Below are 277,387 nucleotides of genomic sequence, written 5' to 3'. Positions count from 1 at the left end.
TATTATTAGTGATATCATTACCACTGTTACATTGACTGTTACTGTAATACCTTATTGCAATACTTACACAAGAAGAAATATGCATTGGCAGATGGAGGTAGGGAAGGAAAGTGTTGGCTTTGCTCAAGAAAAAGGTGGCTAAATTTGACATTTGATAGAAATACAGTCATTTTTCTGATGTTAGTTGGTTAAAGTATGGTACAGTAACACCAAGGTTGTGGGTTCTACCCTACTCAAAAGTTGGACTCTTAAGTCCACTCCACCTCAGAGTATTCTATGACTCTCAAAACAAAAGCAGAATCTTTGCATCCTTGTAAATCTGAGGGTTTTTTGAGTTAATGCAAGCACAGTCTGCACATATAAAACAGACAACCTGGATGGTAGGTAGATACAAGGTCTATCAATAAGAAACTTACAGAGAAATTAATTTATGCACAGTTCTGATGAGCAAAGGGTCAACATGTTGGTGCACAGTGCTAGTGAAAGTGCCAAATGTTTATATGGTTTTTGTGAATGTGAGGAAACCAGGCTTCGTGGTTGGCCTTAGCTGGCCTCACTGTTTTTTCCTGTGTACATCATGTTAGAGTAATTTAATATCCTTCCCAACTTTACGTAACTCTGACCTTACAGGTGAAGAGTTGGTGCTGCCCTAGGAATTGCAAGAAGAATGATGTTTGTTGACAGAGGTAGATAATATCTTCCTCTTCACTGAGTCAGGATATCAGCAGCAACGATTTGGACAGGAATTGACAGGAAATTTATGCTTAGTCCTTGAACTCTGTGGTTTTGGCAGAGATATGACTGAATGAAACACAGAGTGACAGAGGGAGAAACCTGGATTCCCTCCCAGAGAGGGAGTTTACTTGAATTGCTTGGTCATGGACTAGCTTGTTTCATTCACAGAAAAAATCTGAATCTTAAGAGAGACTACTACAGTATCTATCCCATTGACATCAGGGGCCCTGAGAAGCAGCTATCATGTAACCAATCTCTGCAATGTACTTAGGAGGGTGTAATTAATTGCTGTAAGTCTTCAGTGTGGCTTCACTGAATTCAATCAGCCCCACAAATATCACTGAAACTTCTGTGGTGTATTTTGTAAACAGGATTTACCTATAAATTAGACCCAAGCATCGATGGTGTTCATTCAAAATGTCAGTTAATTTTATCCTGAAACAATTTATTTTATGCTAGAGCTTAAATTTTCACTAGTTCAAGGAATGGACATTCTTTTAGGATCATGTCTTCCAGATGTGCAGGATTGCAAATCAATAGCCAGACCCTGCAATAAATTTTTGTTTAGACACTTTATGACCTAGGCAAAGAGTACATTTATAAATAGGGAGAAAACTGATAGACTGCTAGAAAACAAGAGCACCTGCCTTTCCCTTCAAAGGTTAATGGAACTATCAGCCTGCAGGTATCATGCTTGTGGAGTTTTCTTCCCTTGTCCTCCTCAACCCCGTTGTTTTCAGCTGGCATTTGGAGAAGTACCAAATTAAATCCAAGTTAATGTATATATAATGAAATTCTGCTGAACTGAGTGGAGGGGCAAGAGGTTTTTGAGATCAGTGCTGGGAGACTCTGGCTGCCACTTGTGCCTGCAATAGGAAGCAGTGGAGGGAGTTCAGGGTCTTATGAGGGCAGAGTCTAAATTAAGGCAGGCTCTGGCATGCGCAGTGGCAAGGAAATGCAATTTGGTATAAACATTGGGGCTCCAAAGTGAGTGAATGCCACCTACACTGCTCCCAGGAGGCTCCTGTTTCTCAGGAACATTCTGGCAAGATGTTGCAACCTAGGTATTAGTTGTACTTTTCAGTTTGCTTTGTCATTTTCAGCAGCAGCTTTTACTCTGTAAAACCATACTAATATGTGGTAGTGTATTAAGGAGAATGCACATTTTCATTGACTCTAAAGAGGTGGGCAGCATTCTGGCATGCACCCTTGCAATTTCCAGACTTGATTCCAGTGAACAGTTCCTACACTAAACACTGAATTTCCGTCATTACAAAGAAAGGATTCTCAGTAAATACAAAATTGCTAAGTGCCAAAATAATACAGCATTTTTCTGTTGGACTAAACACACAGATTGACAGAACTCACTACTTGCTGACCAGATTCAAAGGTATATAAGCTGAGAAAGCAAATTTAGATAGAAAAAAAAAATCCTACTTGTGCAATATTGCCCAATGAACATTTCTTGTCCTGTGAAATGTTCAGTGACAAGGTAGGTATTTTCCTTCAATGGACCCTACTCAACAGACACGTCAGAAGGCTTATTGATAGCTCCCATGTACAGAAGATCTGCTCTCCTGTTAGCCAGAGCTCTGCTGCTCTCATTTGACCTCATCCCTAGAAGGCTGAAACTTTATTACTGTAATGAATCTTTGTTTTTCCTTCCTTGCACCTGGGGGATTTAAACGTGCTTGTGCCAAGACACCGTCTCCTTGCTTGGCTGTATATAATCTGGGATACATGCAAGCTGATTTCACATGGAAATTAGAGAGGATGGAAGAGATTTGTCACCAGACATTTGTGACCCATGTTACATCAGCCTTTGGGAATACAGTTTGTCAGCCAAAATAAAGGCTTGCCTTGCGAAATAGGTTGTTAGCACTGATAAACAAAGCTTCAATAGGAGCTGAGAATCAGGCTAGTAGCCTGAAATACTGAAGTCATTTGGGACCTTGAATTAATGTATTTGTCCACAAACAGGTTCATGGTGGAGAAGGGCAGGGCAGGCTTCCCCACCTAGCAAACACCATGCCCCATCTGATGCCAACCATTGTGGGAGAACTTTGATCTTGTTTGATTGCTTGTCAGCTCTCAAACTGCCACTATTTTTTATTAAATTGATCAGTACAGAATTCATCCATTTTTGTGCTCCCTTCTGATTCCCAATAGCACCAGCCTTCAGTTTTGTAATTTCCTGATTTAATGACTCCTGACATACTTGAGCCAAATCACAAAATGTGTTTCCCATGGAAGCTCTGCTCTGAAGGTCAGCAGATCCCTTCGCTTTTACACAGTTTTATTGATGTGTGTCACCCAAAGTGAGACAGAAGTGAGTATCCCTGCCTCCCTTTTAAAGCTCTGCCTAAATGCTTTTTCATCAACAGCTCCCATTGGAATCAGATTTCTCCTTTGTTGTTCTGTTTCCTCCTTTTTCCTCTGGGGCCAAACAGTTCAGCACTGTTTAATCCTGGAAAACCAGGAAATGAGAGTTACTGGGAAGAGGGGTAGGATTCCTCTCGCCTATCTTGAGATGAGTGCCTGTGTGCTGCTCCAGCTCATCATCCCGGCTCCAGCTGAGCAAATGGAGAGAGAGAGGCGTCTCCTGGGGGCCATTCACCCCCTTCTGAGAGAGCTGGCTGGGAAAGGTGCGAGGAACCACATGAACTGTGCCTGAGGAGCACAAATGCAGGGCTTAGAAAGAGAGAAAAAGACTTAATACCAGGAAGCACAGGTTGATGGTCAAGGATACATAGGGCAAACACAGAGGAGAGAGGAGATTGTCCAGTGTGGGTTGTCTAGTATGTTATTGATGAAGAAGTTCACACAGCTTCTATGAACTTCTTCTCAGTAGTTTATTTTTAAGAGATTTATGTTATTTTATTGCAATATATTTTACTTAATATAGAATGTAAATAAATATAAATTTGTAAAATTGTAATATAATTTTTCTTTAAGCTGGTATTTATTTCACTTGAAACCTTTCTCTCACTTTGCTTTCTATAAAACTTTTGAATTTCTTTTATTTTCAAACAACAAACCCCAGGAAAAGCTCTTAGGAAACAGTTAAATTTGCATGACCCCCTTTGTATCTCAGAAGTTTTCAGCAACCAGAGGCCAAGCTACCACCTCTACCCTGAGCACCCTTCATGCATTATTAACTCTCAGAACACATTACTGTGCACATTCAGTGTATGTAAATGCAGAGTTTGATTTTTATTTACTCCACATAGTACAGCAGAGTTAAAGAGCTTTTAAAGTGCTTGTATATAAAACACTATTTCTCAGAAAACTAGTTTATGTTTAAAAATCTGGAGCAAACCTAGAACTTCTTACAGTGTAGATTATCTGTCACAATCATTATTTGTTATGTGACCTCAAAATTAATTTACTTCTATTAATTATTTTTTGTGTAACACAGTAAAAGTAATTCACAAATTATTCTTTGCAGTGGTTCTGCTTCTCTTGACTTCTAAAACATTATATTAATTTTATGTTTCGCTTTTAACTCTCATTCCAGAAGTCACATCTGGTGAATAATCTCAGTTATATTTCTGATTTGTCTTTTGTTTAAAAAAAAATAAAATTATGCAAGCAAATTTCCAACCTTCATGATTAGATAGAAACTTGGAAAGACTAGAAACCATGAAAGCAAATGAATCCCCATTATTTTACACTCATGACTTCTAAACCAGTCCCTGGGTGTGAGGACGTGAGCAAACAATGAAACAGCAATCACAGTCAGGGTTTGGGGTAGAGGTGACAGATTGCTTTCTATGAAGGTTGTGAGACGGTTATAGATTGGAAAAGGGAAGGTATACAGCAGTCAAGGAGCTGAAGTGATGAAGAGAACAGGGGTTGGAACAAGGTTCCTTTGTGCAGAAGGATGCTCAGGGCTTGTCAGTGGATGAAGTACTGAGCAGTACAAGTGCAGGGTTGTCCTGTGTGTGTTCCAGCCTCACTCCAGGAAAGGCACTGGAATAACAACAAGCATCCCATTGCACACCAAAGGAATGTTTAAATCCTCTGATCACATCTGAAGCATCAGTAGTTGCTTTGTTACTGGAAAGAAGAAAATTAGAACAATACCATTCAAGCTGTAAATTAAAAGCCCACTGCAGATGTAGATTTCATGAGCCAAGTTAGTAAGAGCATTAGTATGCATATTCGAAGTAATTAAAAGCAAGCAAACAGGAAGAATGCCAGGTGAGAACATACAGGTTGGAGGAGAATTCTCTACTCAGTTACACAAGTGCAAATGAATATCTTGTAAATAAATCTACAATAATTTTCTTGAATGAAGTTACAGTCATGCTGCTTGTAAGTAATTTAACCATAAGCACTGAAAACCAAAACAACAACATACAATTTATAACAACAAGAAAATAAAAATTAAATGTAAACCCGAAATGACTTGTTTGTCTGTTCTCAATGGTGCCCTGGAAATGAGGTTATCCTCTCTCAGGATGCGGATAATTTACTGGGCTGGGACTGGTCCGACTTTTTCTGACTAATGTCATAATTAATCAATTGCTTGAAAATATTTGTCTGAGAAACCTCTGATACAGTTACTTGTTTTTAAAATGTTGTTTACAGTTGTTTATAATTTGTAGTTGTTCATACTATTTTATTGACAAACCTTTTCCCTTTTGTGTATGCATAGTTGTCCCTATTTTCTCTACACAAATTCCTTATTTGTGAGTATGCTGTAAATAATTCAAAGAATAACTTCTCATTTCATGTGACATTCAGAAACTATTTATTCCTTATATTTTATAGTGAAGCTGTAAAATGCATCATTGTACTTGCTCCTGACCAAAACATGGAAAGCTTTTAAAACCAGGTATAGTCAACAACAGTTCTCTTTGGATTAAAATAAGTCAAGGGTTTAGAAGTATTTTCAAGATGTATTTTAATATCTGAAAGTTGTCTGACTTATCAAATAAAAGATGACTCATAGATCCCCCTAGGAAAAAAACGATCCTTCTTGTTTGCTCAAATGCCGAGCAATCTTTTAATCCTCTTCAGATTAGTTTACGTGTGTGAAATTGATATTTCAAGGTACTTACAGTACCTCCCAGAGCACACATAAGTTACTAACCAAGCTGGGCTCCATGGAGTTTCTGCATTCCATCAGGTGTTACAAGGAGTCTCAGCTGGTCTGTGCCTGGTCTGGGGGAATTAAGGCCAGGTGAAATGCCAAGCTCCTTAGCTCATCTGCTGCAGAGAACAGGTCTGCAGTGTGCCTGCTCAAGCCTCGTTATGGGAATAAATCCGACGTGCCTCACTTACTAGGTCAGAGACAGCCTGCAGTGTCTCACTATGTAGTGTGCCATGATATCAGACATATCACAGAAGCCAAAAGCATGATTAGGTTGCAAAAGCAAACACTGAAAATTTAAGAAATGCCAGAATTATGATGCTTACTCAACTGACATTTGTTTCCTGGCGGCAAATGATTTATGGTACATTTATCTCTAGCCACATGATCACCCACTGGTGTTTTCTCCTGCCCTGGTGCTCAGGATGAGCAGTTTGTTTACTCTGTGCTGAGTGTGCCCAGCCCTTGGTTACTGTACACTCTTCAAACCCTGCTTGGGAGACAGCTACTTATTCTTACTCAGGATTTTTCATATGATTGTACTGCTGGAGTAGCTCAGCAAAATAGAAGATGTGCAGAGTCCTCAACATTTCCCATCTGCAGATGTTTGACCTGACAATTGCAATAACACTCCCAAGGGGTAGGAGAGGGTGTGTTTTACCCACACAAGGGAGTGGGGAGGACAAACCAAGGGCAGTTCCCTCAGGTGCTACTGCAGAGAAGCCCACCCCACTCACCAGCAAATTCAAAGCCTCCTGCACAGACACTCCATCTCCATCCACAATTTCTTGCCCTGATGTAAACCTCCTCTTCCTCTTCCCACAACTTACCCCCCACTATATTCTGTGAATCAGGCCCTACATCTCTCACAGCTCTGCATTCATACCGGGCAACTTCTTTATGGCTACATTCACAGCTCCTATTAGGGACCTAAAATTAAAATTCCCCCCTAGATCTGATTAGCACTTGCTGGACTGACATTCTCTCCTGTAATTGCAGGTAAGGTTATGGCCACCTTGGGCTGGAGCACAGCCAGGAAATCAGTTGTCATGTCCTGCATCTTGACTGGTTATGTTGATTTTTTTAACTGCCAAAGAACATAGTTTACCAGATTTCCCTAATTTACTTGTGAAATTGCAAAAAAACCAGATCACTGAAAAGAAATCACGCTGTCATGACAGACTTCTGAGTACAGAGAAATTAGCCTTCCTCAAAGAAAAAGTCACCAGTGTCTTACTTTAACACAGACAAAATGATGTCTTTTCCTCTAGCCTCACAGCTATACTGTTCTGCCTGAAATGTTCCACAGTAATTCATCAGGAGACAGAGATAGAATGAAAAATTTCAGTTCAAGTTTGACAAAATCATAAACAACAGAAAACAAGGCTCCTAAGGGACATACTGAAGACCATAATAACAGAAGCTTTCAGCAGCTCTGCTAATAATAAGCTGTGGGAATTGATGGTGTTCATTTTAAAATGATTTTCACATTTAAATTTTGATGGGACTTACTGGTTAGATGCTGTGTGCAGGGCAGATAAAGCAAATGGCTGGCAGTCCTGCTGGGGTATTTTAAAAAAACTTCCCTTTGCATTTGAGAGGAGGATGAGGCTTGTCTGCATCAGAGGTACAGATTTGGGGCATGTAGGTCCCGCATGACTGTTTTAGTGCCTTTCTCAGAACAGCCCCTGGTGCTGTACCACAGCATCATATGACACACCCTTGAGCCCCATACTTGCCCTTTAAGAGACCAGTCCCCACTGGTATAGAGACTTACTCTGCAGGCTTGGGCTTTTTCAGGATGCGTGTCAGTCGGGTGCTGCTTAGGAAGCTCCAGGAGCTTGGGGTCAACTTGGTTGACCAGGAGCTCCAGTCAGCTTGGGGTGACTGATGGGAATTTTCAGTTGCCTGGCTGGACAAACCCAGATTTCTCTTCAGTATTTAGAAGAGGGTTATAAACTATTAGGAAGTGACCTCAACTGACGGGTATATCATGTTCTTTCGTTCTATTCACTTACAGCATTTACAACATCTACCCATTATCATTTAGACTTTTACAACTCTTAATGACCCTTTTATCAGAGCAGCACTAACCAATAAATCCCCTTTGGCATTTATTGCACTGTCTCTAATACATAAAAGAACCAATTTATAACATCTCATGAATGCTGGAGATTATTTTTCAAACTACTTCTTCAAATCTCACTACAAAACTAAGTGCTCTGATGAAGACCCGGGTTCTGTGGTTTGCTCAGCATCAGCCCTAAATTAAATTCACCAACAATATGCAATAAACTTTGTGGACTGGATTCTGTATGGCAGAGAGAAATGAGAAAACAGAAATCCAACATGTCTTCTCTATAGGGAGGTGTTGCTTCCCCTGCCCATCTCCTGCCAGCATCAGTTTTGTCCTTAGCTGCCAGGAGGAGTTTCAGGCCTGAGCACAACCAGCAGGAGCTTTGGGGACAGGGGGCACTACTTTGTCAACAGCCATCACAGGAAGTACAGGTGGACTTTGTACATCTGACATGGTGCATTCAGCAGCCAGATAACTAAAATCAGTTTGCTGATGATCAGTTTTGCTTTGTCTGAAAATGGTGGACAGAAACAGGCACCACTAGGAGAGGCTTTATCCCATCCTACAAGCGGTGCCCTGGAGAGACCGCTCCAAGGTGTGCAGCCACATCTGCCCTCCTCTCTATGCCTCTGGCTGGCACAGTCATCTAACTTCATCTAACTTCGAAACACCTAAAATTGGATGCCACTAATCTCTATGCCTTCATTTCCAGTGATGACAACATAACTTATCTCTCTTACTACAGACAGAAACAATACTCCAAAGATACCTTGTTTACCCATTTTTGTAATTTTTGCCCAACATGCTGTAATGTCCTGCTCTCCCTGTAGGACATTCAATAGATTGCCATTAGTACTTTGGAAGGTATGTTTTGTCTTGGTTTATCTACAGGTAGAACACATGCAGCTACAGGACTCTGCAGAGAAACTCTCCCCTGCCCTTCCAAACCCCATCAATCAGAATACAACGGAGTAGTCCTTAGGAATCACTGCCAAGTGAGCTGGTAATGAAGGCAACCTAAGGATTCTGTGTGTTCCTGGCAACGATTTCAGTTTTGCTAACTCTATATCTAGACACTAGACTTGGACTTGATTCAAAGAAAGACTTGACATCAGCAGATTTTGGACAGGATGTAGATATTTCTATGGGGTGAATGAAATGCTGTACAAAGATGCCCAGTGCTATGCGAGCCACTGCCAGGGCTGGAGGCTGATATTGCTGTCCTGGTTAGAGACCTTATCCCAGCTAACCCTTGATGAGAAACTGTCTGTTTTGATCTGGGCAGGGAAGCTCAGTTAGGGCAGCAGTTTTTCCCCCAGCACAAGCTAGCCCAAACACCTCTGTGCCATGTGGAGACAGTTCAGTGCCATTATAGCAGGGTCTGTGCCACAAAGACCAGATGTGCTCAACTCATCCCATTTCCCATCTTCTCGGCTGCCTGTTCATTGCTCTACCGAGGTCTGCTGCCAGGTCTTCCCATTTTTCTCTTAGGTCCTGCTGACCCTCTTCTCCTCTGCAGAACTACAAACCCAACAGCTCCCGAAAGAACTTTTCATTAATATAATTTACTAGCTAAATTGTTCCTCTGACCTATTTCTTGTTCAACTGGCATATCTCCCCATCCACTCAATATAATTGGCACAGCCCCTGAACTCTGCTGCCGGGGTTTAAATGGCCTGACATATATCAGAGTCACAGGATATTAAGAGAAAGGTGAGAGGATTATTGGCACCCTGCCATTGGGATCAGGTTGGATTTCTTGTCCAACCACTGAAACATGTGGTTGTATAAAGAGGGTTTACACAGGCTCGGTTTAGTCCTTACTCAAAGTTTGACCACTTGAAACCAGCATGGGACTTACACTAAGGACTGGGGACTTGGCCACGTAAGGAAGCTTTTCTTGAGTATATTGTCCTGTTGATTTTTGGAAGGGGATGATTTGCATGAGGCTCTGCAGGATGGGGCTGGCCAGAAGCTGGAGCTTGCTGGAACTGGAGTTGCATCAACACTTTTCTCCTTCCTGGCTGCAATGGTCCATTGCAAGAGCCACTACCAGCAGCCTGGCCTTGCCTGCCAGTCTGCACATAGTCCCAGTTACTCCCATTGCTGTGATTTCTCATTTTGCGTCATGGCTCTCTCATCAATGATCCTCTTGCTTCTAAGTTTAACACTGGGCTGTAGGTTTTCACTGGTGATTAATTCTGTTGTATAATCTCCTCTTTCTGAATTATAAAACATCAAAGAGTACAAAACACGGCCACTGTCCTTGTCGAGAAACATCCATTCTGTCTTTTTGTTCTTTTTCCTGGGAAAAAAGGCCTGCTGACATCATCTGTCTTGCTCAGGATATTTGTAATTGGCCCCTGTCTTTTTTGGCTCCTCCTTCCCTCTCCTCATCTCTCATCCCCTACTCCATAGTGAGAGGTAACCAGGGAAACCAGGAACCATGGCAACCCAAAGCAGCATAATTTTTCTCTGAGGAAAAAAATACAAGCATGCAAAATCCCTTTAATGTTTATACCAGGCGCCTGGGTCCAGATCTTCTCTTACCATCCTCTTTGGAGTGAGGAAGCCATGGGCCTGCCTCCTCTTGCTGGGGCTGCCCTTGCCATGAGCCCTGGGTGAAGCTCACCTCCAGCCCTCTTGCTTCACCCAGCCAAAGCCCCTGGCTCCCCATGCCCCCACAAAGCCAGTGTGGCAGCAGGGGCTCAGTTTCCACCTGTGTGGCTGGTCCTGACCCACAAAGAGCAATCAGATGTGCAAGACATTAATCCCCAGGTTACAAGGAGCATCCCCATCACTCAATGCTTCTCAGTTTTGAATACATTTCTCAGCAGGACACTGGGAAGTGCTTCTTTCACTAACTGGAGATGGAGAGCTTGGGCACAGAAGGTTTAGGGTCTCGTTTTCAAAGGGTGAGCCAACTGTGCACTTCTCTGTAGCTCTGGACATCTTTTCCTTGTCACAAAATGAGTCTGTGATGGAGGATAGAAAAGTGAGATTTCCCACACCCACTGAGTTGTTCACCCTTAGATTCCAAACTGCCTGGATGAGAGACAAGGATTCTACCCTGCCAGGCAAGGCCAAGAACGTAGGATTCCAGAGCACATTTTTATTACTATGTAGCATGATGACAGTATCAGAGTGGTACTATCATCACCGCTTCTCCGAAATGTGGGAAAGAAGGGCAGCCAGCTGTGGAGGGGGAAACACGACGGCTCTTCCTTCAAAATGGGGCACAGGGTGACACTGCCTCACTGCTGCTCAGTGTCCATCAGCAGGGTTGTTTGTGCACAGGAATAGGAAGCATCACCCTCGGGCAAAGCTCTCAGGGCTCAGCCCCTGTTCCCTGTCCCTCACCCTTCAGCCAGGGCAGTCTCCTCAGGGGATGGTAGTAAGATCCCAGCCCCTTGGAAACCCCAAGGTCCCTCCTTCTGCAAAGGGCTACTGCAAGTACTGTTCTTGGTGGGGTACAGGAGGCTTTGCAATCAGCTGTGGAAGCTTCAGGCAGCATGCCCAGCACTGCTCAGAGGCTAAGTCAGCAAAGAAATAACTAGCAAGTTTTGCTACGCTAAAAGTGTACAAGAGACAAACTGCTTGACTTCTAGCTTATTTCCAAAATAGAACGCTGACTGTAAGTTGCCTTCTTTAGGAGAAGAATGATGACAGAAGTAATAAATTGTACACATTTATTTCTGAGTTTGCAGATGACGGAATGTCAAGCAGTGGTTCGGAAGAAAACAAACAAACCCTGGCAAGCAGCTATTTTTATAGAATAGTTTTGTGTTGAAATTTCTATAAGTTGGCAAGAGAGTCATCATGAGACCTTTTATCCAGATAAGACTATGCCAAAATCTTCAGGAAACATCTTGCATGTTAATTTTTTTACTTACAAAAGAGGGGAGAGGGAGGGAAACGAAGGCTTAGGGAAACATTTGCAGACATACAGTGTCTGCTCTATAAGGCACCAAATACTTTTTATTCTGTGGATGCAAATGGGACTTTTCCCAAACCTGCCACTTGCTAAATTCAAATTGGCATAGCTCCAAATCAGTCCTTGCAGCAGATTTGCTTGCAGCCTGAGGAGGGAGATGTCACCAGGCCAAATAAGCAAAGTTCACAAACCCTAAGAACCAGCCTGGGATATCTCACCTTTAAGGTCAATGAGCCTCTTGAGAGAAGACTGGCTCTCCAGCGTCCCCAAGTACAATTGTTTTAAAGAGACATTGTCAAAACTCTGCTGATTATGTTATTCCTGACTTCTGCTTCCCAGCTAGCACCCAAACGAGATCTGTGCAGGAGAAGCATTGAGCCAAGAGGACATCTGCTGCATCCACAACTGCAGCTCCAGGCCCAGTCCTCTGGGAAGTGGCTTCTTTATCAATGTTTGCTGTTTGTGTTTGTTGTCCAGGAAATGTCTGGACTTTCTTAGACTTCGCTCTATGCCATGAAAGCATTGCTGTGTGCATGCATGCATGTGCCCATCCCTAAAATCTGTACTCTGAAGAAAATATTTTAGATTTAAATGTTGGCTCATAAGGAAAAATTATTTTGTGCTAAAAGAGCCCTTGCCATTTCCCCAGAGAGTTTCTGGCTAATAAGACATGTCAAAATTCGGTTTATTAGAGTTGTTCTGTTGAAATGTGAGTCATCTGTTGGAATCTGCCGGCAGAGGGGAGGAAAGGGTTACCTACTATGTGAGAACGGAAATCTAAGATGGGAGCTTTATAACTGGCTCTGTGATGTGAACATTAGATAGTAATGTCTCAAAAGTAAACTATTTAAGCGGCTCCAGTTTCTATGCTAAATTGACTCTGTGTGTTTGTAACCAAAGGGACAGCTGCTTCCTGAAGAGCCTCTCTTAACGCTTATAAGGATTAACTGGTTTGTCTTGAGATTATTGAGATCATCTTGATGCGCTTATTTTATTGATTTGTTTTCTCATTTTATTTATTGTTCATAACATCACTTTAGAAGCATATTTTTCTTGATTTTACTCCCTTTGTTTGGACTCGATTTCTTTTAGTAAATAGGGCCAGAGGGAGGTCAGAAATGGATGCCATCTAAAAGCTTGACCTCCAAATTTTCCTATAGATCCCTTTCTAAAGATTCATAGTGAATTTTTCACTTTTCGCATTTTCATGCACTTCTGCTGCTGCAAGTAGTTGAGCACCAAGGGAAGCTTTCAAAGCAGTGTGAAAGTAGAACACAGTAATTTTTCTAAGTATTCCAGGAGTTTTTTGCAGAGGTCACACCTGTCTTGAGCAGCAGGTTGGTTTACTCTCAAGTGCTCTCAAAGGACCCCATACGTTCACCCAAAAGAACATGTCGTATTTGCATTCAAGGAATGGCTGCACCATGAGGTTAAATTTAAAACCCTGTTGCATCAGTCACTAATTACCTTCTGTGCCCATTGCATGCCCATGGAGCCCACGCCAGGTAGATGAAAGACATATGCCAACACTTTGGAGACTGAGGGAGAGGGAGACAAAATAGAACAAGAGCTGGGGCAAAACATGAAGAAGGAACATCATTTATAGCCATGTCCAGGATGGGGCAGGGTCAGAAACACTGAGGGAGCTAAGAAGTCTGTCTGAAATGATCACCAGCAATCAGCAACCATCATAACCCTGCCCAGAGTGAAGGGCCATAGAGAGCAAGTGAGGAAAAAGACAAGGACAAGACAAAGAGCCTTAGGAGGTGCCCATGTGTGCCACCAGGGAGCCAAAGAGGGCCCTACTTGAGCCTGGTGCTGGAGAGTCTTGTATGCAGTATGGCTCCCTTCCAGATGGCAAGGTTCATGTGCCAGCACTGGGCTAGCATTCATCCTTTGTCTTTCTTCCCAGGACAAGTCCTTTGACAACATGACTTCCAGCCTTCACAATGGATCTTCAGGTGAATCTTCATAGCTCTCATAGAACGACACCAAGAGATGATCTTATTCTGTGACATGGGACTCAGCTGCCTCTGATGGACTTGTGTTTAAGCATAATATGCACCCTCCTAAGTACCTCTGCTTGTTGTCTTCAGGACGTCTGAACTTCTTCCTTTGAGTTTCCATTTCCCTTACAATCTCTTTATTCCGTTATAAAATATATCTAATAATTCCTTGGGCTCCTGATAGTGCTTGCAACTGGGGATAATATAGCTGCATTCTGTGCCTAGATACAACTGGCTGGGATATGTGCCCATCCATTGGCTGATGGGTGTAAACATTGGCTGTGTGTTTCTGCCACATGGAGAAGATGTGTCTATTTCCCACGCAGAGGGCTCAAGTGCATGCTCCTGATGAAGATGAGAAGGAGGAATTAATCCCCTGATGAGAACCCTTGGAGGTTTGATGCTGGAGCTGGAAGGCGTGAGAAATGATAAGACATTGATTAGGTCTCTGAGTCAGCAGTGGACGCACCCCTTGCCACGCTACCAACTGGTCTATTAGCTCTCCCACTTGTTTGTTACCTAACTTATCTTTCTGACTCATCCCAAACCCAGCTGACACCAAAGACAGGCAAACTACACACCACTGCCCCTTTGGCAGCCTCTGGTACACCTTCTGCTGCCCTGTACCTCCCATGAGGATTCACATCTTTTCTTTGCCAAATGGGAAAAAAAAGGTAAAAACACTGTGAGTGTAAGAATGAGAGGGAGTCCTGGAGAGAAAAAATAAGCTAGGATTGCTCCTGGGAGAGGGAGAGGGATTGTTTTAAAGAGATAATTCCCTTTTGTGCACTTCTGGTAAAAATATGTCACGCTTGCACCAGTCCCATATTTCAATGATGGTGATGTGCTCACCATGAGTGAAGCACCATTCTCTGTAGCAATAAGGCACAGGTAATATGCATTACAGTCTTTCATCTCTCTCTGGATATGACAGAGGCAATACTTCATTTTTCTGTTTTGTTTTGTTCTAAGGACAGGTTGATATTTCACAGTGCCAGATTAGAGCCATAGGACCAGCAAGGGGATCATAGTCAGTGGAGGTATGTGAGTATCACCATTGCAGCCAGTCTTTGCTCTTCACTCATTTGGACCAAAAATAGCCTCTTAAGCTCCTCTGCAAATTCCTCTGCAATTCTTTTTCAGCTAATACACTCTAATTTTGGTGCAGCAGTAATGGGCATAGAGATACAGAGGAAAATGGAAAAGGGTAGAGAACATTTCCATCTTCTTCACTGGGATCAGGTAGCCTCAAACAGTCCTGGGCACCTTTGAAGAAATCAAAAAATTTCCTTCTTTCTCTGAATTTGCAAGGGCAAAACAAGAGGCACTGTGTGCTGCTGGTTGAGAATAGCACAGGGAGCAGATCTCATCTTCCAGCACATACTGCAGGAGCCCTATGGCAATCCAGTTAGGCTCAAGGACACTGCAAAAGGTGATTATATGGGTTTTTGTGAGACTTGACAGCAGGTGGAGTTGGGGATGCGGTTGATCCAGATTTGATGGGCATGGTCTCCTCTGCCTTCAGACAAGTGAGTCCATTCTCCAGAAGGGGAACAGGTTCTGTTGGAGTGGGCTGCATCATCCCATGAATGCAGCAGGATGGTATCTCTGGCGTGGAGATCTGGATTATATTTACTTTTATATTATGCTTTCTATATTTACTTTGCCTCTTCAATGTCCATGTTAGTCTTGCTGGTTGTTGGAAATTCAGCAGCTCCAGGTTTTAATTCTTGGTGCAGTATTCCCATCTGCTTTGTGAGGTCCCAGTAGTCTGTCTGAGAAAGGCATCTGATCATCTTCAAAACGGTGTCCCAATGCTTACAAGGAGCTCTGTTGGTGACCAAGGTGTTCTCAGATGCAAGGAGGACTGCCAGAGCAGACCTCCCTGCTCCAATAAGCAACCATCAGCATTTTGTACCAGGCTTAGCAAGTTCCTTCTGATCATAGTTTTTCTATGTATGTATGTATGTATGATCATAGTTTTTCTTGCCTGGGACAGAAGTCCACGAGTGTCCTTTTGTGTCTGAGTTTTGACAATGACATCCTCAGCAGCCCCTGTCTGAGGTAGCTCCCCTTTCCTGTGGCTTATGTTGATGCCTTGAGAGGCTACCTAGAACAGAGGCCAGACAGTGTCAAAGGGATAAAGAAGGCATTTATTAAAAAGGCCTTCAGAGGATACACCTTGGGCAGTACAAGAGCTCAGCTGTGGCTACATTCAAGATGGACAATGGGTCACGAGTTTTCACACTTTTGAAAGTTTTGGTCTATTTACATATTGGGGTTAATTGTCCAATTATGGCTTCAGGTAATGAAGTCCCATCCTCCCAGATTGCTCTCCTCAATTCACTGTTGTTTATACTTTTTGGGCCTGGAGCTGCAATGGTGTCCTTGGTTCTTGGGCTGGAAAAGGATTGTTTTGTCTAACTAAACTGTGAAGAGAACTTGCTAACACTTTATATGAATTTCAGAGTTATATACTAATGCAGTTTGGAATCTAGAAAATATGAAAGCTAAAACTTAAGGCATCAGCATGGCCACAGTGCCGATTCAAAGTGTGCATGAAAAGCTTAGCCTGAGAATATGTGCTGCTGCTATTGCACATGTGAAAACTGAATTAATTGCAAAGGAGAGAGACTTATGGGGAAAGAGACCCACCTTCAGGTTTGCCCCACACTTCTGCCCTTGGAGGCAGAGACATTCACCTGAGTTGAATCATTTGCAGGAGGTGTAGCTGGAAGTTTGCAAACTATTCTGCTTATCAGCTCACAACTCTGGGGATACGATTTCATGTCACATGCTCTGCCTGTGCTGGCAGAAGTTGGTGCTGGCTGGGCACAGGTGAAATTTCAACTTCACCTGCTGTTAAGGCACATGAAGTCTGCTCTATATTTTGTAGCTTCTAAATTCTGAGGGATATCTCTTATTGTTCTGTGGATGCTAGCTCTGGAGCAGGCAGCAGAGTGCCTGTGGAATTGCAGGCCACATAGCTTTCTCAAGTCCTGCCTGAGAAAGTGGCCTGGGAAGTTTTAAAGAGGATTTAAAACAATCCTTAGAGACAGAACACAGCCTTGCAAGTGTTGTTTGTCTGTCCCTTGTTTTCTTTGCAGGAGAAGGTCGAGGGGTGTGTGCCCCACTGACCAATGATGGTAATGTAGTAGTTTGCTAACCAATAAGAGTTTCCTTTCTGTACTTTCCACATATCGGTCTATAAAACAGACCTGAAGTAATAAACTATGAGAAATTCTCCTGTTCAACTCCTAGAGAGTCTGTGTCGTCTCTTCCCAGCCGTTCCTAATAGAACGACATTGTTCAATGTCTTTTCTGCTGTCAGGGGAGGCTGAACATCCCTGACTAAACTGCCGGGAGTGTATTGTAGGCATGTAATCCTAGACCCTTGAGTTTTCCATCCTGGATTTTCAAACTTTGCCTTTATCTTCGGTTTTTTTTGCCTACATTTTTCCACTCTCTCTACAGCTGAAGCATCATGGAAATTCTTATGGATAAATATTCAGGACACTATTTAAATAGGCAGCTATATCTTGCAGATCATCTGCTTTGCTATGTTGCAAATGTTGCATTTAGTATTGTGTAGTGTGAATTATGGGTATGTGTTGCATATAGTCTGGGATAGACCCATACTGGTCAATAGATGGCAAGATATAATCAAACTGGACCAGGTTCACAGTTCTCCCAATTCCTCAGCAAGGCTTATTTCTTTGTGAAAGAAATATACTTGCACATTATTCCCAGCTATGGGGATAGCTGACCTTGCAAGAGAAGCACTTAGATGGTTGTAGCACACCCTATTCCTTATCACTTGCTCAGCTCTATTAGTAAATTAACCAGATGGATCCAAACTATTCTACAGCCAAGTGTGAAGGAATATGCAAAACTCCAAATCCAGATTCCAATCTGTCAGCAAACAACAAATTTATGTAGTAAAATGCCAAAGTAAACCCTTGTCTTCAAAACAGTCTTCCACTCAGATGTTCCAAGTCCTGGGCCAAGCTGGGGCTGAGTGCTGGGACACTGAGCAGTACTGTGGTGTTTCCAGAAGCTGCTCATGGAAGCTCCCTCCAGAGACTGAACCCACTAGGTGCCAGATGATGCTGGGATCTGCATCTGTTAGGGCAACTTTTGGTGCAGATCTCTGTGTGGTGGGTTGAATTAGGCCCTTAATGGCTACAGAAATAAGGAAATAAGAGTTTATATTTACATAGTACATTTCATCCCAAAGGACCCTAAATCACACTGCACAAACTTTACATAAACAGCAGAACTGAAATGCAGCTGCATCAGGAACCAGGGTGGCAGCCAGCTGGCATGTGTTAGCGGGACAAAAATAAGCCACTATTTTTGGCCAAGGACATCAGGGCAAACCCCTCTATTGCGAAAGTGCCTTCCAAACTTCAAAGTGCAGTTTTACTCTAAATAGTGATTGTGGAAAAATAGATCTTTTGTAGTCAGTTGACTTATTCCCAGGCACATCTGGGGAATTCACTCACTAAAATAAGGCTTGCTATGTTTTATGCCAGCTAAGGCTGCAGAACTTCCTTACCCAAGATAGCACATTTCTACTCCAACTCCAGTCACATTTGCAGAATTGAAAACCTTTTTTACACAGCTCTTACTACTGATGGTGGGACACAGAAAAAGCTGCTCTGGCTTTCTCTGCTGAACTTATCCTGAACTGGCATATCTGGAAATTAACATTTTCAGTTGTTAGCTGGGCAGATTTGTTAATTAGAAAGACAAATTTTCACTCTGCCTATCAAGGTAACTTTTCAGAATACAACTGACCTTTAAATATCAGCATGGAGAGGCCAGGACATTTGAAGATCTTGCCACAAAGGCCCTCACAGAGCAGGCTGTGCAGCATCTCTCACGTCTCTCGGCTATCCAAACACTGCACAACACTGAAAGGCATGGTTCCTTACAGCACTGTCACCTATGAAATGCACGTTATTTTTACAGATCCATATTTACTTTGGGGCCAGGAGGGTATCTATACTTATGGAGTGCACTGCCTCTCAGAGAACCCTGAATAACCCTCCAGGATAAGTTGCCCTGTGGCAACTAGTGGTTCCCTGTGGTCCTCCTCCCATATCTCCATGGCGTGTTGCAGCTGAATCCTGCGCTCTGGCATCCACCCTCCTGAGCCATCATTGACCTGTCATGCCATTTAATTCCTACCAGTGCACTCTCCAGCATGATTTTGTTTCCATACTACAGTCCAGTCCAGTTTGGGGGATATGAAAAATCCAGTGACCATTCCCCAAGAGGAAGGATGGATGAGGAGAGTTTAGCTGTGCCATCTGCCCTTGGGGCCAAGGAAGAAGCCCTCAGCCATTTGATTTATTAACATGCCCGCAGCCTTTGAGAACTGAGCGCCCCTTCGGCACTGCACTGCACATTGGATTGACAAGGAAGGAAGAAGTCAGCCAGGAGCCAGATGTCTTTCAAGGAGCTGGGACACAATCCTGCTGGTAGAATTTGGGGCTCCAGCCACCCTCGCTGTCTCCCACCCCGGCACTAACACTGGCACCAGTGCAATGATACAGTGACTGGGTAGTGGAGCTTGTTTTTCTGAAGACACATAGTGTTAGCTTTCAGCCAGTTCAGTTCCCTGCCAGCCCTGCGCGTGCAAGGCCAGTACAGCTCTGGCTGGAGAGGAGGATGCACCCCATGGCAGCTCCATCTGAGACTGGTTTATGGCACTGAGGAACAGCCACACACTACAGTCTCCCTCCCTACAAACATGGAATGCAAGAGGGAGCCTGCATGCCTCAGAGCCAGCCCTTCATCCTCTTCCCTGCCTCTCTCCCAGCACCTCATCACCATGCACAATCCTCATACAGTCCATTTTCCTGTCATCCAGCACACCTTGGCCAGTGCAAAACCCTATAATACTCACACAAGCATTTCGTATTACTAACAATTTTTAAGTGGCATGTCTCTCTCAGAAGAACTTAGAGATTCCAAGTAGGACATACATTGCAGAGTCCTGTTAGTAAGGCTTTGGTAAGGTTACTTCCATGAGCCTTCAGATTCATCGAAAAGCAGAATTAAAGGCTGTTTGGGACTCAGAGCAGGGCTGCAAGGGAGGGAGTCAGCATTTCAGGTGACCAAAGCATACTGCCTCCTCTGGGACCCCAAATCTATGACTATCTCCTACCAGCTGAGGCAGAACATCAGCCTGTCTCTGTAGTAGAGGTACTCCATTCCTCTGACCATATTCATGGCCATTCTCTAGACCCACTCTAACACATCCATATCTTTCTTGTACTGAAGTTCACAGAGCTGGACACAGGACTTCAGGTGGTGACCTCATGGGGCAGGGTAGAGGGGGAGAACCACCCCCCTTGATGTGCTGGCCACACCTCTTTTGATGTAGCCCAGGATGCTTTCTGGGCTGTGAGCACACACTCTTGGCTCATGCCAGCTTTTCATCCCTGAGAATACCCAAGTCCTTTGCAGGACTGATCTCAGTGACTTCTCCCAGTCTGTGTTTATATCTGGGATTGCTCTCAACCAGGTGCAGCACTTTGCACTCGGATTTGTTGAATTTCAGGAAGTTCTTATGGGCCACTTCTTGAATCTGTCCAGGTCCCAGCTGAAGTGATGCTGTCCTTCTTTTGAGTCAGCTGTACTGCTCAGCTGCAGGTCATCTGCAAACATGATGAAGGTGCACTTGATCGCACTGTCTATGTCACTAATGAAGATGTTCAAGAGTACTGGTCCCAAGACAGGGTCCTGAGGGACACAATGCATTGCTGGCCTCCACTTAGACATAAAGACATAAAGCCATTGATCACAACTCTCTGGCTGCTTTCATTCAGCCAATTCCTTATCCACTGAGTCGTCCACCCATCAAATCCATGTCTTCAATTTGGAGATAAGGAAATAATGTTGGACCAGACAGAACACCTAACAGAAGACTAGATAACTGATGTCTTTTGGTCTTTTCTTACCAACTGTTGCCATCACTCCAACACAGGCCACCAGATTGGTCAGGCATGATTTGCTCTCAGTAGAGATGTGCTGGCTGACACCTCCTTGTCTTTTATGTGCTTTAGCAGATCTTCTAGGAGGTTCTGCACCATGGTATTCCCATGTTCCCATGTTCATTCCAGGTCTGTAGTTACCTGGAACTTCCTTTTACCAATTTTTAAAAATGGGAGTGACATCTCCAGTTTTCCAGTCACCAAGGACTTCACCTGACCACCATGACTTTTCAAATATGATGGAGAATGGCCTAGCAACAACATTGACAAGTTCCCTCAGGACCCTGGGATGCATCTCCTCAGATCCCATAGACATGTGGCTATTCAGCTTCATCAAGTGATCCTGATCCTGCTCTTCACTTATAGAGGGAGCGGCTCCACTCTCCCCACACCTACCCAGAGGATCAGGGTTGATCCTCAGATTGAGAGAAGTGGGAAGCCTGACTGTCAGTAAAGATTGAGACAAAGAACTCATTGACTACCTCAGCCTTCTCCGTATCAGTGTCACCCTTCTTGCTTATCACGGGGGCTACACTCTCCCTGGCCTTTTATTTTTTAACCTATGTCCTTATGGAATCCCTTCTTGTAATTCCTTTCTTCTCTTGCCAAGTCCTGTTCCAGCTTTGCCTTGGCTTTCCTGACCCCATTCCTAGACATATGAAATGTGTCCCTATGCTCTCCCCAGGTCACCTGTCTCTGCTTCCACTGGCAGTGCATTTCTTTCTTACTTCTCGGTCTGAGGAGAAAATCCATATCAGTTTCTGGCCAGCCTTGTTTGATTTCCTACATACTGGAAGAGCACTCTTGCACTCTAAGAAAAGGGGCCTTAAAGAGCTGCCAGTGCTGGTCATCACCTCTGTCCTTAAGGACAGTTTCCCAGTGAATCTTACTTACCAACTCATTAAAGAGCTGGAAGTTCGCTCTTGCAAAATTCAGAGGTTTGACTTTGCTCCTTTCCAGACTCACACTCCTTGAGATCACAGATCTCAAGATCTGGGCCTGAGAGGGCCTGAGAGCGAAGAAAGGGAAAAACAAAGAAAGAAATGTTTGGTGACCTTATCTGAGCCCTGAGAAATGCGGAAATGTGCAGGACAGGGGCGTGATGCTCTGGGAGGAGCAGAGTCCAGGGAATGCAAGACAGATCTCTCCCTTATCAAAGAACCAGTGCAAAAATTGTTCATGGAGGTGGATCCACCTTTGATGTTGTGAGCAGATTACAGAGCCATGTCACACCAGTTCCCAAGATTCTTGGAAAGGAAAGCTGGTCATACACATTGGAAGACTCTCCACAGCATGCCAAGAGCCCTCAGCTCTGTATACCAGGATCTCGCTTGTTCTTTATTAAGCCACTTGCCTTTGCTCTGTTTGCACAGCATTAATGCACTGCACTTTCCAGGGAGAAAGACTTCTGTCTAATATTTGTAATTTTAAAGCTGAATTTTACTTTTTTTTTTTTAATGTACCCGCATTATCCAACATTTAATAATATATAAAATTGATCATGACCTAGAAAAGAACTTAAGCTTTTGGAATGATGCTGCAGGAAGGGAGAGAAGCCCCACAGGCCAGCACTCAGGCACTTGAACTGATTATGCACAAGTTGCACAGTTTTATACACTCGTGAGTGTACTCAGGCACTTTGAAAATCTTACCAAGCAATAACAGAGAGCCTCCCCTTCTCTCCACTCCCTGTCCCCCAACACAGGACCCTGCAGGGAAGTGCACTGTGTACGACTGGTATTTCCCCCAAGCAGACTCACATCCATGGCAGTATGAAAAATTAATAAAGGAGTACAAAGTGCCTTAACAAAGGCTGACATATTTCCCCCAGTTAATTGACATCCCCCATTTTATTTCAAATTAATAAAAGCTTGCCAAGCATGCAGAACTTGCACATCATAGCTGTCTCACACAGCTCATCAGATCATGTCACTGTATCAGTGATACTGCATACCTTAAATCATGACAAATATTCCCAGTATTATGTCAGGCCTGTATCCAAGGTGTTGCTCTCAGCATCAGTGTAGGAGGGCTGTCTGACACATGCTCTGGAAATTGCCACTCTGATGGACAAACAACACAGGCTGCTAAGCCAGCCTTATAACATCTAAAGCCTGGTCTCCAGCTGAGGCTAGTCCCTCTCTCTCTGGTGCAGGAGGGGACAGATTGCCCTTAGCTCATGAAGCCTGGCTGGTGTCTCCACACAGCTTGTGGTGATGGGGAGCAGCACTGAGCTGCTGGCCTGTCACGGCTCCTGCAGTCATTATATGGATTTTATCTCACTGAGCCACACATAGAGAGTGCTCACAGAACCTTCTAGAAACTAAAGAAGAAACCCTGGAAGTGCTAGCAACACTCTTAAGTGGGATGGCAGTCCTCTTTTTTTCAGTAATGGAGTCAGGTGACAATCTGGTGAACTACACACACTGTAAAGCTAAGACCTCTGTGAGGTTTTCAGAAGGCCTGAAGTAGAGCAGACAACTCCTAGATGAAGTTTTATTGGAAAACTGTGGGGATCAAGGTACCTTCAGTGGCATGGCCCAAGATGGGAGTGGTCCAGGTAAGCAGGAGTGATCCTGTTCTTGGGTGGTCTGCCCCCTCAAGGCCAGGGCTGCACGCAGTTGCCCATACCTGGTTGTAATCGTTAAGTGCAAAGCCTTGGCTCAGGGACAACAACAGCAAGGGCTGTGCCAAGCCAATTAAATTAGGGACCCTCATAGCTGACATTAACAACACTCTAAGACCTGGGGATTTCCACATGCTGCCCTGACAACATTTTTCTGGATTGTAATGACTGCGTCCTTTTGAACAGGTAGTCTGATGCAATATCTCTCAGGTGGAAAAGTGCCTTTTCACACTTTGAAGCATGTCCTGTGGGCCAGTGGTGGCCCTCAGCATACTGCACTCTCCCAAGCTCATGACAAAGAGGGAAGACATATGAAATTAAGTTATACCAGAAGAACACCATATGGAACTCCTTCTCCTCTGCATCCTTGTACTTGTGGCACTGTCACTGGGGGAGGAAGACAAAGCTGGGAAAATGGCAGCCAAAATTACCTGGAAGAGTTGTGCCTGTCTGGAAAACTTCCTGCTGTCTGACACTGGCATGCCAAGTATCCCCACACTGATGGCCACCTACGCCCAGTTACTCTGGGGAGAGCTGGTTTCTTCATAGTGATCTGTTGGTAACTTGAACAATGATAACACCCAAAAGGTGAATCACAGAGATTTGATGGTGTGAATGTCAGTGTGGAAATTTGTGACTTCTGGCTATGCTCTGTCACCTGCCCCCCTGGGTGCCACTGGAGCTATCCCACAGCCTAGCAATTCCACCAGGTACCCTGGTGTCCAGCTGAAGCATCCTTGCTCTTTTTCTCCAAGCAGAAACAATGACTCGGGAAGAAGCCCTGTGTTCACTTGGAGACTGCTCCTGAATTCTAGTTTATATGAAGCAATTACATTGCAGCACCACATATTTCAAAGTCAACTTCTTTGTGTAACCAGCTCTGAAAAGAGAAAAGAGTTTCTCACATCTCAGCTGAGAATTGTACCTGCACTTCTGTGGGAGCTACTAACTCTTTTCATTTAGGCTGCGGTGAATTGGCTTCCTTAAAAAGGTACCAAGCGCCACTTTGATTTTCAGTTTCTAGTCTCTACAGAGGGGCTGAATCAAAGTAACTTAAACTGTGGCTTTGATTCCTGTTCCCAGAGCTGGCTTAAGATGTATTTTCATGGGCTTTCTGCTATTTGTTATCATCTGCTTGCTGGAGCTTTATACCTGCCTGGTAGAGCTGGTGGACCTGGATATGTGTGTGTGTATGCCTGGGCTTTGATGTACACAGCTTTCCAAGACAGTATTGAAACACAAGCACTTCTGATCAAGAATAATGGTGAGAGCTGATGAATTAACATATGCCTTGAAATACTTCCATTCTGTTCTCCAGGATAACAGGCTCAGTATCCTGGTTTAGCAGTATTTACCTGTACCCTGATACAGTTGTTTGCCTCATACTTGGTAATTACCTTGATGGGACTATTTGCTTGTTTCTGGCAATGATGTAATCTTTGCTTGTACTGCTTGCCTACATAGTTTGTGGTATTGAAGGGTTTTGGAGTACTTCCTCCGGTGATTTTATTTCACTGGCTCTTTAGAAAAAGCTGTAGCTATTTTCTCATCTAGCTGTGCCCAGAACTTTTGTCTCAGGGAAGAATATGAGCTCAGCTGACTTCCTCCCATTATAACAGCTTCTCATTGTACAACTGGAGTTGAGACAGATTTATTAAATCTACATTTGCTACAAAGTAGGCTGGATCTTCACCTGTGCTCATGCACTACTTAGTCTGACAAAATTACAAAGGTTTAAACAAACCTTTAGGCCCCTCTTCAGCCATTTTATTTCCTAGAGGCCATGGGATTTTTTGTTGTAGCCCATGTGTAATGTCTCATCAGTTTAACCAAAGATGCAAGGGTGGACTGAGATGAATAAACTGGTGTGTCCTGAAGCATGAATTTGTCCCTTCCCACTCCTCCAGGGTGTATGAGGGTGAGTGCAGTCATGTAAGGTCCTTTGTGCATGATCTGGGTGGTGGAAGAGGGCCTAGGCAGGGATAGGACAGGTTTGGTTAAAATCTGATGCCCGGATAGGGGATAGGAGGAAGATGCAAGCATTTAACTATGGTCTGTCTCTGCCAGAGGAGTTCGTAGTTGGAGGAACTGTGAAAGGGTCTAAGGTAACATTTTTTCCCAGTTCTGCCATTTGCTTGCTAGATGACCTTCCTCAAATCAACCACCTACTCAATGATGTTGGTGCAACGTCTATGCAATGGGTTTAAAACTGTCTAGCTGCAAAACCTCTTTAAGATCCACCAGAGGGGAGTGATACCTAAAGCCCCACTTTGCTCCTCCTGCTGAATCTTGCTTTCTTTCTTTTCAGTAGTTAAAAAAATCATGGGATGAGACAGCGTTTCCTTCTCTCCAGCTATCCCATAGTCATGTGGCTTGGGCATAATGCTGGGGTGTGGGAGAGGAAGGGTTTGAACTCCCTGGGGCAGTAAAGCAGCTGTGCTGACTGACAAAGTCTGACAATCCTTCCTGCTATGTTGGAGGAGTCCCCTCCTCAGGTGTTTACTCAGCGCTTTTGCTGTCATCATCATCCTGCTGTGAGCTGGCAGAAACAAGCCTCCCTGTGCCCCAGCTCCTCCAGGGCAAAAGTCCAGTGTCCTCCCACAAGTGGCTGATGAAGGAAGGTGTGTGGGAAGGTGTGCAGGTTTTTTTGCACAAAACCAGCTGAGATGAGCACCCAGGGCAAGGGCCACCAGCTCTGCTGAGAGAGACAGACCTCTGGCAAGGGGATGGGAACAGAGACCTAGGAACCTGTGAAACCACACCTTGAACTGGCTCTGGGAATGCAAATCAAAGCCATGATATAAGTTAAATTGCTGCAGCTTCTGTGTTTGGCTGAGCCCTCTAATCTTTGAATTGCCAAAGGCCTTGAGGGATCATTATGTTCGGTAAAGCCTACCAAAGGGCAGGTTTCTCCAGTCTCTTCTTGTCGTCAGCAGGTGTGGAGACACTGTGTGTGGGGTAGGTAGCAGGGATGTCTCTGGTTCCCTTTTCAGAGGGGTGCTTTCAGATGAACCATAGAGGCAGCTTTCTGATCCTTTTCTTTCATCAAAATGGCACAGAGGAGCTCCATGGGAAGCAAAAGCTCACCTGGTTTGTTTTTTTTTTTTCATTTGGTTGGGTTTTTTTTTTAGCTTTTAGAAGGATTAACACAGATTTATGTTTGAGAAAGCAGGCTAGTTCCAATCTAAAGTGCAGGACAATTCCCTTCAGTTCCCAGGAGGGTAACATCATAATCCATTATTAGCTGTGCCAGTTACAGTTATTTCCTTCCCACATTTCCTTTCAGGTGTCAGACTAGAATGCAATTGCTTTTCTTCCTAAGAGCACTATTTTTAAATCTGAAGAATTGAATGTTATTAATATAGTAGGTGTTGTACTGTGCAGCCCATTCTATAATGGGGTGTTTATAGCACCAATGCTCTCACCCAGTCCATTTGTAATCAGAAGTAATAGCACCACTTCACCACTTGCTCCGCTTGAAGACGCTGCAATAAATTCCAATGAGCCATAGCTTGGCTGCAGCTGGTGACTGATGTAGAAGCTTTGTGCATTTTTACTTCTTTAATGTTTATAGCTTTTTTACATTATATGAATATTGCCAGTCCTGAGGATTCAGCTGTCATGAGTCAAGCCTCAAAAACTAATGAGATTTTACAAAATGTGTTCATTTGAAGTGTGTTTTATGGGCCTTTAAATGTTTCAGGCTTTGTGCCATGCTGTCAGGCTTCCCCCACTTTCCTGCCACAAGCTTGCTTTAAGAAAGGAAAAGGAGAGCTGGGATTAACATATGATCATCTGATTCCAACAGCTGGCCCCTACCAACATCACCTGATCTCACAAAACTCAAGTTAATGCTGTTAGAGCAGTCAGCACAGTCAAACACACCCTCATCTGTGTGATGGGCCAAAACAACTCAGCTATAACAATGTCACCTTGAGCTTATACACTGCCAGTTTTCTGTGGGAATAAAAACTTTCCACTCCAGCTGCCATGAACTCCCCAAGTGGAAGGAGGAAGGAAGGGTTAATTTTGGAGAAGTGCAACAGAAGCCACTGGCCAGCACGACATGGGCTGAGCAGGCCAGAGCACATGCACATGCCACCCTTGTTTTTTGGCAAGGAATGTTCAGCAGCACAGATCCCCCACCCACCAGTTCATTGCCATTGTCTGCTCCACTTGTGTGTCTGTGAGGCTGCAGCATGAAGTGGGCAAGGGAATCAATCCAGATTAAAAATGACCATGCTTCTCCCTCCCTCTCTCCCAGTCTCCCAGTTTCAGAGGATTACTTTACACCCGCATCAGTTTCCTATTCCTGCTTGATGGCTGGCACTGCAGAAGTGGTGATGGCACATCTGAAGGGGTAGCGGGGATGCAGAGTGATTGAAGCAGGAGGCATCACTGAGTACCAAAGAGCTTTCTTAGGACTGATTACAGACCAAAGGGTGCACGTGCAAAGGAAGTGGAAAGAAAGGAGAAAAATCAGAGAAGGGATGGTGTGTCATTTCTTGTGGAAGTAAAGAAGAAAATAAGATTTATGGAAGGACAGGCCTGGCTTTTTTGCACTGCTCAGGGAGAAATTACTTTGGAGAGCTATTTAGTAAGTGAAGAAAACTGCACCTAAGGAATGCCTGTCCCTGGCATCAGTTCCTCTTAAGACTCAAACATAGACCCAGATTTGGTTTGAGTCTTCACTGAAATGAAGGACAACTGCAAATGGATTTACTCTGTATTTGCACGTTTCTCAGCACTGGGGTGCAGAACTGCTTGGATCAAGACAGGTGGTCTTAGGAGCAACTACTCTAAGAATAGACTTAACAAAAGGGTGCTACTGATGGGAAGCAGTGTGGGAGGGTGCAGCAGCATCTTCTGTCCTTGCTCAGGTAGTGCCCCTGTCTTAGTCCCAGTAGTCACCAGTTTCTTTCTGATGCCTCTAGAGCTCATGAAGCCAACATTTACACATGTTTAAAGTTCTGGCTATTTTTCATTATTTTCCTAAACTACCAATGACAATTGTCCCTGCTTTACACTGCACTTGTCCTAATTCTGTACTCTGTAATCTCCCCATGCTAATGATCTCAAATGATAAGCTCTTCTGTTCCTCTTGTACTCATTTTCTTTCTTTCTGTTCCTTCCTTATTTCCCATCTCCTTATTTTCTTATGCCCTTACTGACTAGCCCTTCCCCTCCTTCTCATTTCTATTCTGATGAGATTTTTCTGATTCAAGAACTGGATTTCTAAACAAAACACAACCAAGCAGGAAAGCCCAAGATTATTTCCTAGTTTAGGACAACAATTCAGCTACAAGTGTATTTTTCTGGGTAAGAGCTATGAGCATGTACAAGAACTCTCATCATCACCTTGGTACATATTTCTCAGACAGAGAATTACCTTCCCCCCAGACACATCTCTTTTATCTTTTAAAAATGTTCCCTAGTGACAGAAGCTATATTACCCTATCAGTTTGTACAATTTCTAGCACATCTGATCACTCCTGCAATATAAATGCTGTATAATCATCAAAATAATACATAAAGGACTCATTGCCTGCAGTCTTAGGATGTCTGTGTACTTCCTAATCATCTCTCTGTGATCGTCCACCTACCTAGCTCTAAGGAGCTTGGAGGATCCTCCAGAGTGACAAGGTGCTCATACCCTCACATCTCACATGAGCAACAATGATGTGACACAGGACACATAACATGTCCCTACAGACATGAGAACCAACATCTGCTGAACCCTTGTGCTATGCTTTGGTGTTTGCTCCCCTTCCTCCTGCACGGTGGTGGGAAGCAGGACGTAACTCCAGTGGAAGCAAAGCCTCCATCGGCCAGATGGTTCCATGAGACCCCATGAATGCAGCCATGGAACCTGGTGGACTGTAAAGGGGAAAATGAGATGGGAATAATGCAAAATCCACCTCTGTGTGCTGACATTCTTTATTTCTTTTTTAAATAATGCTCTGGTCCAGTGTTTCCCAGGGGAGATCTGGAGGGAATCGCCATCTCCACATGGACTCATGTAAGAAAGGAAGCAGCTGGTCCCTGATATTTATTGCTGTATATCAGCTTGGAAACCCTGGCTGAAACACTGCACAAAACCCCATTTCTCTGGGTTATTTTCATCCTCCATCTTTTTGTTCAATTAAGTAATTAATACCTCAAGGAAAAAAGCTCCTCTGGGAGTTTGTTTCACTCAGGACAGGGAGCACTGGAGCATAACTGGAGGTAAGATGGAAGTGCTGTTGGACACAGGTTTATTCCTGTTCTTATTTTAGCTAAACCAGTTCATCCTTCCCAACAAACAGGTGATAAGGCACTGTGTTTATAGTGAGTAGTCCATGTGGCACAGCTGTACTATAGATTAGGTAACACAACTGACTCACTGCAGAGTTATTGGGTCACCTCATTCCTTCCTTTCTCACAGCTATAGACTTCACCATGTACACACTGATGGGCTTTGCACACACTAATCAAGCCTCAGAGCTTTTCTGTTAGGCTAGGTGTAATTGTAGGCATTTTTCAGATAAAGGGACTGCAAAACAAATCTTTCTGCCAGAGACGTCAAGCTGTTTTCTCTGATTTTTTTTCCTAGGGGTGCTTGAAACCTCCTTCCAAAGAACCAGGCCCTCACAGGTTCATGCAGGAATTATCATTTACTATCTCCACGCCTAGGGCGTTCCTGGCCAAAACTTTGATACTTGCACTGGATAGTGGGCACCTAGATTCAAAACAAGTCAAAAATAAATGAGGTTTTAGTAATCCTGCTGTAGACAAGCGCTACACACCTAAAGGGCCCATTGTCTTAACACCCACATGTTGGACTTCCTTTGATGGATTTGGAGAGTTATTCTTCATTTTGGTTTAACACCAGAGGCTTTTTATGGATGTACTGATCTATCCAGATGGTCAAGTCCATGATGGCTTTTAGGGACCCAGCATGGGACTTTCCCTGCACAACTGCTAAAACACAATCACAGAGTATGTGTCCTAGCATGAGGAAGAATACTGGATGATCTCTTTCATTGGACATGTCCCAGGCATCAGGTGCTTTTTTTCCCAGCCTATGTTCTCAGCTGAGCTGGATGCATAGGAGCCTCTGTCAGCCATGGTTTTTTATTTCCCCTGTGGTTCAGGTTGAAGGAACTTGCTTTCATATTATTTTACATCATCCCTAGTCACAACAGAGACCATGGTGAATGAGCCAGGAAGTGGGATAAAAATCTATGGGTTGCTACCCAAATGGTCTTTTAGTGCCCACGCCAAATGCCCTCAGATGGGACCTTTTTAGATAACATCAAAACTTGGGTAAGTTTTTTAGTCTAAATACAAATAATTTGAAATAATGAGGAAAATACTTGTTCACTGATTTCAATCTTACCAGGATTTGGCGTTGCAATAGGGGGACTACCTGTTGTTCACTGAAGCCAATGGAAAGGACTGTAAATAACTTGAGCCTGTGGTTTGGCTTCTGGTCTCACTACTGCTTTGGAACTGGCTATAGCAGTTGCTGTTTAGCCTGTCCCCATCAGCTGAGCAGTCGTGCCTCTCTGCAGCCTCCTGAGTTGCACCAGCCCGACTGTTTGCGTAACCATGCAGCAAACTGCCTTAGGAAATCGCCCATCACAGGGATGTTCCCCGGCACAGCTCACTGCCTGGCTGCACAAACAGCTGTGCCAGCCCCACAGACAGGTGGCACGGGGTCCAGGGCAAGGAAGGAGAAACAGCTGCTCAACACCACTACAAAATGTCCCCTTGGGAGATGCTCCCGGGTTGGTGATGTAAAGGGACTGAGCTACATCAGCAGGTGCTATCAAGAGGGTCTCTGCTTGAGCCATTTCACTTGTGCTGGCTCTAGCATTTGGAGGCTTCACCAGCGTAATTGAGCTCACTAACCTGGCAGAAGCTAGGTAGGCTGGGTAAAAAAGAGGCTAGTTTTCCACCAGGCTGTTAGATGGTTTAATTGTCTTGTATGATGTCACCCTCAGTGATCAGATAGGTCCTTGATGCTTGTCACACAAGGACACACTGTTGTATCCATGGTTATCCTTATGCTTGATGAAAACAATCCATGTTTACAATGGAAATACCAGAGAGCACAAGTCAAGAATGTGGTAACTAATTATATTCCTTCAGCATTACTATACTGGTATTTTGTTTATTGAGCTCTTCCATTCTAGCTCAAGATTCAGCACACAGTCTCATTCCCTGGCCTCATGCAGGACATCTGCAGAGATGGCTTTGTACATCCTCCACTTGTTAATCCAAAGCTTTTATTGAGATGGACCTATCCATCACATGCAATATGCCCGGCAGTTTCACTTTTATATCATTAAAAAGCAGAGTAATCAGAAATGTGTTTTTTAACTAGTCTTTCCCTTTAAATTCCAAGTTGGAGCCTGAAAAAAAATTTACAGCTGTATTATATAAACTAATGAAAAACAATGTTTAAAATGAAAGTGCTGGCACAACTTTATGGAGAACAGCAGTGGAAATGGCCATGTGGTAACAAACAGGCTACCTGATATGGTTTATTGTTTAACTCCTTGCTTACATTTAGAAACTTAAGCTTATGTTCTCAAATGCCTGAGTCCTCTGAGACACGTACATGTGTTGGGCTAATCACCAAACCCAAGCCCAGGTTTCCCTGTGAGTACATAGCCTAGGAGCAGACCAGTGAGTAAGAAGCCTTCTCAAGCAGGGACTGCCTGTATTTCCATGTGCAGCACAGCACAGACGTCACCATAAACAAAGCCTCAATTTCTAAGGTAAACAAGAAAAAATTCTGATTTTTAAAAAAGGGCAAGAAAATGTCTGAACATTAGCAAGTTTTCCTTCTTGCAACAATCCACAAAGAAAACAAAAGAGAGTGAGAGATTTTATGTTACTGCAGTGTTGCCTTTCTTGTGCATAGCCGTGATGGTTTCCTAGCCTGTGATCATAACGGCATGATGAGATATTTATAACATGCTAGGAAAAATGTTTCCTTTTTAAAGCCCATCACAGTAGCATAATAACAAGCCTTGAAATCTGTCTTTCCTATATCCCCAAATCATTCAATGGAAATTATTTTTATGTGCTGACTGTCGGTGTGCATATTAAAGCCACTTCTAAGGAAAAGCTGTAAAACATACACCCGTATGCTTCTCTCTGCACACATGACTGCACAACCAGATTAGGCCACATGGCAGTAAAAGTGCCCCTGCCTGGTCCAACAAGAGCTCCTGCAATTGTTACTACAAGGGAAGCCATGCTGGTACCAGAGCAAGGGTGGGAACAGCTCGAGTGCAGATAAGCCTTTACAGTAAATCAGCCATAACATGGTTTGGCTCCACGCCCAAGTAATAACTAACCAGTTTTATGTTAATTATTTTCTATCCTTCTACGTATAGCAATAGTTACAAGCTTTACTAAGCATAAATGACTGCAGTGCATAGTTGGCTTTCATAAAGTCTCTACTTTTTTGACATACTGTATCACTTTCTAACTGCCAGTTGTGAATTATTCCAGTTTTTCCTTTTGCTCTGGCTTCTTTCTTCCAGCCTTTCATGAAGTAATAGAGGCACTCATACATTTGGATATTTCATTTTGTAGTTCCTGTGCATGTTATATGGTAACACACTGACTGCAAAACAGTCATTCTCTCTTGAGCCTCCCAGTAAATCTGCTTCAGTCAGAATATGTTCCCATATCTGGAACATAACCAACAAGAAGCTGGGTTGCAAAACCACAGAGCCCCTCTCTATCCTTCTCTGTCCATCTTGATCACAAGTCTCCAGTCCCCAAATCACAACGCTACACTCCATTGGGGAAGCCAACCCAGGTCTTTGTGGGAGTGATTGAAAAACTGGTCCAGCTTTGGAAAGTCAGCAAATTATTTACCCACAGGGTTACTTTTTTTAAGCTGATAGACCAAAAGGCCAGGGCACTGACAGGGGCAGAGACAAATGTCAGAGAAGCAAATACCTGCAGTTATCAGTGCCTTGATGATTTCTTTCGTGGAGTTGTGGTCTGAGACCTGTTTCCAGTACAGAAAGATCACAGTAGGAACCCACTGGCTATGACGTATGCTCACTTCCACACAATTCCATCAAGGGACTCTCTGTCCCCTACAAAATCTCAAACACAAAAGTCCTTTATGGGGACCTAAGTCTGATGTGCTTGTGGAAGTGCTGCTCTAGGTTTTACCAGTGTGGTCTCTACCAGTAAGATTTTGGATTCTTCATCATGACTTGTCTGTTCCTGCAGGGCTGGTGTACATCTGGAAGGGTTGTGTAGTTCTACACTGCAAGTAAGCAGGACACACCAATAGACAGCTTTGGCCAGAAGTACAGTATTGCTGACATGACCTTCGGGTCACTGTATGTTTTTTGTGGATGAAGGAAAAATGCAACTGAATCCCCAAAATGTACTCCTCCTAATAGTGGATATATACCTTGCACAAGGGTGGATGGCTAACAAAAAACCAACATAGAAGAGAATTAGGCCAAGGGACATAAGTATTATTAAATCTGCAGCCTCCCCTCAGAGGTAATTTGTGCAGCCATTAAATAAAGCAAACACTATTGGACTGTCACAAAGAAATGACAGGAGGAACAATTCTCCCTTACCTGAGTAGAACACATGTTCCTTCAATGATATCCTTGCTAAAGTACAGGGAGATTGAAAAAAAAAATCAAGTGTTAATTAAAATGAAATGTTATAAATGAAAGGCAAAGGCATCACAAAGTTTCTTCCAGATTACTCCAGAAAGCGCTGCTCTTGATAATGAGGGCAGAGCTCATTGTGAAAAAATTAAGTTGGGAAACTCAGAGGACATAAAAATTGAATGGAAAAGGCTTCCAATCAGGCTGACAGCTTGTTTAATAAAGTTATCTGCTAACAAATATTATCACATATGCGGGCCCACCTGGGTGTTGAAGAGTTTGGATTGTGGAGTGATGGTTGACAACTTTGCTGCTGCCACAATGTACCTGTTTCCCTGTGAGCCTGGGTTCCCTACTAACAGCAGACACTGCTTTAGTATTAGAACACCAGAAAAATGGAACAGAACAGGATTTTGGAGAAATTATTCTACAATAAACTTTGGTTGTTTCTCTTTGGAGAAACATGGAGCAGTTGTGAATGCCCCAAGTTCTTACAAGTTTCAATGACAGAGCAGCTCTCAGATAATGAAAATGAATCCCCTGGTGCACAAATAGTAGATGACCACTGAGGCACACCGAATACACTTGAAAAATTGCTGTGTCCTGACCCCATCAGTCACTTTGTCATGAACTTTAACAAATACATACCAGAGCCTTTCAGCAAACTACATCACAAGAAGAAATAGGACAGAGAGTTTAACACATATTGTGCTGCGGAAAGGGCAGTGCCAAGATCTAGAACTTGTATTACCCTACAAATGAAGACCTTGTTAAAAAAAAAATAGGAAGAGTGTTTGGAAAGTGCCCAGTTCTTGCAGCCCTCATTTTTCTGAATGTTTCTATTTGCTTTATTCTATTTACAGCCTCCAGTTCTCAAGTGTGTCCAATAATGTTTCACCTTAGAGCTTCCCAGCTCTCAAATGCTGGAGCCAGGCACTGGCTGCTGCCCAGCTGGCCTCTGCCCTAGTTACACTCAGTAACTCAGCAAGGGCTGTAGTATCAGTCCTTTCCAGGGCTAAACCGTGCCATCGACTTTTGATCATTAAAGGAAATGAACTTGGGATGACATAAAAAAAAGTAAATACGACTTGTGTACAAGGACATTAAGATTACAAAGCAGCAGCCTCAAAGGTTGGAAGACGCAGAGTGCAGAGCCGCTGCTTCAGTGATGTTCTTTGGCAGGAGTTTAAATGACAGCAAGAGGTGTGAGGCAATGAAGAATAAAATCCTGAGTATTCAGCTTTCAAGGAAATTTGCAAAAAACACTGTCTCAACAGCCAAGATTTACACGTCTTCCGAGAAAAAAATTTACTTTTTTATGAGAAAGCAATCATCCCCTGCACTGCTGAGCTAATAATGTATAAAATAAGCCTGACAAGCCCAAGTCCTACAGTGACACTAGACAACAGACAAGAAAAAAGGGACTCCAAACAAACTACTGGTGACCAGAAAACAACTCGAAGCAGATCACTAGCAATAAATTGTAACATGACATTGAAGCTGGGCTCATCTTACAAAGAGCAAAGAGTAAAGAGAGAATTGCTAAGGGCAGATGGCAGTGCCTTTCTTGGTGATATAAACACAGATGAATGCATATCACTTCTGAGTACTGTACATGGCTCTGCCTATCTCAACAGCATAAATAACTGGAAAGAACTTTAACACATTTCTAGGGATTGAATTCTAATTGTTCTGTGGTATACAACCATTGGTTGCACCTAATTGTATTTAAGCTATGGCTTCAAATATTCCACATTACAGAAATTATGAAGTTCAACTGCAAGTGTTTTACCTGCCAATATCTGAATTTTATGTTATCCTGCAGTAGCTGGTGGCAAAACAAACCTACTGCAGTGTAACAGGAGGTTACGTCCTTTACACGGTTATATTTAATCTCTCCTGATGCTTATCTGAGTTGTACCCAAGTACAAGGAAAAACAGATTCTGCATTCAAATTCTTGTAAGTACAAAGAGTAATGGCAGCAGCCATAAGCATAATGCATAACTCTTGCATCTGCCTGTCCAAGGAACTAAGGATTTTTTTGTTTTACATGTAGTTTATCCTTTGTTCAAATATATTCCACAAAAGCTGTGTGGGAAAATACGTGAAAATCAGGAAATCTGCCTCTTTATAAGAAGTACTTGGAGAAATGTGAGTTTGAGCATACTGAACATATGATCAGAAGCAAAAAAATTAACAAACTAAAAACTACAATGTATATTCTTTCTCTTATATAACTTCCTTAAAATTCCTTTTGGGATATCTGTAGCTGTAAGATCTAAAAAAAAAAATTCAGACTGTAGAGTGACTTGCCAAAAAAATATGTCCACACCATTACGTATTCATTTTTCTATACTATTTATGGGTACATTTGTTTGTAAACCTTTTAAAATGTTCTTTCCACTTCTTGAGATTTACTTACACCATTTCATACTTCTGTTGCACAAAGCTGACATATCCAGATGGCAAATATAAACATCAAGAGATGGACTGCCACTCAAAGACATGTGGGAAGCATTTGCCAAAGCTAAATATGGTCTTAAAAGAATTTCAATATTAGTGTAAAAGTTCTTCTGAACATGCCATTAATAGTTGTGCAATAGATCTAGCTGACACACTGGAGGTGGTGAGCTGCACTCAAATACTTTGCTACCCACAAAACGGCACTTACTTCAGAATTCTTCCATACTCAGGAAATAGTACAGTAAATCAAAGTAACAAATTACACAAACTATGCTATAAAAAGCAGTACACACCAAATTGTATACAAGAAACATGCACATGTGCACGGTGAAGGAAGAGCCTACAGGATTCAGCTTTTTTGCTGAATAAATATTTGAGAGTTTTACAGTTCTTTAGCATTTCTTTTTATGTAATCAGATAACTACAACTACAAATTCAACCTGAGGACTGACATTTTTACGTTACAGTGGCATCTTTGTTGCTGCAAACAGTAATATATATACAACAAATCAGTTCAGAGGGAAAATGCTTTCCATCATACTTGGCTTTGCCTTGTGATCAGAATGAGAAACTATGTGCATCAAGGTTTTTTTACAGCAGTATTAGCCTTCTTTACATATTGGCAGGGGTGGGAGGGGATCTGCTACAATCCATCACACATTTTGTCTTGGCTGTAATAAGAGAAGACGTTCATTGGGTGCTGGGCAATTCAAAGAGCCAAGGACGAAAGAACGTATTCACTCCTAGTGGACAATCAGTTCAAACTTTGACACACTTTCCAAGCAGAAAATGTATTATAAGTAAAATATTTTTACAATGTTTTCTCAGAGAAGTCCAGAAAATTTACTCATCCCTTACACCAGCCAGAACAGAGATAGATCTTTATGGTGACTGCTCCTTGCCTCTGACACCACCTCTGCAAGTTATATGGTTGCATATAGAATCACACTTTTTTTGGAGACTTGACTGCATGCAAACTCTCAGTGGAACGCTGAGACTACCCATGAAGACAATGCCTTCAGGCACTTTGGTCCAAGTCTAAATACAGGCACTCTTAAGGTGTTTTTTATCCCAAACATAATCTATGGTTGGTTGCCAGCATGGAAGAAATTTGATTTCTTTTTATTCCTAAATCATGGTAAAAGCAAATGGATTTTGAAGGTCTGTAATGTCAGCTGATGGGTCTATATTGGGCAGATCTGTATGACTCCATTCTGCAGAGGAAATCTGTGGCACCAGTAAGCTCTAGTAACTGCACTGCTGTTGTAGTCGTGTCCTCTCTGCCATGCCCATCTATGCTGCAAGACTGAATTATGGACAACCATCATGAGTTATACAAGCCCACAATGCCATGCTACAATTGCTATGTGTTAATTTGTTCCCTCAGCTGATTGTTTTCTGGAAAAAAACACTGAATCCACTAGAGTAGCTGCCACACAGAGCATCCTCTTTAATTACAAAGCACAGAGGAATTGCAGGTGTTGATAAGTTCAAGGAATGTGAGCCTTTGAGAACTCTCCAAATGTAGTTTCATGAGAGATTGGCTCCAGCAACCACGTGGGTAGAAGTTCCTGCCCTGTGACCTCCAGCTACTCACTCCTGGTGTTACACCACAGCTCATCACCTCTGCTGTTGCGTCAGAAGTTATGTACCTCGAGCCACAGCCCAGTTTATAGTCTAGCTCTACAGAGATTGATTTCACAGACCCACCTCAAGAGGTGATGAATTTCATCACAAAGGCAGAAGCAGTCAGCCAGGCCTGGAGCATGGCAGGCACTGTTTCAAAGAGCTTCACTACCAAAGTCAGTGTATTGGGGAGACTTCTGCAGGTTCACTATTCAGTTAAACCAGACTTAACAGCTGAAAGAAGTCCCACTCCACTCCCTCTCCTACCTATCAGTCATGCTTTCTGCAAGCTCTTAGCTAGGGGTGTACATCAAACCACAAATAATCCACAGCAGAAAGCTAAACTGATCTATAACTCAATGTTTTCTGCTGTCTGAACCCTCTGATCTGACTGCCTGTGGCTCCAAAGAGCACCGAGACAGCACAAGGGATGTGTTAGAAACACAGAAAGAGAAGCAGGTGAGGAAGGGCTTTCAAAGGCAGCTTGGCATTATGTTGGCTTAGTCAGGTTTGGCCATTATTGAATCCTATCTCCTTGATGAGGTGCCATCCAGACTACCCACAAATTACACAAGTCACCTTACAACACCCCTGCGAAAGCTGGGATACCTCAGCACAGGAAATATTCATGTGGTCACTCACTTCTGCTTGTCATGTTCAAGGGGTTTCTTATTGAGCAATGCAACCAGCTTCCTCTTTTGGTACCTCTGAATAAGTTTTCTTTTGGGATTTTGGGACTGCACTGTTATTTCAGAATTATTTTGTGAAGGAAGATGAATTTAGATTCACATTATTTTCAAGAAATTATTTCAGTTTCAGTATATCCTACCTACTTCAGATGCAGAGGCTTCAATGAGCACAGCACAGAGAGTGAATGATGGCAGCAGTGATAATGAGTGCATATGGGAATCCCAGGAAAACTTTAATCATCATCATTAACATTTTATTTTCTGCAGTGCAATTCCTACTCCGATGTACCACAATTTGCTGTAGCAGACTGCAATGCCCAGTGCTGATAAATATGAAGAGCAGGAAAGCCATGAGGAAGAAAGTAATCACTAAGCTGGAACTGCCATGGTTGTTTACTGTTTTTATTTTTAATTTTTTTTTTTGCTGTATGAGTGTCTTTCAAGTCAGGTATGATTCTGAAGGAGAAGAAAGATAGACTGAAGCATGTAGACAGATGATATCTAGCTTCCCTGGTTCCTGGCTTTGACGCTCATTTATAGGTTTGTGTCCTCACAAACCATGTTGCAACTTCTGGTTTTAGTACTGTTTTTCCCAATTTACTATCTTATTCAAATGAACGTTAAAGGAAAGTAATAAAAACCACCAGGCTGCAATACCAACGAATTTTGGTAAATGTGGTGGAGTGTTTTCTTATTGCAGCTTGACATTCAGTAAGAAACACAAACTTGAAGAAGGGACCATTTGGAGAAGAATCATGAAGCTAAATTTGTGAAAACACTATAGGAGGGAACTTCTAAAATATATTAAGTCATTAGGCCAATGGTACACAATCTAAGCGATGACTTCCTAGCTGAAGATGTATTTTATATAGGAAAGTTAAAATTATAGTGAAAGCTAACAATATTAACTTCTTTATAAAGTAGTTCATTAAAAGGGGTTTCTTTCTTGGACAAATTGCCTTAGAAATGTTGGCCTTAGGGGTCCTGTTGTCCTTGCTAAAATAGCATAGTGCTAATAGAACTACTTTATACCGTTTAAAATCAATTTTGCAATCAAGAATTCTGTTTATAAGCTCTTTGAACTCAATTTCACTGAAAAGTTAACCTGAGTTGTAAGTTGTTCCAGGTATAACTGGAATCTTTTCTACACAAAAAATATAATACCCGAGCCTGCAGTTGCTTTTGATTTGAGGCAGACAGTTTAACAGGAGGATAATGGCTGATACTATAGTGTGTGTCTTGTCAGACACTCTGTACTATGAGGACATTTTTCCATCACTTGAATGATATTATTCTTCCAATGTCTTTCCATTCCTCCTTCCTTATTGCCAGAGGCCTCCTGCTCATGCCTGCAACAGAATGAAGAGCACCGCCAGCTCGTGGTACTGCTAAGAGCCTTTAAGGCTGGCAGAAATCCTGGGGCATGGTTTTATGGTGTGAAGTGTTCTTAAGGATAGAACTGACTATCAGTGTTCCCATTTCAGCATCGTTCCTCAGTCCTGCCCTCCTCTGCCCCTGCATTGCTCATTTCTGCTGATGCAGTATTTTTGAGAGTCCTGAAAAGATACATTTCCAAAGAACAGCGCAGTGGCTCCTAGTGTGGCACAACACACCTCTCCAGCACAACGATGAGGGCTGCAACATGGGCATGGCAGTTGGTATGCACAGTCATAAAACTTAAAACAACATTTTTACAAAGCAGGTGGCATTGTGAAGCTGTGACAACTGCAGGAGACACAAGTGAAGGTATAATGACATGCTGCAGGGGCAGAGGCTCCAAATGTCCCTTCATAAACTAGCAAGAGACTTGAGGCAGCTACTGCAAGAGCACATAGAACGCTTCTAAATCCCCCCAAAATACAGCCAGCAATCAGGGAGTTATTGGGGAGGGCTAATTGTAATTTTCCTGACAAAAATCCTCACTTGAATCCCCATGACTCATTCCTTTGAAATACAGTCACATCTTTCAGCAAAAGGGATGTAATGCAGGAATCAAAACATCCAGTGCCAATCATAGTTGTCTTGTAGCAGGCAGTGTAGGGAAGAGGAAACACAGAGTGAGGTAGGAAAGTTATTGCTATTTGGCTCTAAAGTGTAGAAAAACTTTCCTCATAATTGGCAGAAATTTTGGTTTGCTGCTCTTAGTTTAAGAGATGCTATACAGAAGAAAGAGGGGGAATTATTCCAAAATGTTGAATGTTTTCAAAGGTAGAAGAGCCCATTTATCTAAAACAACAGTGTGAGTCCAAGAAGAACAATTCATATCATGCAAAAAGGCAGTGGGTCCCCTAAGGATTTACCTGTAAATCTTTATTCCAGAGGTCTCCACTCAATCCGAGCACAGTTCTCCAACCCCAAGGACGAAGGCAAAGCTCTCACTGAGATGGCTTCTCCTTCTTACTTCCACACTGCTCAGTTTTCCTGCTTCAGGGGCAACTCAGTCTGCTCCTCTGCAGCTACAAAACTGCTGCAAATCCAAGTCTTGCTATAAAGGGAAATTAAAATTCAGGTTAACTGTGTGCTTCTGAGTCCACTCAAAACTAAAAGAAATGCTTCTTCAGATACATCAACAACAAGCAGAAAGAAAATACTGTCCCACTGATAAGAGAGGTGAATTTGTCACTGACAATCTGAAAAGGAAAAGGTTCTCAACACTTCCTTCACCTCTTTCTGCACCAGCAGTGCTGGGCCCCCTGCCATGGGGATAAAAACTCCATGCTGATGCATCCACAAGGGCATCACCAGTAGAGATCAAGAAGTCATTATCCCACTCTGCTCAGTGCTTATCAGCCCACACTAGAATTTTGTGCTCAGTTTTGGTCCCTGCTGTGCAAACAACATGTGAAGAGGCTGGAGAAGGTCCAGAGAAGAGCCACAAAGATGTTCAAATGACTGGGAAGCCTGAGAGGGGCAAAGGCTGAGAGAACTGGGTTTGTTCAGCCTTGAGAAAAGAAGGCTTAGGGGAGGCCTCCTCACCATGTTCCACTATTTGATGGGTGGCTACAGACAAGATGGATACCCTCTTTTTACAAGGAGTCACACAAAAAAGACGGGGTATTGGGTAAAAGTAACTCCTGAGGAAGTTACAACTACTTACACAAGGAAAGCTTTTCACAATGAGAACAATCAGCCATTGGAATAATCTCCCCAGGGAAGCGGTGGATTCTCCAATACTGTACACTCCTGAGATTTGGCTGCCAGTATGCTGGGCCATCTTGCCTAGATTGTGCTTTTACCAAGAAAGGTTGGATGAAATGTTCCTTGAGGTCCGTTTGTTCCAACCTGTATCCTATGATTCTACAGTTTAAAAGTATGGCCAGTTTATGTGCGTGCTCCTGGCTGTGAACTGTGGTGGTTCAGCAGGACTTTGAAGAGAGTTAAATTGACTGATGCAGGAACATTCTCCACGTCTCTTATTGTGAGCCAGATACTTTTTTTATACAAAAGTCTTGAGAACCCTACACCAGAAGGAGGTGAAGTGACATGACCTGTGATACTTACTCTAAATTATGCATGTATAATAGCACCCAAGGATATCATGAAATCTATTATGACAAACATTATATGCTGAAAGGCTTGCAACATAAAGGGCTAGTTTTCATTATCCATTGAAGGTGAATTTAGCCCTAAACAAAATATACAGGAAAACACAGTTGTTAATGTGATGGGAATTATTACAGTGTAATAATAAATGGGTGTTGTTTGTTGACTTTACTATTGGGAAATTCACTATCTACATATATAGGCTTGATTTTAAAAAGGGAAAATCAGGCTAACCTAACACATGGTTGGAAGATACGATATGCAGACAGAGGAACAAAAACCCCCAAACCCCTCAAAAAAAGCCACTTCTTCACACTCTGACCAGTAGGTTGAGGAAGGTGATTCTGCCCCTTTACTCAACTCTTGTGAAATCCCACCTAGAGTACAACTCTAGGTCCCCCCAAAACAAGAAAGATGTAGACCTGTTGAAGCAAGTCCAGAGGCGGGTCATAAACATGACTGGAGGGCTGAAGTACCTCTCCTGTGAGGACAGGCTGAGAGAGTTGCCTCCCAGTACCTCAAGGGGACCTAAAAGAAGGCTGGAGAAGGACTTTTGACCAGCGTGTGCAGTGACAGGACAAGGGGGAATGGCTTTAAATTGAAAGAACGTAGGTTTAGATTGGATACTTGGAAGAAATTCTTTACTGTGAGTGTAGTGAGGCACTGGCACAGGTTGCCCAGAGAAGTTCTGGATGTCCCATCCCTGAAAGCATTCAAGGCCAGATTGCACGGAACTCTGAGCAACCAGGTCTAGTGGAAGGTGCTCCTGCCCACAGTAGGGGGGTTGGCACTACGTGATCTTTAACGTCCATTCCAACCCAAACCATTACATGATTCTATGAAATGTGTTTGGATATTTAGAAGTTACTAGAGAGAAAAAAAAAAAAAAAAAAAGAAAGAAAGGGCCATAAGCTGATCAAAAGGACTACTTTAGGTAAAACAGAAAGGAGCATGTGCAGTGGAATCAGTCACGAACACATTATTTTTAAAGAGAAGAAGAAAAGGTGTTTCAAGAAGCTAGATCTATCTGTCTTGCTCTGAAGGGCTAATAAGTCTTAAGAAAAATGGATATGAAGATTGTTGGTTTTTAAATCTTTTACTAATCTCTCTCACAGGGAAAAAGGGCCAAGATTAAATATCATACTGAATACCACAAGTGAACATCATAGTACTCTGCAGTATTAGATTAAGAAAGAAAACCGAGGAATTCACAATGAGATAATACAACAACAACAAAAAAAAGTGAGCTGTGGTCAGGGAGCAAAAGAAGGAAATGTGACCACATCTGTAACCACTGTAGCTGCCCCGAGAGGTTTTTTACCTGTAGGCTGATCATGCTTCTGTGAGGAGCAAATTCAGGGCCTATGTTGCACTAACAGCACAGTTCAGACTCAAAACAAGAAGGAGCTATCAGATCTCAGGTGGTTTCTGGTCTTCATTTTTCTTTTTAAGTAACAGTCATCTTTTTCTAATGGCTTAATATCAAAAGTATTCTTGAAGGAGGTATTTCAATGCGGAAAGTTGGCAGTCCTGCCCAGGTTCCATTGATTCAGTGGAATTGGCTGTAGTCCTTGTGGGACAAGTGCTCCCTTAATTTTAGACAAGTCTACTTCAAATATAATTAGACAGGAGGCTTTTTTTTCTCTTTTTTGCCCTACGTGCTGAGTGAGACACATTACTTGTAATCATTATATACTAGTTTATTGATCATGGCTTTTCAGTATTCACTGTAGATAGGCTTGTTTTAACAGAACTCTCAAGAGACATGTCTGGTTAACAAACAATTACCAATTGAAGGTATAGAAACAAGCAAAGGGATTTTGTCAGGACATCCAGAAATGTGCAGGGTATTTTGACAAAAGGTGAAAGGGCTTTTCTCTTGAATCTGGTATTTTTTAAGGGATGTTCCTAAAGTCCATTTAATGACATTTTAGGAGTCGTTCAATATATTCTTTTCATCTCAGCTTCCTATATTTCAATATTTGAAAAGACTGAATAAATGGAAATTATTGTCAGGAACTGCCTATATGGAAAACCTATGAGAGCCCACACAATGGCTCATTACTTATAATATAGGTTACCATTAAAATGTATTCCAGTTATTAGGAAAGCTGGAAGTGAGTCAATGATTTGAATAAACAAACACTTGGTTGCCCCACAGTTTAGTGCATCCCTGAGACGTCTGTAGGCTCCTTTCCCACGCCTCCTGTCTCACTCCTAAACTAGCAGAGGCTGTTGTGCAAGGCAACCTGGCAGCTCCTAATGAACAGGTAGCTCAATGCACTCCTCAGAAGCAATTCCTGCACACTGTCCACTTCTGTACATTCGCTGCAGGGACAGGGCATCAACTGCATCCTGTGTGTATCAGAGGAGGAAGAAGAGTTTTTGCAGCTTAGGGAAAGAGAAGGATCAGCTTACTAGGCCAAAGGAATGTTACTGTGGTCCCTCCAAAGGGGCCCTGTGTTCTGGTTGCTTGGACAAGCTGAAATACAGCAGATCGGTGTGTCAGATACTAGAAGGAGGTGAGAAGACAGAAGAAGGTGCCAGCTTTTTGCCTTCCCCAAAAAATTGGAGAGGGGTTTTTGTGTCTAAAAGATAAAAGAAACAGTGAAAACTTCAGCAAAAAGAAGTAACTCAGCCTCACAACTGACAGAGTAGTTTCCAGCCTTGTTAGGAAGCAGTAGCCCTACATGCAAATTCTTAGGTAATTGAATGAGGATAAACAGAAACAATACATGAAAGAAACAAATCCCAAACATCCATTGGGATAAAGTATACATATTTCAATTCCTTAAGGGTCAAAGTCTGTATTTTCTAGAACAACTAATGTTTCCTGTTTCCATTAAGGTCTCAGACTGGGCATCTCAAACCATGTAAAGCTGTTGGCCAACTGGTTTATATTTACCCTGGGAGTCAAGGTGAGATTCATGACACTGTTGCTTATTAAAGCTCTTGTTTTAATGTGCTTGGCTTTTGAAAGTTATGACACAGTAAACACATTTGTGTCACTTAGCAACCTCAGTTGTTTTTAAAGGAATGTCTTTTGTTCTTGGAAATATATTATAAATGCAGATTACAAAACAATTATTGGGGAATCTAAGCTTGTCTTATTTGGATGGTGTTCTGGCCTCTCCCCATTCTGCATTTGAAGTGTGCACAGGAAATTAATTTACTTTGCACAAACATCCTTCATTGACACTAGTGTTAGGAAGAGAAGCTCTGCATATTTAACAAATATGACAGAAGTTTCTGTTGAAAATAAAGGATGTGAGAAACGCCTGGAGAAAGGACTGGAAAGGACCTCCTAGTCACTGGGTTCACCCAGTTCAAAGCTGTCTTACTGTTTTGTAAACAACACTATAAATACTTTAACACTGTGATGCAACACTACACAGTCTCTATCATGAATTTATCAACCTGATTCATTTATACACATGCCAAAGTCTGAGATCACAGATCGTGCAGCTCCAACAAAAGGGTTTGAAATGTAAACACCTGCATAAATGAAGTAATATTTATAATTTTCACATTGACATGGTTACAGGGTCTCCATAACAGATTAGAACACGTGCATGATCCTGAACACAGACATGTAGTCAAAAGACTGAGATTACACTGGATTGCAGACTTCAAAGGATTTAAGGGTTTTCTTTCTTTGTCTTTAATAGGTTTAAAGCTCAGAATTCACATCCAGTTGTCCATGTTGTCAGGATCAGTACAAAAGGTAATATATATAAGTTAACCTTTATATTCTGAAATTAAAATGTAACCGCAGGAAACACAGTAAAATTATGTCCTTTTTTTTAGATGGACACACAATTAACATAATTAGTACTTGTTTATGCAATTCAGATTTTGTCTTCTGCTAGGAATATCTGAAAGACAAGTATTACTAAAAGTATCTTAAATACTTTTTTAAACATTTGAACAGATAAAGTGAGAGTGCAAGTGAACAATAATCATAAAAAGGGATCAGTCACTGTTCTCAACTGTAATGTCTCACTAATAGAATTAGTTAGACGACAGGTTGCCATGAGAATTTTGGCAATCCCAGTAGAGAAGCAGACCATACACAGAAATACATCTGGAAAAAAAGAAGAATAGCATCAATGGTCATTATTAAATTTCTGCTCAGAAAAATACTGTCAGAGGTCAGAAAAATTTTCTCAACAGTTTTGCAACTCCTTTTATGCTTTTACTTTAGGAAGAACCTCCCCCTATCCTCTGTGTTCTATGCTTTGGGGTTTTGAAGATTTTTTAAATAGCAATTACTGTGGTAAACTGCTAAAGTAAAAGCAGAGCTGCAGAGCTCATCTCCAGCGGTAGAAGACCAAATATGATAACCAGGCTGTGATCCTCCTAATTTAAAAGAGAATACAGTGAGTAAGCTATAGCTTACTCCGGACTTGGTCAAATGACCAGATACAACTGATGAGGCCTTGGGTTCTTTGGGACTGACCTGGCAGCCAACCCTGTCACTTACGCTCACAAACTCTGTATCAGGCCACCTATGACAGCCTCTTTATTTCAAAACACACTGCTGAAGTTGTTCTCATTTCTAAGGAGGGGCACTAGCAAACAGCTAGCTGTTCACAAACTGCTGTAGTATTCTACCAGGAACATCCGATAATGGCTGTGGACAGTTTAGATCTGCCCCTAGCATGGATTGGGGTTTAATCCCAGAAAGGTCTCTGGGTGCTGACAGACTGAGATCCATTCCACAGATATGATTATGACGTAAATTCATATTAAACCCTCTTTGGTACAGTTTTCCCACATAAACAAATCTTTGAGGGAGAAACACAGATACAGGATATACTGTCTTCTCCAGCATTTTAGCTTTTCTCTCATCATCCAGTGAAAAGAGCAGATAGTAGCAAAGTAATGGCTGAGATTCCCAGTTCCTCTAGGAGGAATTATAATAATCTGAAACACCCTTCTCCTGAAGGTCCACAAATCTCATTTTGTTCCGCTGGTAAATCTATTAATCCTGACCAGTAGTATTCAGAGTAAACATTTACAGTGTGTTTAGTCCTAAAACCCTCAGCAGATACTCAGTCCACTATCAACCTGTCATCATGAAAATTTTGCATTTAAAAAGATCTGAGGACATCGGGATTCTGCTAATGACTGCGCTCTGAGCTCCCTATCTGTGGCACTGATCTGCACGATCCTGCAAGCTCTTCCCAGCTCTGCCGTTGGTTAGGGATGCAATGAAGCACGATTTGCGATTATCATTCCCGGGCTCATGAAAGCCCCAGGTGTAGATGTAATCACAAGCAGCACTGAGCTTTTGCTGGTATAGCTTATTTTGCTTTTGTGGGAGAAGAAAAGGCTGGAATAAGCTGTACTGGTTTATTGCAGTCTTGCTTGTATAGAATACCAGATTACCTACTCAGAAGTGATCTGAATATAGATCCCCCTTGGAGTTGAAGTAGATCCATCCACTGCATTTATGTAGGCCTGCTTCTATTGATTTTGAATAGATACTGCATAAATAAGGAATAAAGGTGAAAGTGTTAAAAATATTGGGGGGCGGGCAGGGGTCAAGAAAATCTCTCTTTTTCATCATCTGTAGAAAAATGTGATCTGATTTTTAATTGACAGTTACCACAAAGGTGCTGAAAATAAGAAGGTATTGGTACTTTAACTATTCACATGAATAAATAATACGCAATTAGGTAGCATGATTTACACCCAGCTCATATAAATCCAGGCAGGGGATGCAGCAATGGGCTTGGACACCTAGGCTGGAGTGACCAAGTGCAGATAGCAGACATGTTCACAAACATGGGCATTTATGCACAGGGTCTCTTGCTCTGTACAGCAAGTGGAAGTAGTTCAGGAGAACGTGAGGACAAACGGACCAAAGGACATGCCCTCTCCTTTGCCAGCCGCTTACTGATTAATCAAAGGTACACTGGTGAGAGCAGTTACGTGTATGTGCAACTTACACCTTACAAGCTGTTCCCAGCGGAGCCGACCACATGTCCCGTCACGTGAATATAAGCGTGTTCTGGCCTATGTCCCCAGAGTTCCAACACCCAGAAAACCTTATTTAAGGCTCATCATAGAGATTTCAGCACCTACTTGAATGATGCAGTGACAGAAAAAAGGGAAGGAATGGGACTGGGACACGAAGGGACGGGGCAGAGCCTTGATGCAGGTGGTGAAGTAAACCGCGGGCTGACAGAAATCCCGACAGAACACCTGCACAGAGTTACTTCACGTCTGCTAATTCTGGTGATGCAAAATAAGGTTCCTAATGCATTTCTATCTCAAGGAATTAAATCTCAAACCAGTGCGCTGCTGGTGTGGGCACAGAGCGGACACAGCAGTCAGGGCAAAGGCGGCCGGCGAGCGCGAACCGAGCGGTCAGAGCCGGGCGCTGCGGCACGAACGCGCGGCGATCCCAGCACGGAACCTTGCGGGAGACTGCGCTGGGTACCGGGGATGGCAGCGGTCGCTCCCGGAGAGGCCGGTGCGGGCCGGTCGCGCTCCGCTGGGAAGCGCCAGCTCCCGCTCCAGGCGCGCGGTGCTGCGGGAGAGCCGCACGCGCGCAACCGCCGGGCGCTCACGGGGGCACCGGCGCGCGCCCGCACCGGCGCCCCGCGGGCCGTTAACGGCGGGGCGGGAGCGGCACCGGCCCTGCGGTCACCGGGCGGCCGCGGGGCGGTCACCGGGCGCCGCTCGCCCTCCCCGTTGCCCCCCGTGCCCCCATCTAAGCGACCGTCCCGAGGCGACGGGGCGGTGCGGGACCCTCCGCCGCGCCGCCCGCCCCGCCCCCTCCTGCCAATCACCGATGCTCCACCCCCGAGACCCGAGGTGCGGGGTTTGAAAGCGGGCCGGTCCACGCGGAGCGTAGACGGGGGGGGGAAGGGAACGGAACAGGGAGCGTCGCGCTCGGTGGTCGCGGGGCGGCCTCGCCCGGCCGGCGGTGCCCGCTGGCGGAAGCGGCCCCCGCGCTGTCGGCCGAGCCCTTCCCGGTCGGGGCGCCGTCCCCGGGAGCGGTCGGCGAGCGGTTGGTCCGGAGGGCCGCCCCCCTCCCCCCCCCGGCCGGCGCAGTGGGAGGCGCCCGGGCGCGCGCGTCACCCATTGTTTACAAACCAACGCCAGCGGGCCGAGCTCCAGCCGCGACCGCAGCGCCGGAGCCGCGTGTGCTCGCGCGCGCGCGGGGCGGCGGGCGGGCGGCGGCCCCGGTCCCGCTGCGGCGGCTGCGGCACGGCGGGGACCCGGCAGAGATGCCGTGCCGCCCGGGCGAGCGCTTCCTGCTGCTGGAGCGCCCGGTCGCCGTGGGACAGGCGGGCTCCAAGGAGGTGGACGCGCTGGTGGCCAAGCTGGGCGAGGTGCTGCAGCTAAGCGCCCAGCGGGCGCCGCCGCCGCCCCGCGCCCCCAAGCACCTGGGGCCGGGCAGCGCCCGCGACCGCGCCGCCCCCTACTCGCCGCGGTGCTGCAGCGGCGGCGGGGCCGGGGCCGGGCTGCTGGCGCCGCGGGGACCGGCCCCGCCGCAAGCTCACTCGCAACACGTTGAGGCTCCGCGGCCGGATCGGAGCGGCCAGCAGCGGGTGACCAAGCAGCTGTGCGGACGGGGCTGGCTGCGGAGCGCCGCCCGCCGGAGGAAGCAGCCTCCGCCGGGGCCGGGCGACGGGCCGGCGGAGGAGGAGGACCCGCACCGGCTCCTGCAGCAGCTCATCCTTTCCGGCAACCTCATCAAAGAAGCCGTCCGGCGGCTGCAGCTGGCGGCGGCGGCGGCGGCGGCAGCGGCATCCGCGGCCTCCAGCGGCAGCGCCTCGGCGGGGAGCGGCGGCGCGGACGGCGAGGCGGCGGCGGCGGCGGCGGTGCAGCCCCTGCAGTAGCCGGCGGGGACGAGCGGCGGCGGCGGTGACCGGGGCGAAGGAGCGCGGCCGCTGGCGGCGGAGCCCCCGCCGGGCGGGCTGCGGGAGCGCGGTGCGGGCTCCGCCAGGATGTAAGTGTGTCCCGGCAGCTGGGCCGCCGGGGCCGGTTGGGACGGGGAGGGTGCCCGAACCCCCCCGCCCCAAGGTCACCCACGGCGCGGACCCCGCGGAGCCCCAGCCGGCGAGGCCGCGCACGCCGCCCGCCCCGAGCCGTTGTTGTGCCCCCCTTCTCCTCTGCCTTCCCCGGGAGCTCCTCCTTCTCCTCCCCCCGCCGGGGCAGCCCGGCCGAGGCCGCGGACCCCCCCGCCGCCGGTCCCCCGCTGCCGCGGAGCTCCTCCGTCTCCCAGGAGCCATTTGCAATAATCCTCGCTGACCCCGGCGGGAGGTGTTTCCTTTCCCCTCCCGGGCTGGTTTGGTTTTTTGTTGGGGGTTTATTTGTTGTTATTTTAACGTTTATTGTTATTATTTCTCGTTGTGACTGTATGAAGCAGTTTTTAAAAATGTGAATATCAAAGCTGGAAGGCAGCTGGACTTAAAACAAATGAGTGAATGGAGCCTGAGATGCATTGTTCACATAAGGTAGCCGACACAAGTTTTTTCTACCAAAAAGAAAAACCCTGAATCCACCCTTTCCCGACAAACTCAATGGCTCAAGTACAAGATGCAGCTGTTGATTTTAAATATATGCACTTCGTACCGGAGCGTTTGAAATGTGTTCCTGATTTGCAGGACTTACTGTCTTAATTAACCTGTCTGTATTGAATAAACGTGGTCTTGTTTTTATTTTTGGGTCTGTGTCTCATTGTTAAGGGGAAATGAATTCTGATTCATGAGAACAAAACTGTGTAGGCACGTTTCCCCTTGATCTTCTTTCAGTTGTAAGATCTCCATTTTGCAAGCAAAAAAAAAAAAAAAATTCCCCACAACAATCCGCATAGTCTGATGCAGTGGGACACCGGTTATTAATGCACGGAGATGCAACTGAGCCCCTTTGTTTGCCAGCAGCGTTCATTTGTAAGCCGTGAGACGCCCCTTCGAGCAGCCGAGAATGTGGCTGATGGAATTTTTAAGTCAAATCATACTGAAACAAAAACTAGGTATTTTGTGCTGGGGAAGGAACATGGCTTGTGTTGGTCACTTGTTTGGGTTGTTTTGATATTTTTTTTTTTTTTTTTTTTTTGGTTCTCTGAGGATTGAAAAAAGACTAGGAAAGAGAAGAGGTCTAGGCAGCAATCAAAAAAAAATTAAAGATCTATAAACCAGAATTTGATAATTCAATGCTGGTCATTAAGTTCCAATACCTATTTTGCATAGCTTCCTTTGTAAAATCCTATGTTGCGTTTTTAGGAGCCATTGAGCTTCAAGATCAGAACTGAACACATCAGACAGACTGGAGCTTAACAATCTCCCAACCCCCACTCAATTTGAGGTAAAAGCTTCTCCTTTGAAGAAGGTAGCAATCCCACATGAAAGAAAATGGAAGATGTTTGCCTTTGTCCAAGAGAGCAATTTGAGCAGCTACGTTTACTTGTGTGATTAGTTCTTTCGTGAATACATTAAATCCACAAAATATTTTAGATTTCTTTCTGTGCCACAGCTGCTACTAGAAACTCATGCTGAAGGTTTTTGTGATGTCTCACTAGATTCCTCCTGCATTAGAACCAGTATGTGATATTATTAGCTTTATCTTGACTAATTTATAAGTTGAATGTAGTTTTTCCATATCAAAGCATGTAAAATGCAAAAAAAAAAGAAGTTTGGTGCATTTTTGAATCTTCTTAATTACTAACATCTGAAGTCCTTTCTCATAACCTGGGCTGCTTTTGTGGCATTTTGCACTTGGAAAAGATTTGGATCTGCCATTAATTCTTACTGCCTAATACAATGATATACTGTGTCAGTTATCCTTCAAATGAATTTTCATTTGCAATTTTCTTGTTTATTTCTTTCTCCAGGAAAAAAAAAGTTTAATAGCAGGTACAAAGAATATAACCACTAGCCACAACTGAAGAACTACTTATTCCTGTATTTGTCCTTTAGATGCTCAGGGAGGTAGGTATTTGCTGTGCAGATGTTGAATTTGAACCCAGGGATGAGTAGTTTAATTACTAAAAAAGCTGGAGGAAACAAGCTAAAAGCTGGGCATAGTTGGTGGAGCCTGAATAGTTAACTATGGTTAAAAATATATGGGTGAGGGTCAGCTGGAATTCTGAAAGCTGGCAAGTTTGACTTGAACTTTTTGCCACTGATAATTATGCATCGATTTTGCATCTCCTTTCCCTCCCCCCCCTTCCTCCTCCCCAAACCCTAGCCCCTGTATACTAATGAGAACAGCTAACTTTACAAGTGTCCTTTGTAGTCATTGAAAGCCTCGAGACATTCCTTTTAAGGATTTTACTAGAATAACACTTTTCAATAAAGTGGCAGTTGAAGTGAGGCGTAGAAAAGATGCTAATAAATTTCACTGTGACTGGCTGGTTTTTAAGCTTCCTAAATTACTTCAAAAATAGCTTTTACTTTCTCCTTTGTGCAAGGCTGGGAGATGTATATATGAACAAGGTTATAGTAAGTTAAGTGTTACGCAGAGTGTGTGATGATTCAGTAAAAGGAATTTTGGCCCTTGTTTCAGATAACTTGCAGAATTCACCGACACATCTTTGTCACTTACATCTTGCCATATAAGTTTTTGTCTTCTTCAAAATATAGAATATGTCAATCCTTCATAAGGGAATGGATCAAACATGGCTCGTTTTGATTTTGGAAGACACATTTTAAAAGATGTTGGACCAGCTGAAGTATTGCCAGAAGGTTTCTGTTGACTCATTGCAAATTCTCCTTTCCTTTGCCTTGTGCTACACTATGCAAGCATACAAACTGTGATATAAAAGTCATCATCTGCTTTGTTTCCCAAACAAGATAGAAAGTGTTGACCTGGGAAATAATAATTTTTCTAAGTTTTATGTATCTATGTTTCAGAGGTGGAGTTTCTTTAGTATATTTAGTCTGTGCCAGTCCTCAAATACCAGTTATTGGTTTCTAGAGAAGCAAAGTGGAAATACATTTGGCCTTCACAGTATGCTTAAACTTTCTTCATTTGTAAATGAAAATATAAGTTTATTTACAGGTTTAAATTTGGAATAAAATTGTCTTTTCATGATAGACATTTAGCTAGGTTTTGGCTCTTTTTTTTTCTGTACTGTGAAGAAAAATTGTTCAAAACACACAGATTTTGCAGTGGGTGACATGAGCTGTAGAACTAAAGTAAATAATTTAGATTTTTGTAACAAGTAATATTCCAATGCATTGGGGAAGAAAATAAATTTCATTTTATCTACAGGAGGCTATATGTTTGGAGGGTAAACTTGATTTTAAATAATGTCGTAAACAAATGAACTGAAGGTTCACAGCCCCATCTTTCAATGTGCCTCTCAGTGGTGTTGCACTAGTACGGCACTGGGCTGCCACAGATTTTTCATTTGTAGTCTACATTGCTGCTTAACTCCTCCTGAGTTCTCTCTATTTGTCTGGACAACTGTTTTCCTGACTGCCCAAAGTTTTATCTTTGCATCCTAGTTACATCTTGTTCTTTGTATTCCCATGTTCCCTGAGCCCTTAAAAGTAACTCAATTTAGCCAGAAGTCTGGCAGGTAGAATGATTTTTGTCTGCTATTTCCCTCGTGTGACCCATCTCCCTTGTAGCTCACTATTGTATATTGTACCAGAACTTTGAATCTACTGTAAAAATTGTGTTGGCATGGTATTTGGCATGATAAACATGGTGGGAAAGTAGGGACTCCACCCTAGGTCCTTAAAATGAGGTTTAGAAGAAGCCTTTCAAGCAAATAGCAAGCGCATCACACAGAAGGCATAAGGGAGAAGGATGTGTGCTGATTAATGCACAATTTAAGTTCTGGTCAGCTGGGGCCAGTCCCAGTGTTGGTGACTTCTCTTCCATCTCCATATAAAAAACATTTCTCATTCCCTCCCAGTCCCTAGCCCCAAGGTTTTCATCTCTTCACCTAGCATTCCCTGACTTAGCCAGGCCATTGTTTCAGCTTGTGGTTGAAGTATTTCACTTTTACATCTCTTTTGTCCATGTCATATTACTCTTCCCAAATACTAAGTAGCTTTGTTCTTTTCAGTTGCTTTTTGGTGGGTACTTTTGATGTGCTCGTTTATTTGATTTTCAAGAAAATATTGTCACTCAGTCACTTGGTGGCCATGATCTGGTTAACTCCTTACAAATCTTGCCGTGTGAGTTGGAGGCAAGTTACAAGTGTCCTTCAGCTTGTGCAGCATAGGGCAGAAATCAGAGGAGAAATCCTTGCTGCAATGAAATGAACAGATGAAGTTAGCAGAATTCTTTTCTGCTTCCATGGGAATTTCCTCCTGATTTGGTTTGGTTTGTTTTTGTTGTTTGGTTTGGTTTCTTTTGGTTTTGGTTTTTTATTTATTTTTTTTTTTTTTTAGAACTGGGAAATACCACTTAAAGTGATAAAATGACTACATAAATGCCATTGGGGGGGACACAAAAATTACATCAGCAAACTCATTTCCTGAGTCAATGAGTTTGGTTCACTTTTTCTCTTCCAAAAATTATGTTTTAGCTGTGTGACTAACCTCAGTCACATTTGTCAAAGCTGCAGAACTGCCATTATACAATTTCCTTGGCAAAAGGCAGCTGCTGGAAAAGAATTGGTGCCCATAGAGAGAGGAAGGCTGCAGTGTGCCCGAGCTGCATTAGTGAACACTGTAAACTCCACAGCAGAGGAAGCTACAGGAAATCAGGCACCATAAATTCAGAGACGTGCAGCATTAGCTGTTCCTTATGCAATATCCTGTATTTAAATTGTATTATTTTTGCTTCCCATTATATAATATGGTGGTGTCTGGTGGAGTAATACAGCCAGCTAAGAGTGCTGTTCATCACTGCAGGCATTAGGTAGGACATGAGCAATCAAAAGAAATTGTAAAAACCACCTTGTCTCTGTGTCCTCCTTGTAATTACTGACTTGGCAGGACTTCATTCATGAAAAGGTGGTAAGGATAGGCTGTAAGGTCCTGAGCTATATGAAGAAGTTTAATATGTTCAATTCGAACCCCAAGTACATATTTTATAGCAGCAACAATTTTAAAGCTAGGGGGAAAAAATCCTGCTGGAACTTTGAGCTTGGAAGCCAAGTGGTAAATTTGGGAATAAATGGACATGCTTTCGTTTTTCTCCCATATAGGTACTTTGGTCTTTATCCAAGGAACTTCAGTCCTCCCTGGCACACTATGGGGCTTGTATCATCAGCTGCCCCTCAGGAGATGATCTCTGATTGACTTTACAGCTCAGTGGGATCACTTTCAGGAGCAGTGCTAACTTAAATACATTTTTCGTTTAGTGGTAAGGGATGAAACAGCACCAGGATAAAAATGTTTTAATTAGAGGAAATGGATCCTGGTTGGCTTAATAGTAAATATTTACTGCTCTAAGCATTTTACCATAAGAGATTGGGGCTTATTCTACCCGCATCACAACAATTGTCCTAGTTTCAAGGCTTAAATCTACAGAAGCATGGGCTCGCAGTTGAAGTGCAAATTTGGGTTATTAGTGTTCTTAAATCCACATTGCAAAGCCTTTTCTTGTTTACAAGACTAACTTAGTGTTCCAGAGGAAAGCACACAGGGCTGAAGCAGGTGTCTGAATGCATGTATGTACATCCCCAGCTTTTCTATGAAATGGAAGATGGGGGCGATACCTAATCCTCCCCTGTTGTCAGCAGGCAGCACTGGCAGTTGCTATTCTGGCAATGCCCCACTGGTGTGATATCTCATCCCGACATTGTTTTGAAAGGTAAAAAACCAGACACTTATGTTTTCCATCTTGCTGTTCTGCTCTGTTGTTAGTTTTCACCAGGCTGCTTTGGCAGCTACTTTCTTCCAATGACTCTGTTGCAAAACTCCTCAGCTGCTGTCAGCTCTGACCTGAACTGTGGCTGGATTCTGGATCACAGGACACTGAGAACTTATTTCCATAAAAAATAAGTAAGTCAGCCTGGAGCATGCCAGACTGGTAGCAGGATGAAAATAAGAAACATAAACTTCCATGTCTGCATTTGTATAGATATATTCTTCTGTTCTTCTTCCACATTTTTTTTCCCCCCTTTTAAGAGAGGCCACAGATGTCAAGAATCTCTGGAAATCAAACTGCCTACCTCAGTAGGGGTTTGGAAGTGATCCATGGCCCCTGTGTTCACTTTTCCCCTTCTTTTCCTGGAGAGCTTTTCAGAGCACCTTTGGTTTGTGCTGATCCTGTTCTCCAATCTGCAGTGAAACAAAGATGCTTTGGGGCTAAAGAGCAAACATGCTCAGCCTGGGTGCTGTGCACGTGCACACACAAGCATGGATCAGATGTGATTTGCGGAAACAGTACTTATGTTCAGTGTCAAATGTGCAGATGTTTTACTGACACTGAGAATAGATATGGACTTATAAAAAGGACATGTGCTATTAATTAGATTTAAAACTAAATTATCAGGAAAAAAATATAGTAAAATCTATGGAAGAATATTGTTGTGCTTTTTGTCTTGTTTTAAAAGTTAAGGAAGTGTGTTTTAGTGTAATACTGCCTATGTCCCGTGTGTCTTGCCTTGATAGCTGCTCCTGAACAGGCCTTATTTTGGAAAAAGCAGATCAAACCCTACCAGACCTACAAAATTATTGTAAGAAATAGAGTTTCAAATGGATTTTGGTTTACCTGCTTCTTCCTAAACAAAACAGAAATCCTTATTGTAAGGTATATATCAATGCTGAATTACTCTTTGAAGAATGTCTTCATGTAGGAATGAGTTAAATGTGCAGCCAGCATAATACAAACCTGTCTTATTATTGCAGTAATTTTAATTTATCTGTTATTAAAGGTATCAATTATTTTTGCTTCAGTAATTTTAAATATGGTTGCAGATGCATAGAAGTTGAAATTGTGTTATCCAGAAGGCACTACTTTTAAGTTCATGAATTTTAGAAAGTTTTAAATTGGAGAGGGGAAGTTAACTTGAATGGTAAAACTAGAGTACTGATTTTCCATGGGTGATTTCAACTCCACAAGTCATTCAGTTTATTTGCACCCTTGTGAATCAGCAGAGGAGATTAATAAATTGACACCAAATGTGATCTTTTGTAAGTGATAGTCATAGAATTACAGAATGGTTTGAATTGGAAGGGGCCTTTAAGATCAACCAGTTCCAACTCTCTGCCATGGGCAGGGACACTAGACCAGACTGCTCAAAGCCCCATGAAACCTGGAGCTGAACACTTTTGGGGCATCCATAGCTTCCTGGGGAACCTGTTTCAGTGCCTCACCACCCTCACAGCAAAGAGAAAGCCATTCCCTCTCCCTTGTCCTGTCATTACATACCCTGGTCAAAAGACCCTCTCCAGCCTTCTTGTAGGGCTCCTTTAGTACTCCAGGTCTCAGCAGAGCAGAGCAGAGGGGAAGAATCACCTCCTACATAAGTAAACCTTTACCTTACTGGGTAAGACCTGAGCTCTGGGTAGCTCAGTATCTTGGATGCCGGTCAGCTGTTTCATATCACCTGCTGTGTGGTGGAATAGCTCCCAGCAGCTCTTGTCCTGATGTCTGGCAGTTTGGCTCCGTCTTGGTTAGAGCCCCTTCCATGCCATTGGATTTTGGGGCTTTAGCCATGGCTACAGTTGATTTTCCTGATAGCTCTGTGTGACATTATGGGTGTTCCAGTGTTTTCTGAGCCAGGAGAGCTGCCCTGCTGTACAGCCTGTGTCTGCTCAGATTCAAAGCTGCCTTCTGGGGATGGCGGTGGGAGGGTGATCAACATGGTTGGGCAGCAAGGTTCTCCCTGTGAGAAGCAGAGGCCCAACAAACCTGACTGCCTTGACTTCTGCATTTAATGCTGAGGGCTGACAATCAAAGAGTAGGAATGGATGTTTCCTGTGGAAGCTGCCTCCCAAGAGGGATGTGGGACTGGTGAGTCAGGCTCTACCTGAAAGACTCCTCGGGACACATTGGAGCTGACCAGGAAGAGAAACAGAAGGTGGGGAAACACTGCACAGAGGTGAGATTTGAACCAACACCAAGATGGGAAAAACGGTTTTAGGCACTCTAGATCAAAGAAACCCAAAAGGGTACATAAGCTTCAATTCCCCTTACTAAGTCCTGGAGGAAGAGGTTACTGAGACTTTGACAGCAGATTGTGTATCCCCATCATGAGAGGAAAGATTGTGAGAGACCCATCTGGAGAACTACAGGTAGAAACAAACTTCCTGATGGGAAAACCAGTGGCATGGCAGAGAAAATTAAGAGAGGCTTGAACAGCTATCCCTGACTGCATACAAAAGAGTGTGGATATGTGGACACTGACTACGGGCAACACTGTCTGTTCCTTCTGTTCTGGTGTGCTGTTGGCCTGGGGTTTTACCCTTTTCCTGTCACTGATTAACTCTGGGATCGTGGGTTTGCAGGACAGATGTCAGGACAGCCATAATTTGGGGGCTTGCTCTGCATCAGTACTCCTCAACACCCCAGCACTTGAGATCTGAACCTTTTGTCTAATGCTCCACTTAGAAGTCTTGGCCTCTGTGGGGAAGTGGGAGAAGTACAGCACTGCCCAGTCTGATTTCTATAGCTGTGGCTCTAAAACAACCTGTGTGGTTATTGGCTCCTTGGTTGTTGCAAAATGATTTTGAAAGCACTGAAGACGTAGCAGCTACACCTTCCTCTTCAATTCGCCTTTTTCTTTTTTTCTTTAAGTTAGTTAGTTGCTACTGCACTTTGACCCATATCACAATGAATGAAATTAAATATAAGTAATGTCTATTGGCTTGCTGCTCTTTTGACTGTACATTCAGCAATGATGACAGAATTTTGTTGGTACCAAAGACTTCAGCACTTATGTTGTCATTTATATCTGACAGCTGAAATTCATGCCTCTGGGTGTTCCTGGCATCAACAGCTTCTCTTGAATAACTGCTGTTGCTCAGTTGTTTAACACTCATACTGTATTTGGTGATGTCTCTGGGGCATAGCAAAGCTGATTATATAATTTACCTCATCCTTATGTCCTGGATATAAGGATAAATCTCTTTCCCATGAAGACAGTCAGATATTGGAACTGGTTGCCCAGAGGTTGTAGACTCTCTCCTTGGTGGGTTTGATTAGACTGGAGAAAACACAGAGTAACATGGTCTGACTTCAGACCTGTCCCTACTTTGGACAGGTTTCTGGACTTGAGATCTCTTGAGAGATGCTTCTGACCTAAATTATCCTATGATCGCACCAAGTTGCCACATTTCCTTGCAGCAGAATATTCCTTTTTATTGCAGTACATGGAATTCACCCAGCATTTCTCTAAATCTCAACTAGGAATAAGGAATCCAGGCTATGTGAATGTAGTCCTGAGCAAACATGTCATTTCAAGGCTTTTGCCTGCTGTAGGTTCATTCACCCTGAGTACTACTCTCATTTAGGGTCCTATGATTGAAAAAAACATTCTCCTCAATTTCTTCTATGTCTAGATCCTGGTATTTCTCACTGAAATCTGTGAGGCTTCAAAAGCAATAGCATCCTTTCCCCAGGCACCAATTGCTCATCTACAACAAGGAGGACGTCCACTGTTCAGCTGATACTGCTCAGGCAGATACATGCACTTTCTTCTCCAGCAGTAGAAAAGACAGTCAAAAAGGACAAAGGATGGCAGATGTCATCATTGTGGTTTGGGCATTCTTTCCTCCATGGCTCACATCTGGAATATTGGGATCATACCTTTGGACTCAAGAGGAAACAGACCAGTGCAATGTTTGTGTGTGCCCAAAGGCAAGGGTTTTTCTTAAAAGACCAAGAAAAAAAGCCTTTTCCTGGATTTGAAGGACCCCAGTCCCCTGTGTTCTTAGAATTGTGTTCATAGTGGCAGCTCTTGTCTCAGAAAACCCAGTGTCTTGTGACTTGACGAGAGCTGACACCACCTTCTGTATCAGGAAGCAGTTTCCTGTGTACCAATGATTTCTCAGAAATTGTTCTAGGACCGTGCCTGTGTGGGTGTTTCTGATCACTGTGCCTGGACAACAAAATGACTCCACTTTTAGTTGTTCAAGATGAAAATGCAATGTAAGGTCAAGTTTCTGTTTGGTACATAATTAAATTCACATCTTTTGCTTCAGGTAAGCCATGAGCCTGAGATCACCTTTCAGTTGGAACCACCTTTGTGTGCCCTGTACATCTCTGCTACCCAGCATATACCTCCTATTCTTCTTTTGGCAAGGGCATTAGGAAATTCAGAAGAAAGCCCACATATATGCTCTTAACAGGGCATGGCCAGCCCAGGCAGTTCATCAGTCCAGATCTCCTGAAGCTCTCACTTCAATCTTCAACAGCATGGGCAAGTTGTTCAGCTTTTCTGAATGACAGCATCTCTAAATCTCACCTGGAATATTGATTGGCTGGCTTCCACAGGAATGGCTTCTTCAAAGTCAAGCCAAACTGCCCCAAGGTTTCAGTTATATAAGGTCAAATATTAAGGAAAAAAGCAGGGGTGTGTGTGTGTAGTTTTCTATAGTGGCAGAACACTGTGGTATTTCTTAGCAGAAAATGCATTTGTAACAGATGCACGTACACTCCCAGAGCAGAGTGTATATGGCCAACACATCTCCAAGAGCCAACTCTGAGGAACTAACCATTCTTTCCCAATTAAATATCAAAAATGGGGAATGATGAATGGTTTGATCAGACTCATTGCATAATTTACTCTGGGGTAGGCCGTTCACATTTTTTTCCAAGTGTGTCTCGGCACAAGGGCTTTTCTCGATCCTTAATTCTTTTCCTCTCTCTTATCTGAAATGCCATTATTCTCTGTGGCTCTCTGTGGGAGGCGTGACCAGAGCCTCACATGGCAGTGCAGGCAGAAGCACTGCTGCCTGCTCTGAACCGCCAGAGTCCTCTCCCTTGTCTCCATCCCTGCCTTTCAGAAACTAGAAGAGCTTGTTTGGTTTTTTTTAACAAAACTGCTGAACTGTCTCCTGTAGTACCCCATTATCCTATCCGGATAATGTACTGCTTTTGATTTTTGCTTGGCTGGTTTGCTAGCAAACCCCTTTTGCATGTATATGTACTGCACTGGCGTGCCAAGGGGCGAGCAGAGATATGTTTATCCTGCTACGTGTTTGGCAAAAACAAACCAATCCTTTTATCACCGAACGAGACGTCATTATAGCCACCCTCTGGCCTCTCCCTCAGCAAAATAAGGCCATAAAAAAAAAAAAAAAAAAAAAAAAAAAAAAAGGCAGGTCTCCAGCCCGTCCTATTAGAGTTAATGAGGAAAAGTCGGTGCAAGTCAGCGGTGCAGGGGAAGCTGAGCGGGCCGGGCTGTGGTGAGTCAGCACGGGGGAGCGCTCGGGCTGCGCTGTCACCGCTCGCCAGGGATTCACAGCCCGCCCGAGCTGCGCGCTCCTTGCGCGGGTATCCCTGCACCCCTCGAGCGCCAAGGAAAGGGAGAGCGCTCACAAACTCCGTCTTTGAGTGTGGCGATTCAGGATCTGTGCCAGCAGCTCGTGTCAGCTTTGAGCCTCCGTTTTCCTGTGTCGTGGGGCTCTGACAGGGCAGATGAGTGCTTCCCATTAGATACTCACAGACACCAAAAATAGACGCTCCGTTACTGCAGCATGCTAGCTGACGGTAATGATAGGGCTCTGCTTACTAGTTCAGTTGCATGCTGGCAATCTGGCCTCTTTGCATGCTTTATTTATCGGGTATTAATTGCCATTTCCACTTATCACCCCCAGCCTAAATCACTGCATTGTCTCTTGCAGCGGTCAGACATTTACTTATTTTCGCTTTTACTATTAGCATGAGAAAACTCAATTACAGGCGAGCAGGCATGCATACACAAACACACAGTAGTAGGTCTGTGCTGATGTTCTTAAAGATACACATCTGCTGATACTAAAAATAGCTCCTTGTCAGCAGCTTGGTAATTTTAGGCTCAATGAGAATTCATCCCCATGGTAACTGTACAGTTGTTGAATCATTTATTATTTGAGCTTCAAAATCACAACAATGCCCGCAATTTTCATCCTCTGAACATTTCTAAGGACCTTCTGCAGTGTTGCAATACTCCTTGCTCCACACCATCAATATTTATCAAGTAAACAGCTGTAGCCCTTGAACTGACTACCTGCTTCTCCTTGGACATAGCGGGGCTGGGATACTCGATAGCAGGATGACAGTTTAAATAGGGTTCACTTTTGTGATAACAGCAGCCCTGTGATGTGGCTGTTTGGCCAGGGATGGTACACACGAGGCCCTGCAAATTCCCAACTGGCAAAATGAAACTTTAAAGTGTCAACCTAAGCCTCGGTCTTTTTCTCGAGAGCCAGAAAACAAGATATCCAGATCTCTGTATTGCAAGAGGTTTTGTAGATAAGAGGCTGTTAGTTTTTACCCTCTCAGATAGACACTGTTGACCCCACAAGCCGTGAGGGAACACACTGCCTGGCTTTGTGGAGATAAAAGCTGTTTGCACTTTCCCTCGCTTACAGATAATGCTCATTAGCCATCTTGTGCTAAACCCAAGAGAAGTCAGACCACTAGGCTAGCAAAGAGAAAAGTGAGGTTCAGGTTCCCTGAGACTGGGGGTTGCTCAGACTCTGCTGTCATGGAGTCTCCAGAGAGTGGGACCACCAGCGTAAACTCACAGGATGGGGCAGGAGGTACAGAGTGAGCACTGTCAGGTTTGAAGCCACAGAAATCACTCAGCAGCAGAAACACTTCCATAGCACACAAATAGCAGTGAAATGGGGTGCTGATTTCAGGATGGTCTAAATCACAGACACCAGCACTCTCACCAGCTGCATGTGTGACTTTTGTTGCACTGTTGCTGACCATTTGATTTACTGGAGTGCACAGTACAGAGAGAGCTGTTACATTTTAGGTAGAAGAGGTTTGGTCCCTTTTAGTCTGACAAACTGGGATCTGAAAGACTGACCCAGAAACACAGACGCTATTCCCAGGTGCCAGTAGTTGTAACATGATACACTTAGCAGAGCTGATTCCCCTGGGTTAAAACATTGTAGCTATTACACACTGTCACGACTGATGCCATATTTTTAGATCAAATGCACTTCAATTGTGTGAGCTTTTAAGAAGCTCTTGGACAAGGTAATCTGCAAGGTGCTTTGAAATTGCTTTTCGTCTTTTTAGTTCAGTTGAGTTGAACACAACAAAATAAGAATGTGCAGGCACCTTTTACAGCTGTTCTGCAGCTGCCTTCTACCTTAAGCAGCTTTCTGTAAATCTGTCAGTACCCAAAATGTGTTGTGCATCACCCTGGTGGGATTTGTCAGGTGATCCTGGTGTGCACTGTGGGGAGAGCCAGCATCTGCCATCAAGGAAAGTTCAGTTTTCCCTCCAGTGCAAGTGTATGATCACCACTGATGTCAGTTCAAGTCACCTACCTGCCAAGAGACAATACAGTGGTATTCTCACAGATGAGAGCAGGAGAAAGTGGTGCATCCACAAATCAGCCCCCCCAGCTCTGAAGTTGTCTCCTGGAGAAGTGGCAGCTATCTTTATTCTTGCATCTGGTTCCTCAGTTTGCTCATTTAATTAAACCAGAAGTGTCCTTCCTTCCAGTTGGTTCAGCTGCTGGATATTTATCCCGGAGCACATACAGAGAGAGATTTGGAAGACACTGTCTTTTTGTATTTCCACCTACTAGGCTCCATCTTCTTGGCTGGGAAGTGCTCTCTGTGGCCACAGCCTCAGCTGGTGGAGGCAATGCCAGGTCTCACTGTACCACAGACAGACATGTCAACAGCAGAATTACCCGCTTCTAGCAACAAAAAAGCTGGTCACAACTCATAGGTTTTATAGTGAGTTGGGAGGGGAAGAAAATCACCTGCACAATAGGCCAGAAGTAGAGTTTATTCTCAAACCCTTTGTAGCAAGTGCTTGGTCTCAAGCAGTTTTCCCCACTTGCCACACAGTGCTGGGTGGGTGGTTTGATTCTGCCCAGCAGGGTACTGCCCATGAAGATGGGATGGCTGTGCCAGAGGCACCTAGCTTTTCCCAAAAGTTATTTTCCTCTTTTTTCCTCACAAAGGATGAAGATCTGAGTAATGATCTCAAATAGACTGTTACTGCCCTGAGGTGTACAGCTAAGCACAGCACCCAGTTTTACATTGTCACTATTTATTTATTTTTACCTCGTTATACCTTTTTGATCCTGCTTGGAGAGCAGCAGGGGGAAGAACGTGCACAGTGATGTTGTGTGATGCTCAAGGGCCCCCAGAGCCCATGAGCTCCCCAGCTGATTGTAACCCAGGGTACCTGCACAGTCAGAAGCCTTCACCAGGCACCAGTGAGGGTGTTATTGAACCTGCAGAGCAGCTGCAATTGGTGACCACGCATGGAAAGGAGACCCACCCTGCCTGAGGCTTCAAGTTCAGGTTGGGTTTGAAACTTTGGGTACAGTCTCCTTGAACATAGCTGCTATTTAACCTGAAGTCAGAAAGAAATAATGAACGTGTCATGCCATTCCATACTATTTTTGCAGTTGCTGTCAGAAAAAGAATCGAGTGTTAAAGCTCTACCTTGCTAGTTTTTCCCATCTGGTTGTAGCTGTATTCCAGGGATAGCTCACAAGCAGTGGGCTGCTCTAGTAATGTCACTCTGTCACTTTGTGCTTACTTTGTGATAGCTTATAAGTGACATTTTTCCACAGAATCCTTTCCCACTTCACCTGAAGGCAGACTTGCATGGGCTGAAACTTTTTAATACATGGGCTGCTTTGTTCTGTATTTGGTCTGAATCTTGCACTCCAAGTTACACATCAGTCTCCTAAAAAACGGAGGTGAAGTGCTGCTCTGGGCCTTTTCATGTGGTGAGCACATGCCAGACGCTGCTGCTGCCTGTGGAAAGCCAGGACTGCTGGGGAGCTTGCAGCACAGACACCTTCCTCTGTAACCTGATGCTAGCTTTGATGTAGGGGCTGAGACTGGAAGCTAAGCAAAGCCACGGGTGATCCTTTGTTTCCTGGAAGCCAGAGGTGCAGCTGGAGGGACACACAGCACAGACAGAGCCAACAGCCTCTAGACTGCAGAAGCCTATGCAGCTGCCCCTGTGCATGGAAAGACATCAGACATAGGATTTGGTGTTAGAGATCTCAGAGCAGGCACTCACAAAATCCCATTCTGCTGCTGATGCTTCTTTACACAATGATGGACAGGTTCTCTCTGCAGACACCAATGTGTAGTAGTTCTCTAAAAAGCAAACCAGGCTTGCTGATTAACATAGGCCATCTTTAATTTTCTCTACACTCATTTCTGTACATTCTCATTTAATTCCTGTGCTATTATGGTGGGCTCTCACTGCTAAGTGCACTTAAATGTGACTGCAGCCATGTGTGAGAGGATTCTCCTCTGTCCCTCCCCATCAAGGATCTCACTGCAGCTGAGTTCATACAGCCTCAGCTCCTGCCCAAACTTCCCAAACACCAGCAGCAATTCACACCAGGGCCTCAGCACTCCTCCTCCAGGCTCCCTGAGTGTGGTGAGCCCAGGTCCATTCTCCCATTACCAGTCAGGCTCACAAATCAGCATGAGACTAGTCATTAATTGCATGGGCAGACAAGGCTTGTAGCTTTTGACATCCACACTATTCCTGCATTTGATTTATCTTCTGTGGTGCAACAAGACTGGATGGAATAAGCTTCCCATTTGCCCATCATGGGAAGTCTTGACTAAGTGTGGGATGATTTGATGTGCTAGTGCTAGCATCAGGGTAAGAGCCTGCAGCTGGCCTACCCTAAATTCCCCCTGGGTCTTCACAGGCTGTTTCATTGCCTGTGATCCTGTGCTGCTCTAGTGACAGGCCTGTGTTGTTGATGGTGCTCCTCAATTCTGCACTGCTCATTCCTGGCTCGGCCCTGGGGCTCCCTTGTGTGTGCAGCCACCACTGTTGATCCAACTCCAAACTGCGTTCAGTAAAAGCCAACTACAGAGTAGTTAAAGATCTCTGTTACTTCTCTATGCTCAGGAATACCATGGACCCTCACAGCTATGCCCAGGACCCAAGGTGGTGTGTGGTGGCACAGGGCTGGGTGCAAGCACAGCTGGTGAGGAAGAAGGGATTTTCAAAGGGGGTTGCTCTCATACTATGAAATCACAGGTCCAGGATGTGAATAAGGGCATAGCTTGTAGACAGAAGTGATATCTTTAATTAACTAAAGAGATAAAGTCGAAAAAACTCCAAAGTTTGGATGTGAGATGGTATAATATTTCTGTGTGTCAGAGAGCTTGCCATAGGCAATGAGAGCCAGTCAGGGTAGAGCTTACTGGAATTCACGTGGGCTCCTTGCTCAGCTATGGCCACTCAATGAGTCATCTCCCTCCAGCCCAGCCAGGCTGATGTGTGCAGCCATATTTCTCACAAGAGTAAATGAAGAAGTGAGATTGGTATTTAATAACTTTTCCTAGTGCAGTCACAGACAGCTTTTTCAGCTGTTTTCCAGCTTGATTCTGTAGTCAGTGCTTTGGCTGTATGTCCTTTCAGCACTGTGTGCTGCAACTCTTACCTCCGTGTCTCATTGCAGGAGCTCCCAGAGCAGACCAGAACTACATTCCCTGGGGAGATGCAGGTAGTACACCAAGGAATGGCCACACTACATGCAAGAGCCACAGGAGAACACCTTTTATCAGCATGCTCCATTTACACCATGAAAACAATTTTTTTCCTTTGTTTCCTTTAGTACAGGATGACCTTCCATCAGGTTCACAAAACAAGCAGGGCAGAGGTGGCAATAGTAGGTGAAAGCAAACTCATCGTGCTTACACTTGCTCTGACTGCCCCAACTCGTTTGCCAAGTAGCCCATCTGTGACCTATGGTGTGTAAAAGGGCCACTTGGCTCCTTTCTGGGCGAGGATACAAGACAGCACAGTTGTTTACATCTCCATTCAAGTGAGTAATGATTAAACAACAACAAAACAAGGAATTTGTGTGGCTCCACAAGCTGACTGTGCCTGTCTGAGCACATGCTGAAATAACCAGTTGTTTTGAGGGGGTGGCAATCCCATCAAACACAGGCTCCTTCCCTAAGTACAGCATTAGAAAGGCACACGGTGTGGATGGGAGATGCTGGGGAGTGGACCATGCCTGTCATCCTCCCTCCTGGGGCAGCACTCTGACATTCACACAGGATGTCTGGTACTTTGGGTCTCCTTTCATCCCCTTCCCTCCCAGTGAGGGACAGAACCCAACTCTACCCTTATTGCCAGCTCCAGAGAGGAGTCACCAAGGAGGTGATTGGGAAAAGCGGAACAGGACAGAGGTGGGAGCATAGAAAAAGACAAGAAAGAAAAACCTTCTCCATGGAACACAAATTTAAATATAGTCTTTATGAAAGTATATAAGTATATATTTTTTCACTTTTTTTCAGATTAATTCCAGTTACCTTCATATTGTAAGTTCTTTACACATTCAAACATGTGAGAAATAGATTGACATCTCAAGTTCAATCAATACTCTTAACCTCAAGAAAGTTACATTGTGGAATTGGACTTTAATCTTTACTGATGGAGTCTCAGGCTTTTGTGCTTAAATAAATAAAATTGCCTCTCGCTGAGAACCTGCCTAACTGAGATAATGGAGACATCAAGGGATAGCAAAGCTGTGAGATTCACCAACTAATTTTACAGAAAGAAAACAGAAAACACACATTTCCCCCTTTTGTAGGAAACATTTCTAGTTTGTTTTCTAAACCATACACACATTATAATGGCAAAATAATATATTCAGCTTTAGGTTAAATGATATTTAACATGAATTTAAAGAGACATATTGAAAAAGAATATAAATGATTCAGTTCTGAAAACATGGAATCCAAAAATTCCCAAACATGAGAGAGCTTGTGAAAAATAAAATATATATAACCTGACTTGGGGGCTAAGATGTACAGCTAACTTTGTAGTATCTGAGGTTAGGGTCTTAAGAAAAAAAGCAGTATCATCGTGAAGATGAACATCTGAAGAGGACATCTTGTCCACATGAGTGCCTGACAGTGGGACCAGTTACACCAGTGCCATTTCTGATAAGTGCTTGGCCAACCAGTCCCAAAAGATTACTAGGGTGGAGATTGTGCAGCCTCCCCAGGCAGTTCAGACCAATATTTAACTACTGCTGGTAGGAGAAGGTTTGTTCTGAGCCCTTAATCCCTGCCTACAACTCCATCCCTTTCTCCTGGTCCTGTGCACAATGGGAAGAATTTATTCCTTTTTTCTTTGAGGCCACATTTTTTAATACACTGTTCTCATACCTCTCCCCAGTCTCCTTTCACCAAACTAAGCAATGTTAATGCCTTCAGCAAGCCTGGGGGAGCTGTTTTCACATTGCCTCTCTTCACTCTGCAGTGTTTGAGCAAATTGTTGGTTATAAGTTTTTGCTAAAGTTTTAAAGTTATGCTATAGAGAATACTTAGAAAAATACAAAGGCATCACAAACAAGAAGCCCATTTGTGCAACCCAATATGAAGTTTGTTTCTGCAAAAGCATTTCATTATTTTTGCATTTAGTTTGTGATTTTTATTTCCAGGCCTTTGCTGGCCTACTGCTTCCCATTCTCTCAGTGTCTGTCTATTTGCACACCTGAGACATCCCTGCACAGTTAATAGGCAAAAATTCTGCTCCCTCATCACTTCCCTAGTGGCTTATATAGGCTAATTTTCCTTATGCATAACTACTAATTTGTAATTGTGCTACATAATTAAAGGCAAAACCATTTTCTCAGAAAAGGAAAAGTTAAAAGTTAGAAGTATTTTGCATCAATTAATCACTTCAATGTACTCATGTTAACAGAACAATAATTTTAAAAAAAGGCCCTGTCAAATACTTTAGACTGTAACAGTATGGAGTTTTCCAGGATAAAATATAAATCTAGATTACTATGACTGTAGTGAGCAGGGGAGGGTCCCACCAAGGAAAGAGAAGGGCAAAAAAACAAGGAAGAATTAAAGGAGGGGAAAGATTGAGGTTTTTTAAATTAGATACTAGAAATGAGATTATCACTTGCCTGGTCTAGAAGACTTTTTTGACTTTGTCACCCCACCACCCTTTTTTGTTCTTTCTTTCCTTGTACTTACTTTCAGAGATAGCAAAGGCACTGCTATGGATTTGGGTTCATGGTAACTAAAAACTCCTACAGCACCACCTACCTAAAGTGCTTGTATTCCTCAGTTCTGCAATATTTATTTTGAATGTGCCAAAGAACCTACCCAATTTGCCACTTTTAGCCTCATACATATCCTTATTTCAGGGTTTCCTTCCCCCTTTCTTCAGCACAAACAAGGATTATAATTGCCATGGAAAAGTGTAGCCATCTAGTCCTGTGCCTGAAGCCCAGTCCCAGGGCAGGCAGGGAGACCCAGGGCTGGTTAAAGACAGAAGCTATTTAAGAGCACATACAGCATCTGATTTCTCTGGCTGGAGAGACAATTGTGGTACTGAGATACTTGTTATAGTGCAGAGAGACCAAGCTCAAAATACCAGCTCTGACTGACCCTCTCAAAGCAGACAACGCACTGGCTCTTAACTACAAGTCACATTGCTTTTCTTGCATAGAAGACAGTCAAACAGCAAGAAGGGTGGGGAAAGCATGGAGTGGAAATATAAAAGTAGGACCACAGGACAGATGTTAACTGCATTTCTCATTTTCTGAGTACACAGTGTGACCAAAGTTTGAAAATGCCTACTCCTGTAAGCCTTTTAAAATTTAAATACCTGAGTGCATAGGAAAAGCATACAAGATAAGAATCAGAGACAAAGCATTTAACATCCCACACATTTTTACAAAGTTACAGAATTTTCCCCTTAGATAATCCATTTTACATTCCTAATTATTTCTGCACTGTGTAAAATACGCCTGCATATAAAGTTTACAGTGGCTTCTTTTGCAGAGATTAGACAAATATATAAAAGACAAAAGATCTTTTTATTATAATGTCAAATGCAAAATTAGAGGTTGTAAAACACTTTAATTAAAAATAACAATTTTAAACCATGTGCAAAATTACGTAAAAAAGACTTTTTTGCTGTTTCAAAAGAATGAAAGATCAGACTGTATAGGTTCAGGCTGAAGTATTTTTGTACTAAGAGCAGCTTAATACCTTCTTTATCAAGCAGAAACCCTCAAAGACTTGCATGATTTCAGCACCTGTGCTCTCAGTGAAGGGCTTAGTGGTCTGTGTGCGCATGTGTGAAAACCATGCATGAACTTTAAAACAGTAACAGATCCATCTGGTCACTCCAAGAGTTCTGGTGGTTTTTCCTCTTGAGTACAATTGGCTTGAGAAGTGCTAAAGCTGCAAACATAATCAAAATCTCCATCTAGGTTCACTGTGTTTGTTCAAAACATCAGAAAGGGTAGAGGAATCTGCATTAAAGAGTTATGCAGGTCACTGAACACCATGATAAAAGCAAATAATAATTTCTTGATTTCCTATATTTAAAATCTTTACAGATGGACCAAAAGCTTTAGTTTTCACCTTACACACACACAGTTTAAATGACATTTTCTACTAAAGTGAAGAGTGCTTCACTAAGAGTATACCAGAATTTATTCACTATTACATGACCTTTTACCTTTGGAAGTGAAGCTTTACAATCAAATCCAACACGGCAATGCCATTGCTATCTCGCAGTGCCTGCTTTGGCCACTTCCACCTTCCTGTCTCTGGGCCAACACAGGTACTATCTAAGCTGTAAATTGGCTGAAAACAGACAAACCCCATGAGTTTTTCCAGCTGGATCAGCTTCCTTATCTAGTCGCTGGATGACAGCACAATAAATTAATGAGAAGTGATGTAGCACAGTTTTGGCCAGAAGTCTACTAAAGCAGCTAATTGTGGCTCCAACTGCCAGTGCAGGGATGGGATCTACCTTTATCAATCCAAAGGCCCCCTTGTTGGGCAATAAGCTGAGATGGGCACTTTCACACATGCAAAAGCAGCACACTTGGACAGTGAGGTGATGGTGCAGATAACGATTTTGATGAGAAGCAGTTTACATCCTGGCTAAGTTGTCTGTGTCAAAAGCAGAACAATTAGTAAAACTGGACAGTTTTGTTGCTGTTTTTCAGAGGGGAAGCTGAAAAAAGGAATAGAGGAAAGAAAGGGACATAAAAGAAATCTAGCACTTCTTTGACTATGTATTTTTTCAAAGACTAGAGCTTACAGAAGCATTTTTTGCAAATACATTTCTATAGCTTCCTCTGATACTACAACATGGTAAGTCACATGATCCATCAATACACTGCTCTGCAGTTCAACTTGCATTTTTCTACACAAATGCTTTTTGGGTGACTTCACCCTTTGACTGTTCCTATATAGAAGATCGTGTAAACAAAACTTGAAAGGCTGAAGTGGCCTCATCAGAAAGCTCACAAAAGCAAAAGCATAGCTACCATTATACAAACTACTTCATTGCTGCAATTTTATGTCAGTGTGAAGCTTAGACATTGGATTCTGTAGTTACCTAAGAAAGTGGCTCATTCTGTCTAACCAATACCTCATCCTAGTGCATTGCTAGGAGAGTAACATCATCTCCACACTTTGCTCCACAGAGAAAACTGACTCTAAGAAGCTTTCTGCAGGCTCTCAGTACTGGTATTAAAGCTTGCAGTAGCATGCATTTGAAGCCCCAGAAAACATGCAAGGCAGCAGCCCTTAAGATGACTTTAAATTCTAGCTTTCATAGAGTTTTACATATTGCAGTGTGACATTCTGGACACAGCAAAGTGTAACCACCTTCTCAGGGCAGCAAATGACAATTTATGTTAAGTATGGTGGTTATCTGAATAAAATACTATGATACCCTCAAGCCCTAGCTCCTGCGGTTTGTTATCCTTACCTTCACTAAGGAAGTCTAACTGCTTGGGCCTTTAAATGCAAATCCATGCTTTGGACATTGTCCTGGCCGCATCATTTGTGTGTACAAGTCCATCCTCTGCTGCATACTACAAATACAAGTTAAGACAGAAGCAATCAGAAGCCAAACTAGTGTATTAGAGAGCCAGAAGATGGCTTTGCAACCTTAACCTTTCTTAAAGTGCTGGGCAGATAGCAAAGTTCAGGCTCAGAATTAGACATTCATAATGCTCCCACCACCGGCATTAAGAGCAGTTCAGCAACAGCAACAACACTGGGGTAATCAGCTTTCCCCAACAGCACAACATGTGGGTATACACAGGATCTTGTTGAAGATCACCATCTCCAGACTCTGGCAGGCCAAACTGACTGATCTCAAGAGAGTGTCCCTGGAGACAAACACCTCCTGCACAGCCACACATGCCCAAAGTCTCTAAAGGAAAAGTTAACAAGATCACTGCTAAATAGATTCACATAGACCACTTACCCCTAAAGTTGTTCTAACACTGAAGGATGTCACTGGCTTCTCCTACTTACTCTCTAATTTTATGAAAGTAAAAGAATAAAAAAATTAAAAACTCAGTCCTCCAAGAACTCATACTTCTTGCTCAAAGCTACCTCAATAATTTTGCTTTATCTCCTGAACATGGCCTCAAGCACCTACCCATATCCATTACTATTTCAGTGCTCTTCCTTAGACCTGGGATAACCTCTCCAAACCACACTAGAGAAGTAGCTCCCAGACAACCACTTCTGTTCTCCCAGCTCAATGCTACAAAAATACCATGAGAAAATGTCTACTGGGCTCTCAGTCTTCCCTTTGTGTCCTTACATTGGTGTTTCAATCCTTAGCTAAGCTGGTATTCATGAAGACTAAATTTAGCCCACAGGCTACTGTCCCAAGATGCCTTGTGGAGGAGTCCTCCCTCCACACGAGTCCTACAGTTAGCCTATATTCCATCTCTCTAAATTAAAGCTCATCTTCTTGAGTGACTCTGTAGGTTCCAAGTCCAGTGGGAGCATTTGCCCCCAAGCATATGTTCTCACCAGTTTTCAGTCCTGCCCAGACTGAGTTCCCATTATTCACAAAGCCCTGAGTCATCTTTATGCAACGGAGTATGGAAGGGAGTAGTTTCATCACAGCAGGTAACAAGTAAATCCAGCAAACAGGCCATTCCTGGACACAATATATGGATGTTTATAGCCTCCCTTCACAGGAACCTTTTCAAGGTGTTTTAGGAAGTAAATTAAATTGACTGAGGTTTAACACTGCTGCGTCTACAGGGAATAGCTGTCCATGTCTAGAAAGAGCTGCTTTTCCTTTTTCTATAGGAACTGCTTATAAAGCTTGTTTATCCCCACAACTGTGCTCCTGAGTACCTTTGTGACAACATCTTCACTGGTGGTTTCATTAGACAGCAGAGATAGTCTGGTGCCAAGGAAAACACTCGTAATAATTTTTGTCAATTTTGAGCCTATTGTCAAAAAAAAAACCAAACAGCTGTAGGAAGGTAAGAATTTATGCTGCAGAGTAGCATCTTCATACAAACTAAACACTTACCACTAATCATTTTCTGCATGCCTTTTCTGTTACATTAGTCATACTAATCCCTAAAAAACTACTACCACAGTCAATACACCTTTGTATTACTCAAATTCTCAAACATAAGATCCAGGGGTCAGCTTATGACAATAATGAAGCTGAAAAGAAGTCTTCCCCCACCAGTGCACCGTTCAGCTTTGGAACTTACACCCATCACATGCTGTCTCCATCCATTTCTTTAATGTAGCCACAGAATAAGGATATGAATCAAAGGCAGATATGCCCATCCACAGTTTGGATGCAAACTCCAGGCCCGTGTCTGCCAAATGCATCTGGGGATGGAACTCCCCACATCTGTCAGCAAGGCAGTATATGCTTCCATTACTTCTGTTTCATGGACTGTTTAGACACAGCATCTTTTGTGGACAATGGCAACCGCCAGATATTAAAGGTTAGTGCCACAAACGGACAAGCTTGTCTTGTTTTAAAGCAGTATTAATGCCACAATAATATAATTTATTCAGGAGTAAAGAAGAAAAAAAATCTTTTATTACACCCAAAATATTTAACCTGTACATGCTAGAAACTTTGATCATCTTTTTCATGTCTTTCATAGCTTATCTCAAAGGCTAAGGGTGCTACCTACTTCAACTCCCTAAGAGAAGATAACATACAGACTCCTCCCAGCCAATTCTATGTTTGCCCAGTCTGAGGGGTGACAACCCCCCAGAGGAACAGCAGCAAGTGACTTAGAGTGGTCATGTCTCCAGATGGAAAAGTAGCCAATAGAAGACACACAAAAATGTAGTGGAAAGTGTCCAGGCAGGCATAGAAGACAAGTACTCCAGCCTATACTCTCTAATCAAACAAGCCTCAGGAACAAATACTTGCATGTTTTACATCAGGCCAGACAATTTCTACAGTTGTTCTTAGTAGGTGTATACCACTATATAATGATGCAGTGCAAGAGCTTAAACTATATCCATCTAGTTCTTGAAATCAAATATGATATGAAGCATTTCCCAATGCAAACCTTTTTTCCTTATGAACTGATCCTTCTTGGATCTCATCAACATGCGGACTGGATTCTATTCCAATCCATATATTCTGAGATTGTTGTATTCTCCCAAGAATCTCAAAATAAAACACAATTAAGTTTCAGAAATCAGTTTTGGATGCAAGAACAAGTTTTCACATGTTCTAAAGGTTGATGTTGGCATTCAAGCAGCACTCATACACCTCAAGGGATCACAAATATTCATCACTAAAATATTATGTGGCAACATTAAGGTTCACTGTCTCTCCTGATTTCCTAACAATTTTTTTCATTATACATTTGCTTAACAGATACCAATATCCAGAAGGAAGCTGTGGCTTATATTACAAGTGGGTGTGAGTTGGGAGCAGTCAGCATACATAACCAAGCAGGTTTTCATATCTATGCCAAGTATCCTGCTGGTCCATCAAGAGAACCACAAACATACCCAGCACTATTTGCACGTAGGAACAAATATGTGCATAGACACCATCTAGAGGTTTCAGTTATCTCCCTGTAGATTTTTCTATTCCTACTTTTCCTTTGACTTTTTTTTTATCAGTAGTCCTGAAAGTTTTTTGTTTGTAAAGTATATTAAGTATTTTCTGCTTTGTGACAAATACTAACATTAGATTTTCATCAAGCTACTATTATATAGTATATATATAGTATATATAGCAGCTTCTATTAATTTCAGGACTAAGACTGCATGTTAGTCTTACTTCATATGCCTTACTCTAATACTCAGAGGAGCACTCACAGTGAAAGAACATGTCAGACTCATCCATTAGTATTTCAAGATTAAGTTATTGCCTCTTTTCTAGGTCTAGGAAGCTCAGCAGACCCAGAGCATCTCTGCAGCACCCCAAAGTGAGATGCTCTGACTAAAGCCAGCAGGAAGAAAAGAAAAAGTAAAGGGTACACATTACCAAGTAGCCTTCGGAAAAACTCAAAAAATTTGACAGATTATGCCAGACTTCAGAGAACAGCAAATCTTTTCAGAAACTGGTAGAAATTTCAAATACTCCTGGGCTGGTAAGGGACTATAATATGACTATAATACACATGTATACACAAGCTTACGGCATAATGGCTATAATGTTCACTACTGGAAAGCAGCCCATGAGGAAATGCAGCTTCAACATAAAGCTTTTTTAGAAGTGGTTTGTGCAAAAGTTAATAGTAAATTTTGTGGTATAGTCACCAAAGTTTTAACATGATACTTTGCTCACAAAAACTAACAAGACATGTTCTTTACACAGCCAGAATAATTTTCCTGTTCCAAGATTGCAACATTTATCCACATTTAAAGAAAGAAAGGCTGTATAACTTGACAAATAGCAGACGTAGGAGCACTAAACCATCAGGTCATCTGTTAATCCAAGAGAAACATTTAGATCCCTATGACTATATCGTCATGGAGGACTATCACAGCTGGTATTCTCAACAAAGAAGAATTTTTTATTATTATTATTTAAAAAAAAAAAGCAAAAAAAAACCAGCTTTCAGCTCTAAGAAGTCTTATTCCAAGATCAACCTAGCTCTATTCCTGGAAACACCCATAGCTCCTTCAATACAGATGCCTTCCCCACATTTAACCAGATAATCTGCTGCCCACTCTGTCTACTGAAATCAGCTTCCCAGCTGGGTAAATTCATGGTAGCATGACAACAATAAGCAGAGGGAATGGATCCAGAAGCTCTGCCACAGAGGACTGCAATAGTCTGCCCTGGGACTTTCAACACACACCTGTAGAAGGCTGCTTCTGAGTAAAGTGAAGCATCCAGCAGTGTTCCTTGGTGCCATGAACAACCTGAGATCATTGCAAATGTTTTAAAAAGCCACCTGTGTGGATGACACACATGCCCTCAGGCACAATGGGCAGATCTTCTCTCCCACCACTGAACTGTGTTGTAAATAGGCAAAAGGAAAAACTATATTCAAACTGATCTCTGCAGCAAGCTTGCGCAATGTTGCTGTAACAATTAATCGCTCATACAATTCCAAATGTTTTATTAGTTAGCAGAGAAACAGTCAGAAGATGACAGTAAGAGCTGCTACCTGAAAATCAAGTCACTGAGTCTATTAAAGAAACAAAAGGAAGACATCCCCACCAGTCTCCATGGCAGCATTTTGTATGGTGGGCTGATTAAAAACTTGGACACTGCTACCAGCAACAAGATTTTAACAGGCTTACCAGCTTTGAAGGTGGGGTTTGTTTGGTTTGTTTTTTTAATTTAAATGATTTTACTATCCTGATATCCAGATAGCTGTTGATCAGAGCATTACTGTTCTGCTGTTTCCACACACCATGGCAGTTTTACTAATTAAAACCTATAAATGAAGGGATAATGACAGCCTAAGGAAGCATGCAACAATTAGTCTTCTCTGCTAATGCACTCCTCCTCCAATGAAATATGGCAGTAGTTAAAGGCATCCCTGCTGCTCTTATCCTTGTCAAGCTATATTTACTTTCAAAGTGAATCATGAAGTGTCCCCCCAAACAATCATTCTGGTGACAAATCTGTGACATTAGCTAAAGAGTAAGGTTATTTTGAAAAATTCATGACGGAGAGCAGCTCAACAGAACAAGGACAAGTAGAGAAGAGTTCCAGGTTCAGACACAATTTAAAACATTTGAACTCCATTTGCTGGACAGCAACTAAAAGCCACCAATAAACTTTTATATCCAGTGAGCCTATCACTGCAGATGTGATTTCATGCAATCCAAGCCAACATACTTAGCATAAAAATAATAATAAAAACAAAATCACATGAGTTTAAGAGCTGTGGTCCAGAGTGTTGATGTGATGCTGTGAGTACAACTAAAAGAGGTTTTGTTTCTGGCTGCTGCTGTTCTCCATCTGTGACAGAGCTCCCAGGCTAAATACACATATGGTTGTTTCCTAACCCAGTTCTGTCAAGTGATGCTGGTTAGCCAGACAGAGAAATGTAAACAAAGCTGTTGGCAGCAGCTCTGAATGGTATCGCCCACTTGTTCCTAGGTTTGCCAGTTTTAAACTCTCTGTAACTTAATTGTCCTTCAATAAGAATCTGAGCAATAATCAAGGTTAGAAAAGACTCACATTGTTTCTCATGATAATTATGGAGAATCTGATTCATCACAGAAAAGTGAGACTTTTTTCTAACATTGATTATTGCTCAGACTGGTCATTTTACTTTTATACATACATACTTCTGCATGTATGCATACATAAATATTAAGGGTATATGTATACTTCTACAAGGTTATTAGTGTATGATGAGAAAAACCATACCTTACCCAGAGCAGGAAGAGACATAAGCAGATGAGAACACCAAGACATTACCCTGTATTTCCTTGTGCAGCAAGTATCAGAATAATATCTTTATCACACAAAAAGGCCTTTTAACTCAAGCCACTCCAGTGGAAAGAAAAGCACACACTGGCACAACAGCGAGGTAACCCCAACTTAGCCACTATTAGACAGACACACTGGAAGACCCACGCTCTCAAGCAGTACCTGTATCTTTTGAGATGAGTCCCACAAAAACTTGTGTGCAAACACACAAGTTTACCTACCCACCTTGGTTCAACAGCACAAGAATTTATTGTACGACACAGAACACAAGAACACTCTTCCAGTTATTTTGAGTTCAAGGACTTCCTGAGCCAGGTGTGGTTTCTGTGTATTCTCTAACTCACAATGAATTTCCTGCCATGGAATTTATCCAGTTTGTTTGAACCCACACCAGGTTTCAGTTTCCATATCATGTTTTGGCTATGAGTCCTAAAATTAAGAATCTTCTCTTTCCACCATGCTATTTAAAAAACTTTTTAAAAAAAGTTAAAAATGTAAATGCATGGATTTTGACAGATACTTTTGAAGCTTTAAAGGCACTGCTTAAAAGTGATAAAAATGGTATTAGAACTCAATAAATACAGTAAGATTCAACCTTGTTTAAAAACTGTTTACCCTGTAGCAATAGCTTTTAAGTTTGTATATGGTAAAAATTTTTATAGGATGTGTTAGCAATTGCCAAGTAGTGCAGTTATTTCCAACATACATACAGCCCCTAGTACAGCTAGGATTAGATAAAGGAAAACTCCTCACTCCCACGAATCCTATTGTTCTTTCTTAAAAGCTTGGGACTAGACACAGAGCAAGACCACTGATTTGCTGTCAGAACACGTTGCCAGATATAATTACAAGCTGAACAGTGATATCAAAGACTGACAGATCCTGAATAACTTGCTCTCCCTCCTTTTCATTGGGAGTTCACTAAAGCCATTTTAATAGCTTAGAAGGCATCCATTTCTTTTCACCACTGATTTCATCACCAAAGTCTTAAGAGCATTAAGACAAGTCTGAGAGTTTCAGGATTTCTGATAGGTACGAAAGACCAAACCAGTATCTCCCTCCTACTCACCCTTTAAATTGATCTCTGTGTGGAAAAGGGAGTTGGACTATAATAAAGCAACTTGACCTTGCAAAACACAAGTTGTACAAGCTTTGGCAACAGCTCAAAGAAATTTGCCTTATTTCTATAAATATTCAGAAGTTAGATTTATGAACCACTGTCTGATCATTACCTACCAGCTCTATATTGCTTTTCCTGGACATGCTTTTAAATGGAACACTTAGTACAGAGGATACCCCATTCTTTCCTGCTGTACATACTTAATTTTTGAATTAAACTACAGAACCAGAAAGCTACATTTAAAAGAGTTCTGATTGCTACCTCAAATGGATCCAATTATTTTTTGGATTCCTGGAAAAAGCACAGAAACTTGCCTGAAAAGCAGTAAGAATTAAAAAAACAAAAGCAGAACCCAAAAAACAAACAAGCCCAAAACATCAGCTACAAAATCACTACATTGTCTGAAGTACATACAAATTGTCTGTAGATCAAAGATTTACTCTGGATGGAAAAGCAATACCTAAACACCAAATCTCACAACAAAGTAAAAAGCCAACTTGACTCCAGATTTTTTCCTTATTTTCTTTAAAAGGGCAGTATTTCTAATTGACAGAGAAGCTGTGCAATAATGTTTCCCTAAAAACAGTGAGCAACTGCCAGTTAGACAAGAATATAAAATAGGGTATTTTGGGACTTGAGATGGATCAGTCTGTGACCAACATACATGCCCACAGCCCAAGCAGCCAGTGATGAGACTCATGTCCCATCTCTCTCATTCAGTGAGAAATCACTAGGGCCTGACATTTAGCCTGCAGTGGCCAGTCTATACTTATCTTAAGAAGTAAAACATGTCAGTAACCACAGATTATTACTGCTACTATGTTTTCATGAAATATAGGACTGTTTTTGAGATCCTTGTTTTATATTGCCAGTGCAAGTTTGGAATTTTATTTTTCTTAATCTTACATTAACAAGGCTGAGTTTGGTAATATTATCATAATCATAAAACAGATATTGAAGCCATTATAGAAGTAACTCATGAGTGAAGGAAACATTTTAATAAAAAACCACAACAGTCATTTCACAGACATATAGGTAAAGTAATAAGAAAACCTTTGTTATCTTACAGGTATTGAAAAGCTCATATTGCTTAACAACTTCCTAAGTAGCTATTTGGTCCCTGCTGCAGAGATAAAAAACTTGAATTGTTTAGCAGATTTCCTAACAGATGAGAAATGGTTTATGGCTTAAAGGGAACATGGTTCCTTCCAGGGCCTCATGACTGCAGAGGGCAACAGGTATCCAGGGATTTTGTTCCCTAGCAGATAACTAATATATCCAGAAGAACCAAAAGCCCCTTGTGAGAGGTGTTTATGAGGACAGGAGGAATATATGCCTCTATATGATTTACATATGCATTCATTACAATACCTATACATAGAAGTAAACAGTTTCCATCATAAAGGTGAAAAGTTACTTTGTTACAAAAACAAAGTGGCAGTATTTCAGAAGTTAAGGCCATACATTCTAAGGAGGGGGCAAGGGCTTCTTTATGGACATGGGAAGGAGTACTGCACACATCAATTCCCACTGAGGGCATAATAGAGCAAACTAATAAGTTTAAGAGGAGTGTTACATGAAACAAAAATAATAAAAAATAACCCACTTAAATGTGTGTCCTAGGTTAAAAAAAAAAACCAAACAAACAAAACCCAAAACACACTAACCAACCCCCCTGCCCCCCAAACACTGCTACCTGCAATACTCTAAAACTTGGAAAATTCCTGGTTATCCTGAATTTTTCTTTCCCTGAACAAGATACCGAACAAGCTGTTCTTGGTATCACAAGTCCTTAGCAGAGCAGACAATGTTCTTTTTGTGAGCTTTGTGCATTTGCTGGAGACAATTAAAAAAGAAAAAGACTTCTTTGTTGCTGCTTGGGTTCTCCTCTGCTTTACCTGGGGTAATATGCTGTGTAGTTCATGAAGAGCTGAGCCCCAGCAGGGTAGTAGGCTGTGGAGGGCTGGAGTGTTCGTGGGTTCAGAAGCATGGATGGCTGATACAGAGCAGCTTCTGTTGGCACAACTGCAGCAGGAGCTGGGAACGAGTAGGTAGGGGGTGAAAGACCTACAGGGAGCAAATGGAAAATAGATTAGGACCTCTGAAATTCCAGAGCTAATGAAGACCATACATACACAACTCCACAGTATATATGAAGACCCTTCACAATCTTCTTATACTTGTTCACCACAGAAAATACACAGAAGCCACCAACGTGAGCGTGACTACGAAGTGTTGCACCCTGCCTCCAGTCAACAGTAAAGTCAAAAGTACACAAAAAGCCACCTCTTGCTCTGGGAATAGGGTCTCTTTCTGATATATAGGTCAGCTTTGCTTGTCTAGGCTCAGATTTTAATGAAGTTTGCATTCAAGAACTACAAGACTTCACAGTAAGAAGAAAACTTCCTTGATAAAGATCTGTTTAACATTCAACAAAAGAGAGAAGACTTTCATCCTGGTATTGCTTATCCCTTAATTAAACAACAGCGGAGTGAGGAAAGTCATGGCTTTGCAGCCTGAAGTGTTAACACTAAATTTAAAAAACAGAACAAACCTAAAGTGCCCTTTGTGCTATCTTGATAAGATATTAGGCCCTAAATGAATTTTCACTGATGAGAGTTCACCCTCCTCCTTTGCCATTCTCTTCCTTTACTTTCCTCTTCTCCTCCCCACTGCCAAAGAAGTGAGCATAAAGCTTTATCTAAAGTAAGCCTTTAATTTTGCTATTCAGAGCTACAGCCAGCATGTAAGGGCTAAAAGGCCTTATTTGAGGAGTACATCATAGGCCATTTGTAATTGGAAATGGGAACATTGACACCTGTGTGTTTCCAAAGTTTGTGACTCTGCCCAAGAACCTGTCCTAGGAACTCTCAGAAGGTTCCAACTCATCTGGAATAGCAATCACACAGGATTATCTACTGCTAACCCCTGCTCAAGACACTTTCATTGAAAAACTCTCCCAAGGATTAGCTGAAGGTCTACTTGCACTCAGAAGAAACCACTCCCAGGTGGTATGCTGTTGTACTGGCAGCTCCAAATATCATGTAGAGGATATTTCTTAAAAAGCCCACCACCAAAAAAAAAAATACACTTGCATAGAGACACACAGAAAAAGCTACTACTTAACTACCTTGCCATTTATGATTTTGGAAGCAAAGTATTATTTTTCCCATAGGCTCAGATTTATGTGGCACAGATTCTCAGTAAGTTAGCCCTCAAGCTCTCAAAGCATTTCCTCCAACAGTCTGTGCAGAAGTCAGTGTCCACCCTAGTAGCTCTGAGAATCAAAATTTAAAAGGATATACAGATTCTGCAATTCTCTGAGGCAGAAGCAATGTGTGTTTCACTCCCACAAAGCCAACCTCTATTCCATATGAGCAACAAAAAGTAAAGGAAGAATTCCGTCAGTCATGGTTCAAAAGGCAGAACACGTGATTAAGTCTCAAAGAGGAGCATTACTTATGGCTTCTCAAATTAAGTTTTGGAAGTGAAAAGGGAAGATCTTTTACTTGACATGTTCACCATGATGAAAAAATATAAGTACAGAACAGTTTAAATGCAAAACAGTTCTTTAAGGTCTAGGCAGGGCTTAGAAATTACTTTTCAGAATCATCACTTGCCCCAACTAATTAAAGTTTCAGGGAGGGAAGGGAAATTTGCCACTAGAAAAGCAAAAGTAGTTCTTCAAACTAAATAATTCACAACCAAAGGGAAAAATAATGATTGCAAGCTGGTGATGATTGAAGACTAAAGACCTTATTTTAACACCTCCATCTGACAATGCTTTCCAAGAACCAGGATCAGAGTCAGCAAAGCAGCTCCAATACCTACCCACACACAGTGTAGACCGTAGTGGCAAGACCCAAGCAAAACTTACATGGTAACTTACATGGTGGCGGGGACAAGCCATTTCGATTTAAAGTGCCCCCCATTAATACAAAGTTCATCTCTTCAGCAGAACATTGAAAGACTTCAACATATCTGTCCTTCATGGTCTTCTTATGACATTTCTGTGCAGCCAGGAAAGCTCGATCTGCAGATTTCATCTGAATGAAAGCATCTCCCGATGGACGTCCCTACAAACAAGGCAGACAAAAAAAATGTTTCTGTAGATTCCATGAAGAAGCAGCATAGCAATAATTTGTGCTGTGATAAGCAATCTCTTCAGTCATAAATACATTCATCTCCAAAGTCAAGTGCAGTCAGTCATCCTGAGCACTCATCAGCATGTTTAAGCTCTCCTCTCCAATGTTCTTCCCACTTGTGATAACTTGATCGTATTTATTCACCTGTTTTGATTAAGCTGCATTGTAACTTGTTACTTACATATCTAAAAAAAAGTGACACCTATGGGAGAGACTAATTCAGGAGTACTTTGGTGCTTTGAGACCTGCTCTTACAAATTTATTACAAATGCTAAATTAGAAGATCTAGGCCCCATTTATTACCTGTGATTTTTGAAATTCAAGGATAAATCCAGTCAAGTGCTTACTGCTAAACTATTTGTTTTAAATTTTATTTTCTGAAGACCAACATGGGCTGGGATGTTTTAGTAGAGTACTAACTAGTCTAACATTTGGTATGAGCTTGAAGAAAAAAAAAAAACCCTGACATCTTTATATCTGTGAACGAGTGGGATACATCACTGGGAGGAGTTATTTTAGCCACATGCAGCTGCTGATTTGAAGTAACCAAAACTAGAGAGAGATCTGACATCAGCTCTAACTCAAGTTCTGGGCCAGCTCTTCTCATTTTGGAGGAGACAACTTTATCAGCATCCTTTACACAGATGTTCATGATTAGAGGGTTGAAACCTGGGAATATGGAGAAAGATAAAAATCTAGTAGTCAGGAAAAAGCAGTATTTGGGGAGAAAAAAAAAAGCCGGATTTTTAAAGTTTTATGCAGGGCAAGAGTGGCAGACAGCCCTTAGGGTTATATGCACACACCAGTTTCTTCATCCAGGTTTTTTTAGTGCTGTCAAAGGCTGACACTACTGTAAATCATTACACGTGCTTTAATATCTGCACTTTTCTTAGTCTCTTCCAGCACTGCACATTAACTACAGTTTTTTAGCTTTGTCTAGGTCAAGTCTCCACAGACATAGGCATGTCTTTAGATAGACAAGTACTGAAATAACTACAGTCCCTTCTCCATCCTCACATTCCTGAAACACAGAAGTCCTATTTTGGGACCAGGAAGTATTTTTTAGTTTTGGTTGACATTAAGCCTAAATTAAACAGTTTTAGAATATTCATTTTTATACAGCAATAACCAGTTTGTTCCATTGAATCACTCAGAACACCTCCATAGAGTTTAAGGACTCCTCCGCCCTGAAGTCACAAGAATAGAAAGATAAAGATCACAAGAATGCACAATCCTTCATCTAAAAGATTTTGGTAGAAACTGCTTCCAGAAAACAATGGCAAAGATGTGACTGGTTATACATGTCAATGAGCTGTTAATCTTGGTGCTTAGCTGTGACTGTTTAAAGAAAGCAACAACACAAGAAACCCAAAGCTTCAGTTTCTGACTTTTGACATAGGAATTCCTGTCTCTAGAAGGCTGCAGTCACATTTATCCTCAAATATACTCACAGCACATTGTTCAGCAAGGCAGGGACCAACCACTCCTCTGAGAGCTAACACTGCCCACACTTGTGTTTTGATGGCACTCCTCACCAGGTACAAGAGGAATCACGCATGCTGTTGAGTAAGACTCCAGTTCAAGCCTCCTACAGGTCAGGATCATGGGCTGTTCTTCTGGGAGCACTATTCCCTCCAAGACTATGGCTTAGCTTTCAGCACGTGGATCTCAGTGAAAGAAACCACTCTACAGCAAATGTATCCACTGGCACAGCATGGTTCAGGTCATCTATTGGCAGTACACTTTTAGAAGAGAGCTAGAGGCCCATTAATACCATTACTGCTAATCCCAAAGGTGCTTCCCCCTATGAATATCATCATTAGGACTGTATTCATATGTACAAACATTTAGCAGAGTGGCTAGAAACGTGTTGCATACCAACCTGGTGATTTAGTACCATGTGAACTCCATGGGTCCGAATATCTGTAGAAAACTCTCCCAGGAACTCCAGAATGTCCTCTATAGTAGCAGCATAGGGAAGACCACGCAAACGTATGCAGTCTCTGATGTTAGTGGGAGGCACAAACTGTTGAGGTAATACTGGAAGAATTGGAGGTGTTGGGAGAGGAATGAGAGGTGTGGAAGAGTACCTGTTCAGCACCTGTGCAAAACAAAAACAGATAACAGAAGCTTTCTTATTCCTTCTTCAGTTTAGGAGTCAATGTAACCCCAATGCCAGCTGTTTTCACTCTGGGCAGTATTTTAAGAAAAAGTGAGCTAGATACAAATATTAACTGTAAAGCATTTGAATTCCAAGCACTGTGTTGTGGTTTAAGCTCAGAATCTAGCACACTTCTGTAGTCATTCTACAGTAAACAGTCATGCTACTGTTTTACAAAAATATGGGTAATTTTCTTCTTGAAAAATGGTTGTGTTTTGGGAAATTTACTTGAACAGCTAATGCAAGTCTCAATAGAGATCTCAGATTATGAAACCTGTATATCTACATTATTTTTACTGTGAAACTATCCTAAAACATTTTACCATCTACAAAGTCATGATGACACTTCTATCCAAAAATATCTCCTCTGCAAAACTTTAGGAGAGTTTGGGAACTAGAAGCACATTTCACTACCACACATCCCTAACTGTGCCTGCCATAGTCCATTCAAGAAATATTAGGAGCATTACTGAGTCACAGTACCTGCGACACTTACACTTGGAGATTCGTTAATAATTTTAACAGCAAAATCTGTCTGGTGAAAAGTTCCCTGAATATTCAATTGCTATTCCTGAACCCTCTGAGCAAGAATAAGATTTATTTACATTTATACAGCTATCAGAAGGTTTTACTAAACAAAGAAACATATGAGAGTAATTGAGAAAAATGCAATGACGAGTGAGCTCTGTGGCTCTGCCTTCTCATCATTAATGTCACCTTTTAAACAAGGGACTTCAATCTATATATTGGAGAGAACACAAATTTGCATTGTTTCTTGGATATAATGACATGGCTACAATTTGCATCATAGATGATACCTTTTTGAATAATGTCTAGAAGTTACTTATGCCAACTAAAGCTCTGAAAATCTTTTTTTTGAGACATAAAACAGTCCACTCAGCTCTCCTTCCTTTCTCTGACAGCTTAGCTGCAATTAATGGTCCACCAAGCCCAGTTAAGCCAGACTCCTCAGCTTCAAAGTCCTGCCACTCTCTGCTTGGTAGCCTGTGCTTGCAGAAGATGCCAGAGATCTGCCCTTAAAGACAGTTTGTAGAATTCTTCAGATACATTACACTGGAGAGGACAACTAAAAAAAAGGCTTTGCTTTTTTGTGTCAGTGACTCAAGATAAAGCTTTTAGCTCAAGATTTGTTGCTAAACACTCCTTAATAGATTGTCATTGGACTTATTCTGAATTTGACTATGTAGTATAAAGCACTAGACCCACATCCACATTTTACCAAGCTACTGAAAGCCAAAACCCCAAAGGTTTGTATATGATTGAGAATATCCCTATACCACAAGGTCTAACATTTCAAGAGAGCAGTCTTGCAGAAATTCAGACAATATTCATTCCAACAAGAGTCAAGAGTGAGAAAAGGTAAAAGAAGCTTTCAAGTTGACGCCAAGCATTATTTGCTTCCTCTACTGCCAGCATAGAAGTTTGGACTACAAAAAGCCAATGTTTGAAAGGTTTCCACCTACCTGCTGAACTTCTGCTGCAGTGCTACGGAAGAGTTCAATGTACCTTTTCCCCAGCAAATCCTTGTGCTTTTTCAGTGCATTTTGTGCGTATTCCTCACAAGCAAACAAGACAAAGGCATCCCCTGTTGGCCTGCTGTCAGGGTAAGTAACAAACAGGACTCCCTCCTTTCCTCCTGTTACAGGGCAGTGCTGGCCAAAGAAAGTCAGCACTTCTTCTGTTGTTACATTGAAAGGAAGACCTCGCATCCTGACAATCACTTGGTTTTCTTTCGACAAAAACTGTGCAACCTCATTGGAAGTACCTTTAACAAGAAAAAGTACAGAAGCACCTCAGTCTAGGCAACCATGTAGAATCATGAGCATAGCTACATCCTCTCAACAGGCAGTTTTTGAGCAGGTGGAAGAGTTTTTACCTCTAAAGTCAAGAAAGATGACTCTCTGATAAACTAGATATATTGTATAGGACACCTCCCATTAAAGTATAATAATGTTAGTCCATCATTTAGAGGAAATTAATCTTTATTCAAAGGAAAAATAGGAAATACTTGCAACGTTCAAAGCCCAAGGAAAGCACAATCTGTCAATCTCTTGTGTGAGTAGGACCTGTGCTACTGTGCCCCTAACCTAACTTTGGAATATGTCTGGCATGCTCTGGAGCCATAATATAGGGCAACCAAGTACCCAGGTCATTGTGCTGGAAAAAGAAAGTTGGAAAAGCATGTTTAAAACAGCTCAGGGATTTCATCCTATCCTAACAGAACTGTCAAAGTCTGCCAATTCTACTTTCAGTACCCTTAGAAGACCAGTGATGCTAATAACACTACCTTATTCAAAGGTACGTGCTAATCAAACTAGTGTCTTAACACAGTCCTTTCACTTGCAGCTCTCTTATGTTCTACCAGACATGCACCATTCCTCACAAATGTCACTGTGCAATGTCTTTACTTTGAATGGCGTAACTACTACACCAAACCTATCAGTTAGCTATGTAGTTAACAGCTTAACAGCCTCTCCCACTCTGAAGCCTCAACCTCAGATATCCAGCTAGTGACTTAAAAACCTCAGCCCAAATCTCTGTTAGGAAGATATGAGGACCTTAAAGTAGTATTGATAAAACAGCTTATTGGTTCTTAATTCAAATTTTGTATGCTTGCAGACAAAAAGGGGAGGAAAAGAGATCAAGAAAGAGTTTGAAAAGCAAATTGTGCAGCCCTTCAATTATCAGCAAATATTTCAAGATTCCCCTTAAATAAGCATTTCCCCTAAATCCTCCCCATTAAGTCTGAGGCAAAGGTTTGAAGAAAATCAGTTCCATATATCCCTTGTATTTACACTGTGATACCTGTTCGTTTTTACGCAAGCCTCCACAGCAACACCAGTTACATTGTTTCAAATAACTACTCCGGTTTCATTTATTTTAAATAACATTTAGATTCCCACTATCATGAAGATGACCTAACAAATTAAGTTCATATACAAGATCACTTTGCCCAATCAAATCCTGATTGACAGGCCACTTGAAAAAGACAAGAACGTGGAAGAGAGGCAGACAGATAAATCATGGATCATCTTGGACTGCTGCTAGCAGAATACATAGTAATCAATACACCAGCCAACTACTTGTTCAAAGACAGAAAAAAGGGCCACATTCAACAGGAGCAGTTTGCAGCCAAAAGTTGGAGATGTTGATGGAACAAACCATCCCTTTTCATCCCCTAAAAATTACCTCCTGCAATTTTAAGGAAGTCTTCACCTGTTGCCTTGTATACCTAAAGGAAAAAAAAAAAAGGAAAAAAATTACATGTGACAGGCATGTAATATGCATTCCTTTTGAGAAGAGGATTTCAAAGCCCATCATGTCACCCACCTCTATGTATCGGTTCCCCATGTGATGCTTGTGCCTTTGTAGTGCTAGATCTCTATGCTCTTCACTTACGAACCTCACAAGAGCCTCCCCATTCCTCCTACCTTGGGCATTGAGACAGAGTGCAGCACCTCCTCTGCAAGATTTAAATCAAGAGATGAAACACCATGACCTACACAGCTGAAAAGCTACAAATGTGCAAGTAAATTCTTAGCTACTAACTTGGCAATATTTAGACCTTTGAAGAATCTCGCTATGTCCTGGTCAGATGACTGCCATGGCAATCCTCTTGCTCGGATAACAGCATTGTCATCCACAAGTTCCATCTTGCTGCTGCAGGCACAGAAAGAAGTAGTAATGCAGAGACATCTGCCTCTGGTATCTGCCACACACCAACCTGTCCACTTGTTGTTTGTACTCTGGAAACAGGCTTCTGTCCCTGCTCTGTGTCTACTGGATGGCAGTGCCAAGGCAGTGAGGCCCAAGTGCCACAAAAGCCACTGTACAAATCTCTCCAAAGGAAAGATTGTTTTATTAAGTTGCCCCTTTCCAAGTTCTCCTTTCTGGCTTTACCACATTTGCTCTTACAGCTGTCATCTCTTTAATCATGTTTCCAATCTACTTCCCTCTCCTGACATCATTTGTGCTTCTCCGTTATCTGAAGAGGGTTACTGGTATAAAAATCAAGTACTTGCTGTTCTAATCTAGCTAGGTAGAAATTGAAGCAGAACAATTACGTGTAACAGATTAGTGCATATTATTTCTACTGTGACAGTATATAAGAACCTGTCACAAGCCAAGACAAATCTGTTCAGGGCTGTACTCAGCACACACAGGACTCTGGCCTGAAGAGTTGAGCCTTCACATTGCTGGTTCAGGCCATCACTGTACTACTAAAGATTAATATAGCTAAAGGCTACATTGGCTGCTTAGCATGGGAATAGCTTAGCCACAGAAAGCCAGGTTTAATTGGTCATTACTGCAGTCTCTTTTGTTCTCTTACTTCTTGAAAGTGTCAAGTACAACAAAACGATCACAGCTACCCAAGCCTGCCTTTCTGGCTATCACAGGAACAGCTTTTTTGCAGGGAAGAGCTTAAGTGATTAAGTAGATGAAGTGTTGTTCAGTAGCAGAGGACTCCCTCATACAAAGGGGTTGTGGTATGCCTGGAGGGTCATGTTTCTCACTCACATTTTAATTTCTCAGGTGGCCTTTCTGTAGCTGTCTGTCTCAAACTGTTCCCCCTTGCCTCCTAGTTCTGTACTTTCTCATTATCTCAAATAAAATGTGAATCTCCCACTTCATCCCAGAATTTTGTTAGCAAAAAGGAAAAAGCTTAGAACAAGGCTGAACATAGCCCCTGAGCTAATCTCTCTGGATACTTTCTGCCAATGTTGCATTTTTCTTACTTTTTTAAACTCAAAAGTATAAGCATCATCTACCATTATGACAGATCCTTAATCTGAAAGAGGGAAGTGTTTGTGCAAGATGGAAATATAAATAGGGTCAGTTTAACACCAGTATCTTGTGATATTGCAGAGAAATCAGAGAAAACCACTGAGAAAAGTCTGTATTTACACATAGAAAAAAATGCAGTTATGTTAAAAAAAACCAAAAAACAACCACCCAAGCAACAAAGCAGGCATCAAAAGCAGATAAGGCTTTATGTTTAAAACATATTTGGGAATAAGAATCACTATACTTTAAAGAACTGAGTGGTAGCATAGTATTTCTGGCACAATATCTTTATGAAAGTGTTGCTTCTCTATTAAAAAAAAAAATCATGTATATGCAGTACCTGTGTAGTAAATTGCAGAAAGAGTGTAAGAGTTAGTAACTATAAGGGGTTATTTCTGAAACACTGCTTACATTCTTTGTTAATAGCACAACACACTTAGCATCCATTATAAGCACTTATAAGCAGAACACAGAATTCTCAGCAGCTAACAGGCAACACTGAAGCCTAACAAGAAAACAGGCTTGCATCTGATCATAGATTGTCTGTTCCCTTTCCCACTTGAAGGATCTAATCAATTCCCATAGCAGTGGGAAGGTAAATAAATATAATGGTAACAGCTACTGGCAAATTAGAAAGAGAGGACTACAGCTGATCTAAACAATAACTTTAAACAAAAAGTGGTGGGGGTTGAAACGTGCAATAAGAAGAGGAAGTACTTACCAAGGCCCACTTTCAAATTTGTAGTTCACCCTTTCTGGATCTGAAAATCTGTGATCTATGAAATACAGCACAAGTTATTCCTATTTTGTCATCATACAGGACAAGGAACAAAACCAAAGAAGGAACAAAGAAAACTCATCACAATTACTTACTGTATGGTTCAGATATTAATGTTAAAATAATATGCCCCATATCTTCAACTTGAGAGGCTCCATAGGGAAATGCTGAACTGCTCTTGTCAAGATTTAAATCTTTATGCTGGAGTTAAGTCAATTATCACCAAACATATTTCTAATTGGTTTCCTGCTAGAGCGACACACTTTCATGTTGTCCTTGCATGTTGCTTCTCAGGTAAAGGTTTAATCCATCTTCCTGCTGGGATACATTAGCTGCTCTGCCTTGGCCTCTAGTTACTGCCACCTCCAGGAATGTAAGGTTGCTCCAGACAGTGTCTGGGGACATGAAACCCCATCATAGGGGCATGTATTTAATATGTCTATGAAATATGTATTTTTGACAGATACACCTCTGTATGTAGAGGTGGAGAGACTGGAGCCCTGTCCTCTTTAATTAACATCCTCTTTAATCTTTAGGAAAAGATTTGGGGCAGGAGAAGAAGCAAACAATCAACTAAAAGCTCCAGAAATGGAGGGATATACCACATGCTTTTTGACTAAGTAAATTCCAAAGCAGAATAAGTATCTTACCACTTCAATAAAATTAATAAGTGACATCTTGTCTAAACCTTGCCTATTATAAGTCATAGCCCAGGTTTTGGGCTGTTGCACAGAAGCGTTTTGAGAACCTGGTTAGAATCCACCAGTCATGTTTTGTCAAGAGGCAAAATAGAACCCCACAGTCCACAGCTTCAGTCTGAAGGATTTTGGAAGTGACTGCAATTGAGAACAGGAATAGGAAGGCCATAGAAAGACCAAAAAACACCCCCACATTCATAAAGTGAGTCTGATTTAAGTTGCATATACCATCTTTTTTCAGACAACTGTAAAGAGTTTATTTATTATGGTATCTCCTGCTTTCCATCATATTTGCCCCTCTCCAACACCAGGCTGACACGACTGTAAGATTACTTGCAATTCTACTCCATTACCTATGAAGCAAATTTTTAAACAGGTTTTTTCCACTCACTTTCTTTGAGGACTGAAGGGTAAAAAGTTACAATCAAGAACAGAACAACAAAATAAGGAAATCTGGAAATAAGTGTTGCACTTTTGACTTGCCGTATCAGTTTGCATGAAGACTTCAGAGCAAAAATGAGAGTCTCTTAAACAAGACCCATTCTGACATGGAGATACAGTAATGCAACACATTGAAAACAGCCAAGTGCACCGATTATTTGCCTACATGCCGCCCCCCACTACATCAAACACATTTCAAATGCTCCAGAGCCTGCATTATGATGTTCAAAGGTTGCTTCCATAGTCCAAGATAGCTTCCTTTTTCAAGAGGAAAACTGCTTTCTCCACCTAGAGCTAAGGAACAATTGAGTTGTCAGATGCCTACATGAAGTGCAGGGAACAGAACAGTTTCTGTTAGAAACCAACAGCTCATACCAGCTGTGTTGTATCATCTCATCAAGAGATGAGCCAGGACAGATTTCTTTGTGAGATAGTCTTCCCTATTATTCATAGGATGACTGCAAGTCAGTTCTATAAAACAGATTTTTAAAAAATTGTTTAACAGTTGTCTTGTTGTAAGATGAAAAATAACTTGAACTGAATTAATGCATTCCTCTTCTACAGCAAGGAAAGGAAAGCTGCTGTGCCAACAAAATACACTTCAGGCTAATTTTATTTTGAAGCTTTGTTGGTTTTAAGTGTGCACTGGAGTATGGAATGTGAGAGGATGATGCTTAGTGTTAGAAGAACATTTGAAGCTTAAGTGAATTATCTTAGTTTAAAAACCAGTATACTTAAACCAGTGACTCCTCCCCTCCAACTGCTTGACTAGGAATAGCTTACTAGTCATTGCCTTTACCCTCTGCCCTCCTAGTACCTTCTTTGGGGTAAGGTACTGCAAATATTAAATAATTTTCTTAAACAAGCCAAAAATCCTGAGCAACCCCAAAGCATGGTTTAAGAGATTACAACTATGACAACAAAAAATTTCTTCATTGCAGTCTCTCTTCCTAAGCTTTAAACAAACTCAAGCTCACCTCTTCCACTGCCCCCCAGAAGTGGGGGATCGAAAGAAAAATAACTCACAGACTCTGACAGAAAGCGTGTCTAAGCAGCACCACACAAATATTTCTGGGCACTTTGTATATCAGAGCAGAGTAGTGCTTCTCCTCCCTTTCTTGCCACTGATCCCCCTGTAGCACCTAACAGCTCCACATGGGGCTTGTGCAGAGCTTCTGCTGTTCATACAGGCAACCAGAAGCTGCTGATGGTGCATGCGTTAGAACCTTGGTCTTGCCGGACCAAGTTTTATGAAGATCTTAGAAATGTGTTTCCTCTGTCAAAAGTCAAGAGAAACTGGGCAGGAGTTGCAATAGCTATTCCAGCAGGGGACATGCATGCACATGTGCTTGGCTGTTAGACTGTGCTGTCAGAACAGAAAAGACATTTCAATATTTCCTTTGTGCTGAGCCAAAGATCCCTAGAAGTGATCAGCATTCAGAGAGGGGAATGCAGCAGTGTGGAATGGGCAGGAATTTGAAAAGAGGCCATCACACAAGGAAAACAAACAAGACCCCACCTCACAATAATTTTCTTTGGTGAAACTGTTTTCTGAAGACACTGATCTATGGGAGAATTAGTTCCTGAAAATGCTCTAGTGTCAACAGAAGCTGGTACCAGTTGTCAGACACGGGGAGTCAGTTGTGCCAAACTCTAGAGAAATATAAACAGTGGAGGGAAGGAAGAAAGTCATCAACATTATTGCAGGCATAACCTCACACCTTCACCTCTGATTAGTTAGAAGCACAGCTTTTAGGCAAGATTGGAGAAGAAAATTGATAGCTTTCTGCATATTTAAAGAGCATGTTAAGTGAAAATTTGTGTTCTAATGAACAAGATTGACTACACAGAGGTAGACACCTATGGACAGAAGCACTAAAAATTACAGTACTTGGGGAAAAAATACAAATTAAATAGTTACAAACCCCATCCTTTGCTCTGTGAAAGGATAGGAGACCACACATGTGTCTCTGTACGTTTATATTTAAAGTATGCCTCTCCTGCGCAATTGGAGAAAGACAATTACAGGGGATAATCCAAGTTCACATTTAAAAGTGTTAGAAACGAGACATGGCTGTCCAGAGCTAATATAGCATCCAGATCAAAATTCTTAATGAAGCAACAAGCAAAAGACAGTCCCAAATAAGGCAGGATGGGAAACAAGGAACTACTTTATCTTTGTGTGCAGCTGCAGTATCACCTCCTGCAACACTGAACAAGTTAAAGTGAGCAGGAAGGAAAGGCATATTGTGTATTAGGGTGGCCTCTAAGATGGAAGAAATTTCTAAACCATTTCCTCAGATGCATCACCACAGCTTCACTCACTGCCAGTGTCCTCCTTCAAGACTTCTTCCCACTGTCTCTTCCATTTCTCTCAACTCCTGTCTCATTGAACAACTAACTTAACGTGAGATGACATGAAACAGCATTGCAATTGTGCTTTGCACTGATCCTTTCCCCTTTGCTCTGTTTCTTATTTAGGTCTCTTTAGACACAAGATTACATCTTTCTAAATAATACTTTGCATAAAGGTAATATAATATGACCCACTTCCTGAGAACTATCACAGGAAATACAAATAACAATATCCAAGATTCTCAGCTAATACTCAGTTATGGACTTTTATTGCCAGAGTTAAGCACTATTGGTTATAATTGTGCTCCACATTATTGTTTCCAAGACACTCAGGCAAAAACACAAAAACAAACCAAACAATAAAACCCCAAACAAACCAAGTTTCAGTACTACAATATCCAGCACATTAAACAAGCTGTTCTGGAGTGCCCCTGAGTTTCTACTGACAACATTGACAGATACTCCTAGGAAGAAGTTATCCTCACATATCCAGTTTAGAAGTGAGTGGAGCAAACCAAGTACTGGAGGAAGCAAGAGCTATTTGCCATTTAATGGCTTCTGCACACCCAATCTCGAGGCAAAGGATGAGTCTTCTGCAAAACTAATAGGAATAGTCATGCAGGCTTTATTCACTCCACCCTGAAGGCACTCACAGGGTGAAAACTGGCTCAGCAAGCTTTGCAAATCAAGAAGTGTAGCAAGTATGGGAGGTACAGAGGGTGCAAGAACAGCCCTACTCTTTTTTTATGCTTACACATTTAAAGAAAAAACTGTCGACAGACCCAAGTTATTTTCTCTGCTGGAACATGATCACTTCTCTCAAGTTTCATTACTCAAAATTTCTCATAATTGTCCTGCTGTCATTACACTTACACAATTCTGACAAAGTCTGCCAGAAAACTGTCTCATACACAAGGACTGTTTTGACACCATGAGTTAGGCAGCAGTAGCACTTAGACAATTACAACTAGTTTCAGTTCTGCATTGGTCACTTGGATTTCATAGCATTTTAAACATTGCTTTACCTTTATCTGAAAGAAATGAGTGTCTGTTGTGAAATGTATAACTTCTTACAGGGGTTGGGAGCAAAGATTTGCAAAGCTTTCACCTGAGTTCTTGAGTTTGGCATGGTTTCATTGCTGTATACAAATTTCAAGTAGTCTCCTGAGAGAGTGAGTCCACAAAGTACTTTCTAAAGGAGGAATAACCCAACCAGTTATTTAGTCTATTATCTCTATGCTCTTTCACAAGATGGTGCTTGCCTTGTCCGCAAGAAACATATAGCCAAGCACCTGCAATCTGGTGTGCTACATACCGAAATATGTATTTGGAATTGACTGTGCAGTAGGAAGTTATCTCCCCTGATAGCTGGGAACAGTTGTGCACATTCCCCATTTGCCTGTAATTTGTTGTTTAATCAAAAGTGACCCATCAAAACAAAAGCTTCTGAAGACGTTAATAACTTTGGTGTAGTTTAACACCCAGCTTTCTCCTAATTATTTCATACCTTAAAAGTTTCCTCTTACCGATCACAACCAGGTTACACACAGATGAATGGAGATGTAAATACATGAACGGATGTGCTCAAAAATCATTCCACTCCTGCATTTACCAGTCTGTAAATGAAAGTCTCTTGAATACCTAGTCTGTACCTTAGCTCCATACTAAAACCTTCTATCCTCACCAAATGCTAATGTATCTGTCACACTGTAGTTTCTGTGGCAGAAATCATGGAAGATTCATACACCCTCTTCAGCTGTGAGGCCAAGAAGCTGCACTTTCTACAAGAATAAAAAGAGCTCAACTAGTTTCTATGTGCTAATCTGCACTTCATTCCAACATACTGCACTTATTTCTGATTTTTTTTTTTTGTCCCGTACCCCAGCATAGCCATACATAAAGGAAGAAAAACTAAACAACTTTGCACACAGCTTACAGAACTAGTCTTCAGACTCAGCACCTGCTTAAACAATCTTTTTATCCTAAACATCGCATACATGTCCATGGTCTACAAATGCAATCAACCTATACAGCTTCTAACACTGAGGAGATTAAGTTGATATGTTTCAGCAAGGTGAGGAGAAAGAAAATGATCCTATTTGTCAATAAAAGAAAAACAAAAATTGTTTTACCCTTTTTGGTCACGGCATCCTCTGCTCCCACACTTTCACACAGTAATAGGGAAGAGACAGTTGATTTCAGCTATGTTGCATAAATTGCAAGTTTACAATTAAGAGCCTCAGCAGTTACAAAACAAGATAAGCCATAAAAATAAATGTAAAACCAGAATGAAGTTAGGTTTATATACCTTAAGAAGCATATCTTATCCAGAACTCAGACTCAAGATGAGTATATTTGGACAGACTGATGAAGCTTCTAGGAACTTGGGAAAAATATTATTGGCAACTGCCAAAATTACTCTCAGGTGGCACTGACTCTTTAGGGACTTCCTGACAGTCAGGTAACACAGGGTCATCCTCACCCTTCTCCCAGCAGGCAGGGAATACACAGTCCATCACCATGCCTTAGCAGACCAGTGACACTCCAGGTAGCTATAGTCATACAACTCCTTCTACAGTGGAAAGGCATACCCCAAACATTCACGTAGGGAGAAACCAATGCCAACTCTCCGAAACAGCCGAACTAACTCATTGTCTTTAATTTCTCCAGATCATGTCAAAGCAGTCCCTAAACAATGTATTAAGTTTTTGGCCAAAACTTTCAGAAGTCTCCATTATCCAGTTTCTATGCACCACAGCATTTATTTCACTTTTCTACATAACGATTCAATATTCTACTCTAACTGTACTGCTTTCCTTCAGAATATGGGGATAAATAATTTTTGCCCCTTCACTAGCAGAGATTACTCTTAATATGCAGATAAAGCAGAGCAGAATGGTTAAACACAAAAACCCACCCCATATGTGTATTTTATGCCCCCAACAAGTACAAAGCCCAGGTAAGTCTAGTTCTGCAGTGAAAGGTCAAATTCTTAAGCCACAGACATCACCTTTTAATGGCAACCACTCCACAGACACCAAAACAAGTCAGAGGAAAAATTATTAAAAACACTAGCGGCAACATCAACCACCAATAATAGACATCTCAAATTCCTTTATTCCTCGATACCCAACTTTTGTGACCACTATTTCAATAGCTCAGCAGCCCTGTGTCCAAGAATATTTTTGGGATGAAGACTGAGACTTGCAGCAAGAGGGGAGACTTCCAGGGAAGCAAGGGAAGAAAGCAGTGAAATTCACAGCTTCAGCTGTCAAGCTCAGACTAGGAAAGAGTCAGATAGGATGGGGTTACAGACCACTTCAGACTATTCAGAAAGTAATTTTAGACATCTCTATCTATCACTGAAATTGGACACATACTACTTACTGACTGCATCTTGGTACAGGTGCTAACTATGAAGCAGGGAGCACAATGCCTGTGGAATAGCAGACCACATAACTTTCTCAGTCTTTCCTGAGAAAGCGGCCTGGGAAATCATAAGGAAGAATTAAAACAATCCTCAGAGATAGAAAACAGCCTTGCAGGTGCTGTTTGTCAGTTTCTTGTTTTCTTGCAAGAGAAGGTCGAGGGGTGGTGTACCCCACTGACTAAGGATGGTAATGCGCTGGTGTACTAACCAATAAGAGTTTTACTTTTCTGTACTTTCATGTATCAGTCTATAAAAAGATCTGAGGTAATAAACCTTAAGGGAGAAAGAACTCTCCTGTTCAACTCATGAGAGAGTCTGTGTCGTTCTCGCCGTTCCCAACAGAGCGACATCTTGGTGCCAGCCAAGCCTCACCCTGTGAGGTGTAGCATGTGCACCTTCTAGAAGACTGAATACCACATGTTCCAACAGCATCCCTGCCTTAGGATCATTCCTGTGTTAGAGATTCACTACAAGGTCACATCAAGAACACCCATCTCCTCTCCTGAAAATTAAAGTGGTCTCCCAGTACCTGCTCTCGCCTAAAACAAAATAAAAATCTAACTCATGCTATGAAACTCAACCCCCAAACTTTAATATTACAATTCACAAGAATAATTTAAAAATAAATGTGGTTACACTAAACTGTGAAGTTTAAAGCAAGACAGCTATAAAGACAGTAAAGAAAACATGCAGAAGTCAAGAAGAAATACAGGATTTTCTCCATGGAAGCAGTCTTTTATCTTTATCTTTGTGAGAAAACAGTACAGCTCCGAGTCACTCATTAAAGTTATACCACCCTTAAACATGTGTTGCAAGCATTACTCATATACCTCTGTCCTAAAATTCTGCCAAGACTGTAACAGCAGCAGAGTCACTATCACTGTTAAAAGGATACATTCTGTCATGGCTACAACATCAAGTTTGCTAACTTCAGGTGAACCAGGGCAACACTTCTTGAACTCTTTCCGCAAGTCAAAAAAGGAGTAGAAGCATTCAGGTAGCAAAATATTCTGTAAAAGGAACAAAGTCAGTTAGGGTCAGTTTAACGTACTTTGTGTCTAGATACCAAACTTTCTAACAGTATCTTTAGAATAGGTAGGAAACACAAACAGTCTTTGCTAAAGAAAAATGCACTTAGCCAGGTACGTACAGTCAAACTTTTTTGCTTAAACAGCTTTCTCTTTATATTGTTTAATAAGAGAAATGTGCTTTTGCACTGCCAGAGAAACATTTGCCATTATTACTAAAGTTTCAAATCCAATATATATGTAGGAGAGCAAATGCCTTCTATTGCAGCATTTATCATCAATTCTTGATTGCAATTTTAACTGTATAAAGCCAGAAGGTAGTCAATTCAGTTTGTAGAATTTTAGTTTATAGAAAAGGCTGTTTTCAGAGAACAGTCACACTTCAAAGATTTATTTCCAACAAATAAAAAATCTGACTGTGCAGAAGAGGGTTTGACATGGCGCAGTGGTTGTCAGCCTATGCATGGTTTTAACTGCAGCATATCCAAAGCCAGAAGCAAGTTATGTAGCCCACTAAAAGTCACTTAAACCCTTCTTGCCCCACCAGTACATCTACCGCATGCTTTGAATTGTTCTGGGAGTGGAAAGAAGACATGGAGAAGTCTTAGGGGCAGCTGTTGAAACCAGCGCAAACCCTTACTCCTTCAGTTAGCTCTTCACCCCAGACAGGATACTGCATATTCCTTTTGGTTGTTTGTTGCCTGCAAGGCCTTTCTAGACTACACATAAAGGCTTTCTGGGATATAACAACTAGTTAGCATGTTGGCATTATAACAGATAACAGCCTATGTTAAAGCACATTTAGGGAGCCCAAAGAAAGCAGTTTAGGCTCTAAAACAAATTCTGCTTTGAGAACATTAGAGCTTATCTTAGCATATGGACAGGTGTATTAGGCAAACGATACTCTTTAAAGACTTATGAAAATATATATTGGCTTGCCAACATTTCCTGCTCTAGTTTTAGCATGATTTTCTTCCTTGATGTGAAATGAAGTTCCATACTTCATTTATGTTCTTTCGGAATGGCTGATGCCAATTCATTCTCTGAATACCAGGAGCTGCTAGACAGCTTCAGAATGGATATCTTAGAAATAAGTATCTTCTCAAGAGCCTACAGATTTCTGCCTATCTGGATTTTAGTGATGTCACACTCCAATCCCTGTATTAGGATATTCATCAAAAAACTATTACAAGTCTCATAAGTATCTGGTTTACTTAATCTACAGGCAGCACAGAGCAAATTTCAAATGAACAATTCTTAACAAAACAGCAACAGAAGATTTTGATGAAATCTTTGATTCCTGTCGGTAACCCTGTGATGATACAGAAAAAGGATCCCTGACATCAAACCAACTTAAATAATTGTAGGATGTGTCCCTTCTTTTATCCGCATAATTTAAATGGATGACAAGTTTTACTTTATTAGCCAAGAAGAAAGTCTTTTAAAAACCTGTTTCCACATTTTCTTATGTTACATGTCATAGATGACAAGTTACATGTATAAGAACTGTCCCTTCACTGTGAATAATGCTCACTGTTTCTCTTCTAAGCCTTCAAAGCTATTACTACTTAAAGCACAAACAAGTATTACAACCAAGCTCATCCAGTATCACTTTTGTAACAGCACAGACTTGCAGCAGTGTCCCTTCAAAGATGGGGCAGAAAATTGAAGGGCACAGAAGTCAGGTACAATGAGAGGAGCAGAACAGCTCAGTTACAGAGCAATACACACTCATACCAAACCACAAAATGAGGTGTTATTAATATCGAGGCAGTTATTTCAGAACCAGAGAGACTCACATATTGCTGCAACCCTATCACTAACGAAAAGCAGGCAGGGCTTCATAGCACTGTTAGCGATTTGGCAACTCTGAAGTTATGGAAAACTCCAGACCATGGGACTAATCATAACTCACAGCCTGCCTCAAACTACTGTTCCACTCCTTACAAATACAAACATTGCCCTTGGAGTGTCAACTGAATATCCAAAGATTGAAAGTTGCTATAACTAGGCATGACTGTAAAGTTTCAAAAAACACTTTATGGTTAAGATGGTTAACTATTTAGCAACAATCCCAAATCTCACCTGTTCACCCTGTAGAAGCTACAAGTAGTGTCAATACATTGCTCCTTTCTCAAACATTTAAGAGTATCTTCCTTCTGATTTAAAAAGGCATCTCAAGACCACATAAGGACAGGGCACTGTATATTTCCATTTTTATTTTACTTCCACACAGACAGGCTCTTTAGCCTAGTAAGCATATTACACAGGAGCAATATTTGTGCTATGGTTGTGTAGAACCCTCATACTAGAGGGAAGTTTATTTCTTTTACAAGAAATCACAAAAAGCACATTAAGAGTCAAACTTAAGCTACATACCTTTTTGGAAGCTTCAGGGTGTAGAACCTGCCTAATGTGCAACTGTCCATCAGTACAGAAACAGAAAGAAGTACCTACACCAATGTTCAGCTCATTGCTCACGGACTGATTAAACTGTTGGCAGGAACAAGAAAAGACATACACGTTACAGAGATCAGAGTGGCTCCACTAGGCAGTGTCATCAGCTGGCAACATGTTATTCCTGGGCAGCAGGAACATGGAGCTGGAATTCCTTTTCATTTAAGCCTACTCCTTCACTTCTGTAAATTTGTTTCTTACTAGCTAAGCACATGCTAACTTCCATAATAAATCTTTTCACAAGGAAACCAGCCCTTTTTCCCCCCTTCTAATGAGATATGGCTACACAGACAGCCCATGTGACAGAAGAAAATCCTTTTCAATATTGGCAAGAGCATTGCAATGAGACAAAGCTGGCTGCAGACAGCTGAGGCAGTACTGGAATCACACACACTTCCTTGGTAACCTAGAGGTTTCAGTAGTACCATCACCTTCCCAGGACTGATGAGCACAAGCCTTAACAGGGGACACCTAAAGCTGGCTTCTTCCAGCACTGATTAGGGCTCACGCTCAGTTGAGATTCGCTCAGGGTCCAGCATGGCAGAAGCATAGGGTAGGGAAATAGCTGACCCTAACCTTCCTCTATTGGGGTTCAGTGTCTCCCAAGCCAAATAAAGAAAGGCCCACAAAGCCCTACACATACAAGCTTCCTGGCCCACATATGTCTGTGGTGCTCCCGTAGCAGGCTCCATTGCTCTGATAGTGGGGATACCACCTCTACCCCACAGAGGAGCTCCCAAAGGAGACCAGCACTTAGCAGCCAGTTATGGGATGTCACCTGTCTCAATGCCTGCTCCAGCGGTGGAGCCAGTGCCAGGCTCTCCACATCCACTTGGGTGATCTCCTGGCACTCAGCCGTCAGTTCTGTGTGGTCAGGCCGGACCAGCACGTCATGCAGGTGCCCCAGCTCCAGAGAAAGCAGAGGAGGGGGTGAGTCAGCTCTCCGGGCTGGAGGTCCCTACCTGCAGCACCAGCCCCTACCCTCCACCAGAGCTTGCTCCAGCCTGGGACACCCGTTACCAGCCCAGCACCAAGACCGCCCTGCCCACATCCAGCATGGCAGGCGCCAAGGGGAGCAGCAGGTCGGGGTGCTCCCCCGTCGGGTGAAAATACCTCCTTACTCCTCAGGTCGACCACTTTCCACAGGAGCTGGAGCAGCTCTCGCTCGTCTGAGCCCAACCTTGCCCCGTTGGTGCCCGCCGTGGTCACGAAGAGAATCACCAGGTAGTCGGGAGACGCCGTCATGGTGCCACCGGGCCAGCAGAGAGGATAAAAAGGAGGAAAGGAAGAAGGGGGGAAAGAAAAGAAGCCGGAAACTTTCCTTGCCCCAGGCGCTTCCAAGCGAGACCCAAGCGGCAGAACCCCCTCGCTGCCCAAGGACCCGGCGTGGGAGAGGCGCACAGCTCCCCCGCCTTCCCCACCCCCTTTTCCCCGAGGTGGGTGGTAGCCGCTCCCACACCAACTGCACCCCTGGGAAAGGCGCAATGGCTGCGAGCTTTTCTGTGCGGGGCCGCGGCACCACCTGCCCACCCCCGGCCCACGTGGTGCAGGTAACACACACCTGGCGCCGCCGCCCATTGGCCCCGCCGGGCGGGGACGTGGCAGCGCGGCGGGGGCGGCAGCCGGAGTGCGGGGCCGGGATTGCGGACGGGACGCCCAGCGCGGGGCCAGGATTGCGGACGGGTTGCGGGGGCACGGCGGTGGAGGAGCAGCCCCGGGCCCCTGAGGAGCCTCAGCGTGCACCGACGGCAGCCCGGACTCCGCCGGGCTGCGCCTTCCGCCGGCGAGGTGCGCTGCACCGGGATGGTGCAACTCCTCAGCGACGGGGCGGGATCGCCCGGTCCTGCTGGGACATGTCGCAGAGGGCAGTTCTGCCCTGCTCCGGGCAGCTTCGTCCTGGCAGCCAGGAGGGCCAACCGTGGCCTGGGGAGCACCGCGTTGCCAGCCGGGCAAGGGAGGGGATCGTCCTGCTCTGCTCTGCACTGGGGCAGCCTCATCTCAAGTACTGTGTGATATTTTAGTCACCGCAATATAAAAAAGATAGAAACTTCTTAGAGAATGTCCAAAGGAGTGCCATGTGAATGGTGAAAGGCCTTGAGGGGAAACTTTATTAGGAGCAGCTGAGAAGAAAGGAGGAGACTGAGATGAGACCTCGTGACTGTCCTCAACATCCTCACAAGGAGCAAGTACAAGGTGTTACCGGTAAATTTACTTAGTATGTCTTTGAGTCCAAGTCTTTAATGAAGACATTGACAAAAATTGGGGCAAGGATGGAGCCTTGTGGAACCCCACTAAGTGACACAGGGATGCCACCCTGATGTCACCCCATTCACAGTCTTTACACCTGACCTGTGAGCCAGCTGCTCACCCATCATGTCACCTGGTTGTTCAGCTGTGTGCTGAACATTTCCATGAAGGTGCGCCTTGTGTGTTTCTTCATCAGCATTCCTTATGCTGGTGCAGGTTCACAGCTTGCACCACCTTTTATTAACACATACACATTTTTTTGGCAGGAATGGAACAGATGTGTCTCAGCACTGCTGGGGATCCTGTCAGCCACTGACTTGTCCCCATAGTGCCTGGCATCTTCTTCCTGCCCTACTGTGGTTTGATGCAGCCTGGTTCTTTTTGTGGGGACTACCACCAAATTCCAGCATGACACATGATGGCTGGAGTAATTTTCACTCTCTCTGGTCCAAGATTTCAAAATTGACATTCACTGGTAGCAGAGACTTCAATTTAAGGGTTTAAAATGTCAAATTAATCCTTCCAGTCTTTCACAGCAGTAGCTGAAATTTGCCACGTGAATCTGGTATCAGCAAAAAACTAAGATAATTGTGCCCTATTTGTCAGAGGTTTAGAGTACCTTGTTGCTCTATTGGGAACAGCAAGAAGAACGACACAGACTCTCTTGTGAGTTGAACAGGAGAGTTCTTTCTCTTAAGGTTTATTACCTCAGATCTTCTTTTATAGTCTGATATGTGAAAGTACAGAAAAGTAAAACTCTTATTGGTTAGTAAACTAACACATCACCATCATTGGTCAGTGGGGTATACCACCCCTTGACCTTCTCTTGCAAGAAAACAAGAAACTGACAACACCTGCAAGACTGTTTTCTATCTCTGAGGATTGTTTTAATTCCTCCTTATGATTTCCCAGGCCGCTTTCTGAGGTGAGACTGAGAAAGTTATGTGGTCTGCTTTTCCACAGGCACTGTGCTCCCTGCTTCATAGTTAGCATCCATAATACCTGATTTTCTTTGTGCATTTCTCTTACAACTTTTGGTGCATTGAGTAAAACATTTGTGAAGTAGAGGTCTGGGGTGTTTGTCCTCAGTAGTGGCTGCAGGTGATCTGTACTCAGCATCTGAGGAGTGAGGTTGGTCCTGACACAGGGAGTTTGCTTTGTGACCTCTGCTTAGCCTGGAGCAGAAGGATTCAATGGCATAGGATTTCTTTGTGCAGTTTCCCTTTCAGGTCTTAGTTTACTGCAACTTCTTAGAAAAACATTTATACTTTAGTACAAAAATCCAGAATGTTTCTGAAATAACTTCACAGTGGAGCACACCAGAGAGAGAGTTCTGGCTTGGCTGGCTGCTCGTCTTTCAGTGAAGCTTAATCATCTGTCCTAGGCAGTTTCTTTCTGAGTGCCAGCTTGGCTTTTGAGACGCAGCCCTTGGTGAGAATGATTTTTGGATGGGCACCTGTTCCTTTACTTGTGATTTATTGTGTTCTGGCTTATGCATTTTTTTCCTCTCTCTTCCACTTTACTGTCTCATGTCTCTGCCTATCTAGGAGCATGAGTCTCCCCAGATTATTGCTACAGCAGGCTGCATTATGTATAGTAACCCCTTTCAAAGGTGAAACTGTACCCTGGAAGTATTTTTAATTCCCATTATATCTTTTGGGTTACTAGCTAACCCTTGTTTTATTTATTCATTTGTTTATGAGGCTGTTTGTCACTAATTACTACTGTAGAACGATTACCTTTTATTTTTCTCTTTCTTGGCTAATACATTCCCTAAACCACCTGTTTTCCAGTCACAGTTCCCATTCCACCCTCTTTCTTGCCTACTTGCAGCATCTGGTTTGACAACATGCACCAGTTGGTCAGGTTCCTGTGTTGTTGCCCAGGGTCTTGGCATTTGCGTACTCCCATTCCAGTCACTTGTCCCTGGCCATTCCGTTGTCCTGGGCCTGGTTAAGCATAGTCTTTTCACGAAGTGTCACGTTCCAGATGACATCGGTGCTGTTATCTCTAGGACGGTACTGGGGTGCTTTGGAGCAAAGCGACCTCTCAAGGCTCCTCCCAGCACACAGCCGCTGTACTCATCTCTTCTCTGGCAATCATTTTGTTTCCTCCTGCTGTCTATCTGCCCAGCCCTTTTGCTAATCTCAATGTAACTGTTTTTCTGTCATTTTTGTATTAGTTCTGGTGATTTCCCACCACGTGTCCTTTTGTTTCATTTACTGTAACAAAGCAGTTCTGAAACAACTCACACCACTCTTCTTGCCAAGGAGCTCACAGCCCTCCGCCCCCAACACTTCAAGAGACTCATGTGCTCTCTTACTTATTTCCTCCATTTTCCCGAAGCTTCCTTCTTTCATTCTTTCTCCTTCCTTCTTTCTTCCTTGAGTGCTGTTGCAGAAGGGCAGCGGATGCTAAACAGGTACATCTGGCACTGCGGAAAGGTTGATAGGAATTGTGCTTCAGGAACTTGAGGGAAGTGACAAGTTCTTCGCCTGAAAAGAGTTTGTTTTACGGCAAAACCTGCAAAGGAAATTTCTCAGGCGGGGCTGAAATTAACAAGCAGCGAGCTTGGGAAAGAGAGCGGAGCCAAAGGCTCGGCGCGGACTGCGGTGACGACCAGCGGGGGCTGGGTCTGCGGACACCGCCCCGCTGCTCACAACCGCGACTGCTGCGCGAGTTTTAGTAGGTGAAAGGTTGGATCCGACGACCTCAGAGGTTTTTCCAGCCGAATTCATTCTGTGACTCCGTGAGTGCTGAGGTAACGCCGGCGCTGTCTCCCCTCCCGGCGCTGAGGGCGGGTGGGACCCGCCCCGCGCGGCCCGGAAGCGCTCGCTCACGCGCCGGAAGCGCATCCCCCGCGGCCCGGCCAAGATGGCGGCGGATGCCGCCACCGAGCTGCTGTTCCTGGACACGTTCAAGCACCAGAGCGCGGAGGTAAAACAGGGTTCGGGTCTGCGTCTCCTCTCGCCTCCCTTCTCCTCCTCTCCCTTCTCCTGGGCTACTGCCGGCGCCTCCTTGCTCGCGCCGGGGCCTCCCGGGCGTGCGGAAGCCCCGCTGGGGCGGGCCCCGGCGGCAGTCGGGCAGGAGCAGCACCGAGGCAGGTGCCGTCAAGGGCGGGCTGCCGCCTCCTTTCCGCCTCGTCTGACACGAAACCTTGCTCGAGCCGCGGTTCTGGCAGCCCGAGGTGCTGCTGGCAGAGGGCCGAGGGTGGTGGGAAAGGAGTGGAGATTTGGAGGTGTCGGGGAGTGGAGGAGAGGGGAGAACAAAGAAGATAAACGTGCTTCGAGAAGGCGATAATGGAAAAAGTCGACTAGAAGGCCATGCCCTGCCGCTTGCGACATTCCTGATGCTCTTGTGTAGCTGATGATGAGGAGGAATATTTGTGTGTTTGTGAGATACTCCGTTAGACTTATTTACTTTGCTCAGTATGGGTATTTCAAGTTTTTTTGGCAGTGGTAGATCGTGCCAGTATTCCACTTTGAGGCTGTTGGGATCCTGAGCATCTTTGAAACTGCTGGTCTTGCAGCAGGTTTGTCCGGGGCTGAGCTTGATGTGCTGTTTGGAGGAAGAATGGGGGAGGAAAAGTGATTGTGTACTGTAACTTGAGAAAGACGGTTCAGAGTCATAGAGTAACTAGACTGTGTTCATGGATAGGCATTAGGGAAATAAAATGGAGTATTTTGAGGTCAAATGCAATTGGAAAGTTATGCAGGAGTCTTCTAGCTGTCTGGATCAGCTAGGCCCAAATGTATTTTTAATTCCACTATTTAAGACAATGTTAGGCGGGGAATGCTGCCCAGTGCTGTTTCCCTGGGTAGAAACAGTAGCCACTCCTATTCCTCTCCAGGACCCCATAATCTCTTGTTGAACATTTTTAATCGTGTTCTTTTAAAATAATTTTCTGTCACTTTCATTTTTATCAGTCATTGTCCAAACTTGAACCTTATGTATTTTATGTGTTTCTTGAAAGCCTTCTTTATGTTACACCAGTTCTTCCACTTTGTGGATTTTGAGTGTTGCACTGGAACTTACAGTTCTTGAAAAGTACTGCTGTGTTTTTGAATAAAATTACTTACTTGGCTTAGCTGTGCAGTTTAACTGCTGTTGAGCAGTTCTGATGTAGGGTCTTTTTTTAATGCTTGGCAGCAAAAGTGGGTTGAATTCACTTGCTGTGTTGGTGATGTTGATGCATGGCTGTCAGTGCATAATCCTGTATCATTTAAAGAGGAATTTGTCTTTATTTGGGTGGTGCTCCTGGGGATGAAGCTCCCCAGAGCAGCCCTTCCTCCAGAAATCTGTCTCCTGCATGACTCAGATCTTTTTTAGAGGCACAGATGAGCTCCCACAGCCCTCACTCCAGTGCAGGCTGCACTCACCCTGTTCCTCTTTGTGCATCTGTGCTCTCTGTCCTAGCAGGATTCCCTTGGTTCCACCTTCCAGCTTCTAACATGTCAGCCCACATGTCAGGCCAAGGTGTTGTATTGTGTGTTAAAAAATGTCTGTGTAGATTTTTTAGAAGACACATGCCCCAAACTGTATCTTAAAAGCTGTTTTTAAAACTCTGTTTTGTCTGTTTCATTGCTTACTAGCTTTCTAAAACTTGTAGTACTTGCTTTTTGCTGGTTTCATTTGCTTTCTGATTGTGGTGAAAGAGATAGATTTTGACTACAGATGAATGTTCATTATTTAGTTGTGTTAATAGACAGATCAGTGGTTTGGTTTTTTTTTTCCTATCTATGCTAATTCAGCTTGCTAATTGGAAACATGATTCTGAGCTTTTAAGAAAGTCTTTATATGTTTACAATTGAACATTAAGTTATATGTGTGTACTGTTTTATGAGCATATATATGCTAAAAAAGGTTAAATGTAATAGGATCTAATGCAGTGAATTTAGTGAGAGAAGATGTCCAGCATTAATTATTTAGTAACTGCTACATGGAAAATCGCTGTAAGTTTGATAACTTCCTAGTTTGCTCAAACATCTTTTTGGAGAGTGTAAGAATTCTTTATACTTGCTGTTTCTGTGTGGTAAAGAGGAATGATATTTGCTAAAGGTTTTCAGGTGTTGCAAAACTGGAAAAATAAATATCCTGTGGACTTTTTATACAGATCTAGCAAAACTGACAAAGTATTGTTATAATTCTTAATATTATACTTGAAATATGAAATTTGCTAATGTTTAGAATTACACCACACATACCTTCTGTCTGGAAAACAACAACCTGTTACTGGTTAAGAGATTCTTGCAAATAAAGGTAGTAAATTAAGTAAATAAACCGGTAACACTTTCTATGAAAAAATAGTGTTAAAGATATGAAAAGTGCCAAGATTACATTAATAACGCTATTTTTCTGTGTAACACCATTTATCAGTGTTTAGCCTTTTACAGAATTGAATTTTATTACCAAGCTTGCAACATGTTCCTTTAGTAGAGAATACGAGTACATTATGTTGTTTGCATTTTACATTTCCTGGACTTTGCTCTTCTTTGTTTTGTAGCAAAGTACCAATATTGATGTGGTCCGTTTTCCATGTGTGGTTTACATAAACGAAGTCCGAGTCATTCCTCCAGGAGTGAGAGCTCACACAAGTTTGCCTGACAACAGAGCTTATGGGTAAGTGAAAGATACCAGGTATCAGATTCAGGAAAACTTTCCTCTTATTTTTTTGTTGAACTTTCGTATCTCAATCAGCCTTCCTATGTAAAAATGTAAAATGCATTCATGTGTTTGTGAACTTGTAATTATTTTGGGGTGTTACTTAAACAGTATAATTTTGTAGGGTTTTTTTATTGGTAGTCCTGCATACTCTGATAAGGGACTCATATAATTTAATTTTACTTTTATTCTGTTCCTAGGGAGACATCCCCCCATTCATTTCAACTGGACTTGTTTTTCAACAATGTTAGCAAACCAAGTGCCCCTGTTTTTGATCGGCTAGGAAGGTAAGTTCTTTCAAGATTAATGTGTGACTTCATTCCCAATCTTTTCTTCCTGAAAATTTTTATAGTGCTGAGAATGCACAATAGAAAATCCTAAATCTTCCATGATCTTCATGTTTGGTTTGGATTTTGCCAGTGGTGTTCTTACTCTTTTCCTCTGATCTGTGTAGAAGGACAGAGGTTCATACTTAAAGTAAGAAAAGCTTCTGTTATTCTCAAGTTTACAGAGCCCGTATATATTAATGCAAAGAATTCTATAGAAAGAAGTGATTTTTCACTATTGTATGCATTTGTTCAGTGTTTTGTTGGCTTGTGTGATTAGTACTGCTGTGTTTTATTTCTGTGAACTTGCTTTATATTAATGAAAAATTACTTTGTATCTTTACAGCCTTGAATATGATGAAAACACTTCAATTATTTTTAGGCCAAATGCAAAGGTAATGCAATGTGATTTAAACCTCTTCTTTCCCTGCATATCTGTCATTTAGGTGTAAATATGGTTTCATGCGGTGTGTTAGCACTGTGTAAAATGTTCATTATTTTGGACCTTATCCTAAAACCTGCCTGTAGTTTAGATACTCTTTACTTTAGAGTTTTGTGGTTTTTTGTTTTGTCTTTGGTTTGTTTTTTTTGTGGTTTTTTTTTTTTTTTCATTAATAGGCTGTAGTAGATGAGGGATTTATCTAGTCAATGTATATGCTGCAAGGAATTGAATGCTTTTAGAGAAAGATTATTTGTGGCAATGATTGATGTGTTTAACATTTTCTCAGTTTTCAAAATGTGGGATAAAGAGGTATTTTAATGTTGGATTTTTCTTTTGACTTTTATGCAGATGCTGATATAGTGATACTAGAGTAACTGTTCAGAAGTTGTCTTTAAGGGCTATTTTTAATTTTTTTTTTTTTCAAAACCTACAGGTCAACACAGATGGATTGGTTCTTAGAGGGTGGTACAATTGTCTGACTTTGGCAATATATGGCTCAGTTGACAGGGTAATAACTCATGAGAGAGAGTCACCTCCTCCACCACCCCCTCCGCCTCCACCTCCCCAGCAACAGCCTGGATTGAAAAGGAATCCAAAACATGGTGAGTCTTGGGAGAAGACAGAGATTTTTTCTTTTACAAATCAGTGTTACAGTATCCCGTCAGAAGAACAAATCCCCAGTCCTTCCACATTTTAGATTTCAGTGGCTTTCATTTTTCTTTATTATATCTTTTGTTTCATATTTTCTTCTGGATTTATATTGAGTGGTTTTAGGGTCTCATCCAGTATTTTTATGAGAGTGGTTTATTTGATTTGTTGCTAGTTACTTTGAATGGTCAAAATGCAGTTTAACTTGTGTGAATTCATTATAATGTAGATGATTGGAATATTAAAAAAAAGTTATTAGAATAGTTTTAAAATCATAACAAGAAAATTTTACAGTCATAGTTAACTTTGCGTATCTGATGTGTAAAATATATTACAGAAGAGTGCTTGGCACTGGTTTTAGAACAGCCATGAATAGAATCCATGGTCAAGTTTTTGCTTCAATTTTGATTTTAGATTTAAAATTAGAACTATGATTCAAAGTATGGCTAAAAGACTTCTAAATTTAAATACTATGTACAGTAAAAAACAATTGCAAACCGTAAAAACCAGTTGAGTAAAATGTAAACTTATTTTTTTAAAGCAATTCAGATATTATTGATAGGGTTACAATATGAGTGGTGTCAAAACCAAAATTGGCAATTACTCATATAAGTTTAAAGTAAGTTTTACATAAAATAATGAGTAGTGTTAATAAGCTTGTTTATTAATGTATTTATTGTTTACATCAAAAATTGCTTCATCAAAAGTGACTTTAGAAAGTTGCCTCATGTAATGCAGAATATAGATAAAATAAAAGCTGGGCAATGGTGTTCCCCAGTGAAAAGTTGCACTGAAACCCCAAAATTTTCTGCTTTTATTCCTGTGCTTTCATTAAATGCAAGTTTTTATTTTTCCAATAAATACAGTTGATGGAGAGAAAGAAGACCAGTTCAATGGCAGTCCTCCAAGACCACAACCCAGGGGACCAAGGACACCTCCAGGCCCTCCTCCTCCTGATGATGATGAGGATGAACCTATGCCAGTGTCAGGTAGAATGAGAAGAGACTGTATTTTATTTGCTGCACATCACTGCTTAGAGGAGGCAGAATTCTGTGTTCCTGGCCAGTGTGAAATTTCTTGTCTGCAGTTACTTCTGCTGGACAGATTCAGTTTTAGGAAATCAGTTTTAGGATTTGGAAAAAAAAAAAAGTTTTGGGTTTGTTCATTTACATAATTTTTAAAGATAGTAGATTGAGAATATTGGTTGTTAACCAATACACTGTTGAACATGCTGCTCATGTTTTATGTAAGTTTTCTGTTGGCTCTGGTATCCATTGTCCTTTTCCATTATTCTGCAGCATCTGCCAAGTTACCCAGTCTCCGTATTGGTTAGAAGTGCCAAGAACTCTACATATTCATAGTCTTGCTGAACTAAGTGATTGTTTTCAGTCAAATCACATGAAGATTTGCAAAATGCTATTTTTGTATCTCTATTATATGTGATGCAGACACCTAAAGCATATATACTACCATTAAAGACAATAAAAATATTTCTATAAGTACATAAGCAAAAAAAAAGGAGAGCTGAGGAGAATCTCCTTTACTGGGTGCAGGGGGATACATCGTAACAAAGGATGTGGAAAAGGCTGAGGTAGTTAATGACTTCTTTGCCTCAGTCTTTAAAAGGAACATCAGGTACTTTCCAGGTACTCTGGGCTGGAAGACAGACATGGGGCAGAATGAACCCTTAGTAATCAAGGAGGGAATGCTCATCCTGGTATATGGGGTCAGATGGGATCCACTCATAGGGCCAGTCCTGTTCAATATCTTTGGATTTCAGAAAAATGCTCTTATTTCTGAAACTTTGTATTTGTTTTTAGTGGTTGGGGAAAAAGAAGATGATGTGGACCATAGGGAGGATTACTTTGAGCCGATTTCTCCTGATCGAACATCCATTCATCAAGAAAGCCAGTATTCTGATGATGGAGAAGTAGAGGAAGATCAACCAGAAGAAGGGGAGGATGATGATGATGTGGATGTTGAGGAGGATGAGGATGAGGATGATGACGACGATGATGATGATGATGGTCATACAGTAGAGAGCATTGCCGATGAGGAAGAAGAGGAGGAGGAAGAAGATGATGAAGATGAAGAAGAGGGTGAAGAGGAGGAAGAAGGTGATGGTAAGTTGTAAAGAGTTTAGAAAAAAAATTGAGGTTTATGAAATTTTGATGGCAGCTCCTTCATGATGAGTATGTGTGAAGGGAGCTGAATATTTTCCCCTTGGTTATTGCATCGTTCTTATTTGTGGCTGTGACATCTCTCAAGAACAATATTTTCCTGTGGAATATTTATTCCTTTATAGTAAAATTTTCTATAAATAGAGAAAAATAGATACAGTTTTATAGGTAAGAATGAACATTCAATCTTGTGTTTTATGTGAAAATGTAGGAAAGTGGTGGAAGATTCAGTAAAAAACAAATGAAGTTGTTCATGTAATAAAGTTAGTTATCGTCTTGTATTACTTAAAGATCACACCCGTGTCTATGCAGAAATTTCAGGCTAAAAGTTTTATGATAGATGCAATCATTGGAAGAAAATTGGGCAGTGTACTTGTAGTAATCTGTACTCTAGTTTAACTTTCTGCTTTATATATTCTTTTAAATGACTCCATTATTACATAAAAAACACCTGTCAGATGTGACTTTCTACTTGTGTCTTGAAAGAGAAGGCTTTTGTATGTGTTAGTGTGTGATTGTTCTCTAGCTAGTAATATTTGTGTAAAATGAATCAGTACTTTGTATTAGGAAGATATTTTCTGCAGTTATGAACTGGTTTACTCATAACTGATTTGGTAACTTAATCTTTCTGTTTTTAGGAGATGATGGCTATGAGCAGATTTCAAGTGATGAAGATGTAATTGCTGATCTGGAACGTGAAACATTTAAGTATCCAAGCTTTGATATTGAATATACTCCTGAGGATCTGGCATCTGTGCCTCCTGTGACATATGAACCTTTTGAAAAGGAGCTTGGACCTCTTTTATACTTCAGCTGCCCTTACAAGAGTGTATTTGAAAATGAAGTTGCTAAAATTAAGGACCAAGATCAAGAAAAAGAAGGTTCAGGGGCAGTGGAAGGCTCATTTAAATTAACTGAACTGTTGGAATTATATCAGGAGGAAAGGGGTGCAAAGTGGGTCACTGCATTAGAAGAAATTCCAAGTTTAATAGTAAAAGAATTGAGCTACCTGCTGGTGAAAGACACAAAGCAAGACTATATTACCCAGCTAGTAGACTGGACCCTGCAAGCTTTAAACCTTCAGGTGGCTCTCAAACAGCCCATTGCTTTGAATGTTCGACAGCTGAAAGCTGGGACCAAATTGGTATCTTCATTAGCAGAATGTGGGACTCAAGGAATAATGGCACTCTTGCAGGCAGGAGTTATTAATGTGTTGTTTGAACTGTTGTTTGCAGATCATGTATCATCTTCCCTTAAACTTAATGCTTTTAAAGCTTTGGATAGTGTCATTAGTATGACTGAGGGAATGGAAATGTTTCTAAGAGGTGGCACAGATGCACATGAAAAAAGTGGTTATCAGAAACTCCTGGAACTCATACTGTTGGATCAGACTGTGCGAGTTGTTACAGCTGGTTCCGCAATTCTCCAGAAATGTCACTTCTATGAGATTCTGTCAGACATTAAAAAGGTGGTAGATCAGTTAGCAGAGAACACTCCTCCTCTTCCTAATCACACCGAACCGGAACAGGACCAGGACTTGTCAGGACTTGAAAGAACCAACCAAGAATATGAAAATGATGTGGAAGCTCCTATGGACATGGATCATCTTTTAGAATCTTCTAATATAAGTGAAGGAGACATGGAAAAACTTGTTAGTCTTCTTGAAGAGATCTTTCATTTGATGGAAACTGCTCCTCACACAATGATTCAGCCACCTGTGAAATCTTTCCCGACCATGGCACGCATTACAGGCCCTCCAGAAAGGGATGATCCTTACCCTGTCCTGTTTAGGTATGGCAGTTGCAAATTCAGATTCTAGAGTCTATTTCCTCCAGCTTGATAGAGATATATTTCAAGGGTGACTTTTTTAATTAACACTTTGCTAGGTATTTCACTTAATTCTTATTGGAAGATTCTAGACTGTGCATATAAGTTCTGAAAGAGTTTGATAAGTTAATGTACCTGTCATTTTCTTGGCTTTCAATCGACCTAGAATGCACTTAGCCAGAAGTTAACATCTCCTTATTACTGGTAATGTGCTTGTCCTTCAGTTGCATTCGTAGATGCTGACAGGTTATGCTAGGTGCTGTCCTGTTTGAAAATGGTTGTAAATCTAGAATGTTTCATTTGACATCTTGGAACATGTCTTTGTGTATGGATAAAATAGATCTGGAATTCTTCTGTCTGATGTGGTAAGATGCAAACCAGCCTCAGATTCATGAAAAGGTCATGCAGTTTATCACTGTAGCTCACTTTCACAGCACAGACAGAGAAGCTGAGGCTTTCCTGCCTTCAGCCAGTTAAAACATCCCATGGGTTCTTACTCTGTTGGCAAGTTTTTCTCTAGAAAGTGTTTCTCTAAATGCTGACAGATTTCTTTAGTAGCAGTGATGTAGGTCATGGCTGAATATAAACATCTACATGCAAAGAGTCTTCAAAAATTGCCTGCTAGATGTGCTATAATGGTTGCTTTCCTAGCACATTTAAAACATTGAATTTGGCATTGAGGGTTTTTCAGATGCAGGCAATTTAATAAAATACAGCGTCCTGTTCTGTGTGTAGATATGGTTGAGGGTTTTTTTTTTTGTTTGTGTTTTTTTTATGGAGATCAGACTTTTAGGACATATTTCTTGTAAATTGTATAGCAGTTACATTTTGCAAGGTTTAAATTTTGTAGTACTTCATAATTAGTTATTATTTCTTGTAGTCCACAGAGCAATAAGTACTGAAGTTAGGAGATACATAGTTTTATATAATGTTACTGTGCAGTGTTGACAAATATTTGTAGCATTTCTGATTGTTTTCCTGGTTTTGGATTTATTTTTTTTTTTCAGATATCTTCATAGTCACCATTTCTTGGAATGCATTACGTTGCTACTGTCTCTTCCAGTGACAGGTGCACATCCAGGTGTGCTTCAGGCTATCCGAGATATATTGCGTTTCCTGGCACAGTCACAGAAGGGTCTTCTTTTCTTTATTTCTGAGCACGAAGCAACAAACTTGTTGGTTAGAGCACTTTGTCAGTTTTCTGATCCAGAACAAGAGGAAGGTCTGCAGTCAGATGGATCCAACGAGGACACTTTTGCCCTGTGGCTCCTCCATTCAACACAGACATTGCAGTGCATTTCAGAATTGTTCTGTCACTTCCAGCGGTGCACAGCCAGCGAGGAGACTGACCACTCAGATCTGCTGGGAACACTTCACAACCTTTACTTGATCACCTTTAACCCTGTGGGAAGATCTGCTGTGGCTCATGTATTCAGTCTGGAAAAAAATCTCCAAAGTCTTATTACTTTAATGGAGTACTATTCCAAAGAAGCTTTAGGGTAATGTATGCATTTATTTATTTCCTTTAGGTTTTTTTCATTTTAAAAGTACCTATCTCTTATTCAGTAAATCTAAAATATTTTTCTTTTAGATCCTGATGTTTTTATTTAAAACCAAGAGAACTTTTAAGTAGAAGCATGTAATACAAAATCAGGCCTGTCATTTGTAGTCAAGTACTTAGTACCCCAAATCTGTGTAGGTCATCAACAAAGTTCTTGTAATATATGTAGGGCAAACTTTTGGTTATGTGACAAAATCAGTAAGTAGGCAGTTTCCATTCAAGCATAAAATGTTGCCTGTGAAACAAGCAAAAGGTTTGACTGGGTAAAGAGAGTACTGCACACTACTCTGGGGTAGGAATCTCTCAATTCTTCAAGTTCTTGGAGATGTTAAATACAGTCATTGTTTTCTCTGGACAGGCAGTTGTACTACTTTAGGCAGCAGTGATTTTAAAATGATTTGTGAAACAGATGAATTTACACAGAAATATTTGCATGCCACTTGACTGGATCTCATAGTTTGTTGATGCTGAAGCAAATATGAATGTGTATAATGCAGCAGAGAGTGTTCAAAAAGCATAGGAGGAAAATGGGTTTCTTTAATTGATAATTATATGGGGCAATCCTTGGTGAGTGTAAAAGTTCTGTAGGTAGATTTTTAAGGGTCAGATAATGAAAATCTAACAGATATCCAGTTGTATTAGCTGAGATCTAAAGAAAATCCTTGTTGTTTCAGAGATTCAAAGTCTAAGAAGTCAGTTGCTTATAATTATGCCTGCATCCTTGTTTTGCTGGTGGTACAATCTTCCAGTGATGTCCAAATGCTGGAACAGCACTCAGCACCTTTGCTGAAGCTTTGTAAAGCAGATGAAAATAACACCAAGTTGCAAGGTACAGTATGTGTAATTATCAACTGAATTGTTTGAATGTATAGAAGAAATATTTTTTATGTGAATAATTGGTGCTTCATAGTTGTCTGGCTTGGATAATGAAATTACTTTTCCAGTTGGATCTGATTAGTTGAGTCACTGAGATAATATGCAATTTTTTTTCTGTTAATGAGGCTTAAATAGGAAATTCTTTATAGTTAAATTATTTTTCAAGTAAAATAGCTATCATGAATTTTGGATAATTACAGGAAGTTTGGAACTACTCAAACTGTGTTGATAATAGAAGAGCAAATTTCTGTAAAGGTGACTAACTTGTCAGTGAGCTGAATCTTGCTTTTTTGTTTGCTATTACTGTTGTTCTGGTTTAGCCCCAACTGGACATTAAACACCACACTACTGTTGCTCACTCTGCCACCCACCCCTCAGTGGGATGAGGAGGAGAATCAGGGAAAAACAAGTGAAGCTCGTGGATTGAGATAAGAAAATAAATAATTGAAAAGAAGTAACATATAATAATACTAATACTAATGATAACAACAATAATAATTATAATAAAAAGGAGAGAAGAGATAAAACCCCAGAAAACAAGTGATGCATTGTGCAGTTGCCCACCTGCTGATCAATGCCCAGCCCCTCCCCAAGAAGTGATCAGCCCCTTCCAGGCAACTCGCCCAGTTTTCATACTGAACATTACATCTTATGGTATGGAATATCCCTTTGGACAGTTTGGGTCTGCTCTCCTGGCTGTGCTCCCTCCCAGCTTCTTCTGCAACTCCTCATTCACAGAGCATGGGACTGGAAAGTCCTTGACTTAGGGTAAAGCACTGCTTAGCAACAACCAAAATATCAGTGTGTTATCAACGTTGTTCTCATGCTAAATCCAAACCACAGCACTGTACCAGCTACTAGGAGGGAAATAAGCTCTATTTATCCCAGCTGGAACCAGGACAGTGATATATTCTGACAGGATCTTTACTAATAAATAATCCTGGGACCGCTTTAAAGCGTCTAGGTCAGTTGGCATGGAATAGTCCATGTTACCCTGTTACTACATCTTTTGATGTCCAAACTGGGTCTTGTTGTGTTCCCAGCTTGTGCTGAGTTACAGATCAGGCCTGGGACACTCAGAAAAACCCTGCTGGGGACTATTCTGACACCTGAACGTTGAAACTCTGATGTCCAGAGTTGTGCTCTGCGCTGATTAACCATCTCATGTAGACATACCAATAATTTCTTCCAGAACTTAAATGCAGTGAAAGAAGTCAGACTTCTTCAAAGTTTTAGTTTCAAAATGTTATGTCATGTTATTGTTATGCTCTTATTTTTATTCTTTACCTGATCATCAGACCGCTTCATGAGAAGCAGGGCTAGTTTATTAAATCATGAAATCAGTCTGAGTCGTCAATTCATATCCACTTGATATTCATGTTCTTATAAATATTTTCAGGAACAACGGCTTTAAATCTTTAAATCTCTTGTCCTAGGAACCAGGGACTTTCAGGTTATTCTAGACTAGGAGAGATTGATAATCTGTAAGGACTTCTAGCATGAGTAGAGTGCAGGGCAGAGATTGGCTCTGTTTAGGAACTTAATAAAAGTTTTGTACTCAGTTTGTAATAACCTATTCTATACATTAAGGGGAATGTGTTTTAGTTCTTTACTTTAGCTGACAGTGCCCCTTAGTGTCTTTTGTAAAAAATGTTTAATTACAGATAATGCAGATAAATGAGATGAAAATTAATTGTCTTCCGATTGACTTGAGCCAAGTATTGTGAGTGTGCATATCATATTGCCTGTCCTGAAGTTTCATTTTTGTTGGTGCTTTTTAGCTGGGTACAGCTGCACTATGTGCCCCACAAATTTCACACTTGGTTTTAGTACCTATTGTGTAAATTAAGGACATTTTGATTGAAAAAGGTTTTATGATCATAAATTCACTGACTTAAGGTTTGTCTTTTTTTTTCCCCAGAGCTCAGCAAGTGGCTTGAACCTTTGAAAAATCTTAGATTTGAAATAAATTGTATTCCAAATCTTATTGAATATATCAAGCAGGTCAGTAAAATATGGGTAGATGCTGTCTTTTATTTATGTTCAAAAGTTCAGACCTTTTGTAGTCTGATTTTTTGTCTTAGATATGTACTAATATATGGTATTTAGAAATAGATACTGTTATCCAAAAGATACGTTTCTGTTAAAGCTTTTGAGCTAGGCTGGGTCTTGTGTTGTTATATTTATTGAAACAAAATCTAAAATAAATATATGATGCAAAGATCTAGTTATTTAAATCTTTTATCTTCTTGTAAATCACAATGCAAATGTTAATGCTTTTTTTTTTTTGTTTTTTTTGTTTCTGCCTTATTTATGACTGCTAACCAAAAGGTCAAATAGCTAAACTTAAATTTTGTGATATACTTACAGAAATACAGAATTTGGATACTAAGCAAGCAATATACTCATTAAGGCCTTCCTTGTAATACAGACTCATTCCTTTTTTCTTTTTCTTTTCCCCTAAAAGAATATTGACAGTTTGATGACCCCAGATGGAGTTGGTCTTCCCACTGCACTTCGTGTTCTTTGTCATATTGCATGCCCACCACCTCTGGTAGAAGGTATGGCTGATGTATTTGTACATCAGGTTGAAGTACAAATCTTAGTTTTCTGAGTCTTCTACTTAAACCTGGCTAAAGTGTAACTGTGATTGCCCAGGAGAAATTAGAAATACAGAAATGTTATTTCTTTTCTGTACAGGTCAACAGAAGGACCTTAAATGGAATCTTGCAGTTATTCAGCTCTTCTCTTCTGAGGGAATGGACACCTTCATCCGGGTGTTACAGAAGCTGAACAGCATCCTTATTCAGCCTTGGCGACTCCACGTCAACATGGGCACCACGCTGCATAGAGTTACTACCATTTCCATGGCCCGCTGTACACTTACTCTCCTTAAAACAATGCTAACAGAACTGCTGCGGGGTGGATCCTTTGAATTCAAGGACATGCGTGTTCCTGCAGCACTCGTTTCCTTACACATGCTCCTCTGCTCCATTCCTCTCTCAGGCCGCTTAGATAGCGATGAACAAAAAATCCAGAATGACATTGTTGATATCTTACTGACTTTTACACAAGGTGTTAATGAAAAACTTACCATTTCTGAGGAAACTCTGGCGAACAATACTTGGTCTTTAATGCTGAAGGAGGTTCTCTCATCAATTTTGAGAATTCCTGAAGGCTTTTTCTCTGGACTTATATTGCTTTCCGAATTGTTGCCTCTTCCACTGCCCATGCAGACTACTCAGGTATAACTTAGATGTATTTAAAGAATTTTTACTATTTATATATAACCCTTTGACCATTTTTGTAGTGGTGGGAAAAACAGATACATGTATGATGATGTAGGATGAATTAAAGTTGTTGTAAAACATTTGTGCTCATACAGATTCTTTATAGATAAGTCTTTTTCAGCAGAAACAAAATTGGTGTTATTTGGAGCATTTTTCTTAAGTTAGCAGTCATATGTTGTTCTTTTGTGCCTTGTGAGATTATCTAGACTCCTGTTCTGTTACTTAAATGACTGATTCTGAAGCTTTTAATTTAACTCTGAATGCTGGTATATTAAGGCTTTTCTTTCTTTTGTCATGGATCTTGAATTTGTGATCTTTAATAAGTAAGCATAAAAGATGTGTGATAATCCATGCTTCTGAAGGAATACCTAATTTGCTGGCTCATGCCCTGTGATTTAGTGACAATGAAAATGGCATTCCCTATTTTTAATGAGGGCAGTACTTGTACTTCATCTTTGTTTATACATTGTGATAGAATTCAGGTCTTATCATAAAAATTGACAGGAAAAACCCTCCTGTCCTTTGGTTCCTGCAGGTAATTGAAGCCCATGATATTGCAGTGGCACTCAACACCAGGAAGCTGTGGAGTATGCACCTCCACGTGCAGGCCAAGCTGATACAAGAGATCGTTCGATCTTTCTCCGGTTCGTCTTGCCAGCCCATTCAGCATATGTTGAGGCGGATTTGTGTTCAGCTGTGTGACTTGGCTTCACCTACTGCTCTTCTCATCATGAGGACGGTATTGGATCTAATTGTAGAAGACCTCCAAAGGTATTTTTGTTTTCTCTTGCTAAGATTCCATTAATGAACTGTTAAATTCACCTTGCTTCTGGGCAGTAGATTTAGCAGGAAGAAAACATTTTTGGAAATACTATTCATCATGGGATCAATGAATTCTCATTCCAGTGCTATATACTGTGTCCTGATAATGCTTAATGTTGAAAGAGAACCAGCTCATACCTCTAAGTTTTGATGTAGACAGTTTCATGTTGCATTTTTATGGTAAGTATTTTAGGAAGATTTTCTTGAGGCTGTCCTTACAAAGCCTCATCTCGCCTGTGAAGTGCTTTTAAGGACCTGTATGTCATAAATAAGAAGAGTAGGCCAGTAAAGGTTGCTGTACTGGGATTACATATGTGTGTAGATGTTTGTAAACTGGAGGAAGTTTAATGATACAGGTTCAAAGGGTTTTGAAACTATGAGTACTCTTTCTTTAAAGCATAATTGTACACTTAGATACTGTTTATGTAACAGCATATTTATCTTACACAATTAGATACAATACAGTATGTTAAATACATAGTAGATTAATTAATGATGTGACCAGAAGTTCTTTAGTGAAAGTTGAGCAGTTTTCAAAAAGTAAATGGAACTGTAAGTTTAAGTATGCAAACTAGGTGATTTTTTTCTAAAATGCAGGTTTATATGATTCCTGTGATGGTTGTTTTTATAGTTTCTTAGATCACTTTAAAACAGCTTTTTAACAGTGCACTGATACACTTTCAGCAACACAGAAGATAAAGAGAAGCAGTACACTGGACAGACCACTCGACTGCTTGCTTTATTGGATGCCCTGGCTTCACATAAAGCTTGTAAATTGGCTATTTTGCATCTTATCAGTGGAACTACTAAAGGAGATGAAAAATATGCAGAGGTTTTCCAGGAGCTCTTGTCTTTGATGCGATCAGCTGGGGACAATGTCACTCATCAACAGTGTGCTGAATATGTAACTTCCCTTTTGCAGTCCCTCTGTGATCAGGTATTTCCTATATTTAATGCATATTATATATATATATATATAATATTGCCTAATGTATGTTGATTATTGTAGGAGGCAAATTAAATGAGGTTGTTTCTTAAGTACCCCTTTTTTTTCAACATTTTTTACCTCATTTTGGTTGACTACTTTGGCAGACGTGCTGCCTTCTTGTTCTTGAATGTAAATACTTTCTATTTTGTGACATGTCTTCTGCATTGTGTGCACTGTTCCGGTAGCTCATTAGAGACCAGAAACTGAGTGGCACAAAGATTTCCTGTCCCATCAGCTGACAGAGGGATCCCATTTCTCCATGTGGGCCACTGACAAAGCTTATCACTGTTCACTTCTTACCTAGTTAAATAAATATGTATCACTTAGTAGTCTAACTGATACCTCTTGAAAATGTACTCCAAATATATGTATGCTGTGCTGGTACTGTAAAACTCCTCCATTAAAAAAAAGCAGAAGTTACTAGAGCAAGGTAAGAAATGTTAGTTGAAAATTGATTCATAGACTGGCCTTGTAGTTTCTCAGTAATGTGTGCACAGATTTGCATGTCATTATTTGTCTCACTAGTGCATATATTCATTTGATCTAGTGCTTACCCAGTTACACAAAAGACATTTGGTTGTTGTTGGTCAGTAGAGATAATCATCCATATGCATATAAACAAGATCTCTCCATACAAACTTGTTGGGAAAATTAATCTTGTTTTATTTTATGTAAAATACGCAAGTGACAGAAAGTCCTAAACTTCTTAGGTGGTCTCTGCAGCCGCTTAATTTTCACAGAACCACGGAATCAAAGACTATCGCAAATTGGAAGGGACCCATAAGGATCATCATGTCCAACTCCCTGCCTTTCACAGGAATATCTAAAACTAAACCGTGACTAATAGTGTCATCTAGATGCTCTCCGAACTCTGACAGGCTTGATGCCTAATCACTTCCCTGAGGACCCTGTTCCAGTGACCAATCTCTCAGTGAAAAACCTTTTCCTAATGTCCAACCTGAATGTCCCTTGATGCAGCTTCATTCCATTTCCTTGTGTCATGTCGCTGGTCACTAGAGGGAGGAGAGCACCTGCCCCTCTGCTTCTCCCCTTAAGGCACTTGTAGATTGCTGTGAGGTCACCCCTCAGCCTTCTCTTCTCCAGGCTGAACCAGCCAAGGAACTTCAGCCTCTTTGACCAGTGTTTTGAGATTGAGGCATATTGACTATATCTAGGTAGGAAACTGTGTATGTTACCCAGTGACTATTTGGCTTTAATTTTAGCTCTGTTGCAATATTTCAGAATTTGAAGCTTTTATGTTTTAGAAATAAATAATGGTCTGTAACCCTTAACAGAACTGAACAAACAGGATACTCTAGATTAGTATTTTGCTGGTCAATAATAACTGAAATACTGGAATAAAATTATGATAGTGAAAGAACCTAGTGCTTCTGACTTCATGTAAGGTTTGTATTTACTGCAGGCATACAGAATGCATTTTTACTATATGTATAATAATCATTCTTTTAGGATATTGCACTTATTTTACCAAGTTCAACAGAAGGCTCAGTGTCTGAATTAGAGCAGCTTTCCAACTCCTTACCAAGCAAAGAGCTGATGCCCTTAATTTGTGATTGTCTGATGGAAACATTAACAAATTCTGAGAGCAGTTACAGTTGTCTGCTGACATGCATCCGAACAATGATGTTCCTTACAGAGCATGATTATGGCTTCTACCACTTGAAGAGGTATGGTTTTTTATGATATCACTGACAGCTGAAAATAGCTAAATTTTAATTGTAATTAAATTTTAATTTTCTACTAAGCATGTTTTAAAACAATTGTAAAATTGTTTAAAAACATGCTTAGAAGAAAATGTTGAGGATAAGGCACCTAAACTTTTGTTTCTCTTTGGGGCTTCAGTGTTTTGATTCAGTATTTTGGTCTTTCTTCACCCTCTGAATAACTTTTGCAGTATGCATACAGAATCACTTTAGTTTCAAGAAAGAGACAAAACATTGAAAACAGGTTTGTACACTCTGTTTCCCCACTCCAAGGTGGGAGGATTAGAACGAGTTATAGTGCTCTTGTTCTTTCCCTTTTGAGACACTCAAAGAGCTCTCATCTGGAACATTGGAGAACTGTTTTTAATTCCTCTATTTTTAGGGGATTCAGTTTACACTTCCCTGAGTGTTTCGACCTCCAGACAATTATGGCTTTAGAAAAGAGTTGATTTTTTTCCAGACTATTTTTGTTAACTTCACTCACTGCGAACAAAATACATACATGTATTGGACAATATTGTGCTGTTTTGACACTTGATTCTTTGTCCTATATTTGGACTTGTTTTGTTCGCTGAAGTTGAAGTGCAGAGGCAAAAAAGTGATATTTGCAGAGAGAAAAAGGAGCCGTATCAATACAAGGTTGTTCAAAACACTTAAAAGTCATGCTGTTGGATGCAAGAAGCCCTACAATCACCAATGAAAAATGAGCAAGTTACAGATCCCATGTGTCCAGCTGTCAGCTTCAGTGCACAGCCTTGCTATTTCTGTTTGTGTAGCCTTTACAGTTTGTTTTCTGCAGTTGGACATCATGGGATGGAGTGAAATTGTAGATGCAAGAATGACCCTGCTTCATACCTAAGGTCCTTGTGCAAACACATATTTCTGTACCTCGGTCTCTTTTCTGCCAAAGATGAAATTGTAATTTCTTGAATGTTTCGGAGGTAGTATATATAGCGGTATATGTGCAGCCTGAAATATCTGGAGACAGTACTGGTGAAAACAGGAGTCTAGTACAGAGAAAATAATGAAGCTCTGGCTTTGTAGTCATGGCTGAACTTGATAATTGTAAAATTTGCCAAGTTTATTTTGCATATATGTCATTTTCTCATAATCAGTTATGGTGGAATAGTCACAATGTGTGTACTAATAAAGTATTTTCTCTTTTTATTTTTAAAACAGCTCTCTAAGAAAACACAACAATGCTCTGTACACTGTATTAAAGCGAGTAATAACTAGTTTCAGCAAAGACACAGGTGAACTGGCCTCTTCATTTTTGGATTTTATGCGACAGATTCTTAACTCTGATACGCTGGTAAGTGAATATGTATTGAATGCTTAAACTGAGCTGCATCTTTTTGAAATCTGCAGCGTGAGGCTTGTTCAGGAACAATTATTTCAGAAAGCAGTTGATTCTGCAGATTGCTGGGTAAGGCTTTTCCATCAGTAGTGAGTTAGTGCTGTCTTTAGTTTTTAATGAAATCTGTGAAAGCTGGGCAGGATGTATGGTCAGTATGAAGGTTTTTCAGTAGGAAGAATGGCATATCGGTTCATACTGATTTCCTAAGTGAATAGTATGGTGTGGTGTCCCAGTTTTAGCTTGACGGTATCCTGTTAGAGAGCTGCTGTATTGATGTGTACTGTTTTTAAATCAAGAGATAACTAATTTTGCTAGAGTTGCTCTAATGCGTGCTTGAATTCAAAGGGGTTTGCAGTCCAGAAGTACTGAACATTTTTGAGTACTTATCCCCCAACTTATTCCCTGTTAAATATTTCAGGGATGTTGTGGAGATGATGGAAGCCTTATGGAAACAGATGGATCCCATTCAGGCAGAACACTGGGTCTTACCACTGCAGAGTTAAAACATCTACTGCAGAACAAAGAAGAAACCCCAGAAAACCTGCTTCTTGATCTGGAGAAACATGTTATGGTAAAAGAATTCAAATAATCAAGTTGATGTTGCAGTTTTCTATTAGCACATCCTGAGAGCCCAGGCAGTTAAAGGTGTCATGGAAGGCAGCACATGCCTACAAGCAGAGGGTGTAGGGTAGTGGTGAAGCAGATTATTAGTGTAATAAACAACAGGAACCCCATTTTAGCAGTGGCTCAATGTTACTGGTGACTGGTAACAAGTGGAATTAATACTGGGGGCCAGATATTGTTGGATGTTTTCATCAGAGGCCTGAGCAATGGATACATTTTCAGTGAATCTGTGGATGCCAGTAGGAGGGGGAGTGACTAATCTGACATACAGCAAAGCCTCAATCCAGAGAGCCATCAATAAATGCTTTAGGATTAATTTAGCAGAAAGTTTCTGTGGTTCATTAGGAAAAATGCAAAGGTCTGTAGTGAAAGCAGGATAATCCCACGCCTTGTTGCAGGCTGGGCTGGAAAGGGCCAGGTGGTTATGTTGGTCAAATGTGGGCCGACAGTGCACGGTCACTAGAAACAGGTGAGGGTGTGTTCTGATCCATCCTGGAAGGAGCATGGTCAGCACATCCAGGGGCCTTGTCTCCCTCCACGGGATGCTGCTGAGCTCTCACATGGAGTGTTGTGTTCACCTTTGACCAGCTTTGCCCTCTCACCAGCTCTAGAGAGACCTGGGGAAACTGAAGAGAGTTCTGCTGAGGTGGTCAGGGACCTACAGCATGTGTGCTAGAGAGAGAGGAGGAAGAAACTGGGCTTGTTCAGCCTCTGGTGTAGAGGGCTCAGGAGCTATTTCAGAGTTTGCCACAGCTGTTTGGGGAGATAGTAACAAAGATGGTGGAATCAAACTTATTTTGGTAATTCCAGATGATAAAGGGCAATGCCCCCAAATTGTGGCTTCAGAGGTTCAGGTTGACATTTGTGGGGGGGTGGGGGTGAGGAATCACTGAGAGAAAAGTGAAGAACTGGTCAGTGGGGCTGTGGGCTCTCTGTCACTGGAACTTTTTTAAGACATGACTGGATGAAGTAATGGCTGACCTGATCTGCCTTTGTTTGATAGCTGCTTCAAGCAGGGATGGTGGGGACTGGACTAGAGGCCATGCAGAATTCAGTGCAACCAACTTTTCTGTGATTAATTATATTATTGTTATTATTAATATTTGCAGTTATAATATAATTGCAAACCTAAGTCTGATATTCAAATCTGATTCTATGTAACTGATGGCAGTCATGCAGTAGATGACTACTTTAAGAGAGCCCATGAAACAGCTGCTCCACAGCCTGTTGATCACACTTCATTTCACTTTCACTTCATTTTCACACTTTCAAGTGCTATATTCCCTCCTGTTCCTTCTCTGGCTGCCTACATCTATTAGTTAAGGGATGAAAAGCCACAGTTGTTCTGAATAAGGAATGGCAGACACATTGGAATGCTTTAACAGAGAGCTTCTTAAATAAAACCTGGGGCAGTGTCTTCCTTGGGATGTTACAAAGGCTATTGCATCAGCTGGGAATGAAACCTGGAATGTGCATGTGGTGACATGGTTTGTTTAATACCACACCTAGGAGCCCTCTGCTGTTGTTTGTGTACTCAGGTGTCTCAGCTTCACTATTTGTGGCTGGATAGAATGTTGTATAGTACCTTCCCCTTTTTTAATAAGTAAGCAAAACATTACTCCTTCTCTGAGGAGAGGAAAAACATCTGACTTGTTCTGTGTTGACATAGGATCGTTCTAAGGAAGATGATGGCCTTGAATCCTTACTGGACAACATTGTCGGAGTAAGACAGATGTTGGAATCAGCGGGTGATTCTTGTCCACTGAGTGACCAAGATATTGAACCTACTCTTTCGGCACCAGACTCTCTTCAGAATTTGTTTAACAACAGGTAAAATGGTTGAGTGTGTCAGCAGTCTGCCTGTGATGGAGTAATTTATGCATACATAAATTAAGTATATTAAAAACAGGATCTAAAGAGCACTGTTGTCACTACTACCCACTAGTCCAATGTATTTAACATCACGTGAGTATCAAGGGTAAGGCAGTGGTGTTCACCCCAGGTTCTGTGGTGCTGTGTATGCTTGCAGTTGGCTGTGGTTCATAACCAAACAGGCCTTTGGCATTGTTTTGTTGTAGGACTACGTACGTGTTGGCAGATGTGATGGATGACCAGCTGAAGTCCATGTGGTTCTCACCCTTTCAGGCTGAAGAAATAGACACTGACCTGGATATGGTAAAAGGCTTCATTAACGTATCTGAAGTGGATTTAAAAATGAGGGTTCATCTGAACGAGTAGCATCAGAAATTCATATGGCCAAATGGTTGTTTTCCTGAGTTCACCTTTCTAACTTGACCCAGATAGAGAGGTTGGCATTTGTTAAATGGGTTATCAAATGACTTTGGATTGACTTGGAAGCCGCTACAAAATTGGGATCTTTTGCAGTACCCTAGGAGAACAGTTGCTGTGTCAGTCCCAAACTGCTTTTGTACTGCTGTTGAGGCTTTTCATCAATTTGTATTAAATGTAGAAAAGAATGTGATTTTGTTTCTTCTCCTTGCTTGTCCTCTGTCATTGCAGTAAGATCCACAATCTTGATAGCTTTGCGCTTTTTTATTTAAATATTTGCTCTGATGTGACAAAACTGGGAAACATGGCAGTAGGAAATGAAACTATGTGCACAAAAGCTTTTCATACTTGTTGAAACTTTATTATAATCTACACTTAAAGCTAATAGTGAAAAACACAGTAGCATTCCTAGTTTTTTAGAACTAAGGAATTGTCAGTGTCTTAATTTCTTGTGTGAGAAGTAATCAGTTTCTGTTTACTTCATTGCTTTAATTATTTTTTAGTTTTACTTTAATTTACATGCAAATATAGTTTTGTTTTTACTATAGTTTAAAAAAAAAGTATATTTTTTTCTCAAGTAAAACCAAAACTGTATAAAAGTGACATTAATAAATTTATAGGGCTATAGCTTAAGCAAGAGAATTGTCCCATTGCAGGTCATTAAGTGACAAGACAGATGTTCATATTGGAGAGCTATGCCCCTCACTGCTTTTGTGTTCAGATCTGGTAAAATAATTTTGCTGAAGCTCTGCTGCATTTTTTACTTTGTTACTGCTCTCTTTTTTTTCTTTTTTTTCTTTTTTTTCTTTTTTTGGAGGTGCTAGTAATGACCATTTTGATTGAACTCTCTTTGAAGGTAAAAGTTGACTTAATTGAACTGTCAGAGAAGGGCTGCAGTGACTTTGACTTGCAAGCTGAATTGGAGAGGTCATTTTTGTCAGAACCATCATCTCCTGGACGCACAAAAACCACAAAGGGGTTCAAGCTTGGCAAGCACAAGCATGAGACCTTCATAACTTCAAGGTAAAACGTGTTTAATGAGTTAACGCTGTCTTCAGCATTGTTTTGTATATTGTCAAATACCTTTCAAATTGCGTCTCAAATATGGAGAATGCCTGAGAAGTACAGTGTTACATTAACTTACTAAATCATGGTTTGTCGTGACAGTGGGAAATCTGAGTACATAGAGCCTGCAAAGAGAGCTCATGTTGTGCCACCACCCAGAGGAAGAGGAAGGGGAGGATTTGGACAAGGAATTCGACCGCATGATATCTTCCGTCAGAGGAAACAGAACACAAGCAGGCCACCCTCCATGCATGTGGATGATTTTGTTGCTGCAGAGAGCAAAGAAGTGGTTGCTCCAGATGGGATACCACCAGCCAAAAGGCCACCAAAAGTGTCACAGAAGATTTCTTCACGTGGTGGGTTCTCAGGGAATCGTGGACGAGGAGCTTTTCACAGTCAGAACAGGTTTTTTACACCACCTGCTTCAAAAGGTATGTTGGTTCCTGTATTAGAACTGGAGTAAAGGCATGCTAAAATTGCTTCAGTAATACTAACCCAATTTCCTAGCAGTTCATCATCCCCAGTGTGAGATCTTCTTGAAGCAGTGTTGTTGCAATGAGTTGTTTAGCAGCAGGAAAGATTCTCTTGAAGGTGAGAACCTCCAAAGCTGTACAATTGAAACAAGGCTCTGACTTCTCATGCTGCCTTTCTGCCTCTCTTTTACAAAAGGAGTCAGCTGTTTTAGCAACTCTTGGAGTGCTTCCATGCCCTTTGTGACATGAAATCCTGAAATTCCTGAAATCAAGCACCACAGTACATCTCTGGGTTTAAAAGAGGCTTTGGAATAAAAGGATGGAAGATCATGACAAGAATAAGATGCAGTTTTCAGCGAACCTGGAGACTGTAGCCTACAAAGTGTTATTTCTTTAATACATAGACAAGATTGCATTCCTTTTCCTTCCATCCCATAATTACGGCAAGTCCTTGCAAAGTAGAAACAGAAAATACTTCTATTTATAAAGTTAAAAATACTAGAATTTATTTCACCACAAAATCTGATAGTATAAGAGTCTGTCTTAATACTTTAGATAATGTGAATTCTTTTAAACTTGAGTCCTTGCCTGATAAAGAGATCTGTTCCCCTGATTCTGTGCAGAATAACTTGTAGACTTCAAGTTGGAATACTGCAGGTATGTTGATACAGAGTATCTTTATCTGTTTGAATTGTGTAAATATTATGTTACCACTCTGACTATTGTGAAGATCAAAATGGGAAGAAACCCAAATGCAGTGATGTTTGCTCAACAGTGTGTTGGTTTTTCTCTCCCTATCTAGGAAATTACAGTCGTCGTGAAGGTGCTCGCGGCTCAAGTTGGAGTGCACAGAGTACACCCAGGGGAACCTACAATGACAGTAGAGGTGGTCAAAGCAATTTTAACAGGGGTCCGCTGCCACCACTGAGACCATTAAGTTCAGCAGGTACATGGTATTCATATGGGCATCGAACTATAGAGAATTCCTTGAATTTCATTTTTGCTTTACAAATGAAACCATGCAAGGATGCTGCAGACACCTTGAAATTCAGCAAATGTTTTAAGCATATATGAACAGTTGTCACTGAGACTGTGTCAAACACGTGCTTTCGTACGAACTGCCCTGTAACCCATAAAACTTGCTGAATTGAACACTTGATCGCAGAATCTTAATTTTGCACTCAGACTTTTGTCATTCGATTGTCTTCGTACCTCCATGGTAATCATAGCGCAATTAAAGCAGCAATGCTTGCGTAAGAGAAAAGTGAAAATTAAAAGGAGGAAACAGACGCTGTTTGTATCTCATCCTGGTTTTGTTTCTTACGCTTTCGCAGCAGCTACTCCGCCTAGGGCTTTTTTTTTTTTTTTTTTTTTTTCCAACTGAGTATACTTTTCTTTGCTTTAAGGCTACCGACCGAGTCCTCGCGATCGTGCTTCCAGAGGCCGTGGAGGAATTGGACCGTCTTGGACAAGTGCTAATAGTAGTAGCAGTGGTGGCTCAAGAGGGAAATTTGTTAGTGGAGGCAGTGGAAGAGGTCGTCATGTACGTTCCTTCACACGATAAAATAAGACCTAATGGTGGAACAGCTCAACCTTGTGGACTTCTGTGAAGATGACAAAGAAAACAGCGTCACTAATGGACCAATTCAGAGTTTCTGGTATCTGGAGGACACCAAGAGAATATTTTTGTCTGAAGAAAAAGCTTTTGTTTGATACAAGACTTGAAATTTCAATAAAATTCAAGACTTTTTGTGTACAATTGTAAATTTTTTGTTCCTTTTGAAAGAATGTTTCTTTTTTTTTGTGGATTTCAATAGACAATATTCAGTAAAGCACCTCTTTGAGTTAAGACTTGAAGGACTTCTTAAATATTCATTGTGCCATAAGAAAGGTGCAAGTGTTTTGTGTGTGACATATTACTGCAAGAAAATTAAAAAATGTGTATGTAAGGCAATTTTGTTTTTTTCTCTCAGGTTTAGAGCCATTAGCCCTTTTTATTCCTTTGTTTTTTTGTTAGCCAGTCTGGGTTATTAATGAATGAGGTATATCTGCCAGCAGGTGAAGTAGCCGCTGATAGAAGAATGACTGAAAATAATTGATCGGTTAAAGTATACAAATGTAAATGTAATTTATGTAGGTTTTGTTGTACTTGGGTAATAAGATTAGAAACTTCTAAGTACCACACCAGGTAAAATTTGAATAAAATCTATCACTAACTTCAGGGAGAATACGTCAACATTCTGTCACTTACCTTGCAACTCCAGCTTATGCGTTAGGAGCACAGGAGTTACTTCATTGGGAAGCAGCTTATACTTTCTGTTAAAAATCGATACTCATACCTTTAGAATACCTGGAGTTAATTTGTTCCCTGCCACTCCTCTGTATGACATGGTCGAAGAGAGGGCAGAGACACAGGTGTATAACTGAACAACCATGTAGTGAGGTAGTGATGTATGAAGAGTTGGAATTTTGTTCCTGCACTTATACTGAGATACAGTGCAAAAAGAAAAACTTAGAGGAGTAGGAATTCATAAAGAAATGTCACTACTTTATTAAATTCTGAATTTATTTTCATATTAATTCAGTGAAATAAGGTTTTATGTGTTTGCATTCCTTTGGGCTCCATGGGTTTCACAGTATTAACAGATTTTCAGTAGCCATTGTATTTTTGGACAGGGTGGGGTGTGGTAGCCTAAAGGCCACATGCAGTCTTTGCAGATGAGCTCCACTGTCAGACTTAGTTTGATTTACACTTACACTTGGTCTGTTGACAATACAGAAGTGCAATAGAGAGGTCTTACTCTACTTAAATATGGCCCAGTTCTTGTTTTACATGATTTTGACTTTGGAGAGCATGTCTATCTAGACGCATGAACTTTAACACCCTGTTTTAAGTGTTTCTAAAGTATGGTAATACATTAAATTGTAATTATTTTACCTTTGTACTAGCCTGACTACATTAAGGAGGTTTTTCATTTGATACACAGAAGGCCCCTATTAGCTGTATTTTTTTTTTCTGCGTGGAGACTCTTGAGACTGTCCCACTGCTTGGGAGGTGATTGAATAACCTGTGAAAGTGGAAAACATCCATGAATTGACTGGGTGCACCTACAGGGGACAATAACAGTTCATAAAGGATTTAACCTTATTTAAAATAACGTGGACAGATTTGGATTGGAAGCCAAACAATTTTCAGAATGGTAAAGTAACAGGGAGATGTAATTTTACTAATAATTATAATGACTAAAATGGGTGGATCTTCCACAGGCATTACTGTTGTTAATGCTATTTTTTTAAGGAGCACTGCATAAATATTTTTAAAGCTGACTCACTCCTTTATACCATGTGTTTAAGGTGGTTTTATTTTTTTAGAAATTTTACTGTTTGAAACTAGCAGGGATATAAATCATTTGGCTTCTGTCAGGGAATTTGAAATGAGAAGTAAAGTGTCAAGCATGGAATAAATGTGTAAATATTCAGTTCTGGTTCTTCAGAGTTTAAAATACACAGCATGTCACATTAGAAGTTTTCAAGCTAGGAGGAAATAAAGGGTTGGTTACATTGGTGTACGAAATCTCTGTAAATTTAGTTAAAATTGAAAAAGAAAGTGTGTGTATATCATGTTTTTTGTTTTGCTTTTTTTATTAATTTAGTTCTGTGACTCTTCAATGCAAAGTGGTTTCTTTTATGGATAAATTCAGCATGAAATAATGCTGTTTAAAACTCAGGTGTTACTTGGTTTGCTCTTTAAAATGGGATTGCTACCATGAGCAAATAACACTTGAAAGTGTTCAATTTTGCTTTTGATACTCTGGCTAAAATAAGACATTTTTTTAGTTTTGCCTCCTGACTGGAACACCAGAAAGTGGCTAACTTCAGAGATTTCTATGCTTAGTTGATGAGCAGAACAATGGGAGGAGGGTGAGTGAGGCAGAAGAGATCTCCAGTGCAGCACAGACAGACAAAGGCACAGTCTGTGTGTGGCAGAAAGGTGAGACAAATTGTGTACATTGGTTTTTGCTTCCATAATCTTTAGGTGCTGTGCAGTCTGTAATGTGGCTGAGGGTCAGGTGCACAATGAGAGGTGCAGGAGATAAACAGGTTGTCAGCCCAGATCCTGGGCTGGTCTCTGGTTGTGCCATGTTGGCTTTCAGCCTTTTTTTTTTCTGCTGAGGAACTTCTCCATCAGGTGAGAGAATGTGTCTAGATAGTGAAGGCAGAGGACTGCATGCAGCAAATTGCTGCTTGAGTGCCCCATGTCAAGATTACTTATGTTTAAGCAAATACAACAGCTGTGTTGTTTCACTCCTTTTACATGTTCCCACCTGGGTTTTTGTAGTGACCATAAAAAAACTTGCCTTAGGGGTGAGATCCCTGCACTTGATGGACAGAGAATGTATTTTTCCCTTCTTGCCCCTTCATTGTCCTGTTGTCTGTGCAGGACTGGAATGCTGTACTCCAGGAATTCTCAATTTTTGCCAGTGCTTTCCTTTCCAAGCAGCTGCTCATCCCATTCAGAAACTACACTCTTGGGAAGTGGGAGGGAAATCCTGGAGAAGGGATAGTTTGAACACTGCTTGCTTTGTTTATTGCTCCCTCTAGGAGGAAAAATGCAGCCTTACCTAGTCCAGGGCCCCCAGCCTGTAATTGCAGTGCATTTGTGACTCCTGTGCTCTGCAGGCCAGTGTAGTACCTAAGTGTTGCTATTCCATCTGATAAAGAGGGTACTCAAACTTCTGTACAGAATGAAGTGAACCAGTGTGTTAATTATGGTGTAGACCCTTTATTAGTTCAACTTTTATACAAAGTGTACTTCAAAGTGATACAAAGTGTTACCATTTGTTATACACACTAGAGATTGAGATCTGTTAAGCGCTGGTTTGTCTTTGTGCATATAAAGGTAGAAAATGTAGATAGACTGGCAGCGACCCATAATGCTGGAAGACAGTTCAGTGTTTACTCAGTTAATAGAAAGTTGCATAGAATTGTAGGTCTTTATAAAGGCATCTTCTACGTGGTAAAATCTCCCTGACCAACGTACTCCATCTGACAACAGTACAGGAGAAAGGCAAGGCTAGTACTGCTCTGTGTCAATACTACCCAGCACTTCTAAGGAAAGTGGCTGTAGAGAAGCACCATGCCAGAAACATCCAAGAGGACAGCACATGGAAAATTTCATTTGCAAGGCTACCAGTTTCTATAAATTGGAGGAACTGTTTGCAGCCGGGGTCTATTAATATATTATTTCATACAAACACCTAAGAACATTTCAGATAAAGCCACTTTTGGCCAGTCAAAATACATCACTATAGCAAGTATTTTGCTTGACTCTGCATTCCTTTCCCTTCTATGCTGACAAGAAACTGTTGTATATGCAAGTTCCACATACCTTAACCACTTGCTCTCTGAGTTTGTTTCTGAATCTCCCAGGCTTGGTACTGTGTACCCACCTAAGTGTGGATAAAGACTTAATCTCCTTTTAATTCTAATGCCATGTTAACTCCCTGCCATACGCTGGCAGCTCACACTGGTAAGCTGGCTGGTGGCACAAGCTGGTGCAGCCACATCTCTGCTTTTGGGCTGAGGGAACAGTCACACACTTGTTCTCTCTCTTTGCTCTTCCTCTTACAGCTGCAAAGAACCAAAGGCAGCAACTCAAAATACAACAATTTGCACAGTTACTGGTCCACTTGGAGTAGCAGTTCCAGGTGGGAGGAAATTGAACTGATTAAAGTGTGATTTAGTATGAGAACAGTAATACCAGTTATTCCATGCTGGAATCCTCCTGTAATGCACTTTTAGCAATGTCTCATATAATGCTAAAGTATGATCATGACTAGGGAAGTAGCATTTCCAAGTGAATGTCTTTAACTTCTGTCAAGTCTAGTACAATATTTGGAGTCTTAGTTTTTGTGAACTGGATTAACAGACTATTTGAAAGAAAGAAAAAAATCCCTTGCTGCTGCCAACTGCTATTAAGAACTGCATAATACATGAGACTGGAAAAGCAGGAAGTAGATAAAATATTAACATAACGGGCTATTTAATGTCAGTCTAGTCAGTTGTAAGACAGGTCAAGTGATGATGATTCTTCAGCAATGCCACCCTGTGAGGGGTTCATTAGCAGAGGAAAATCTGAAGTGCAGAACCATTATCAACCCAGAGGAATGGCATAAAGCTTAAAGTCACCAGAGTCACTGATGCCATTAGCTACTCTGTGCCTATTTAAAACATCTCTGAAAGTGCTTTTTCTGCTAAAGGAAACCCAAGCTGACAGCCCATTCCAGCAGCCAGTTGCCAAAGTGTTGCCACATTTCCACACTGGAAGTTCAGACTGTCAGAGCTTGATTGCACGGCAGAAAATCCTTCCTTATCACCTAGGACATGCTTTCTCATGCAGTTTCATGTCCATCACTTAGGGAAAAGACAGCAGACCAAATGCTAAGTAAACATTAAATAAACCCCATTTCCCATACTAGGAGAAATTTAGTCATAAATGTGTGTGTGAAGTTTCTAGAGCAAACAAATGCAGAGATCCCATTATGGGGAACACATAGAGCTAATAACTTGCTTTCTTCTGTGGTCAGAACAGAAAAGATTGGGTTACTGCCCTCTGACTCAGGAAAGATGATTTAGTTCACTGAGTTCTAAAGGATTTTGAAGTAATTTTCTTTACATTAGGCAAAGTAGATAAAGTCACATCACAACCAGTTACAGTACACAGAAAAGTACTAACTGAATCTAGTAGCATGAAATCTGGTGTTGCCAAAAAGCTTGAAAATTAGCGTGAATGCTGCAATAATGTCACGCAGAGCACAGACACTCACAGCTTGCTTGTTTAGAACACGAGAGTACACACAACAGCATTCTTACTTTCTACCTATTGCTTTAATACACACACTGATGTAAGTGAACTGACCACTGAACATTTAGTGTAAATGAAGGTCTTCCCAAATTATAGCTACTGGTTTACTGTTTTAGATTATTAAATACGGCTGCTTAAGAGATGTGCTATGGCACAAACGGATGTCCCAAATACTCTAATTACTTTGAATGTGGGGCTTTTTCCCTGAAAAAAGCTCTGCTCTTATAGAACAGCTATTTATATCAGTTTTTAAATACACAAAACCAGTTTTTAAATATGTAAGACCTGAATGTGTGCACATCTGCCTCAGTGGTACTAAAGAAACAGCAAGTTAGAAGGATTTAATAATGCTTGAAATTCAGGCAGCTCTGACCACAAATCTTCATAATGTAGACTATGTGCTAAAGAAGATTGCTGCCTCTCTCTTTGGTTATGATATTAGCAATAAAAGCATTGCTCTGAGTGACAGCAAGGCATGCACCGTAACGCAGTTGCTTTCTAAACTATAAAATGAACATATTCTGGTTGTTGAACTTGCACACATTTTCCTTAGCCTTCAAAACTGATCACATTCAGTAAACAGAAGGCCAGATATCTTTATAGTTAGTCCACTGATTAGCTGAGAATATGGCTTAGTTATACCACTGAAAACAACATGAATGGGCTGTGTAAAAAGTTTGGAGAAAGTCTTTGAACAGATTTCTCATGCAGTGCTTACAGATAAATGCCTCCTTGATTTGCTGGTCTGTTAAAAAAATCCTATTGCTAACTTTGAAACATAGAATCAAGGGTGGAAAAGACCAAAAGTTCAACTGTCAACCCAGAACTAGCCCTACAACCCCTAAACCACTAAACCATTGCTCAGCCCCAGATCCTGACATGTCTTCAACACCTCCAGGGATGATGACTCTACCAGCTCCCTGGGCACCCTATTCCAATGCTTGACCTCCCTAACAGTGAAATTTTTTTTTCTAACATCTAATCTGAATCTCCCCTGTCTGAGCCTAAGGCCATTTCCTCTTGTCCTCTCACTGTAGACACAGTAGTAGAGACCTGTCCCCACCTGCTTACACCCTCCTTTCAGGGAGTTGTAGAGAGTGAAGTGGTCCTCCCTAAGCCCCCTCTTCTTTAGACCAAACAAACTCAGCTCTTTCAGCTGCTCCTCACAAGTCAAACTTTCTAGACATCTCATGAGCATTGTTGCCCTTTGCTGGACAGCTGAAATGCTGCCCTTCAACATTTCAATTTCCCTTTTAAACTGAGAGGCTAAAACTGGACACAGCACTCGAGGTGTGGCCTCACCAGTGCCAAATGCAGAGGGACAGTCACTGACACGCTATTTCTCATACTGGCCAGGATGCCACTGGCCTTCTTGGCCACCTGAGCACACACTGGCTCATATTAAGCCAGCTGTCACCCAGCACACCCAAATCCCTTTCTGCTGAACAGATCTCAAGCCACTCTGCCCTCAGCCTGTAGCACTGCATGGAGCTGCTGCAAGCCAAGTGCAGGACCCAGCACTTTGCCTCACTGAACCTCGTGCAGTTGTCCTTGGCACACTGATTAAGTCTGTCCAGGTCTGTCTGCACAGCCTTCTGACCCTTGAGCAGATCAACACTCCATCCAACTTGGTGCTGTCTGCAAATTTACTCAGGATGCACTCAATCCCCACATCCAGATCCTTAATAATGGTGTTAAACAGGACTGGCCCAAATACTGAGCCCTAGGGAACACACTAGTGACCAGCTGCCAACTGGACTTAGCTCCATTCCCTACCACTCTCTGGGCCTGACAACCAGCCAACTTTTTATCCATTGGAGAGTCCATCCATCCAAGTCCCAAGCAGCCAGTTTTTCTAGGAGGATGCTGTGGAAGATGGTGTGAAATGCTTTACTCAGGTCAAGATAGACAATATTACCAGCCTTTCCCTCATCTTCTCAGCAAGTCACTTAGTCATAGGAGATCAGATTAGTCAAGCAGGACCTGCCTTTCTTAAATCTATGTTGTCTTCAAGGGGCTTCATCCCTTAGTTGTCCTGCACATGCCATGTAATGGCACTCAGGATGATCTCTTCCAGAACTTTGCCCAGAGCTGAGGTCAGGCTGACAGGTTTGCAGTTCCCCAGATCATCCTTCCAACCATTCTTGTAGATGGGATCTGCTAATCTCCGGTCAGCTGGAACTTCTCCAGTTAAGCAGGACTATGATAGATGATTTAAAGTGTTTCGGCAAAAAATTCTTTTGCCAGTTCCCTCATTACTCTGGGGTGGATGCCATCAGGACCCATAGAGCTGTGAGTGTCTAACTGACATAGCAGGTCACTAACCATCTTGTCCTGGACTGTGGGGGCTTCACTCATCTGCCCATCAACAACTTCCATCTCAGGGAGCTGGGTATCCTGAGGACAACTGATCCTGATACTGAAGACCGAGGCAAAGAATGCATTAAGTATCTCTGCCTTTTCTTCAACCCTTGTCACTACACCACCCTCTGGTTTCAACTAATGGCAGAGACACTCCTTGACCCTCCTTTTGCTGTCAACATATTTATAGACACTTTTTATGTTGTCTTTAACTGCAGGGGCCAAAGCAAGTTCTAATTGGGTTTTATTCCTCTTAATCTTCTTCCTACATGACCTTGTGACAGCCTTATAGTCCTCTGAGAGTCCTTCCAGAGGTGATATATTCTCTTTTTTCCCCTTAAGTTCCAGCTTAAGTTCTCTGTTCAACATGCCGATCTTTTTCCCTGACAACTTGTCTTTCTACACATAGGGACAGTCTGTTCCTCAATATTTAACAATTCCTTTTTAAAACACATCTAGCCTTCCTGGACCCCTTTGCCCTTCAGGACTGACTTGATCAATCAATGTCCTAAACAGGCCAAAGTCTGCTCACCAAAGTCCAAAGCAGAAGTTCTGCTAGTGCCCCTCCTTACTTCAGCCAGTATAGAAAACCCTAACAGTTCGTGGTCATTCTGCCCATGATGGCCACTGACCATCACATCACCCACCAGTCTTTCTTTGCCCACAAACAACAGTGTCCCTCCTCTGTAAGGCTCATTTGCCAGTTGTGTTAGTTAGAAAGCTGTCTTCCACACATTCCCGTAACCCCCTAGGCAGCTTCCTCTCTGTTGTATTTCCAGCAGACATCTGGCAAGTTTAAGTCACCCATGAGTACAAAGGCTGGTGACTGTGACACCTCTGCCAGCTGCTTGTAGAACATCATCAACCTGTTCCTGGCTGGGTGGTCTCTCAGACACTCCCACCATGACATCTGCCCTGCTGACCTTCCCTGTGATCCTCACCCAGAGACACTCAACCGTGTCATCTTCATCATCAATTTCAATACAGTCAAAACACTCCCTATTGTACAGTGCTATCCAACCACTCCTGCTTCGCCTTCCTCTTCCAAAGAGCTTATACACAGCCATTGCAGCACTCCCATGATGAGTCATCCCACCACGTTTCTGTGATGGTGACAACATCAAAACCTTCTTGCTGAACAAGGGCTTCCAGCCCCTCCTGCTTGCTGCCCACGCTGTGTGTTGGTGTAGATGAACTGTTTAGCCAGCCCAATAGTTTTGCCCATATAATAGACCTGCCACCCTAGGTTCACCTCTAGTGATCCTCCACTTTCTCAGGTGCATTTGACTGATACATTTGCCTCAGGGGAGGTAGAGAATGGCTCTACCAGTCAATCTCAGACGCTCTAACGTCCCTGAACCCTTCCACCTCCCCTCTGAGTTGAACTGCTAAGCAGAGCAGATCACTGACCTACTCACACTCACACAGGTGTTCTGTTACCCTCTGATGCCAGTGCCAGGCTCTGGCACTCCCTGCAGCCTGCTTGAGCACTAACACAGATGTCTGAAGCCCAAGTGACTGTGCAAATATTAATCTCTTGTGCATATCAAGTAGTCTTAAACCTGCCACAAGAAAACTAAGGATACTCTAGGTATTTATATATACTTTAAAGACATTGAGTACCAAATGGACTGGTCTTATGCTTAAAAGATCCTGTAGAAATACCTGATACTTTCACATATAAAAGCTTCAAAATTTTAAATAAGAAGCAGATCCATTCCCACAAACTCAAAGTTATTCACACATCTGTTTAAAGGGTTTTAGATTATTCTACTACCTCGGGCTTTAGTCTCTTAAGTGTGTATCAGCCTGGAAATGAGAAGAAGCTCTAAAGCAAGAGTCAACCTCACCTCTGTTACACAGCAGAAAAATTACAATTTAAAGTGCTTGCTTTCCACCTTTGAAATAAGACCTTCTACAGACTACAAACAAAATCTTATTAATTTCTATTACTGACTTACTAATTCTACCATTCACTTTTCTCTAAATTAAATACATCCTAAATGGACACATTTGCTTTTTTCTTTGAAAGAGAGATACTTAAATGTTTTTTTCTTCCTGGTCCATAATAGTCTGTATCTTTGACTTTAAAAAGCTGTAGCTTTCAGTCTTGAAAGATTCCTGTAAGTGATGCAGTAAAGAGAGAATAAATCAAGTCTCCTTCCCCATTTTATAAAAACATTAGCTAAAAATATGTCTTCCAATTACTGGTTTTAATGACCAGTATTCCCTCAGAAAAAAAAAATCTGTTTGTTTTTATGGCCCCAAAGGAAATATAGTTGTAATTCAGACTTTAAAAGAAAATAAGTAAATTGGAAATTATATTAAGTTTACCAATCATTCAAAGAATGTAGTTTGTCAGAAGCCAGTATTTGAAGAAAATGCTTTTTAAGCTTGGTACTATTTAGATAACTGTAACTTCCCTAGGTTTTCTTTTTACACTCTCTAGTCGTGTCAAAGGACGGAAATTTGACTTCCTGCTTCCCTCTGTAGTAGTTAATCTACAGTCCTTCTGCAGCCCCTTCAGCAGCTCCATTAACTCCCGTTTTTCCAGCTCTGCTTGCTCCAGCTCTTGACGGTGCTGTCTCTCCGCAGCCATCAGAGACCGTACATCTGACATCATTCGTGACATCTGACTCTGAAATAGCAAATACAAATTTACTGCAAGAAACAAACCCTCCTCTGATGATGGTGCAATGAAGTTGAACTGGCCATGCACGTAGGGCGATGGAGTCTTAGGAATAAAGAACACTGAAATAATTTTTTGATAACGCAACAAATGTAAACAATTTGAGACACAATCCAGCATTCACCTTCTGAGACGGTCTTGTTCTAAAGATTCCTATATGTTTTTCAAAAGTATTTTGTTTTCATATTTTGTTTCTTACTAAGTATGATAAGAAACAGCCAATTTACTCACTTGCTGCTTTTATTTTCTATTTCAAGAATCCAAACAAAACATGGTTGTGGTTTTGCTCAGATACATTCTTTGAGGATTTAAAATTAAATCCAGTAAAAAAAAAAAAAAAGTAAACTATAAAAAAACTTTATTAAGCTTTCAAAAACTATTGCTTTAAAAATCATTGTTCTGTGATATAATAAAAACAGGACGAATAAAAGGCTAAGACAGCCTTGCTTGTTACTTGATGAAGTTTACTGTGAACCTTTCCAACCTTCTGACCACAGTGCAAATACCACTGTTGGCAGTAAGGCTATGTGTCAGCTCTGGACTAAGCCACTTTGGATAGCAATTAAAAATGGAGCTGGATGTTTAATTATTTGTTAATTATTTGTTTAATTAATTATACAGTTTGTGATGTCTACTCTACATTTAGACACTGAAATCAGTTTCAGATTGATCCGTTGACAATGTTATGCACACAGAGAACACAGATGGAGTACCCAGGTGAACTCCAGTGAACCTGAAGCAGATAAACCATAGGAATACAACATCCAGCCTGCTTCTCCACAGAACTAACCTGGCAAAACTTTGATGGTTTTGCTTCCCATACTTAACGCCATTTTCCTCTGTATGAGATTTTATTTACAAAATAAGAAACTGCTACTGGGAAAAGCAAAAATCTAGACTGTTAAGAGAGAGAAAAAAAAAAAAAGAACGGATTGTATTTACCTTTAGTTCTTCAATTTCATTTTGCAGAATACTCTCTTTTTGGACCATATGCCTTCTCTGTGAATCTAACCTTGACTCCATCTCATGTTTTGCCTCCTCCACTCTGCAGATCATTTCTGACCTAAAAAGTTTATTTCTCCTTGTTAAGTCTTGTAAGCAGATAAAAGAATGATCTTCAAAATCCAGAAAGCCTTCTTGCAGCCAAACAGACTGAACTGATTCCCATCTAGCTCTACAGGATGCCCCTGTAGAGGCATGATTTATTAATTAAAAAAACCCAACAAACTGGCATAAAGAAATGCATTGTGCCCAGGGGCACTAAAGTGAGAAGCTGATAGAGGGACAATCAAATCATATTTTTCAAGTAATTCCATGAGCTCAAGAAGGTGTATTTATGACTTCAAGTGGTTTTCTGCTGTTTGCCTACAGTATGTGCTTGCTAAGTGTTATGAAATAGAGGCAGCCAAGATAAAAAGTCTGAATCCTATAATACTAAACATGTAAGGAAGTGAGATAGCATGAGCGTGTGGACATGGTAGGCACTTACAGACACATTTTAGTGCTGGGCCTGGCAGTGCTGGATTAACTACTGGACTCAATGATCTTAAAGCTCTTTTCCAATGTAAATGATTCCATGGTTCAGTGTAATCTTGTTCACTTTTATGGCGGACACAAAATGACAATATGCAGCAAACTGTTACAGCCTAGTCACTCACACAGCTCCACAGGCAAAACCAGATGGCACTACAATAACCTTCTGAGTTCAGAAACCAGGTAGCAGAATCCTTTGTGTCTCCACACATTTAAACCGTATTTGAGCCTAACTTCACAGCAGTGTTCAAAAACACAACACTTAGGAGCTGAAAGATACAAATGGGAAGGGGCATGAAGGGGGGAAAAAAAGAAGTCCAACTGGAATATAATGAAAAGGGAAAGCTAGAGAAACATACATAAGAGGAAAACAAGGATGCTGGTAAGAAGAGTCATTGACTGGCTGTTAATCTACCAGGACTTAAAAAAAATCAAAATTAGACCTTCAGTGGTTGAATCTACCTGTACCTGCCAAAATAATTACAGATTTTTATCTTCTAAATCTGTAAAAACATAATCTAAATACAATTATTAAATAATGTGACATTGTGTCTGTAAGAGGCCAATGGAAAAATTAAATTGCCAGCTTCAGTTTTCTTAGTTTTTTTGCCATTTTAAATAGTAAGTTTGCAGTTCTGTTCAACTGCAAGTGATGGTATTTTAAAATTTATAGTAACTTGGACAAAAAAAACCCCAACAACAAAAGAATCAAAACAGCAAGAATTTAAAGCCTATGCTGACACAAAATAAAATTCTGGCCTGCTAGCATCAAGTAATTAATGGACCATTTAACACATACCAGAATCCAGTGCTAGTATTTCAAAGTGCTTCATGCAGTGACTTTAAGCCCAGCCCAACAGAGACAGGAGAGAAACAGAAGGTTTGTACCGAAGCAGCTCCAGCTCGGTTCTTAGCTCTGCCACACAGTTGTGCTGCGTGTCCTCTGCGCTGAGGATGGTGTAGCCACAGCCATTGGGGCACTCCCGGCTCCGGTACTCACACACCGCCAGGTGCCCATCCAGGTTACGCCGCTCAATCTGCACCGTACAGCCTGGGCAAGGGAGAGCAAGGCAAGACAGACTTACAACCAAAGCATTTTGAGTCTTTCCAAACAAAAACACTCAAGAAAGGAAGCTGAGAAAAGTGATTTCTTTAGGATATGAAACATGACGGTTACACATACATAGCTACCCATACAATGCTATTAAAAGGTCTTATTAAGATACTTATCCATTAACTGAAAATACTGAAAGGTTGGAAGGAGGTATTTTTTGTAAGGTCTTCTACTGCTGGTATGGCATTAAATCAACTTCAGTAATGACAATCCTGATGCCAAGCTAAGACACTAGCAGCTTGCCTGTGCTACCACCATAGATTGCAATGACTGGAATAGATAAATACACGTGTAAAAAAATATTATGGTATCAAACTTAGGGAAAAGTCCAAAGATGTAGTAAAGAGAGATGTGGGTGAGATGGAATGTAAATTTGTTTTCCAGATAATCTGTCTTGTAAATAATGTACTAGACCATATAAATAAGTCAGAACATTTATTTATGAACATTTAATAACTCATACAAAGATAGAAATATTTCCACAGAACTTCTAGGATACAAACTTTGCAGTTCTGTAGTGATTAAAGTAGAATGCAAAGAATCAAAAATAAGCACTATATAAATTATTGCTACATTTAACACTCTAAACTTGAAGTTTGTAGTCTTAACTTATGAAGTCAAACTTAGGAAGTTTGTAGTTTAATCTTTGAGGCTCACTTTGTTGAAATACACACTTGCATATAATTTGAAGAGAATATCAATTTAAGGAAACTGCAACAATGGAGTATTGAAACTTCTCAACAAACCATACCAAAATAAGTTCTCTAGAAGCATCTTATTAATAAATATAATGAGTTTTAATTGAGGCACTCGAAATACACCCCATGTACTCTTGGGAAAGAGTTAAAGAGATGTAAGAGCCTTCACAACCCAAACACCAGACACCCAGTGTGGTGTAAAAACATGAATCTGAGAAACACTGTAAGATACATAAATTGTAAAATATTACGGTTTCTGTAGGAAGTAGGACAGGTGAATCTGCAGAAGTCACTTACTTCTGAGAGAAATTACAACTTCCAGCAGAGCAATTCTAGTACCTTTATCATCTCATAATTAATTACAATGGCAGACTGAACTATGCCTTTAGCATCATTAATTAGAAATTAACTTTATCTAGGAACATACAACATTTCAAATGAAATCAACTAGGAAATTTTAACAGTTTGTTGCTTTTTAGAGGCATGTTTCTTTCTCAGGAGGTGTAGTCTTATTTTAAATAAAAATCTCAACATGAACAACTCTAACAAGAATTTAGCTTAGAATCATTCTTATTTCCAAGATACATTCTTGTTAAAACCATGTCACAGAGTTGGCAGCTGCACATGCACCAGAAAAACAGGTGTTTTATAAATAAATTATGATCCCTAAGTCTTCTGCAGTGGCTACTGCATTCATTCAAACATCAGATCATGCTGTCAGAATTGGAAAACAAACTCATAACTTGATAGAAAGCAAAACTAATGCAGTACTACATTTTCATACATTTGAAGCTCATCATACTCATTTTGGTTACTTTTTGGGTAAGAAACAGTTGCTAATCATAACGACTGCCATAAACTGGTGCTGTATTTTGTTCAAAAACACTGCTGCAAAGAGCAGATCACGCCAACGGTCGACTTTGAATTTCTGTCAGAAAATAATGGCCATTATTGCAGTTCTGTTGATGGAAAGATGGCAAACGTGTTTTTTAAATATAAAGGATTCAGCTTCTTTGAATGTTACTCACCAGCATTGGAGCAAGGTATCTGACTGTACTCACACTCCCTTTCATGCCTGTCTATAGATTCCAGAGAGCAAACCATTTCACAGCCATACTCTCTGTTTCTGCAATGTAGCTGAAGACGGTTTAAATCATTTTTCATGTATCTACAAGCAAAGAAAAGAATTTGCTCTTAAATCTGGGAACATTATTGAAAAATTTGTATTTTCAACTTTTGGGAAAATAAAGCAAGATTCTAATCTCCATTAGGAAAAAAACGTAACTAGCTTAATTCATGTATTTTTTTTAAGAATTCAAGTGACTGTATCAGAAAAAAAACAGTTTGAAAGAAACAATGTTAATGGAAAATTCAGTCTCCAAATTTAAATATGCAAATAAAATACTTAGTTTTGAATACTTTTTAATTGTGTCCTTTCATTGGCTCAGCAGATATTATCAATAACAAACACCAGGGCTACTCATTTGCCATTTAAGTTCTGTGTTTCTAAACATGCCAGACTAAAGGACTACAGTGAGTGCAGACAAAACAATCTAAAAATTAAATTCTAGTGCTCTGTCTACACTGTAGTTAACTTCCAGATAGTAAAATGTCATGAATGAAAAATTATGTTGTGAATACTAACCAAGTCAAATTTACTGTAGCTGGAGATTTTAAATACATAACTGTTAATATGAGCAAGATTAGATAATGCAGGTGTTAAATAGCAAGCAGTGTCTACTGTCGAAACTCTCTTGTTCTGACACTAGCAGGAATTAACAGTTTAAAAATAGAATAGTTTGATTGGGAAGGACCAACAACAATCATCTGGTCCAACTGTCTGCCTAGTTATAGAAGGCACTAGTGAAAACAGCCTGCTTTACAAGACAAGGTGGTTCACAATAGATATTTCTACGTCTAAAGATCTTCTTCAATAAGGACTTGAAGGTCAAAAATTTGGTTCATACCTCCAGGAACTGCTAATGACAACCCCCACTACAGCATCAAGCTAAGACTGAAAAGTAAGGTAGTGTATGTAGTGACTGTTATCAAGAGTTGCTTTGATCGCTTTCTCTAAAATAAAGTATGGAAAAGTTTTGATGCCATTCAGAATAATATCCAGACAGGTATCTAGAATCAGCATTCAAGATATAAAAAGGCAGAGAACAAACCAAGTGTTCTTTCAGTTTTGAAATCCTAGCACCCTAAAAGTTAGTTATAATAAATAGAAAATGCTAATGCTTTATGCAGGTAGTTGGTGTCTACCACGGGCACACTGGATAAAGACAGCCTGCATGGCAGTATTGACAGATGAAGCTGTGCAAGCAAAACTGAGAAATCCTAAATTAACGTAATTTCAACACACAACAAGATTATTGGATACCTGTACAGAGGTCGTAGCAAAGACACATCAATCACTTGTCTGTCTTCAGGGCAGTTACTGTGATGAACAAGCCACCCATGGATACAGGCAGTGCAGAAAGCGTGTTCGCAAGGAGCCTGCAGCGGATCTTCCAACACGTCTCGGCAGATGGAGCACAACAGCCCTTCATTAACATAGCCCACGAAGCGCTCAATATCATAACCCATGCTCTCCACACCTTCAACCTATTCAAAAACCCCCAACACACAGAAATAAAGCAATCTTTGTGCTGAATCTGTACGGGTAGATCCACAAAGAGGCCTGAAAGCAATCCGAAAAACATGGAGACCTTATTGTGAATAAAGAAGGGAATGTGTGCATGTAAACAAACATACACTTTAGAGACTTTCAGATTTAAGTGGGAATTTGAGAATTGTGCTGCTGGATGTCAAAATCACAATTTTCCATCAAGATATTCTGACTTTGACATAGTTGAGCTGCCCTCCTTCTGAGTGCTGTTATTGAACGTAATTATAGCAGCCACCTTGAAGCATACAATTTCTATTTATTTGAATTCTACCTGAAGCAGAAACATCAAAGAAGTTCAAATGCAAATGTTTGCTTCCCATTTTAATATCATTTGCTTTCCAATTTTAATACCTTTCATGCAATGCCTAACAAACTTACAAAACAGTGTTCTTACTAACAACAGCTGCAGCACTTTCAGCTAACAGATCCTGGATTTATGAACTGCACATCACTTAAGATGTTGCTTTCATACTGAAAGAAAGATTCTTTACTCACTGTAGACCTCTGTTTCAGATGGAACAGCATGAAACCTCCACATGCCTAAAGACATACTCAGGAAGTTAAAGAAGTCAAAACTGCAGCTAACCCTGAAATCATGAAGAGCTACTGTCTTTTCCTACATGATCTATTTTATAAAACCGAGGAGCTTCTGAATGGATTTGAAAGCTTTGCGAAGAAAAACTAGTGGGCAATCTCCATATAAATCCTATCACGAAAAACCTTGTGGAATTCGGCAAGACTCCACAGAACTCGCTCAAAACAGTAAGTTTTAGGCTCCATATTGCTCCTTGACATATAAAGTTACTTTTGTAAGCCCACTGAGAGTCAAGAAAGAGGTTTTCGTTAGTTGGGAGGTTTTTAAAATAAAATAGAAAAGGAAGATACCTTACCTTTGTAGATTTTACTACATATATATGTTGTTTGCTCAAATACTTCAGAAACAGTTTTCTGTTCAGTAAGGCATGTAATACTTCCTTCAGCTTCTCTTCACTGCTTTATTATGCCTATGAGAAAAATTAGAAAGAGTAAGGCTTGGTAGTGTTTACTATGTTACTGAGTGCTATGTCTAACAAGCCAGCTACTAAACAGATGCTGTCCTAACAGCCCATTAAAACCAAGTTTTCCAAAGCAAGCCACTGAAAACCTACAATTCAACAAAGAAAAACTGACTAGATTAGGGTGAAAAAAATCATCAGTCTCTGTTTCAATTACTACTGATGCAGATATTTATTACAAAACTGAACACCCTGCTGATGATCATTTTTGAAGACAGTTTTGTTTGTAAGACTGAAGACAACAGAATTTAGTATTATTGAAAAGCAGCAACTGAAATTTGGTAAAATTATATTCCTCAAAAAGATGGAAATTTCTTATCCAGTCATGACAGGCAGTTCATTTTTAAAAGAAAACTATTACAGTCAAGTTTGTTGTATTGGCAAATATCATTGCTGTGTTATGTAGCATAACTAGGGTTGCTCACTGAAAACATAAAAGATGTCGTTACTTAAATGCCTTAACTTATGTTAGAGGAGGTAAACTGCATATATAGATTTGATAATATGAACTATAAGCCTAACACTTTGCTTTGGTTTGGTGGATCCCAGAGCATTCTGCTTTGAGAAAACTTTCAACGAGAGATAAGAGAGCAAAACTAAGTACTTTTACTTTCCTAGAGTTTCTGCTCTACTGGAACTTTGGATGCTGTCAGCTACATTTTGCAGAAGCACTGCTAGTCCCTTAGGACCAAGTCTTCAAGACACGCTTCAGAACATTTTAGCAAGTTTGAAGACTAACAGAATGCAGGAAAGAGTATTTTTATCAAATGGAGAACAAAAACTTTATTTGTGCTTAACAGAGAAATGAAGTGCACCAGCATCAACAAAATACATGTATTATCTACATATGCCTCTATATACAAATATGTATGGATGCAAAAAGCCTCAGCCAAACTGGAATTCAAATGAAGAGTGGATGGGAACTTTGAGGCAAAAAATACAATCAAGGGGGATTCTTCAGCACATTTTCAAGACTCATGTTGAGCACAACACAGTGCTGGAACCCTTGTGGCCATGGATCTGAGACCTATGACAACAGCTGTTACTGAAGTCCCAGAATTTTTCCAGGATAAGTTTCCCAACCTGAAGAACCAGAGACTTTGTCAACACAGAAGTTTTCAACTTCAAGAGATGCACCTTAGTCAAGAGATAAGCAGAGGGAGAGCTTCTGATGAATGTCATGCGCTTTAGCAGTACGGTTCACTTTACCCAGTATCTTCACCACAAAAAGAGATAATTTTCAGTTTCTGCTTATCCCCAGAAACTTCTCTCTTCTCCATTTGGCCTCAAAACTTTTTTTCCCCAGTTCTACTACAATTCACCAACTGCCACACTCCTTTTTTGAGTATACCTAGAAATTACATTATTTTGTTGAGAGATGTCAGTTGCTTAATTTAAGCAAGTAACTTCTAAATAGAATAAATCACTTAGAATTATAATTCTGTGAGATTTAGAATGTTGTTTGCTTATATCTACTTGTTTAGCATATGTAGCTTGGGTTGCTGGAAGCCTTAGGCTGAAAGCTGTGGGCTTTTGCCTAGACATGCTTTTGGCTGGAACTGAGTTAATTTCCTTAGCAATTTCCCCAGTAGCTGCTACAGAGCTGTGTTTTGCCTTGAGAATGAAAAGAATGTTGCCAATACACCAATGTTTTAGTTGTTGCTAAGTAATGTTTATCCTAAGTCTAGGACATTATTTTAGTTTCCCATGCTCTACTGGGGAACAGGTGCACAAGTAGCACAAACCAGAAGATAAGGAGCTGATGGTCATCAGCAGAAGCTGCAACTCAAGAACAGTTAATAGCTTGCCTGCATGGACATGGCAAGAGAATCCAATAAGCTGTTAGAAGACCCCAGACCAAAAATCACCGCTGGACTAAAAGGGTTGTGTGAAGAGCATGTAGGGGAGAGTGCATAAATTGTAAGGGTATCGTTGTGCAGGGATTTCTTTGTTTGAAAGACAAAGCACACAAACTCTGGCATGCTATTTGCTTTTTATTGTTTCACATGTTTTATTTTTCTCTGCAGTTCTGGACAAGCAAAAATCTCCTCCAGACTTCACAGGTATTAGGCGATTTTTCAACTGTTGTCATCCCATGTTGTTTGCTAGGCAGGTGCACATCCAAAACCAGCCTTGAGCTGTGGACTTCACTTATCTCAAACTTTTGAGATTTGGTGCGGATATGATAACAGGGAGAATGCAGACGGGATGTAGTTTCCAACAATGTCATCACAGAGCTTGCTAAATGTCTGGTACTAATCAAAGCTATTCCACTGTGAAAGTCAGGACCCTGATAAGAAATTAGTGACATTCATTTTTTCATCTGCCATATCTTCTGATTGTTAAAAAATGCTTCTTTTCCATGTGACGAAACAAAGCATAACGGTTTAAAAGGGTGGAGTGAACCATGACAGAACTACAGATGTGCACGGCTAAGAAAGCATTTTCAGAAACAGTGGAGGAACAGAGTCCTATGCAGGGCCCAGGGATGAGGTGACACTGAGACATGACATTTCGTCAGCCTTTATTCTCACAAAGACACACTGTGCTTCAAATCCTGCTATACAGAAGCAATATTTTAGTGTGTTTTTTGCCACTCTGACGCTGTAAGCCACTTCAAGCCAGCATCAATGCCCAAAGGGGCAGAATCACCCCTTCAGCTGTGACTGTAGAAGTTATTTCTCAGGCACTTGATGCATCAGTCACTAACTGAAATGTTTTAAGACTGAACTGGGGAAAAAAAAATTAACTGTGGCAGCTTTCTTACAGTAGCCTTAGCCTATCTATCCACAAATTAATGTGCTCCCCACCTCCCTCCACCTCCTCCTTTGAATCAGTGAGAACCTTTAATTTGTCCCTTTCCTGAACTGGCTCATGCAACTCACCATACAGACGACTACACCTTGATTTGATCTGTTAAGCTAGAATTTCTTGTAGGTAGCTCAGCAAAAGCTCCAGGGACTGTGTAAGTATGGCATGACCTGGGCATGTAAGCAGAGATATGAAACTGCAGCCAGGGCAGAAAGGGAAGAAAGACAGACAGCAGCAGTCCATGGTCAAGTATGCCACAGAGCTACTCCTTCACCTCAGCTCCCCAGACTGGTACACTGGGGAGTCTGATGAACATTTGTGTAAGAGAAAAGGAACAGAGGAGGGTAACAATAGATGAACAGCAACATCACATTACACTGATGTAAACAACTGATTCTTTATTAAAAAAACTTATATAAAAAAGATGAGACAATTTAAGGCCTCTACCAGGAACTACATAGTTACATACTATAGCTATTTTGACAAAGAACATTTTTGTACAACACATGCTGTCCTGCAAAACCTACTCAGAACAGTGCCAACCATCACCCGCCTTGCACAGACCAGAGTCCCGAGAACGGCAGTGGAGCTGGTGAAGGACCTGGGGCATGAGTCCTATGAGGAGCGGCTGAGGGAGCTGGGGTTGTTTAGCCTGGAGAAAAAGCGGCTCAAAGGGGATCCTATAGGTGAAAGGAGACTGTAGCCAAGTGAGAACTGGTCTCTTCTTCCAGGCGACCAGCAACAGAATGAGAGAGCATCGCCTTAAGCTGTGCCGGGGCTTGGGTTTCAGGCTGGACAGCAGGAAGAATTTATTCACAGAAAGGGTGGTCAGCCATTGGAATGGGCTTGACGATCTCAGAGGTCTTTTCCAACCTAATTAATTCTGACACCATCGTCGAGGCTGTGCAGGGCCGGGCTCAGCCACCCCGAGCCAAGGTCAAGGTCAGAGGAGCTCTCTCCCCTCGGAGCTGTGGGAGGGGGAATTTTGTACAGGTAACAGGGGAAAGGCCTCTGGATTCGGCCTGGAAAGGCGCTTCAGGGAGGGACAACGATCCTGGTCACAGAGCACAGAGCTGGCCTGGAAACATCTGGAGAAGCTACCCGGCACCAAGAAACTGCACCTGCGCGGCCTCAGGCAGCCTTACAGCTGCACACACCCTTCCCGCTCCCTTCCCCACGCGCCAGCGATGCCGCCGCCAGCCCGGCACAGGGCCCTGACAAACGCTGAGCACAAACCCCGCGCAGCGCCGCCCGCCCCAGGCCCATCCCCGCTCGGGCCCCGCTGCCCCTGCCCGGCCCCGCTCGGGCCCCGCTGCCCCTGCCCGGCCCCGCTCGGGCCCCGCTGCCCCCGCCCGCCCCTCGCCCCCGGCCCGCTCGGAGCCGCGGCCCCGCTTACTCACCCCGCCCGCCGCCGCTCGCTGTCGCGCAGCCAAACCTCCCTTTACGGCCGCTCTCGCTTGACGGCGGCGCAGCAGGCAGCCGCTCCGCCATGCTGTGTGTGGCACAGGCTCCGCGGGCCCGCACTGCGCATGCGCATGGCAGAGCCTCCCGAGGGCGGAAAGGGCCTTTCCGGGGTCCCTTCCAGCAGCACAGCCCGCGCGCACGGCCCTGGCGCATGCGCACCGGCGGAAAGGGGAGGCTGCGCAGGGCGCATGCGCGGTGGCGCTGTCGGGAGAGCGCGGCGGGACAATTGAGCGCAGAGGTGGGACCGGCGGCGGGAGCGCAGGTATGGGAGCCACGGGAGGACGGCCCGGTGGAAGCGACCTTGGGGAAGACTCTAAAAGTTATCTAGTTCCAGCTCTCTTGCCGTGGGCAGACACATCTTTCACTAGATCAGGTTGCTCAGAGCTTCATTCAACCTGGCCTTGAGCGATGGGGCATCCATAAGTTCTCTGGGCAACCTGTTCCAGTGCCTCGCCATCCTCAGAGTGAAGAATTTCTGCCTTACATCTAATCTAAACCCGCCCTCTCAGTTTGAAGCCATTCCCCCTTGTCGTATCACTAAATTCCTTACAGCTGCTTCTGATTTGAAGCGATTTTTCAGTAATGTTAATGTTCAAGGCGATGCACTCGCTGCCTGCAATTTAAGTGAGTAAAAGCTGATGCTGTGTCACGTCTCTGCAGTTGCCCACAGCGCCTGTTGTGCCTCTCCATCTTTGCCGGCAGGGCCTCTTCAAACACTCCGGGAGCAGCCTGTTAAGTTTGGGCCGAGATGGGCATTGTGGCTGCCTTTAGCAGGGCTCCGTGCACACCGTGTTGAGCTGGATGTGTAAAATCTTGAAACATTATTTGTGTGTGTATTTCATTTTTAATGCAGCTACCAATGTACCCTTAAGGACAAAAGTACAACCGAATTAAATTGACAAACCAGGTGCACCAATGAGACGTTTTGGGCTGTGGTTTTGTGGTGTACCGGGTTTGGTCAGGCCTGGTTGCTAATAAAAGCTAGGAGCGATGCTTTTTGTATTGCTTGCACCTGTTTCCCTGCAGCTGGCTTAATAGTAAGGCAAGTACAAGGTGCCCTGGTGGATTGGTGTTTGCCCTGACAAAAGGGGATATTTGCATATTCTTTCATTTAGTTGTAGTCTGGAGCTGTATGCCTTGCTACACTGACTCTGATCTTATCTGAAAGATCTGATATCAGTGGTTTGTTATACATCCCTGAGGTTCTATTTCTATTGTGTAGTAGTGTAAAGGGACAAAATGTAAACATTTTGGTTATTATTATTTTAACATACTTTGGTTACATTTTACAGAAGCTTTATTTTAAAAGACAAAGATGTATTTCTGGATGCAATGTTTAATTTTAAAACCAACAAACCCATAAGGGTCTTTGTAGTTTCAAGTAGGTAATACTGGTAACAGTGAAGTTACTGAATTATCAAGGGTAGTGTCTTCAAATGTCTTAGTAATTTTCATATCTCCTAATGAGTCTGTTTTTATATGTTAAGACCAAATGACAGTGTAATGGCCAAATGGATTTGGGAACCAGAGCACTTTAATCATGGATATGCTCAATTTATGAACTGCGCAGCTTCTCTATTCCACAGAACACAGAACCTGGAGTGCAGTGGGCAGGGTTAGTGTGGCACTGCGGCCATGCTGTGCACAATCCTCATGTAGAGCCGTGGGGTGTCTTGTGTCGTCTTTCCAAGCATCACTGTGCACTGTAGGGTTGGGTAGAGAACTTGTTCAAATTCACATGGCACCATAAGCTGGCTCTGCTGAGCACTGATACTTAAGTCTGCTCCTTCAGAAGGTTCTGGACACCTTTGCAGTGTTCACAGTGGCTTTTCATGCTACAGACACACCTGTTGTAATAACCAAGCTGCTACGACTCCCTTATTGCATAAGATTAACTAAAATGCATATGTTACCACTGTTGTCAGGCATGTCTAACTTAAGTGAACTGCCTAGATACAGTCAGACGCTTCTCTCCTTGTATTGTTAATAACAGCCACAGTGGAAGTGTCAACAGTTGAGGCCGTTTTGCCCCTGAGATTAATGTTATGTCTAGTAACATAGATGTATGCTACTTGTGCAGATACTGGGGAGAGCAGTACTCCTGCTACCAGTCTCTGCATGTTTGCAAAGTGTTTTGGCACTGCTCTGTCACTACTTCAGTGCAAACCTTGGAAAGAACGGCAGTTGTGCCCCAGGAAGCCACTGGAGTGCAGAGTAGCACCAAAAACAGACAGCAACACTGTTGCAGCAGGATGCAAACGTGCTTTTGGGATGGTACAAAAGTTTGATTCTGCAATCTGTATTTATTTTATTTTTAACCTAGTAGTTGGGGGAATCATTTAAAATAAATGTTTGTAAATGGAAAATTAAACCTGTACCTGTGGTGTAAGCTGTTCTTGCCTTCTTCATTTCAGCTGTTGTGTTATTCTATTGGAGTTTTCTTCTTTTGTTTGATTTCTGTCTACTACTTTGAAGAATTAAGATTATAATTTGCTTTTCTGTTGGGTGCAAAGTAAACTTTGTCATATTAACATTGGCATATGTTTGGTTTTGTCCTACGGTTGCTCAGGGTAATAATGGTCTTACATTTTGAGGGAAAATCTATAATATATTCCTGTTCCACTGTTCAAGTGGACATAACATGGAGCAATAATATCCACTGTAATTCTGAGATAATTTTCTGCTGAATTTAATTCTTATTATGGTGAACCTGAATGACCAGTGTAATTGACTGTTAAATGCAAAATGCTGGTCCCAGGTATGAGACATACTTTCAAGATTCATTGTTCATTGTGCACTAATAGTGGGCTTTTCAAAATTATGCTTCAAACATATAGAATAGTAAGTTTTGCTTAAAATTGTCTTTCTTTTTATAAACTGGTGTAAGTTTCTTAAATAGCCGTATACTGTGCATCTCCAGAGCATTTATTGCTATTGGGAATTGCAGTAGTGGCTTTTTAAATGAAAATTGAGGTGTTCAGCTGCAGAATTTGATGTAGTTGATCTTCCTTAGAATTTAAACAAAGCATTGCAACAGTAGTACTTTTTCTTAAATGTTATTATGCTTGTGAATTAATATTGTTATTTGAAGATCTTGTACGCTCTCATATTTTGAAATAGTGCTTTTGTTGTCATCTATGGATACATTTTTATATTTAAAGCCTATCCTGACTACAGTTGTCATTACCTGCTTCCTTCCTTCCTGTTCCCCCTGCAGAGCAGTACAGCTAAATATGAGGCGATCTGCAGCTCCAAGTCAAGTCCTAGGAAATGCAGGCAAAAAGCCAAGGTTTATACCACCAGGAAAATGTACTACTGCTTTTCTCAAGAATGAAATTAAGGAGATGGACCAAGAAATTAAGTTAAAGGAGGTAAACTGAACAGTGCACTAAAAAGTATTTTGTACAGTATTGTGATGAAAAGATAACATCTGAGCTCACCAGAAATAATCTATTCAGAACAAATTTTGATAGCTTTGCTGTCAGTACCTTTGATGTTGCTTCTTAGGTTACGCTTCTCTCAGTGTGGAGTGGTTGCAGAAAAATGTTTTTCAAATAAATAAAATGAATCAGTATTGGGCCCAAATGCAATTCTCAAGTGTAAAGGAGGTGGGGATTGCATCTTGGCATGGGATTTATTGGATTTTTTTTTTTTTTTTTTTGGTAGAACTAGTTAAAAAGCCAGGATACTTCTTGTAAAGTCTCAGTATGCTGGGTTGCAGTTCTGCTGCAAAGGCACTTTCTCTGAAAACTTTATTATTGAAACAGAAAAGCAGCACACTTTTTATTTATTTATCTACAGAAGACTTGTATTAAACTAAATTCATAAAGCATTTACAGAAGTATTTGGTATTGTGTGCACACATTTTTTGTTGTGATACATATAGTTTTGCAGAGATGTATGTATTTATATAATAATTTGAGAGTGACAATTCATGTCTTGAAATCCCTTCTTGTTGATCTTTTCTCTATTTCTCTTCACCTGCATGAAGAAAATACTATCAAGAATTTATTTCTCTTTTGCAGATAGATGAGAAAGAGGGAGGTGCTTCATTGCTGTCTAAAATAAATGTCCAGAATCAAAATGAAAATTTTACACAGTTTGTGGAGTCAACTGGAAAAGTAAAGACAAAAGCATGTTCCAGTACTGACAAGTGTAACAAGGCAGAAATGAAAACGCTGAAAGTGCCCAAAACTGGTAAGATTCTCTTTTTTACTACCATGTATCATAAGAGAAATTTAAAGCATATGAATGATAGACTGCATATACTAAACTTTCATGAAGTACTGTTATAAGCATTGTGCACTGGTGGCATTATTTGATGTTATACTGGATAGAGTGAAAGAAACAAGTGTTAAACAAATTTTTTAATAAAAAAGGAAAGAACGTGTTTTGGAAGCTGGTTGACAGTGTTGCTATTCAGGTTTGTGTCTTCCGGAAGAACCTTATTGTCAACTCAATCTAATCTACAGTTGGTGCAATACAAGAATTGTGGTACCTTAAATAGGGGGAAAGTGTTGTAATTTGGAGACCTTGCTGACCTCGTGCAGAGAAAGCTAACCATTCTGAATGGATTCAGGTTTTTTTCAGAATTCATGAGGGTTTCTTTTCTTCACTGTCTCCAGTGAGCACTTAAGGTTTAAGCCAACTTGAGCCACAAAGCAGAACTGGCTTTGCTCATTTGTGGGTGTGCACTTCATCAGAGCTGTGCCCTGGTAATGAATACATCCAAAAAACCAGGGTAGTAAGCACTGCAAAGACATTGAAGTGTCTGAACTATAGCAAGCTCACTTGGATGGACCTGAATGACAAAGTGGGGCTGAGTGTCTTCGTCTCCCAGTTTTGCTGTGCCCTGACCACAGATGCAGCACAGTTCTCTGTTGTGTGAATGCAAGTGTATTACCTCAGGAGCCAAGTATGTCTGGAAAGCCTGGCACTTGAACTGAGTTACTAACATTGATGGTTGAAAATTGCTCCTTTTGGAGTCACCTCAGGCATTTTTAAGTCTTACAGTTATTCACTGTTGTTTCTTCAAAATTAATTACACTGGTAATGATGGTTTAAGGTTCATGTAATTAATAATATTTTGTGTAGTAAGTGAAGTTTTAACAGAGCAGCTCAGGGCCACTTATCACATCTTATATCTTAAAGCCTCTTTGAAGCAAAAATGACATAGCTCCGTGTCCCAAGGTCCAGCCAATAGTGAGGCTAATTCCCAAAAGGGAATTATTCCCAGTAAGCACACATATGTCCTATGTACACATACACGACTGGTCACATAGGCCAACATGGATATGGAACACAGCACTCAGGCAAGCACAAGCAGTGCCCATGGACACATCACTTTCCTTCTCTGACTGCTGGGGGTGAAAGCCTGTTTGTGGAAAAACAAATGAATACACGTGTATCTATATATAAATACACATGTATCTGTATATAAATATACATGTATCTATATATAAATGGACAGGCACACAGAGAATTTAGATCTCTCTGGTAACTGACCTAATGCACTTGGTCTGTTCAGTAGCTGGTTCCTTGGTTAGTTGGACACCCCAGCTGTGGGCACATGAGCCATAGAGGCCCACAGCACCCAGTCCAGCTGATGGTACACAGACCTGCACTCCCACAGGTACGAGAACACTGTAGGTCTCACCTACAGTGTCTTAGCCACTTGGTCTACTTAGTGGTGGGCTGCTGGACTCCTTGTGCCCAAGAGATGCACATGTACAAACATTTTTGGCTGGTAGCTGAACTTACCAGGAGCCGCCTCCCAAGATGTCCTGGTCTCTTGAGTAACTTGCATGGGCTTCTTGGTCCCTTCAGTAGTCAAATCTCAGACCCTCTGGTCTCTCATGGCTCAGACTCATGGCTGATCCAGTATTTGGCTTATCAGGTACCTGAGCTCTAGAACCTGTGCATGGTCCCCCTCCAGTTTTCACCTGGGAAAATATTTAGAAATGTAGTTTAGTAGGAAGGTGGGACCTGGTCTGGCCATAGGATGCAGTGCATTCCTTGCTGAGGAAGCCTACTGATCTTCATCTGTCTAAAGTCTAAAAAGGCTGCATTTTTCTTTTCATTGTTATGTGCTTGTTCCTGCCTGAACTATCTTTGTATGTCCCTTTTGCATATCTTTGTAGTTTTTGATTCTTTTTGTCTCCATCAAAGCCCTTTCTAGCATCTGGAGATTGCACAAATTCCAGGCCCTGGTAGGCAGCAACCCCCTCCATTCCGTAAGGTGCTCTGGAGAGCCTTTCCCATTGACTCTTCTTTCTGAGTTTCAGACCCAGGAAATGGGAATGTAATAGCCCTGATAGGATGCTGCCACTGGCATGGTATGTGACCCAGAGTGTATTCACTCCGTTTGGCAGAGCTAATGTGGGGAAATTCAGCTTCCTTGTATGTCTTTAAGTCTTACAGCTTTCATGTTTATCTGCTGCGTGCTGAAACTTCCAGCTGAAGCCTACACTTTAAGAAAATTTTCAGTGTCTATGGGTCATGTTGTTTGAGGTGTCATGTTTCCCTATAGGTACATCTGCAAAAATTTGTATCTGCTAGTTCTGCTTAGCAGTGCACTTGAAAGATAAATAATGGATTTAATTCCAAAATAATCTGGGAAATCAGCAAGCATTCCAGCAAAAAATGTTATGAAGTGGAAAAGATACTAAATGTCTTTACTGTAACATGAATTCTGGGTGCAGCTGGTGTGGGTCCTCTGTGATGGCTTTACAAAAATAACCAAAAACTTGTGGACTGGGTGAGCTGCTTCTGTTGATGTGCTGTTGCCTTTCTGAACAAGGAATTTTGTGCTGAAGCCTTTTCTATGCCTGCAGAATGAGTCTAACCCTGCAAGCTTTTGAAAAGCTGTCGTATAAAAGAAGGTCTGATGTCAATGTTAGTTATGGTCTTCAGGTTCACTGGTGATGCAAGCACTCTAGTGAGAAAACTGTCCTGTATTGAGTCTTCCTTAAATCTTAAGTAATTTCTTAATAACTTAGATTTTTCAAGACAGTTTCTGCCCTTTACATCACTTTTGTCTGTTATTCATTACAGCTAATGTCGCGATTACATTGATTATGTAAATCATAACCTTCTTTGTAGTGTAAAGTTAAATTGTTTTGTCAAAGCTGGCTTTGGTATGAAATTCAGAAGTAATGGAAAACAGTTGTGAAAGCCAGAGTCAGTTGGGGGGTTTTATTATACTTAATATTTTAATGGAATTATATTTGACTGTCAGTCTCTGGAACCTCATACTTCTCTGTGAAAGGGGCATTAAAATAATTTTAAGATTGAAAAAGTCTGTGTGTATGCATTATTTTGGTTTATTGTCTCCATATCATTTAATGCAGATGATAAACAATTTGATAGTTATGTATCACACTCAAAGCTGCTGTGTTTGGGTTTCCTGTGCTGCAGTGGAATGTGTAAATAAATACCCTGGGTTCCACTGAAATTCTTTTGAAACACCTGTGAACCATTGGACAACTGCACTGTTCATAGACCTAATCTTTCTGAAACCCAGCCCTGAACACGCTGTGCATTCTTTCAAAAAAAACCCCAAACAAAACTCAGTTATCTTACACTTGGTGTCCATTTCTTGGAGCAGGCAAGTAAGAATTTTATTAGAAGGAATCAATCTAAAAGCTATAGCATATCTGGCTTAAAAAATATTTGGTTTTTTTAAGCTTCTTTTAAAAAAAAACTTTTTCCTAAAATGTCATTAATAAAAGTGAAGTGCAAAGGACTCTGAAATTCTGTGAGATGAGGAATTTCCAGATACATTTAGTAAGTTTGTAGCAACAGTTGAATGAAACCTACTTATGTGTTGTAATTTTAGGAATGTTAGAACTGTAAGATACTGGACATGTTCATTGGGCAGTTTACAACTTGTCATTTTAAGTTCTGAACACTGGAAAATGTTACATGTTTCTTTGTAGGAAAATGAACTTTACTACTGCTTTAAGAATTGGTATTTGCTTGTTTTTAAGAGGAATGAACATGACAATCTCTTTGGTACCTTTGTTTTGTATTCAGAATGTAGTACTTGTTCACACAGTGGATCTTTGGGAGGGAGGTGATTTATTTGGCATTGTCATTAATACTTTTTCTCACATGACTCCAAAGAATTTAGCTAAGTGTGTGTGCTCTTTAAAAATGAAAATTACTTAAACATTCCTAAACTATTTACCAGTGACTGAAAACAAAACCATAAATGCGTTTGGAGGGATATTATTGCACCTCTCAAGTGCTCCGTTTCTACCTGTCCTTATGACAATCTGAGGGTCTATTACTGATAACAAGAAAATACAAATAATCTGCACTTGAAGAAATAATGGACAGGCAGATCCCTAAACTATACTTAGTATCTCCTCAGTTTTGTTAATGAGCAGGATTGGCAAGAACCCACATTGTCCTCAATTTAAGGTTTTAATATAGATTTATTTTATTTATATAAAGTATACATAATTTAATTTATGTTTGTTATCTAAGTTTACAGCTTGTTTTCTGTTGGTACTTTTAATATAGGAGAATGTTGCTGTGTTTTGCCCTTTGGGCTTACTATTTTCTTTGTGGAAATGAACAGCTCTTTCACCTGAACACATAGACACAACATTCCAGTTGGACTGAGATTTCATTGTTTGAACTGGATGTAGGTGAACAGAAAAAGTGGATAAAGAGTTTTATTCTGTTACATCTCACCTCCTGTTTGGTTGTTTTTTGGTTCTAGAGTACCTTGTCTTTCATCCATCACTAACATCTGCTAATGCATCTTCCAAGTGGAACTTTGCCAGACGTCAAATAGGCCAGATACTATCTTTGAGCTAACAATGAGCACCAATTGCAACTGTATTTCATAACAGGGTTAATGTGCTCACCCTAAGTCTCTAAATAGACGTTTCTGAATGTCTTTCATGCTGATGATGTCAACTGTACTTATTATTTGCATATAGTTTTGAATATATTTTCTCTATCTTCTCTGGATGTTAATGTTTACTGACTACATTTGTCTGTAAGGTTTGGATGCTTTGCATATTTAAGCATTAATAATTTTTCATAATGTGGTTCCTTCAGCTTCCTAGAGCGTTACAGGTCAATCTGATACCTCTTATCACTTGGTATTAAAAAAAATCCTTTTAACCAATTAATGTGAATATCCAGTGCTCATTTATGACAGTAGCAATCAATTACCTGTCACTTTTAATCAGAGGATTAAAAAATTTTATTTTCAGAGCTTTCATATTGTCTAGTTTCAATCTAACTGCCTACTTATGGTTTCTAGTAACAGAGCTAAAATCATTCATACCTGGCATCTCATAATGAAGTAGATTATTTCTAGAATTATTTTGATATCTGCAAAAGTACAAGTATTAATTTAATTTCTGTTGTTGCACTTCACAGATGAACTAGAAAAGATATTTCAGTCACTCTATTTTAGTGGTGGAGCTGCATGTGTAGCTGCAGTTCTGTGTGTCCATGAAATGTTTTTATAAACAGTTGGTAAAGCAGTTAAGTCTTTGGGTAAAAGATACTCCATAATCATCTGTAGCTCTTAATAATTACCAAGCACGCCTTAGAACAGCTAAAACATGACTGGATGCCCGAGTGTAAGTAATTTATTACTGCAGTGTTTGCACGGAAGATTTTACAGGTCTACACATTTTGTTGTAATTTCTTATTCAAAACAGTATCAAATTACTTTGATAGATCTTTATGATTTGAAATGTTCTCCTTCTCCCTACAATGTTCTAGAAGAATAGTTTAAAATAGTGAATAGACAAATTTATAGACAAGTTTATTCTCAATTCAGGATAGTTTCTTTGCTGTTTCAGTGTCACCTGTGCCTGTTTGATCAGTCCCTCTCAAGAGATGGGGACTGGTTAATAAAACTGAATTGATGTAAATGCATCATAAGATAAATTGTGCATATCTGATTGGATGCTGGTTCCAGAAGTGTTCATTTATATACCAGTCACAGTGGGTCTTGTGTTTTCTGGTCTGTAGCTTCAGGATTCTTTGACATCGCCTCAAGACAACACCTTTTACTTGGTGCTCTTCCTTGGGGTGTGATGTTTTCTACTCTGCTGCTGTCTTGAGGCGTTCCCTAGTGTTTTCCCGGGTGATTGTGCACACTAGGTGTTCCTCTGGGCTGCTGTCACATTCCTAACTGCGTTTATTCATCTTGAGTTTGGGATGCTCACCAGCAGAGTGCTGAGATACATGGTGCTACTAGAATTAGCAGCCATGAGTGAGATGGAAAGAAGGAACTTTACAGCAGCTTCACCACCAAAGGCAACATCTTATATAATATTCAGCAACTGCAAAACTGCTTTCCTGTATGGGGCAGCCATCTGCAATGCTGCTGTAAAACAAATCCAGACTTGCCTAATTCTAGTGGGATATTTCCACAGTTAGTACAACCTAATTTATAATTTGGTATGATCATATCTTGCTGTCATATGAATAACTAGGCTTTATGTAATTATAGATGATATAACCAGGATATTCACACATTGGAGAAAAGAGCAGTGAATTGGCAGAGAAATGTACTTTTAATTTGCCCCAGTTAAATGTGCTTTGCATTTGAACTAATAAAGATACTGAAGGAGAGGGGAAGGAAACCAGAAATCAGAAGGGTATTACATGATCAGAAAATAAAGAAAAAGAATTATATTAGATGTAAGATATTCAACATTTCCAAGAGAAGTTGGAGGGATTAAAATGAAAATTTCACAGTAGTAACTTGTCTATTAAATGGAACTGTGGCTGCTTCTTTACAATGAAAAATAGAAATTATCAGGTCCTTTACTTTTGAGCAGTGATATATCCATTATTGAAGAAAGCTGTGCTCCATGTAAAGATGACAGTCTTTCATTTCTGAAAAAAGGTATTAAGTTATTGAAAATGAAAATTTATAAACAAATAACTAGAAAGACTTAAATACTCATGCAGGAAGAGAGGTCTACTTGGAAACTGCAGATATAAAGCAAACACCTGTTTCCAAGGGCCGGCAGGGGATGTGCTGGGAAATGAACTTACTATCCCAATATATTTATTACAGTTTAGCTCCCTAGAGTTGCATGCAAGCACACAACACACAGTCTGCAATATACAGAAAAAGAAATTATCTAATACTGTAAATTCAAAAATGAGGAACTTGGAAAATACCCTGCATAGAGATTATCTTAAAGGATTCAGGTTTACCAGTAATAATTCTTTCTATTACCTCGTCCATTCTAAGGGGAGCTGTACACATAGTTTCTTATTACTTCTTTTTTGATTTTCAAAATCTGTTCTCAGGCTATGTGAATGCAAGATGGGAAAATGAGAAATACATGGTGATTCACATTTTCTGACATGTTTTTATTTTCCTTTCCCTCACTCTTTTTAAAGTCCTAGTTTGGAGTGTGGGGAGCTGGTGAGTGTATATATTCCCAGCTCTCCTGTCTCAAATAGATATGAAGGTGGGCTTAAGGGAGGATGAGGGAACACAGCTATCACGTAGAGGGACAAGAAATGCCTTACTGAAGGGAACTGGGAGGGTTTTCTTGAGCTATCATGAGTATTATGGCAGACTAGGCCTGGATGCCTTTAAAGCTAGTTGTCAAATCTTTCTGTGGCTGTGCTCATTGTTTGGATTCCCTTTGTTGCCATGTCAGCCTAACTAGAGTTCAGTCCCAGCTTTTGGCTTTGGTCTTAAGTTTTCCCTGAAACAGAAGCTTTGTCTAGATGACTCCTTGAGCCAACAAGATAATGATAAGATGGTTATCTCACTGTCATCAAATATCCACTGAGCAAGATTAGAAGAATGGAGAAAGCTGTTTTTCTGTTAAATGCAGAGGATAGTGCAGAGGGTAGTATTTTCAAGATAGTATGTAAAAGCACAATCTCCAAACTTTTAATCTCTCTATGGACAAAACAAGAGACTTGCAAAAACTTGGCTTCTCTTACATTATTTCAGTTGTTAGGGGCTATCTTGCTAGTGAAGATGTGAGAATTTGGGGAAAATATCCTGGGAAAATCGTACTTTCAGACATTTCTGTATTTCTCAGCTGCTTCTGATTAGTCATCAAAATGCTTGTTGAAGAGGGGATCAGAGAACGTATAAGGATGTATTAGGAATGGATGCACTTCTTAATTTGTAAATAGTGGGGCTCTAAGCTTTTCTGTTTTTAAGGAGACAACTTATAAGGTGAAGAGCTAATTCATGGAGCTGTACAGTCACACAGTATTACACATTCCCGTAGCTTTAAGCCAAACTTAGTTTGAAGGATGGTTACTGATCTGAATGTGTGGGTGGTGGAATGTCACACTGAAATGAAGATAAATTCTTTAAAATTTGGCATGGAGGGCATTTTAATCGGCTAATTTGTGTATTCCCCATTTTCGTGGGCTAAACGTTGAGAGAATGCTTTATATCAGCAGAGGGGACAGAATTATATTTATCTTTTATGCTTGGAATTTCATCTGATAAGAGCTCTGGAGCCGGCTGGAACCCTTGTTCTTGCAGCAGTTTCAATAACTGTTAGAGGTTAGAAGTTAATACATGGTAGGTGCTAATCACAAAAATAGATGCGAGACAAAGAGAAGAGGTAAATCTTTGCCTTATTTGTCTCACCTCCCATGCAGCACAGAGGTTTAGAAATAATTGTGCAGGAGAAAGGAAAGGAGTGGTCTGAGAGGTCCAGGTACAGCAAAGATAAGAACAATATAGTATAAAACTGATGGTGAAAATGCTGATGAAGATGAGGGGAAAAAAAAATCAAGTGACATGAGAAAGCCATTTGAAACACAAATGAACTAAAAGTATTATTTCTAAAGGGTCTGATGTGAATGTATTTAAGCACTGTAACTTCCAGGTGAAATTGTATTACAACTTTTAGTTCACAAAATTTTGTCATCTTCAACCCTCTTCCTACTAAATAATGCTTGCACCCCTTAGCTTTAGACACTGCCCATGAAACAATTGTCTCTGTGAGAAACCTTCTGAGTTGAAAGTTTTCTTACCCACCCTTTGCTCAGCAGGCTCTTAAAGACAGGCAGATCAAATGACTTGGCACTGTCTTGCTGTCATGTCAGTAGAGAAGACTATATGATGAGCTAATGGAAGTTTTGCAGCCCTTGCTACCTATAGACACTCTCATCTTAAGCAGCTGCCAAATTCATTTGCAAGGGTGAGCAACTGCCTTGATACTTGCCAAATGTTTCCACTGCCATAATAGCCCAGTATATTCAGTGATGTGTAACATACCCCATCCTAGCTGCTGAATCGTTCTACATTTTTTGTAAGCACAGGGGTACCAGGCTTCCGTTTTAGCTTTGATTCAAGTCTTGCAATCACCCTCTTGTTCTTGAGGATTTTCAGGCTCCTAGGTGATTGCAAATGCTAGCCCCATGTCTCTGCAGAGCTGGTTTGGTTGTGTGTTACTAAATAAGAACAGAAGTCCTTCAGACTTATCCTGGGGCTACCATTTTAAGCAGAGCACCTTCACAGGGCTCAGCAATCTGTTGATTTGATAGTTTTGTACTAAAAGGTTCCAGCCTGAATCACTTAAGCTGGTGTCATGCCTTTCAAGGTTCGTATTTGCTCTCTGTTCCAAATGGCATCTTTCAAGACACATTCTTTCTTAGGCATCCTCAGTCTTCTCAGATGTCTTTTTCCCTTTGTCTAGTGATTCTTTTTTTAAGTCTGTCATGGAGAGATGCTTCGTCAGTTCTGTGTGACAAAATAATCCTCCCTGTTCATCCAAAATGCTCCCCTGATTTAAGACATTCTCCTTTTCATGATATTCTGTCTTATAATGCGTCTAAATTTACATGGGCCACTTGATGCAGTTAGTGGCTGTTATACAAGCCTACCACTTGTCACATTTGTGGCCATTGAGCTTTTTCAGTAATTCACAGTGATTTAGCGACTTTAATTCCTGACTGTATTATAGTTGTGATTCATTCATTTCAATAGTTCTCCAGGATGCACTGTTTGTATCATTTTCTGGTATTAATTCTAGACTTTTTCACAGCAAAAACAGGAGGCATAGAAGGCAATCAAGTGATCCAAGGGGTGCATGAATCTTTATTTTTGACAGTGGTGAGCAGAATTTCTCTCCTGCTACCTGTGGTTTGCTGTCCCCTCAGTTGTGGTAATACATGTCTTTAGGAATATGGTCTGCAATTCACTCTACAATGATCCAGATAGAGTCTGAAGAAGTTTTTTTCAATATATTTCTTTCTGCAAGTTATTTGTCCTGTGGCATACTGGATTAGGGAACTGCTGGTGATTAAAACTAACTCAGCTCAGAAAAAAAAGATTAATATGCATTGTCCGGATTTGTGAGTGCTCATATCAGCACAGTGAAAGGGCAGGAACACGACACAGTTGGGGGGAGGCAGAAATGACTGTTTTGACAATGTCCCACATCTATGTTGGCTTAAACCAATTATTAAATTCATATTAAATTTTTATGCATGCAAAAGGAATAGATTATTCTGTAGCTAGATCATCTTGCTGAACTGGCTGTGCACTGTGTTGCATAAGTGCAAGTGTTGGTGAAAGGCGTAGGATGAAGGGTGGATTGTGGCAGTATCTTTGTTTTTTGTAATTGTCTTGGAGCTACACCTATTATTTTAGCTCAAAGATGTCTATATGTATCATTAATATCCAGGGTTTTCACATTCTGTGATTTCTCATCAAGTACTGATACAATCTTAGGCTGATGTGCAGAGCTATTTTAAAAAGGGAAAAAAAAAGGAAGGAAAAAAATCTTGGTTGGCAGCCAGCTTCGTTTTTTATGAGGGTTATTTTACACTCATGAAGAACAATATGTAATTCAGGCACTTCATCAGACATTTGCTCAAAAGAAAACTTTATAGCAGTATTTTGCTGTAATTACGTTAGTGTGGAAACTTAGTCTCTCTAGCAACATTAAGCACTAAGGTAATACAAGTTTAGATAAGTCTAATATTGGGAGTTGCTGCATCTGGTAGCCCATTATAGGGGAGACTGGTGCAGCTCCTCATGGCCAGAACCACAAGGATGTATCCTCAAGAGGCACATGTGCACACTATATGTGTATATACAGCCAGACATCAAAAAGTTCAGTACTCACACAAACACAAGTAGCTTCAATGGCATCATCCTTTCCATTCACTGTCTGACTATGAAGAAAGCTTGTTTGTGGCAAATGCTTGCGTATATAACATGGATCCTCCAGCAAGTGGCCTTAAATTCTTACTCTGCTCAGTTACTGGTCCCTGGATCCCTTGGTCTCCCAGCTGACACACAAACATGCACTGTGTCTCTCTGGCAGCTGGTGTGACCACTGGCCTGTCCTGGGTGTCCTGGTGTCCCTCCAGTAGCCAAATCTCAGACCTTCTGGTCTCTGCAGTATCTGGCCCAGACTCGTGGTCACTCAGCTCCCAGGCCTTCTGCATGGCTAGTCTGGCTTGGAGTTAGCCCGAGGTCACGCACTGACACAGGTATCCAGGCTGTGTGCCTGGGCTCCGGCCTTTTCCTTCTGGTGCCTCAAGCACCCTGGGCCCCTGTGACCTGTGGCGGTACTACTCCAGCTGCTGGCATCTGTGTTTCTGTACATGGTCACACCGAATGGATATTTTCCCTCACCCAGGAAAACAGTTACAAATGTAGTTTAGCAGGCAGATAGGACAATCTGCAGGGCTCAGGGCCAGGGGATGGCTGAACTACCTGTTTACATGCACCTGGCCCCTGTTAGCGCTTTCCCTCCCTCCCAGTATCCTCCTATGCTTGTTCTTTCCCAAGCATACTTTCATGATTCACTATTCCTTGTCTTGCCTTCAGTTCTTCCTCTAAATATCTTGTACTGCCTCCTCCAATCCCAAAATACTCTCTCTGGCATCTCACACTGAGTCTCATACCCAGTGGGCAGTAACCCCCTCCTCGTGTGTGTGAGGTGAGAGGTCTAGAGAGCCTCTCCTGTAGGCTCTGGGTCTCTCTCGCCCCTGCGGCCTGGGAGCAGCTGGACTGAGTACTTGGTTTCTTTGGGTTCCTCTGCCACACACTGTTCATTTGTGCTCTTTGTGTCTGTGGGGAGGAGCCTTTAATCACTCACCTTTTTTTGCCACTAAAAAGTCAAGAGTCTGGGTGAGCACTGCACAACTGCTTCAACAGTGGAGGGTACAGCACAGGCTTGCCTGAGACTCCTCAGTGCTGATACCCAGAGTCTAAACTACGTGAAGCACATCCAATTTTTTTTTCAGTTACTGAAGAACAACTAAGAACATAAATTAAAAAAAACCAAAACCCTAACCACCAGCTTTAAATTCTTAATATTAGTAAAGTGCAAAGTGAGGGGAAATAGGAAAGGATTAGGTGTTTATAAGTAATGGTTTTCATACAGTGCTTCTAACCACAGAAGTATTTTGTTTCTCAAATTTAAGTGTAATAGGCTTCAAACTATAAAATGCTTTATTTAATCCTGGCTTGAAAGCAATGCCAGTGAAGTGGACTGGTCACAGTTTTGTTAGGTGGTGCTGACAAGCCAAGTCTTAGAAATGGTTCCAAAAGTGCTTGTTATTTTAAATGCTAATTGATTTTTAGCAGTTAAAAGTCTCCCTTTGTTTAGTGTGAATTTCTTGTTTTGAATGTGGCTTGTGTCTGCTTTGGGTTTTTTCCCCTAAGAGCAAACAAGTTTATACCTAGATCTTTATAGCCTTAGGACATTTCAAGCTATAATTATTTCTCTTTCCTTCCTCCTGCTTCTAGGCTCCCTTGTTTTCAAGGCTGGACATGTTAAGCTTAGGAAGCTGTTGCCACTATCTCAAGTGGTGTTTGTTTCCACCCTCCGGTCTCTTTCAGTGGAATACGTCATTCTTCAAACTTAGTTTTTGCTTTTTGTACTTGAGAACATCTTTCCTTCTATCTGCTTGGTTTTCTCTTTCTCTGATCTGTTGCTTTAGTTCAGACCACTGAAATTTAAAGCCTTGCATGCGTTTTTATGTGAAGGCTTGCTTTAAGGTGATACGTTGTTGAACAAACATTAGAAATGGAGGCACATCTTGTTAATAAAAATCAGATTATTTTTTTTTTTATCTTGAAAAGACGCCTGGATAAATATAATAAAATTCAGTTATTTGCTAGTGGATATTATTAAAACCCCACAATCCGCACGCTGTAACGCACTCGGTAAATCTGTCACGACTGCGGGCGGCCCCAGCCCTTGCGGTGCCGCCTCGCAGCCCCGGCCGAGGGCCGATGCCGGGGTTCGCCCGGGAGCCGCCTCAGGGCCGGCGCAGCGGTGCTCGGGGCCCGCTCGCACCGAGGCGTTCGTGCCGCTCCTGCCGGTGCCGCAGCTCGGCCGGGGAGCGCAGCGGGCTCTTTAAGAAGCCCCCGTGCCGGTGGCTGTCGCCGGCTGCCAAGTGCGGGAGAAGCCGAGCTTTGCGGCGAAGCCCGAGCGTAACCAGCCGGCTGGGGGAGATGCCGCCCCGCAGTGACTGACAGCAGGACCAGCTCTATGCAAATGGCGCCGGGGGCTCTGCCGGGGCTCTCTCCACACGCGCCGCCGCCTCTCGCCTCCCGCTCCCCGTAACGCGCCCTGCCTCGCACAAAGCAATTGTTGCTTTTTGGGGGGGACGTCGTTACACGTAAAATCATCTCCAGCAGGGTTTCAGTTTGAGATTGTGTGAGGGAGCTGGGAGATGTGTCAGAGCTTGTTACTCCAGCTAAATTAGGTAATTTTTAGCTGGGTAATGTGCTAATCTTTAAACCTTTATGTTTTTAAATCCTGCGTATGTCTGGTCTCCTCATACAAAAGTGTATTTTGCTTGTTTCTTCTCGCCTTCTTCAGTCTGAAGCCTTATGTAGGTCAGGCTTGGCTTAAGCAGATTTCCTGAACCTGCGTCAGCTTAAGCTGAAGGAATTTTAATAAACCCTCCCTTGTAGGCGTGGGCCTAAATGAGACTAGCCTAGTTAAGCCTGATCTTTTTCTGTTTGTGAAAAAGAGCTGAGCAGAGCTAGGGACTGCATGGTGGCTCCAGGAACGGCTTCCTTAATTCAAAGATAACAATGGTTGGAAAGGCCAGATCTTCTAATTTTACCTTATCTGAAAAGCTCGATTTGCTAAAACTCGTGAAGCCGTATGTTAAAATTCTCGAGGAACATACCAATAAGCATTCTGTAATAGTGGAAAAAAACAAATGCTGGGATATTATAGCTGATAACTACAATGCCATCGGAGTAGATCGCCCTCCTCGTACTGCACAGGGCCTGCGCACGCTGTACAAGAGGCTCAAAGAATATGCCAAACAGGAGCTATTGCAGCAAAAGGAGACTCACTCAGATTGTAAAAGCAGCTTTTCCGAGCCAACCAAGAAAGTTGTGGAGATGATTCCACAGATTTCCAATGTGTGTTTAAGAGACAGGAGCGGTGTTCAAAGGTGAGACAATTCTTTTTATTTTGTTGCTGAATGAAAATTATGGCGCCTCCTATCTACTTTGTAACGCTTTTGCTTGTGCTCAGGCACCTAAAGGAAGTGTTTATCTGAGAAAATTCAGAAATGGGAAACAATGACAAAATAATACTGCTTTTGTTTTATGAGAAGCTTTATGTTGACTTAGCATTGCATTGATTTTTTTCAGCTCTTTCAGAGCTTGTTTCAGAGTCTTTGTCATACTCTGGAAAGTGAGGGTTAAGAGAGAATCAAAGAGAAATAGTAGCTCCAACCTCTACCCCTCCCCTACCTTTTAATAGGCAGATTATTCAAACACTGGCAAAGTGATGGCTATTCTCCTCCATTTAAGGTAATACTGCAGTCATTTTGCAACATATGGAACTGTTACCAGTTTATATAGGATTTTTAATAAAGTTAGTTCACAGAGCTAAGAAACCTTATTCACCTTTTTTCTCTCATTTACTTTGGTGTTTGCATGTTATGTTTTAACTAATCCCAACCCTTTAAAGAAAAAAAGATTGATTCTCCATACTGCAGTGCCTTTGTGAGTGCAAATGTTTTTTTAAATTATACTTTACTTGCATTGACGGTGGTTCCCTGAAGCTGGAGCAAAGCTAATTGCAGTCCAAACTCCAAGCAGTTCTGTGTCTTATGTGAGGTAGTTTAAATACAGAGAGAAACTGAGAGGTACAGCACTAGAAGTTTTCTTTTTTTTTGCGAGGTTTCTTTTTTTTACTGCTCAGTAAAGTGAGACACACTGTCTAGATTTGAGCCAGACATAATACAGGCAGGCACTGTGCAGGCTTTCTCCCACAGCTGGCTAATGCCCCTCATATCTGACTTGCAACACTCTGCTGGTTCTGTATTGGTCCTTGAGGGATCAAAAAATGCCTGGGTCGGATTTTGGTTCCTCCAGATACAAAAACTAAGCTAGGGAGTGGGGGAGGGAAGTCAAATAACTCACCAGCAACCTTGAGAAAGCTCTGATTTTTCTTATTTTCCCAAGCAGATTAATGGGAAGTGAACTTTCCGTATTTTAATCAGATATACTGATAGTGAGTGCAGCAGCGTAACACTCTAAGAAAAGCTGGCATGCGCACACTCGGTGAATTGGATTCATGGTGCCACTGGTTGAACTGAATGGTAACAATTGTCTAAATCCCAACATGCCAGATGCTCTAAAAATATTCTGTTGTGGGTCCGTTGCGTAAAGAAGTCTAAAGCAACTGGACTGTGCTGCTGCTCCTGGTGAATGCCCCTGGAGGAACCATTCCAAAGAATTCTCTGGAACAAAATGAGGCTTTTAATTGCGCTAATAAAGGTTGCAGTGTCTTGACTACCAACTTTTCTAAGGAGGGGGGAAAAAAAATAGTGTGAGAACTTTAGTTTGTAGATCGGCTTATAAAAAGCACTGACGCTTTTAGTGAATGATTAAGAGCTAATGATCTCCATAGTTTGTCTCCTGTAATTTAAACATTTTCTGCAGTTTTTTATGGGTCTGGGAACACTGGCTTGATTACTGCTTACCCAAAATGGTTGTTCCTAGGAACAACCACTACACTGTGGGCTGAAGGAAAAGAACATAATTTAAAAGATTTTTTTTTTCCCTGCCCAAAAACATAATTATTTGATAGTTCTCTGAATTGCATTTTACCCCAGTTTTATAAACCCAATGTTGGGTTTTAGCTCACCAGGATATGACTTAGGTTTTGGAGGAGGGAAATACGACTTATAATGAGCCCAAATTCTTAATCGCACCTTTAAGCAATTTCTAGCTCGCTGTGATTAAACAAAACCTGGTGAATCATGGGTGCCTGCAGGGTTATAAACACCATGCCCCAATTGTGGTAACTGTTGTTTGTCCTTCTTTCAGTCAAGTTGTCAGAAACAACATTAGTAACCACCATACAGGCAGTTCTTTTGTTTCTCAATTCCTTCTTTCTCCCTTTGCTGTCTAATTGTTTTCCTCTTAAGAGGCTGACTAAGGAAAAAAAAAAAACAAGCCTCATCAGAGTTACCTGAAGATCTGGTAATTTTTCTAGTTCTGTGTGGATTGCCCTATTAAGAGCTGGATTTTTTTTCACTGTTTGGAGGCTCTAGTCTATGCTACACAAAATCTTACCTTTCTTTCTTCTATTTAACCTCTCTTACTTTCTCTTTCTGCTCTCTCTCCATTTCCTTTTGTCAGAGTGACCTGCTTCTCCTGCTGGTTGTTTCCACTTTTCTCAGGCTAGAAGCTGGCCAGGAGCCAGCAAATAAGAAGGAGAGAAGCTTTATTAGAAGCTGTGGTTGTGAAGAGGGGGGAAACTCAGAATTACACTCAGCACAGGGGAAAACAAGTGAAAATTTGTGTGCAGGATAATGCTTCCGATGCTGAGAGGACTAAAACAATAGGAGAAAGAAGCATATAGGAAAAAGTTCAGCTCTGTGGCATGAGGTGGACGGGAGTAAGGTGATATAATTGATACTCTATAGGGAGCTCAGGTAGCAGTCAATTGAATTAAGATTATCTTGGTTTTTTCTTCAGGAGATTAATGAAAGGTCAGTTTTCAATACCTGCTTCAGATGGACGGTGGTTTTTAAAGAATCTTTAGTTTAAATAGTTTGTGTGTTGACAGGCTTTATTTTTGGAAAATATATTTCTCTCACCCTGATGAGTCTTTTTCGAACTGAGTACTGAGAAGCTTTCGTGCTTTTATTATAGAAAATGTATTTTCATGTTAATGGATGGCAGTCTAGGTCAGGGTCCTTCAGAAATTGCAACTATGATTGCTTATTTCTTTTAAACCAAGAGTTTTGAAGACTGTGGGAGATCCAGGAGTTATGATCATGCCACCTTTTCATTAAGGAGTTAGTGCATTTTTGTGAGAACAGGATGTATAAATTACATTTCTTCTTTGCTTCTGGGAATTTGAACCCACATCTCTTACTAACCAGGATGGTGATTTAATAATCAGATAGCTTCTCAGTGTGTGGCTTGTAGGGCTAGGAAGGCATTTTAAGGTGTAGAAAAACTCCGTTGCTCACCCCCAAATTTAAGACAGGTTCTCCAGGATAGGGGAGCATCTGTGAATGTTATGTTAATCATGGATCTACTTACTGCCTTTAAGTGCTAGCAGCAGGTTTTGAAGGGTTCAAAAATGTCTTGAATCTGCAACCACCAGATATAGGCTCTGTTTTAGACAGTCCTGTCCATGAGAGTGCAGTGGCTTGGCTGTCAATCCCAAGTTAATATATTCGTGTTCTCATGTAACTCTATACTGCCTTCCCAGTCATGCTGCAAGTATTCTTTGTAGATCTGTACAGTAATAGATCGAGAAGCTGATGTGGCTTAAAAAAGCATTACCTGAATAAAGGAGTGATGTGCAGAAGTGTAGGGTTTCAAACACAACTGATGGTAGACAAGTGTCAGGAACAGCTTGAGCCATTATTATCATCAAAGCCAGTGCAATGTCAAATCATGATTTGAGATGCTGCTGACTCAGGGATTTACACAAAGACAGATGAGTCAAGTGGGTGTTGTTCTTTAAAAAAGAAATGCACAGAGCTATAGGCTGTTCTTAATGGAAACATTTCTGTGTCTTGAAGCTTCAGAAGAAATATTAAAGCCAGCAATTCAAAAGAGAAGGAGTAGGGATTAGCTTGGTTCCCAAATCTACTGGCAAGGGTTGTCTTCTAGGATCTGGTTTCTTTTCCCAAGGCTCTTTGTGTAATTTTATTTAGTGATTATTTTACGTAGAAAAAAAGCCCAAATACTTGGGTGCATGCATCAGAAACAGGGAGCACATTAAAATGGGGAGACAAATAACATGTGAGAGATGGAAGTGTTTCTGCCATAGTCCACTCCATCTAAATTAATGTCCTTTTAAAAAACCTTTTATATTATATAAACTTTCCCCTCTGTTACTTGCATGACTTGGTGCTGCTTTTTAAAAAATATTTTCATTTATCACTAATAGCCCTTCTTGCTTCTTCAGTGTCAGAGGGGCCTACCAGACGAGTTCTCTGTTGGCTGTACTGCCTTTAGAGCAGTAAAATCTGAGTAAGACAGGGCTATGTGTATGTGGTGGAAAGAAAGGGGCACAAGTGGTGTTCAGGTAATGAAGGTAGAGTCCTGGGCATAGATAGCAGAGTAGTATTCAAATGAAGCTTTGGTTACTTACAGCTATGCCTTTTAAAATAGTTTTTAATGGATTATTTAAATATGATTTTGTGTGTTCTAGTGCTAGTATCGATAAAGAAACAATTGCTGGTACCAGTTCACCACAGGCAATGCTGGATCACCATCCTGCGACAGTCATGATGGACTTGCAGTTGGAAGAGGATGTCAAACCTCCTCCTTCTCTGATTATAGACTCACAGCAAAATGAGAACTTAGAACAAGAGGAAGAACACCAGCTGGTGCATGTTATGGAAAGGTCTCCTTCAACATCAGTGTCTTCAGTTGATATGAGGGTGATGATGTCTCCTTCCCCTGTACCAAGAAGAGATGAGTTTTTTAGGCTTGAGGTTGGAGAACGCTTTAGACCAATGTGTGGTTATGACCCACAGATGTTACAAATGCTGAAAGAGGAGCATCAAATAATATTAGAAAACCAAAGAAAAATTGGTCTTTACGTACAAGAAAAAAGGGATGGTTTGAAAAGAAAGCAGCAACTGGAAGAAGAACTATTGCGAACAAAAATCAAAGTAGAGAAGCTGAAGGCAATACGACTACGCCGTGATCTGCCAGAATACAGCAGTATCTAAATATTTTATTACTTCTGTCACATTCTTTGAGATACTTAATAATAAATGCAGAATTGTTTCTTATGTTAATATGGATGGATCAAAATCTGGGCTTAAGACATGACAGCATATGTTGTTTAAGTACCTTAGAAAAATACTTTGTTATGGGTTTGAATGCACCAACTCTTCTGGTCTAAAGTATAATGAAATCCATGTTTAAGTGTTTAGATTAATAAAAATCCAAACTTTAAAAATATTTCCATTTATCTCTAGAGTTGTGATGAGTTAATGGAATTTTAACTCAGCTCTTGTTATAAATTTTGGTCATATGCATTATTTTTTCAAATAATCACCTTTAATATCTTAATGAAGTTGCAGGTAAAGAAATGCATAAAAGGAGAAATAAGAGGCTATGTTTAAATGTTTTATTCTTTTCAAGTTGGTAAATCTTATGACAGGAGTGACATTTTTCTGATATGTCAGCTTGGAAAACAAAATTACTGGATTGTTATATTTTTTTAATGTTCAGTAGACAGTTGAGTAAATGTACATCTTTTTAAAAGTTAATACTTTTTAATTGTTTCCAGTGGAGAAGTGTTTCCATAGGATGTTATCAAAATAAGAGACAATGAATGCAACACTTGGTTTTTAAAACTGCATGCATGTGTAATTTGTGTGTACAGTTATCACAATTGTGTATTCAGTTATAGTAATTATACTGGTGATCAACCACATAGATATCTACTTTGCTAATTTGCATGCATAATTACTACAGTGCATGTGCAACCAAGACAGTTGCAGGTGCCTTTGATCAATATCACTATAAGCTACTGAAATAAAATAGTTCCTGTGTGTAACATGTGACTTGAAATCAACAGAAGATTGTGTTATTCTGAGTCCCTTTTATAGATGCTGTTGTTCCAATCTTTCAATTAGTTTCAAATAAAAAGCCCCAAATGAAAACAAAATTGATTCTTCTATCTGTCCTGGTAGCAGCTGTTTACTCTGTAGTTATGATCAGCGTTCATGACTGGAAGAAAAATATGTGGAAAATATCAATCCCAGATGATTAATTTCTTCATAACTCTTAGTCTCCTGCCTGTTGTGAATGGATCCACAACTGCCTTAGACCTCTGGCTCCTTATTCCCGGTAACAATGCTTTCCCCTTCCTCTAACCTTTACAGCAAGAAAAGGAAATGAAGGACAGCATCAAGGAAAAAGAGAGAACAATGGAAATGTAATTCCTCCGGTGTCTCCCATGTCAGAGGGCCCCAACAACAGATTGAACAAAAGCAATAGGAAGAGTCTATTTCTTCCTCACTCCTGTCACCACTGTTTTCCCAAATTTGATTTTCTCCACTCCCACAAACCTGTGCATGCAAGTGTGGGGCAGTGGTCTGCATTAGTAGACTCTCAACGAGGTAAGCTTCACACCTCCTTGTTGGTCTTCAGAGTAAATCAGGTACCACAGGACTAGGTACTTATTGAAAACTGAAGACTGGAAGCATGTAAGTGTAGTAGAGGAGCTAATGGAGCTTAAAGAATTACAGTTAAATTTTATGATATGATAATCTTGACTGTCAGTGCCCAGGATAACTTTAACAGGTTTCAGGTAGGAAAAGTAAAGAAAGCAAGTCTTTTATTTACAAACTGAGGAAAAATGTAGAACAGTGAAAACAGGTGTTGACAATGTGGAGTTCCTCAATACTTTTTAATTGTTTTTTTGAGAAGAGAGTACTGTAAGTGTTTTGGGAATTTTTGTGTGTACTAAAAATGATGGTGCCTGGATAAGTGGCCTTTATTCCACTACAGTCCTTGGCTTTCTGCTGTGTTTCTTAGTTCAAGGACATTGATCTGGTTTTGTGTAGCTGGAAACGCTTCAAGGAGATACTCACTTCTCTGAGTTTACAAGAATCAAAATCCTGGCTTTAATAAATAAATGCAGATTTTATTTGTTCTGCTTCTCAGAAATGGGAAACAGCACTAAATTATCTGCCATTGTCTTGTAATTTGGAAATGTGTGATCTTATCCTTTCAGTTGAAAACCAGAATTCTGGTTTCCAGTGGTAAGGAATTAATTTCTAGTTTCTTTTCTTATATATTAAAGAAATATTTTCTTAAAACAAACAAGTTTTTGTTAGTTTATAAAATAATTCCGTTACAGCTTATTGTCTTGCAGTGGTTTTGAATTACAGGTACTCTTAACACTGGCCACCAAAATGCTCTGGGGTCATTAGAATGTTTTCGTTTGATGCTAGATGAAGAGGTGACTTCCAGGGTTTCTACCAGCATGGTATTTTTATTTCGAGGACTAGAACTAGAGAAATTTTCAGTCTTGGAAAGCTTGTAGTCTTTTCTGAACTGGCAGGCAAAGTAGTTGCAAAAATAGGACTCTGTGTAGAGCAAAGTCTGCCTTGTGTTCTTGATGTTGGATGGGGAAGGATGAAAATGAATAAAGAAATAAAATATACTGTCCCGTTATAGTTGGTGTTCTTCCATGTTTTGTTATTCTGACTTTGTGTCACTTGTTAGTGGATGACTTTCTTATCTGCAAGCAGCACCTCTAGTTCAGAGATCTTATGCATCTCATTTGCTGTGTTCTCAGTTTTGTTTCTTTTGACTTTTGAGGAGCTTGGGAAAGGGGAGTCATCTGTTGAGTCCCCATGGAGCTTATTCCTTTCTTTACTAGTGAGATGATTATTTCCTTTAACTAGGGAAGTGTTTCCTTGAACCTTCAGTGCCATTGTATTGCTCTCTCAGTGCAGTGTGGTGCTGACTATATATATCATACATATATGGTGGTGGATTTGCATTTCTTTCTCACTCCACATCTGCTTTACAGTATCAGGTTATCTTTCAGAGTCAGACTCTCACTTCTCCATGCTTGTTCCTGGTTTTTTTCCATGTATTCCTAATATTGGGTACATGCAGCACAGCTGTGACTGGTCCTTCTGGACCATGAAGTGCTATAATTTTTACTGTTCCAGCAAATGATACTGTGCTAGTGTGTATGAAAGGGATGGTAGGAGGCCCTTTCCTCCTTCACCCTCATTCTTATCCTCTTACTCCCTTTGCTACATCTGGCAGTGCCATTCCCTGTCTGCATGTTTATAATGTACAGAGTACAAGCAGAGTAATTTTAGGCAAGGACAAATTTCTACCATATGTTCATGTTCTTCTACTAAGATAACTGCAATAAACAGGCTGTAGGAGTAACTTAATTCCAGACATCTAATGGATTTATGTTTAGGATTAGAATAAAAAACTGTACTTGTGATAACTGTGAGAATTGTGATAGCATCTTGTGTAATTTCATCTATCCAAGTAACTGGCTAACAATCAGTCTATAATTTCATCGTTGCTACCTAATTATCCTGCTTTTTTTAATTCCTGCTTCCCTCTGTAAGCTTTTGATTCTTGTGGAATGCTTGCCTTAGATGAGAATTCTTATCAGGTAAAAACGGTAAGAGAGAATACTCCAAGACTGGGAGAGATTGCTTGTAGCTAATTGTACTTGTCATACCCTTGTTTTCTAACATTTTCCACTTAACTAGCTTAAATTTATTTATTTCATTTATATGTCTACACATTTTCTGACTTGGGATTATTTCTCCCCATACAATGAAAGTGCATAAACTTGAGCTTGCATATTGTCTTCTTTGGGCAAACTTGTGCTCACTGCATTTCCAATAGTCAAAGCCATTAAGTTCCTCATAATGAAATGATAGTTGTTTCTGAGTGTGAGGAAGAAACAAGAAATCGTGCTATCCAGGCTGCCTGGCTAAGCTGTCTTTTAAAATTTCCTATGCCTTTTTTTAAAGTGCTTTAGGATGCTTCCTAAATTTAAGTCAATTTTAACTTCAGTAAAATACTAAAATGGTTACTCAAGAAGGTGATAAAATGTTGTTTTCCTAAGATGTTGATTAGTTTTCCATTTTCCCAATGAAAATAAAAAGAAGCCTCTAAAAAGAACACTTTTAGTATTAAAATGCATTGAATATATCTTCTCAGTGTGTATTCTTAACAAGGCCATTGTTCTGTTTTCAATATCCAGGTCTTAAATTGAGAAGTCTTACTGTGCCTGTGTCTTAGAGTAAAAAAAAAAAAAAGGTTTACAGTAGTTAAAATAATGTCTGTTAGCTGTCTGTATAACACAGGACTAAATTTCAATCATTCTGTGACCTCTGTTTCTCTGTTTTATCTCTGCTAAAACCAGAAGTATTTGCCTTGGTGTCAACCTGTGTGTAGTGAGCCTGCTCTTCAATGACATCCAGTTTGTCTGAGTAAAATTTTTCTCCATACTAAAGATGCAGTTTCCTGAAGTTCCATTGATTGCTAACTAACAAAATGTGAATTCTTCCTCATAAAACCTACAGTTGTCTAGTGGAAAAATAGTTGAAAACCTTGCTTTTGATTTGTGTATGTGGGGAGGTGGATGAGGGTCAGAGAACCCAAGGAAAGCTCAGCCATCTGTAGGCATTGGCATTTCCCACTGCCTCTGCCTTTCTTCCATGCTGTGGGATTTTCACACTGTTTTATCGTAGTGATTACGCAGAATGATTGTTGATGCATCCAAATATCTCTTCAGTATAACACCTTGTTTGACTCTGTATTACTCACACGAGAAGAGTATAATATAATTTTAATTGAATACTTTATCAGCAGTTACTCTACGTAATTTATGATTTTTATTTGCTCTTTAACAAAACTGCAGACTTGGAAAATGCTACTGAGTTTTTTGTATTTTCCGTATGCAATTATATATATTTTTTTTAAAGAAGTCATTGTTTTCTGGCCATTCCCTTTTGGCTCTTGATTTTAATTTATAGTTAGGCACAATAATTAGCATAATTTGACATAAATATCATGAAAAGATAATTCCACTGGCTTACATTGCCTCTACATATTTGGTTGACTTCAGGACCCAGTTTGGCTAAGGCTTCGTCATTTTGTTTACAGTATTCTGTGTGTCACCATTTGCTTGTTTTGTATGTTGTTGTAAGAGCTTGTCTGTATCGCTAACACTTTCTCAAAATATATGCATTTTCAAAGTTTGGAACTTTCTGCATGCTTGAAATAAGCAAACCAGTTTATAAATGCCTGATTTTAATTTTTTTTTTTTTTTTTTTTTAGCTTTCATTTAACAGAAGCAATTAGACAAAGTGTTTATCTAGTTTGGGGGTGGGGAGAAGGGATGTTGGACTGCCTGTGGTTAGATGCTACAATATTGTTTGTGTCCTGCATTGCGCCTGATAAAAACTTGCAGTAGTATCAAGTTTTATTTGTTATTAATCACTGAATATGTCGTGTGAAAGAAGTAAGGTCACTTGTCCATACTATTAAGAATACAATTTTGTGAAGTCAAACATTTGTGTGTGGTACCTAACAGAGATACAGGATTAAAGCAAGTATGTTACTATTGCTATTGCTGTGTTCTCTATTGCAATATGGCATTTGTTTTGGGCTGTGCTCTGAGCCACCCCCAAACAAAATTGACTTGTAAGCACTGCAGGTTTCACCCAAGTAATGTTTGCATTGCTTTGCACATTGTAAGGAGGCTTTGGCAGTAGGTTGTACATGACAAGATGACCTTAGTAGCATTAACTCTCCATTTGGCCAAGCTACTTTTGCTGTGTTACCTCCTCTCAGGCTATAATGCCTGTGTTCTGTGTATGTGTTTGTTGATGACTCATCTTTTTCCTGTGAAACAAATTGCAGGGAGAATATTCTGTTTAGCATATATTGAATTTTTATAATCTTTCCTTTGCAGTGTTACAGTTTCCCTGTGTTTTTGAAAAAAGTACTTGAAACTTGGCATCAAGCTGGTCTTTGGTCATTCCTATAAAACCTCACTCAAGTTTGTCTTAATTTGTTAATCATTAACAAACACAGAAGGTGGTCATTTTCAGAACAAGTTTGTTACACTCTGGATGTAGTCCATAACAACTGATTCTTGGGGAAGCCTGTCCAGCCTGAGCACATTGCACTCTTGAGAGTGGATCAGGAAGTTCTTTGCTGTGAACACCTTGATAGAAAGCAAGAAAACGTGTCTGCAGTTTTGCCAGTAATGGGACAAGCGGCCTCAGTGAGGAAGCCACTTCATTTAGATCCAGAGGGTGGCAGATGACAAGAATCTTAAGCCCATGTGCCCATCTTTTGGGGCAGTAAGGATTTCAGGGCTGTTGAACTGTCCAGCTGGATAGGTAATGGCCCAGCTCTTTTGCAAAAAGACCAGCAGTAGCCTGGAAAATATGGGTTGTAGCTCTGTGATTCAGAGTGCTGCATAGTGTGTGTGCAGAAAAGGACTGGACTAAGTTCGTTTAGGGAATTTAGCCTTCGCTGTTTTTTATAATTATTTCTGCTAGATAAAATTATTTCCTTTCAGAATATTTTTTGTTATGTAACTGTACATGCTAATTTGCTGTACTTGAGTTTTGAAAATACACAGTTCCTAAGTAAACTTCTGAGATGGCACTAAAGATGTTTTTCAGCAGTGTGGAACTTAAATATACTTGGAGAGTTTCAGCTACTTTAGCTCTGAAGATCTAGTGGGCATCTCTAAAGTTTGTTTTCAGAGGAAATAGAGATAAATTTAATCAATTTCTAAATCTCATCCTTCTCTCATGAGTGTGCCCATGCACGTATGTTCGCAGGCCAAACATGAGATACACATAGGGGCAGTTGACAAGAGGAGCTGCATGTGCTGCAGAGGCTTTCCAGAGACACCAAGGGTCAAAGCAGTCCTTTGGGAATAGCAAGTAGAGCCGGTCTGCTGATGGAAAGCTGCCATATCTCCATGTCTTCTAGCGTTTCCTTATATAAGTGGTCAGCTCAGGACCAAAAATAGGCAGGGTTGACATAAAGTAGGCTCTGTTAAAGGCATCACTAATTTAAGGCTTCCTACATGGAATCATCTTATTAATTTGCATTGGAATGTCTATGCAATTTAAGTTGTATTCAATTTTCTTACATCCAGACCCAGCAAAGGCAGCACAGTAAATACCTTGTACCTCCACAATGATGAATTTCTTTTCTTCCCTCCTTCATTTTCCCTATTCTCTTTTGCTTTCCTAGTAAGAATTACAACTAAAGCTTAGGTTTTTGTGTTTGGACAATAAATATTACTTTTCTGCTTGGACTACTGAATGGATTACATTTATGTAAATCAAAGTTATGTAACTTGATTTGGAAAGATTACTTTTTCCCTTTCCAAATATTTCGTCAGCCACTCTGCAAGTAATCATTGCTGCATAACACATGAAAATTCTAAAAAATATGACTCATCCTTTGTGTGCCTCTTCCCAGGGTAATGTCATAAATTTTAAGCAGTCCTGTTTAAATAATTTAGAACAGGAATATGTTGTGTTTCTTGCTTGTGACAGTGAGCATAAGTTTTATTGATTACTTGTATTTTAAGGACTCTTTACTATAATCCAGGGAAATCAAAGATGGCCATTAACAAACACAAACAGGACATTAAAAGTGTTTTTACTTCCAGTATGTGCTAAAACAGATGTTAATATGAAGGATATGTAATCTTAATAAATCCCTTTCTGCCAGCTTGCTTTTTTTACAGATCTAAGTCTTCACATTTTAGAAACAGAGATTTTGAACAATACAGAAATAGTTTTATTTTGCTTAAAAAAATGACAGAAGTAATAAGAAATGCTTAAGAGAATGTCAAACTGCATATTTTCAAAGTACCACATATGGGTTTAGCTGAGTACCTTCCATTTACATTTAAACACAAAAGGATAAGCACTTATATCTCTGCAAACTGCTTCCGAAAATGACTGCTTTTTGAGAAGGCTACAATTAGCCTGTGATTGTGTAACAGTCTATTAACTATTTTTTAATAATGTGGGGTTTTTGATAATTTAAATATTTTGAATATTTTCATATCACATTTACACTGTAATTTATTGCAATAACATTTCATATTTACAGAACCGAAGAATAAATTTTGCTTTCAGGTACCACTTCTGCATTTATTTTTCAAAGTAAAAACCCCTTTGCTTGACAAATTAATCAAAACATATTTCAATGTGGATGGCAACATTAAGAAGTATAGTAAACAGTCGATTTGGATGGCATTTGACTGGTTCCAATGTTTTACCGAGCTGATCTGGCTCACTGCACCGAATGATGCCTGCAGCCTTTTAGAATTCTCAATGATGCTGCTTTTTCCTTTGATAATAGGACTTGCACATCTATTTCTGTGGACCTGACAGAAGCTTTCAGCTTAGTTCATTAAATTTTTACAGTGAAAGCTGGAGTCAGTTGGAATTTTAGACAGCTGAGAGGTTTAGGAAGAATAGTTTTCTGCAGTGGAACTGTAATTTTGAAAGTATGTGCTCTCCATCCTCCTTCCTCTACAGCTGTTTCATTAAATGGTGATGAGAGGATTGTTCCTACATGTTTGAATTAAATACATATACCAGCTCTGTTACTGAATATAGAAGGTTCCTATTTGATAATAAAGGTTACATACTCAAGTGTTCAAAAACTCACAAACTGCACAACCTGAACCAGATTTTCACATTCTGTTGGGTATAGTCATTAAGTACATTATTAAGGATTGTATTTCTGTAGGCTTCCTTGCCAGTTCACAGAATGGACTTTGTCAACTCAGTGAGTCACTATTCAGTATTTTCTTTCCACCTCTTTGTTCAGTTATAGAGCTACGCCTTGTTCTCAGCACATTTTTCAAACTATTTTGATTTAATTAGCTAATTTTTTTTCCTCGGGTGCTCATTGTGATAGTATCTGAGTGCCTACAAGATGTAATTACGTTTCACAACATCTTTGTGAGACAAATGTTGGTGTAATCTCCACTTTCTAGGAGATAAAGCACAAGTTGAGGCAGGGAGAACAGCACAAAAAAGCCCTATTTTTATGGAAGGTGCAGACTGAATCATGGAGGACTGCATTGTCTCAGTGCTTTAGGATACTGTGCAGTTAATCTTTCCCAACCACAACTTCCAGTTACACCCATGAGTGTTCACTCTTAGTACAAATGAGACTGAATCACAAGTCAGGTGCTCAGACAAATGTTTATTGCTGAAAGTTGGGGTTAAACGACTTTCTTTACATCACAGAGTAACTCCAGAAGACATGCAAGTAAGGTCCAGTTCTTTAAGGCATTATTCATCTTATCTAACCACAAGATTGGACAATCTGTCCTTGTAGCCTCGTCCATCCCACACCTTTTGCAGTTTACAATAAAGCAGTGCAGAGATGGCAGAGACAACAGCAGCTCTTTTTCATGCCTCTTTTCCTGCCTTTCCAGCATTCAGTTCTCTGCACTGAAGGAGCAAGTGGTCCCATGGCAGTGTAGTGCAGCTTGTTTTCCCTAAAGACTTAATCATGAATGTATATGCACAATGGGGCAGATCAGGTCACTGGAACACCTTATTTTTGACATCTTCAAACTTTGCTTGACTTCACAACCTTAGAATTATTCACTTGATGGAAGATGGGTCATAGGGGTGGTGAGCAGGTGAGTAGCATAGTTTTGTACCACAAAGTTGTTAATCTTTTGGGTTTTGCAGCAAATTAACATTTCTAAACAGATTATTCCATATAGTTTGATATTTTCATCTATGTAAGACAGTGAGGGTTGAAAACCTTATCTTTCCTCTTTAAAGTAATAAAGCAAATTAGTGCATTAAGACATCACTGAATTCAATGTACACTATTAATATCAAGGCTTGCAGTGTTTTGTCCAGTTGATTTTGCACGTGTTTGCTACAGCAAAGAAATTGAAAGACTGAAAATTTTTTGGGTTGAAGAGCAAAAGGTACTGAGGGGACTTAAAGGAAAGTTCTGGGTCTTCTGCAGGTCCTAAACTCAGAATTGATTTGGGCTTGTCATGCAGGGAATGATCTGTGAAATGGATCTGGCTCAGGAGCTTAATTAGCTCCATCTCTTACGTTGCACCTAAATCTTTCATTGCAGCCCTATTCATCTGTGGAGCACCTACCAAACCCGAGTCTGTAAAATTTTATAGAACAGTGTAATAGTTACAGTATTTTTAAGCTTACTACCTTTAAGACCACTGTGGTAGTTTTAAATATTGAATTAGGGAAAAAGTTGATGGATGGGGGAAATGGGCCTTTTTTACCAGAATATTGTTTATGTGAGTGCCCTTCATGTCTTTGTGCGGTCAGTGCCCTTCTGTGCTCAACTGCTTGCCATTTTTTATGTGGCAATACCATGTTGTCTTTAGTTGGTTTCTTTGGTTGTCATTTTCCACTTCTATTTTCCCTGTTATTGGCCTAAGCAGCTCCTGTTATCATTTTTTCCTCCCAAGTTGTCCTGTGATTTCCCTCAGTGTTTCCCAGCTGTACATTTCCATAGTGAATCTTGTATTTTGAGGGTCAGAGATGAGAGGCGGTAAGGTTTTTTTGCACCACCTCCTACTCAGAAGATTCCAACTTTGTCTGGTCCTTGACTCTCATACTGGACCCCAGTCCCAGTCTGCCTGAGCGGTTCTCCCCAGCCATCCTCCTAACATATCCTGTTGCCTTCTTACTCTTTTAGTCCCTGTCTGGTTTCTAGCCTTTTCCTGCATGCTTTGCTTCCAGCTCAGACTTCCAGTCTTTTACCCAGTTGCAAATTTTCCACTGGTTCAGCATCAAACTTCCTTTCCAGCAATTATCTTTCTTGTCAGGCTTCATCTCCAAAATTGCTTTTCCTTGTCCCTTCTGCCATCCTTACTTGTTTGGGGCCAGGAGAGGGGAAGATGGTCTGAAGGAGAGGACTGTAGAAAAATTCCCTGCTGGAACTGTGGAAGGAACTCAACTTTGGTCTGAGCAGTGAAAGCTGTGACTACTACAGAGAAACCTATTCTCAGCCTCAGTTGGAGCATGTCCGGTGTGTAATCCTCAAGAAATTAAGTTGTAGAGACTGTGAAAACTGCATTTCTTTCTCAGAGAGTTTAGCTTTCAGGAATGGAAAAAGTTTTACCTTAGCAAAAAAAAAAAAAAAAGGCGTTATCTCCTCCACAGATTTTGAGATTCTTTTCCAGAGTATTGAGTTAGTAGAGTTTCTACAAGGAATAAGAGTTCATTGTAGCTAAGAGTGGATTCATCTGTGATTTTTTTTCTTATAAATAGTGATTTTTCTTTCAGTGCCAGTTTTTATGGACATTGTGCATGTGTGTGAATATGTGTGCTTAAACTGAGATAGCTAGCATGGAAGATGTACTATGGACTCATGAAGGCCTGGCAAAGTTACTAGCTTTGTAAAATAAAATCTACTAAAGGAAATCCCCATGGTATTGCATGCTTAGGAATTTAGAGGCCAGTTTGATTGGCATTTCAGGTTATTAACTGTCTTTGAAACAGAAGTTTAAAAATATTTTTAAAAAATTTATCATTTGCATTTTTGTTTAAAAATAATTTTGGATTTAGAACAATGATTTGTTTTCCAAGGAAGATATTCCTGCTTGAAATATCAGTCTGTATGTGATTTTGTTATCTATGCTCATACATGCAAAATGAATTACAAATAGATTTTGTCTTGGAAAGAGAGGTACAAAGCACTGGGTTGTAATGAAATTACTCTGAAATGTAATCCCAACTGTCATTGATTCCTGTAGGTTTAGGGCAAGCCTTGACTCTTACTGTTTGCACTCTTCCTGAAGTCTCACAGAAGTCCCATGGGAAGAGTTATTACATATTTTTCCATCTTGGAAGCCCACTGATATACATTTACATGTTAGCATAGTATTAAGTTTATGATGAGACTGAAATAGCTTTGCAAGTGAAAGATAATGCTATCTGACTCATATTTCTTTAAATATTCCTGGGATATCTTAGGAGTATGTGACATATAGATCTTTCATAGGCATCTAGACATTTAACTGCTGTGTAAACGTCTGTTCTCAAAATGTTATGAATTAATTCAGTTAAGGAACTTTTCAATTACTTCCTCTGCTCAGAAGAAAGAGATGGTGCTTGCTCCATGGAGTGGACTGGTGGCACCTAAGCAGAGTCACTGCAGAGGCTGCAGCAGAGCACTGGCATAGAGTTTGGTCTGTGATTCATTCAAAGCCCCAGTCTCCTTTTACTGAAGTTCAGATTTTTTTTTCCTTCCCTCTATTTCTTAATTGTTCCCTAGTGCTATAGAGTGAACTTGAATCAATGTTGTCCTCTCTAAGCTGTAATTTTTGCATCATGACAGTGCTTTTTATTGGGAAGATCCAGAGCAGTTGAGGGAAAACTTGCCAGTCATTTTATACATGCTTACGTCATCGAAGTTCAGGTGTGGAGGTGATGGGTAACACAGGACCCATGGTTTAAAAATCACCCCAACCTAACAGTAGCTTCTACAAAAAAATGGGCAGCCTCCCAGTCTCCTTGGTCCAAAGTGTACATACCCCTTCCCTATATTGACTGTAGCTGGTGCTGGGATTCATTGAGCTGGCTTTCTTGCAGCTGGTGGATGAGAAGCAGAATGGGAGAGGGAAGGAGAGGTGAACTCGTGGGCTTTGGCAGCAGCCTGCAGTTGGATGGGGTTAAGCCATCCATTAAACCACACCCAGGCCAAGGTGCCAGTGCCTGGCTCCTCTCAGCAACGCGCGTGTACTTACGGTGCTGCAGCCCACCGTGCCCTGGAAATGAACGCTTGAGTTACCTTGGGTAGTTTTCATAATGCAGCTACTTTCTTGCTGCATTGGGAGTAACCTAACGCACGTAATCGATGCATTTTCTCTAAATCCTGCTCATCAGAAACTGGTTAAACTAGTTTGCCATTGGAATGCTCCCCGTCCCCTCTCCTGGATCCCGTCCCGATTTCTGTAAATCATCACCTTCCTGAGGCTGCTGAAACTTTTCCTCATATCAGTGAGGCTATGAGGTTTATATCTTGAAACCTAAGCTCTTGTTTTCTCAACCTCAGAGAGAAAGCTTTATTTGTGGAAGCTTTTCAGGGCCTTGTTAGCCATGTCTTTGAAATTCCCAAGCCCTTCCTTTGGGGAAGAGCCATGCCTCTTGCTACTGTTTCTTCATGGTTAAGCAAGCCTCACTGCCAGGCTGGGCTTTTGACTCGGAGAGAAATGAGTGGGCATGATTTCCTGATGTTTCTCATACCATGGTCCATGCATGGTTGCGGTTACTTATTATTTTCACTCAGAACTGATTAACAGCAGAGCTCAAAAGGTACAATTGCAGTTTGTCTTCCAGGGTCGAGGCAAATCCAGCTCTATTTCAGATACTGTCTATGGTCTCTGAGCAGCAGGGGGTTCTGTTGAATCCACTGCTCACTGTACCCCTATATCAAACACTGAACTTTGTTCCTGTGCGTAATGTACCATTCTTCTTTCCATTCCTGAAAAGCTCATGACGCTGTATTTATTGAATCTTAATATTTTGCTATTGCACTGGAATAATCTGGAATAATAACTTTAAAGTTAAATAGGTGTGAAGCTGAATACAAACAAAACTGATAAGATAAAAAGAAGGTTGAATGCAAGTACCTAATCAGCATTGTTGGTGAATAGGTTTAGGTTTTCTATGCAAGGAAATTATATGGAAGATAATTTTGAGAGGATGTAATTACTTTTACATAAAAATATTTAATTAAAAAAACCCACCTTACACTTTTATCTGAAACTATACTGTAGTTATTGGTAAAAGGAAGATAACTTATATAGCATAGAAACAAATTGTTATTGAATATTTCTGTAAACAGAAGTTATGGTAATTCAGAAGACAAATTGAGGGAAGAAATCTGAGCATATAGCCTCTGCAGAGGCTATAATTTTTCATTTTCCCCATAGGAACATGGTAGTATTGCATGTAATACTGGGGCCCAGTTTGCTTCTTCCGGGGACAGGTCACTTTGGAAATACTTTTCAGCAAAGGTCACTGTTACAAAAGGTTATCAATTTCCAGCTTTGTTTCTAAATTATTGGCTTTCTAATTATTTTGAATAAAGCAGTGATAAGAAAAGTTTGAACACTTATTAGTGACTTGAAAGTTAAGCTACTGGTGATTCGGATAATACCTCAGGATGCCTTGAGTAAAAGAGCAATGACCATAAAACAGATCTCAGGGGTCACCAAACTTATGTGGGAGGTCAGTGAAGGAGACAAAGAAGTGGTCATTTGTTTATGGATGGCCATCCTTCAAGAGAGAAGAAAATTCTACAGTGAAATCTCCAGTTCTTGCAGTAATAGTTTAAAATCATCATATTAGGAAAATAGTTGTTGATTAAAGTAAGAGAATCGATTTGAAAAACAAAAACAACTTGTATTTATCTGTTGATCCAATTTGCAATTAGAAGCTCAATATAGAATAAAATTAATCTTTTGCAAGGTACAGATTTCCTCTCTTCCCCCCCTCTCTCTTCCACTTCTCTAAGTCTTATCACTTGTGATTACTGAAGATCCAATAGAGCCTTTTAACTCTTTTTACAGAGCTGCAAGATTTTTTTGTTACTGTCTGGTTAATTTACCAAGATTCATCTATAAAGAATTCCCTACATTTCCAAAAGGGTTACTCTGTTCCATATTCTTATCCTTCTGTGAAATGCCAGTGTTCAGTAGCTGCTCTGTTATTCCTTGGAGATGGGGACACATCTGCTGCATGAAACTACAGATGTTGGCTAATGCACTGAAGAAACATCTACGTCTGGAAAATCCTGTCTGCTTTAGGCACTGTATTAGTATAGTGTTCTATACAGACAATACAACTTCTGGGGTGTTTTGGAAAGAAAATTCAACTTAATAAATACAGCATTTTTCATTTAGATAATACCTTTCTTGTAAACACTAGTCTGAAAAATTGCACTCATTTTAGGCGTGTAACTTAGAAGTATTTTGTGGTTTTAAGAATTTGTGGACTTGATGTAGAAGCGGTAAAGCTGCTCCTTTGTTGGACTATTACTGTGAGCAAGAATTTCCTCTTGCTGCTTCTCCTTTAAATACCAGCACACTTGCAAATTTTGGAAAGGTTAGTCTGTGCCATAAGTGCTTTTCTGTAACAGATTTGTATAGTGTTGAATCCCAGATGGAATCAATGGAGCAAACCGATTTAAGCTTTTAACCAGCATGCAAGGGTATTTTAATGAAAATTAGTCTAATTTTCCCTTTGAAGCTGTGCATGTGCTGAAAAGGAATGCTACAGATATTCCTTTAGGTAATGCTGGTGACTTCTCTACCATTACTTGTCTCAGATTGCTAACTCTTGGAAGCATGTGTTTGTTCTTAATCGATGTTATAATCAACTGCTGTCTGTTCTTTTATCATTTCTTAACCTTATTAACCTAAATATTGCCTATTAATGTTTACATCCATGACACTTATAACTGGGTAACTGCTGACTAATCTAAATCAATCTAAGCCTAGTAACAGTGTTTGAATTGGTGCATACTCAAGAGGTGGTCTGTTTCAAGATTTGCACAATTACTTATTTTTGAAGGGTGCAAGGAAAGGAGTTGAAATTATATTTTGAATTATTACAGTTATGGTGTTATGCCACTTAGTACACATGGTTTCAGCTCTGGATCTGGTTCCTGGACTCCTTTGTTCCCTTTTCTGGGTTCTGTGTTCCTGTCCTTGCTTTCAGAACATTACCCAGCACTATCTCATGAGGACCCTGATTTCATTTGCTCCTGTGGTCATTTCCCTTTTTCTTTTTTTTTTTTTTTTTTCAGCCTTTCCTTTTATTCTTTTCCCATTCTTACAATGTTATATATATGCCAAATTAGGAGGTCACTTAATTATGCAACAAGTAATCTTATTTCCCTGGAAGTATGTACTTTCTGAAACAATGTAATGTTGGTTTGTTTTGGTGTTTCAGGTTTTTTTTCAGGATGAGTTCTTATGTGATGTTCTGTCTCAATCCAAACTTACCTTAAGGACAGGAAATATACCACTTTGTTTATATAAGACAAAATGTATAGATAGTCCTTGATTTTTTTTTGAAATGCAAAAGACTATACACTTTATCAGGTTAGTCTGATAGTTTTTGTTATTTTATTTCCCTTTTAGATGCACTGTATTTGCCAACATCAAGGACTGCAAAGGAAGAAGCAGTTCAGGAAGCACCTGACTGCCTTGTGAAATATTTCAGTGTCGTGTGGTGTAAGGCATCAAAGAAAAAGCACAAGAAGTGGGAAGGTGATGCTATTCTTATTACAAAAGGAAAGTCAGTAATATTGAAAGATATGGAAGGCAAAGACATTGGCAGAGGTACTGTAGATTTGCATATTTGCTCAAGGGAACACCTGGCATAAAATCACTGTGCTTTGAATTAACAGAGACCCTGCTCTTTAGATATTTTAGTTCTTGATACCAATGGTGACCACAGGATGAAAAAACAGTAGAGATTTTGGGTTTGCTTTTGGTTTGTCTTTTTTCTCAGGGTGGGGGGAAGACTGCAAGAAAGCTTTATATTTATTACATATAAGGCAGATGCATGGGGGAGGCTGGAGCAGGCTGAATAACATAATTCACAGAAACACCAAATGCTAGTCCAAAGAGAGGATCTGGAAATCAGCGGCTGTACTAATTCAGCAGAAATGCCAAATGAGAGATGAGTAGTTGATTTTGGTTGTTCACATAATGCAAAAGTGAAGGAGTTAAAATTAGGGGAAAAGATACAGGTAAGTTTCTTGTAGATATTCCAGTCAGCAGTAGGGCAATCAGGAATTTCAGATGTTGGATCTCTACTTTTCAGCCAGTCAAAAAGCTAAAAATACTATCTTTGTTGGAAAGACAGGCAAACAGCAACATTTTCCAGCCCAGCCAAAGTCAACTGTGTAGCAATTTTTAGTCTTGTAGTTTTAGCAGCAGCTGCTGCTGTAAGACATAGTTTGGGTTGATATCAGAGTTAAAAATAAGACTTGCAAACCATAGGCTGCCGTCAACTTGTAGCAGTAATTTTTTACTGAAAGCAAAGCAAGAATTAACTTTCCTAATGGAACCAAAGATATTCTGTAAGGGAGTACAGTACATTGGACAATGTTTCTGCACAGCATAATTTGATTTATTTTAGGTCAGAGATAGCTTCTCTGCTCTTTTGTTGCAATCATGACACTGTGAGCCTTGTTAGGACCAGGCAGTTTTGATTTGCAAATCAGTCTGTGGCTTAAAAGTTAATTTGAATTTATTTATAGCAAAGCAATATATGTACAGACTTGCTTGTTTTTAGAAAAGGCAGAGTGAAAGAGAGTAATGCCTGGAATGCATCAGCCACCACCCTGTTGTTCTTGTGTTTTTTCAAGTCCTGTCTTCTTGAATTAGCAGCAAACACAATAGAAAAATGAACATTGTGATTTTCTCTGGTAAAAGTTTTTTAACTGTGTTTGATGGTGTCAGAGAGCACAATACAAATGTCATTAGTGCTAACTTGCCCATTCAGAGTTGCTTTCAATTCTTGTTGATTCTAAAAAAATAATAAATTGACCAATTTAAGCAGTGTGAGTTTTGAATTTCTGCAATTACATAGCTCACTGAGTGGAAAGGAAAGGTCCAGTAGTGGTGCTTATCTCCAAAATTGTATATAATACTGGGAAGTTTATAGTGAATGCGTATGAGCCCTCAGGATTATTATTTTTAAATGGGAAGGAAAGGGCAAAGGAAGAATTTTTCATTTTTTCCTTAGGCTTACCAGGGCTGGATCAAGGATGGCACAAGGGAACCTAAAATCAGCACAGACTATAGCTCATTTTTGAGGCAGCAGAACATCTTTCTGTTCTCCCCTGCAATGTCCTAATTCCTTAATAATGCATTGCAAAGAATTTAGGACAAGCTCCCTTGTAAATTGCTGTATGTTACAGAAACAGTTATTTCTGGCAGCTACATAAACAGTTGAGCCTTCCCGGTTTACATCTACCCTTAAAGCCCATCCTGTCTTAGAATTAGACTCTTCTGACCAGAATCTGCACAGGGATACACCTGTATTCAATATGTTAAGCCTGAAGCTATGTAGAGGTGATAAAAAAAAATACAAAGCAGAGCAAAGGAGATCATAAATGTTCTTCCTAAGCATCATATTTAGGAAGACATACGTATTCTTTTGTGTTCAAGCTCTTCAGCTCTTTCCTGAAAGCAAGTGTTCCTTCAAGAGCCAAACAAGATTTGCTGTGTGCTTTCTGAATGCTTTCGGAGGAGAGTAAGAAAAGTATCTCCCTTTCCTTTTTGGCCAGACTGTTTTTCAGCACTTGCTTTGACTGTGAAACACCTCAGTAATTTTTTCCTCTTAGAGGAATTCAAATACAGACCTTCACCTTCCAATCTTTACGTTCCTAGAAGAGGCAGACCTGAGCTTTGCAAATATCTTCCAGGAGTCTTTCTATATGGTGTTTGTTGGATAAAATGTGCCTTGGGAGGCCTTGCTTCTTTCTTCACAGCTGAGTGATTTAAGTGGTGGTCTACAGAGTCATGCCTTTTTTTTTATTGTTTGACCTGACTAAGGATCCAAGCCTGTTTATCCAAGTTTACACAAATTCATCAGTTGAGGTGAAGAATTCTGAAACAGAGATGTGGCTTTGACCTCTCTGAATTAAGAAAATAAATTATATATGTCCTCTGTTTCTTACGTGAGAGCTTCAACCAATAGAATACTGTTTAAAAGAAGGAACCCCCACTCTTTCCTACACTGTTTTCTTAAAAGGAAGTGGCAGCTGTAGCTGTATTTTGTAATGAGACCAGTAATATTTGTAGCTGCACTGAGAATGCCCACCTGACTGAGCCCAACAACTATGGAACTTACTCATAAATCTTGTCAATAAATCAGAGTAAGTTCCAGACCATATGTAGAAGTGAAGATTTCAGATGCATCTGAATATTTAAGTGTAAAAAAACTAATTTAGAGTTATTTTAAAAGTAGAATACACTGTTTAGATCAATAGAAGGAGTGGTTAGGAAATTCCTTTTGGGGCATGAAAGAAAGAGAAAAGTATGTAGGATGGTTATTAAGGCAAACTGCTGTTTTTTATCATATGGGGCTAATTTTTAAAAGTTCTCTTGAACAGTTGTTTGATGTTCAGTAGACTTGGTTGGTGATGAGGATGACTGAGTCTTTGCTTATATACTTTGCTATCTAATTCTGATTATTAGCACTCGCCTGCCACTCCGTTAAGGACATAAAGGTGTTGTGTGTAACAATTAAATGTTTCAGAATCAGTTACTTTTTCACAGTTTTTCCTTCCTGCGGGTGAGTACTGGTGTTAAGGAAGTAGTACTTGCTGTGTTGTCCTAATTGATTCATTTTTATGTCCTTTTAGGTACTGGATATAAAGCTAAAGAGCTAGACAGTCTCGATGAAGGTCAAACACTGATGGTTGGCGGAAAAGAAATTGAAGTGATGGGTGTAATTTCAGCAGATGATTTCAGCAGTGGCAGGTGTTTTCAGGCTGGAATAGGGACTCATGACACAGATGCAACTGCATTATCTCAAACTAATACAAAACCATTCTGTAAACCATTCAAAAATGTCTGTCAACCCAGTACTAAAGAGAATATGCTCAAAGATTCTCAAAGCTGCAAACCTCGCCATGATCCAAATGCTTCAAGTAAGACTGAATTTTTTAAGTTACTTTAAACATCCTCTGGCTCTCAAGAAATACTGAATGTGTAACCAAATTTTCATGTTGGTCAATGTATTACTGAAGTATTTCTGAAGTACAGTACTAGTGTCTAACCATGTTAGGATTTTGTCATGTGTGTTTCTAACTAGTGAAATACTGTGCACTGCATAGTTTTTCGTAGTTTTGTTACAGGTGGCTGTGGAAGCACATTAGAGTAGTTTCTGAGAGTTTTGCCAAGGAAATGAGTTTATTGATCATACTGGAAGTTCTAGATGAGTTCCAGCTTCCCACTGGTGTCAGTGAAATACAGCCATAATGTGGCAGCACAGTAGTTGCAATGGAGGATCAGTAATAGAAAAGTTGTGCCACTTTGAGAGAAATGCTTCTGTCAATGCCTGATCCTTCACAGCCAGTGAGTGTAACTACTGTACTCAAGCTCAACCAGACATCTTTTGGAATAAATGTTTAGTTTTATAGTGCTAGAAGTTCTGTGTGCTGAAGGGCCATGAGAGTTCACATATTGTGTAGGAACAGGCTGGTTAAGCAGTTGTGTAAGAGGGAGCCTATAAACATTTGATAGCTGCAGGAAGTGGTGTTGATTATCTTAAGCAGAAATATTCTTTTGTCTACAAACCGTTTAGGAGCTATATTCTGCTGGTAGCTCTATCTTTTAGATGGAAGATAAAAGATAGATAAAAGATAAGAAATTTGTTGTTAAGCAGAGCAATGCTTATTTAAAAAAGTGCAACTTTTTTCTACATTCTTACTATAATACCTCAATTCGAGTTCTTACCTCATATCCTGGTACTATGGGACTTTTTGAAGTTGTTACCTGGCTGCTATGTAAATAAACAATGAAATCTTAATCAAGTGGTAATTAGTGATATCACTGGCCCTTTTGTAGAGCATCCTTATTTACACCAGCTTCTGGTGTTAATTTAACTTTAATACATTTTATCTAAGAATGTTCCTTCCTGAGATTGCAAGATGATGCTTCATTAGCATTCTAACCAAAAATGTGACCAAAAAAAGCCAATATATTCAGCACGTAAGTTAACTTCTTTGCTGTTTCTGTACTAGTTTGTTTAGAACTTACATTTTATTCTAGTTGTCTTCTGTGACGTCAGGTGAATTTGAATACCTCCTGTCAGATTTCGGGAGCTCTCAATGCTTTAATAGGCTGGACTCTCTCAGTCTTTAGGTTTGCTTACACAGGAGAATCATGTTATTTAATGCCTGATTGCATAACCTGTTGCAGCAGTTACTGAGATACTCTAGAAGACCAGGACCTGGATATTGGAACAGTCAGAGGTTTTCATGTTGAAGTCTATGATTATAGTTGATTAAAATGCAGCTTCTACAGAATGGAAAGCCGGCAGAACAGAGCACAGTGACGAAGATGTAAAGCTATGTCTTCCACATATGATTTCTAAGCTTTTAGTCCAGTGTTTATCCAAGCCTTGTTTGTTCTCATTTTCATCCCAATTTTTGTCAAAAAAGTCATATTTTGTCACCACTGGCTCTTAAATATATACACATTTCAATTTGATTTAGTCCATCAGAACTCAAGCCTGCTTTTTGTCAGTAGGAAACAAAATCTCCCTGACTGATATAAGCCTTTAAACAACCTATTCCCATGAATGAATGAGTATAGATCTACTCTAGTGTCATAAAAATACCAGAAGCCATAAATTGCTTTCTCTTTCTGTCCTCTGACAATACAATTTTTCAGTGAAGGTGTGTAGCAGCAGCAGAAGCAACCCAGTACACATATTGTCTAGCAAAAGTGTAATGTTTGTAAACAGGTTATGGCAAGCAAAACTGTTATTCAGATGTTGCTTAATGCTTCATTCTCTCTTTGCCTCTGTATGTCTTCAAACTTGTCAACTTCTTTTATTCATGCACTCTGGCAGTCTTTGTCAGCTTGCACTCAATTCTTCCTTATTTTTCTTTAGTAATTCAGTGGCTTTTATCTTTGTTTCTTGGGCAGAGAAGTCTTCTCTACTTCAAGAATATCCCCTTGAAATGTGGTATTTAGATTTTATGTGGGTCCCTGTTTATGGTTTTTATCTTAGACTTTCAATTCAGAAGTATTTTGGAACTTCTTCTAATTTAACTCTATGAATTCAAAGCATCAAGCAACTTTTATTAGGTAGGCGGTTCCACCTCATCAGAAAAAAAACCCTCGTATTTCTCAGTTTATCAACTTTACCTTTGAGAAAAATACAAACAGTTTGGAAAACATCTTCAAAATAATGTTTTTATATAGAAGGCAGTCTAGGTACTTATAAATGTATTTTCGGTCTGAGAATGTCAATATAAACAGTATTTTTAACAGTAATTAGATCATTGACTTTAACAGGTTTTGCTAACAGACTAAAAGTAATGCTTTTATGTAATACTTGATTATGCTTTGAACTTCAAGATTCTCTAGTTATGCCACGACCAAATGCAAGTCATCAGTGGATGTTCAATAAGGCTGGTTTACCTGTGGTGGATGTAGTTGTAGATCCTTACATTGCAAGTAATCTCCGCCCACATCAGAAAGAAGGAATTATATTTCTATATGAATGTGCAATGGGAATGAGGTAAGGTAATAATTGTCCTTTTGGCTTTTAATACCTATAACATTTTTATGCTCATGTTTGAAATGTGACATTTTGGGAAGTTTTGAGCAATTGTTCAGTTAATTAATATTAGTAATTTTCTCCCAAAAGAAGCTGCACAAGTTTTTTCTGACCTAAATGTAGCATTACACTTGCCATGATTTTGCCAGATGTCATGAGAAGCTAGTGCACGAAAAGGCCTGTAATTTCTGTATACCAAATTTTGCAAACACAAATATAATCAAAGCCATGCTGAAGAACACTGCTTTCTGGGATTTATATTTCATATAATTCAAAATTATTAATGTAAGTTATAATTCAGACATTTAGAATAAAAAAGATGTTATTTCAACCTGTTAAAAAAAGACAGCATTGTTTTTGAAGGTCTTTTCTCAAGTAATAGATTCTTTAAGGTATTGGATAATAATTCTAGTTCTAAAAGCAGATTTAACCTTTAGTTTTAGAGGACTAATGAGTTACTGTAGAAAATGAAAATTTTCATTCTGAGATCTTCTAGTACAACTGAGTAAAAACCTACAGTAGACATAATAAGTATAAATAGGTTCTTTATACTTCAGAAAACAAGCACAGAAGCAAATCCTTAAAGCACCTGCAAATAGTTATAGATACGTCTTATAAAATGTTACCAGCACCTCATTACATCTTGCAGAGTTAGTGGCAGATTTGGAGCTATTCTTGCTGATGAGATGGGCTTAGGAAAAACCCTTCAATGCATTGCACTTGTCTGGACTCTTCTGCGTCAAGGGCCCTATGGATGCAAACCTGTACTAAAGCGAGCACTGGTAGTCACCCCGGGGAGTCTGGTGAAAAACTGGAAAAAAGAGTTTCAGAAATGGTTGGGAAGTGAAAGGATCAAAGTCTTTACAGTTGATCAGGTAAGATTTATTTCCAAAAGGGGATTAGGTCATTATTGCCTCAAAATATAGGAATTACGGGGTTTTTTCCTCTTTTTTTTTTTTTTTTTTTTAACTAGAGACCAAGCCTAGTAATTATCTGTTAATATTTATTTGTAGTACTATATTTCTTCTTCAGATAATTGTCCATATGGGTATTTTGCTGTCAGTCACCAGGTCATAACCCAAGCTCACGTGTAGCATATGCCTGTCTTACCTTTCCTCTGGTTTCACCTGTGAAGTTGTAAAAGGAGGTGTGTTCCTCCCTGTGCCTCTTCAGTTTAAGGAGTTTTCTGTTAGGTATCAAAGTGCACACCTACCCTGCTTTACATACCAAAGCATCTGCCTTGTACTCTGTTTCTGTGGTAGCTGCTTTTTGTTCTGTACTGAAAATTTATTATTTGTTTTGGCTGCCTATTTTGGGGTACTTCAGAAGGTTATTCCCTTTACTGTCACTATCAAGAGTTTCTGTTGGGATGATTTAAAGTCTCATGAGTTACCAAGCCTAGAGTCTCAGTGTTAGGTAATGAGACTGTCTCTAGTCTCTAGTAGAATGCAGACAAGTACAAATCTTATTAAGAAGCAGGATGATGCTGATCCCTGTCCCCTCCTATAGTGAAGCTGTTCCTGCTGGTATTAACATTTACAAGTTCCAGGGAAGTGGAGAGCTTGTAGTACCTCCATTGGTGCTTGCAACAAAGATAAGGATACATATATTCTAAAATTTTTTAATCTAATAATTCTGTACAAGTAGACTGATGAAAGAAATAACCTTAATTCTAAAGGTTATCCAGTTCTTATATCAACCAGATTTGACTTTAGTTTCTGGCATTATTCTTACTGGAAGAATGAATATTTCTGATGAAACAGAAGTTTTCAATGAAAGTTTACTTCTTGGTAGACTGTACAAAATTCTGTAATAATAATTATTCCTTTTGACTCATTATTGCCAAACTCTTGAAACTGCTGATCTTCCACTGAAGACACTGCATGTGTAATAGGTGCATTTTGCATCATTTGCTTTTATTACTAACTTGTTTCAGGTTGTGGAAATGAATCAGACTGACTTGTCAGGAACAGTAATATAATATAGGTTAGGATGGGAGATATGAAATTTCCTAAAAGAAATGGATACAAGGCAAAATAGAATATGGCAACATTTTAACCTAAAAGGCTAGTTAGAGATAATTAAACTTTTTTTTTAATAATGTTGGGAGGAGAAAGCCTGAATTTGTTTACAACTATTATGCCCCAAAATTACAGTAGCTTTAATTTTCTTTAAATCTAAATAACTTTAAAACTCTTACTCATCTTTTTGGACCGATTTGATTGGGGACACTCAGCAGCTTTAATGACTGTGTTCCCAAGCACCACAGAATACACTGTCGTGCAAAAGGAAGGCGCAGTATGACTTGCTTGGGATATAATGAGGTATTTAAAAATAATTTACTGTCTATCTACTTTGGAAAACCAGCAATTGCCATACAGTTATTTCTCCAGTATAATTTAAAAGGAAGAGCTTGTCTCAAGGATTTTTTCTGTTCTTGTCTATAAGGAATGCATTCAGAGAACTGGTAGACTTTTTAAAATGTTTTCCTCACTTTCACACTGAAACACCACAAACTGATTCTAACCCTTCAGTAATAGACTTCTTAAAACACCAGGATATTGTCTGCTTTTAAAATGTGATTACAGTTTAATTATGTTAAAATGCAAATGCCATGTAGAGAACATTGCTTTTAAAATAAAGGCATCCCCACAAAGTTTGCTTTTAGGTCTTGTTAATTCCAATTATAAGCATTTACAATGTGTTTGAGAGAATAATTATTTTATCTGTCTGCAGAGTATCACTTCTTACAGGAGTTGTTTTGATTTGGTTTTTAAGTAAAAATATCTGGAAAAATAATTAATTACAGGCCTACATTGCTTTATGATTAAGCATTTTTGAATTTACATTTTACAGCTACATTGGATTTGAACTAGTGCAAAAAAAGCTCTGTTCAAATAGGAAGTCTGGGACATTATGGACCTCTAATACTGATTGACAATTGCTCCATATGTGGCTCCAGGCAACTGACTTAAACCTGTCATGTCACTTTGGGTAATTGTTGAAATGGAGGCTGTAATATAGACATATCTTGCAGCCAGTTAAGAGTAGGAATTAATTACTTGAAATTAGCTTGTAAATTTATTTTAATTTTTCATCCATCATCCACTGCTGTTGTTACATACAATAGGAAATACATTATATTTGACTGCAGGAGGCTAGTAAGGGACTCTCCTGCTTTTTTTTTTTTAAGGGATTCAAACTCTCCTGCACACTTGGTATTTTTCCAAGGGAAGGATGTTGGTGGCTGTTCCCCAGTGCCTCAGCACTTTCCCCATCTCAGCTCACAGCCTGAAAATATAGGAAAAGAAAATGGTTTCTGAACCCTGGGCATCTTCTGATGCTTGACCATGTCAGGAGAAGTTCAGAGAAGCATTGCCTCTGTCTTCAAGGCTGCAATGTGGAGCCTGTATACTGGGCTGGGACAACATTGAGTCTTTCCTACAGGGCTCCTCTGTGTCTCTGTTCCTGTGCTGGGAAATTTTCTTCTCCTGTTTTTAAAATGGTAGTAAAGATACAACAAGAAAACAGGCAGTTAACTACAGTCCTGGAAACAACAGGAAAGCTCAAGTCCAGTCCCAAACACCTGGAGAAATGGGTGCATGTCCTTGTTACCTGGTCCTTACTACTCCTTGCTTCCTCCGATGTTCTGGGCCTCATCGTGAGCAGCATGTGGGGGACTGAGCTGCTGCATCTTTGTGAGATTAATGTGCTGGATTCATCCCATAGATTCATCTGATCACCTGCTAGGAGGCTCTAAAGGTTATGATAATTAAGTGGTGCTGCTTTTACAATGTATTACACCATCTGGCTCCAGACTTAGTTGTCTGTGTTTGATAACTGATCTTGTTTGGAAATAAAAATACCTTCTAAGACTCTAGACTGATTTGCTTTCACAATTAAAGAGGTTCTTCAGCTTGTCAGCTGCACCCATAGCCTGCTTAGTTAATAGACACTGTTAGGACATAGGAAGAAGCATTCAGGAAATTACCATCTGGAGCCAAGTAGAAAGGTAAGGGACATGCCCACAGTAGATTTTTCCAGTTTTATGCATAATTGCATGACAGGTAAACAATCCTAGTACATTTACAGCTGCACAGAAAGGCAGCTGTTTCTAGGAAATTTTTTTTGAGGAGACTGTCTGTCCCATTACAGTGAGTATTTAGTGTGTGCATTTCCTTTGATAGACATGAAAATTCTTGGTGTCTTTTGAATGAAAATTCTTGGTGTCTTTTGAATGAAAATGGCTTGAGCTTACTTCGTCACAGAAAGTGACCGGGTTTGTCAAGCTCAATTTGTCCTTGGTGGGTTTGTGTTGGCTTTTCCTGTGCTTCATCTGACGTGTGATAGCTCCCATGAAGATTCGTTACATAACTTGAAAGTTCCTCCTTTAAACCCTACTTGTAGATGGGGATGATGATATCCTTCCAGTCATGTGGGAGATCCCCTGCTTTCCTTTGACTTCTCCAAAAGTTGTGCAGAGTGGCCTTGCAATGATGTCAGTCAGCTTTCTTAATACCCCTGGCAATGCCAGGGCCCATTAATACCTAGGGGTCAAGCTCCTGTAATAGCTGACCCCCACTCTTCCTTCACTGACACTGGTGGGTCTTTAGTTGCATTAGCCTGGATTTTTGTTCCTGGGGCGGGGGACCCGCAGTGCTGGTGAAGACAGAGGTGAAGAAGGTGGTGTGGCTAATTCATCTCTCCTTTTTACTGGTGGGCCAATATTTTCCTTGTTTTTTACATACCTGAAAGAGCTTTTTCTTGCAGTTTTCGACATCTCTGGTTAAATTAATTTCTAGCTGAGGTTTTGGTTTTCTGTTTGCATCTCTCCAGGCCCTGGAAATGCCTTTGTAGATCTCAACAGGTATTTATCCACATTTCCATCACTGGTAATGCTTTTGACTCAAACTTTGGTTTTAATTTTGACTCAGAAGCTTGCAGTTAAGCCAAGGGGTCTTTTCCTGCACCTGTTTCCCTTATCTTTAAAGGAGATTAACTATTTTCATGCTTCCAGAAGAGCATTCTTGAAAAAATCCCAGCACTTGGGAGTTCCTTTGGCCTCCATGAAAGCTCCCTGCAGAATCCCTCCCACCTGAGCTCTGAGCAAATGGAACTTTGCTCTTCTACAATCCGATACCTAGAAACAATTGAATAGGTTAAATAATATTAATATAATACCATATTCAATAATATAAAATTCAATTAAAAACTACAGTGGGAATTCTGGTAGAATGTGGTAACTTTCTACTGGACATTACTGGACATTACCAGGCTGAGATCCAAAGTGAACGTACAAGGAGCTACCTGTGGCCCTTCATTGTCTTGGCTTTAATTATTCATTTGAAGCTTAGCCGAATGCCAGCAGTGAGAAGCTATTACAGGAACTCTGTGCTTTTCACCTTCATGGTAATGTGTCACAGAGGATTTGAAGGCTTAAAAGAATAATAATTTTTTTTTAATGAGGTGGTAAAAGTCTAAATTGCTGTATCAGATCTCTTCTGAAAATTAGGAAAGAATCAATAATCCGAAGTCATGAAGGAGATAGTAAATATCTTGTGTCATGTGAGAAGAAGTTTCAGTAGTTACTGGATTTTTAAGGAATGTGATGATTTTTAAGGATGTGATCACCAATGTATTTTCCTTTATTCCTGCAGGACCACAAAGTAGAAGAATTCATGGGCTCTCCCCTTTATTCAGTTATGATAATCAGTTACGAGATGCTATTGCGATCTTCAGATCAAATTCAGGCTGTAGAATTTAACCTCCTCATCTGTGATGAAGGACATCGTCTGAAAAATAGCACTATTAAGACAACTACAGCCCTTACTAGTCTATCTTGTGAGAGGAGAATTATTGTTACTGGTTAGTATCTACAGTTACTTCTAATATTTTTTTATGTTGATAGTGCTAGGTTGGGGTAAAAGAAAAAGGTATTCTAAATACAGTGTGAGATCAGTTGGAACTTTGGCAATGGATATTAAATGAAGAAATCTCAAGTCTTGTAAAAACAGGTTGTTTCCAATTTTTTTTTTCGGAAAGGCAAAATTTGTCAGTCTTCAGGGGCAAGCAAGGAGCCTTGGATCTTCTGTAAGGGAACTGGGACTCTGCATACACTCAATTTTTTCCTTTGTAGTTATTTAATAAAATTGATTTAGAGCTTGACTCTTTAAATTTCTTTGTCAGAACAGTTACATCTGCAGTCTGTTTAGTTAGGAGTATAGTATCTTGTTATTCATGGTAAAGTTTTAGATCAATTCAGGACTCTGAATAATTCACATTGAAATAAAACATCTGTTTTCAACATACATTCCCAATATTAAACTCTGCATTCAATCTGTACTTCCATCAGTTCAAAGAAAAAAATAACCAATTTCAGAATTTTTTTTTCCTCTTTCAAGGTACTCCGATCCAAAATGACTTGCAAGAATTTTATGCATTAATAGAGTTTGTGAATCCAGGAATACTCGGTTCTTTATCCACGTATAAAAAGATATATGAGGAACCAATTGTCAGATCTAGAGAACCTACAGCAACAGAGGTATTTGGTTAAAAATTTCAGCTATAGAAAATTCATAGTAAAGTGGAATTTTCATTCTATGGAGTAAAGTGAAGCTTGGGACTACTAATAGTAGCTGAAGTTTTTCACCTTCCTATTTGACATAAAGTCACTTGTTTTCCAAAGGGAGCAGAAAGAGAACACATATGTTAAAATCACTTCATTTTGGCTGCCTATTAATTATCAGGCAACAACTGTGCTTCCAACACCTGCATTCCTCAAAAGGCCATTTGCATTGCTGTGTGATGATACTTTATTCATTCTTAGCTTCTTTACAGTACTGCAAGGTCTGCATACTTTCATTGCATCTCAAGAATATAATTCAAGGCTTGGATGTCACCTGGGACATTATTTTCCTTTGTTTAAAACTTTAGAAACCAGACATAGAACTAATGCAGTGATACTAATTGGAGAAGAATTGGTCATTACAGTCCCAGAAAGTGGTATCATACTTTTAAAAGATTATTTAAATACCTTATTAAAATCATGCTGAACATTGTTCTGATGAAATGCAGGATTTTGTAATTAATTTTGTGCTTTATTCTTTTAGGAAGAAAAGGAATTAGGAGAAAAAAGAGCAGCAGAACTCACACGCCTCACTGGACTCTTTATTCTAAGAAGGACACAGGAGGTTATAAACAAATTTCTGCCCCCCAAAAAGGAGAGCATAATCTTCTGCCGACCAACAACACTGCAGCTTGAATTGTATCGAAAACTGCTTAGTTCTCGTGTTATTACATCCTGTCTGCAAGGCAGGCTGGAAAATAGTCCACACCTAATATGTATAGGAGCTTTGAAAAAACTTTGCAATCATCCATGTCTTCTGTTTAAAGCTATAAAGGTATCTATTTGCATGGGGGTATGTGCTTGCAGTTAGTCATTTCAGCAGACACAGGTAACTAAAACTTGTGTTATCAATGTACATATTGCTTAAGATCATTTCCATACTCTCACATATAACTTGCTCTAGGAAGTCTGCTTTGAAAAGCACAAGTGTTAGGAAATCTGAATATACTCAGGAAAGGTATCTCACCAGTTTCCTCTTGCCTTGTGCTGTTTTATTTTTCTTAATGTATTTTCCATCTTAACCTTGTCTCTGAATATTTGTAAAAATACATATAAATGTGAATTTTACAAAGAACACTGTTAACTAGAGATTACTAGTTTAGATTACTAGTATGTACTTCGCTGGTTTCTCTGAAACCTTCCTGTCCACATGATAATTTCACTTTTTCAAGCTTAATGACACTGCAGGCTCAAGGTGTCAGTCGTACTAGATGTCTCCATTACCACTTCTCCTGGGACTGTACATAAAGAAATGTTCTTATTCCTACAGGCAAATAGTATGATAGTTAGAACTTGGTAATAGTAACTTCTATGCTGGCTGGCTGAAGTCCAAGTAAGGTGGCTGGAAATGTAAATCTTTCTTATAAGACTTCATAACTTTGGTGGAATATCCACAGTGCAGTATCCCTGTAACTTTCAGCATTGCCAAATATTTTATTTAATATACTTTTTATTTTTCATATACTTTTTTTTATACTTTATTTCATAGTATAAACATCAGAAACTTTTCATACACAAGAACACAAGCCTTTATTAAATATGGGGATGAAAAGGACTGTATGTGCAAGTCATTTATTGCCATCGTGGTTTTGGCATTTGAGTGGTCTGGTTTTTTCCTCCCTGTGAAACTTTGATTTTCTAAGTACAGCAAAATATTACCTTGTATTTCTGCTGTTTTGTTGTTTTTTTCTTGCTAGCTTTTCTTCATTTCCAGTAGGATAATTTAATCTTAATGACTGTATTTTCCTAAGCAGAGTGAATGATTGGGAAGTTTCATAAAAAGATATTATGGGATTTAGAAAAAATAAACAGTGTATTGATTTCCTCCTCACTACCAAGGTTTAAATATATCTTTACTGTGGAAATACATTTCTGTGGTTAAGTAGAGAAGTTGTATACAGTTTCCAGTTTTAAGTATTTCAACATTCTATTTAACTGCAAACAATGTCTTAAATTAAAGTGTGTAAACTAAAATTAACAGTACAAGTATTTTAAAACTTTGCTTTCAGTCCTGTGTTGGGAGGTTGTCATGCCCATGCTCACATAATACATTGCTTTGTGGCAGTTTTTTATGCCTCCTTTTGTCTTTGTGATAAAACTATAGCAATCAAAAAAAAAAAAATAGGTTAGAGGGCATATAGAATTTTAATCCTTTTTTTTTCAATAGGAGAAAAGCTGTGATCCTATGTCTGAGGAATATGATGAGTCCAGCCTCTATGAAGGTGTAATAGATGTCTTCCCACAAGATTATACTTCAGATACTTTCTCTGAAACTGACTCAGGAAAATTGCAGGTGCTGGTGAAGTTGTTAGCAGCAATCCATGAGCTCAACTCTTCTGAAAGGCAAGTGTGAAAGAAAAGAAGGGAGGTATTGGGAGTGACCTTCTGGACATTGATTTGCTTTTCAAATGCATGGAAGTTTAACATTCAAAATAAAGGTACTGCAGCTGTTTGCAGGGGTACCAAATTGTTTTAAGCGTTGTAGTCCTGGCTTTCTTGTTTAATTGTGAAACAGAATTTACAGCTGACATAATTTTTAAAGATGCTCTTCATATTTTTTGCAGTGACACTTGTATTTTTTACACAAAGCAAGTAAGATAGTTTGCTACAGCCCTTGTGCTGCACCCTATACTTGAAAGGCTTTCCAATGAAATTTTCAATGTATCTTCATGAGAAGAAGTGTTAATCTATTAAATTGAAATATTTTCATTACTAGATTATAAATTATTTCCTCTCTAATCATGTTTAACTTCTTACTGCTTGCTGCCTTTTCTAAAGTTCAGGGCAACCATTCTCAGCAGAAGAACTTGCCCATGAACCGCTTATATCCCCTGTGGTAAATGCCACTGACATGCAGAAAAACTTCTTTTATCGTGGGGTAATAGGATGCACATGATTAATTTCTGTGCAGTTGCTGATTTGTGGGAATCTCATATGACCTGGTTCCCCAGGATAATTTTTATGGACTCATGCCTTAAAGCCCAACTATTCCAAAAGTATTTAACTTTTAACTTTTATTTCAACTGATGTTTAAATAGAACACACTGTAATTCAGTAGTGGGAAGTAACAGCAGATCTCTTGACACTGATGTAATGGAATATGAAGATACTTTCTTTTTAGAAATCAGAAAGTTAAGCCTGTTGCTGGAGTTTATGTACTTACCATCCACTGAACCCAATGACAGATTAATATCTTAATGTACTTGCCTTATTTCATGTAGGTCAGTGAAATCAGGACTGTCAGTAAAACGTGTATCTCTGTAGCAGTATTTTAGGAGCTGCTGAGTTGAAGCATTACTTTATGCCTTTAAGTTTTGTTGTGTTAATTCAGTGCAGCTCATGTTTATTTTTTTTTTGGTTTCTCTGCTTTCATTGATACTAAATAATTTTTGCAATATGCGGACTCAGTTCCAGTCCTAATCTGCAGTTTATAGTCTATTTTTGAGTGCAGACAAAGCTGTGAATGTTGTGTTGATTGTCAAAAATATAAATCTTGCAAAGTCTTTACAAACAAGAGTTTTTGTTTTGGAGTCATGGAGTAGTTCAGTTGTAAAGTGTAATAATAAAAATATTCTAAAACACTTCTAAAATGTTAGTATTTTCATTTTTCCCTGAAATTATTTTTCTAGTTCTTCAGAACTTGTTTTTAACCAAAAATATTAAAAAAAAAGTAATGAAATGTATAATTATTTTTAAAGACTAATGAAATATATTACATTTAGTTTGGATTACGAAAAACCTCCAAATGAGATCTGGGAGAAAATACCCTGTTCTTTTACTTATGGCTTAAATTCAAAAGATATTTGTGTACTTAGAATCATCTTCTTTATTAGGGAGAACAGAAACGCTAGATTTTCAGACCTTTGAAACCTAATTAGGCATAATTTCAGAGAAAATAGACCAACACAGCTTGGACCATTATTGTAAGGAATCAGACTGACTTTGCTTTCTAAAAAATCCCAGTGCCTATCTTGTACTATTCTTTATCCCCTTTGTTTTCAACCATGAAATGTAGGAAAGAGTCTATGCTTTCCTACTCAACTTTCATTATAATTTTTGTTAGAATTTTCTGAGGTTTTCTGTAGAAATTCATAGTAACTTTTTCAGTAAGTAGAGTTATATATATATTATTTATTAGCTCCTACAACATCCTCTGCAAATGCTGTCTTAACAACAGTTATTTTGTATAAACAGAGATTTTAAAAAAAATAAATCTATCTTTGTGATTGGTTCTGAATGCCTGCAATCTGTGCATTATGCCAAATTCTGTCGGAAAAGGAGACATTAATTATTTAACATTTGAAAGCTTGACAGTAGGTATAAGGCATCCAGATCTGGTATGTGCTTCTAATTAATTGGAAATGTTTTATTTCACAGAAAGTATAAGTAACCCTGGGTTGATGTGTCATTTTTCACTCTTAATTTTATTTTCTTAGATACCTTCAGTAATTTGTAACTGAACTTTAATTTTACCAAGGTCTAGGATGATGACTTTGTTTTACTGTTTGACAGAGTTGTGTTGGTATCCAATTACACTCAGACGTTAAACGTATTACAAGACGTATGCAAACATTATGGATACTCCTATACTAGACTTGATGGACATACTCCTGTCTCCCAGAGACAACACATTGTTGATACTTTCAACAGTAAATTCAGCCCAGCCTTTATCTTTTTGCTGAGTTCAAAGGCTGGTGGAGTGGGATTAAACCTGGTTGGAGCATCTCATTTGGTCCTGTATGATATCGACTGGAATCCAGCTACAGATATTCAGGTCTGGTAACAACTGCGTACATGTGGGTTGGGATGGGCATCAAATGAATTCTTGATTGATTTTGAATTGCCTGGCTTTACATGTCTTAATGCTACCAGTTATCACATTGTATATGAATAAGTACAACAATGAGGGAAAACTCTTTCTAAGAAGAAAAGAAGAAATATTTCTCTGTCATATTATATATATTTGGATCAGTAGAAGCCCTCCTGCAGCAAAACATAAAAAGATTAAATTCTAGTTTCTTAGGAGGAATGAGTCATGTATCCTCTTTGTCTCTTGATGTCTTTTTATCTGGAGAGTTGCTGTGTTTCTAAAAAGAAAAGGAAAATGGGATTAGATTGCATAGCAAATGTTGCTGTTGATTTGCAATCCCTGAAAAAAAGGGAGAGACTCTGATCAGAATTGCAAGAATGAGAAAATCACATGGCAGTGATGCCAAAAGAAAGAAAAGAAAGCCAATGCTTTGCTATTCTTGTAAAGGCACTGTTGGCCTCAAGGGATTATTTAGCTGGCATAAGAGTCTTCAGTTAAAATAGTACTTAAAAATAACAATTAAAAAAATATTTTTATGAGCTGAGTAAGAAACTTTTTATTGTGGAGTAATGCTGTGTCCTTAATACCTGAAACAAGCCCTGATTCTTGGCCTTGCTCTTCTTCCCAGGGTGAATTAGTACCCTCATGTGGCCACTTGTCTTGTTGCTTGAAAAAGTGCTAAATCAGATAAAATTGCTACAGGTTGCCAGAGACTGCAAACCCTGTTTCGTGTGTTTGTACCAAGGATGTAGGTGTAACCCATACATTTTGGAAAAAAAAATCATATAGCAGTACTCTGATTTATATTTTGTGTGTTTGAGAAATAAAGGAGGTGCAAACAATCATTTTTAGAATTTCAATAGAAATGTAAAAGTAGCCTTTTAAAGATGTATTGTGGCAAAAAAAAAAAAACAATTTTGGAGATGGGGGAGAATGATCAGTATTCCTGAAATATTATATAGCTGTTAATGCTTGAAAAGAAAATATGAATAGGGGAAATAATTGAAGCACCTACTTTCTTACTTAACTATACAGAAAGGAAGAAAAGCATAAATGGCAGAAAGTAAATTATATTTTCAAAACTTTACAATTAATACCAGAAAACTTACACAATCACAGAGAGTTATTGGGGAGTGCATTATTCAGACAACGTCTCTCTGAACAAGTGAGCAGAACTGACAATTTGATCAGTGGAGGCTACAGGCTTTAGTAAAGTATCCTTGTGTTGGCTGTTAATGCTCTTCATTTTCTTGCTTTCCTCAGGCAATGGCTAGAGTATGGAGGGATGGTCAGAAACATACTGTCCATATCTACAGGCTGCTAACCACAGGTCAGAGATGGTGCTCAGCTTACCCAGAGTGAGACAGATGTTGGCATTTTGTCCATAAAAGAGAGGAAATGGTTTTGGAAATAATTTGTTCTTTAAAAATATATATTATTTGTTCTTTAAAAATATATATTTGTTCTGAGTTTTAAGATGGAGACATCACATTGATACACTTGCCTTTGCTTTGCTTTTTCTTAAAGAATTGAAAATATTGATTTAGCATTTCCTATGTATATTGTTATCAAGAAATGGATTTGACTTCTTTGTAAATATCGGTCAAAAATGACCCCAAATTATCTGTTTTTCTTTTCAATACAGGCTCAATAGAAGAAAAGATTTATCAGCGACAGATCAGCAAACAAGACCTTTCTGGGGCAGTTGTAGACCTTTCCAAGACATCTGAACACACACATTTTTCTATTGAGGAGCTTAAAAATCTCTTTACTCTGCATGAAGATTCCAGCTGTGTTACTCATGACTTGCTTGAGTGCGACTGTATGGGAAAGACTGACCATCAAAGTGAGTTGTTTTCAATTATCTCTGGCCACTCCTGAGGAATCCGTTCTTAATATATAGTCTAGCTCTGGAGAAAACCTTGATGCTCAGTAAAAGGGGATTGAAATAATGAGGTTCATGATGGAATCTTCCACATACTGGCTGATTTATCTAATCCATAGGAGTCCTTCATGAAAGAAGGAGGAAGAAGATTAATTCCTAGCAGTAACAATCAATTCATTTGTCATGCAAGTAGCAAATATTCACATCTGTCCTTTCTGTCTCTTGTTATTTTGGCATATCAAAGTTGTTTTCATACTTCGCTGTGTACAGGTATATAGATATAAGTTGGAAACAGGATTAAAAAAATAAACGATCATGTTATGTTTGCATCTTACCCATTTTAGTTTTTATAGCTCATCTAGTTTCTTAAAGGAAAGAGTGGTATTGCCTTGGTATGTTTCTCTTTTGAAACATACTCATGCCCCTCTTTTGGCACATGAAATACCCATGTACACTAGTTACAGGAGTGATAGTGTGGTACCAATACTGATATCTTTCTAAATGCACACAAAAACCTCAGTAAAAAGAACTCAAGAAATGGGTACAAGAGCATGTGTTCACAATAGGCAGGGCAAGAAAAAAGTAATGCAAACCTAATACTTTTTTGCTTGATGGTTTGCATGTTCCCAGGTAATAGGTTAGACTTGTACTTCCTCATCTCATTCTACCCAAAATGGGGAGGACTTGGCTAGTGATAGCATAGGGCTTCTGTAGCCATAAGAATTTTATTATCTCCTTTTTTTTTTGCTCCATATGCTGATTAAATCATCTTTGTATCTTCCTTTAATGATTGAAAAATTAGACCTTTTGTTTCTGCATAAGTGATTTCCTGAATTTACCGTACTACACTTAGGTACTATTACAGGATCTTTGTGGGAAAGGCACCTTTTGTGTTAAATGTTAGCCACGTTTTCCCAGTGGTATGTAGTGAGGTAGGTGGCTTCTGGATTGCAGAAATCCAGAGAAATTTTGTGTTGCTACTGTGATGAACACTGGTGCTTGTCATTTTATTTAGCAGCTTGCAACTCTCATAGCATCTTGACTTCTTATCTTATGCCTTGAACACACTTTGGTTTCATCAATTCAGTCACAACATTGTTGGGGCCTATTGGGTTCTGTGACTTTTCAAGGGTAGTTCCTGGCCCCAGTGAACAAAACCTTTTTGCAGTAAATCAAGGAAAATCCTAAAGGCAATTATTAGATTTAAGTGGTGGTAATGATAGAGTGAGGGGAAGGTTTGACTTCCTAAAGAGCAGAGGACAAGCTGTCTCATTGTCTCCCTAGTCAAGTTCTGAGTCACGGGCTTCAGTTTGATCACCCCAGAATGCAGCTACCACTAGCTGGTCTCTTTGCCTTTCCTAAGAACAGAAAATTGTCAAATTACTGGATCAAGGAACCAGATTCCTGGTTACTGGGGATAGATTCTGCTGCACAGAAAAGCCAGGAACTTTCAGTGATTTGTATCCTACATTTCTAGCAAGTATGATTCAAAAGATAAACTAAAGAGGAGCCAAGCTATATAATACAGGTATATAAATAATATAGATATATATAATAATATATATTATTTATTATATATAATATTTATATAATAATAAATTATATATATATATAAATAATCATCTCCCATGGCCCATTCACACATTTTTAGAAAACTACAGGGGTCTTGAAAGGAGGAAATTTCCTGTGTATGGCTCATGCAGATGGGTTGCTTGCCGTTCTGCTGGCATTCACATCTGCTACAAAGCTCTAAGCCTGTTGTTTTCCCTGATCATAGTGTACTTTAGGAGTTAGGAAGGCAGAATCTGTAAAAGCATCTATTCTAAATTTTCTTCTGGCCAGTAAAAAAATATATTTCAAATCTGCTTCAAACATCATATGTCAGTCAAAAGGAAAATTTTGTGTTTATGAGTCTTTATGAGCTCCCAGAAACTTAAAAAGACCAGAAACAGTTTGAATCATGCTGCTCATATCACTGGTCTTTCCTAATGTGCACATAATACTGCTATGAAAATATTTGATGATAAGTTTTAAACGAGTAACAATTATGATGCCATTTTTTTTCATACAAAATTATTTCTTCATTTATCCCATGCATTGGATGAATCCTAAAGCCATCAGTGTGTGACATGGACTGCAGTGACCTGGGCTTTTGGTCCTTGGGGCTTTAGGATCCTCTCTTAAAAGTGAATTATCTCACAGCAATAGTCTTTTCCTTACTGTGAGATACAGTATTGTGTATATTGAACAACTTGGCATAATCTGGATGTACAGACTGTACAGATCTAATGTGCTGAGTCAATGAAACAGCTACTCAAATTATTCTTAGCTGGCTGGAGTGATTCCTCTGGGAAGAAATTGAAGCTAGTGTGAATTTTGCTGCCACATACATCTAGATTCAGATTTACTTAAAGAATGAGAGCAGGCCAAATGTCACAGAATTAGGAAGACAGAAGAAAGGAAATTAGCAGATTAGATATTTCCTTTCCCATCCATGTGTAAAAGGATTTGTCTTTATGCTAGCATATGGTAATTGTGATAACCTTAATCACTGAGCAAGAAACAGCCTTCCCTCTCTTACTGTCACTGTATGTTTGAATTTTGTTGGTACAGAATGATTATGTGTGCTGTTCTATTTTCCTCATTTGTTATCACCAGCTGTCTTACTGATTCTGATCGAAATTTTCTGTCTTAGTTTTCTCTGATTAGTCTACTGCATCGTTTTTTTCAGATATTTCCTCAGAGAAGCCTCCCATATCTAGGAGCTACCAGCTTGAACAAAACCATGGGAAGCCTAATTCAAGGAAACCACTTTCCATGTCACAGTTGATGCAATGGAAGCATTTATCTGGGCAACATCAGACTCTGGCTGATCCTTTCCTTGAAAGGATAAAAGAGAATGTTTCTTTCATTTTCCAGAATGTAACCAATCCTACTTCCCCACCTAATAAAACCTGAGCATCTTTTTCTGCATCCTCCTTGTTGTAGGCCTTGTAAACAACTGATGTGCAGTTACCTATTGTTCTTTTTGCCCAGTTCTGGTTTGTGTGTTTGTCGTGAGGTTTCTGGGTAAATGTGATTTGTGATGTTTATACCGAGTTGCAGTTATTACTAAGTTAATCGTACTTGATGTAATTATAATACAGATCTTTAACTTTGCTTTCCAGTATTCTGTTCCTTTGATATAATAAGATTGATTTTATGCACATTCCTACTGTAAGTCTAATTTGGTTTATAGCTTTCATTTGCTCATAATGATTTATTGCTTGTAAAGCTGGCAACTCTTCAGCCAAATTTTATAAATTACACAATGCTATATACATGTATATGTTATTAACAAGACTCTGGTTGGATTTTTGTTATAACAGTGTTATGTGTCTTTAGAAATGCAACTTTATTACAAGGTAGATGGTTTTTTTCCCTTGAATTTACAATTTAATGAAATTCAGAACAATAGTCACTAATGTCCAAAAATCTTGATACTGTGTCAAAATATTATAAAATTCTTCTATTGCTTTTACTTGGGAAAATAAGCTTTATTTCTCAGACATACATAGTACAGGATTATCGTTGTTTTGTTAACTCCTTTTAAGGATGTGTTTTGCCAGACTGAAGTACTGAGCATTTTATGGTATATTTTTTAATGACTGTATTTCCCTTCTTTGGAGACACAAACATTCAAAATCGGTTTGTAGCTTTTACATGAAGTACTTTGAAATCCTCACAAGAGCAGGAGAATGGATAATTTTCAGAAATACTGCAATTTTACAGAATTTGAAAGACCGTGAGCAAGAAGAGGGCTCCATTGTCATAACCCTGCATTGTGTCACATCATGATATTTGGTATATGTGACAACAGAGCCTAATTGCCCAACCAAATTTCAGAAACATTTAAAATTATTCTCTGTGTTATTGTTAGTACTACCTATTTCCCTAGACTGACATTGAATTCACAGCCCATTCTAACCCATCATCAGACATTCTCCTTGCATTTTGATGCAGTTTTGGGTCTTGAAAGCCATGTGCACTGACCTCTATTTGCCATCCATATTTATTTCAGTGGGTTTTTTGAGCTTCCTTTGACTCTAATGCTGGATGACACCAGGAAGTAATAAAGACCGAAGAGAACATCACCAATTCTGAACATGAATACTGTGTTCTTGGTAATAATTAGAATTATGCTAATAGGTAGAGTTTAAATCTTTAACATTTTAGGCTGGCTGCTAAGGAGCTTGTTCTTCACCCTGTGAGTGGTGGTGTGGTAGCCACGCTTATCCAGCTGCTGTGGTGCCCATTTGCTGTCAGGCAAAGTTCACACAGCTTATTTTGCTCAGGAAGGACAAGGTTTGCAGCTCTGTAACTCAAGGTGGAGATTTTGGGCACTGTGTATAATGATGGTTACTGTAATTAGCAATTATCTGAGGCTGTTGATACTTAGATCTGTGCTGCCCATAAATCTCTGTAAGTTCGCTCCTGTCCCTGTCTGTAGGAGCATGTGCTGGCCTTCTCTGCTAATGTTGTCACACTAAGTAATGTTGCTTCAAGGTCAAGAAGGGCAAAACAGCCCATACAGACACACTCAATGCCAGTCACAGTTTCAGTACAATTCCCCTGTATGTGCCCAGCTATGCCAAGCTGCCCCAGATCTCTGGCGGTGGCAGCAAGGTGATGCTCAGGGGACAGCTCCTTCAGCATCCACCCTGCCAGCCAAGTGTGTCACCCCCCTCACCTGTCACGACTTCAGGGCACGTGCTTCTTGGTTGTGTGGGTAAGACAACACTATCCAAGTAGCAGGTTGCACATGGCATGACACATGATGCAGATTGAAAATCTGATTCAGAAATTTTATTTATCCTGAAAAATTATGTTTCTCATTGGAAGAATACATTGTGGAAAATATAGGAAGCATGAATACAGACTCCAATTTACTGTGCCATCTGTGATTCTCTCACAGTAGTCTGTAACAGCCGTCACAGTGAGACCAGCCCATCCTGTTCATGTTTTATCACAGTATAATCAGCATTTCCATACAGACAGCAGCAAGTGGACATGTGAATTTCTTCACCCTTAAGAGAAAAATGTCTCTTAGGAAAAGTCCCTGTGGTGAATTTACCCTAATCTAACTGTTGATTGGTAAGGTATATGGGGGATTTTGAGTCTCCAGCTATGCCACATTGCCCCTTCTTGCAACAAGTGTGAAACACTAGAGAACGGGGAAGATGGCTGCTGCTGAAAGACAAATATCTGGAGGACCTGATACTTGGTCTAGCAGATGGTCTTAGATGCAGCTTCTGGATTCCTTGCCAGTGACTCCAGCTCTAGAACCCTATGTAGTTTATGTTGCATGGTCTCACAAATCAGCCCTAGTGTCTCAGATCAGACATACTCTGCAGAAAGGGGGAGGCAAGGGATCCTGAAGCAATGACTGTGTTCTAGTACAATGCTTGAAATACCAGGTGTTAATTAATGTACTTGGTTGCCTTTCCCAGTTTTTGAAGGACGCAAGCATTCATCCACCAAATGGTATTTCTTATGGACACATGCCAAGGAGCAAGGCAAGTCTGCCTAACAACCGGCCTCAAATGCTGCCTCTTCATTGCAGTGTGAAGAGCAGCAGATACTACAGGTGTAAGCACGGTGGCAAGCAGCATGTTCTTTCAACAGCTGCTGAGCAAAGATTGCCAGTATTTGACATTTATTAGTGCTATGGGAACAGTCTAGAGGTATGCCTGGGGCAGCAGGTGGTGGGTGCAATGCCAGCTAAACATCCCAGTGCCTTTATAGGTGTGAGATAATGAGGGTTATCAGATCAGGGTGTGCTGCATCTGAGCTGAGATTGTTTTAGAGCACTCCCTGGAACTCTGATAACTCCCTGTTATTCCGTGGAATAACACTGATTTGAGCTGGTTTTCACCAGAGGCCCAGAAAGGAGTGCTCATCCTGCCAGAAGAGAGATCAGGAAGACACTCTTTAGGGAACGGTCTGCTAATTTTAGAATGGCTGCTGCAGGTCTCTGAATCACGCTGGGCAGGGAGGCCTGTCAGCCAGTCCTCAGATACAGCAATCTGTCGCTGCCCGAATCGGCCTCTTTTGCCTCGGCTAGCTGTGGCCGATGTCAGCGGCAGGAGTGGGGAACCAGGCAAGCACTGCGAGGCTCAACCTGGAACCTCCAGAGCTCCTCTGCGCTCTGGCGTTGGGGCTTACAGGGCGACACAGGTTGTGACGAAGGGAGAAAGAGTGCTCAAACTCCTCCGATTTCCCAGGAACAAGTTTATTCCAACAGGTGCGGGGCTGGGATCACAGGGGAGAGGTCTGAGCCGAGACCCTGGGCACCCCCATGCGCCAGGTTTTAAGGACCGTGGGCGGCTCGTATGGTGACCAATGGGACAACAGCAACGGAGGGGTTAAGGGTGGGGATTACAATATGCAGGACCAATGGTAGGGACCCGGGGGGGGGGAAAGCAACTGTACAATCAATAGGGCGTCGAGGAAGGGATGATAGGCAGGGAAAGAACTGGAACAAAAGGTGGGGGTTCACATAGATTGACAGGGCTTAGGGGCAGGATTAGGGTGATGGATGGGGAACAATCTGGAAAAATGGGAAGGGTTTACCATGATGGGCACCTGGGGACAAACCATTCTTTATGACCGGGGAGCAACTGGGGTAAACTACCTCTGAACTTAATAAAACCAAGCAATATGGGCGGCAACATCTCCCCCTTTCCTTTTAAGAAACAGAGGAAGGCGTGGGGTCTAGGGGAGCAGAGGGTACAGCAAACCATTCAGGAGTGGGAGAGGGAAGAGGAGGAGGAGGGGAAAGAGGGTTTACATCAACATAGTCAACTTGCCGTGGGGGGAATAACAAAGAAAGGATAAATTGAATTAAACACTTCCGCAACACCGCGAATGTACCTAATAAAATTCACAAAAACAATCTATAATATGGTTCTTATAACAGAAGAGAGCCATCCGGAGACACCCCATCCTGCAGGAGCACGGTGGCTAGTGCGACGTTCGGGGTGGTCATCCTTCTGATGGCTCTCTAAAATTAAAGGAAAACAAATACTTCAGTTAACATAAAGGGAGAGCAAAAAATCAATAGAGAAAAGGGGTTCGAGACATTCCTCCTCCTCGTCGTCCTCGGGGGTTACTGGGGCGGCCTGCACGGACGCAGCGACATCCTCTTGCTCATCTGGTGGCCTGGTAGGATGTTTTGGGACATAAGGTTTCACCCACTTTTGTGGGATCCACCTTAGTCCCTGGGGCGAGGAGACGCAAGCGTAACCTCGCCCCCAGGTCACCAGATCGAATGGACCCATGATCTTTTGGGTCTCTGGGTCTCGGACCAGCACTGGAGGGCGATGTTGGAGCTCGTAGTTGCTGGTGGAGTTAAAGTGCAGTGCCACTGGAGGATTGGGATTAGTATCAGTACAGTTCAGAAAATTGATAGTAAACAGCGCCTTTGATAGCCTATCCTGAGGGGCGCAACCTTTCATTGAATCCCATTGACGTTTTAGGACGCGTTTGAGCGACTGGTGGGCTCGCTCTACAATCGCTTGGCCGGTGGGGGAGTGTGGGATGCCTCTCTTATGTGTCACTCCCCAACTCTGCAGGAATTCTTCCAGTTTCCTGGAAATGTATGCTGGGCCATTATCTGTCTTTAGCTCTTTGGGGACCCCCAGCACAGAGAAAGCCTGCAAGAGGTGTTTGCAGACCTGCTCGGCTTTCTCTCCTGTGTGGGCAGAAGCAAAGACTGCCCCTGAGAAAGTGTCTATGGATACATGTACGAACTTCAGCCCGCCAAATTCGGGAATGTGAGTTATATCCATCTGCCACACCTCACAGCTCCCCAGGCCTCGAGGGTTCACCCCCGCCCCTAGAGAGGGCATGACAGTGGTCTGGCAATGGGGGCATGTGGCCACAATGGCTCTGGCCTGATCCCGCCGCAGGTGGAATTGGCGGACCAGGCCAGGCACATTCTGATGGAACATTTGGTGGCTCAGCTTAGCTTGTTGGAACCGATCGGGGAGCTGAGCCATGGAAACAGGGGCAGCGAGGGAATCAGCCATCTGGTTTCCCTCGGCTACTGGGCCGGGGAGATCTGTGTGCGACCTCACATGCATCACGAAGAATGGTTGCTTCCTGTGGGAAACAGTATATATTAATTTAGAAAGCAACTCGAACAATTTTGGGTTAGAGACCTCCTTCAGGGCAGCGTGTTCCGCTCTGGCAACCACCCCTGCAACATAGGCCGAATCAGTGACTAAATTGAAAGGTTCAGAGAACCTCTCAAAGGCCCTGACGACTGCATCCAACTCAGCAACCTGTGGAGATCCCTCCACATATTGAACATCTGCTTCCCACTGCTGAGTCTCAGGATTTTTCCAAGTCACCACAGACTTGTGAGATGCCCCGGATGCGTCAGTGAACACAGTCAGGGCTTTGAGGGGCTTCCTGCTCCGTACTTCTTTGGGAATTGGTTCGAATTTGGAATTGAAAAATTTGTGGGCCGGGGCATGAACAGAGACCTGGCCCTCAAAACTATCTAAAGCAATCTGGAGTGTCTCATTTTCCCGAAGTAACTGATTAAACATCTCTTTTGTCAGCTTATTTGGGGACTCTTTGTCCCGAGACAAGCTGACTGGTACCCGAATGCATGCAAAGTCGCACCCAGCCATCTCCCGAAGCCTGGCCCGAGCTCTCCCGATGAGCTGAGCCATCAGCTCCTGTGGCCGGGTGACACTTTTGGACCTTTGATGGCTCAAGAAAACCCACTCTATGATTAAGAGGGGATCCTTTGAGTCCTGGTCCCACTGAAAAATCAGCCCACTGAGGTGTGGCATTCTCCCGAGCACAATAAACTCAAAAGGCAGGGTCGGTTCGTACCGATGCGCCTGTCTTTCAACAAGGGCCTCTTCTACTTTCTCCAGGGCTTTCCTCGCTTCTGGGGTCAGGGTCCTGGGAGAACTCAGCTCTTTCTCCCCCTTCAAAAGTGTGAAGAGGGGGGCTAGGTCTTCAGTGGAAAGGCCCAGCCAAGGCCTGACCCAGTTTAAGGTCCCACACAGCGAGTGAAGGTCTGACAAGGTTTTCGGATTGCTGTTTATTGCCAATTTTTGAGGCACAACGGTCCTCTCAGCAATCCGCAGACCCAGATACTTCCAGGGTGGCATCCGTTGAACTTTATCCTCCTGGAGTTGAAAGCCTGCAGATGTTAAAGCCTTAACCACTCGGTCAAGTGATCGGGTGAGTAGATCGTCATGGGGGGCGCACACTAGGACATCATCCATATAGTGATGGATGATGACCTCCCCCATCTCTTTGCGCACGGGAGACAGCAATGAGGAGACATACCACTGGCAGATGGTGGGTGAATTCTTCATGCCTTGTGGCAACACCCGCCAGTGGAATCTCCTCATTGGGGCTTCTCGGTTGAGGGTGGGCACCGAGAAGGCAAACCGTGGGGCGTCATCAGGGTGCAAGGGAATTTGAAAGAAGCAGTCTTTTATATCAATTACGGCTAGATTCCAATTTCGGGGGAGCATCGTTGGAGTAGGCATCCCTGGTTGGAGGGGTCCCATGTCAACAATGATTTTATTGATGGCACGAAGGTCGTGAAGGAGCCGCCACTTGTCTTTCCCCGGCTTCCGGATAACAAATACCGGGGAGTTCCAAGGGCTGGTAGTCTCTACAATATTACCTTTTAATAATTGCTCCTCCACGAGCTCGTTGAGCGCTCTTAATTTGTCTTTTCGAAGCGGCCACTGATCAATCCAGATTGCTTCATCAGTGGTCCAATCAAGTTTTTGGAAGGGGCGCTCTACAGTGGCCGCTATTAAAAATCCCGAGGGGTTTTCGGGATTTCAATCTTTACCCCCCATTGTGACATAAGGTCTCTCCCCCACAAGGGAACCTGGAAATCCGCAATGAATGGGCGTAAATTTGCCAATTGCCCATCCGGCCCCATAATTTGCACTACGCTCCTTGATACTTGCGCTAATTGAGTACCCCCTATACCCTGAATTTTCCCTGCCACAGGTTGCAGCTCCCAATGTGACGGCCATCTCCTCTGGGGGATGATCGTCACATCTGCCCCCGTATCAAGCAGACCCTTCAGATGGACAGATTCCGCACCCTGCTTGATGCTGCAATCGATGATGGGTTTGTCCTCACCCACTATTTCTGTCCAGTAGACGCCTGGTGCGTGGTCGTCCACTGGGACTCCCTCCGGGACAGGAACATATTGGGCTATGATTTGCCCCTTTGGGAGAAAATATGGTGGGTGAATGCAGCGCGCTAAGAGGAGGAGATCTTCCGGACCCTCTGGGAAGGTGATCGGGGAGATCTCAATCTCTGGGGGTGTGTGTTTAGTGTCCCCGATGGCGATGTACTTACAGTCACATCCAGTGTTTTTCTTGCCTCCCTCCAGTGGATCCACAGCAACTACTGTCCAGTGCTGGGTTTGAAAGAGGATGTCCTTGGTGGTGGTTAGATGTCGCGTCCGGTTGGGTGTCCAAACCTGATGTGAAAGGCCCCCCTCCCCCGCAAGGCCTGCCCCATTTATCGCTTCGCGCGGGGCAGGCTCGCGCAGCTCCCCTAGTTTTTTTTTTATTATTGTATTGTTTGCCCTCGCCCCCCCACTGCTCCCTTGGCTAGGATGCTCTGCCGGGCAGTCCCTAGCTAGATGTCCAGGTTGCCTGCAGCGGAAACACAGTGGTTGACGCGCTGGTGATGGTGGAAACTGCATCACTGCTGCCGTAGGCGCTCGTCTCAACTGTTGCGGTGGGATGGCTCTGGACATCCCCATCATCGGCACCTTCCTGGAGCAGGCTTCGATGAGGATGTCTAGTGTCGGGGTTGGGTAGAGAGGCAAACTGAAAATTATCTGTTTACAAATGTCATTGGCATTGGCTTTTGCCACTTCTAATACAAGCTGTTCTTGTAGATTTGCCTCTTCTACTTGCTTCTCTGCCTGGGCTTGCAATCTATTGATAAACTTATTAAAAGGTTCATTAGGGAGCTGGAAAATACTCATTAAATTTATCTGGGGTCCCTCCTCAGGTAATGTATTGAAAACCTTTTCTGCGGCCTCCATGATTTTAATCAGGACAGGCCGGGGTAATACCCTGGCCTGCTCCTCTGGCTTGTCCCAATTTCCCTCACCGCACAAGTGATCTAAAGTCAGAGGGACTCCATCTATACATCTATCAATACTGTGCAAGAGGCTTGGAAGGATGGTCTCTAATGATCTCTTCCACCCCTGTTTCCACAACCTGAAGTCAGCTGTGGAAAGGAGGCAGGAAAACAGCTCCTTCAGATCACTGGGCACCATTTCGTTCGCAGAAAAGGTAGCTTTTAATAGACCTTTAAAATATTCACTACCTCTCCCAAACTCCTTCTGTGCCTTGCACAGCTCTCTCTTAGTCTGGAAGGAGAGGGCTTCCCATTCCCGGGACCGCCCCCCCCTTCCACTAGAAGTCACCGGTGCGGCAAGGGGGATTTCTACCTGTTCCGGGTTCTGGCTTCCAGGCTTACCACCTCTAGCTCCCAAAGCATGGGAACCGGGTGTGGTACCGTGGGAACCGGAAGAAAGGGCGTGGGAACCAGGAGCCGGAGGGGGCGGGACTGGAGGACCGACTGAGGAGGAGGGCAAGGGGGAGGAGCGGCAATCAGAAAAGGCGGGGTTTAGGTGCATGACTTCAGAGGGGCCCGCCCCTGAGGAGGAGGAGGTTTTCGAGGGGAACTGGGTGGAGTTAGGGTAGGGAGAAGGGGTGGAGCTAGGGAGGAAAGGGTTGTTCATGGGGGTCTGAAAGGGATTATGGGGAGAAGAGGCACAAGGGAAGGTCTCAGCCATGTGGTCCCCGCCATTTTGTGCCCTCCGGGAGCCCTCTTGAGGGTTAGGAGAGGGGTAGGGGAACACAGGGGAACACTGGAAACTGGGGGAAACTGAGGCACGGGGGTCTGAGGGTGAAAACTGGGGACTTGCAACTTGGGAAATGTTTAGCTGAGGGTTTGTAACTGGGGAGACGGGGGAATCGAAAAGTGCTCTGGTAACTTGGCCAGGGCTACCAGGGCAGGGGTTCTGGGAGAGACGTGGGGGGCCAGGGGTCCTGTTACCCTTGGGGGAACCCTGAACAGGACAATTTGCCCTGCAGGTCGCTCCGCAGGTCTCCCTCAACTCGGGATCAGGGGGAGAGGAACACGGGGATGGGGAAACTGGGGAAACCGGGGCAGTCTGTGGCAGCTGCTCCTGCAAATTTTTTTCTTTTATTACGGCAGACTGAATTAAGATAAACAATGTTACAAATTTGTCAGCCGATGTATCTCCTTCATTTACTAACTCTGTTAACTTTATTCCGACTTCATTCCAAAACTCTACGGTGTTTGCTCTGTCTGGGGTGAAGTTGGGGAAATGCAGGAACAGCCATCTCACAAACTGTTTCACCCTCTCACGAGAAAACCGTCTACTCTGTCCTTCAAGGGTAGTCACAACTTGGTAGAAAACTCTTTTTTGCTGTGCTGACAGACGTGCGCCCATCTTTTTAACCCCAGCACAGCAATTCCCACCACCCCCTGCAGCTAAAGGCAAACGTAACAAAGTACGGGTCTGAACCGGGCTACCCCACACTCCCTCCCCGAGGGATTCTCAACACACAGCAGGGGGAGCTGCACACCAACACACAGCAGGGGGAGCTGCACACACTTGCACACCCCCTCGTCCCCCACGTGGGGCTACTCACCCAATTCCAGACCGGTGCTGCAGGAGACGTCCACAAACCCCGAGGCGATCGTCGGCACGTCGACGGTTGCCACCTCGATCCCCAGGAGCAGCACTCGACAAAAATGAGTCTGCTCTACTGGGGATAGCTGCCGCTCACAGTCTTTTGTAAAATCCACACAAGTGCGTAGATTCACCGACTTCTCCGGGGGTCTCCACGCTTCACGAGAGGCCCCGCGTTGAGCGTCATCTGTCGCTGCCCGAATCGGCCTCTTTTGCCTCGGCTAGCTGTGGCCGATGTCAGCGGCAGGAGTGGGGAACCAGGCAAGCACTGCGAGGCTCAACCTGGAACCTCCAGAGCTCCTCTGCGCTCTGGCGTTGGGGCTTACAGGGCGACACAGGTTGTGACGAAGGGAGAAAGAGTGCTCAAACTCCTCCGATTTCCCAGGAACAAGTTTATTCCAACAGGTGCGGGGCTGGGATCACAGGGGAGAGGTCTGAGCCGAGACCCTGGGCACCCCCATGCGCCAGGTTTTAAGGACCGTGGGCGGCTCGTATGGTGACCAATGGGACAACAGCAACGGAGGGGTTAAGGGTGGGGATTACAATATGCAGGACCAATGGTAGGGACCCGGGGGGGGGGAAAGCAACTGTACAATCAATAGGGCGTCGAGGAAGGGATGATAGGCAGGGAAAGAACTGGAACAAAAGGTGGGGGTTCACATAGATTGACAGGGCTTAGGGGCAGGATTAGGGTGATGGATGGGGAACAATCTGGAAAAATGGGAAGGGTTTACCATGATGGGCACCTGGGGACAAACCATTCTTTATGACCGGGGAGCAACTGGGGTAAACTACCTCTGAACTTAATAAAACCAAGCAATATGGGCGGCAACAGCAATCAATATTGTGTTTGTTCCTTTCCAGGTCTTAGATGGGAGGAGGGGATTTTGGAGGATTTCAATTACTTCTGGTACAGGGCATGCTGCCAGAGAGACAAGTGTACTGTGTGTTCCTGCCTGAGACCAACCCTGATTTTAAAAAGCAGAAGGAGTGGTGTTTTATTTATTTCTGTATACTGCAGCAAAGTTGGTTTTTTTAATGGGTTTCATATGACTGTTTTTGTTGATTCAGCTTTTAACAATCTTGGCATGAGTTTTCTTGTCACTGAGATTGTGACCCCTAATCATTATTCACTTAAAGAAGGGCAAGCTGAATTATAACTCCATTCACTTGGGTGCCATACAAGTTTGTATGGCAACTGGCATAGATATGTCTTGCACTCTGACAAGAGGTTGACATCAAGTCTGGTTAAGGGTCTGCCTTTTTCAGAGGTCATAAAGTTCTTTCACTTGTCATCTGGTATGGAGAGGTGCCAAATGGTGACTGAATGATTCTGTAATGGAAAAAAAAAACTCATGGGAAGTTCTTAAAATGCCAAATATGGAACAAGCTTTGATGACTGATTGGGTTTACCACCAGGATTTTGGAAAGACAAGCTCCAGCCCTTGCAGGCAAGTAACACACAGAAGGAAAGTAGTTCTTTCATGTGCTTTCCATTGAATGAAAAGTTGACGTAAATCATGGTTGTTTATGTGTGGCTTAAATAAATTATGTGTTTGTGGCTAGAAGATCTGGGAAGGCTATAAAGAACAATGAGAAAAACCACTTTGGGCTTTATGGAGTAACTGAAGGATAAGCTGAATTGAAAATGGTTTTTAACGAAGCCTTGTGTGCTTTTCCTTGGTACAAAAGCAAGACTGCTTTTGTAGGCATAGGTGCTCACAGGACTTAGAAAGTATGATGCAGTGTTCCACAACTGCGAGGTGGTACCTGTTTGCACAAGCAGCACCAGACAGGACCAGATAAGTAATCCTGAACACTGCAACCAACTTGTATTGTGCTAGAAATTTCCCTTCTCGGATACATTGGTTGCTCCTACCTTTCTCCCAGATTTTCATCAACATGTGGAAATAGAAGCAGATTTGAAGGAAACATGTCTGTCTAAAAGCCTCTGTGGCTGTTGCTGCTTCCAGCCTTTTCTTCTCTCTCAGCCTGAGTTCTCCTTGTACTCCTTTGTTTGCTTAGTTTGATTTACACCCACTTGACAACATATGCTCTTTATTCTCCTCTAATTAATTTCCTTCCAAGTAGGCAAAATGTCAGTCACTGTGACAAAAGCCCTGTGAGCTAGCTTTTTGGGTGTTTTCTGTCAACTAGTCATAGATCTTTTCCCTCTGTATCACTACCTTGGCCCAGGTTTTGGTTTTCTAGAGTGTGAGTTATGACATGTAATAGTGAGTTCCCTCTTGACCCTTGACTTTTCAAGGTTCCTCTTAAGGGGTAGATTTGCTCAACATTAGAAGTGCAGTCTGAAATTTCCTTCCTTCACCTGGAACATGTTGCCTTTGATGGGGTTTGCATCCTGTAGGTGGTTTGGACACACAGGTCTTCACAGCCTCATTGAGTCAACAGAGTTGTGTGCAGGAGTCAAGGCTTATCCAAAACTTTGCAGACCCAAGTTCTAAATTTGTTTCCCAAAACAATTAATTAAGTAGATGAACCTTTGTGTGTTATTCATGCTAATGTCACATTTGATGTATGTACTGAAAACGTAGGAGGGGTTAACGTTACTTCTTAATGCTAAGGCTGGCCAGGACTGCCTGCTGTACACAACCTTCCTCTTTCCTTTGCTACTATGAAACTTTTCCTCTTTTTTCCCCATCAGTTTTGTGCTCTCAGGCTGATTTATGTTTGTGTTGCATCAAAACCATCAGCAAAAAATATGTGATCTGTTCCTAAGAGTGGGTAGGAAAAAACACTTTGTTTTGTCCTTATTCCAGAACTAGAAACCCTTCTGCTGAAATGCCTTCTTGCCTTCATATTTTGGATAAGGACTTAAAATAGAGGTGGGAAAAAATAGGAGGAAGAGGCATGGCTTCTGCACTAGCATGTTTTTCACTGTTCTCCTTAGTTTCTGCACCAGATTATAAATATTTGCAAAAAACCAGGCAGTAGGAATATTCTTTCTTTTGAGCAGCTAAAATGTCCCCTGATTTCTTCTACACTAGGCTTTTATGAGACTCACAACTGCAAAGTGTTATCAGTTTGAGCAAGCTTCATTCCCTGAGAGCTTTTACCAGTGATCAGGCCCTGAATGCCCCACATCTGACAGAGTGACTAAATGCAGTCTGACCAAAGCTGTTTTAAGAGATTCTTTCTGCAATTCTTGATTCCAGTTGCTCTCTGCTGGGCAGGGCACAGGGCCACAACAAGGAACTATCTCATCTGTGTCCTAAATCAGCCATCCCATCCACCTCCAGGAGGGAAAAAAATCATGTCACTCGCTGCAGTAGCACTTCAGCCAAGGTGGTATGGGACAAGGAAACTGGTGAGATCAGGATTGTTGTGGAGAGAGAAAAGGAAGTGGAGGGGACTTAGAAAAGCAAGGAGATGATGATAGGAGAGAGGACCAAGACTGGGCAAACAAAGGCTTAAATGGTGACCTGCTGACTGTGTGGGAATGAAAGATAAAAAAAAAATTAAGTTTGGAACCAGATACCAATATGAAACAGAAAGAAGGTGAGTTTGGTGAAAGGAATGAGAGTGCTTTCCTCCAGGTCCTGTAATAGACTCCATGATTCCTGGTCTCACATTCTGCTTTTGGTAAATGCTTGTTGTGGCTGGTTACCCTTGATTGGAGACCAGGTGCCCAGCAAAACTGCTCTATCACTCCCCTCCTCAGCTGGACAGGGGTGTGAAAATATGACAAATGGCTCACAGGTTGAGATGAGGACAGGGAGAAATCACTCACTGATTGCCATCATGGGCAAAACAGACTTGACTTGGGGAAATCAATTCAATTTATTGCTAATCAAATTCCAAATAGGTTAATGAGAAATAAATCTTCCCACACCCTCACTTCTCCTGGGCTCAACTTCAGGCCCAGTTTTCTCTCCCTTGTCCCTTCCAGCAGTGCAGGGGGACAGGGAATGGGGGTTGCAGTTAGTTCATCACACATTGTCTATGCCACTCCTTCCTCCTCAGAGAAAGAACCGCTCACACTCTGCTCCTTTTCCAGTGTGGGGTCTTTGCCACAGGAAACAGTCCCCCACAAACTGCTCCAATGTGAGTCTTTCCCATAGGCTGCAGTTCTTCACAAACTGCTTCAGAGTGGATCCCTTCCATGGGGTACAGTCCTTCAGGAACAGTGTTGGACCCCTGCAGGGTCACAAGTGCTGCCAGCAAACGTGCTCCACAAGGGCTGTTCCCACCATGGTCCTACCAGGGCCCTGTTCCAACCTGGGCTTTCCATGCAGCCACAGTCTCCTTCAGGTATCCACCTGCTCTGGTGTAGGGTCCTCCAGAGGCTGCAGATGGATCTGTGCTCTGCTGTGGACCTCCATGCTCTGCACCATGGGTTCCAGGGGAACCTCAGCTTCAGCACTTGGAACACCTCGTCCTCATCCTCTCTGCCACTGTTTCTCTCACATGCTCTCACTTCTCTCCTCCAGCTGCTGTTCTACATTTCCAGACCCTTCCTTTCTGCTCCCCCCCTTAAACACATTATACCAGAGGTGTCACCACCATTCCTGGTTAACTCAGCCTTGGACAGCTGTGGGTCTGTCTTGGAGCTGGCTGGCATTGGCTCTACCAGACATGGAGGAAGCTTTAAGCTCTTCTCACAGAAGCCACACCTGGAGCCCTCCTGCTGCCAAAATCTTCCTACTCAAACCCAATACACCAGCGGAGTCACTGGCAAAGCAATTGTTTCCTTTCAGTTTCAATTTCCTTCATCGTGTCTGTAAGCTTTTAGAGTCATTGACTTTGCTACTGATTTGTGAATCACTGGAAATTTGAAAGTATAATCCAGGTGAAAAAGTTTGCAACCTTGCAGCATGACCTCTTAAAGGACACAGATACTGCTTTGCAAGCTCTAGACATTCAGAATTAGTGTTGCCTTGTGGACATTTAATGACCTTGTACATATGCATTAGAGTGAAGTCTTGTGTGAACACCTATTCTATTTCTTTGCTTCATCCAGCTAAGAGGCTGGACAGCAACCTGGGAACAAATTGTGTTGCAGCTGATGTGAATGGAATTGGTGTTTTCTACATATACAGAAATCTGGTATCATTTCATAGTGGTCATTCCAAATTCGCCAGTCTTGGTCACTGCAATATGTGAAAGGTAAAATTAAAGTAATAGAGAGCATCCAAAGGAGGGCAACAAGGATAATGAAGGGCCTTGAGGGGAAGCTGTGTGACGAGCAGCTGAGGTAATTTGGTCTGTTCAGCCTGGAGGAGACTGAGGACAGACCTCACAGCAGTCTGCAGCTTCCTCGTGAGGGGAAGAGGAGGGGCAGGCACTGCTCTCTTCTCTCTGGTGACCAGTGACAGGACCCAAGGGAATGGTGTGAATTTGTGTCAGGGGATGTTTAGGTAGGATCTTCTGGTTCTTTACCCAGAAAATTGGGCACCGGAACAGGCTCCCCAGGGAAGTGGTCACAGCACCAAGCCTGACAGAATTCAAAAAGTGTTTGGAAAACACTCTCGGGCACATGGTGTGACTCTTGGGGATGGTCATGTGCAGGGCCAAGAGCTGGACTCGCTGATCTTGATGCTCACTTCCAACTCAGCTTATTCTGTGATTCTGTGACTTTTAATTGCTGTCTTTAGTATCTGTGCCCCACTTCATAAGGGCAGTTAGGAACTCTTCATCAGATAGCAGTGATGTGAAGATAAATTAGTCAAATTCCATGCAACACTTGGCTGTATATGGGAGAAATCAGTAATCAGCCTGAGGTTTAGAGAGAGGGCGGATCTGAACTCTTATCAGAGGTGCACAACAAAAGAGTAAGGAGACAGTTATTGACTGTAGAATGAGAAAGTCTGAAATCTGACTTGAAATTAATAATAATAATAACAACAACAACAACCACCCCACACTGCAAAATATACTAACATAGAAGGAGGCCTCCCAGAAGTCTTTGGAAGCTCTATCCTTAGCAGTTTTTAAAACCAGACTGAAACAAAATCCCAGGTAACCTGATCTAATATTGGTCCTTTTCTCAGTAGAAGGTTAAACTAGAGGACCTCCTAAGGCTCCTTTCAACTTAAGTGATCTCCTGGGCTATATTAGGAATATGGAGAAAGTACAGATCAGCAAGGCATGTGACTGACTAATGGTCACCAACTATTGTCAAGGGCTCCTTGGGGTCAAAAACCTGTGATAGGCATAGAACAAAAGAATCTGCTCTGGAGCAGTGAGGTTTTAAAACTTGATATGATGAAAGAGTTCAGGAATCCTGCTTTGTGGAGGAAAACTCAATATGACCAGAACGAAATCAGCAGCCTGAAAAGATTTGTGAGGTCTTTTACTGTGCGTTGGCAGCTTCCAGAAGCCAGAGTTAACCAAGGAGCCTGCGGCATGCAGACGAACAGTGAAAGTTGCCTAAACCCAGAAGCCACTTGAAATTGTAGCGCCAGCTTTCATCAAGAGGCTTTTAGCAATGACTCTACTCTTTGTCTAGCCATTGAAAACTGTGTTGTTTTGCATAGCTGTACAATAAAGCTTAACTCGAAAGCAATAGTAATCTGTGCATCTCCTCCTAAAGATGTTGCAAGGTTTAATGGTCTGAGAAGCTGTTGAAGAAACTGCTGAAGTGTTGCAAAACATCTCACCTTTGATTTGAAAGCTAAACACAGCCCAAAATTACCTTGATGGTCTCAGAAACCAGCAGATACTGTATTAGAAGGGAAGAACATGATGGAGGTAAAAATATTGCTGAACTTGACACTCTTATCAACAAACTTGTTTGGAAAATAATTTCTGCTTTCCCCCTACTTTGGCGTACAAGCAACTTCTGTAAAGAAATTCCAAGAAAAATCTTACTCACCAGCATTCAGCTTGAGCATACATCGTCAAGAGGACATGAAATTTCCCCCAGGACATGGCTTATTTAGTTCTGCACTGAGATGTACCTGTAAAAGTTATCCTCAGATATCAAAGTTATCCCAGACAATTCCTTTTCCTCTCCCTAGGAGAATTGCAGAGATATCACAGTGCTGAAGAGACCACAGATATAGCAGGAGAGCAATGAGAGCAAAGATTTGGCTCACCTTCAAGTTGTTTTTTGTTTTACTGGCTAGGCAGTAAAAGCCAAGCCCCTGGCTGCAAGGGGCTGCCATAAGCCAAGTTCTCTCCACCAAGCTCATCCCTCCTCCTGCAGTGCAGCAGCTCTGGAAGTGAGAGGGTGCATTTCTTGCCTTTGCAGTGATACCCTGCCTCACAGCACTGGAAATTCTCTCCCCTGTTGCTCTCTCATCTCACCTTTGTCAAGGCCTATGCCCCTCAGACAGTACAAGCTGATGTAGGTGGTGCCTGGTGGCATAAATGCAAGCAAAACACTTTTAAAAAAGCAATTAGGATTGCTTGATGCTGTGCTTTTGTCCAGCTTTGGCCACAGCAGTAGTTATAGCTGTGAATGCAAAACTATTGCTGGGCAAGAGAGGTGTAAGGGTGTGAGTGTCTAATTTCAGCTGGGGATTTACCTGGGGCGTTGGTAGTGGGGAATTGAGGTGACTTGAGGCCACCTCTAGCTCTGGTTTCCAGTTTCCCTCCTGTGGTTCCAGTCCTTGCAGATATCACGCTCCTGGAGCAGGCACAGCTTGTTTTGAACTATGTGCTCCTGCAGGCTGGATGCAGTAGCCTGGCTGGCTGCCCAGGTGTGCTGGGCTGGTTTTGGGGGAGCTGAGGCATCATGCAGCAGGGAGGGACTGTGTGCTTCTCCCTGCCTGCAGGTCTGCACTGCAGCCCCATTCCTGGACCTGGAACTCAATCATGAGGGTACTCAAGCACTGGAACAGTCTGCCTGGGAAAGGGGTGGAGTGGCACTTGGGGACATGATTATTGCTGCACTTGGCTGTGCCAGATTAATAGCTGGAATTTATGATCTTGGAGGTCTTTCCAAGCTAAACAATTCTATGATTCTATGACTGTGGCCCTGCCGGTCCTCCTGCTCCGCCCTTTTATGTCAGAGATGCCTCTGCTCCTGCACAGAACATGTTAGATAAACCTGTTGGTGCATCCGCAGGACGCGGTGCCAGCACTCCGATGAGGTGCGAGAGTCCAATCAGCAGCAGCTCTGCTGCGTTCGCTTGTCTTTTCCTTTCTTTTTAGGAGCCTCCAGCGAAGGCAGAAGGCGAGGTTTCCTGAGAGGGTGACCTGAGGGTGGCAGCAGCAGCTCACGGTCCGTCGGTCCCAGCGCTGCGGGGAGGAGGCAGCAGAGCCTTGGCCGCGGGGAGCCGGGTTAGGGACATCTGGCCCGGGGGACTCCAAAGGTGACAAAAGATCAGCCCTGCATCGGGAGAGCCTGCGACCAGGAAGGTGACTTTGCTATAAAGCAGACTTTGTGTGAATCTGATCGCTCCTCCCAGGCAGCAATAAAGCAGAGTCTCTCTGTTTCTGCATTGAAAACTGCTACCTCGATCTGGTGACCGGCTCTGTCCTGAGTTAGGATGGGAGCATATCTCCCGGCGAGGAACAGTCCAGCCACGCAGGCTGGTAACTGATGGGAATGACCAGAGTTTGTAAATCAAAGCTGCAGCCAACACCCGGCCGTGGGCACCTGGCAGCTCCAGGTAACAAGCTCCAGGTAACTTCTGTGGGTTACAGAAGCAAAGGAATTTGGGTACCTAAGTACTGCCCTAGTCCTGCTATAGGCACTGAAAAACTCTGAAACCACTTTGCAGCTGCAGGCTGAGCTGTGAGACATCAGAACACACCGAACACCTACCCCAACCAATAAATTCCCTGAGGATAATCTGAGGTCAGTGTTTAGTTGTCAAAGACTTGGCACCATGATTAAAATTCCCTTGTGTCTTTCCTTTCTCCTCATGCTGTAGACATTTATGGACCCCAGCTGAGGTACTCAGCTCTCCCCAGGCATTGCAGAGCATGCCTGTGCACTAAGTTTGATTTCTGAACGTGGGGAGAACTCTGAAAAGCTTGGTGCCATAACAGTGAGTTTCAGAGCATCTGTGTCTCTGCACATCTGGCTGATGCTGGCATCCTTCTCCAAGGTTTGGTTACAAGCCAAGAGGAAAAAGTAGAAATGACTGCATAGAACTGCTCTGTTCCTTTCACTTCCAGAGCCAGCAGAAGTCAGTAGGATCTTGTAAGTGATTTAAGCCTGAGCATTTCTATAAATTACAATGTATTGTAATAGTTTGAAGAGTTTGTTCCATCACAACATTATAACATTCAAACCGTCCCTCAGTGCTGGTTAAGGCCATGGAAGGTCCTAACACTATCCATTACCAAATTTGGCCACTTTGCATCATTCTATCAGGATCCAGGATCTTGGAGTTTCATTTGGGAGGGTCAGAGTCCCATGGGATGTAATTAATTCTTACTGCATTACAGTTAGACAGTAAAATCTTGAGACCACACACAAAATTTCTTTCAGGCCACACTTCTCCTTAAATCCTTGGGTAAGAACTGAGTATAAGAGGATCAATGCTTCAAGTCTGGCAATTTGTTTTTTTGCTGAATCATGAATGTGCCCAGAGTCAGTTCAAGCAAGCCTGGCATTCTCCAGCTGCTTTTTCCTGTTACCTGTGCACTACTACACCTTAGGAGTGCTCAGCTGCAAATAGAACAGTATTCAAGATACAGGTAGCTGACCTGCTGTGGAAGGTATCTGAAACTACTGTGTCTTGCTGGTTTAGTCTCCTCAGACATAACCACTTAATTCCACCTCCAGGTGCTCACCGTGTGGTGAGTACACGTCCCACTAAGACACATCTTCCACAGCATCCAATGATCAATGAGTTGATTCCAGTGTGATGACATCTGAAGTGTATTTGTAAGAACTGAGGAAGTACCACCTGAGAAAGGTAATGAGAAAAAGTCTGGTAAAATGTGGAGAAACATTCTCTTGCATCACTGATAACTGCCTACCAAAGTGGGTGCTGTTTCCATTTCATTTGGCAGTATGCTGGGCAGATAACTTCTGATGACCAGAAATCCCTTACAGAAGTTGTTCATTATTAGCCAAAGCTGTGTGATGCTCTGCTTTGTCCAAATCCCTGAGAACTCACTGAGCTGCCTGGAGCTGAGACTGATGAGAGCTTGTGTTTGAATGAGTACAACTTTTAGACAGTCTCTGCCAGTGGGGCTGATGCACAGACTAGTTTAATGAAAAGTTAAAAATTAATTACCCAATGTCCAGGCTGTCAATGCTACCAGCAGCTGTCAACAGCAGGTCCTATTTTGGTGTGGCTGAGGGTAGTTGTGCTGCCAAAGTGGCAGGAGCTGTGTCTGGTCCCACTACAGGCTTCTACTGAGCCCTGCAGAATGTCTGCAATAGGAACCCTTTCTCTCTCCTTTGTCCTTTCTTACAAGGAAATAGGTCAGGAAGCAAAAAATCTGGAGCTGGGAAGGAGGATGAGAAGTTTCAATGAGAAAATGTTCCTCTTAGATTGGAAACTCTGCACTTTGATTGCTGAGCTCCTTTGACACTCCCCAGTTCCCTCTCTGGCTGTGTGAGCACCCCTCCTCTTGAGGCCATGGCCAGCAGGAGCTGCACCCAGGTTAGGGTATGGAGACCCACGCCAGCCCTGGGCACGGCAGAGTAAGGCAGGCTGCCTTTCAATGAGACAATATTCAAAGTAATTTCACCCCCTCCTCCATCTTCCCACATGATTTGTCAGGCCAGGAAACATATGGACCTTTGTCCTTAGGGAGTCTGAGTGAAAGAATTCAGTATGTGACTTGTAATGAACAACAGTTGTGCTGGTGAGCTGTGCTGATAAGGAGCTCTGATCTTGCACTGCCCTGGATCAAGGGCAGCAGTCCCTTGTCCCCCATCCCTGTTCACCTGTGCCAGTGGACTGGGGGGCTGTGTGGGTATGCTGCTGGTGTGACCCCAGCCCAGGGGCAGTGGCTGCCACTTTCTGACACCCCACTGTGAAAACCCACCCCACTTCCCACTTCCACCTTGGGTTTTCCACCTGCTGCTGCTGTGAGTGGTTGGACTTGGGAAAGAGCAACTTTCCTCCATCTTTTGGCTGGCTATCCACAATAAAAAACCTCTCTGCCTTTTTTAGGAGGGGAGACACACATTTGTGGTGCTGGAAATGTGTGTGAGAGGAGACCTGCAGAGAAGATGACATTATAGCTACTGACATGATGTGCTGCTCAGAGAAGACAAGTCTGATGAGGAACCATGCCAATCTCCTAAGAGGGTAGTAAAGTGCTGCCTGGAGGGAGGGGTGCCAGCATTTCCCAGACCACTTTGCCTTTCATTACCACAGAAGAGTTTGGTGACAATAAAATGAATTTTACTTTGTTTGAATGAAAAACTTAAAAAACCCCCAAATTTCTAGAATTTAAAAATTATTTGCAAGTGTTAGAACAGAAACATCAATTTATAACCAGTGGTAATACGGGTGAGGACTCCTGATGCACCCTTTATGCACTCTGGGCTCACAGAATTAATCTGCAGCTGTTAAAGTTGTCCCAGTCTGTCAGGTGCAATTTCATGCTCCAGCATGTGATGCCAGGCAGGAGTCTTAATCTTAAATATTCTCTGTGTATATTCTTATTTCCTGGAGATCCGTTGGTTATAAACATTCCTTGGGCTTTCTGGTAATGTAACATGTTGAAAATTAACTAATTGCTATTTGAATTTCTGCTCCTCATGTTAATTCATTTCAGCAAAGGACATGTAAACTGACCTCCCTTAGCTGGGGCTGCACTGCAGGTGGATGTGCACTCCAATGTAAAGCAGTCACTGGAAGGAAATCAACAGCACTGGTGGCAGAGTCCCCTGGTTTGTCTCAAGTGTAAACACTGGAGACAGATACTTCTCAGACTTTAGGATGGCTGAGATGCCTCTCTCTGCTAAATCTGCTTAACTAATATTTTCTAGTAAAAGTTATATTTTAAAACCACAAGGTTGCAGACATTCTGAAGTAGCACCATAAAAACCTGCTGATGCCAATTCAGGCAGAGGGATTTAATGTAAGTTCCTATTGCAGGAAGTGGTGGGATGTGGCATTGCTCTCACAAGTGCATCTGAGAAGCTCCAGTGGTGGTGGAATACGGAGCCTGAAGACCTCTCTCACACATTGTGTCAGAGTGACAAAAATCCATGGAAGTTGTGAATTGCCCTGCATCCTGGATGAGCATGTGTCCAGTTGTTTATCAGCACTTAATGCTGTACAAACTCACTGACACAAATTCAGTGGTTTAGGTGCCTTTCAAAGAAGCCAGTCATCTCTGGAATCCCTTGTCATTTGCTGTAGTGGACACAGAGCTAAAGACTGAGTGTGTGGCTTCATCAGCCTTTTGGAAGAACGGAAGAGTTGCTAATTAACTACATATTTTAGTATCAGATTTTCTCTTCCTGCCTGCTGTGACTGTCTGTTGGTCACGCTGTGTGTCCAGACACTGATGGCATCTCAGAGAAAGCGTTGAGGTAGGTAAGGTTTCCTGTAAAGCCTTCTGAGCTCATGAGAGTGAGATAGTGCATTCCCATGTGGTTAAGTTATACACTTACAAACTCTGGCTAGAAGTGTTATCATAACAGCCTTGGGTTGCTAGGAGGTGCTGTGTGGGGATTAATTAATCAGGATGGTTGTGCCTTCTGTTTGCCATCATTGCTGATACAGAAGAGAGATTTTCAAAGCCAAAAGCTGTGATGGACTCTTGTCAGGCTGACAGATTCACATATAGAAACACACATTAAGGCAGTTGTGGCAAAAGTTAGTCATTGCAAAATACTGCACAGGGAAAAATCTAAACTGTGAGGCCCTCAAGAGGCTCTGTCTGCTCTAAGCTGCTCCTCTGTCCACATTGCTGTGTGCAGTGAAAGAGCTGAGACTGCTGTACAAAAAGACTTTCCTGTTGCACTAAACAGGTGTTGTGGTTTTAAACCAGTAACTAAAAAATTACTTATTTCTTGCCGTGAGATATGGATTAGAACAAGAGCAAAACAGGCTTAAAACTTAAAAGGAATAAAGAAAGTTTATTAACAAAACTACAATAAAAAAAAAAACAACCCAGAATAAACTTCCAGAATACTCTTTTATCCCCCACTACTTGACCATTCTTTTGTACACGTGACAACATAGAGACAGAAAAACTTTAGAACTTTGGTGGTTAAAACAGTCCCAATTCCTGCTACAGTCTTTTCATCAGTCTTTGTAGAGAAACAGAAGTCTCTTTCTGTTAATCTATGGAGTTTCTCACAAGAAAACTATTTCTGTTATAGTTTTCTATTTCCCTGATGTCAGCTGCCCAGAAATCCTGTCATCAGAGCTCACTCCTCCCATTTCACATTACTCTGAGGTGTGTATGGGCCATGAGTCTAGGGATGTCATTTTAAGGATGAGTTATTCAAAGGCAAAAGTCTTCTTCATCTGTCTCTGTGAGCTCCACTAGAAAACAGTTTTCTCATTGCCCCTCAAGGCTTCAAATCTTTGCTTCACTCTGTTCCAGCACTTCACTGTACCACAATTACTCTACTTTTTACTCAAAATCCACACTTTGAACACTCCATTCCTCCCTATATACTCTATCATGAATTAAAGGAGTTTTTTCAGGACCTTATTGTCCATCTCCATAGCTTTAACAGAAAAATATTTCAGCTTATAAAGCATCTCCTTATTCTCTACCTTTTCTGAAGCTTCTTTTCTTTACTGTCTCTGATAGTTTATAAAGTCTCTTTACATGTTGATTACTCTCTTTTTCTCTCTCTGGATAAAAGAATTAATCTGCAAGTCTCATCTAGGTAATGAAAGGGTTAAAATCTTGCCCAGGCTTTGTAGATGGTTCTGTGATCTCTGCCGGAGCAGCAGCTGGAGCTGTCTGCGATAGAAGATTCTTCATGGCTGCTCTGGAGAGTGTGGTCACTGTCTCAGCCTGCCGCAGGTCAAGAGCTTTTTTTCCCTTTCTTTACTCGGCAGCCTCTGGTGAATTCAGTCACAGCAAAAACTGCAGCCGAGCCAGGGACCGGCCTGGCCCGGCCAGAGCCCGGGGCAAGCCCCGCAGGCCCCATCTCCCGGCCGGGAGCCGCTGGGCCCAGCCCGGCCCCCGCCCGGGCCGCATGGCCTGGGCAGGGAACGGGAGGCCAGCTGGAGCTCTGTTACCTTTCACAGCCAGGAAACAAAGAGAACAAGAGAGCTCTGGCTTTACATCTTAAGGAGGTGTTCACAGGTTGATCTCACTTTTCAGTGGTTAAAACTGCTGTCAATTCTTAGAAATGACGGATAATTGGTCAGGAGAAAAGACTCCCATCAGCCACCAGCAGCTTCAATTTCCTTAGCTCTCAAAACTATCTTAAAAGTAAAGTCACCCCATGACAACAGGTTTAAAAGCTCATAGATATTTAGTTCATAGGTTTTTTTGGTCTGGTTTTGAAGCAACATCCTAAACTTTCTTAGTGCACAAAAGATTTGGCTTGCCTCTTGCAAGAGCAAGGGATGCTGCCTCAGGTTGCATCTCCTTTACTGTAGTTGGTTGAGCTGCCCAGATGATCACTTTCTGATGTAGTTCCACCCATATGGTTTAAGGCAATAGATGGGAAGGAGATGGAGTAACAATAAGTCAGCAGACAGAACAGAAAATCCATGATGAGAATGATAAAACCCAATGGAGCTTGGAGCAGTCTCTTCAACAAGACAGTGATGAGTGCCCAAAACTCCAAACAGTAGTAGACACAAGACAGTCTTGGTCACACACACACAGAGGACTGAATCCACACAGCTTTTAAATGATTTTAGACACTAAATTCAAGAAGCTTGCTGATAGTTGTCTTCAAGCATCCATTCCCTGGGAGGTACTGTGCAAACAAAAATATTTAATTTCCCCTCAGCTGAAGGCTGGTATTTGCTCAGGTCTTTGAGAAGAGTGTAAAAGGAAGGCAAGCACAGTGTTCACATTCCAAATGCCCTTTTCAGGTGACCTTGCATGCGGAACTTCAAGACACCTGGCGCCAAGCATCCCATATTCAATATGCCCCTATTGAGTGCTCTAATTCTGTATTGCTTCTCAGAACTGATGCCTGGTAAGTGCTGTGTGAGACTGGGATTCAGAGTCCCCCAGCAGTGTTTTCTGGTGCCTGAAAAGCTAAGTGAGTGCAATCACAGCAGCATGTCCAGCACTTTTTGGGGGTGTCAGAAAGGGAGAAGGCTGGATCCAAAAATGAGCATGTGAACTCTTCTGTTGCAGTGTAGGGGAAGCACGAGAGCCCAGTCTTAATAGAACAACCCACAAAATGACACCTAAAACCTGTGTGAACCCTGTTCTGTTATCTTTGTGTCTCTCTCAGCCATGAAAAGAGAGACCTGCATGGAAGGTAAGGCAACCTTTTGGTTAATAGTCAGTTCCTTTCACAATTCTTCCATAGGGAAGCTCCTTATTCTGAAGGAATTCAGCTCCACAGCTTCCTCTTCTCAGGAGCATGCCTGACCCCCTTGTTCATAGAAGAATTGCAGGTGACCTAGAGCAGCTGTATGCCAAAACTCACACACTGGGCTGATAGTCTTCATGGGAACAGCAGGAATGTAGTGTAGTGATCAAAAGATTTGAAAGGGAGGACTTGAGCTTCCTCTTTGGGGCCTGTGTAATTTCCTTGGGGGTTCAGAGCAGCAGCAGCCCAGGGTGAATGTGGCTCTGAGTCTCTTCCAGGGAAAGAGAGGAATAGGTACTGCTTTCCCTTTCCTGTGTGAATGCTGTGTCCAAAAGGCTGCTATGAAAACCCTACTGGAATTAATTTCAGGACAAAAATGACTACTGTTTGGGGTGGGGTTTTTGTTTGGTTTTTTTTGCTAAGTGATATTGCTGAATACTTTAGGTGTGTGCTAGGAGTCCCTAGGGGACCAGGCTGTCAAGACAGTGACCAGTCTGTGATTCTCAGCAGAAGATTTATGATAATCTTGGCCACAGCAGTGGCACCCGAACACATGCATAGTGCAGAAATTTAAGCACCTGAGAACATTGTTAAGGCAAAATCCTATATGCCTCGGGTGTACTGTCATTCTAGTGGGGTTTGGTAGCTTGTTTTACTAGCGTTATCCCAAATTCCCATTTATATTGCATGTAAGAACTCATGCACACGTTTTTCTCCTTTGTACCATTGCCAGACATGAGGACAGATAACAGTCCTCATTTTCATTTCTGTGTTCACAGTAATGCAAGTTCTAGCTGTAGCTTCCCTTACTGTGTGCTGCACATTCCTCAACAGCACTCCCTGCTTAAAACTGAGAGGGGTAAGGCTGAGCAGGTTCTGTTTTGTTCCCTGCAAGGGGTCTGAGCCCAGGCACTGCAGGATCATGTCCCAGCTGCTGCTTTCACTGCTCTGCAGCACTGGAGTAGCAGAGTGTTGCTCCTGTGACAAGCTGTTCCTCAGCCTGCAGCGACACTCTCTGCTATTTGTAATGAAGAGGGTTACTGGAATGCTTCGAGACAGAAGTCACAGACCTGCAGAGCAGGCACTAGAGCTATGGTAAGTTAGGCTGTGGAGTCACATGTGCACTTCCAGGAAAAGAAGGTTATGCCGATGCCAGAATAACACATTTCCCCACTGGTGCTGGCACCTCTCTCTGGGCACTGTGGCTTCCAGCAAAAGGTTTACATAAGAAAGTTGTTACTGTACAAGCTTCTATTTTATACCTGTGGTTACCTACACCTACTGGGCTTGCTTCTGTATGCCCACCCATGGGAACACACATCATGGCAAGGTCATGGTAAAGCTGGGGTTGGCGGAACTCTGATCAATGCTGCTGCTGAGGTCTAACAGTCACTGCTAATGGTGGCTTTTAATGCAGAAGGTTGCAAACTGTTTTTTACTTTGTACCTCTTCCACGAGTGATGGTAGCCCTGATTCTGCAAGTAATTTAGGTTCCTGCTACTGAAATCTGTGGGGACATAATGTCTAAATTTAATTTTTTCAGAAGGTGGGACTGTTCTGCTTGCTGCAATTCAAATACATAGAAGGATCCCTATAAATATTTCATGGCCTGAGGGACAAACTGTAATGTGGCTGCAAAACTAGGCACACGTACATCTCCACAAGAAAAATCACATTGCAGCAGCAGTGGAGAAATTGTGCTCCTAACCTGTCAGTACTTACAGCTGACAGATGCAGAAAGACAAAATACAGTTAATGTTTTAGAAATAGGCTTTGCACCAATATAGGTTTTCAGTTCCCAGTATGTTTTTAAATGAAGCAAAAGTTACATGCCTATCTGCCCTCAGATTTTCCTTGTTAGCATTAATCAAGCACACTTGACTCACTTACAGATGAATTTGATTAGGATCACGTATACTCTTAGGAACTAAAAATAATGAATCATGACTTGAGTGTACGTGCTGTTACAGCCAACATTGTTGCTTGGTGCCTGCTGAAGCAGTGAACTCCTAGAAAGCTCCTACAACTGGGTTCCAAACCATTGGCAACAGGAGGTGGTGAACAGCACACATGAAATAAAGCAAGACCAAAGAAAATGGAAAGCCATAAAGTGCACAGCTATTTAAATATCTGTATAATTGGTTGAAATTCTCTATTTTCTGACTTAGGAAAAGTTAGAATGGAAATTTTACTGTGTCTACATGAATATATAAATATTTTTGCATATGTTCCAGCCTCTGGCCCACAGTTGTAGCTTTTAGGTCTATGAGCTCATTTATATATCTTGTTTTATAATGGTAACAGATTCTTCTGCTCATCTTTTAGCACTAGGAAATAGGAAAAAAGATGCCTTCCAAAGAAATCCCCCAAAACAAAAAAACCCCACATACAGTAGTATACCACTGTGCATAAACCTCATTTTACACATTCATTGCTGCACATGTAAATTCATGCAAAGCCCATGTGCTCAAGCACTGGTTCAGAAGCAGCCAAGAGATGCAATATTCCACTGCCCATAAAAGTGTTTGTTGATAAAAAGACAAACACAGAAAAGTGTTTCTGTTGTGACATTTTATTGATATTCCCCATAATTTATTCTGACCTTCTGTCATCCTCCTTTCTTTTCTTCTTTTACAGTTAGTTTTATTGTGCAGTAATTCTTTTTACACTCATCTCACCAGCGAGGTCCATGAGAACGGTCTGTGTGATAAAAGAATATGTAATATCTGTTATCTCCATTATCATGACAACTGCCTGGGCCTTTGACAGTTCTGCAATCTACTTAATCATTTACCTAAGTGCCAGAAAATGCCTTTAAGAAGGAAAGTAGGCATATGAAAAGGGAATAATATATAAAGAAACATCTGCATTGAGATAATATGTTATTTTTGGAAAGGCTTTGGAGAATGATGCATACATTTAGTATAGTGTCATGCTCATGACACTATGGATCTTTTATTCTACTTGCGGGCCTTATCTGGCATGTATTGAGCTTTTATCATGTCTGTAAAATCCATGCTGTGTGCTCTGGCTGCACGGCCTTCCCTGACCCTGCCCATTTCTTGCCCTGGGTGAGGAGGGACTGCCCTCCATACTATTCCATGCTTAGCAATGTTTAATTTGCAGCAGGTGACTTTTTCATTAGCTGTTTGCCTTTTTTTTTTTCTTCTGCCATCTCCCATTTGCCAAGCAAGCCCCTGGGGCTCCCTATGCTGCTTTCCAGTGTCTGTCACATTGCTGCAGACCTGGCCACAGGGTGATATCTCCCCAGGCCCCCTCCATCACAAGGGCATCCTGTGCCTTAGGTGCTCCAGAGAACTGAGTTTGAAGAACAGTCTTAAGAACTGGCTTTTTAGGAGCAAGACCTGCCTCTACCAATATATGCCATGACCAGAGAAGGCAATGTGCTCCTAAGGAGCAGAGGATGTCTGGGCAGCGAGCATTGGTAAAAGAATTCCACATTAATTCAGATCCCTGCCAGGGAGCTGCAGTTACCTTGAATTCTCTTTGTGATAACAGCAACAGAAAAACTCCCTCACTCCTGCTGCTTGCTGGTTTATGGAACACTGGAATGGCCTTGGAGTTAGGTCACTGGTGATTATCAAGATATTAGGAGAATAGACAAAGAAAGGAAAGTTTGAAAAGCATAAACATGTGTCATGCAAGGTTTTTGTGGACATTTTCAAGAGTAGATGTGCCAGAATGTTTCCACTGGAAACTTTACATAAAATTATTGATGTAAAGAGGTTCTGCAATCCTGGCATCTCTCTCCCCTCTCCTGAGAGCTGTTGTACCTCATGACAACTCTGTTCTATGTACTGGGAGCATCAGCAGCTGGAATTTATCATCTCTTAGTCTTTAAGTAGCTCATTTTAGAGACTGCACTGGTAATAACTGTTCTTGCCCTTTTACCTTCAGGACAGCTTGGAAGTAATCTCTTAGGACCAGAAATCACTCTAGCATCAAGTATATAACAAGAAGAAAAATAAACATTTAGTACAGTATCAGACTAATTTTTGGCATTCCTTAAATTCCTTCAAAGGACAGTCATAGGAACAGATGTGTCTTTGCAGCTCTGGGCTCTCTTTCACCCTTGCTCTGTAATTGCATGATGGTCTTCTTAAAACCTTCCCTTTGCTTTTTCACTGTTCCTTGCTCGTCTAAAAATTTTACCCAAGAGCTTTCTGGTGCCTTGTGGACTAGCTACCTTTAAACATCAGGGCTCCCTAATAGAATCCTGTCTTTTTTTTAGGAGAGGTGAGTTTCTGAGCTGGTTTCCTGTTTTGGTGGCCATGCAATGGAAGGTAGCCGTCTCTAAGAGGGGAAGTTTGGGGATCTGTAAGTTCAGGAAACACATCTCCCAGGGCTTCTGATAAAGTGGATTGTGGGACATTCATTTTGATTACACCTTTACCATAATGTCAAGCTCCACTGGACAGAGGATTTTCCTGGTGGCTATTTGCCTTTCCAAGAAGGTGGGAAGAGTATATTTTTTCTTCTTGCTTGGCTCACAAGAACTATTTCCATGAAAAGGCTGACACAAATTGAATCCATACATAGTAACCAGAGGGACTGCAGGGATGGTGTCAGTCCTATTCTGCCAGCACGTGCTGTGTGTCAGTTATTAGCATAAACAGGATTTATTCAAAAGAGATTAAAGCTGTCAGCTGGAGCCAGTGACAGCCAACAAGGTGGCCTTTCCTTCTTCACAATCCACTGAGCATTGTGCTCACTCTGCCTCCCAACCTGTCCTCCCGAGGAGCACAGCATCCTGAGCTCCTCCTGCCCCAGGTGTTTTAGACCCAGGAAGCCTCTTGGCTCCTGAGTATCTCTGTGTGGAATTTCCTTCCACCCACACCTTGTCCTCAGGAAGTTTCCAGCCTACGCTGCCTGTGGGAGAGCATGAGGTGGCACTGCCAGCAGGGACTCCGCTGCCATGGGGATCCCCCCTTGCCAAGCAGTTCTTTCCAGCCCTTTTTTTCTACTGATGCCAAGGATGTCTGTTTAAGGAGCCAATGAATCTGCCACAGGAATCTCTTATATTGGGATTACATGTGCTATTAATAAAAATTGCCTTCAACTTCTAAATTGAGGCATTTAAAACCCACAATGAATGCATTCTGCAGCAATGAAAAAGAAAAAAACCAAGTTTTTTGCTGAAATTAAAATAGACACATGAACTTATGTACCATGCATGCTATTTTAAAACTTTAAATCTATTCCATTTTTTCCATTGTGGTTGTTTTTATGTTTCATTGTGCTCTTACATAGGAAAGTCTTTGGTCTTTTAATAGAAAATATTTTATGTTTCCAGGCACAGGTTTTTGTGCCTAGCTCAATAGGCTTGGTCAAAAACCTAATTTTTTGACACTCATTTTTCTATGGTACAAGATTTAAGAAGGAACTAAAGAAAGTATTAAAGTACAAGGACATCAAGAAATTACTGTTAACTTCTGGAAACTTCAATTAAGGTGTTCTAAACATTTCTTTTAAATGAAAAAAAAAACAAAACAAATGAACAAAATCTAAATAGTGTCAAGGTGTTCTTTTCTGTGATTTCTGTTTCTGAGAAATCCAAGCATGACTCAGACTAACAGACTGTCTGAGGCCAAATGTTGTGTTATTACAAACATGGCCTGAAACTGGATGATAAATTCTATAGGTAATGTAAAGGAGTCCTAAAAGCCCCAAAGCTATTTAAAATTGTGTCAGAAACTGTACTCAACTCTGCCCCCCTACAAAAAAAATCTCATATCCATAACAATGAAGGAAAATTTATCTACAGTTTTCATTCTTCCATACCTTTTTGTCTGCTGTCCTTTATGCCTAAAAGATCCCTAGAAGATCACAGAGCTACTTCATTCTCTGATAGTTTGAATAAAAGTAATTGACTATTCTGTACGTGTTTGATACTTGTTGTGATGTTGATTTGCTCTGACCATTGCCTTTCCTGTTGACCAGTGCCCTCTCTTTGTTTCTTTCTGTTTCCCATGTGTCTAGTTTAATAATGAGGTTGACAGTTGCCTGGGACAATGGTTATATTTTTTGATATATGTTTGTATAGTGCTTGGCACAATGCAGCTTGGTCTCTGACTGTGCATGTCAGCCAATAATGATGTTGTTTCCAATTGTTTCAGTCTCCAGCTTTGTAGCTATTTCAGAAGTCCTCGTTTAAACAGTTAGAAACAAATTATTATTTAAACAATATTTTCCGCATCAGTTATTATTTCTCTAAATAATTTAAGTGCTTTTTCCAATACTTCTCACAAGCACTGTGTTATGGCTGTGACATTTTACTGATTTAAAGCCAAAGACCTAATGATACAGAGATTTGCTCCAGATGTCTGAATAAAACTGCACAGTATAACCACTGAAATCCAAGTGCTGCTTTGATGGGGTGCCTTGCTACTGAGAGGCAGCACAAGGGGTACAACAGGTGCCACCTAATACCTGGCATATGCCCTCAGAGTCAGCAGTAATTAATCCTCAGTGTTATTCCCTTGGAGTATTTACCTGTCTTGTAATACTTAAGGGATGCCCTTTTTAAGCACAGGAAATGACACAAACAACACAGATGTCAGACCGCTGTCAATGACAAACCCTGAGCAGGGAAATCCACGATGCGCTGGTTCGTCACTCTGTGTGAGCTCTGTTGTTGTTGTCACGTTAATCTCTTTCTATTTCCAAAGTGGAAATCAGGATCTACTTCTGTATAAAGCCTCTAATCCTTGTTCCCAGCTAAACATAACAACAATCTATTTATGTATTGGGCTATCCCCAATTAAACCAAAAAAACAGTATAACCTAGTTCAGCTGTTGGGTAACACCAAGTATTAGCAGTGGTTATTTATAGCGCTAAGATGTTTTAGACTTTGCTGTATTAAATAAAAGCTTATACTGAGCTTTTTTATGTTTGCTGTCACTTACAGCCACATTGGCTTGAATATGTAACGATGTGATGATGACCCCAAATTTTCTGGGTTGGCCTGGCTCAGCTGCAACCTCCTGCATGTTCCCAGTCAGGCAGTACCTGGCTTGCCTGAGCCCTGCAAGAGAAAGCTCCTGTGGCAGCTGTGAGTGTTTTCATGAAGCTTTGAATTTGGCAGCTCCTTCCCTCCACTGCAGCTGGCAAGGTGACAGCAAGCAGGAGGGTCTGTTCAACCTGCTCAGGAATTTCTCCATGTATGCTGGTGCTTGATGAATCACTTTTCCCTCAAATGCACATAGGAGAGTTTGTGTATATTAAACAGGTGGGTTTTGGGAACTTGCTGCTCCATTTGCAGGAAAGTATACACTCCACAAGTGCATCATGGAAAGACAATAACTAAAGTAGTGACGCAGACTTTAAATAAATAAAAAGGTTACTACCAGGTGATTTGTACAGCTCTAACATAATTAGTAATTAATATTAGAGTCAGTGTATTGCATTTGACTCTGCAAGGCACTATATCTTACTTTCTCGTGTCTGAGTTGGGCTTATTCTGCCTTTTGCATTGCTACAGAATGCACAGAGCTGGTGTGGCTGCCAGTCTTCACACAGGACTATGACTGTCACTGGATTTAAATTTTTAAAAAAAAAAATTATATGTGATTGTTACTTCCATTACTTCTGGACCAAGTCAGGACAAGGATAAGGCATCTCCCTTAGTATTGGGTGCTGAACTGGTGGAAGTGGAGAGGCATCTTCAGCAGGGACCAGTGATACATGCAGCTGCCACTGAGAAAACACTGATATGGTCTGGAGGTGAAATTAGAGTGGTAAGGCCAACAGCAGAGTGTTGCTGAGTACATTCAAGATTTGAAGCAACCCATTAAATAGCCCACTTCTCACGTTGTTGTCTGCTAAGTATCTGCCCTTTCACTGCCATGACTTTTTATTGCACTTTTCTAAAATTCAGAAACTTTTCTCCTCTCTGAGAAAAATGTTTTCCAGTGTTCTTCAGACATGGGAAAAAAAAATAAATCCAAAAACCAGTGGCAAGCAAGCCAGGCACATCCTTCACAGAAAGTTGCACTTTGTGTATGGTACCTCCAAAACTTGACTGCTTCCTGGGTGAGGGAGAAATAACCTCATCTTGTCTCAACTCTCCTCACTGATGAAAAACTGTTGATGAAGGCTGTCCTCATCTCCACATCCTCATCCCTAGTTTATCCCAATTCCGCAGACTTTCAGCCTCAGGCTGATCAAATGTGCAGGTTCCCTTTTCTGTTGAATTTGAACAAGCCCACATGTGACTTTGTACTTTTCCTTCACAGCACCTGATGTGATCAGAGCAGCTGATGATCTCTTCAGGTAGAGATGTCAGGGTTTGGGAGTCAGCCAGTGCAAAGGCACCCATGGGGAAACTTGTGGTTTATCAGGAAGCTGAAGAAATACCACCCCTGCCTGTATGCTAGGTGAAAAGGAACTCTTATGTTAGTGATGAACACTGAGGAACACTTAGGGAAGCTGAAGTGGTGCAGCACTTAGGTCTCCCCCAGCTCCTTTGGGATCAGAAGGCTTGGCTCCAGTAGTGTCAGATGTCTGTAAGCACTGTGAGACTGAGACACTGGGGGAACTGGGAGTCTAAGGGCCTCCAAAGAGAGCACTTTCCTGGGATCCTGGCAGTATAAAAAGTATGAGTTACACTAAGCAAATGATATACTATCTGCAAATTAGGGACAGTTCTTGAACATACATGGTCTCAAGAAATCTATTCTACCAGTAGGATGTGTCTCTCTGACACTGTCTCTCGACCTCTTTCATCAGTTTTTCTTTTTCTTAAATTCAGATAGAAGGTTAACAAGTGTCCTGGTTTAGGGCAAATTTGTAAGGAAACCTCCAAAGGGGTCCCTCAAAAAGCAAATTCACGTGGCCCTTTCCCCTACCTGTTTGGGAGATAAAACTTCTTTGAGAAAAGTGGAAAAAATGGTTTATTTAACAAGCCAAGCATTCACAAACATGAGAAAATGAATAATATTAAACAAAGGAACTTCTTGTTGTTCTGAAGAGATGGCAAATTCAGAGAGAGTCCTTTTGTAGTTCAGAGTCCTTTTCTTGGATGTGGCCTTGGCTTTCTCTCTGTCTCTTTGGGGCTTGGGTCCGGTGCCCCAGCCTCAGCAGAGTTTGGGGGCTCCTGGATGATAGTCCTGGTGTTCCCAGACTGAACAGTGGCTGAACAGTTCCAAAAAAACATTCTGGCCTCAGCTAACGAGAGAAAAACCATCTAAAACAGCAAGAGAAAACTCCCCAACCGTTTGCAGAGTGGAGAACTCCGAGAGCACTGCTTATCTCTCTCTAGGTTTTGAATATAGCTGCAAAAAATTCCACTGCTTTTCTTTCTCTCCCCTCTCACTCTCAGATCTAGTTTTAAAGGTGCAGAACTTATTCCTGGGCTAAACAGATGAATGGGGATACAATTCAGCATCATAAAGTCACCCCAAGTGACTTTTCTAGCTAACAAGCTACACACAATGTATTCAGAAAATAATCCGGAGGTGACGTTGAAGGCCTCCAATGAGGCGAGCAAAGACAGCAGAGAGAGTCCAGAGTAGCGAAGGCAGTAGATACATTCTGTTCTCTGTGAGAAATGTGAGCATCCAGCACAGGTGTTCTGCAGTATTCTTGAACCAGAAATGTGGAGGTATATGGGGCACAGAGTCTTCATCTCCTGTGGAACATGTGGCCTTTTACTGCTCTTTTGCCTTTCCATAACTGGGACATGTTTTTAAATCTCAGTTATGCTTGACTCTGACTAAATTTAAGGGTGGTTTCTGATATATACTAGTGTGAGAGAAGAAAGAGGTATTTCATAGGAGCAGATGTTTGAAGATGTTCAGGTGTGCTGTCAGAGTTTTTCCATGTGATCCTCTAATGAAATAGCATTTTGTACCCTAAGGATGCTTCTCATTTTAGCTTCATCTTTTCCTTAAGCTATGAGTGAGAGAGTGCGGGAGGCAATCCAGTGCCAAATCCTGCCTTAGCTGCTCTGCTCTCCTTGCTGAAGGAGCCCATTTCCCTCCACTGAGATGAAGCTGCTCTTCTGCATACCCAGCTAACGTGGCAAAGAGCTACTGAAGGCAGCGTTATACTGGCCAGCAGTGGTGATGTAATTGTCAGCAGCAGTCTTGGGTCAGAAGTCAACCAGGAGTGGGCTTGTAACTAGGAGATCAAAATATTTTCTCTGCCTTTTGCAGTGGGATGTGTCTGTATTGTTCCCCCTTGCTTCTCTCTTTGTTCACTCTGATATGTTTTATCATCTCAGTCCATATTTGTGGCTCTTACTTTACTGTGTGACAGAATTGTTTAAAATCTGTCAGGCCAGGGCTGCAGAGGGCAGAGTGCGGTGGGAGGGACAGTGGGGCCGTGCGGCTGCCTCGTTTGCTCAGCTCCAAATGTGAGCTCATAGAACTGAGATTTGTAGAGCATCAACAATCAGATGTAGTTTATAAGACATGCTAGAAATACATTCCTTGAGGTTGTGATTTTGAATTAGCTATTTTGCTTTTAGCTTCTAAAACTGTCAGCCTGACCTTTGGTTAAACTTCCAGTAACACACAGGATTTGTGAAAAACAGGTCTTTATCTACTTCCACAGGCTCAAAAAAGCAAAACTTTCCCCTATCAGTTTCTCAAATTTTGTACTTCATGGGAACAATGCATGTCAGGTATCCAGTTCAGAGCAGCTCACCTGAGAAATGGGCTTGACACACAAGTGACACATTTTCTTTTCTAGTCTAGTCTAGTTTAATCAGTGGCATGCTTGGTGAGATGCAGAGAAAAAGTTCTCCCTTATTCATGGGAAACTTGAGTGTAGAAAATGCTCAGATAGTATTAAATGATGTGATATATATGATTAGATGATAGTATTAAATTGCTGTGAATGAGGAAAAACATGACAGAGACCTTGTAGAGTCCGCTACTGAGAAGGATGGTGTTGTCCCACACTTTATCACAGAGAGGCACATTTTGCAGAAACGTGATTTGCACTGGAGCACAATGCAGTGAAATTATTGGAAGTTCTGCTAGTCATCAAGATGGTTGATTAGAGTTATTAATGATAGCTTTTCTTTTCTATGCCCAACTCTTCTGTTTACTGCCTGCTTTCAAACAGAATAAATTTGATTAAAACAACAGGGAGACAGCAAAAGACAAACTAGTGGTTGTTGCAGGAGGTTACTCAGCAGCTTGAGCATCACCATACGTGTGTGCATGTGTGTGTCCTAGCTAGAGGGCTCAAGAAGATCCTGCTGCAGCTGTGCCACCCCTTTCTGCTTCCTACAGAATGCAAGAGCCTTCGGTGCCAAGGAACTGGCTTCACAGCCTGAGATTGAAGCTGACAGTATTGTAACTGCTGCTGTTTTACTGAGTATGTTCCCTGAAAAACATGCTGGCTGTGATCTCCCTTTTTCAGGAGGCTGGCTGGATGGAGCAGGACATGTTTGTAGCGAAGCACTGACAGCATGCACCGGCTTGCAGAAGCAGGACAGAAAACCCCACAAGTCATGTTGCCAAATGTCTGAGGCTGTGAAGAAATCACAGCTGGTGCTTGATCACTGTGGATGGCAGCAGAAGTAATTCCTCCCCAGAAGTATCTCAGCAGGTACTGGGAAAGGACCCCTGTTGCCATCTGTGGTGGACATAGCACATGCATGGGTTTCTCCTGTTTTATAGCCAAGTTTCTTGTGTATTTATGCACCTTCTGTACATGAGGAGGAAAGTTCTAACCATGTACAATGATTCAAACTTAAACCTTGTCTTACTTATTGCTCACCTGAAGAGGACATCATAAAAATCTTCATAAAAATTAGCCTTTAGGCCATTAGGAGTTTCTTCATTTCACTTGACTGCCAGTACAGCTTTCAGACAGTGCAGTTTAAAACCAACATTAGTGCAGAGAGACTCATCTCCCCATCCCTCTCTTGTCAGTGGGGAGAGAGGCATCTCCATGATTCATGCAACCTGTGTCAGATGAATCACCCTGGAGCTGCTTGGTTAACCCTGTCTGTTTTGCTCTGAGAAACAAGGCAAGCAGTTTATATGAGGTGAAATGAATGCTTCCTGCAGGGCCCAGTGATCAGTTGACCTGCCATGAACACAGTACAACAGAGATGAAGAATTAGATCTTCAAAAAGAAAATAAACAGCATATTTTCAGTTATATGTTCATTATCACATCTTACACTTTGGAAAGTGGAAAATACATGATGAATGACAGAAGGGTAAGGCCATGTAAATAAAAGAGGTGCTGTTGTTCAATTAAATAGACATTATTTACGCCTGACTGTGTAGAGCACCTTGCTCAAAGGCATTTTGTATGGCTCCAATCCGCTTAAAGCCTGACACTGGAGAGTGTGTGTTTTGCTGATAAACATGAGCCCAGGAGCCAGAAAATCCAAACAAGGCAGTGAATCACTGAGCAATCACATGAAGCATCATTTTACTAGGTGCTAGTGTGGCAAGCAGGCAGCTGAATGCTGAACCAGGGACATTGGGTGGACGATACTGTAAGCGGGGAGAGATGAGAGCTCCCTTCAAGAAGACCATATTTAGCTGTGGTTTTGTTTCTGCTGGTTGACTGCACAGTAAAGAGAGCTGGGGAAGGATATGACACCCAGACACCACACCCCACTGTTTTGGACCCAATGTTTTGGAGGAAGAGATGCGTTAGCCACTGCCATGTGTTTTGTGTGACGTGCATTTTAGCATGCCACTTTTCTCCTGGTGCAAATGTGAGTAACAGACCTGGTGTGACCTGGACTGAACCAGCCCAAGCAAACTCATCTCTGCCTCAATCATGTGCCATCACCCTTCCTCAAGGAGTGCACCAGATGGGGGTTGGGGTCCTGAAGACACCCACAGGCCTGCCCGCCCTCCAGGGCTCCTCCACCCTGCCTGGGACCCCATGCCAGCCCCAACCCAGAAATGGGACTTCATTCAGACAACGAGTCCAAAACATTTCTTGATGATGCAAAACAGGTGTTTTGCAAGCCAAGGTGGGTCAGAGAGCTCATTGCCATCCCAGGCTGGCTTGCTGTATAGAAAAATGCAATCAGGACCTGAAAGTGAAGAACTGGCCACCATGTGGAATATTTTTAAAGTAGATTTGCTTCTATTGGTAGGGTTTTGAGGGCTTCCTTTGTATTTCTGTGTGAGTATGCCTGAGTATTTATAATTATTTTTGGCTGCACTCAGTGTAAGAGTCTTGGACAACATAGTGAAGAAGAAATTGCATTTGGAAAAAAAGACCTTTTTCTGTATCTCCCTTCAGCAGGTCTGAAGATCAGAACAAGATCATTGTTCTGCTGAAGTTCCTAACCCATGGTTTGCTGATGCAGCAGTTGCCTATTGTTAAATTACCATTTTCACTTACTGGTATAAAATCAGTGTGTAAAATTCTGTGAATACTGTAGCTGCAAAGGACACAGTAGCTCCTGGACCTGATTGCACTGAGGTCTGTGGCATACTATAAAGATCCCAGCTGCAAAAAATCTTCTGTGCTGGTGCCATGCATCTAAAGACTGTTTTAGCTCAGTATTTGAAGAACATTCATGGCTAGCTCACATCCTATTATTATTAGTATATTATAATTTTTAAAAATTTGCATTGAAAGGCATATTAATTTATGTCATACATGACTAAATCCCATTCCCTGGACAATTGCTGGCAGAATTCATTAATGTCATTGAGAGCTAGAGTGGAAAATAGGCAGTCCTTTTGCTAAGCAACTCTTACTAAAATAATCCAGTTTTGCCATTTATTCTTTATCATTGCTTTTTTTTCTCCCCTCAAAGCTGACAGCTGTTATAATTTCAGTTAACTAGACTAAAAAGTAACTTGTATTTTGTTATGAACTGAACTGCATTGCTTCCCCTGGCTGCTCATTTCTCATTTTCTGCTGAGTCTTCCACTGTGCTGGCTTAATGCATTAATGGGGAAGATACCTTTGGACACTGGTTATAGTCAGCAAAGCTCTGCAGTGCACAGATATAGAACACACATTCCTTTTGGTACATCAGAATCCAGATTATCTGCAAGTAATAGACTAATAAGGGCTTCTCCAATGAGTCAGCTGATTAAAGGCAATCCTATTCCCTGAGAGCTCTAATGCTGGCTTTTACAGCTAACTTGTGCACAAGGAGTGCAGATCAGTGCTTCTTCCACATCCTTGTGCTCATCACCAGAAGGTCATGTTCTGCTTTTAGTGCTCAGTTAAAGAATTGTAGAAATGCTGCTGTGAGGTGGAAGGAAAGAAGCTGGTGGAACAAATTCAGTACTCTCTGCAAGCAACTCTAAGAACCGGGTCTACCAAATCTGCTCAACTGAAGAGAGCAATGGCTATTTTTTAGACTGGATGCTGGCACTCTCAGGTGCTTTTGATTTTTTCCCTTAAAATGAATCAATGTTTTATTATTCCTTAATTTCTCAGTGTCTTTCTCTGCCCTGTCACCCTCTTAAGACTCTCAGTAATTTACCTCAGGCACATAATCCTTCATTTCCCTACCTCCTACATCCCAGTCTCAGAGTGTTTGATCCCTTGTGCCTTTACAATCAGTATGAAACTTCATACCTAGCCATTGGTGGTGAGTTGGGATAGGCAAAGGCAATGCTGTGGACATAAATTGGTGAAAATAATCCAGCATTCCCACTGCTGTGGGCCTAATGCTGCTTCACCCCACATCTACTTTTGCCTTTTGTTCTACATTTGCTCACCAGGCTGCCTGTGGTTGCCTGAGCAGTAGGAATGAATGGTGACAATGGAGCAGCTTCCCTAGGGCATGCAGTGACTATGGGCACTCCCAGAGTGTCCAGCACTATCCAGCTCAGCACCCACATTAATTTCTGTCCATAGCTCTCTGTTGTTGGTAGGGCTGAGAATAGCCAGGGGCCTGCCAGCGCTGCCAGATGTGAGAAGCAGAGCAAAATGTGAATGGCACAGTGGTCTGGAGGAGAGTAAGGCAGGCAGACCTCATTCATTGCCTGTGCAGGCAACTCACCATTGGGAACTGAGTCTACTAAGGCAGGCCTTCTGAGGGGAAAGATGAAGGTGAACTCCTCTGCTGGATACATAGGGAGAAAGTGCACTTTCAAATATGCTGCATTCAGTTTTCATCTAAAGAAATCTGAATTTTGTTTTTCCTGCTTTTTACATTTTTTTTCCTCCCTTGAATTTCTGTCCCACTCCAACATGTTTTATGTCCTCTCTGTGGACAACCCTTACACCAGAAAGTTTGAGGAACTACTTTTGCCACAATATAAATAAATTCAAACTGGCTAATTAAGTGTCAGCTAAAACCACTGCACTGCTTTTATATCCAATGGAAAATTTCTGCCTAATTGCTCTGGGCATCACCTGGTCTAATTGTAATTGGCTGGGGAAAGATTGCAGAGCTGCTACTCTGCAATGTTTACTTCATCCTGGCTGTAGGGAGAATTCCTTTAAGATGTGATTAATGAAACAGAGAGTGGATAAGATGGAAGAAAAACAATGTCTCTGAATTTCAATGCTGCACCAGGCAGTTACATCCAAGCACTCGTGTGCTTTGTGACAGCACTGGCCTTATGGTTTGTCTCTTCTTGTGCCTGTGTCTTGGGCAGGCACAAGATTTGCACAAATGTTGACCAGCAAAGAGTGCAAAGGGGCTGAACAGACCAGGACTGCACCAGCCTCCATCAATCTGTGGGACTGTTTTTGTCCCTGAGAAGGACTCAGCTCATATATTTCAGTAATCAATCTGCTGCCATCCCTTGTAAGTACCTGGAGGCTAAAAAGGCTTCATCTCTCTCCAGCTTTAAAAGCAAGTAATGAAGTGTTTCCCCCACAGATAGAGTGAAGTCCATGAGTGCTGATGGCATTTTGTGAGGATCAATGCTTCATCCTGTGGATGTGTAGTGCAGAATGGGACCTGGAGAGTTAATTGTCCAAAAACCAGAAAGGCTCAGAAGAGACAGTACAAAGGAAAGCATGTGTGGAAGTTCCCCAAGTACAAGCACTTCATGCCATGTTGGGACAACCCTTCTTGATGGCTTTATGGAAGAGATATATTGTGTGATTCTGGAGAGATGTGTTTTCTTTTTCTGCCTTGAATTTTATGAAGAGTATATGAAAGATGACATCTAACAATTCCTAATCTAGCAGTAACTACAACTAAACACAAAGGGTTTTCTGACTTTGGTTTATTTCTTCTGTCTGCACTTTCTGCTGTGATATATGTTAAACATTTGGGTGAGACATTAGAGTTTGCAGTTTTGCTGCAGTCACTCTGGCCATAAATCTCTCAAGTCCCGCAGAGGACAGGTTTTGCTTTTTCACTCAACAGTGACAAATTACAGACAACTTATAGAGAGCTATGCAAACCTGAGGTGCAGAGCATTGTACTCCAGCCACCGACTCACCTTCACATTTTCCAGCATGTTTCAAAAAACCAAGCAGTTTCAGCTGAGTATGCCAACAGGAAAAGTGTTTTTGCAAAGTACTGTCCATGCCACAAACCTTCCAGGAGAGAAATGTAGTTACATTTTGTGCAATAATAATTACAAGCCTCTCTGTACAACCTCTGTACACCTACACAGAGGGATGTGGCACATTGTGCTCTTTGGGATTATCACTCAGCAGCAGAGCCCCAGAACCTGATGTGTAAGAGACAGCTGAGGAGAAGATGAGGACCTGGGGCCAGTTTAGCTTCTGCCAAGCGCTGAAATACAGGTGAAGGAAAATCAGGGCATGTGTTTGCTAAATTCTACCCTTGGTAGATCTGCATAATTTCCATGTACATTGATGAGTATTACTTTGTGAGAAGCTCTTGGCTTTTAAAACTTGAGAATGGCTCAGGAGGTATCTGATAATCCCCATGAAAGACGCAGGAATGCAGTAAAGCCAAAGAGGAAACAAAGCAAGGAGATTTCAATTGCAGTGTTAACAAGAGATGTTTTCTGCACATCACTGCTCCCTTCAATAAAGGTTCATTGTCAGTTAAGGATTTGCTTGCCTGTAGCATGAAAAAAAATTTCTCCTGTTTAAAACCAAAGTTGTTCAAACTTTCTAGGATAAGAACTTGTCCTGTTAGGTTCAAGGACCAGGAGATTATAAATATAAATGTAAATATAAAATGTAAATATGTAAATATAAAAGAAAGCTGTAGGACCTCATTATATTTAATCCAGAGTCGGGATAATTTGGAGCTGACTAGAGAGTTTATGTATACTTATATAAAAGTTGTGGTAGCCCTAGCAAGTAGTTCTGTCACAGTTTCTTATTTTTGTTAATGAAGCAGTATGTTGTCACAAGTTTCAACAGGTTTGTATTTTTTTCCTTCTGGCAAAATTTCTTCTGCCAATCAGCTATGAGGCTATAAAAATTTAAGGACCAGACTCTGGGTTTGTGGCATGTACAGTATATAGTGATTGTTCCTGTGCACAGCACCAACACTGTGTGACTTTGTGCAGACTTTGTGTGTTCTGATGCATCTTTGCCAACATCCAGCTGCAGTAACACTGAATTCATAGCTGGATGTCTTTTCAAGCCCTTGGTAGTAAAATATTAAAGTAGAAGTGAAATGGTTATGCAGTTCAGGAGACTGGGTACAGTCACTTGGAGGCTGACAGAGATTAATAACAGGTTTGTAAATATTGGAGCTTTAAAAACAAAGAAACAAACAAAACCCCAACAAAGCCCCTATGATAATATTCCTACTTCTAAAAAATTTCAAAATAACATTCAGATATTTTGTTTCAGAGAAATGTTTTGTCCAGCAAGGGGTTAAGTGTGTTTTGCAGACAGAGAGAAGATACTTTTACAGAATGTCATGCATTAAATAAAGGTAGGTAATTTTTAAATCATCATTAATTTTGATAACATTTGAATTAAAAGCTGTCTGAGGCAAAATGCCATGTATTATTTATTTTTGTTCCACTTTCCTGTTTTCATCATGCAAGAACCAAAAGAGTTTATTTTACTGGCAACATTAAAACAATCACATGATTTTAAGTAAGTCTTTTGAGATTGTTTGCAAGTTTTTTCTCCTCTGCATGTCTGCTTCCTCCCAGCTGGGGGCTGGCTGTTGTATGGAAAGGCCAGCCACGTCACGGAAAAGCCCTGTCTCTGATCAGATGGGCTTAATATAAACCAGGTTTGCTGAGGAAGAATTAAAGAGGCAGCCCCAAAGCAGGAGAGGATTTACTTCAGCAGAGCTGCTCAGTGTGTCACAGCCCACCGAGAGAGAAGGGCACTGGGAGCAAAGCACTGGACTGGCTGCAGGAGCCTGGCACAAGTAAGAGTGGGTTTGGACCCAGTCTTTTCCTGGAGGTGCTGGAGACCTAGGCAGTTAAATGCAGTATGGGGTAGCAAAACCAGTTTGAACTTGGAGCACAGTGTGACAGGGACTCGTTTGGTTTTTCTTAATGAGGGATGGCAATTTGTTAGAGGCTAAATCATAAAATGTTTGTGTTGGTTTTGTGAGTGACTGTTGCAGGTTGTGAGTTACTCTCTGTTGTTTGATTGAATCAGATCTGGCTTTGTTCATCTGGTCTTTTCAATGTGGATACTATGAGGAAAAAGTGATTTTAAAATTCAACCACAGTACATATTTGATCTTGTTTGTGAAGATTGCTTGTTGTATGATTTCTTCTTTAGATGTATTCCTTGCTGACAAAGTTATGTGACTAGGACCATGCAAACGATTTCATTATGCCCCAAAGTACTGCACATCACAGAGAAAATATTGTGCATGCTGCAGTAAGTTCAGATAGTGCTTTTTCTATATATTTCTCCTAGGTCCTGCTTGGAATTTATTCACAGAAGTTTTCATGCAGTTTTGTAAGAAGAAGAATAGTAATTTTTATGTGTTGCTTTACTGCACTTTTTATTGTTCATCACCTATTATTGAGGTTTGAAAGTGGTTGGGTGAATTTTATGGATAATTTTCCTATTTACTGGTATGGAGGAGAGAGGCGAGAAACATCAGATAGAGGGCAAAAAGAAAAAATGTCTAAATAATGGTCACTTTGGGAGCTGGAATGCTTCAAAGTAACTTTCCTAAAAATGGTAGCTATTGGCCTGTGAGAATGACATCACTCTTCTCTGCCTCCAAGCAAGGCAAAATAGAGTTTGTTGAGTAAAATGTAATTAAGAGCTATGCTTATAAGCTATGCTTATTTAGGAAGAGCCAACCTATCTAATTAATTGTGTGGTAATGAAGTTATTGACTTAATATCTGTAAATTAATGAGCTTTTTCTCCCAGTCATATCTCTTGTAGAAGCTATAACTTGTACCTCTGGAGAAAAGCTGTTGGTGTGGTGAGCACTGTCCCTTCCTTCTCCTCCAGGGACACAGCAATGCCTCCCTCTTTCCAGGACAGGGCTGCACCTTGCACAGCCCTGAGCTAGTGAAGGCTAAACAAGACAGGATTTAGCATGTGAGGGTGGTATTATCCATAGGAAACGGGCTCTGTCTCACTAGCTAATAACTGATATATTTCTTTGTGCACTACCAAGTACACACGAGCGCAGAAAGGTTAATTTTTCCTTCCTCACATACTAGGTCCCTACAGAGGATCATGATGTCTGCCTTAGAAGCTAGTAAGGGAGCATTTCTAAATATTTTGTGGGTAACATCTGTGATTTCCCTATTTCTCACTAGGGGTTAAAAATGACTCTGAACAACGTTACCATGCGTCGCACCCACAACAGCAGTCTGCACCAGCAGCAGCAGCGATGGAGCATCCCTGCCGATGGAAAGAATCTGCTGGTCCAGAAAGACTCCAATGAGTACAACCCACAGAAACGATACACCATCAGTCCTGATGAATATTACAGAAGGAGCTGGTCCTCAGAGTCATCCGACTCCGTCATCTCCTCCGAGTCTGGCAGCAGCTGCTACCGGGTGGTGCTGATCGGGGAGCATGGCGTGGGCAAGTCCTCTCTGGCCAACATCTTTGCAGGGGTGCACGACAGCATTGACAGTGACTGTGAGGTGCTGGGAGGTAGGTGATGATGTCCTGGGGTGTTGGTGTTTGCTTGCAGTCAGTTCTGCCTGTAGTAATTGGCACAGAAAAAGGGAGAGGCCATTTAATATAAACCAAAGGTAACAAACTTTTGGGTCTGATCATCAAAACTGATTGAACTCAAGCACCTCTTTTAAGAGAACAGGAAAGCAAAATAAGATGAGTAAGATACTCTCCAACAGTGATTGAAAGCCACTGAAAGAATGCAATTCATATTCCCATGCTATTTTATTCCAAAACACCTGCTGAAAACTGCCTCATTCCTGCCTGTGATGATACTGCACAGGAGTCTGCATCAGCTTTCATGCTGGTCCAACATTTGTGTCACCACTGGCATCACAGGGCTGACTCCAGCTTTCCTTTTGGGAGAGAAAACAACTGAAGGTCCTCATGATTTACAATAATTCAATACTTTAAAATCATATATAAAGATAAAGCCACTTCCAAAATATTTGCCATTAGAAATCTATCTATCTATATATCTGAAGGCCATCTCAGCCTTTCTGTATAATCACATTGCCTTAGTACAGGCTAAATGGACTTTAGGTAAAATATATAAAATTTTGAGTAAAAAACTTGTTTCATGTTACTTGCACAGTATGGTATTCTCCAGGAGGAAAAAAAAAATAAAGGTCCTTCAATAGAGTAGGAAAACTCCTGTTGTCCATGGAGGAAGGACACAAGCCGTAGGATTCTCTTTGATGCTTTCCCCTTGCTTTTCCCCTTTGCTTTGTTTAGGAGTGCAAAGTGTACTTTAACCCCAAAGATCAGACCATGCAGAAGGTGAAGCTGCAGCACCAAGCCCTGAACTATATTGTATGCGAGATGTTGATGTGGAAGGGCTGTGCTGCCACAGAAATCTGCTGTGTCTCTAAGGACATAGTTGCTGCTGCTTTCAGGGGACATGCAGTTTGCTGCTGCGTTTTGTTTGTCACCATGCAGGGCTTTCTTTGTCTCCCCCATGTCCCTTCTGTCTCCTGCCTGTATTCCCTTGGTGTGATGGTGCCAGTGCCGCCAGAGAGAATTTCTGGGCTTCTCTTCCAGTCTTCAGTGGGACACAGGCAGGACAGCTTCTTCTTTGTGTATTTAACTCTCCAGTTAGGGGAAGGTTTGCCCAGGATCTAAAAATTCCCAGTGTCAGGAAGGTCAAACTCACGTTTTCCTCACTTGCTGTCTCAGACTGGGTACACAGAGATTTGTGCCTTTGGGGGATTTGAAATTCACTGATTTAGGTGTGCTCTGCCTTCAGCTTCTGCCATCAACTTTTTCCATAGTTCTACCAGCTCCTCAGCCTGGAGCATCTCTGATAAAAGCTTTCCTAGTCCTAAATGACGGAAGTAGGGTGGGATCCTTGGACAAGCCATCAGAAAGTGCAGCTGATTTGCTCTGCACACCCCTGTCAGGCAGTTTTCTTTTCCTTCAGGTGAAGCCATGTGGTTTCCTCTTTCCATTGCACTCCCAGCAGCACTGCTTGTAGTATAGCAGTGACAGATTTTCAAGGCCAGCTCTGAAGAGATAATTGGAACTCTTGCTGTTATCTCCTTTCCTTTTTTAGTGTCAGCTTCAAAAACAGCATGAAATGAGCTAAGCATTCACTTTCAGTGTTTTATCTTCTATGGAAGTTCCTTAGGACTGACCAAGGTGCAAATCAGTGCTGACTATGACTGTTTAGGCATAATCTTTTCAAGGAGTGTGGTTGTGCATTTGTAGCTTCTCTATATCTAATGAAGTGCAGAAGGACTCTTTTGTCCTCTGGTGTGCCTGGAGCTTGTTCTCACACAGACGCTCAGTCACTTGAAGAAATTATTTACTTTAGCTTTACAAACTGGAACTTTAGCTTACACACTGGAAATTTCATTACATGAGAGGATAGTTTAGGGTAGCTGGCTCACAGAGAAGTACAGCTGCTTTTGTGGAGAGGCTTTTCTACTGACTGTAAGATGAAGCTAACTCATGAACACAAGTCTCATATTCTTGGGACCTCAAGGGAAACCACTCTACTGATTAGCTCTGTCTTTTTAGTCTTGACATTTTAAGCCTGGGCTCAGTTTGACTTTATTTTAAATGTGTAATATTTTTGGCTTATTCTTTTGCTGGGATGTAGATCCCTAGCTTTGAGGAAAGGCTCTGGTTATGATTTAGGGGAAAGTTCACTTCATCAGTGTACACAGAAGTCTTACAAGGCACAGGTTAGAGACAGCCCTATCTAAACCGTGGTTGGGACAGATCCTTTAAATGTTGCAGTACCTTAGGACTAGCTTTTTTTTCCCCTAGTGACCACTAGTGTGAGAATAGAAATGGGTCCAAACACCTCACTGCTCATCCTAATGTCCCCAGCTTTGAGGGAAAGAAGAAAGATTGGTATTTGAAGCAGATTTCACAGCAAGAGTTGATCAAAATTCAGAGTGGCAACAGACCCCTTAGATCTAAGCAGAATTTTGCCACATGGCATTTGTGATCTAGGTATGAATTTTTATGGCTGCAGTACAAAATAACTGACCTGTGCTTTTTTCATTTTTCTGCTGTTTGACATCAAAGGTGATGTGGGAAACTGTGTAATGAGAGAGAGTGTGCAACAGAAGTCTCAGTCTTTCTCAAACTCAATAGCTGTTGTCTCACAACACCGTGTCCTCCTCACTTGGTAGGCTGTTTGCTGTATTGCTCTCAGCAGCAGTGACTGTTCACCCGTAAATTGTCCATGCTAAAGCGAAAGCAAATATTTTCCATTACTCAGCCTCGCTGGACTCTGCTGCTCCCATGGGGCAAATGTTCAGCCTTTGGTTATTTCTTCCACTGGTTCTATTTTCTCTCTCCCACATAAGATAAAGAGACTATCAGCCAAAATAATGAACATTTTGTTTCCTGATCTTTCAGCCTCTTTCATCTATCATGGAAAGTAAGGCAACCAATAATGAACACAGCACGGATTCAGTGCTGATGGAAATGAGGAAAGAACTGGATGTGAGCCGGCCTAAAATTTGGCTCAATAACTCCGTGAATAAATCCCCCACATTCAACAACTTGGATTTTTGTAATGTATATGATAACACAAAATAATATATCACAATATGTTTCTGCTTGTCTTTCCAGAAGACACGTATGAAAGAACTCTGATGGTGGATGGGGAAAGTGCGACTGTTATACTGCTCGACATGTGGGATAATAAGGTACTTTAATTTGTTCTAGCCAATGCTGAAAGGAAAGTGTATATGAATAACTGCTAATATAAAAAGTAAGTTTCCTTTGGGAAAGAAAATAGGTATTTCCATACATCAGAGTCAAGATATGGGATTAACCCTACCCCACATCAAGGCAAGAATGCCTAATGGCTCTGTACTGTGAGCCCAAGAAATGCAAGTCTTCAATTTTTTTAATGATAAAAAAAACCATTCAAGCTTTCTTTCCAGACCACGTTCATTCCAGCCAAAAGCTAGCACAATAAATTATCTGGGGGCAAGTTTTTGCCCTCCTTTGTGGTAAAGCATTCATACCATCACCACATTGGAATTACTTGTAGTATAACTGTGATTCAAACCATACCCATTACAGTTTACAGCAGGAATGCATTTGGATTCTCTAATGTTTTACTTTCTAAGTAAAATCTGCTCTGGGCATAACAATGTCTGACCATTCAATTTGAACAGCGTGAGGGAGAATGGATTCGAGACCACTGCATGCAAGTGGGAGACGCCTATTTGATCGTCTACTCCATCACAGACCGAGCAAGCTTTGAGAAGGCCTCTGAACTCAGAATACAGCTCCGCAGGGCACGCCAGAAAGAAGATATCCCCATTATTTTGGTTGGCAATAAAAGTGACCTTGTCAGGTGCCGTGAAGTTTCAGTGGCAGGTAAGGAAATAATGAGTATAAACCCGAGATAAACATTAAAAATCATCTAGTAGCTTTTGGACAAACTGCAGTGCTCTGGCTGAGGGAGTACGTTGTGATCGGGACTGGGCAATAAAAGAGTAAGAAAATAAAAGAGGACTGGAACAGAAAAGGCAGAAGACTAGGAAGGGTCTGCCAGGTCCTTAAGCATTCCTTGGTACTACTGTTATATGTCAGATAATCCCTTTTCTATATATATTAAGTACCATCAAAAATGGGATTTCTTCCCTTCTAGCTCCTAGTATAAGACGACTGCAATATGTGATTTCTCTGGTATCTGTAACCCTTTGTATTCCCAAAATGCATGCATGTTTATGCATAACAAGTTTAGCCCCCTTTATTCTGCTGCCAAAAATTCTCTTCCTTATAACCAGTTCTCTGTCCTCCCTGATGAATAAGAATTCCCTCTCAATCTTTGTTTTGCTAGTCTGGGCAGGAACCGTGCAGCCTTTCAGAAGAGGTCCCCCTTACTGCCCTGCTTTGGGATGCTAAATCAGCCTTCCCTTGGCTGCACACAAATGAATAACCGCTAAGCCCATAAATAGGAATGGAGAGACTGTTGGGAGCACTGCTGCTGGCTCTCAACATCTTCAGTTAGTAAAATCTCTTCTTGGAGAGTGTTCCCTAAGGCTGAGGTGATACACCGTAATACATAGCCATGTGTTAGACATTCTCGTCTTGGCCCATCAGAAACATGGGTTCTTCTGCTCAGCATTTTCTTCTCTGTGTTCTGCTCTTCTGTTTCCCAGTTGAGCTAGACGTTTTTCCCTTTCTCTGTGGATGTGCACAGTTCCTCTGGCTCCTGTCACAGCTGCCCCAAGTAAAGAGCTTGAACTGAGGGGTTCATAGGGAGCCCAGGGTTGCCTTCTCATTCCTCTTTGCCCAGCTTGAAAGTTCTTTAGAAAGATGGCAGGTGAATTCATGTTGCTTTAGTGGCCTTGGCAAGGAATTCACAGCAAGCCGGAAGACTTGTGTGTGAAAGACACCTGTGAGATTTAGCTTAGGCTCATGTAATTGAGAATAAGAGCTATGATTTCAGATGTACCCCTAAAGCCATAGACACCCTTTATTAAGGGTTTTGTACATGTGTCTGTTCTCACTGAAATTGCCACAGTTCCAAGGCTCTGGCTTACACCATGGCCCAAGGAGGAAAGTTCCCTGCCTCCAGTGCTGTGCTGTATGTTTAGAGAGTGACAGCATCACTCTTCAGTGCAGCTTGAGGGAGTCTCCACTGAGATGGCCAGGCGGTATCGAGGCATTGCTGGCCTCCCAGCCTTCAGTGTCTCAGCTCAAGTCAGTCATTCTGCACTACCTTCACAGCCAGCAGCTCAGGCTGGGCTTTACCAGGAGGGGATTTACCCCCCATATCCCTCCCCCCTCCTCTGGGAAGCAGCTGTGACGCAGGGCAGATGGATCGTGGGCTAGCAGGCAGCATCGGGTGATTAAAGATTTATCTGTGCCTATATCAGGCTTGAGGAATTCCCCGGTGGCTCTGACTCCCCCGCACGTGGCAGCTTGTCCCTGCTCCCCCCTTCCTGGGCCTTGTGACCCCAAGTGTCCCCTTTGTGATTTTGCAGAGGGGCGAGCCTGTGCCGTCGTGTTTGACTGCAAGTTCATTGAGACCTCAGCAGCTGTGCAGCACAACGTGAAGGAGCTGTTCGAAGGCATTGTGCGGCAAGTCCGGCTCCGGAGGGACAGCAAGGAAAAGAACGAGAAGCGACTGGCACTACAGAAACGGAGAGAGAGCATCCCCAAGAAAGCCAGGCGGTTTTGGGGCAAAATAGTTGCCAAGAACAACAAGAACATGGCCTTCAAACTCAAGTCCAAGTCTTGCCATGACCTATCAGTACTTTAAAAACACTGGACTCTGCCAGAGCTTGTGGCATTTTGTGGACATTATCTAACTTTGTCATAGGACAATCAATCAATCTATATTAGATTGGGCTATCAGTGACTTAGGTTCACAGTTGTGATTGTGATGATATGTGCTGGCATAAGAACAGCACAGTGCATGGAAATATCTCTTCCTTTTTTTTTTTTTTTTTTTTCCTCCTTTTGGTCAGTAGTTTTAAAAGAAAATTATAGACCAGAATGACCCAAAATTATGCTGGGAACTGTTCTGGAATACACCTGTTCTTTCTCCTCTCACCTTTGGATAATAGTGTAAGAACCTCAAATGCCATAACTTGGGAAGTCAATACTACTGTCTTTACTCTTTTCTCCTTCTTATTAATATTTCATTTTTAAAACTGTGTAAAGAATTGAGGAACTGACTGGAGATTGGTCCCTTGTCAGTTGGCTGGTCAGGCTTGAGCACCCACAGCTGAAAAAAAAATGCATTTTTGTAGAATAAGCACAAAGACACCTGTTTGTATGTTTGGTATTTTTTCTTTATTTCAAGGATTAGTTTCAGTGAGTTTACACATCTCTTACTTTGAAATATTTAAAGGAAAAATCCTATAGTCAAACAAATTTTCCTCTCCTGTTTTCATATTATGGAACTATTTAAAAATCATAGTAAAATTAAAGTGCAAGTTGTATCAAAGTGCATCAAGTGCAGGATGCCAAACCTTTAAAAATCACCTGAGCTTTTTTATGCCACCACATGGACTTCTTGTATCTATCCTTGGCCTTTCTCTGTGCCAGAGCTACGCTGTATTTATTGTTGTGCAAAATAACAAGCATTTTAATGTCGAGGGGAAATGTATTTATTACCAATTTTATTAAGATAATAATGTTAATTTTATTACTGTTTTCTATCTAATATCTTTTTTCAGATATGCAAGTTTTTACTTACATGCCTTGTAATAAAATAAATAAAATATATGACTGCCTTTGAGCCTCAGTAGAAAATCCCTAAGGATGTTTTCAAGTAGAGAAAAGATTGTGCATTGCTGAGCAAGTTTGCTGCTTGAGAAGTGCAGTGCAGTGAGGATTCCTCACATCTCTGAACACAGGCTGCACAGCAACCTGGGATCTCAAGGCAGGAAGCACCAGGGGCCTCAAAGACAAGTGCACAATATCCCTCACATAAAAATGGGATTGTGGTGACAGTTAAAAAAAAAAAAAAAAAAAATCACTCCTAGACAGGGTTTTTGACTTTTAGCCTGGAAACACTTTATAAATGTAGATGAGTACTGTTACCCTACTTTTGGAGAGAAATGAAATGATACGTTCAGGGACAGCAAGCAAGTAGGCGCCATGGTGTGCCCTAATCCTCACTTACTGTTGGGTATATTTGTGCTGTTTTCCTCTTCATAGGCTGGTCAGAGGTACAGTCATTGCAATTTTGGCCACGTGACTCAGAAAAGCCAAATCTTCAGCCTGGCAGCTCATCTTCCCAGATGATAAAGGCAAAAACATGCAGCACTAATAAGGGGAAACTTGGATTCCCCATTTTGGGCTGCACAGTTTTCATGTACCAAATGCTCTGGACAGGAATGAGCATGCTGAGTGTTTGCCCACAATTTCCTCTGCTGAGGAGATTACTTCTAGCAGTTCTCTGGGGGTAAAGCATCCCACTGCAGAATGACTCAATGCTTGTGTGGTATTAAGATCTCCGTGGAAGGAAATTTCTGATCTAGGATAAAGTGTTGACAAGAGCAGGAAAAAGAAGCCTTTTGAAATGAGTGCAGACAAGATCCATGTTGCTGGATTTTGGACAAATGCTTTTGAGCTGTCAGCATGCAACCTAAGGTCAACCCAGAGCAGTCTAGAAATTTTAGTTTTCAGAATTTTTAAACTCTCAGAACCTTTCCCCCATTCAAAAATGAAAACAAAATTGCACAAATTATTTTTTAAGATTATATTTATGAACTGAAAGGATAGCTGTACATAAGCAGCACATTCCCTCAGTCTATTCTATATCTGTCAATCTACAAATCCAAACCAAGCAGGTTTTGAAGAAAGGCAAAATGTCCATGTTGAACATACAGCCCTTAGGAATAAAAGCCATCAATATTCATAACATCATTATGATATCAGGGTATGATAAAAATTTGGAATTGCCCAGTAAGTTCTCATATCCTTGCTCATCTCCATCCAGTCCTTCCAGGATAACAGAATTTCTTTCTAAAACATATGCATTTTCAGAGAAAAAAAAACAGTGAGTTCCATTCCTTTGAGATGTCACAAGCTGCCACGAACAGCTGTGCAGTGGGCATGACATCTCACCTGTCTTTTCCTGTTCATAGCAAGAAGAAATCTCTGCAATCCTATCTTCTGGGGCTGCTGCTGGTCTCTGAACAGCACAGCACTGCCTCTGGAACAAAACAGTTTAAACATATGGCTCCACCTTTCATGTCCCAGTCAACCTCATTGGCCTTTTGGTTCACCCTGCAGGCTCCATTCTTGCCACAGGTTTTCAGGCAGTGCATGGGGAAAGCTGTAGGGTGAAAATCCACGAGCAGCAGCATGTCCTCCATGGAGCTGTAGCTCAGACACTACCAGGGTGTTATTTCTGACCTGTGCATGTGGAGGGAGAGAGCTGGTGTTGAGCATCTACACTTTGCACGTTTCGGGGCTTTACTTGTTTTGAACCTGGTCTAGTCTGGTCCTGTGGATTGAATGTCCACCTGCAGTGCCTGAGATGCACTCCTGAAGGACACTGTGACTGCCACCTGAAGGAACCCAAGTCATACGCTCTGATCTAAATGGCTGCAGCAAGCTGGGCGTGGAGGAAGGGCTGGGGTTTTCCCTTGCAGCTCATGAGATTAATCTGAGTCATGGTTTTAGCTGATCATCACCAGATTACCAAATACAGCATCTCTTACTATATATAAAAGCTAGTGTACCTGGAATGAGTGATTAATACTAATTTACTCTGGAATGCTGATATTTCAAGTCTTCAATATCTTAAAGAGTTCCTCTGTGCATTTCAGATATGAGAGTCCAAAACTGTGGAACGGATCAATCAGCATTTTTAATCACTGTTCTGCTATTTATTAAGTCAGGGCTACAATGACAGATCCTAATGTGATAATTACAATGCTGGACCCAGAGATTTGGCAGTGGCTGTGGAATACGTGAGTCACAGCACTGAGCACACCAAGGCCAAAATGGCATTACTCACAGAGTCCAAATAAAATAAAATAAGTACAGAAAAAAGAAGTCTAAGAACACACAAAATGCCAATTATAGTGAAATAGCTGTTATAAAAAGCTCTCTTCAAGAAGATAGGTCAGATTTGTAAGAGGAATTACAGAGTACGTCCAGTTTTGTAATCTGTAATTGTGACAGATGAACTGCAGGAAGAAAAGTTTACTTATGCTTTGGGAGAAAACACACTTATTTGTTATTATGGCACTATGTGGATTTGCATGGTGCTACAGGATTTTGGATTTGGGAGACTTATTGATAAAATTTAGTCAAGTAAAAAGAAAGATATTTTCAATAAAATTAATGGATGTACTGTGGATTTGACCATCACATGTAAGTATTTCCCTTAAACCTTTCAACATTAACCCCATGGAAGTCTATGAAGACCTGAGTTCTCTCTTTTGGACTTTTTGGGGTTCAGGTACAAATGGGAGAAAGGGCTCCTTACAGCAGCAGTATTGGTGAAGATAGCAGGATCTACAGAGGGCTGCTGCAGAGAAAGAAAGTACTTGAGTTCTGTGTCTTTACAATCTGCTACAGCTCTTCCTTCTCCCTGGAAAGGCTTTTTAGAGGAAACTATGGCACACAGAGAAGAGACAATGTACTAATGAAATCCCTGGACTAATAAACTGTTGACTCCACAGAAGTGAAACCTGCAACTTATTTCTTGCAACACCTCTGAAGACTGTAGAGTTGAATGCATCATGTAAATCATTCCTGTGTCTGACTCACAAGCACGGGAGATAAATGCCGGTGTGAGGTCTGGGGCTGGTCCTCCTCTGGCTTTCTTTCCCGGAATAACACACTGCTCAGTTAGGAGAGCAAATGCTGTGGGCTGAGGTAGTGTTCAGCACACTAGGTTTTATCAGATATGGCTTCCAAGTGTGTTAAATAATATTTAATGATATCTGTTTGTCTTGCCCTTCAGTTCCCAACAGTTCTGGTTCATTGTGGTAGCACAGGATGGAGAGGGCGGGATGAAACACTTTCTTTTGTGTTTTTTCACTTGTGAGACCCATGCAACAGTAGGCTTGCAGTAGCACCCAAGAGACACGTGACATCTTGTGTTAAAATCGTGCTAAAATGTCCCATTGCTGGTCACACACTTTTAAATATGGCAGACTCTGTAGGAGGTTTATAGAGTGACTTCTAATTCTCTAAATGCAGTCAAAAAAATGGAACGCCATATTAGTCTCTTCACTAACCTCAGAAAGCTGTGGAAAAGCCTTGTTTCTGCCCTTGCTTCCAGGAGAGACCATGGGTGAGATGTAGGGATGCAATGCAGGGTAGGGATGGCTGCAGGAAAAGGGGTGAATCCCAGTATATGGCATTTCCAGAGAACCCATGATGTTACTGTGCAACCTGGCAACTTCCCCACCTGCCCCTCCTGGTACTGTCACTCCAGAAATCTCCCACAGATGTTGCAGCAAGCCCCACTCCTCCCTCAGTGACCACCTCACACAGGGGCCTGCAATACTTCTGCATTTATCCTCTGTAATCACAAAAGTGAGATCATCAAGGTAATGTTTTTATTTTTTTTCTTTTTGCCTAGAGACACTGAAACTCACTGTGAAAATTACTTGTGATTTTAGCAGTTTTGCTGCAACAGGTTCCCTGCTGTCAGACAGTGGGGAGAGCACACCCACAAGAGAGCACACAGATCCCGTGTGCCTCATTTGGCAGTGCTACCTCGAACATGGTTAATAATTTGCTGAGGGAACGATTAGCGTTACACACTTCCTCCAAGTCTTGAAATTTATGCATGAGTCATTTAAAAATGAAATTGCTCTCTGAATAGGAGTTGTTTCTGCTACTCTGCATGTGTACACTCGAAAGCTTCCTGTTAAACACAGGTTGCCCAGAGCAGACCATTGACTGCTCCTTGGGCCAGCAGGAGAAAGGACCAGCTGGGAACTTTCAATGAGGAAATTCAGTCTGTTATGTGGATACACTGAAGGATGCCTGACTTCAGCTCCTGCATCTGTACTAGCTGCATGCAGGGACTAGCTTCTCTTCTGCCTTGCACTTTGTGGCTGTGGCAAGCCTGGGACACTGTGTGCCCCACCTGAGGCGTGGTGGGCAGTGGAGAGCAGGGGGAGCAATGGGAAGGCTCTGGGCTTGTTGCCCTTCCCTGCAGGGATGAGGGGGAGCCTGGTGGTTGTTCCTCTGGAGAAAGGACCTCCAGCTCTGCTGAGCTTTGCGTCTGTTCTCCGATGCTGTGTGTGTTTCATTCATTGCTTATTGGTCTGACTTCCACTGACTGGCCCACAATAATTTTGGCATGGCCAGGTTATTGTGTTTGTGTCTACCTGTGGCTTTCAGTAACGTGTTCTACAATCCACAGCTTTGCTCTCACACTGTTCAGGATGCATTCCCTCTCTACACACATTGAATCCCTGAGCAGAGCCCAGTGGGAGGCTCTCAAGCTTTGCTGTCACAATGCCATTTTAGTTGCTTTTTAACTTTATTCTCAGTCTTCTGTGCTTTAAGGTTTTCCTCCTCCTCTTGGTGCAATTTTGTGTCATGAATGGCTGCATTTGCTCCTCCTCACCTTGCTCCATTCAGAAGTAAGCCACTGGAGCTAGAATGCTCCCTTAGCACCCATGATAGGAATTTTTGCCAGCAGTAGTATTTGGAAGTTGCCCAGCCCCACTAGAATGTGTGGCACATGGATTTTGACAGAAGCAGCTCCACTGGCATCTCTGCTGGGGCTGGGATGGTGTGCCCAGTCGATGAAGCCCTAGGAACAGAGGTTGCCAATGCAGCTTGACAAAGCAAATTAATACTCCTTGGTTTATGGACTTCAGACTGCCTCTGGATAATTATCAGAAAACAATCTATGGACCCAGAGAGAAGAAATGCCCTACCACTTTGGACTTGTGGTTCTTCCAGCTCTGTGCTGTCTCTGAAAGCAGCAGTCGGAGATGCTGTTTAGAATATCACCTATGGGACCTTGTGAGCAGCAGTTTTTCACTCACTTTCCCCACTAGCTTTGTGAAACTGAAATTATCTGCGATTTCCCCCTCAGCCTTCTCCTCTCGACACCAAAAAGTCCAAAACCTGTTTGCACTTCTCTTAAGGCAGCTGCTCCAACCAATTAGCTGTGTTGCCCTTCACTGTTCCTTCTTTAATGCTCTGCAAGAGAGAGAGAGAGAGAGAGAGAGAGGCTGCAGTTCATTCTGGTCTAGATGCTAAATTTTAGAGAATGATAAAATATAGTTCACATTCCTGTGATAGAAAGTGATAAAACATAATTTTCTTTCCTGTATTCTTGACTACATCCCATGTTTGTTGACAAGTTTGGCTGCCATTATACAACATGTTCAGACCACAGTGAGCCATGACTGCTCACCTGCCATCTTTCTACACACTTGGTCTTATGAGAGCCTTCATCATCAAAAATAGCTTTTATGTTAACTATGCTCTACTCAAATGCATCCCTTTCATGCAATATTTTGAAAATTAGCAATTTGTAATGCACAGCTTTTGTCTTAATTAGGGATTTAAACACCTATGTTTGGTTATAGGCTGCAACTTCTATAGGCTGAGTGCAACAAGACTTTTCTTCATACGTATTATCAGATCAAGACCTTGTAGATAAGTATCTTATATGGAAACCTGAGAAGAGGTGACAAGTTGGGAAAGGGCAGCCTGTCACCCCTGACAGTGTTTGTGATTGCATCACGCAATGAGGAGGAAGACAGCTGCATGAAGCAAATTTGCTTGTAGACTTTTGCTCAAGCAAGTAGTCTGGCTGATGTTACTCACAGTAATGGCATTCTGAGGACCAGACAGCGTCCTTTTTATCGAACCAAGAAAGCACTAAGTGCCAAAAAAGGATCTGTTGTTCTGCTTGTGAGTAAGAAGTTATGTCATTCTCCCGCATGAGAAGGAAATATGTCATGGTTTCACCTGCTCCATCTGCCACTTCCTTTAAGGTGTGCTCTTATCTCCCATGGGTGGGGGCCTGGAAATGCTCTGTACTTTGGCATACATAGAAAAAGGATTGTATTGACAATTAGCACAGACTTTTCTTTAAACTGCTCAGAACTGGAACGATGTTGGATGAAGGAAAGTATAATTTTCCATTTAGTATAATTTTCCATTTAGTTTGTGAAGGCAACTTCTTGAATAATTTTTGGTCCAGATTACCAAAACCCATTAAAAATAGTTACAATCCATGTGACAGCATTTAGATCCACTAGTTGACTCCTGTTTTCCCTGAAAAAGTAATTTCATGAATAGAATTTGGTTGGAAAGAGATCCTTCTGAGTTTATAGCAACTTCAGAGTTAAGGATGATGTCTTAATTTTAGATGTAATCCGTTGCTTGACTTCAGGTCCAATTATAGACAGTCTGCTTAAAAACCATGTATCTCTTCATGCTCTCTTCATGCTGAGAGCAGTGCTGCCTTGTTTTCTGCTGTATGTGGTTGAAGGATGTCCTTTTGAGTGCCAGTGCTGGACTCAATGCTGCCTGCTGTGTTTTGGGACGCATGCTCCTCAGGAAGAAGTAGGTGACCTCCAGCCCTGCCAGCTGCATGTGGAGCATGCTGCATTTGCTCTGGAGGGACATGAGTATGATAAGAAACACGCGCTCTGCCATGAAAAGACTGAGGCCTTGCAGACCTGCTGCTCGGACAGGTCCAGACAAACCTTGTTAATGATCCACCTCCATGTCTGAAGGCCACTACTTTTATAATTTCTACTTGCAGTATTTCACCAGTGTAGTGATTGGGAATGTCTATTTAAATAGGAGAGGCAAATTACCAGAGTGCTTCAGATCCACAAAAAGATTTAAATACTCTTCCCTGGAGAGCAGGATTTGTTCTGAGTGCCCCAGGGACTGTGCAGAACATCTGCATCCCTGGTGGATGGCACCTGCTGCAATGGTGAAGTACAAGCTATCAGTGACAACTCTGGTTTCCAGAGGGAAAATCCTTGTTCCTGGTCCTCCTGTGGGTGGTTACAACACTCTAGAGTGATGTATGCTACGTGGTAGAGGAAACCCTTCTGCAGAACTGTAGCCTCAGACCATGTGCAGGCTCTGTCGCTGTGCAATTACAGCATTGATTCTGTCTATCCTTGGCAAACTCTTTGCCAACATTTACTGCAATATAAGTAAATCAACAAACTCTTCCCTCTCTAATTAAAAAAACAATTTAACATGGTGACAAGTGAATGCATGTAAGACATAGTTATATAGTGTTGAGATTTTGATCTTGAAACATGAGATTGAAAATTACATTTGTCTTCAGAAGTCATGTTGTTGCCTGAATGCAATACATATTTGAAGCAGTTCCAGAAATATTAACCACATTTACAGAAATAAAATACCATATGCAATATGTATTTAAAGCAGTTTCAGAAATATTAGCCACATTTACAGAAATGAAATAACTTTGGTCAAATGTTTACACGTACGCCAAAATCTATGGTGAATACCAGTCTAGCTAAAGAAAATCAAACTACTTTAAATAAGAAAATGCTGCAGTGGTTCTACTGTGCAGGTCCCCAGACCTGTGTGGATTCTGGCATAGCAGAAGCCTCCCAGCACAGCGCCTCTGAGCATCCCCTGGAAGATCACCTGGCACTGTGGCCCTGCTCTGCCTGCTGAGGTCCTGCCCTCCTGGGCTGTGTCAGTAGCTCTAATGCAGCTCCCTCCACTGCATTTTGCAGCAGGCCTTTGCATCCAAAGTTGTCAGCAAACCCATGAAGCCAGTGGTGCTGCCCAGCTGCTGTCAGCTGGTCTGATAACAGCCCCCTGGCTCCAGGAGCTTGCTAAAGAAACCTTCCTGTCAGAGCACTCAGATGCCACACTGGCCATCTCACACCCACCACCACAGGCGTTCTGTGCTGGGACCGAGCCCTGCGCAGCAGGCAGCTCCAGGGACCCCACGGGTGCACCCCTGACTCCCTGCACATCCCACGCTCATGCAGCCAGACCAGATTTCCTTCACAGCTTGATTCCAGATCTCCCATAGCAGCATCTCAGAGCTCTGACTCCTTAAAGTGATTTAATAGTGGTACAAAAACAGAATAACAGAGTTGGTCAGAGGGACCCTGAGCAAAGGAAACCTTGGGCTTTTATACCCTCTTGGGCTATGTGGGTGTTACTCTGGGTTCTTCCTTTCTAAGCCCTTGACTCCTGCTGTCTCTGAGTCTCTGTGAGTGCCTTATCACCTGGCTGGTGCCACAAGTCCTCTGTCTGAGCTACTTGCATTGAGTATATTCCTCAATAGGCTCAGTTAGAAGCTGACCCCTGAAGCAAAAGTCACTTACAGAGATCCCCAATGGCATCAAAATATATTTCTGGAACATCTCTGATAAAATATTAGATTTTTTTTCAGATTTTGTAAAAATTAGTAACAAAAATTTAGAGCAGTACTACAGATACAGTTATACAGGTATAATGGAATTGTGCTAAAGATATGCAGTGTTTGTTTTGTGCGTTTGAAATAAAGAACAAATATGTAAAAATAAACTAAGGACATATGAATTGATATATTATATTAATAAAATCTTTATTATTTATAATAGACAATAAAGATATGCTATTTAAACAGGATTTATTTAACGTTTATATAACATTCCCTTATACTTGTGCTTACTCAACAAATTGCTTTTCTTTCTGTTGGCAACCTAGAACATATCTACATAAAAATATGGACACATAACTTCTGCAGCAGCAAAAAGCAAAGAAAAACAAACCTAAATCCATTAAAATTGACATTCACTCTTAAAGAGTAGCAGGAAGTCTGCAAATGTGGCATATTTAAAACAGGACTCCATAAACAGCAAAAAATAAAGAACAAAAAGGAAATGAAGAAAATAAATTTGTTTCTGTCATTCTCACCAAGCTAAATTCAGCAAAAGCTTGCAGAGACATGAAGTTGCCAATTCTAAGAGTAATTAGTACTTTGTAAGAATTAACTGTAAAAATCCGATTGTAGCAAAACTATATACACACAATTTCAGCTTTTATTTTTACTTGAAATGCTATACCATTGTCAAAACCTGCTACTTGTCTCAAGGTTGCTTTCAAAAATATCAAATGCATTATTAGGCTTGTGTATCTCTCTTTAATAAGTAGTTAAGCACCATAACCAAAAGGTGCATATAGATTGAGACTCCCGGTCCACCTGAGGACTGAAAGAAGAGACAGCTGAGAGGGGGTCTCACCAATGTCTATCAGTCTCTGAAGGGAGGGCATAAAGTGAATGGAGCCAGGCTCTTCTCAGTGGTGTTAAGTGATAGGACAAGAGGCAGTGGGCAAAAACTGATGCACAGGGAGTCCCACCTGAACACAAAGAACTCCTTTACCATGGGAGTGACCATGCACTGGAACAGATTGCCCAGAGACGTGGAGTCTCCCTCACTGTAGGTGAGCAGGGAGGTTGGACCAGATAACCCACTGTGGTCTGGTCCCTTCCAGCCTTACCAATTCTGTGATTCTAAGAGAAAATTAGCAAATAACTATAAAACACAGAAATCTAAGGACTGAAGTAAAAGTAAAATGTTTTAAAAATATATAGGAATATATAGGAATGTAGCAAAACATAAAAAAACCCCTTTTACTAAAAGAATGTGGATAGCTACCACAAAGAGCAATACCTGTCCTCATCCCATCTCTTCTCTCTGTGATCTAGTTGCAGTACGTTGCATGAATATCAAAGACATTGAATATATATTGCTTGTCTTTCTGCATTAGCTCCTCATTGTCCTGTTTAACTTACCAGCAAGTCATTCATAAAAACTCACTACCAGAACTCCTGTTTCATGAACATAACTCAAAGTCCTGAGACTGATAACAAGCTCTTTATGCTTCAGATTAGTTAGGGATAGAAGATAAATATCTCTGTAGTTCCAAATAACCCAGTAATTAATTTGAAAAGTACATAGGAAGTTCAGACAAAGTTGTATTTTTATTTTCTAAGCACACTGTGTTGAAACAGTCTTGTTTTTGTTTGATAGCTTCTACAAATTTATGAGTATGTGAGAAGGTTTCTGTCGTTCAAAAACTCCCTCTAATCTCCATAACTGTAATGAAACATTTAGGGTCACAGAGCAAAAGGTGAATAAAAAGATCATTCATTCATTCATTCATTCATTCATTCATTCATTCACATTGTTTATCTTTTTGAGACCTTTTAAAGACCACCATAGTATTTTTGGGGTCTGAATTATTGTTTTTGAATTCCTGGAATTGGTGGCAGCATCACTTTTGTGGAAAGCAGATGGCTTTTCTTACAGGTCTTGCAAAATTTAATTCAAGTCTACAAAATACTTGGAACTCCTATAATGCATTATATAAATGTAACTGTACTATTAACCACTGATTGATGCAACTTATTCAGTATTTCATGAACTGCCATGTCCACTCAGCACT

General features: G+C 41.3%; 7 protein-coding genes across 8 annotated transcripts; 5 read left to right on the top strand and 2 right to left on the bottom strand.

Moving 5' to 3' along the window:
• Window positions 1-49,668: 49,668 nt before the first annotated feature.
• On the top strand, window positions 49,669-51,123 carry LOC131576525 (GSK-3-binding protein-like). The gene has a single exon (XM_058833337.1). The coding sequence runs from the start codon at window positions 49,687-49,689 to the stop codon at window positions 50,299-50,301; it is 615 nt and encodes a 204-aa protein (XP_058689320.1). The 5' UTR covers window positions 49,669-49,686; the 3' UTR covers window positions 50,302-51,123.
• Window positions 51,124-65,340: 14,217 nt separating this feature from the next.
• ESRP1 (epithelial splicing regulatory protein 1) lies at window positions 65,341-103,098 on the bottom strand. Of its 2 annotated transcripts, XM_058833576.1 has the most exons (15): window positions 102,717-103,098; window positions 102,382-102,510; window positions 101,526-101,639; window positions 99,014-99,128; window positions 91,290-91,388; window positions 91,138-91,192; window positions 89,181-89,291; window positions 88,962-89,094; window positions 88,821-88,863; window positions 87,095-87,396; window positions 85,332-85,550; window positions 83,182-83,380; window positions 81,203-81,371; window positions 72,248-72,353; window positions 65,341-65,468 (listed from the first exon to the last, which is right to left on the bottom strand). In XM_058833576.1, the coding sequence occupies exons 1-14, from the start codon at window positions 102,846-102,848 to the stop codon at window positions 72,263-72,265; spliced, it is 1,911 nt and encodes a 636-aa protein (XP_058689559.1). In that variant the 5' UTR covers window positions 102,849-103,098; the 3' UTR covers window positions 65,341-65,468; window positions 72,248-72,262. The 2 variants fall into 2 exon arrangements, with proteins under 2 accessions (XP_058689559.1, XP_058689558.1); XM_058833575.1 differs by lacking the exon at window positions 65,341-65,468 and having other exon boundaries at window positions 70,446-72,353.
• A 3,608-nt stretch (window positions 103,099-106,706) lies between these two features.
• Window positions 106,707-131,759, top strand: VIRMA (vir like m6A methyltransferase associated). Its single transcript, XM_058832052.1, has 24 exons — window positions 106,707-106,787; window positions 109,354-109,469; window positions 109,712-109,798; window positions 110,184-110,232; window positions 110,713-110,881; window positions 111,794-111,916; window positions 112,748-113,050; window positions 113,746-114,898; window positions 115,942-116,433; window positions 117,170-117,324; window positions 119,293-119,375; window positions 119,839-119,932; window positions 120,072-120,616; window positions 121,197-121,432; window positions 122,168-122,420; window positions 123,942-124,159; window positions 125,375-125,507; window positions 125,971-126,123; window positions 127,846-128,006; window positions 128,255-128,351; window positions 129,322-129,488; window positions 129,633-129,961; window positions 130,806-130,949; window positions 131,410-131,759. Exons 1-24 carry the CDS (start codon window positions 106,725-106,727, stop codon window positions 131,565-131,567), a joined length of 5,481 nt encoding a protein of 1,826 aa, XP_058688035.1. The 5' UTR covers window positions 106,707-106,724; the 3' UTR covers window positions 131,568-131,759.
• Window positions 131,760-134,753: 2,994 nt separating this feature from the next.
• On the bottom strand, window positions 134,754-153,324 carry LOC131575718 (RING finger protein 151-like). The gene is made up of 7 exons (XM_058831550.1): window positions 153,201-153,324; window positions 148,825-148,938; window positions 147,647-147,870; window positions 146,292-146,431; window positions 144,340-144,502; window positions 142,861-142,981; window positions 134,754-141,867 (listed from the first exon to the last, which is right to left on the bottom strand). The coding sequence occupies exons 3-7, from the start codon at window positions 147,850-147,852 to the stop codon at window positions 141,634-141,636; spliced, it is 864 nt and encodes a 287-aa protein (XP_058687533.1). The 5' UTR covers window positions 147,853-147,870; window positions 148,825-148,938; window positions 153,201-153,324; the 3' UTR covers window positions 134,754-141,633.
• Window positions 153,325-153,427: 103 nt separating this feature from the next.
• Window positions 153,428-215,450, top strand: RAD54B (RAD54 homolog B). The gene is made up of 15 exons (XM_058833347.1): window positions 153,428-153,526; window positions 156,482-156,635; window positions 157,290-157,461; window positions 192,414-192,614; window positions 195,653-195,940; window positions 198,381-198,543; window positions 199,232-199,457; window positions 204,240-204,447; window positions 204,984-205,123; window positions 205,692-205,982; window positions 207,375-207,550; window positions 209,720-209,981; window positions 211,281-211,347; window positions 211,663-211,863; window positions 214,634-215,450. The coding sequence occupies exons 2-15, from the start codon at window positions 156,498-156,500 to the stop codon at window positions 214,858-214,860; spliced, it is 2,760 nt and encodes a 919-aa protein (XP_058689330.1). The 5' UTR covers window positions 153,428-153,526; window positions 156,482-156,497; the 3' UTR covers window positions 214,861-215,450.
• On the top strand, window positions 170,771-177,401 carry FSBP (fibrinogen silencer binding protein). The gene is made up of 2 exons (XM_058833348.1): window positions 170,771-171,672; window positions 175,911-177,401. The coding sequence occupies exons 1-2, from the start codon at window positions 171,302-171,304 to the stop codon at window positions 176,434-176,436; spliced, it is 897 nt and encodes a 298-aa protein (XP_058689331.1). The 5' UTR covers window positions 170,771-171,301; the 3' UTR covers window positions 176,437-177,401.
• Window positions 215,451-258,131: 42,681 nt separating the features above from the next.
• Window positions 258,132-266,747, top strand: GEM (GTP binding protein overexpressed in skeletal muscle). The gene is made up of 5 exons (XM_058833481.1): window positions 258,132-258,282; window positions 259,651-259,993; window positions 263,105-263,181; window positions 263,659-263,863; window positions 265,480-266,747. The coding sequence occupies exons 2-5, from the start codon at window positions 259,660-259,662 to the stop codon at window positions 265,755-265,757; spliced, it is 894 nt and encodes a 297-aa protein (XP_058689464.1). The 5' UTR covers window positions 258,132-258,282; window positions 259,651-259,659; the 3' UTR covers window positions 265,758-266,747.
• Window positions 266,748-277,387: the final 10,640 nt, after the last annotated feature.

This window comes from Poecile atricapillus, chromosome 2, assembly GCF_030490865.1.
Source record: "Poecile atricapillus isolate bPoeAtr1 chromosome 2, bPoeAtr1.hap1, whole genome shotgun sequence".
NCBI classification, from domain to species: domain Eukaryota; kingdom Metazoa; phylum Chordata; class Aves; order Passeriformes; family Paridae; genus Poecile; species Poecile atricapillus.
Note: the sequence above shows the minus strand (reverse complement) of the source record. Positions and strands in the feature narration are given on the sequence as shown.

Excerpts from the sequence above, each read along its gene's own strand:
- LOC131576525 (XM_058833337.1), top strand. The coding sequence starts at position 49,687 with ATGCCGTGCCGCCCGGGCGAGCGCTTCCTGCTGCTGGAGCGCCCGGTC.
- ESRP1 (XM_058833576.1), bottom strand. The coding sequence starts at position 102,848 with ATGACGGCGTCTCCCGACTACCTGGTGATTCTCTTCGTGACCACGGCG. Across the intron at positions 91,389-99,013 it reads TGTTGTAGCCATGACAGAAT|ATTTAAATCTTGACAAGAGC; the intron begins GTATCCTTTTAA and ends TCCAGCATAAAG. Across the intron at positions 81,372-83,181 it reads GCCACCATGTAAGTTACCAT|GTCTTTCACCCCCTACCTAC; the intron begins GTAAGTTTTGCT and ends TGCTCCCTGTAG.
- VIRMA (XM_058832052.1), top strand. The coding sequence starts at position 106,725 with ATGGCGGCGGATGCCGCCACCGAGCTGCTGTTCCTGGACACGTTCAAG. Across the intron at positions 113,051-113,745 it reads AGAGGAGGAAGAAGGTGATG|GAGATGATGGCTATGAGCAG; the intron begins GTAAGTTGTAAA and ends TTCTGTTTTTAG. Across the intron at positions 116,434-117,169 it reads TATTCCAAAGAAGCTTTAGG|AGATTCAAAGTCTAAGAAGT; the intron begins GTAATGTATGCA and ends TTGTTGTTTCAG.
- LOC131575718 (XM_058831550.1), bottom strand. The coding sequence starts at position 147,852 with ATGGGTTATGATATTGAGCGCTTCGTGGGCTATGTTAATGAAGGGCTG. Across the intron at positions 146,432-147,646 it reads TTGCTACGACCTCTGTACAG|ATACATGAAAAATGATTTAA; the intron begins GTATCCAATAAT and ends CTTTGCTTGTAG. Across the intron at positions 141,868-142,860 it reads ATGAAATTGAAGAACTAAAG|AGTCAGATGTCACGAATGAT; the intron begins GTAAATACAATC and ends TTGCTATTTCAG.
- RAD54B (XM_058833347.1), top strand. The coding sequence starts at position 156,498 with ATGAGGCGATCTGCAGCTCCAAGTCAAGTCCTAGGAAATGCAGGCAAA. Across the intron at positions 198,544-199,231 it reads GAATGTGCAATGGGAATGAG|AGTTAGTGGCAGATTTGGAG; the intron begins GTAAGGTAATAA and ends TACATCTTGCAG. Across the intron at positions 204,448-204,983 it reads GAGGAGAATTATTGTTACTG|GTACTCCGATCCAAAATGAC; the intron begins GTTAGTATCTAC and ends TCCTCTTTCAAG.
- FSBP (XM_058833348.1), top strand. The coding sequence starts at position 171,302 with ATGGTTGGAAAGGCCAGATCTTCTAATTTTACCTTATCTGAAAAGCTC. Across the intron at positions 171,673-175,910 it reads GACAGGAGCGGTGTTCAAAG|TGCTAGTATCGATAAAGAAA; the intron begins GTGAGACAATTC and ends TGTGTGTTCTAG.
- GEM (XM_058833481.1), top strand. The coding sequence starts at position 259,660 with ATGACTCTGAACAACGTTACCATGCGTCGCACCCACAACAGCAGTCTG. Across the intron at positions 259,994-263,104 it reads TGACTGTGAGGTGCTGGGAG|AAGACACGTATGAAAGAACT; the intron begins GTAGGTGATGAT and ends TTGTCTTTCCAG. Across the intron at positions 263,182-263,658 it reads TCGACATGTGGGATAATAAG|CGTGAGGGAGAATGGATTCG; the intron begins GTACTTTAATTT and ends CAATTTGAACAG.